The 255,505-nt window shown below is 41.2% G+C and overlaps 9 protein-coding genes across 20 annotated transcripts; 6 read left to right on the top strand and 3 right to left on the bottom strand.

Moving 5' to 3' along the window:
- Nucleotides 1-25,106: 25,106 nt before the first annotated feature.
- Nucleotides 25,107-28,681, top strand: fezf2 (FEZ family zinc finger 2; the record flags this gene model as incomplete). Its single annotated transcript, XM_084543812.1, has 4 exons — nt 25,107-25,865; nt 26,209-26,343; nt 26,457-26,589; nt 28,431-28,681. The coding sequence occupies 4 exons, from the start codon at nt 25,107-25,109 to the stop codon at nt 28,679-28,681; spliced, it is 1,278 nt and encodes a 425-aa protein (XP_084399938.1).
- Nucleotides 28,682-46,982: 18,301 nt separating this feature from the next.
- LOC311486991 (scavenger receptor cysteine-rich domain-containing protein DMBT1-like) lies at nt 46,983-59,270 on the top strand. Of its 10 annotated transcripts, none has more exons than XM_084543065.1 (19): nt 46,983-47,455; nt 48,723-48,816; nt 50,242-50,586; nt 50,664-51,011; nt 51,089-51,436; nt 51,511-51,861; nt 51,936-52,286; nt 52,364-52,711; nt 52,786-53,136; nt 53,211-53,561; nt 53,636-53,986; nt 54,061-54,411; nt 54,486-54,836; nt 55,122-55,324; nt 55,791-55,942; nt 56,034-56,273; nt 58,443-58,602; nt 58,710-58,785; nt 58,886-59,270. In XM_084543065.1, the coding sequence occupies exons 2-19, from the start codon at nt 48,762-48,764 to the stop codon at nt 58,894-58,896; spliced, it is 4,743 nt and encodes a 1,580-aa protein (XP_084399191.1). In that variant the 5' UTR covers nt 46,983-47,455; nt 48,723-48,761; the 3' UTR covers nt 58,897-59,270. The 10 variants fall into 10 exon arrangements, with proteins under 10 accessions (XP_084399191.1, XP_084399184.1, XP_084399192.1 ...); XM_084543058.1 differs by having other exon boundaries at nt 50,661-51,011; nt 51,514-51,861; XM_084543066.1 differs by having other exon boundaries at nt 50,661-51,011; nt 51,939-52,286.
- Nucleotides 59,271-80,362: 21,092 nt separating this feature from the next.
- Nucleotides 80,363-114,596, top strand: phactr3b (phosphatase and actin regulator 3b). Of its 2 annotated transcripts, XM_084542619.1 has the most exons (13): nt 80,363-80,592; nt 83,835-83,993; nt 84,105-84,179; nt 84,315-84,458; nt 87,404-87,634; nt 87,713-87,920; nt 88,945-89,135; nt 93,149-93,302; nt 110,752-110,807; nt 112,025-112,086; nt 112,298-112,438; nt 113,163-113,239; nt 113,657-114,596. In XM_084542619.1, the coding sequence occupies exons 2-13, from the start codon at nt 83,840-83,842 to the stop codon at nt 113,670-113,672; spliced, it is 1,509 nt and encodes a 502-aa protein (XP_084398745.1). In that variant the 5' UTR covers nt 80,363-80,592; nt 83,835-83,839; the 3' UTR covers nt 113,673-114,596. The 2 variants fall into 2 exon arrangements, with proteins under 2 accessions (XP_084398745.1, XP_084398746.1); XM_084542620.1 differs by lacking the exon at nt 80,363-80,592 and having other exon boundaries at nt 83,758-83,993.
- A 4,160-nt stretch (nt 114,597-118,756) lies between these two features.
- On the bottom strand, nt 118,757-119,865 carry ppp1r3db (protein phosphatase 1, regulatory subunit 3Db). The gene has a single exon (XM_084542390.1). The coding sequence runs from the start codon at nt 119,833-119,835 to the stop codon at nt 118,939-118,941; it is 897 nt and encodes a 298-aa protein (XP_084398516.1). The 5' UTR covers nt 119,836-119,865; the 3' UTR covers nt 118,757-118,938.
- A 5,343-nt stretch (nt 119,866-125,208) lies between these two features.
- Nucleotides 125,209-135,118, top strand: LOC311486275 (solute carrier family 41 member 1-like; the record flags this gene model as incomplete). Its single annotated transcript, XM_084542070.1, has 10 exons — nt 125,209-125,403; nt 127,739-127,846; nt 128,335-128,406; nt 129,224-129,368; nt 129,517-129,663; nt 130,054-130,201; nt 130,389-130,468; nt 132,700-132,834; nt 134,465-134,613; nt 134,691-135,118. 10 exons carry the CDS (start codon nt 125,209-125,211, stop codon nt 134,868-134,870), a joined length of 1,359 nt encoding a protein of 452 aa, XP_084398196.1. The 3' UTR covers nt 134,871-135,118.
- Nucleotides 135,119-138,298: 3,180 nt separating this feature from the next.
- On the bottom strand, nt 138,299-155,642 carry LOC311487202 (carbohydrate sulfotransferase 11-like). Of its 2 annotated transcripts, XM_084543385.1 has the most exons (4): nt 155,162-155,642; nt 144,054-144,133; nt 142,222-142,287; nt 138,299-139,750 (listed from the first exon to the last, which is right to left on the bottom strand). In XM_084543385.1, exons 1-4 carry the CDS (start codon nt 155,253-155,255, stop codon nt 138,905-138,907), a joined length of 1,086 nt encoding a protein of 361 aa, XP_084399511.1. In that variant the 5' UTR covers nt 155,256-155,642; the 3' UTR covers nt 138,299-138,904. The 2 variants fall into 2 exon arrangements, with proteins under 2 accessions (XP_084399511.1, XP_084399512.1); XM_084543386.1 differs by lacking the exon at nt 142,222-142,287.
- A 12,196-nt stretch (nt 155,643-167,838) lies between these two features.
- Nucleotides 167,839-183,184, bottom strand: txnrd3 (thioredoxin reductase 3). The gene is made up of 16 exons (XM_084543326.1): nt 182,737-183,184; nt 182,178-182,238; nt 178,211-178,320; nt 177,901-178,008; nt 177,582-177,654; nt 177,361-177,480; nt 177,073-177,215; nt 176,796-176,911; nt 175,469-175,694; nt 175,253-175,345; nt 173,809-173,885; nt 171,737-171,893; nt 171,269-171,376; nt 170,869-170,964; nt 170,617-170,751; nt 167,839-168,879 (listed from the first exon to the last, which is right to left on the bottom strand). The coding sequence occupies exons 1-16, from the start codon at nt 182,845-182,847 to the stop codon at nt 168,817-168,819; spliced, it is 1,797 nt and encodes a 598-aa protein (XP_084399452.1). The 5' UTR covers nt 182,848-183,184; the 3' UTR covers nt 167,839-168,816.
- Nucleotides 183,185-187,426: 4,242 nt separating this feature from the next.
- bin2b (bridging integrator 2b) lies at nt 187,427-200,013 on the top strand. The gene is made up of 12 exons (XM_084542617.1): nt 187,427-187,981; nt 191,166-191,246; nt 192,230-192,284; nt 192,686-192,780; nt 194,325-194,420; nt 194,586-194,693; nt 194,791-194,876; nt 195,227-195,302; nt 195,460-195,542; nt 196,007-196,700; nt 197,989-198,081; nt 199,456-200,013. Exons 1-12 carry the CDS (start codon nt 187,889-187,891, stop codon nt 199,564-199,566), a joined length of 1,671 nt encoding a protein of 556 aa, XP_084398743.1. The 5' UTR covers nt 187,427-187,888; the 3' UTR covers nt 199,567-200,013.
- Nucleotides 200,014-209,024: 9,011 nt separating this feature from the next.
- LOC311487309 (integrin alpha-5-like) lies at nt 209,025-251,809 on the top strand. Its single transcript, XM_084543530.1, has 30 exons — nt 209,025-209,382; nt 216,479-216,597; nt 218,711-218,811; nt 219,979-220,102; nt 220,235-220,296; nt 220,496-220,541; nt 220,697-220,822; nt 222,542-222,586; nt 222,752-222,795; nt 222,896-222,952; nt 224,878-224,930; nt 225,565-225,773; nt 226,332-226,523; nt 226,614-226,659; nt 226,740-226,853; nt 228,696-228,751; nt 229,212-229,369; nt 230,090-230,227; nt 237,048-237,115; nt 240,377-240,527; nt 240,755-240,847; nt 241,217-241,296; nt 243,453-243,533; nt 243,632-243,737; nt 244,813-244,971; nt 245,072-245,179; nt 247,978-248,091; nt 248,441-248,542; nt 248,674-248,796; nt 250,378-251,809. The coding sequence occupies exons 1-30, from the start codon at nt 209,180-209,182 to the stop codon at nt 250,459-250,461; spliced, it is 3,162 nt and encodes a 1,053-aa protein (XP_084399656.1). The 5' UTR covers nt 209,025-209,179; the 3' UTR covers nt 250,462-251,809.
- Nucleotides 251,810-255,505: the final 3,696 nt, after the last annotated feature.

The following is a 255,505-nucleotide window of genomic DNA, read 5'->3' as shown; positions in this document are numbered from 1 at the left end:
AATAAAACATACATGCAACATGTATTGTACATGATACAAATGAATTATGATTAAGCACAGTGCATGATATGTGCAAGATTGATGCTGGATGAAAAAGATGAATAGACCAAGCATTCAAAGTAACAATTTTAAGAATGCTTAGTGTTAATATAAATAGTAGGAATATAAGATGTGTCGGCAAAGTAAAAGATTTAAATAAATAATAAGTGGGAATGGACAACAGTAAGCAACAAACACAGACAGGCTCTTGGTGCCAGGAGAGCAAATTAGGAACTTTCACCTCTGCAGATCTGACACGCAGAGTGCAGCACTCTTAAAGCTTCTGGTATGGAGCTTGTTTTGAATAACATATTTATCAGCTTTAATATGCTAATTAAGAGTAGAACATTCTTGAGCAACCTGAATGGAGAATGGAGTCTGAAAAAGCCCATTAAGTCATTCCTGCTGATAGCTAAAGGAATAGATGGCTCAACAGAGCTACAACTCTTTAAAAGCCTAGCTATAGTTCTGAAACCAAACCTGGGCTAGTTCTTGTTTTCCTCCTTTAATGATGAATAATATGCAGTCCTAAAGCTTTTTTGAATGTTATAAAAACATCTTTCCAGTCAGATTTTTTCTATGTTTGTGGAATATCACTTTCTTTCGAGCTTACGTGATGTCTGTAATATAAATGCCATATGTCAGAACAATATTTACTGAGGGTTAAAACAGTGAAAGTTTACATTTTGAAAATACCCAGTTTAGTCCAATGAGTTAAATGCAGTAGTTATTACTATCGTCATTCAACAGTTGATATTCCATCTACATGAATTTTAAAGTCACGCTGAGTTGGGTGAGGGGCAGTGCTACATGCCATTATGCATTTGAATTCATGCACAGAAACTGTTACAGTTCACCAGTGTTTAGTTTTGTTTTTTGATTTGAATTCAAAGCCTACTGAATAAAAGCGGTCAGAAAATAAAATTAGTAATTTCAGAAATGATTAAAAAACTTCCCATTGGTAGCCCAAACATTTTAAATTTAACTTGATCATGGCGCTAATAATAATGACATGGAGTCAATGAAACCAATAAAGGGAATTGTCTTCTGGAGAGTAGCCACAAAACATTTACAGTAAATGCCTGTTATAGTATGTTGCTATGATGCGAGGTGTTTAGCAGATGGATGGATGACTTGTAATTAACTTTGAAAACGACAAGTTTAAGCTGCAAGTGTAATCAGTCTGAAACTTGCACAAGGAGCTAATGAAACATGTTTATGCTGTTTAAGCCTTTGCCTGATTTCCTCATAAACCTAATGTGTCAGTCTTTTTTCTTTCTTTGTTTTGGTTAATAGATAAGTTAGAAAGGCAATACACATGACGTTTAGTTTCTAACACACTGAAAGACCAGTTTTAACTATTTTCCACATATTCGTGTTCAGATGTAATGTTTAGTAGTAGTCAAATATCATTTAAATAAAATACTTTATTTGCCATCTATTATTATTACATACATCATACGTTCATAAATGTGCCCTGTGCTTCATTCCAGGATGTATGATGGAATTTATCCATGTTTTTTTAAATGGATTATGGGAAGTGAAATCTGCCAGTACTGTCAGCTGTTTTATATACTGTACTCCTAGAACTGTGTGTCATCCTGTGTGCAAGTAATGCATGTCCCTGATATTCACTCCCCACAGTGTTTTGCTCCATGTGTGAAATTAGTGGTGGGTTCACCATGCTAAAGAATATTTAAATAAAGATAAATAGCAAATGTGAAAAGAACATGTCTGCTCATTCAGTGTTGATGTTGTTCTGAACTGAGTGAATTGCCTGTGGTCTGAGGAGAGAAATCTGATGAAGTCTTATTTGTTACACAGAACTGTTACTCAGAACGGCCAGGGACATTGTTCAGCAGACTGCAAAAATACATATTTGCTAATCCATGTCCGCAAACCCCCCGGCATTTTCTTGAGACAGAGAGTCTGAAATTAATGCTGTGGATTAAAGCATCAGTCATCTTGAGAGCTTATATTACCATCCAGAAGGAGATTGAAACAATTGCCAGAGATCAAATCTGCAATGACAAAAAAAATAGAATCCGTTGCTAAAGATGGAAGCTAAGACTAAAGTCACAAGGATTAGATTTAATACAGTCTCAAATTAAAAGAGGACAGGACATCTTAATTATGTTATAGGAGAGGGTGAACAAATCCTTCTTAGAAGAAAAAAACTGATTTTGGATAAGAGAGGAGGAAATAAAGGAAATCAAAGCACAAGTGAATGTTTACTTTTTCCCTGGTTTTCATTCGTGCTTGCTATAAAAACGACTTATATTCATATGTAGTTTGTTTTGCCTGGATTTTAATTATAGCAGATATAGGCGAACAGTGGACAAATCAACACTATTTTGTTATGAAGCTTATTATAGCATCCAGTGGCAAATGTTCAAACACACTCAGTATATCAACTGGAAAAAGAAAGTCTGTCACTGGTGGTGTATTATAATAATAAATGATGATTTTGTACATATATTTCAATTTCAATTTCAATTTACTTATTTTAAATACGGTCATCTATAAAAAGCGCTTTCAATAACATTCTTCTGATTATACAAGAAGGTACCTTATGCTTACTTAAAATATATGGACATATTTTTCTGTCTTTGTTTTTTATTTAGTTATTGTCCTGTTAAAATATAATTTCTCATATACAGTAATTCATCCTCTGAAATTAGGGTGTTCAGCCCTACTGGAGGATGTGAAGCAAAACAGAATTGAGAAAACAGCCGTTTGAGTTAACAGAAACTTCCCATGCTTATGACCTCAATTGTCTCTACAGAGGCTATTCCTTCATATCCTATACGTGGAAGAATAATCAACTGTGAACACACAAACATTCTACCTATTTTAACATCCGATCTGTGTGGGTGACTGACACGGAGTATCATTCATTTAATTTCTCCATGAATATCTAGACACAACTGGGCAGTCCTGTGCAAGAGATGACACCAGGAAGGATTAATGGGCCTGGAGATTTATGCCGGCACGATCCGAGCTGCTTTGGCTTTTAAGCTTCAATCAAGAGGGGAAATGGAAAATGATAACTGTATCAAAATAAAAAGAATCTCCAACTGACCATCACAGTGAGAACTGGCCCTGAGTCTTAGTGCTGACAGGCTGCCGTGCTGTGGGGAGTCCTGCAGTAATATAGATGTGAGAACAAACCGTTGCAACACATTGAGTCCATCAAGCCATCTCTGATCTGATACGTGTCGATAATGACAACAGGAAAATGAAAAGATGGAGAGATATCAGCCCATGTGTAAACATTCAAGCTGGCAAATAAATTGGTCTATGATTTGTTGTGCAGAGGTATTTCATTTACAATGCTTTTCACAGTGTCCTTTACGGTAAACAGTATCAGCACAGTGAAGACCTGCAGCCCAGAAGACGTGGTTATTTTGTATGGCTGCTTTGCGTTGCCAGAAGTGTCAAAACTGGCTGCCATTTGAGAGGGCAGGTAGACGTCAGGTCTTTTTATAAAAGCTGCCTCTAAAGCTTCTTATGTTTCCCTCTGCAATCACTAAACCTTTTTATCGTGGATTTAGGAGTGGACAACGAGCCTGCTGATTAATTTTAGATCTTTTCCATGAAAAAAGTAGCTTACAATTTAAAGCAATCTCACACAATGTTCAGGCAAGATTGTGTTATACTTCAGGGATGAATATTACACAGTACTGCCGGTATTGTTTCACAATCATTTACAATGAAAGCCGATATGGGATCAGACGTATCTCAGTCTTAAACTAGGACTGATGAGGCCAGTGTTATTATCAGATGCAAGTCATGAGTTAATCCTCACCCCCACAGTCACATTTGACAGTACACTACTCATTTCTAGCAGATATTTTACCCTATGACAGACACTCTATGGCTGAAACATATGTAAAATATATTTATATTATATAATTGTGGTTCACTCATCTCTTAGAAATAATATTGGATTTGTGCTACAATTATGAAGAAGATGCCCAAGTGATGTTTTGCCCGTTTTTCTAAAACTCAGATATACATATTTCAATTAGTGTGATGTATAACATCCATAACAATCCTTACATTTGAGAAGAGTTTCAATTGTTGGGACCATTATAAAAATTATTAACTGACAATCCAGTTAGTTAGTTTCCTTTCAATTAAAAAAAAAAAAAAAAAAAAAAAAAAAAAAAAAAAAAAAAAAGTTAATTCACTGCAGTCCATGTATTTAGTTATTAGTTGTATGTAGTTATGCCCTATTATGTTCATCTTATACAATACGAGTCATGTTCTGGATGATCTGCTGCAAAGCTATTGTGACTCTACGATGGGACAGTAACACCAGTTGTGCCACCCTCCAGAGAGGTCAGGCCTGTCAATGGACCTTCAAGTGTTGAAAAATATGAATTGTTCCCCCCTGTTGTGTGTCCAGGGGAGAATCAGGGACAAACACAATACAACCAATGCTGAAGTCTGGTGTAACAAAAGTTTAACAATATTTATTGAAATACAAAAGATGACTAAACAAAAATCTCCTCAGAAACAGTGGGGAAGATTTGGACCACGTGGTTGTGCCAAATAATTGAAAGCAATAAAACAAAACTAGACCTGGCTAACACTCTACCATATAGAAAACAACAAACAAAAAAAGGCCTAACTATCTTTTCTACTAAAAGAACGTTTTCAGAACTACATGGGTGGCACCAACCAATAATCCTAGTGTGTATAACAAAGGAATCCTACGTGGTGGGGTGTAAAGGGTACCCCAATCTTACCTCTGGTCCGCACCTTCCACCACAACTGAAATAAATCAAACAGAAAGGGTCCACACGTCTCAATACCACGGTAGGTGACCAAAAAAAAAAAAAAACAATCAAGCCGAGCAACAAGCTAAGGGCAGAGATTGAACCATGTGGTTCTCAAAACAAGCTACAAGCAATCAGCGCAACTAGCATGCAGCAGCAAATCATGTGCAGGGGAAGTAGAGGCCGAGGAGCTTGTAGCTGGATCCTTTTGAAGTAGCTCCTGTGGTGGCCATTGGATAAACCAACCAATCAGCAGGCTCTGACAGACTTCCCAGGTGGAATCACTTGCGGTATCACCAGCATCACCTGAACACACAGGGGAGGGGGAGAGAGAGAGGGAGAGAAAAAACAAGAAAAATACACTGCCCCTGTCTGGCACGTAACACCCCCAACCATATAAGTTCAAACGAAGTTTGTAACTATCCAAGTAATCTCCAACGACTACACAGCACGAGACAAAGCATCTGCAAGAATATTGTCAGACCCCCTTTTATGAGCGATTTCTAGATTGAAGTTTTGAATAATTAAGGCCCAACGCATGAGACGCTGGTTGGTGTTGAATATTCGGGACAGAAATACGAGAGGATTATGGTCGGTGAACACCTTAACAGGCTTAGCACTAGATCCAACATAAACCTCGAAATGCTGCAGGGCAAACAATGCAAGAGTTTCCTTTTCGATTGTCGAGTACTTCAGTTGATGTTTATTGAACTTGCGTGAAAAGTAGCTTACAGGATGGTCGATGCCCTGGTCATCCTCCTGTAGAAGGACAGCTCCAGCTCCGAGTGCGCTGGCATCTACTTCAAGTTTAAATGGCATGGAAAAATCTGGGGCAGACAGGACAGGAGCTCAACACAGCATACCTTTTAGGCTTTCAAAAGATTGTGTGCACTCACCAGTCCAATTAAAGGGCTTCGAAGGACTGGTTAAAGCTGTCAGAGGGGCTGCCACAGTGGAGAAGTTTTTACAGAACCGTCGATAGTATCCCGACATACCAAGGAAACGTCTCAGCTCTCTCCTGGTGGTCGGTACGGGAAATGCAGCAATGGCTTTGACCTTTGTATCTGCAGGACACACTTGTCCTCGACCCACCTGCTGGCCAAGGTAGAGGACAGTACCTTTTCCAAACTCACATTTTGCAAGATTTAATGTTAGAGAGGCATTTGCTAGGCGTTTGAAGACTTCCTTCAATGTAGTCATGTGGGTGGCCCAGTCAGCAGAATATACCACAATATCATCTAGATAGGCCTTGCAGTCTTTAACATCTCCGAGTACTTTGTTTACCAACCTTTGAAAGGTTGCAGGAGCGTTACACATACCAAACGGCATTACGGTATACTGCAGGAAACTATCTGGGGTCACAAAAGCTGAAATGTCCGATGCACGCGAAGTTAAAGGTACTTGCCAGTATCCCTTTAACATGTCAAGTTTACTGATGTATGTTGCAGGGCCTATCTCATCTATACAATCATCAATTAATGTTAATGGATGGGCATCAGGAACCGTTACTGCGTTCACCTTGCGGAAGTCAGTGCAGAACCTGGGGCTTCCATCAGACTTGGTATCAAGGAGGCAAGGAGAACTCCAGGGACTTGAACTGGGCACCGCAAATCCATTTTCCACGAGGTAGTCAACCTCTTTCTTCAAGACTTCCCTCTTAGCTGGACTAACCCGATAGGCATGCTGCTTTATGGGTGTTGGCTAAGTTAGGACAATATCATGCCTTGTAACAGAGGTTTGAGAAGGAATGTCATTAAACAGACATGGGAAATCTGAGATGAGCTGGGTCACATTGTCACGCTGGTCATAAGGGAGGTGAGACAGATACTGAGGCAAGTTAGACAAAACTTCCGTGTTGCTTAACCTAGCTCCCTGTGGCGTGGCATTACTCATCACTAACCCATCATCATCATCATCATCATTAGGAGAGCTCACCTTCCAAATGGATGCCATGGGTGAGACTGCAGCTTTCCCCTCTTGGACTGAGGTGGTTTCACCTTTTTCATCACGGGAGTGGTACAACTTCATCATGTTGACATGGCACACTCTGGTCTGTCGTCTGCGGTCAGGAGTTTTGATGACGTAGTTTGTTTCACTGAGTTTCTGCTGTATGACATAAGGACCTGAAAATTTAGTGCAGAGGGCAGAACCAGGTACAGGCAAAAACAGCAGAACTTTGTCACCAGGCTTAAATGTAGAAACTACTGCTTTCCTGTCAAAGCAGTGTTTCATTTTTTTCTGTGTAGAGGCCAAGGCATCCCTAGCCAAAGAACAGGCAATTTGGAGACGATCTTTGAGCTTGGTGACATACTCTGGGATGCTCTTGACCTTTGTTTCTGGCATAACCAGTTGCTCCTTGAGGACTTTTAAAGGACCCCTGACCACATGTCCGAACACTAGTTCCGCTGGACTGAAACCCAGTGACTCCTGTACAGCTTCACGGGTGGCAAACAAAACAAGTGGAACACTTTCATCCCAATCCCTCTGCGACTCATGGCAATGCTTACGCAACATAGACTTCATAGTTTGATGGAATCTCTCAAGCGCACCCTGGCTTTCAGGATGGTAAGGGCTAGAGGTGACATGAGTGATGCCTAAGGTCTTCAGTGCTTGGGCAAATACCTTGGACTTAAAATTGGTGCCTTGATCCGTTTGCACAACCTGTGGTAAACCAAACACTGAGAAGAATTTTACCAGGGCCTTGGTAATGACTGGAGCAGTGATTTTCCTCAGTGGGATGGCTTCAGGGAACCTGGTGGAAGCACACATAATTGTCAACAGAAACTGATTTCCAGCCTTGGATTTTGGCAACGGTCCCACACAATCAACTATTACTTTTTCAAATGGTTCTCCCATCACTGGAATGGGACAGAGTGGAGCCGGGGGAATCACCTGGTTCGGTTTTCCAGCAACCTGACACATGACAAGTACGGCAGTGCTGAACAACATCAGACTTAAGTCCGGGCCAAAAGAAATGCAATAAAAATAACCTAAATTATTCGAAATTGAACAAATGTATTTTTAGACTTCACATTCTTCACATCTTAGATTCACATCTAAAAAGAAAGTTGTGATTTGTGGTGGCATGGTATGAGTTGCATACCGGCAAAAAAAATAAATCACTTTTGTCTACCCCCCCAATCCTGACATCGGATCTGCACCGCTGCCACTGCCAAAACCTAAATGTCGAATGTAGGACTTGCCTATTTTACAGTGAATCCCTGATTTTAGCACCAAGTGGTAAAATTATATTTACAACCTGGACCTTATTGAAAAATGCCAAAGTGACCTCCAGAGAGGTCAGGCCTGTCAATGGACCATCAGGTGTTGCCAGATTTGTATAAACCTAGACAAGCGTGCATCATCTACATATTTTCTGCCATATACAATTAGGCCCTGATCCCTGTACCAGTTATTTGCAGCCAAAGCCTTTGAACTGAAATTATCCAGAATTTATTATAGCGAGTTCAAAACCTCTGACCGTTGGCCTTTGTTCACCGGCACTGTGACATGGTCTATCCTTTAATACTGTACAAGAAGTCCTGAGTGAGATTTGCCTACACATGACTTGCTACAGACCCAAAGGCTTTACCTTTAGAACTGTATAATATGAAGACAAATAAATCATATGCAGCTGCTTCAATCTTCCACTGATGCAGAAATAAAAAAAAATTGGGTCACAATCATAAACATTCAACACTATGCCTTGTGGCATGGAATTCTCCAAGGGTGAAACAGTCCATCATGGAACAATTTTGTCAAGATATTTCTGTTGTTCATTTGTTCACATAGAACACTTATAATGAGCAATTTATTTAAATAACACATACTGGATCTGCAAAATTACTTTTGCATCACTTTCACCACAGCTATGGAAATCAGATACCAACGAAATAAACTTCACGCCAAATCAGAGAGTTATGAATATTTATTTATCTGTTTTATTGACACAAGACAATTGAGAGTAGTGAGGGGCAATATGAGAAAAAAAAAAACATGCAGCAAGAAAATTTAAAAAGGGATATGCACTGTGGTTGGGTACTAAATGGACTTTCCTCTGCAGAATAGAAGAACTACATGTGCTTAATTGTTTAGAAATGGGTGTTGCAATGAACAAAATTCGCAAAAGTAGCATAAATTAAACAGCACATTGGAAGAAGGAGGCGCAGAAAATAGCATCTCACACCACAAAGGAGTTTGTTCTCATTTCATATCAACAGTTCTTCAGGAAAAAAGCAGAGCCAAGAAACTATTATGCATTTTAGTTTTGCTCAGGAGAATGTCCCATCTGTTCTAGCCATTTTTCTATAATAATCTTAATAAGGTTGATACAGCAAATCAGCAGTTAAAAGTTCTTTGCAAGCCTCCAAGTGAGAAGTCTGCAGACTGGACGGAGGCTCTGTTCCCACGCACATGGATGACATGACCACTCTAACTTCAACCATTCCACTTACCAAGCATCTATTGGAGAACTTCAGATTAACCTATGGACACGGTTGAAGATGAATCCCAGAAAAGCTGGAAACTTATCCATTGCAATCAAGAGGCTGGAAAGGGCAATTAGCTAATGCGTATTAAAGTGGCTTGGGCACCCATGGTGCTTTACCAATATCGTCTTGTGTGGACATGGTGCTCAGGAACTGCCTGTCTCTAACCTCATGGAGAAATACAAATACCTCAAAGTGAGTCCCAAAATGCAAAAGTATGAATGGATGCTCCAAGACTGGCAACGGGATGGAAATGGATCATATCAGAGACAATGCAGCAAGCACAAACTGCTCTGTCGAACAGGGCAAGTTGGCACATCCCGACACCAAAAAGGAACACAGAAAAAAAAAGCTGGAAGAGATCTTTGAGGAATGGAAGAAAGCCGACCAATCAGACAAAATTATGATGTTTTCCCCATCATTCCAAGAACCTAAGCCAGTGGGTTGGAGGGAATCCTCTATGTGCCCTCTGCCAAACTCCTCCATCATTAAGAGGTGGGCCTCACCTTCGACAAAACCAGTCCATCTCCAAGCTGTTATAACTGGAAACACAACCATGTACTACATCAACTGGCCAACATCCTGAAACGAAGGAGACTTTCCACCAACGCCCTCCCTACCTCTGTGCCTGAATCCTTTTTGTGTGAGCACAACAACTCACAATGAAACCATCTGCAAGAGCAAAAACAACCCTGGAAAATATAGATTAATCTACAGCACCAACTCATTTTCCCACCAGAGATCATTACAACAAACCTCAAGCCAGACTTGAGCTAACCAATTTCCCAAATGAAAAGTCCCTGTACATCACATAACAGTGCCTCAGGAGTCAGCAATGAGGGAAGCTTAGGAGCATAAAGATACAGACAGGACATCGCCCAAGTGGTAATAATTTTTAATGATGTGTGTCTATCAACGAAACACCAATAAAGGAAGGTGTCCACCTGATGACCTCAGTGAAGTCAATATCCCTTCCTCAATGAAGATTCAAGATGCCATGCAGGTGCTGACTATTTTCAGAGATAGAATGAGTCCTATGAGTCCAACTAACACACAGAGTCCGAGGCATATACTATATTATGCATATAACATTCCACATCATCCATTAACATTAATATTTAAAAAATGCTTTATAAGCATTTTTTTTTTTTTTTTTTTTTAAATGTGTTTATTAATTTTTTCAGTAAGCAAATACACATAAGACAAAACAGAACAACACAGGACAAAAACAAAACAAGACAAAACAAAACAAGCTGGGAATAACAACATAGAAACCTAAAAGTCAGTTCCAGTTACATTATACAGTACAGAGTGAAATACAAAAGGAGCTAGAAAAGAAAGAGAATAGTTAAGAAAAAATGTCTATACAAATGCTCTTGTCATTATGGTAGAGATGTTAATATCAATATAATCAAGGAATGGTTGCCAGACTCTTTTGAAGACATTCGTTTTATAATGCAGGAGACAGGTCAGAAAGTCCAGAGGTATATATTCCATTATTGTCCTATGCCATCCCGCAATTGAGGGGGCTTTATCTGAAATCCAGTTCTTAAGGATATTTTTCCTCGCACAGAATGTCATAACATTATACAGTTTTTTCTGGTATATATCAGTTACACAGCCACAGGGAAGACCCAAAAGGAGAGAAACCGGGTCAAATTCAAGCTCCTTTTTGAAAACCTTTTGCATTTCAAATATGACATCATTCCAATATTTTTATATTTTCACACAAGACCAGAAACAGTGAGTAAGATCACCAATTACCGTCTTGCATTTAAGGCAGAATGGAGAGACATCTTTTCTATACTTAGAGAGACGGTTTGGAGCAACATGTGCTCTGTGCAGAATCTTAACTTGCATTGCTCTTGTGCGATTACAAACCGTCATTTTCTTTGCATTATCCCAGATGTCCTCCCACATGTTCTCAGTTATCACAACACCCAGCTCCCTCTCCCAGGTCACCCCCAGCGCCCGTGCATCAACACCTGAACACTCCCTCAGACCAGCATAAAAGCTTCCAATGGAAGCGTCCCCCTGAGAAAGAAACATTCGTTTCTCCAACTGTGTGACATTCATATCTGCAATCAGCGATGTGTCTTTTAAAATAAAGTCTCTGACTTGAAAATAGCGAAAAAGATCATTTCTTGATATGCCATATTTTTCCATAACGCGGTTGAAAGTCATGAGGATATGGCCCTCAAAAAGATCACCCAAGGAAGAAATTCCCTTAGCTGCCCAGCATGTGAAGGCCCTGTCCAGAGTCCCTGGTCGAAAGTCAGGGTTATCAGTGATTGGGGTAAAAACCGACGTAAGTCCTGATCTGCCTTCCATATGTCGTGTAATCCTCCATGCTCTGACAGTATTGATTGTGATTGGGTTACTACAGAGCTTTTTTATACACTTAAAGGGGTCCTAGAATCAAAACCACATTTACGTTGTTCCTGTTGAATTTAGGCTCCGAGTGGTGTCTAAGGACCACACCAAAAACTTCACCGCCTTCTCCAGCCTGCTTTCGTATGCAAATTCAAAACTAGAAACGGCCGTGTTGAAATCATTTGAAATGGGCAAATCTGAACAGAGCTCCGATATTACGTAATAGGCGCCCAGCCCTTTTGGAAACACCCTCTCTCATTTGCATGTTCCAGCCCACTGTAAGGGCGGGCAGTATATAAACGTATGGAGGAGGCGTTAGCTAGCTAGCCCCAGCGACAGCTAACCGCAGTTTCTGTCAAGAGGGATACGGTATGTCGGACTATGCGTGTAATGTTCCAGGATGTTTGGGGCAGGTCAAGACTCTACACAGACTTCCCCAAGAACTCAACTGTCAGCGGGAATGGTTGATGTTCATTTACAACCGCGTTCCACAGAGCTTCAACCCGAGGTTGGTAGTTTGTTCTGCCCACTTCACCCCAGAGTGTTTCTCCAACCTCGGACAGTATCAAGCCGGCTGGGTCGCCGGGATAGCTCAGTGGGTAGAGCTGGCGACCCATGTGCCGAGGATGAGTCCTTGTTGCAGCAGCCTAGGGTTCGAGTCCGACCTGTGGCTTTTTGCTGCGTGTCATCCCCTCTCTCTCTGCCCCCTTTCCTGTCTATCTTCAGCTATCTCTATAATAAAGGCAACAAAAAGCCCCCAAAAAATATATTAAAAAAAAAAAAAAAAAAAAGTATCAAGCCGGCTTTGTCTCTAGCTTCAGCCCGGTGGATTAGGCCAATCAGCTTTCAGGATATGTGGGCCAATCAGCCTTTGGGTAAACTGGCCAATCAGCACGCAGCTCATTTCATTATTCATGAACTTGCTGAGTGGGCGGGAAAAACAAACTGTTTCATTGCAGGGCTTATTTATGACCTTGTATTAGGCTCTCTAGCAGTGCTCCTGGGGCGTTTTCAGCCCCACAAATTTACATATGCCATTATTTAGGCTCAAAGATCAATTCCTAATGGTCAAAAAATGTGTTCTAGGACCCCTTTAATATCTGAGAGATCCAGTCCACCCACATTACTTGGTAGTTGCAATACTGACATCCTGATCCGTGGTCTTCGTTTACACCAGATAAAAGAACTGAACCAACCATTCAGTGTTTTCACTGTTTTGTGATTGAATAAGATGGGGATCATTTGTATTGGATAGAGCAGACGTGGAAGGACATTCATTTTCAGAAGCGATATTCGACCCAGCCATGATATGAGAAGACTGTTCCATCTCTCCAGATCTTGGTTAATTCTATCAAATAAAGGCTTAAAGTTGGTTTGAAACATCAGATTAAATTTAGGCCTGATATATATTCCTAAATAAATAAAACCTGCAGGGGACCACTTGAATGGGAAAGGACTAGGGTTGTCTGGCCGCTGCCGCAAATTACCCAGAGGCATTGCTTCTGATTTGGAGAAATTAACCTTGTATCCAGAAAAGGCAGCTAACCGGGCAATAATCTGAACTAGACGAGAGACTGATGCAGAGGGGTTTGACATGAACAATAACACATCATCAGCATATAATGTAATTTTATGTGATTTGTCACCCACATCCATTCCAACCATTATAGGGTCTGGCCTGATGGCTTCTGCTAGAGGCTCAATCGCCATTGCGAACAAAAGTGGTGACAGAGGACAGCCCTGTCTGGTACCTCTCTGTACCGCAAAGTTTGTGGACCTGAGTCCATTAGTTATGACAGCAGCCAGTGGCTGAGTATACAGGACCTTCACCCATCTAACAAATCCATCACCCAATCCGAACTGTTCAAGAGTAAAAAACAAATAAGACCACTCAACACGGTCAAACGCTTTTTCCGCATCCAGGGAAATCACAAGACCGTCTAATGCCTGCTGGTCGGATAATTGAATAATATTCAGCAATCGCCTAATGTTGTTATAAGAATGACGGCCCTTAATAAAGCCAGTTTGATCCTCCTTCACTATGACTGGAAGAAGGTCTTCCAAGCGTCTTGCTAAAGCCTTTGAAAGGATTTTTAAATCCACATTCAGCAGTGAGACTGGCCTATATGAGCCACAATCCTCAGGGCATTTACCTTTTTTAAGAATCAGGGATATATTGGCTTCTCTTAATGATGAAGGGAGGGTGCCACACTCAAATGAGTGGTTTAACATTTTCATCATAGGCTCCAATAAAAGACTTTGAAATTCTTTATAGAACTCGCTACTGAGGCCATCACTACCTGGTGCCTTGCCTGTTTGAAGAAGTTGGATGGCTTCACGCAATTCAGAGGCTGAAATTGGGGCATTTAATTTAGATTTCTGGTCTTGTGATATAGTTGGGAGATCAAGTTCAGAAAAGAAAGCTTCCATTAGCATTTTGGCATTACTAGTTTGTTCCGACTTGTATAATTTTGTATAAAATTTTTTAAAAGTATCGTTAATTAGTTTAGAATCAGAATAGCAAGTCCCAGATCCGTCCAAAATTGATTCAATAATTTGAGAGGCCCTTCGCTTTTTTGTCAGATTGGCTAAATATCTTCCTGGTTTGTCCCCATGTTCAAATAGTCTTTGTTTTGCAAATCCTAAATTTTTCCCCGCCTTCTTTGTTACTAAGGAGTCTAACGTGGAGCGGATAGCAGTAATTTCCTTCAATTTAGCTGCTGTAGGTTTTTTAATATATTCCTTCTCTGATATCCCTAACCTTTTTTCTAATAATGAAACTTGTTGTTCCATATTTTTGCGTCTTTTAGTAGCAGTATATGATATGATTAGCCCCCTGGCATAAGCCTTGGAGGTCTCCCAGAGCAGGGATGAATTATTAACCGAAGGGGAGTTAATGGACAAGAAATGCTTAAATTCTATAGTAAAATATGATATGAAATTATGATCTTTCAAAATTGAGGCATCCATTCTCCAGCTCACAGGTTTTTTAGAGAGTTTTTTAAATGCAATGTCCATATACACTGCCGCGTGGTCTGATATTATAATATTTCCAATTGAACAGGAGACAATAGATTCTACAAGCTGTTTTGGGGCAAAAAAATAATCAATTCTTGTATGACAATTGTGAGGGTTAGAAAAAAAGGTGAATTCCTTATCAGTAGGGTGAAGTGTCCTCCAAACATCCGCATATCCAAAGTCCTCACAAAGACCACTGACTTGCTTTGACTGTTTTGATAGGGACAAGGCACCTAAAGGAGACCTATCCATCAAAGGATTCATAAGGCAATTAAAGTCACCTCCTACAATAGTACCGCAAGCTCAGATAACTTGGCAAATGCCTCTATCAAAAAATTAAGGGGATGGCATGGTGGACAGTAAACATTTAAGAGAGCGAAATCTTCTCCATGTAAGGAGCCTGTAACAAGTACAAAGCGCCCATATTTATCTTTTATACATTTTGATACTTTAACTGGTAAATTTTTCCTAATGAGTATTGCCACCCCTCTACTTTTGGTGGTGAAAGATGAATAATAGACTTGATCAAAGCCGCACTGTTGCAACTTCAAATGTTCATCATCATTCAAGTGTGTTTCTTGCAACATAGCAATGTCAATCTTTTCCTTTTTTAAATACAGCAGTATTTTTTTCCTTTTTATGGGTGAGTGACTCCCCTTAATATTCCAAGTGCACAGTCTCAATGTGTCACGGATCATAACATTTATTACTGAAAAGATTTAAGCTCCCCAAATGTATTAAACACTCTATGTTGGAACCGTACCTGAATATAACCCAGCTGAAAAACAAAAAACAGACAACACACATTACAAATAACAAATGTGCCAACAGCACTGTTGGAGGGACCTTCCCCACGTGATAACCAGGGGATTACCATAACCTTCTCCATAACCAAACACTAACTCAACTAACTTCTCTTACAGCTCCAAGCTCAGATGGCACCACCAGAACGTATAAAATAAAATCTTCCTCCACATACAAAAACAGATTTGAATTCTCTCTGTGTTATTAGTTCACACATCATGTTATCCCCCACCCATGATCACTAGAAACCGATAGTAGGGCAAAAGTTGACAGTTGGAATTGTTCAATTTAACCTTATGAACCATCGTCCTTATTCACATAGATATATGATTCGCCCATATATCTTAGTCCAAAACACGTTCAGATAGATAACCTGCCCGTAGATTAGCTGGTGATTCACGTAAAGCTCACTTGAGAGTTTTAACAAAAGCCGTGGCTTTAGCAGGGGAGTCGAAGCTCCTAGCTTCCCCATCGTGGATTATTTTCAGAGAGGCCGGGTAGAGCATCATGTATTTAGCTCCGATTTCCCGTAAGCTTCTCTTCACATCATCAAAACCTTTTCGTCTGCGCAGAACCGCGGCTGACAGATCCTGGAAAAACATGATGTTTGACTCCTGGTACTTCACGGTCCCGATGCGTCTCGCGGCGTCCAACACCCTCTGCTTATCAGCGAAGTTGTGGAACCTGATTATCACGGGCCGCGGTCGCTGGTTCGGTCCCGGCTTTGGCGCTAGCGTGCGATGAGCTCTTTCAATTTTCACGCGGCCGGCTTTTGTCTCCAGCCCAAGCAGGCTGGGGATCCAACTCTCGAAAAACTTTGTTGCGTTGCTACCTTCTGCATCCTCCGGTAAGCCAATGAGTCGTATATTTTTTCTCCTACCCCTGTTCTCGAGATCATCAATATGCTCTGCCATGCTTTGTACCTGGTTTTCCAGGGCTTGGATTCGCATCTCCGCTGTCTCTGAGACGTGTTCAGCCGCAGAGATCCTATTCTCTGCCTCGTTGGTCCTATCCTCAATTTTATTCAGCTGCTGGGCATGGGCCTGAAGCGTTTGGGACAGAGGCCCCAGTTTTTCATCGATTACCTTGGTTATGTTTGCCGTTATTTCTTGAATAGTTTGTCGAAGAGCCGGGTCCAGGGCATCCTCGGTGCTAACTTTTAGCGGCGGTTGCTCCTCTTCCACCGGAGGAAGGTCAGGCAAGCTAGCATTAGCTTCGGGTCTGCTCGTCTTGTGCGATTTTCTGTTGTCTTTTGGTGGCATTTTGTCCTGACGTCTCATAAAATACTCATCAATACTCATATTAATATGTCCGACATGAAAGTTGTCGTGAGTGATGAATTTGTCGGATTTATGTAGGAAATATCAGTGCGGTGGTGCGGAGCTCAGAAAAGTCAACCTCTCTCTACGCCGCCATCTTCCCTCATCTTTATAAGCATTTTATACAATGCCTTACAAGACAGACATTCCACTTGCTTAAATTGTCTCTGATGTGTTATTAAAAACTGTTCTCAGGAGTCTGTTATGATAAGGATAGTACTACACAGCAAAACTGCCGGTGTTAAATTTTCAGTGTTACTTAAATGCAACAACGTTACGAGTTATTTTAACACTTAATCTATGAAGACTAACACCTCCAGTGTCACCTTCTTCAAAGTGTTGGTGTAGAATTTGATCGTTAGTTAAATTGACCATGCCTTCCTTTGCAGTGAGGAAGCGCCCATTTTCCGCCTTTTTTTCTTGCTGCTGCGGTAAGTTTTATTTGACCAAATTTAAAGTTTTAGGTTGGTATTAGTAAAATGTTGTCACTAAGTATGAAGTGGGTCGTATTTGTACTGAAATATGTCGTCTGTAATCTGTCTGTCACATCTGGTGAAACCACTTTTTTGTTGAACTGACTGCATAATCTCTGATGGCAGATAGCTAACATACCACACTCAATCCTTCTGAGAGGACAATCAATACTGCAAACTTAAATCGGCAACCTTTTTCATACATAGTTTTTTCTGTATAGTCTGTGCACTGCCCATGGCTGCAGATCCCGGGATGGATGGGGGGGACATGTCCCCCCCCAATTTCTGAAAAACATGAATTGTTCCCCCCAATAAAAATAACCTAAATTATTCAAAATTGAACAAATGTATTTTCAGACTTCACATTCTTCACATCTTAGATTCACATCTAAAAAGAAAGTTGTGATTTATGGTGGCATGGTATGAGTTGCATACCAGCAAAAAAAAAAAAAAAAATTACTTTTGTGCCCCCCCCCCCAATCCTGACATCGGATCTGCACCGCTGCCACTGCCAAAACCTAAATGTCGAACGTAGGACTGTACATTTTACTATTTTACAGTGAATCCCTGATTTTAGCACCAAGTGGTAAAATTATAAAGGGGAACTACCGTTTTTTTACAACCTGGACCTTATTTCTGGCATAAAATACGATCGTTTACTCACCCATATAACTTTGGTGTCATTTGGAGTCGTTCGGATGATATTTACGTCCTGAGACCGTTTCTCCCTTCTTCTTCTTGGATATGGGCCGGCTGACATCTCTCTGGTTTCTAGCTCTGGTTTGACTGACGCCTACCTGGACTCTGGGTGAGCCGATGCATCCCATGTTGAGTTCCTGAGTCATGACTCAGTCAATGACAACATAGTTCTTTGTTCTCTGAGTCAGCTAACACACTTCCTTGTTTCTGAGGATTCCCCTGCTCTAGAGTTGGGGTACAAGTCAGCTGAGTAGAATTTCAATATTCCTAAGTCGTCTGATCTCCAGTCAGCTCCAAAGTTGGCCCCCTGGCAAACCTCCTTTCAGCTACTCCAGAATTGCCTGATGCCTGCTCACCTGCTCCAGAGTTGTCCCTCCTCGCCGGCCTCCTGCAGGATACAGAATAATTCATTGCCAATTGACCCCCAGCGTGAGGAGCATCTGTCTGCTATGTCTGCTTGTACACAACGTTTGCTGCAAGGCTCCTTCCCGACCTCCATAGCTTCTTTGCCTTTACCTGGAATTTGCATTCATCGTTTGCCAGCCTTTACTTACTTTCAATGGGTTAATTACAGTTAAATTGTGTTTATACATTCTGTCACATTGTCTGAGTCACTGTCATTGTCTTTCATGAACTCCATTGTAACAGTGTTTTAATACCAGTTCCCATCTGTAATCTCTCTTATATGTACATAAGATCCAGAGTCATCATGATGACGTAAAGGGACTTTTTAGAAATGTAAATTGTTTTGGTTTTAATCAAAGTGTATCATCATTATGATTCTGACATGGATTGTCTGTCATAAAATTCTCCTCAGACCCCAAAACACCAGTGAAAGTGGGCAGACTTTCTTACAATCTTTAATATCTCATCCTGTTGTAAAGCTGTTACAGCAGTTTTGGATGATTTTTGTAACTGGGGGATGCAAGAAAAGGAGACTGATGTGAGAAGCAGGTTGCTCAAATGGTTGCTTCACTGAACCAGGACATGGTAAATCTGTCACACAGTGCAAAAGATTTTTTTTTTTTAATCTTTTATTTTCACCTGTACAACATGTACATTTAAGATTAGAGAAAGACAAAAAGCCCGGCAATGAATGTTCCTCACAAATGCTGTAAAACAAGCATAAAACATGCGTGCATGTTCATAGTGGCAGAGGTGAGGAGGTGTGACAGGCCACACGGCAGCTGGGGGTAGGGATGTTGTTCATGGGGGCCAGGTGAAGACATGACAGGCTGAAAAGAAAAAAAAAAAAACTCCACAGCGCATCAGGACGGAAACTCATGCTGACAAAAAGACTCACGCAGGAATCCAGTCAAACAGTCAGTTCTGCTGTTTCCAGCACAAACACGCCAAATTGAGTTGACACGCTGAGTTTTCCTGTTTGTTGGCATCCCATACCACAAACTTTCAGAACAGAAGAAGGAAGGAAGTACTGGACACAGTGTCAGCAGAAAACCAGGTTTGGTCAACATAACAATATTAAGTTCCTCCAAATCTTTCATGATTCCCCTCAATCTCCTCGTCACCCAGCAAGTCAGTTTGTCTTGCTGCTCAAGGAGCTGATCTTTCATTCAAATGGAAAATAAATGTGTTTGATGTTGACAGTTTTTGGGACCTGTTGGCATGTATGTACTGTATTTCAGCCAGTAAGCAAATGCACAAGTAAATGTGTTTTTTTTAATGTGCCATTCAGAGATATTCTTTAATAACAAAAGTCTGCCTACATTAATGAACGTTGAACATATATTTATTGTTTTAGATTTCAACCACTAAATATCAGTCACTATCCAATATCCAAGCACATTTTATAACCTGCGTCTGAAATTGTCATTTAAATCACGTGACTATTTAAGTAATAAAAATGAAATATTCATTCTTAATTTCACTGTGTTTAAATCTGAGTAAAATGATGAATAAAATGAATAAAAACCAACATGCTGAATCTTTCTGTAAATCACGGAGACGACAGAAAACACAAGTTTCCCATTAATCTTAAAATCCTGAAATTTTAGTAAATATCTTGTGTGTCTGCGTGGCTCCTGCGATGTCTGAATTCATTGATGCATGATGCATGATGAATAAAAACCACAGACAGAAGGCTGTTTTTGAGAGAAATGTGAGAAAGCAGATGCAGTACAAAAAGGTCACTACTGCATTGCTGCGTTACTGCTCTCCTCCCATCTGCTATGCCTCTCTTCCTTCATTTTTCTGTCTCTCTACCTGGCTTGGTCTCAAGCTGATTTGTCCCTTCATGCACATGTGTTGAGTTCTGCTCAAGGTTTTCTTTAAAGGGAATTTTTCCTCGCCACTGTCACCTTTGTACCTGCTCTTGGGATTTCAGGCTCTGGATTCTCTGAAGTGTCTTGTGGATTTGAATTATTATTGGTGCTACATAAATAACACTGAAATTAACTGAAAATAAAATCAGATCATAAAATATGCAACACTGGCAAGATGAGGAAGAAGGAGCACTTTTCAGTGTGAGAATTCCCTCCGTAGTTTCACATTCTTGTCTCATTTCCTCAGGTTTAACGTCAGTGAAAGTTGCCACCACGGGTGAAAAGTGTGAGGACAACTGTCTGTGATTTCCTGTACTGATGTGTGAGGCTACAGTTGGAAACATTATCAGCATGTTATTTCATCAGCTTTAGATTGGCATGGAAGCCTGTTGTACTTACTACGTATAAAGTATGAAGAGGTTTAATGTTCTGAGGTAAAGGAGCGATGGGTTCTCACTAATTCTGTATGGAGCCGTAAGTGTTCAATACAGAAACATCACTGTTATGTTGAAGCTTCAGACCAAACTGGGTATCCTTTTCTATTTGACAACACCCATAAAATACAGTATGTAAGTGGACAGCTGTCTTAGAAACATATAGTACTGTGTGTGCAAAATCTTAAGGGATTTTAAATTGCACATTCACTATGCAGGAGAAAGGTGAAACAAACAACCAGCTGCAGTCCTAAAGGTTCAACAGATGGTCGAAACCTATAGAGCCTTGATCTCAAAATTATAGAATGAGTCTAGATTACATAAATAATCTGAATAGCGAATTAGACCAAGCACTAAGAATTATTGTGGGACAATCTACCTGTCAAGTAGCTTGAAAAATCTGTGTGGCAACAGCTGCAAATTGACCGTTTCTGTTTAATCCACTTTCTATGAAGTTATGACATTAATTTTGAAAGCATCCTCGCTTTACTTTTAGCACTAAAACTTTTGCAGAGGGCTGTAGGTATTAATCTGTGACTTTGCAATTAGATGACAACAAGAACTAATGACTAAAGGATTGACCTAAATGAACCAGATTGTTTTAACACATTTTTTGTATTGGAGATTCTATGCTCCAGTCTTTTACATAGACACAATAACATTTAATAGCCTTTCAAAACAGCTCAGGGATCAATACAATCTGTTGCTCAGCATAGTTTCCCTTGTGAATCCTCACATATATTGAGACTATGCTCGCCTCTTGTTCAAATCAGCAAAATGATCAACAGCCCACGCATTGAACTCAGGCATGTTCATCCCCCTCCATGGAATAGAGAGGCGAGTGAAGGAATGTCTACCACTCGCTAACTAGCTGCCCCAGCAATGCAAGAAAACAGGCTCTGTATGACAAGAGCACCTTAAGGCAAGCCCAGCTGAAACCCGTTCAGACTGCGTGGCAAAAAGGAAAAAAAGCAAACATACGTTAGAAATGAGGTTTGGCAAACTCTGTGCAGACTGGCAAGCAGTACACCATGGATCACGGCCTGACACTGATTGGACATTGGATTTGAAGAGGCCCTGGGACAGTCACTGACAGCTAGACATACACTATGATTCAACATGAACCTTAGATAAAGATATAAATAAAATAACATCTAATATCACCACAAATATCATTGTAATATTGCAACGACACGTGAACATGACTTTTAAACTACCATGCCCTCATAAGTCAAAGAATTTAAATGACTAAATAATCAGATAAGTTCATCGCATGTGATGCTGTCTCTTGCAGCAAAGTCAGTAAAAACCCTTGTGGGTCTTGGGCTTAAATGTTTCTGCTCTAAAAGCCAGCATTAAGCCTTTTCCAGAGAAGACGTTTGGACTTCGTTCTCAAGCACATGTGATGCTCGTAATATTGAAAATTCCTCCATCTGCTCAAGCGTCGTATTAAACAACGATAATCTCACTGTGACTCAGTATTCACAATGCCATGATCAGTTAAATGGGTTATATTCAGCCATTTTATTTTTTTCAGTCTGCAAGTATTATTTGTGTTTATTTAATTGATCTTCCACAATGAGAAAGGGTACACTAAACGTCACATATCTAACATTATAAAACATTACAATGACAACTAATTCAAGACATTTGTGTTGTGGCCTTTTCAAACCTCCCAACCTGTATATGACAGTCAAAATCTGTCCACATCCTAAGTTTAGTAATGATTATCAGTAATATACTGTGTAGTATAGTGGTAAATGTTAATGTTAATAGTAAAACATTTCTTATTCCCTGGAACACTTAAAATAAGTGCAAATAGACCAAGGAAAAGCAATTTGACATAAATATATGGTGCCTTCCTGTAACACTGAACAGGGAGTTTTAACTAATTATGGATGGATAAAAGTACAGAAACAAAACCTAATGACTTTCTGAAATCCTTGGCTCCCAGTTTGTCATCTAGCTGTCTCTTCTGAAAAGAGAGTGTGTGAGTGTGTGTGTGTGTGAGAGAGAAGAAAATCCCAGCACTGTGAGGAAAAGATTTGCCACATCTAGACAGCGCTTGGGACCCTTGTGTGCCTGCAGGCAAGAAACAAGAGCCTCTTAAATCAATGCTTGAGTTAACTGCTGTTAGAGCTGAATGGAGGAGCCTGGGTTACAGCAATAGGATCAATGTTTATTGTGTGGATGAGCCAGCAATTGTGCCTGAATAAACTCAAATTACAGTATTTTTGCCCCATTTACATGTGACTAGCACAGAGACAACAGCCATTAATCCTTCCATGCTGAGATGCAGGTGTAAAACAAAACAGGGTAGGGACGTTTTTTAAGGTTATTAACAGGAAAACTAGTGTTATAGGATGGCAGCATGCTGGGCTAAGTATGGCACTGAGTCTGTGGGGATTGCAGTAAACATCCACAAAAGAAGGCAATGCATAAGCTTTTATTGGGCCTAAAAATAAACAATTGTAAAAACAGATGATAATGAAATGTGTAGAATGTATTTAAACATATATATACGTATACAGTAAAATGATCTACAGGACAGACTATTTGATACATTTTAAGGAATGCTACGATAAAAAGTCATTAGGTCATGGGAAATAAATCTTTCACTGATGTTTTACACGTCAATTTGAATGCACAATCAGTCACAAAGAAGAAATTCTTAGTTTGAAATCCTCCTAAAAAAGGTTCATGACATTATTTGCAGCTTTTTCCCAGAAGGATACTGGCCTAAGGGACTGCTGGATGGTCTTCCTGTGGGATTAACTGCCCACATTTGAAGGGCAAAAAAAGCACTAAAAAAAATGGTATTCAATAATTTTTGTATAGTGGGCCCAAGGCAGGCAATGTTTTAGTATTGTCTAAATTTTTGACATAAATATATGAGACGTGTCATATCTAAATGACACAAGGGTGGCCTGGCTATAAGATTCAAGAAAATAAAGTTTAAAATTCCGCCAATAAATATCATACGATCACATCTACATGGAGGTAGTACTAAAATAATGCGAATTTTGCATATGTTGCCCCCCTCCATGTGTGTTGTATGAACTCTCCTCTCTCTCTTGTTGGGAGTCCCTCAGGTAAAATGGTCTGCAAACACATGAATTCAACACAGCCCTTGTGGAGAATGGAAGAGAGGCCGCTGCTCATTGTAACTCCCACACAACACGGTGGATTCCAGCAAACTTCTTGTATGCCTCTTTAGAGAAAAAAGCCTCTCTTTTCACTTGTCCTTGTATACCTCTGGCCAAGCTAAGTCTTTTCTTTTGCCCCTCTCCCTCTTTAATCCGTCCCTCTATTTCAGGAAGAAAAAAAAAAAAAACACAAAACCAGATTCACGCAGTGCTTTAGTGGCTAAAAGTGAAAGGGCTTGTGTTTTTTTTTTTTTACTTCCCTGTGCTGAGCTGAGCCTTGAATTACGCTGGAAAATTGCTTCTTTTGAATAGAGGGAAGGAGGAACCGCGTTTAATAGGATCCTAAGGAAGCCTGTGCTCTTAAACAGGTGGAAATTGGACGTCCTCGAATTTATACAAATAGTAAGTATGTAAGCCGGAGTGTAAAAGCAGGGATCCCATCTGCAAAGATTAACAGCTTTCTCCCAAAAAAAATTCCCAAACTGGACAAGAAAAAGGGATTACTGTGTTGTTAACCAAATTAAAGCAGGCGACTCAATCAGATCCTGCAGTGCGTGTTCATTATGAAACGCAGTTATGATAAGAACATGTTAGCCATTCTTCTGAGGGAAATGGTTTCATATCTGTGTCAGCAATGACATATGGAAGACGATCACCCTTGCCAACCCCTATAAAGATTTTTCTCCTGAGTGGGTGCGGGTTGTTGAGGGCGTCTCCGTGTCACTCAGTTAAGAGTTCGGGTGCCCGCTGATGTCAGGAGACGCTGATCCGCGCTGAGGAGGGGCGAGAGCTGCCAACATGTGACAGGGAGCAGTCGACTGGTTTCTACACTCCCGTCTGACCATTAAAGAAGAAAACTCCAACACAGACTCAACTTTATTCTCATGCGTTCTCCGGGAACTCCAAATACAACATTTTTTTTATTTTTTTTTCACTTTTTGCTCCACTCCCCTCTTCTTCGTCATCTTCCTAACGAGCTCTGTAATGCCCTGTTAATTTTGTGTGCACTAGTTAATGAGCATTAATCCATCACCCCTGGATGCTATTGTTGCTTGGGGGATGGCCATTTGAATGCAAATGCATGACACTGTGACAGCAAGGTGCTTATTAAACTGATGTGTCCTCCTGTCTTTTCTGCTGGGAGCTCAGTAGAGTGAAAAGACGCGGGGCAGCTGGATAAGCGGGTCGGACTATACCGGGAGTTGCTCACCCCAAGTTCTGCTCGGCTGCAAACAAAACAACAACAAAATGGCAAGTTCTGCCTCTCTGGAGACAGTGATGTCCTGTGCCAGGACCGGACCGTCCGCACCTCCCAAAACCCTAGCCTTTTCCATAGACCGGATCATGTCCAAAAGCTCGGAGCCGAAAGGGAGCGCAGAGGAGCGGTCGGAGGGGAAGAAGTTGCTGGGGCTCTGCTCCCCGATACCCTGCATGATCCCGCTACAGCCCTTCAGCTACGACCTCCAAACCAAGGCGCTGATGAACTACTCGGAGCTTTGGAGAGCCAGTTTCAGGGGAACTTTTTGCGGTTCTGCAGCCGCTCCGTGCCAAGGGAGCTGCGGCATGTGCAGCAAAGCGGATCCGGGCTTGAAGCAGCCGCTGCTGACGTCGGGGAGCAGGGTGGTGAAACCACAAGTCCTCCACCAGGCAGTCGCCGTGCCCAGTGGCGGCTCGCTCTACTATCTCAACTACCTGGACTCTGCGTACCAGCAGTCGGAGCTGTTGGCCGGACACTGGTTCTCCAGCCCGCAGGCCCAGGCCTCTCTGTCGGCGCACCACAGACTCTTACTTTTTGAGAACGCCAAGCTGGCCAAGGTTGGCGCAGACAAGCTGCCCACACCCCAATATCCGCACAAGGAACACCTACCAGGGCAGCTGGACCAGATAGTCAAAGAAAACCACGGCCTGACCAACGAGAAGAACGGCGTTAAGACCCACAGCAAACTCAGTAGCAGTGCCAGTGCCGACGGAAAGCCCAAAAACTTCACCTGTGAAGTGTGTGGCAAGGTAAGGTTCGAAACGAGAATATAGGATGTATATACAATAATATGTATTTATTCATTTTGTGGAATACACTAAATAAATAAAATAACAATATACTCTACTTTAGATTTCATTATTTAAGCAAATAACAGTAAAATGTGATCTAAAGACGTATTCCATTAAAACTAAAACTTCCACTAAACAATCAACAATTCAAACTAAGCACATAATTATTCGTTAGCATTAAATTCCACATCCCCTTTTTATTTTCTCCTTTTTTTTTTGTCTGAGACACTTTCACTCTAAAATCTCTGAAAGTGTTTGTTCAAATGATTCTAATTCTGTGCGCATTTTCGATCTTCCGCAGGTGTTTAACGCTCATTACAATCTTACCAGACACATGCCGGTGCACACCGGGGCCCGGCCCTTCGTATGTAAGGTGTGCGGGAAGGGATTCCGTCAGGCCAGCACACTGTGCAGACACAAGATCATCCACACACAGGTGAGACGGGACTTACAGCGCGTTTCTTTATCTTTGTCCGACTTGTGAAATCCAAGCTTTGGCTTTTATTTAGTTTCAAAGGTGTATTTTCTCTTTATTTTTCCGCTGTCTAGGAAAAACCTCATAAATGCAACCAGTGTGGGAAAGCGTTCAACAGAAGCTCAACGCTTAACACTCACGTACGGATCCACGCCGGCTACAAACCTTTTGTCTGCGAGTTCTGCGGGAAAGGATTCCATCAAAAAGGTAAAGAACGTTTCATAGAATCTGAGAGATAATGTATGTATTTAATTTAAAAAAATAAATAAATGAATAAATAAAATGCATCAGCCAAATTAGACCAATCAATAGGGTATTCCAAAAAATGCGTAAATATGGTGGCTCGCATTGAGTTTACAAATAAAACAACAACAATAATAATTGCATGATAAAATGACTTTAAATTAAAATGGTGAGAAAAAAATGAAGGGCCACATTTATTGCTATTTCTAGAAAATCTCTGCTCTTTTAACAGGTGACAAATCTTTCTCATTAACATAATCAGTTAATCGATCGATCGATCAGGACTTATAGGGATCCTTGATTTAAGGACTTCCTGCACCGTGCTTTCTTGACGGATTTTTACCCTTTAATGTTGCTGGATGCCTTTGCAGTGTTGCTGTGTGTAATGTAGCTTTTCTGCGGCTGGTCTTCAGATTCTCCAGTTGTTGTGTCCAGCTATGTCACGTCACTTAAGAAGAAACTCTTTTTCTTTCTCAACAAACATATTAGTCAGTCAAAGTGCACGGGATCTCCAGACTTTGGGATTTGTCTTGTGTTGAAATAAATATTAGCCGGGGTGAAAGCAGCAGCATATGCCGCTGCCCTCGGTAATAAAAGGGGGAAATAATTGCAGCCCTCCGATAAGCATGAAGCGATCAGTGGAAATAGGACATGTCACTTTACACGGACTAATTCTCCCTTCAAGATGGCAGCATTTGCTCTGGGTCAGCTGTTAGACCCCGACAAAGTTGGGAATCGGGGCTTTTTGTTGAGATGCCGCTGCGCTTGATTTTAACAAAGTTTGACAACTTCTTGACTCCAACACACAAAAACTTAATTAATGAAGGCTGCGCAGAGCAGAGGGACCGGCGAGGCTCTAACTTCACAATGGATGGCTGCCTTTGGCGGGGAAAAATGAGAAGGAAAGGAGGCCTCTTTCATCCTTACTTTTAATGCATCCCTCAGTTCTCTCCCCTCCAGCCGTTCCTCCATAAAAACTTTATTTAACAGAAAGCTCAATTCGTTTCTCAGATTTTTCAAATAAAGCAAGCATTTTTTGTTTTAACAAAGTCACAAAACTGGCGATTTAATTACAGATTTAACATTACAGCAGCGCATATAGCCTCTGCAAATAACTCTAAGGGCTCTGAGAAATGATCAATTACTTCTCTGTCCTTTCGGTACTGAAAAAGGCTCCAGAACAATTCAGCCATAATAAATAAATTCTCTGCTTTCAATGAGTCCAAGAAAAATAAGACTTGCTATCGTGGTGCGTGTCAAATCCATTATGTCTGGGTTAAATTTTCCGTGATCATTTTTCTGTAACATTTGATATGATATACAACTTTATTCCACCTGCCTGTTATACTTCTGTTAACTCGATTTTAGGCCGTTTTCACGCAGGAAGACCTTAGTAGGCTATGTCTTTTTTTATTTTATTTTTATTTTGTTTTGCTGGAAGTTACAGCATCAGCTGATGTAACATTATCCACACATTTCCAACAGCAGGTCACATTAAAATGTGTGCTGAACGGATCAGTTATAGAAAAGAGAAAAGATTTAAAAAAAAAAGAGAGAGAGAAACGGACGAAAAAAAAATAAAGAGCTGTCTGTAACTTTTTTAAATCTTCTGGATTTTAAAACTGATGGTCGGAATTATTATTATTATTATTATTATTGTTATATAATCCACCAGTAATAATATCATTATTATTATCATCATTATATTATATAATGATAATAATAATAATTCTGTCTTTATGTTAAATCATCCAGTCCTTCTTCCTCTCAGGCTGTGCTCATTAGTCCCTTCTTTTGCTTCCCAGGAAACTACAAGAACCATAAGCTGACGCACAGTGGGGAGAAGCAGTACAAGTGCTCCATCTGCAACAAGGCCTTCCACCAGATCTACAACTTGACGTTCCACATGCACACGCACAACGACAAGAAGCCCTTCACCTGCGCCACCTGCGGCAAGGGCTTCTGTCGAAACTTCGACCTGAAAAAACACATCAGGAAGCTGCACGACAGCGTCTTCTCTGCGGCGTCCGAGGCCTCCAGAGAGCTGCAGAGCTGAACACTTTCAGCACTCCCTCTCGGACAGCGAGGGCTCAAAAACTGGTTCAGCATTTGTAGCCGAACTCCAACTATTTGGAGAGAAGATCGGGGACATCCTGAAAAAGAACTGTGGTAATCAAATTGCCTAATTGTCCTAACAGGAACTAAAGAACAGACCAGAACAACATCAACCTTATAGTTTTTTGTTTGTTTGTTTGTTTGTTTTTTGCTTTTGTTTTGTTTTGTCTCTAGACAGCGTTTTCTTTTACAAATGGAGACATGTCTTCACGACGGGACTGTAAATAATAGGTTATGGAAAATTAAAAGTTATTTAAGATGCCAGTTGCCTGGACAGCGCATTGCCATGTTATGTATTACACGGAAAATGTGTTAATGTGAATAAATAAGTTATAACTTATGATAAAAAGTGAATGTTTGAGCTATGTTGTTTCAAATTTTGAATGGATTTGAAAATAAAAATGAATAATATGAATAATACGAAGTTTGGAAGCATTGTGCAGGGGTAACGAGGGTTTTAGCTGACTGACACACAAGTTAAGAACACACATCTACTGGCAGCATACAGTATGTATCCCAACAGTAGGCTATTGTGTTTGAAAGCCACATAAAGACTGAGTCTGGCTCTGATGTATGCTCTGCAGCCACTTTGCCTCAACATTTATTGACAGACACGATCTTAAAAATGCAGCATTTACACTTGACTCCGGCGTAATGACGCAAATGATCAGAGATAACACGGGCCCTTGAAAGCGAATTACATTAATCAGCTAAATGGCCCCGGGGGGCTCGACTGTAGGACTGTGTGTGTGTGTGTGTGTGTGTGTGGGGGGGGGGGGGGGGGGGGGGGGGGGGCATGTCTCATTCGGAGCCGCTCATCAGAACAGGAGATAATGGAGCACTCAGGCCGCAGCTCCTCATCTGGGCCTCTACGTTAATAGAGCACAAGTTATTCTCTGCACGGCTTCTGGAACAATATTATTCCTGCACACATTCAGTGAAGAGGTAGATCCGTGCTCCCAAATGGCGCTCTTTCTATTAACAGCCGATTAGCAATCGGCCAGGCCGTCCAGGCCTGCGGAAGCCTGGCAGGGCTAATATTGGTAGATGAATGCCCTGCTCACCTATTTCATCAGTCTGAACAAGAAATCTATACGACTGTTAACTTCAGTAAAACAGTCGAAAGGACTGGGGGACTGACAGTTAGTCTACAATAAAGACTGGAATCATGTCCCAAATAACAACAATATTCAAATGAAATGATCACAGATTATAGAAACTTGAACTGAAAAAGTCGCAACGAGGCTTTACAGCCGACAATTTGGAGACTAAATGTTTTCGCTTGATGGACGCTTTTCCTTGCCATTGTCGTCGTGATGCTTGCTCTGGGGAGGGTTTATAATTTTATAAATAAATCAAATTTTATCATATAAACAAACATATGCGAGTTGGAGTTGCAATTTCAAATCACAATAATGACAAATTATATAGCCTACATAGAAAACCATGATTTTTATTCCACCTTGCAAATCCTGTCTTTCTCTCCATGTGTCTTTGTTTGTGCCGTCACTAACCAAAGAAAAATGTCAGCACTGTCTAAAAAAAAAAAAAGTCCCAGTAATTCCCTTGTGAAGCTAAACGTCCAAATTCACAGAAACAATACCAAAGACACTTGTTTGCACATTCCCACACATCATCCACACATCTGCACACCGTGTGAAGGGTTTAACCCAAGGAACATTCAAGAAATATTAATTTGTGGAAGGGGATACTTGCTGCAAGACGCATGTTTCAATTTACACAAAGCAATATGTGCGACGAGAAAAAGAAAATCCACACACACACGGAGCAGCCGTATGCGCACATCAGTGGGGCCTGCAGCCTGCAGGATATGAACAACAGTATCTGTGCAGTAAACAACCTACAGGCACGCACGTTGCCCTTTTCTCCGCACTTTTTTTCTGCACCTTTCCAACATCTGAGCAACCGCATCAACATCCACAAACACGTTAATTGACGAGCGGTAGCTTTAATTAAGGCGCGCCCACGCGGAGGAGATTAGAGCCGGGGAGGAACGGAGCAGAGCGGGAGCAGGAGCGCGCGTTAATCAGCTGTCAACAACATGTGGACATCTTTCTTTGGGCTACCTACGCCAATGGGGGATCGCCAGGAGATTCAGGCAATTTACGGGTCACAAAGGAGCTCGTTTGAGACAGGAAGAGAAGAATAGCGAGAGGCGGACTTTTTGTCTGGCGGAGTGAATTGCCAAGTAAATGGGAGATTAGTGGGGAAGCTTCAGCAGCGGCACACAAGTGCCAGATCGAGGAGGTTGGAGAGAAAAGGACCAATTAAGTCTACCAAATGTTAACTTACATCAGTTTCCCCTCAGTTTAACCCGCATGAAATTCCAATTAAAGAGTCCCGGTGGTAGCAGGTTTTCTTTAGAAGAAGGTGGAGGGGTGACAGTCTGTCACTCCTTCCAGCAGTCGAAGTTCCCACAACATCTGATAAATAGCCTATAACTTGTACATTGGTCATTTGGATAGCAATGGGTGAGTTAATGGATGAGTGATAAAGAGAACACGAAATATCTAGATAATATTGTTTTATTGCTTTGTTTTTGCTATCCTAAATATTAGGATTCCCTCGTTCATGGTATGGATAGATTAAGAAAAATAATCCAATAATCCTGTCATAAATGACATGTGTGCTAAATACCCAAACGTGAAAAGACTTTTTTTTTTATAAAGCCATACAGTTCAATTAAAATTTCAGTGTTGACTTGCAGTGTTTAGAACTTTTGAAATATGAATTTATGTTAAGAGAAGGTTTTAAGGATATATTCAGCACAGGCAAACTGAATTGAAGAACAAAAGCGTGTCAGCATTTGATCTAAAGTGATTTTTAAGGCAGTTAAGTTTTTCATTTTTAATCTACGAAAAAAAAAGAAGGAATCTACAATACAATCAATAGCGTTTTGTTTTATTTCTCAACCATTCTTCTTGTATTTGCCAAGCAGCAGGTCGAAGGTTATTGGTGGCTTCTCTTTAGCTTTTTTTTTTCTTTTTTAAAGGTGCAGTACTCGAAAGGACCGAGGATGGAAGGGGCTTCAACTGAATTTAGAAAAATGTTATGGTTAAAAACTCACAGGCGTATATTAAGGTGGATTTCTCATGAAAAGAAAAGCAAGCCTGCCATTACTGCAGAAGAAAATGATGTCACGGATCCTCATTCAGACTAATAGTTTAACCAGAAAGCCCAGAAAGTGGGGCTGGGAGCCGAGGAATCCAGACTGTGATGCATGGCAATGAGCCATTCAAGGAGCAGCCGAACACACAAATTAAAACGAAGCAGGCGCTGCATTCTCTCACAACTCATTTAGATTCTTTTACAAAGTAACCCCGAGCCTTTCTCCACAAAAAAACCTCATCAGTGCCGTAAAGACAGCAGCGAGTTCTTGTCAGGGATGTGACCGTCTGCTTGCCTAGGCACATCAAGGGCACGGAGGGCCCAGAGAAGGTGCTTTGTGTCTGGGAGGGGGGGCTGTGGGCTACTAAGCAGCCAGGGAGCTCTCATCCCTGATCTGTTGTCAGACTCCACTCTCTGACCTCCATCCATCTGTCCATCACTCCATCTATCTGGTCCCTATCTGGTATTGTGTCCCATTTCATGACTTGTGGAATACTGACGGTGATGACTCATTATCAAACCATTATTTGTTTTATTCTAATCTGATATTTAACCTTCTATTTAATCATCTTTTTCACTGCCTTAATCACACATTTGTTCTTGTCATAGCGCCAAGCCTGGTTAACAACTGTCCAAAGCAGGCACCATCCTATGAGGCATACATTCAGGGGTGAAACAAGTCTCGTGTTCCATCCATATATTGATGTCTACATAATTTAAATACATACTTGTAGGTAGAGATTTGCTACAGTGAATAATGACATTGAGGCCCTCCATTTCCTCATTTTCATTTTTTTTAAAACAAGGACACAGTGCAAACACAGTGCTTTATATAGAATACCCAGAAAAGTAAGTATACACATAAAAGAGTGTTTTAATAAAATAAAATACAACATAGATCCACAACTCAATCCGTTCTATAGACAGGGCAACATAATGAACCAGATATAATATGAGCATGTTGATGAAAAATGCTTCTCTAAAAAGGTGCGCTTCTAAATATCACCAAAAAACATCTAGAGAGTCAGCAGCTTATTATCTTTTTGAAGTTTATTCTGCATGGTAGGAGCCAGCACAGCAAAGAAACAACCACCTATTGTTTTGTAACTTGGAAAGAAAGGAATGGAAAGAAGGCCAAGATTAAAGGACCAGGTGCCAAGCGATAAAGTATGGGTTTAAAAGCCCAGAGCTTTTAAATGTGGGGGGCAAGGCCGTAAAGGTGATCAGCAGGATTTTAAAATCTTACTCTATATTTTCTTGGAACCCAGTGAAGAGATGTAAGAATTTGGGGGGTGATACTGAGAAACGGATTTGTTCCAGAGAGATATCTGGAGACTGACCAACTGTAAGCACTGTGTAGAGCAGCCTGACTGAGAGTGTGAAAGTGTGAGCATGGACTAAAACACACATTTGTTCTAGAACGTTATGTATGCATGTGTATCAGATAAGCAACTGCATTTATCAATTTTTTTTAAATGGATAAATTCAAATTAAATTAATCTGATCATCTGCTACTACAAACCATTGAGTCTTTTCCTCCATGACGTTCAGGTTTCACTCTGCTCTTTTCTAGTGGTATTATAGTGAGTCACCGTTGAGGAGGATCAGTTGATTTGGGGATGTCCAGTTCCCCTGCTAATCCCTTTGACCTGGCCTAGCCCTACTAGGAAGCGTCTTTTCCTCCTGCAGTTTAAAGTGTTAATGATGAACAACTCCGCTAGCTGTCCAATAAAAATGACCCCAGCAGACTGAATGAAACACAGTGCACATGCTCCTTCATGGTTTGCTTTTTTAAGAGTGCTTAATGTAAAAGATAAAACAAAACTAAAAAAACTAAAAAAAATACGACAATACTTCAATAAGCATGCATTCTTGCTTTTTCACGGAACTACAGAGTAGGACTTCAAACATCTAGTTTTGCGCTGTTGTAAACCTTTTTTCACATGTAAATTTTTTTTTAACTTTCTGCTGGTGTAGTGTTCCACAGAGAAAAACAGTCCAGTCAGTTACCCAGACCTCATCTTTTTAGTCCGCACAGGCTCATAGGTGCATTGTAAAACTCAATGTGTCTCAGTTTTTTTTTTTTCTTTCTTCCAGGGAGAAAACAATTGGCCCAGAACACATAGAAAACATAGAAGGTTATGTACTGTATGTATAGTGTCTGGAAGGAGGAAAAGAAAGAGGGAGAAAAAAGAAGAAAAATCAGGAGAGAGAAAAAAATATATAATAGTAATAATACTAATCATCATCGTCATATTAATAAGAATACATTAATATCACAATATGTAATAGTTAAGAAATGAGAAATTTAGTCTAATTCAGTAAACTCATAAACAAATAAAGAAAAAGTAAAGATACTGTGCATCTGTTGAGCCATGGATATCCACAGATGCAGTGATTTGTGGTATTTAAGTGAATTGTTAAGGTAAAATGCTTTTACTTTGACAGTCACACAACAGCTACTCAAATATAAACAATTACATTTGTATAATTTTCATTTCATTTTAAAAAAAAAATAGCAAAATAGATATCAGTCTTAGTAGTATTTAGTATTAATTCACAATATGTCACAATATGTAATAGTCAGGGAAGTTTCTGTTACAAACATGTATTGTATTTATGTATTATTATATTGTCTGTGAGATATAATTGGATAACAAAAGGCGCCACTGGGATATTAGGATATAGTTTTCCAGGAGGACTGTCTTTAGGGCAATCAATATGGGTTGTTAATATTTCAGTGGCAGTTCAACTGAAGAAAGGTCTCCTAGCAGACATATAGATGGGGAGAGTGTATGGATGACATTGGTCTTGAATGTTATGTGTAAAGTAATCATCTGTGTTGTTTAATGTAAAACTTCCGATTTGTGTAAAATGTGCTGAGTGAAATAAACTCAGAATTTTGTACTGATTACAAAGTTTTGTGACATTGATGAGGTGGTGTTATAAATGTGCAAGTATTAATATAATATAATGGTGGTTGAAAGGTCATTTTCCCAGTCTTGGACAGATCGATGGTTGGTGTTTATCAAGTGTTTGTATATCTTTGAAAAAAAAAAAAAATCCGGGTGGTAAACACTGTGTATGCAGGTTATTATTCATTAGACTTTTTCTTTTAGACACTGCTTCAGTTGTGCGTATTGCAGGAAGCTGTTACCACCGATACCATATCTCTGCATTGATTGAGTATGAGTGAGCTGTGATCAAACAGATGTTCCAAATGTATTGCTCCTGCCCTTTCCCATAACTTAAACGGTTTTAAAGTCTGGGTTGTGCCAGATTGGGGTAAGTTTATTTGGGAATGTGGGATGTCCCATGATTTGGTTGGATGTTGCGATTGACAAATTCTGGAAGGTCAGTTGAGTAGTCTGTTAGGTATAGCAGGATGTCATCAGCATATAAAATTAACTTGCGGTGGAACTGAAGAGTAATATGAGGGTTCTGACAAATGGCAGTTGGCGGAGGTTCAGTGAAAACGGCAAATAGTAGGAGAGAGAGTGGACATCCTTGTCTTGTGCCACGCTGCAGTGTGAAAAAGGCTGTGATGTGTAATTATTAGTTATTACTGACGCAAAGAGGAAGGTTCAGTTGACTCTATCAAAAGCTTTTTCTACATACAGTGATCCAGTTATGGTGTTAAAATGCTTTTTATGTGAGAAACGGATGAGATTGACTACACATACACATATATGCTACAACCACACCGTTTGTTCTTATACAATGACATGGATTTTTCCTGATTTCAAAATATTTTATTTTTGCAAATCTTTGCCTGGTGGCTTTTGTCTGAAAAGGAAAGGGAATTAAGTAGAAGTGACTGCATAGAATTGTAAATGCAATGATGTGTGTGGCCAACTGAAACACAATATAACGAGTCATCAGCTTATGAGCCTGCTGGTCACACATGTGTGCTCTCTACTTAACCATTCAGAGCTCTCATATAACAACATTTAATTTAACATACCAAGTGTGTGGCCAAAGTGTATCTTCCTTAATCTGATGTTGTTTATACTGAATGTGATATAAGACGGAGCTCCAAACAGACTGACGCTGCACTGCAAAAAAGCCCAACCAGAGAGATTAATCGTGTGCTTTTACTTAAGCACAAAACCAATTTGACTGCCAGGCGTGATAGTAAACTGACTAGCGCATGATAGGGAACTTCATTAAGACTCAAACTCAACACAATGGGGCCATGTGTGGACCTGTCCCACGGCAGAATCAATACCAACAAAAGGCACGAGTACAAACACGAAATATGCGTCCTTTCAGCAGCCCACTTAATCCGTCAGTCGATATGAATAGCACCGCACATTCTGATTTTACCAGCTGAGGGCAGAGAGACTTCTGTGGAAACACAATCAATACAGTGACTACAGTGAATACAGTGGAATTCAGCTCCCCCACTAGGCTGGAGATAGTTCAAGTGCAGGTGGGGAAGAATTTTCACATCAACTCCAGAAAGCTGGTTCTGTTTAAGTGCACAAAATCTGACAAAGAAAAAAGCTTTTACTTTGTGGAAGCAGCAATAGGAGGGCAGAGAGATGCGTAAATACAGTGACATTAGTGAAGTAAGGGTCTGTTAAAGAGGAAATGTTACTGAGCCCACAGAGTCAACAGGGAGCGGTGTCAGGCTACCCTACGTCCAGTGTTGCCTTTTTTTAGTGTATACCACAAATCTTCTATTTATTGTTAGAAAACGGGACAACAGTCAAGGTCTCTGTGAAAAAAACAAAAAAAAAAAAACAAAGAACTGGCAGCCCGAGCTCTTCAGCAGAGGTGACATGCCATGATCCAAAGGGGAGACTCAGGACTTACAAGTTCATACAGGTTCAGAGAGAAGCCTCAAACAGCGTCACCACGCATGACCTGCAGCATCTGCTCTGATCTGTGAAATCTCAACTGAGAATTGAGAGAGTGTGAAAATAAATAAAGTAGTCTTCAACAATAAAAAAGATTCCATTTGCAATTTAAATGGAATCATCAGTTAATACAAATCTGTGAACTGCAAACAAACGCGACAGACTCCATGTGTGAATTAACAGACGGCAAAAAGGCAGCATACCAAAATATTTTCCCTCCTTTACCCCCCCCCCCACCCCCCACCCCCCACCCGCTCGCCTTGCCCCTGCTACACCCTCATCATGTCACTCAATGAAATGCAGCATGCAATTATCCATCACCCATTATCCAATCAACTGGAGCCAACACTTAACCATTTGCACAACTTTGGGCTCAGCCAATTATCCGACAGGGCTCTCAATGAGGTCTCAATAGCCAAACGGCGTTGCATAATCTCATGGCTCCAGATTTATGCCATGCCACAAGGGATTGAGAAGGGATAGAGGAGAGCCAAGCTGCTGTCTGCTGTTGTTGTTAGTGACTGTCAGGCTGAATCCAGTTCTGGTCACCCACAACAGCAGCAACTCGAGCCCCCGTGGCCTCGGCCATTAGAATACATAATGCAGAGCCAGTCATTTGGAAGGGCTCCAGATCGTGCTCTTCAAAACCCTTTCAGATAATTTGCTACATTGCATCTTCATCACAACACCCCACTCCCTGCCCCCCACCCCCACAATTCTTTCACACATGATTGGATGCAGCGCACATACCTCCTTTCCCCCTCCTTCCTCAAATCCCCACCCTTGAGCTCACACCACTTACCCACCACCCTGTTCTTTCACCAGACCAGCACCTCACTACCCACCCCATGTCATTTCAGACTGGCCCAGTCAGTCAGTGATGGCTGGTGGCTAGTGGATACCCCGAGGCCCTGCAACGCTGGGGCCCCAGCTGAGGAGCCAGGGCAGCTGCCAACCACCAGCCACTTCAAACTCGGGGCTGTCCGAATGATTGCATTTGTCAAGCCGCCACACTGAGTAAGTCCAGCGCAGATCTGATCACCGACAATTAGGGGTTAAAGCAGGGGAGGGCTACAAAGAGCAAGGGGGAAAATGGGAGGGGGACCGCTTTAATCATATATAAAACTATATGTTATACAGCCATAGACTTACATATACAGTAAGTCTATTAGTAGATAGCTTACAAAGTGGAGGCAGTATCAGGTGGGCCATAGATCCTAAAAATGGCAGATTATAACCAGCTGAACAACAATCCATCACCCATTATTTTCCAAGCGTGTAGGAAAACATATTGTGGCCCAATTAAACATAAAAATAAAAAGGCCTTCTCCAGAACTAGAATTTGCTTTGCCCACTTTAGGAATCCGTAGAGACATGACACTAGCTCCAGATGTAGATAGAAAGAACTAATTCTAACAAAAACAGTTCATAGCTGCAGGTGATTATACACGAATAAAAAACAAATTATTGCATGAATGTTTAGCCCCTTTTTTACTGAATCAGTGAGACAAATATCAGGCACTCTACCTCTTAAACCTCCTTACAGTATAGAGACTTACTGAAATACTATTTTAGAAGATTGACATTCAGTACACCCAGAACAAAAACAAAGTTTCTTATTATTATGATAATGTTTTTTAATATATGATTCGGGCTCCCTCTAGCGGTGTTGGGACAGCACTGCACCATCCTCCGTCTCTGCAACACTGATGTCACAGTGTCAGGGCAAACACGGTCATAAGAGGTAAATGTATACTCAGTCAAAAGAAGCGAGGAAGAATGAAAATAGTGACAAACCCTTTCCAAACAATGAAAGGAATTAGCTCTAAATTAATGCCTGAGCATCAGATATATTCCAGCTTGTTATTTATCACTTCTCTATGTGAATGGATACTGGATAAATGGAGACTTGGAGTGACCTCTGTCTTAAATGTGCATGTCCTTTTGATGTCTCTTTAATTAAAAGAGTACCCTGCCCATAAAGCTGCCCAGTCATCATGGCTCCTGCAGTTATCCACTCCTTCCTGAATGAACAATTCTCCAACCTGCCTGTGGTTCCTCTTATATTCTCAAACTGTCATTTAACATCATCAGCTGTATGTTGTATTTGTATCATCATCAGATCATCATCTTGTTCTCTTCTCTGCCGTTCTCTTCTCTCTTTTCTGTCTCCACCCGGCCGGCCTTAGGCAGATGGGTCCCTCCGTATGAGCTTGAGGTTCTGCTCAAGGTTTCTTCCTGTTAAAAGGGAGTTTCTCCTTGCCACCAAGGCCCTTCAGGCTTGCCCTGGGGGTTTCAGGCTGGGTTTCAGACCAGATGTTGTAAAGCGCCTTGAGACAGTTTGTGTTGTTAGTGACGCTATATGAATAAAATTGAATTCTGATTCTGTTGTTTGAGCTTATTCCAAATAATACAATGTTCCTTCGCAGTGAAAGTAGTTAGTCTCAACATTCTGGACTCATACACTGCAGCATAACACTTAAAAGTAACCATGTGATAAATCCGATAATTGATCAGGCCATAAAGTATCTTGTGCTAATTACAGTGGTCATTAACTTGGGGTCAAGAATTGCCTCCTTATCAGTGTATCCTAATGACCAACAAATAACTTAAATCAATTGAGAAAGTGCACATTCATTCTAAAGTGACAGAGACAGCTAAATAAACAGACTATTTCAGGAAGTGATTTAGTTTAGTTTGTTCCCCTAAAGGATATGTTCATTTGCAAATCATTTTTGCAAATGACAATTTAATCTTGTCTGTGCGAGCAGCTGTTGTGCAGTGTAATTCTGCATTTTATCTTTTATTCCAGAGATTTGTGACAATGTCTGTGTCCACCAGCAATGTTGTGAATGAACACACTAAGACATGGTCGAAATGAAGAAAGGTCGATGACATATACAGAAGAATAATGGCATTTATTTTGATGATAGCACTGAAATCTATAGACATCGGCCAACATCGACACACTTCCAGTCAGGGATACCTAATTGAGCATAGGACTTCACATGTTTGCACTTGTACGTACACATATTTGTATCCACATGAGGACCAAGTCTGGAAAAAATAAAAAATAAAATGTCGCAACATGATCAGCCGTGTCACATCAAATGTAAAATGACACATCGGGCATAACATTTGGCGATAGTTTTACCAATGAAGTTGTGCTCCTGAATTATGGGGCTTTTGAATGTTTAGTTCAGCCTCAAAAGACTGTGGTAGCATTTGGAAAGAGCAGCAAAAAAAAAACATTAAGATGCCATATTATTTATAAAGGTAACATGTACTTTGTATCATGTGAATGATAGGGGGAATTCTCCAGGTAAATGCTATTGCTTCTGGAGTGCTGAATGCATTGCACATCACCCAACGAGTCTGTCAGGCCATCATGATGTACCTGGATGCAGGCTACATCAAAAGCACAGTACATATTGCTCTTTCTACCAAACATGCTGTATGCCATGATTCTTGTGTGCAAATGACTGCAAACACACTACATTCAAGTAAAACAATCCCCCACTAAACCTACATACCACATCAACAAAAAGGGGAAATAATGAAGTAGTGTTGAACTTTTAAACCTGCGTCTCATGTCCCTGTGCAGGCTGCAGCTGAAAATGGTGAACTGTTATAAATTATCTTCAAATGAGCCTTAAAGTGCTGCTTAAAAGTATTTGCACACCTCACAATTTTCTACATTTCAAATGCACACAGATCCTGAAAGTAGACAAAGAGAGTCCAATCAAACAAATGATACAGAAAGATTATACTTATTTAGACAGGAAAATGAGCCAATATTACATTTCAGTGAGTGGCAAAAGTTAATCTCAAAGCCAAACTAGAGTCCATTGGGTTAGGGTTCAAAAGTATTTTCACAGCATGGTACGGGAACTTTTTCAGTCAAAAGAGGATGGTGGAAACGACAAAGTACATGGCAACAGGACATTAAACGGGCAGACAGACTGTTCTCCATGTTACCGTCTGGCAGACGGCACAAGAGCCTGGCTGAATGCACCAACCACCTCGCCACTGTGCTGCCCTTTCTTTCCGCATTTTTAAGTTAATTAAAAAATTAAACAAAATTATAAAGTCTTTGTCTCACTTTGTACAAATTCCTTAGAGTTTAATTATTGGGGAAAAAAACTACACATAACTGCTGTTAATTGCTGCTTGTTCACATCACCATTTCTTGCTATAGGTCAGGAGAACTAGGCGAATGCTTAGGGCCCCCAAGCCACCAGGGGGCCCCAAAGCTGCATGTTCAGTCTCATCTGAGGAGAATTAAAATGCCCTGTCTGTTGTTATCTCGTGTGTTTATTACTTCCCTTATATGCTTAAAAATAAATGTAGGTTATAAATAAAATAAACTGCAATGATAAGCTGTGGCTGGTGTTTTTGTGGCATTATTACGTCACATTTGTTGGACCGCACTGTCACACAGTGAGTGACGTAGTGGGCCATCATGGCATCAAAAAGTTATCTCAGTGGCGCGGAAAAAAATGGAAAAAAAAAGAAACAGAGGCAGAAAAACGGTCAAAGGATAAAAGTAAGGCATTTGTTGGTGATGTGAGCTGGATAGGTGGATGTGAAACAGCATGTTTTTTAAGCAAGTTTATTTGTCCTGCTAGCCAGCCAGCTAGCCCTGGATAAATGTTAGCCAGCCAGCTAGCTAGCCCTGGATAAATGTTAGCTAGCCAGCTAGCTAGCCCTGGATAAATGTTAGCTAGTTGGCTAGGATTTGTTCGTCATAGACTCAGCTTTAGAGTTTGCTTCATGAAAGTTGGCTAATGTAAAATGAATATGTCGCATGTGGATGGACAGTCTGTCCTGCCATGGAATGACTGACCGACTCCAGACCCGTTTATTAGGGGTCCACGCAACGACATTGCAGGATCCCTATTGATTTTGTTGTGATTTTTATTATCATTAGGGGCCCATGCAACGACGATGCACAAGGTCACAAGGTCGAAGTCTTTCCATACACGAGATTGGTTTCTTCCGGTTGCATTCTCATCTTTTCTCTCGTAATTCTATTAAGCAGGAAGGAAACACCACACATTTCATGTTTCCTTTTAATGAATGGAGACTTAGACTGATAGATACTCTTTATTGATGCACAAGGGACATTGCTTGGTCACAAAGACACTCTTAAGAACCACAAGTAAAAGAAAGTAAAATATAAGTAAAATATAGTAAAATAAAATAAAAATGTACAGAATTAGCATATGAACAAATGTACAAGAAATAGAGATGGGAGAATACATATACAGTCATGGACGAAAGTATTGGCACCCCTGGAACTTTTCCAGAAAATGCACCATTTCTCCCAGAAAAAGTGTTGAAATTACAAATGTTTTGGTATACACGTTTATTTCCTTTAAGTGCATTGGGACAACACAAAAAAGCAGAAGAAAAAAGCCAAATTTGACATAATTTTACACAAAACTCAAAAATTGACTGGACAAAATCATTGGCACCCTATTAAAACTGTGGGTAAAGAATTTCATTTCAAGCATGTGATCCTCATTTAAACTCACCTGTGGCAAGTAACAGGTGCTGGCAATATAGAAATCAAAACTGAAGCCAGTTGGAATGTATAAAAGTTGACTCAACCTTTGTGTTGTTTGCCTGTGTATGCCACACCAAGCATGGAGAAGAGAAAGAAGAGCCGAGAATTGTCTGAGGACTTAAGAAGCAAAATTGTGGAAAAATATCAACAATCTAAAGGTTACAAGTCAATCTCCAGAGATCTTAAAGTTCCTTTGTCAACTGTGCGCAATATAATCAAGAAGTTTTTAACCCATGGAACTGTGGCAAATCTCCCTGGACGTGGACGAAAGAGAAAAATTGATGCAAGAATGCAACGCAGGATTTTTCGAATGGTGGATAAACAACCTCAGTCAACTTCCACACAAATTCAGGCTGTCTTGCAGACTCAGGGTGCAACGGTGTCAGCTCGAACAATACGTCGTCGTCTGAATGAGATGAAGCGTTATGGCAGGAGACCGAGGAGAACCCCACTTCTGACACAGAGGCATAAAAAAGCAAGACTGCAGTTTGCAAGAACATACCTGAGTAAGCCTCAATCCTTCTGGGACAATGTTTTGTGGACAGATGAGACTAAGGTAGAGCTTTTTAGCAAAGCACGTCATTCTACTGTTTACAGAAAACCGAATGAGGCCTACAAAGAAAAGAACACGGTACCTACATTCAAATACGGTGGGGGTTCAAAGATGTTTTGGGGTTGTTTTGCTGCGTCTGGGACTGGGTGCATTGATTGTGTGCAAGGAATCATGAAATCTGGAGACTATCAAAACATTCTGGCCCGTAATGTAGGGCCTAGTGTCAGAAAGCTGGGTCTGCATCAGAGGTCATGGGTGTTCCAGCAGGACAATGATCCAAAACACACCTCACAAAGCACCCAGAAATGGTTGGAGACAAAGCGCTGGAGAATTCTGAAGTGGCCAGCAATGAGTCCGGATCTAAATCCCATAGAACACCTATGGAAAGATCTAAAAATTGCTGTTGTGAGAAGGCACCCTTCAAATCTGAGAGACCTGGAACAGTTTGCAAAAGAAGAGCGGTCCAAAATTCCAGTTGAGAGGTGTAAGAAACTTGTTGATGGTTATAGGAAGCGATTGGTTTCAGTTATTTTGTCCAAAGGGTGTGCAACCAAATATTAAGCTGAGGGTGCCAATGATTTTGTCCAGTCAATTTTTGAGTTTTGTGTAAAATTATGTCAAATTTGTTTTTTTTCTTCTGCTTTTTTGTGTTGTCCCAATGCACTTAAAGGAAATAGACGTGTATACCGAAACATTTGTAATTTCAACACTTTTTCTGGGAGAAATGGTGCATTTTCTGGAAAAGTTCCAGGGGTGCCAATACTTTCGTCCATGACTGTATATATGTATATATATACATATATATATATACACAAATGATAGTAAGGTGCAATAATAAATAAAGAAATAACGTGGAATTATCTGTTACAGAAAAGTGAGTTGTTGTACAGTTGGACTATGACTCACTTTTGAAAGACCCGAGTTTCCTCAGGAAGTAGAGTCTACTCAGGCCCTTCTTGTCCACAGCATCACTGTTGTCCCTCCAGTCCAGTCTGCTGGTTATGTGGACTCCCAGGTACTTATAGTGGTCCACTACTTCCACCTCCAGGCCCTGGATGGTTGATGGGCTCCACTGCTGTCCTCTTCATCCTGAAGTCAAAGACCAGCTCCTTGGTCTTTGACTTCAGGAGTAGGTGGTTTGCCACCTGTGGGACCACTCCACAAAGTCTCCGATCAGTGTCCTGTACTCCACCTCCTGTCCATCTCCATTACACCCAACCACTGCAGAGTCATCAGAGAACCTCTGCAGGTGGTAGGACCCAGAACTGGACTGGAGATCAGAGGTGTAAAGAGTGAACAGAGGTTGAGACAGGACAGTCCCCTGTGGTGCCACCACATTACTGACAACAGTATCAGACAGGGAGCCCCCCAGCCGCACAAACTAGGCCCTGTCAGACAAGTAATCAGTAATCCAGGAGACAGTGGAGGAGCTGACACCCATCCTGAGCAGCTTCTCACTCATCAGAAAGGGCTTAATGGTGTTAAAAGCACTGGATCCTCACAAAGCCCTTCCCACCATCCAGGTGAGAGTGAGCACAGTGCAGCAGGTAGATCAGAATCAGAATCAGAATCAGCTGAAAGTAAGAACACATACAAGGAATTTGACTCTGGCAACTTTTCTCTCTAGTACAGAAGCATCTTAAATGAGTGAAATAAAATAAAATAAAATAAAATAAGATAAAAATTAAATATATCTCAATTTGTACACATAAAATATAGGATAATATATACACCAAACCAGGGTTATTGTACAGTGAGTATATACAACAGTGCAGAGTTATTGATTATTGTTCATGTGGATGGACTCACACTCTGTGACTGCTCAGAGTTCAACAGAGCAACAGCCCGGGGGAAGAAACTGTCCTTGTGACGGGTGGTTTTGGCGTACAGCGTACAGATGACAGTAACGTAACTACAATAACAAGTAACTGTTTAATCCCGAATTTCTGTCTCATTGTGAGTAGTTTTAGTGCCGAGTGAGTAACACCCCTTTGTAATCCACGATACAAACATTAGCCTAACTTGCCTTTATGAAAATAAATCTGTTGGATGTTTGTGAAGGTTCTCAGTCATCCAGGTCATGGTTTATCCAAAAAAGGTTCAAAAAAGGCAACTGGACTTGTAGAGTTTTTGAGGAGACGTTTCACCGCTCATCAGAGTAGCTTCTTCAGTTCTAGGGGACTGGTGGGAAGTTTGAGGTTTAAATTGGAAACTCCTACTGAAACTTGCTTGTTGTGTTAACAACCAGAAACCGGTGCAGCTAATTTCTTGTCCGTCAGAGGCTCCAGTGTCCAGGTGTGAATGGGGTTTAAACTTTTTGGGGACAGAAGTTAAAACTGTATTTTAAATAGATGGCAGATTAAATCTCAGTCCACCTCCTCTGTTTAGAAACCGATGGATTCTTACCCTGTAAATAACACCAGCCTGAACACTGCTATCCTAAACCCTGATCCTTTTCTATTGTCATCCCTGACTATAACAATCTGCTTTAAGGATTCACTGCACTGGGTTATAGGATTACATAGCAGGCATGAAATATAATATATTTAAGTATTTGTCATTTTTTTTCTTTGTAGCAGAGGTGGTTTTTCAGTGTCAGTCACCTTAGCCACAATCTAAATGTGTCTATTATTACTCACATACAAGGCCCTTAAAGGCCTAGCTCCATCGTATCTTAAAGACCTCATTGTAACATATCATCCCAAGAGATCACTTCGATCTCAAAGTGCAGTTCCTTGAATTTCAAAAAGTAGAATGGGAGGTAGAGCCTTCAGCTATCAGGCTCCTCTCCTGTGGAACCAGCTCCCAGTTTGGGTTTGCGAGGTAGACACCCTCTCTACTTTAAAGGTTAGTCACCTACCACCTATTTCCAATTTAATGGAGAATTCTACAGGCAAAAACACAGCTGTGCGATGGACACCAGTGATAGTGGCCAATCTCTATAAGGAGGAGGCAGAGACCAGAGCCCTAAACTCGGATGATTGGTAAACGTCTTCTCAAAAAACTCTACAAGTCCAGTTGCCTTTATTAAATGTATAACGTATAAAACCATGACCTGGATGAATGAGAACCTTCACAGAGACATGGCCTTATTAAGTTTCTTTCTTAACTCTTCAAGCAGAAGACAGAAGACAGAAGCAGACTCCTTTTATTGGTCGCAAATGATTTTTACAGTAGGCTATTTTTGTTGCTGGTTTGGTCACAAACAACTTATGTAAAAAATATTGTGTGACAATGTATTGTGTATAATATATATAATAATATATGTATTTACTTTAAGAGCTAAACTGTTTTTCTTTTTCTTTCTCCTTCTCCATTTACCCATATTGAAATGAAAAACAAATTTTGGGACAATATTTTGTCTATAATAACTGAAAGAATTGTTTTATATGTTTTATGTATTGTTTAATACACTGCCTGGCCAAAAAAAAAATGTCTCCACCTGGATTTAACTAATCAAACAGGTATGAGACTCCTATTGGATAATTACTGCATGGGTGATTATCTTTCAGCTGCAACAAGTTATTTAAGCCCAACTGATGCAATGAGTAGCTTCTCATTTCTTCAACAACCATGTCTAAAGACACATCCTGTGGTCGTGGAAAAGATGTTAGTCTGTTTGAGAAGGGTCAAATCATTGGCATGCATCAAGCAGAGAAAACATCTAAGGAGATTGTAGAAAGTACTAAAACTGGGTTAAGAACTGTCCAAGGCATTATTAAAAACTGGAAGGATAGTGGAGAACCATCGTCTTCCAGGAAGAAATGTGGTCGAAAAAAAATCCTTATTGATGGTGATCAGCGATCACTTAAACGTTTGGTGAAAACAAATTGAAGAAAAACAACAGTTGAACTCAAGGCTATGTTTAAAAGTGAAAGTAAGAACATTTCCACACGTACAATGTGAAGGGAACTCAAGGGATTGGGACTGAACAGCTGTGTAGCCTTAAGAAGGGATATTGTCAGGGATATTGTTTGAGGTACATGAAACAGCCTTAGAGTGAGTCATTTGTAAGTGGATAGACTCCTCTTCCATGGCCTCTGTAGGTCTACTGTTGGAAGAGAAGGGAGGACTAGATGCCACTTATTCCTGCACACTAAACCTTTAAGTCAATCACACACTAAAAACTATATAAAAAGCAATGAAGAGGTTGCCTAACATGTTTAGTTATTTTCTTTGCAAACTGAAGAAAATCTGCAAAGACTGCACACACTGGAACACGCATTTGCTGCTTTGCATGTTGAAACATGAATGTTGTGTGACCTTCTGGCAAGACTGCGATCTTCCTCTAACAATACATCCAAACAATGTGGAGAAACTGTCACAGGATACCTGCCATTGTGAATGTAGTATTTTGTGTGGTTTTAGGTCACCTGACGATCTGCTGGATCTTAGTTGGTGCTTTACGAGACACTGGCGCAAAAGGCCCTCTGAACAATTACACTGGGATTTCATAAAATGCTATTATCTTCACGCAAACCTGATCTGCCATGCAAGTCCTATAAAAGACCCCTCAACGAGGAAAAAAGTTAGTTCTCGGACAGTGATAAAACACTGACAGTCATCCTCAAAGGGCACCTGACTGTCTCACGTGTGAAAAAGGTAAGAAACTGATGAAGACCAAGATGATAAAGGCAGCTGCATATGTTAGGATATATATATATATATATATATATATATATATATATATATATATATATGCACACAACCAATTCTATGGTAGTAATGAATGCTGATTGTTGCACTGGCACTGTTGTATTTGTTACCACAATTTACTCACTCTTAATTTATATATATATTGTTTATGAGGTGCACTGTGGCAAAATGTGGTAGATTTGTGCTGGCATTAAAACCTGTAATTGGACAGTCGCTAGAGCGGTTTGTGCAGTTTCACTTTGTTTTACTAAACTAATCACCTTACAAGTATCTGTGCCTAGTTCATTAATATTTAAACTCTAAGCTATAAACAATGTTGTTGTCGAACACAGACTTACAACATTCATGTTTATACAGATTGTCACCCCTGTCTAGATGACAGTCAGCTTTTAACTCTAATATGTTGTTCAGTTATGTAAATATTAGAGGATCATTTTGGTTAGACAGTAGTCTCACTTAAACCTCATCTGGCTTAACTAGCGCAATGTGATGATAGATTTCGTGTGATTAAATAAACCATTAGTTCCTTTTGAGGAGAAAACTAGTCCACAACTGACTCTCATGTCTGTGTACGATAATTGATAACAGTACTCTCATATACTACTCATTTCACCTTAAAATACAAGTATCCCTATGCAGTCTACCACCACACCTTGTGTTTTATTATAGAAAATAAATATCTTAGTCATTATCTTACTCTTTCGCCCGATGACAGCTGGGATATGCTCCAGCAGACCCCGCGACCCTTAACAGGAACAAGCGGTTATAGAAGATGAATGAATGAATGAATTATCTTACTCTTTCTCAATACTACTCATTTGTTACACGAATAAATTAGGACATTGCACATTTTGTGCAGCACAGACCAGATTCTGAACATGGCAAACCTGTTTTTACTTAGCTCCACAAAAATGGAATGATATACAAAAATGACAAAAAAAAAAAAATAATAAACAAGCAAACAAAAAAAGTCTTATTCTATTGGATTAGATTGTCAGACATTTTAGACCTTTTCAAATGTATTTGAAAGATGTCTTTGATGTTCTCTAATGACGTACTGTAAGTATTTGCATGAAACTGTGTGACTGGCTAAATTTGTTGTGTGCCTTATCTCCACTCTTATTCAATCTGCTGGTCTCTCTTGCAAAACGGGCCTCAGTCTCAAAGAGAATAAAGGTTAAAATAATTATAACATCTTATTTGTCACTTACAGGTTAGTTGTTTTATTTCCTGCTTGTGACACGCAGTCAGGATGACGCGGGATGTGCTGCTACTCCTGGTTTTGCAGAGTTTTGCAGGGTATGCAGGTAAAGTGATATTTTGGACTAAGTGGGTTGCCATGACCTTTTGTTCATGGCTCTATCAAATCATGCAATCATAAATAAAGTCACAGAAGGAAGGGACAAAGCTATTGGTAGTTTGATCTGGAAGTCAGGACTGTGTCTGATAGCACTAAGAAATGTACATTAATCTGTTAATTGTGAAATAACATGGAATAATTAAGATGGCACATCAGCTGCAAGTCTGGTTTACTGATAAGAAAATTTTTATCATGACGTGAAATATTAAAACACATCCAGTAATCTATGCTGACACCTGCTAAAGAATAATAACTTTGTTGAGGGAGCCTCTCCACCCTGAGGTGAACTGAAGTGGCAATGCAAAAAAAGATTTGATACTAGATATAGTCCCACAGGGTAGACAGGAATCTAATATAGAACAAGATCTTTGTACATAAATGTGAAGCCACTTGGTTTTGTATCAAATATCAGCAAGGCATAGGAAGGGTTGAATGGATCTGTCCTTATCTGCTGTGTTTCCCAGAAACCCCACTTCTTTACAGGAATATTGTATTACACACAAGTTCTAGTTTTTGTCAGACTCTTTTGTCCCGAGCAGCAAACAATAAGAGCGCTCAAACCACGAATGGACAAGAGTTAGACAGCTGGATGTCATCATCGTTACATGTTATCCGTTTAAACAAATAATCACAAGCATCTTCAGTGCTACAGTACAAATTCTAAAAGTTTGTGCAAATTCTTCAGTGGGGACCTCATTCTACAACTCTGGTGCTATAACCAGTAACCACAAGTTCATCTGAGTAATATGAAAGACAGTAGAGCTTAGTTGTTGCTCTAGGGTCAGGACTTTTACCTTAACTTGTAGGGAGGAAAGAGCACTCCTCTTCACACAAGCTATTGCCACAATGTTAGCAAAGATCATTCAGGGTCACTGTCAGGTTCCCTGCTGTTTAACCGTCTTGTCCCAGTTTGACTGTAAGTGTACCTTGATGCATGAGAGTATAGGTGGGTGTCATTAGCATAGCACTTACTGGAAAAGTCATGCAAATGTCTGACACTACCAAGTGCAGAGACCCCAAAGTCTAGCCTTGAGGAAATCAGTTGTAAATTACCTTGTTGGAGTAACCTGTTACATAAAATGCAGATGAGAGAAGAACCAAGCCAAGGCATTCAATCATGTTGGAAATGACAGCCTGATGGGTTACTATGTGACTATATTACTGTAGTAGCATGGGACAGCCAGTTTGAAATGCCATAGCCTGCCTGCTTTCGTGTCCCATGTTGGAGTGGAAAGAGGAAGCAAGCACATAGTAAACTCTTGGAAGGATGTTGCTTTGTGATTTCGGTATATCTAAGAGATATGTAAATACAAAACCAGAATTACATTTTTACTATCTGTATTATCTGAATGTACTCTCGTAATTTTCACAGTTTCTCAAACCACACCTGATCCAATGCCGCCGAGTTCACCAGTGAGGGTTGTCAACTCTACCAGCCGCTGCTCTGGCAGAGTAGAGATCTTCCACAATGGCCAGTGGGGGACAGTGTGTGATGACTCCTGGGGACTCAGTGATGCTCAGGTGGTTTGTCAGCAGCTGGGTTGTGGCAGGGCTGTTTCAGCACCATCAAGAGCTCAATTTGGACAAGGCAGTGGACCAATCTGGTTAGACAATGTTCAGTGCTCAGGAAATGAATTATCAATAACAGACTGCACGCATAGAGGATTGGGATCCCATAACTGTGGTCATACAGAGGATGCTGGTGTCATCTGTGAAGGTACATGCATTGTTTTATGTTAGGCAGACTCAGGTTTACAAATGGTTTCATGTTAATTTTCATGTCATTTTAAGCAGATATTTCTCAAACCACACCTGGTCCAACTGCACCAAGTTCACCAGTGAGGCTTGTCAACTCTACAAGTCGCTGCTCTGGCAGAGTTGAGATTTTCCACAATGGCCAGTGGGGGACAGTGTGTGATGACCTCTGGGGACTCAGTGATGCTCAGGTGGTTTGTCAGCAGCTGGGTTGTGGCAGGGCTGTTTCAGCACCATCAAGAGCTCAATTTGGACAAGGCAGTGGACCAATCTGGTTAGACAATGTTCAGTGTTCAGGAAATGAATTATCAATAACAGACTGCACGCACAGAGGATTGGGATCCCATAACTGTGGTCATACAGAGGATGCTGGTGTCATCTGTGAAGGTAAATGCATCTTTCTATTTTTGGTAGACCCATGTTTCCAAATGGTTTCATGTCAATTTTCATGTCATTTTAAGCAGATATTTCTCAAACCACACCTGGTCCAACTGCACGAAGTTCACCAGTGAGGCTTGTCAACTCTACAAGCCGCTGCTCTGGCAGAGTGGAGATCTTCCACAACGGCCAGTGGGGGACAGTGTGTGACGACTCCTGGGGACTCAGCGATGCTCAGGTGGTTTGTCAGCAGCTGGGTTGTGGCAGGGCTGTTTCAGCACCATCAAGAGCTCAATTTGGACAAGGCAGTGGACCAATCTGGTTAGACAATGTTCAGTGTTCAGGAAATGAATTATCAATAACAGACTGCACGCATAGAGGATTGGGATCCCATAACTGTGGTCATACAGAGGATGCTAGTGTCATCTGTGAAGGTACGTACATCTCTCTATTTTATCCAGATTCATGTTTCCATATGGCTTAGTGTTAATTTTCATGTCATTTTAAGCAGATATTTCTCAAACCACACCTGGTCCAACTGCACCAAGTTCACCAGTGAGGCTTGTCAACTCTACAAGTCGCTGCTCTGGCAGAGTTGAGATTTTCCACAATGGCCAGTGGGGGACAGTGTGTGATGACCTCTGGGGACTCAGTGATGCTCAGGTGGTTTGTCAGCAGCTGGGTTGTGGCAGGGCTGTTTCAGCACCATCAAGAGCTCAATTTGGACAAGGCAGTGGACCAATCTGGTTAGACAATGTTCAGTGTTCAGGAAATGAATTATCAATAACAGACTGCACGCATAGAGGATTGGGATCCCATAACTGTGGTCATACAGAGGATGCTGGTGTCATCTGTGAAGGTAAATACATCTTTCTATTTCATCCAGACTCATGTTTCCAAATGGTTTCAAGGTAATTTTCATGTCATTTTAAGCAGATATTTCTCAAACCACACCTGGTCCAACTGTACCAAGTTCACCAGTGAGGCTTGTCAACTCTACAAGTCGCTGCTCTGGCAGAGTGGAGATCTTCCACAATGGCCAGTGGGGGACAGTGTGTGACGACCTCTGGGGACTCAGTGATGCTCAGGTGGTTTGTCTGCAGCTGAGCTGTGGCAGGGCTGTTTCAGCACCATCAAGAGCTCAATTTGGACAAGGCAGTGGACCAATCTGGTTAGACAATGTTCAGTGTTCAGGAAATGAATTATCAATAACAGACTGCACGCATAGAGGATTGGGAGCCCATAACTGTGGTCATACAGAGGATGCTGGTGTCATCTGTGAAGGTAAATGCATCTTTCTATTTTTGGTAGACCCATGTTTCCAAATGGTTTCATGTCAATTTTCATGTCATTTTAAGCAGATATTTCTCAAACCACACCTGGTCCAACTGCACCAAGTTCACCAGTGAGGCTTGTCAACTCTACAAGTCGCTGCTCTGGCAGAGTGGAGATCTTCCACAACGGCCAGTGGGGGACAGTGTGTGATGACTCCTGGGGACTGAATGATGCTCAGGTGGTTTGTCAGCAGCTGGGTTGTGGCAGGGCTGTTTCAGCACCATCAAGAGCTCAATTTGGACAAGGCAGTGGACCAATCTGGTTAGACAATGTTCAGTGTTCAGGAAATGAATTATCAATAACAGACTGCATGCATAGAGGATTGGGATCCCATAACTGTGGTCATACAGAGGATGCTGGTGTCATCTGTGAAGGTAAATGCATCTTTCTATTTTTGGTAGACTCATGTTTCCAAATGGTTTCAAGGTAATTTTCATGTCATTTTAAGCAGATGTTTCTCAAACCACACCTGGTCCAACTGCACCAAGTTCACCAGTGAGGCTTGTCAACTCTACAAGCCGCTGCTCTGGCAGAGTGGAGATCTTCCACAACGGCCAGTGGGGGACAGTGTGTGATGACTCCTGGGGACTGAATGATGCTCAGGTGGTTTGTCAGCAGCTGGGTTGTGGCAGGGCTGTTTCAGCACCATCAAGAGCTCAATTTGGACAAGGCAGTGGACCAATCTGGTTAGACAATGTTCAGTGTTCAGGAAATGAATTATCAATAACAGACTGCACGCATAGAGGATTGGGATCCCATAACTGTGGTCATACAGAGGATGCTGGTGTCATCTGTGAAGGTAAATGCATCTTTCTATTTTTGGTAGACCCATGTTTCCAAATGGTTTCATGTCAATTTTCATGTCATTTTAAGCAGATATTTCTCAAACCACACCTGGTCCAACTGCACCAAGTTCACCAGTGAGGCTTGTCAACTCTACAAGTCGCTGCTCTGGCAGAGTGGAGATCTTCCACAACGGCCAGTGGGGGACAGTGTGTGATGACTCCTGGGGACTGAATGATGCTCAGGTGGTTTGTCAGCAGCTGGGTTGTGGCAGGGCTGTTTCAGCACCATCAAGAGCTCAATTTGGACAAGGCAGTGGACCAATCTGGTTAGACAATGTTCAGTGTTCAGGAAATGAATTATCAATAACAGACTGCACGCATAGAGGATTGGGATCCCATAACTGTGGTCATACAGAGGATGCTGGTGTCATCTGTGAAGGTAAATGCATCTTTCTATTTTTGGTAGACTCATGTTTCCAAATGGTTTCAAGGTAATTTTCATGTCATTTTAAGCAGATGTTTCTCAAACCACACCTGGTCCAACTGCACCAAGTTCACCAGTGAGGCTTGTCAACTCTACAAGCCGCTGCTCTGGCAGAGTGGAGATCTTCCACAACGGCCAGTGGGGGACAGTGTGTGATGACTCCTGGGGACTGAATGATGCTCAGGTGGTTTGTCAGCAGCTGGGTTGTGGCAGGGCTGTTTCAGCACCATCAAGAGCTCAATTTGGACAAGGCAGTGGACCAATCTGGTTAGACAATGTTCAGTGTTCAGGAAATGAATTATCAATAACAGACTGCACGCATAGAGGATTGGGATCCCATAACTGTGGTCATACAGAGGATGCTGGTGTCATCTGTGAAGGTAAATGCATCTTTCTATTTTTGGTAGACCCATGTTTCCAAATGGTTTCATGTCAATTTTCATGTCATTTTAAGCAGATATTTCTCAAACCACACCTGGTCCAACTGCACCAAGTTCACCAGTGAGGCTTGTCAACTCTACAAGTCGCTGCTCTGGCAGAGTGGAGATCTTCCACAACGGCCAGTGGGGGACAGTGTGTGATGACTCCTGGGGACTGAATGATGCTCAGGTGGTTTGTCAGCAGCTGGGTTGTGGCAGGGCTGTTTCAGCACCATCAAGAGCTCAATTTGGACAAGGCAGTGGACCAATCTGGTTAGACAATGTTCAGTGTTCAGGAAATGAATTATCAATAACAGACTGCACGCATAGAGGATTGGGATCCCATAACTGTGGTCATACAGAGGATGCTGGTGTCATCTGTGAAGGTAAATGCATCTTTCTATTTTTGGTAGACTCATGTTTCCAAATGGTTTCAAGGTAATTTTCATGTCATTTTAAGCAGATGTTTCTCAAACCACACCTGGTCCAACTGCACCAAGTTCACCAGTGAGGCTTGTCAACTCTACAAGCCGCTGCTCTGGCAGAGTGGAGATCTTCCACAACGGCCAGTGGGGGACAGTGTGTGATGACTCCTGGGGACTCAGCGATGCTCAGGTGGTTTGTCAGCAGCTGGGTTGTGGCAGGGCTGTTTCAGCACCATCAAGAGCTCAATTTGGACAAGGCAGTGGACCAATCTGGTTAGACAATGTTCAGTGTTCAGGAAATGAATTATCAATAACAGACTGCACGCATAGAGGATTGGGATCCCATAACTGTGGTCATACAGAGGATGCTGGTGTCATCTGTGAAGGTAAATTTAAATTCAAAGTTCATGTGATTCTGTTTAAAGTAGGATTAAAGTCTGTTTTTAGATACCATGAGAACATAAACTAAATTGAGTAGTTTGTAATTACTGAGTGTAAATGTTTATCCACTACTGTAAGTGTAAATGTTTTGGGGGATTTGACTATGTACATCAATTTGTGAGACAAGTTAATTGCTGTTTCTTTGGTCTCAAAAGCTTCAAGTTATTTTTATTACTTCCGCGTGTGTGTCTGTGTGTGTGTGTGTGTTGTTTTATTCCAATTTCTTTCAGATGAGCAACCGCAGGCCTTTCAGCTTGTTTGTTCCCGTCATCAGATTGAAGTTGGTGTGGATATGAGAATCCTGTCGTCATCAGATCTGAATGCATTCTCTGGTCACCTGACTTCCCCTCACTGTTCCATCTACAGAGTGCATGATTCTGTTGTGTGGTATCACGTGGCACGTCAGGCTGACATCTGTGGAACTGTATTGATGGTGAAAAAAGATTACTATTGAAAACCTGAAAACCTTTGCTGTCCTAAACAAACAAACAAACAAAACATTTAAATATAAGCTCTCTCAATAGCTAGAGAATAATGACGGTGGTCATCACTGTGGTCAGAAAGCTCACTTAAGAAGTGAATTATCATGAAAAGTGTCAGCAATGGTAAAACCCAAACTAATCCTCTTTCCATCAAGGAAAGCATTAAATTCATAATGATCACAGTTGATTTGCTTCTCTTTGGAAGAGTATTGAGCGTGCCAAACAGTACTTAGTAGCCAGACAGACAGACATACAGACTATTATCTTGGTTATAATAACATAACAAAGCAGTTAAACTGATGCATCATTTGAGTGCATGCCCTACAGTGTGGATTGGTGCACACCTGACAGTGGTGTCTGGAAGCAGCAGCAGGACAACGACAAAAACATCTTTACAAAATTATCCCTCTCTTTTAGACCAACAGCACCCATGCCATCTACTCCAATGCTTTGGTTTTCTATCCCCTCAACAATGATTCCTCAGTTCCACCAGAGGTCATTCCATTCTCCTGTGCCTATCCCTTGGAAACAAATGTCAACCTGAACACTGTAATCATGCCAGAACTGTTGTAAGTCTTGTCTCATCATCCTTAACTATAACAGCACTTGCATTTTGTAAACACTAAATAATTAAATGAAATGTATCATTCTCTCTTACAGAGAAGGTGGTCTTTCAGGGTCAGGCGCTTATGCCAGAGCTTTCATACATCTCTTCCATGACTCCAACTATACAGACAGCTACCCAGCAGGCTGGGTCACCCTGCCAGCGTTATCTCCCCTTCATGTGGAAGTGTCTGTGGATGAGAGTGATCTAAGCTTCGCAGCTGTTTTGGAGGACTGCTATACCACTCACAACTCAAACCCTGAGGATGCCATGCGATACTTCCTTATTCGTTCTGGGTATGTCTCGTGATTCAGATAGCAAAGATAGCAAAATAATTCATGATGATGTATAATGACTGTTGTCAAGTTCTAAAGTTATCTTGACTCACATCCATTCAGTTGAAGAAGAAAAAACTTCCACAGGACTCTTAGGGAAACAATGATGAAACAAACATTTTTATTTTTTTTTCAACAGTTTTGTGTTATGTTCTTACAGGACTGTTCCAGAGCAAATTGTACAACTATGCAAGTTCGATCACTATTTGAGCCTCAACTAAACAAAACCGTCTTTTTTACGTAACAACTTACGGAACAACAGCCTTCATTTATCTTAAAGATGCAAAGTCTACAGGGTTCTGTGAGGAATTGACATACCTCCACTAATGTGACTCAGAGATTTTTTTCCAATCAATTAGCAACAGATGTACAGAATCTGCTTATTCAGTTTCCAATGTACTTAGGCAGCTGCTATTCTTGGAGTTGTAGCTGCAGTTCAGATCTCAAAAAATTGTCCATGCAGGCAGCCATGGTACACGCAGTGAGCTCAGAGTAAGGAATAGTCATGGGCTTGAGCAGTGCAACTCGGCCATCCCCATGACAAATGCACAATGGGTTTTGTTGCTGCTGTACAGGTTTGATGCACCTGGGACACTGATGTCTGCTAGATTATTAGTCTTACATAGTCTTCTGGGAAGGCCATGCATGAGCGAGATCAGGACATCTCAACCAAACTTCAGGCAGGATCTCACAGTTTTCTCAAGATTCTCAATAGGTCATAAACAGAAAAAATTATTCTGTGGGAATTTCAGTGAGATGAAGATTTTCTTTGTCTTCACAGAGAGGTCCATTTATGGTCCAGCCAAGTTGTGTTCTTACAGCATGTGGACCATTGTCTACATTGACAATGACCGGCGAGAGTTCAATAGCCTTTGGTGCATTTGTGTCAGTAAGAAATCCTGTTTCTACATCTACCTTTGGGAGTAATACCTGATGAAAGTGGGGCCACTTTAGTTTCCAGAATGCTCTAGTAAGAGAAAGTTGTTGCAGCCCAAGCTGATTACTTTCAATCCAGTCAGCATCTGACTCTTAATTGTTTTTTGCCCCATGATCTTTAGTAGATACAGTATGTACAGTATCTTTCTGCCTGTGAGGTTAAGCTCTTTCATTAAAACTCCAGGACAAAAGCAAGCTGTGTTGCCAGAGTCCAGGAAAGCGTCTGTGTTGTCACCTTGTTACATTTAACTTGAACTGGAACTTTGGCTAGGTTGCTCTTTGTGCTCTCTTGTTGGTCTGGCAGCTCATTTACTCTTCGCCCAACGTGGATGTGTTGGACATACTATGCATTGGCTACACCTCTTTGTTGCATTTTGTAGTTTCTGCCCTGCGTAGATGAACCTTATCGATCTAAGCTCTAGCTCTCTCTGCAAAATCTTAGTCTTAATCTTAGGATCAGTCATGGGCTGGAATCAGTTAGCTTGATCTTTGTTATTTTAACACTGACATGCTGGTCTGAAAACTCCAAACAGCCTGTTAAACTACTACCATTAATTTAGTTTGAATTACTGTTTGGCAGCTATCATTCCATCATCCAGTAATTGGTGTAACTTAGCTAGCTTATCCTTCCATAAGCTAACAGCAACTCGCATTTACGTCTGTAGCTGTAGTTTCATCTCTGTATACCATTCCTTTCAGCAAATTAGCTAAAACTAACAAGAACAAGAAATGAACAAGAAATGGTTCTTACCGTCAACAAAGTTGCATGTGACTACCATAACTTGAATTAGTTGGTTTCCCAGCCCTTTTAACAAAAGTCCATCAAACCAAGTGTAGCTGGTTTTCTTACAAATGTTGAGGCTTAAGTTCTCTTAAAGAAGAGATAAACGAATGTCCACAATTAAGCTATCCTAATCAACAAGCTACTACAGTAAGAAAATTGTGTGGCTTGGTCATTACTTGAGCCTCGGCTTCTAATGAAATTGCCTCATTGAACAACAGCAATCATTTTACATATCGCTGCTCTAAAACAAAGCTTACATAATAATGCTTATTAAAACGTTCAACTCAAATGAATTAAACTAAAAACTATTGATGAACCAATTTATCGAAATGATTTATCTCAATTTGTACAAACTGTTAAACCACATACTTATTTTTGCTCCCACAGTTTTAATAATCTCATATTTACAGGTGTCCTACTGACCCTGAACACGTGTCCGTGGTTGAGAATGGCCTCTCCCTTCGTGTTCGTTTCTCTGCCACACTCTCCCCTCCTCAGGATGACAACCCTTCCGTCTTCCTGCACTGCAAACTAAGCCTCTGCGACAAGAGGAATGACAACTGTGTTCCAGTGAGTTAGACATTCCCCAATCTAAAGAGAATCCATAAACAGTGCTTTGTATAGCCAAAGGGCTGGGTAAATGTCTCTAAACATTCTACCCACCTCTCACATCACAGTCTTGCAGAGGGAGAGTTAATCGCTCTGTGCCCAGCTCTGCTCACCTGGATCCTCTCACCATTGGACCAATCACCTGTGAGTATGAAACACGACTACGTATCACAGTTGATGTCGTGGCAGCTTAAACAGCAATTGACGACATGTTTAACTATTTTCCTTTCCTCTTGATCTTTAGGGGAGAAGTGACAAGATAATGAGCTGATTAACACTACAAACTGATGCATGCACATTTAATATTTTAGCATATTAGTTATTTTAGGAGATTTGATTTTATTCATTATCATTAGTGTCACTACTGTGTTGTATTTCTATGTCATAAAAAGTATATTATTAATGTGCATTAATAAAAAAAAAACATTAGTTGCAATGAAAGAAATCATTTGAAATTTATTATGTTTCTGCTTATAGTCGTGGAAGCACAACACCTGATTATGAGAGTATAAGTGTCCTCCACGAACAGAACCTGATAGAGCCCACCCCCATGTGGACTGAGATGCGTATTGCATCCTTTCACATTCTTTATGTGAGCATGGATATTCTTTGTGTCAAGACATAGCACACGGTGCGTTTTTTTTTTCTCTCACAGACTTTAAATATGTTCCCATCTCAGTTTATCCCCTTGCCTTGACCTGAAATTATTCCTAAATCTCTTTCAAATCAGATGAAAAATACAGTGTTGATGATGCTCTCTTGATTGACACACAGCAGCATTTTCAGCAGCATTTTCAGACCAGATGCAGGTAAACATAATTTGTCTGTGTCTTTGAAAACCACTCTGAATGGCTCTTTAAAAAGGAACCTGTTTTGAATTTGGTTTTAGCCGCATACATGGCATAGCTAACTTTGGGGAAACAACATTGACTTTGTCAAGGTCAGGGGGACATCCATTCCCATGATTACATAAAGAAAAACACTGGTATGTGTTTGGAATAGTAGGGACTTAAATATTGCTGGGACCAGTTTATCCAGAATGGCTTCAGCATATAAACATGCATTATTAATGATCCACTGAATAAACTAGAGTTGGATGAATTACGTTGGATGAACTAATGATTAAATGAATTAATGTTTTTTTTCTTCATGAACACATTCTCTGTAAAAATAAAGCAGCAGTCCCTGTGTAACAATCATAGACCGTGGTATGGTAATAGCTGGGACCCATAGACTGCATATAGATATGGACAATGCGCCCCCACTTCCTTGCATTGGCCAAACTGATGCTAGTTTTCCGTGGTTACGGGTGATGCCATCTTGTGAGTTTGGAGCCAGAGTGTGCACAGTATGGTCCGAGAGTGGAGCTACGCTTAGGAGCGTTATCGATGACCCGCCCACACTTCCGCCACACTCACTCGCATTTTCGTTCAATTAATAATGCACTCTGCTGTACCTCCACCAGTTATAATGAAATGTTGGGTTATACTTATACTCAGGGAGTGGTTGGCATGGCAACTGTTAGACATCATGGTGTCACATCCTGTTTCTACAGCATCAAATAAATAACTTAAACAAAACTCATCAGAACAAACACTTGAATATGCACCAGCGTTATATTAACTACCTAAAATAAGATCAAAACATCCTTGAAAGAAATTTATTTGACATGTACTTTAGGCTCTTAGTCTGGTCCAAGTCCCATCTTGGAGGAGGTGGAGCTTATGACCTATACTGCAGCCTTTGTCTTCACTTTTGAGGAGCTGTTCCATTGTGCATGCAAAACCATGAATGAGGGAATGCATACACAAGATTCAGTCCCACACCTTATAGAAGGATGTCTTCATCTATGTTAACTTGCATCTCATTGTATCTTAAAACATTTCTTAAAACCAAGACCTGTGAGGACAGGAACGAGTAATCGGTATATTTACCCAAGTGAAGTGAAAGCAGCGTGATGATGGTGAAAACCAGACAAAAGAAGTCCTTCTACCATCACAATAGAAAAATTGCAGGGCAAAATGTGGTGACCACAATCACATTATCAATGACCTCCATCTTATCCTGCAGAGGCAGGAGGTCTTTCCCCCTTCCCCATAACCCTGCCAAAGTAAGGGAGGGTCATGGCCACGCTTTCAAGAAATGACAAACTGCAAGTCATAATCCACAGTAGTTGACACATCTGTCCAGCAATTCTTCTTACTTTATTAGCACAAAGTCAAAATTTGTCTCTTACTGAGTTAGCATTTAAGCATGGACCCTAATGCTACTAACAAACATGAATAGACTCAAACATTTTACCTTAACGTTACAGGTGGTCAAAAGCCCCACACATTAATATACATTTTTTAAAACTGTTCACACGTTCTGTTCTCCCAGGCTGATCCCTTATTTTGTCTGTATGACACATTTATAAACTTTCTTTGCTAAGCTATCGAGACTGAGTGGGATTTGAATATTTCTGCCTTTCTCTACTCATAGCAGTGTGCTCAGAAAAGGCAACTGTAGATCATATCAGTGTACAGAACATCATACTATCCAATCAATGCAGAAAATTTAGTCCTGTGGGAAAATGTCATTAGAATGTCCCCAGTTTCTACCAATCCAACGGTACCTTCACGGGCTGTAGGATATATGCCATTTCAAAGGTGGTCTCAGGTATGAAACGTCAAGACGCAAAAGAATGAGAATGAAAATAGTAAGAAACATAAACTGAGACTTTAGTAAAGGGACGATTCATTCAACCTAAATATTTTGTCTGAGTACAAATATTAGATTTTCAAATGTTTTGTTCAACAGTTTGTACATAAGAAATTCAACCTCCACCTTTAAGTCATTCGTAGCTCGACTGAATCTGGCTTTCTGTGTAGAGATTAAATTAGTTAGAAATGTAATTTTAATTTATTCTGAGTCGATGCAGTAATTCATACAATGGAGATATAGCTACTCCATGTATTTTACACTTGCTGTTAACAAATTCCTGGGTTATGTCATTTTTTTGCACTCACATTGAAAATGAAAGTGAATATCATTTATGCTGTCAAGTCGACTTTAGGTTTTATGTTTAAAGAGCTTTAAAACGGGCGCTTTTACGAGCAGCAGTTGAAGGCAGCATGATGCTGCGCGCGTAATGGATTTCCCCAGCACTGCTGCTTATCGGGGACCAGGAGCTGCTGCTGCAGCAGTCTGACCACATCAGGTCTGCTCCTCCACTTGATGCCGGTGACCTTGGCTGACGGTGCTCACGCCTTTCAGACTCGGACTGTGCTCTTCTCTCCCCCATGGCATCACCCGACGGGCTGGACGAGGACTGCGTTTTGCAGCGGGGAAGATCACAGAGTGACCCCAGCAGCATCACCGAGATCCGCTTGGGTGAAGCTCTCAGACCAGGTAGGAGAAAATGGGGGGCGGCAACGCTTGTTGGATATCTGTCATCTGCTCATCAGTTGGTGCTGTAGGCAGGTGTAGGCACGGCGCCGGGGAACGCATGCATCCCTTCACGCTCATTCGATCCGCGGTGATCCCAGTACATTTGTATGCAGCGCAACTGACGTGTTTCATTTATTCCCTGCCTGTACTCATCGCCTTGGCTGTGAGCTGTAGGCCTTCTGCGTGAAATTGCCCCATTTAGGATGTTATTTACAATGACAGGACGAATCAGAGGGATTTATGTAATGCAACACCTAGAGGATGAGACATTTCCAACTGGTGTCATACAAGTTTCTGTTGAATACTGTTCAGCTTTATATTCATTTGATCCCATTTATTCCATTGATGGCATGTAAGGCCGGTAACCATTGGTAACCATCGGTCAGCCCCTTAATGCATTCCCTTTAACTCCTCTGAGCTGATTGCATCAATCCATAGAAAAACACCAAGTAAATATGAGTGCCCTCTGTGTATTTGTATGATATATTTGTGCAGGTTTGCAGCATAGTTAGAATGTGCAACTCGCCATCACACTGCAGTATGTTGAGCTGAAGTCGATGCTGGTTGTGTATTTGGCTGTTTCCATGGAGATCCAAATGGCAGCAGACAGCCGTGCTCTAACTGTGAGCCGACATGGTGTTTGTCTGTCTGTCTTTTCTCTTTCCCCCAGTACGCAGCAGTTCAAAGTGAAATGCCACTTAGACTGTGAATTGTGTTTATTTGTGAGGTGCTATTCATATTTATACGAGGAATCACCGGTTAGGCCTTCACTGTGTCTCAGTGGTGACCAAGCAATAGCGCAACAATCGTAAAATACAGTTTTGAATGGCAGTAAACATTGGATGATATAAAACCATCATAAATCACTCATTTTAACTTGCACACGGCCCTTGAGGATGTGGTTTGCCGGCCATGTGTTGTAGAACTTGCTGGTTTCCCACTGGATCAAATGATATCAACATATTAGTTGAAACTGTGCTGTTGCATTAGCAAAAATAAGGGGTTCAGTTATGAAATCATACTGACTTGAGTGGGTGTTCCAGGAGCTCTTATTTTTACACAACATATTGTTGCATACATACTGTACTATACTCTGATTTTTGCTTGTGTCTGATGTTGCAGTCTATTTGAATATTAGACTCTGTCACAGGGGCCAGCTATCTTTAGATAAGAAGGCCACGGCAACGCTGCAGAAACGATCTTCAAGTTCTCTTGCCAGAGGCAGATATCGTGTTGTTCATTCCCTCGGTTTCCAGCGCCTGACGTGTTGTTGTGGTTGTTATGGTTACGTAACAGCGTTGGTGTATGCGCAAATGGAAGGCAACACTGACAGGACTGTGATACACTGTTCACTGCCGCTTTAAACTTTACGTCCAATTCACTCAGATCTCCCCTTTAAGCGCGGTGGCAGAATACATACACAGCTTGACATTTCAAGTGCAGCATCAAGCAGAGAGGGCTCAGCTTATGCAGCAAGTGAAAACCCGCCAGCCCCCCTGCCCCCTCCTCGGTGCCTGGTGTTAACCCTTTTGCAGCCCTGACACCCCTAATGTGTCTTTGATCATGACACTTGAAGAAGAACTGCATCAAATAAAAGGAGGGGGGAATGGGGAGCAACAGATCTCTCTGATGGTGGTATCATCATGGCATCCAGCTGGATAGTGTCACAGTGAATCAGATGTGCAATAGACTGGACTTAACGTACAAATGACTTCATATTCAACTGTGATGCTTTGGAAGAAAATGAAGAATTTTCTCACACGGCACATGAGTGCCTCCTGAACACATACTTCTAATTTGTCCTGACTTCATGCTTTCAATACAGATTCTCGTGCTGCTCATTTTGACACTGTATGAAGCAACACTGAACTGAACACTCCGATGTAACCTGAATACTTATTTTGAAGAAAGGATTCCACCTGTCAGCCTGGTAAACAATGATCTTTTTTACCAGAGTCAACAGGCAGAACAAAACCGCATGCCATGGAATGAAATCTCTGTACATGGAGTGTTGGAGATGGTTTAATAAGGAGACTGTGATAAGCAGCCTCCTTGTTCAGCAGATTACATCACTGGCTCTATTTCAGATGTGCAGAACAGTAAATGCAGACAACACAATGTAGTCCAAAGGCAGAACTCGTACTGGTGCTGCATTCAAATTTCAGCATATGCTGTAGCTAGCCGAATATTCATTAATTTTCTAATAAAAAATTGAGTCAGTTCAGGTGAAAAGGGACACCGCACATAAAACTTGGCAGAATTACTCTTGTTTTTCTTGGCTTTTACAGTCTCCCAACAGTGTTAATTTGGAATTCTAAGCTTAACAGATGTATCCACGTTAATTTACTGTTACTGGCAATGTGAAAAAGATCACAGGTAGTGATGATCCCAAAGAGAACCATCACCCAATTATGCAGTTCCCATCAGCTCTGCATGTTTTAGTGTCTTTCTTATGACTTTCCAGTTTGCAGCTTTATTATGCCAAGTTTGTTCACCCAGGCCAAGTGTCCTTTTAGTCAAATAATTACTGATAAACCTACTGTACTGTACCTGCCCAGTACCAAGCATACCAACTAGCTCGTGAACATAATGCAACTCAAGCAGCTAAAGAGACTGACGCGGGTGGTGGTGGAGACCAAAACGGGGCTAAAAGGAATGACAGTTACTGTAATTAATTTAAGCCTAAGCCCATGTCATGTCTGACTGGTGTTTCTCTTTATCTACTGTGTGTGTAAATAGGCAAATATTTCCAGGTCAGCTACTTTATAGCAGGTTTATTGGGTCATGATATTTTCTTTGTTGTGTGGCATGGTCTTCAAAAAGCTACACAAATAAAACAAAATAATACAATTTTCACTGCACATGGTTGGTTTAAGATAACCTTCTTTGTCAGCAATTTTTAGAAAATGATTTAAAGAAATACACATAAATACATACAAACTGGCTAATGAGAGAGCTTGTTTCGATCCTTAAAATGCAAGCTTATAGCTTCTATCTTTCTTTTTACATTTTCTGTATACATTAATTATTCATGGTTATTTTTTGTTGTTGTTGTTGTTTTATTTATTTATTTATTTTTTCCTTAATGAGCAACAAGCAGGCTGAGGTTGACCTGTGGCTCCTGGTGCTAGCCTGCAGCAACCTCTTCTCTTGCTCACCTCATCCTCAGCTGTGTATTTAAGACGATGCGGATGTTCTAATCTGACATGCAGCTCTAATATCAAAAGCTTTCTCCTGGGACTCCGCCGCTATCCTCCAACCACTGCACCTCGCCACCACACCTCTCAGCTGCCAGTAGGCCTCAGTTTATTCGTCCAGACAGAGAGGACTGGTGGAGGCTTGGATTTCTTTTTTATAACAACACCAGTTTGTCTCATTCTGACTATGCAGAGCTGTGATTGAATGAAGACAAAATCACCCATAGTTTCATGTTCAGCACACAGCTGAAGATGAGATGGAGTGAAAAGTGTTCATAGCAGGGGATAGAGGAACAATAAAGCAATGTCACCTTCTCTACGCTCAGCTGTCTCTGTGGAAATGTCAATTGTACAGCATTAAAGCTATGTGTCATTTCACGTAAAATGTCTGTAGATTATCGGAAATCCACATCATGGATTTAAGTTACAGTATATTCTAGTTGTTACTGTCTTTGAAAGCACTGTGGCATTGACATGAGTGCCTGGAGATTTTTACTAGTCGAAAGATCAGGATTCTCAGGCATTGTATCAGTTCTTTTTTACTAAATCAGCTCATTGTATTTCTCTTGAGACTGACCAACATGTTCCTGTTCTGTAACCTGTGTATAAACAAGACGTAAAGAAGAAGAATAGACAAAGTATATTAGCTCTAGTTTCACAGTAATGACATAGTGTACGTGATAGTCGTCCATCTGGCTGACACCATGTGCACTAGTTTGGGTTTAGTAATAACCACCGGAAGTCAGACCAACTTCCCCAACTGCAATTTCTATGTGGTGGAAAGTTGGTCAGGCCGATCTGACGGGCCAGTAAAATAGTTTGGGCAGGCTTTATGTGGCGACGGACAGAAGAGTAGCTGTGGCATAGTCATAAAAGTCATCTGAGAGTATGGGGTTGAATTCGTTTACAACAAAATGGCTGCATCATAGAAGGGAGCGGTTGCAAAGAGCTCACAGCAAAATAACTTTGCTTAGACACCAAGCAGGGACACAAAATGGACATAGGTGATTCCGATTGAAAAGGTGGGTTATACTGTATTTACCCAACAAATGCAAAACAATCAAATTACAAATGTCACCATGTTAGAACATGTTGTAGCCTAAGAGCTGGCTCCAGTGTGTATGTGGGCCATAGACTCAATATAAATATGAACTATGCGTCCCCACTTCCTTGCATTGGCCAAACAGATGCAAGTCTCCCTGGGATATGGGCGACGAGTTTGGAGCCAGAATCTGCGCAGTATGGTCCGAGAGTGAAGCCACGTGGAGCCTTGTTATCGCCACAATGTTAATCTGTGCACACAAAATAATACTATATGTTTAAAAGCAAATGAGAACCTAAGTTAAGCAAACTGTTGTGTGAAATAACTTGAAATTAGGTGTGACTCAAATAAAACTAATGGCGAGTGTGGGCTATAGTGACTTTACCATGCGATGACTGTGATCATGACAAGGACAAACAACATTTTTATTTGCTTAATATCACATTCTTCGTTGCTCTAACTGGCTGTAGGACTATCCGATTGCATGCATATATTTTTTTACTCTTAATTGATTGAAACACAGCACATAATGAAATTAAAATGGAGTGTTATCAGACTGATAAGAACTGAATCTGGTTACGCCAGGTTAGTTTAGTAAGGCAGTTTTTCTTTGCAGGGGTTTGCAAGAATTTATTTGCAGGGGTTGTAAAGAATTAACTACTAATTTTCACACTAAAAATCAAACATTTCTCAAACATTTACATTCAGCTGTATTTACCTTGTTTAAACATTTTGAATATTTTAGGTCTTTTGGTTAAAAAGCCCATGGAAGTGATGCACCTCATCCCCAGATGAAATGTAACAGGCACCCTCTTGAAAATGCAAAGCAGACATGAGACAAGAGAACATTTGAAAGGCACCTCAAGAACACCATAGTGGGAATGATCCTGAAATGCAGTTAAGTAGGTTCAAGAGCAGTTGAAAAGTGAAAGGGTCAGTGAAACTGCCACAAGAGGGCCCTACTTGGCCGATGGCAAGATGTTGCATAAATAAGGTGAGCTGTCACTGTCACTGCAAGTCCTGCACTGCAGTCACAGGATCTCTCACAAAGAATAGGGACAAAGGGTTTGTCCAAGGTCGTGCTGCTTGCAGAGTGAGACAGAACAAACGGTGGACTCAGGATTACTCAGCACTACAAGATTTAACTTAACTTTGAATTAGTCCTGAAGTGCCATGAGCTTTAAATGCATACATACTTTGTGTTAAGTCAACCCTCAGATGGACAGAGAGGCAGAGATGCATGTATAAGCTTCAAAATCTTTAGAAATTCAAACTGAAGTTGTTAAAAAATGAAAAACTCGACTAGTAGACTTTATTTACACTTTACACCTCTTTGTGAGTATTTCTAGAGCTGCTGCATGTACTCAGATTTCATTTCGGATCTCATGTGTGTTTCAAAAGTGGAACGTCAAATCATTGATTAATTAAGGATTTAACATGGACGTCATGGTCATGATTAATGTGAAGCAACGCCCAGAAGCGATATGACTGCATCTAGGACCATACATGAAAATATTGCTTTGCTGGGACAGTAATAGTTTAAACTGTGTATGAATTTTACCCTTGAGTCTTTGGTGCAGCATTGATTTTTTTTTTTTTGTATTAGCTGGCCAAGAGTCAGTGATAAGGTGCCTAATTCAAAAGCACTTTTTCTTTTTGTGCCAACTCATCTCTCATGCCACTATGCAGAGACATCACTGGGTTCCACTGTCTACTGGGCCCAGGGGAGTAGCGCAGCATGCAGGACAAAACATGACGTCACCCTCTGCCAATGTGATGAGAGGACATAAACGCCATTTTGTCAAAGACTCCCATAATGTAGATGAAGGGTTGTAGCAAGGATGTTATGCTAAAATGCTAACATCCTTGTTACGACCCTGATTAAAAAAAAAAAAAAAAAAAAAAAAGGGTAATCCAGAAATATTCACACCAAAGTCTGTTTACAGATCTCGGATAATGTCCTGGATCCAGAGGGACTTGTGTGCAATCTGATCAGTTGCCTGAAACAATGTCACTTGAGTCAGTGTTGGTTCGGGCTGAATAGTAGAAGTTAGAAAATAATAAAAACTGTGTGAAAGAAATACACTCACCATACCTACAGTATGTAGCCCACTCATCTCTGTCTGAGTTGTGAGGCTCAACGTTGCACTACATGCTACTGGCATAAAATGAAAACACAGTTTTGTAGAATCCTTTTGTTGTCCTGGCTATTGTAAATCTGTGAATGTTATAGGAGCGCAAAGACAAGCCAGTAAGTACTGTTTGAACTATGATTCGTCACTGAGATGAACAGAATGTAGATCTGGTAGAGAGTACTAAATCAAATTTTTTGTATTTTAATTATTTTTTTTTTTATAAATATATTTGATATTCTGTCAGTAATGTCAAAATTAAAACTGTGACGGAAAAATCTGAAGGCCATCCGTCATTTTGACAGATTGCAATTCACACCCCTGACCACTTGGTGGCGAGTGACCTTATTAATTGGCTCTTGTCTCTAATCACAGTTTGCGTTCCAAATATCGCAGAACTTTTGTCAGTGCACGATTTCCTGGTACACCGTCAGAGCTCGGCTAACCAGAGACATATATACAATATATGACTATGTCTATGCGGCTAACGGCTACCAAAATGGAGGACGTTGCTGGGACTGATGGAAGGCAAATTTTATTTTTAGAAACTACGTGATGGAAGCCTTGATAAAAGCAGGGTTTTGTGCAAAATGTGCAAAGTTTGCATACCACTGAAGCACTTCAACCCTACGGTGCCATCTAAGAGCTGTTAGCGCTAGCAGTCCTGGTCCAAGTACGGACAAGACGTGTCTTCAGGTTGACAGCCCAAGCTTTTTTATTTATTATTATTATTTTTATTTTTATTATTTTTTTACCACTTAAAGTCAATACTGTTCAAGTACTTAAAGTGAATGAAAATTTAATGAAAATTCAATGACTATTGAATATGTCATTATTATCATTTCTAATCTCATAAAAAATTTAAGTGACGGGTAAAAGTAGATTATGATGGGATTTTTCTGACCCTGTCAGTCAAAATGACAGACAACAAAAAAGTATAGCGCAACCTCTGAACACACCATATCAAATTTTGGAGTTAAAGTAAAGTTTTATCATTAAAGCATTGAATTAGTACTAGGTGATAATTCTCTATTGGGTCATATCGACTGTCCATTTCACATTACTCTGTCTTTAAATGATTGGCTCCAAAAGAGGGTTAATCCCCATAGATCTCCCTGGCAAAATGACGACTTTACAGCAGAAATAAATATGGTGAAAAAAAATGGGCTGTCAATCTACTTTTCAGGAGAATAGTTGCATGTATTATGACACTGTATGTAAATATGGACAAGCGTCCCCACTTCTTTGCATTTGCCAAACTGAAGCTAGTTTCCTGGGGTTACGGGTGGCACCATCTTCCAAGTTTGGAGCCAGAGCCTGCGCAGTATGGTCCGAGAGCGGAGCCACATGGAGTCACATTATCAATGACCTGCCCACACTTCCGCCAGGGTCACTCGTGTTTTTGTTTAATTGTGCTTTGCTCTACCTCCACCAGTTACAAAGAAATGTTGGATTATACACTGTACTTATTTCTTTTTTTGAACTCTCACAGTGCTACAGGACCGCTTCACAGAGCGGTTGGCATGGCAACTTGTAGTCATCATGATGTTACAAAATTAAACTCATCAGAAAAATAGACACCTGAGTATGCATTAGTATTACATGAACTACCTGAAATGACAGAAACCATCCTTGAATAAAATTTATGTGACATATACTTTAGTATTTTAGTTTGGTCCAAGTCCCATCCACTAACATGGGGGAGGTGGAGCTTATGACCTATACTGCAGCCAGTCACCAGGGGGAGCTCTACTTGCTTTCATTTCACTTTTGAGGAGCTGTTCCTTCTTCCGTTTTTATACAGTCTATGTAACTGGGCTTAAAGTTATGAAGGGAATAGAGAGCCGAAGTCCCGCCCCTCTACCTCCGGGTCATGGGACCTATCTTTCGAAAAAATATGAACGGCAGTCTATGGAGAGATCATAATTATTTTTTGGTCCCGTTCGAATTGTGGCATGAATTTCACATATGATGTGTGTGAATTTAAAAGATAATTTTTCACGTCAAGAGATAAATTATTTGACGTAAATAAGCTGAACAACATTAGGTTTTGTATGAGATCGCTTAGTGAACTACATCTCTCGTCTCGAACAATGTACGTAACTAGAGAACTATGGCTGTCTCCTTGTTGAGCTTTACCGTCTTCTTCCAGGACGAAGGCAGAAGCATCAAACGAGGTGAAAATCATTATAAATCGGGTCATGTCGAGAGCTGTAGTTACACGAAGGGAGTTTTGGTCGGTTCTGTACGCGCCAGCATGCGGGACTTGTAGTTTGTTTAATTACGTATTTTCCATAGCGTTTTACTTAACTATCTTGCGACAAACTGTGACATTCTTGACATGTAAAATCATTTTTTATTCTGAAAAACAACATATGTATAATCCAAGGCACAAGTCGATCGGGACCAGAAAATAATTTATCTTTCGCCATACACTGCCGTTCATATTTTTTCGAAAGATAGGTCCCATGGCCCGGAAGTAGAAGGGGCGGGACTTCGGCTCTCTATGGCTGATTCGAGTAACAGTGTCGGGTGTCGTCATAGGTTGCTGGCTGTCTGCCAATCAGTTACCCATGCCCCCACCCACCTCAGCTTCACCTCTTTCCCTTTTTTAATAAGATGGGAGTTAGAAGAAAGTCAGCCACTTACAAGATTACACTGAGCTTCAAAACAGCTTTTTGGGAATCCTAAGGGTGACGCCACGAAGGGTTTGTCCGTCTTTATGCTGTCAATGAACGCCCCATCCCACTGTGGATAGATAGATTAACTATAGCTGCTTTAAAAGCGGGAACTCAGATTATGCAACATTTGAGTTACAACCTCCGCAGACTTGATTTTAAATGGTACCATCCAGCTAATAGTGTGGTGCTAAGTTAGTTAACATCATGCATATTTTTAGCGTTGGAGTAGTTTGACCATCTGCATGAATGAAGGGTGAACTGTCTGATATCACGGGACACTGAACATAAACATCAAAGGAAGAGTGTGCTCTAATTCTCTTAAAAGGACAGTTTTCCCTGCAGATGATACAGAAAAAGCATATGAACAGTCTTTGTCTCCTAGACTTGATTGAAAGGAAGCACCAACAGAAATGTTGATACTACTGCCCCTCCCCCTGCTGCACACATACACTGTCTCCCCTCCCCCAACTACAAAACAAGCTGAGATCTGAACCACAACAGCAACAAGGATGTCTTATATATAGAATTTACGAATGCTTCTTCAGCAAAACTAAAAACAGAGTGGGGGTGAATCCATGAATGGCTTGTGGCTTCTGTTACTGCTCTGCATGTTACCCATTGCCAATCTGCTGTTTTCTGTCCCAACAGAGCTTTGCTTTTATGATTTACTGTGCTCTCTCTAGCCATGATTTGTACAATATTTGAGCAACAGTGCCTGCATGTACTTAAGTAGATATTGTTCTGCATGGTCTCCCTCATGTTTTCTGTCCTTAATGGGTTTACAAAGACAGTGGATGGTCCTGGTGGTGTATGTGCACATGCAATAAAATACTTAATTTTAAGAAAGAAATACAGTGAATGTGAAGCAGAAGCAGAGCTCTACCCAGCGACTGCGGCAGGCATGCTGGGGGAAGCTACTTGACTTAAGCTGTCAGCCATTTACACATAATGTATCTTTTATGAATGTTTCATGTCCTGACCTAATTCTTTTCACAGACTGGTAAAAGCAATATGTTGCACACGAGACCACGGCAGAGCATCCAGCTGATCCTTTTGACATCCTCATCCCATAACAACGGGGTGGAAGGGGAGGCCAAATGGAAACAGAGCTGCGATATGATCACTTGGATGCCTGAGGAAGTCAAGAATATAGACCCTAGACCACCCCAGCAGAGTTATTTTCAGACATTTGTTTTTACAAAATCTACACTGCATCTCACAGAGATGGAGGGAAGAAACAGCCAAGCGAGGGCTTTATCACAGAAAGAGATACTTTGCTCCCTCTGGCAGATGTAATTAAAGCAAACGCTTAAGCCCAGAGTAGGAAGGGAGAGACTGATCAGTCTGACAGACTTGAATGTCTCAGCACTGTTAAACAAGGAAGAGGAGGAGGAAGAAGAGGAGGTTGGGGAGGGGTAGTAACGGCAGCTGCAAAAAGCTGTCTCCTGAATCTGGGTGCTGGCCTTGAACCTAAAAAATAAACATTACAGCCAATAATCAGCACCAAACTGTTGTTCAGATGTGACTCGAGCTAGCCCCATGAAGCACATACAGATATAAAATATGGCTGTTTAGGAGGAGCCAGCATATCTCTAAACACAGGCATAACTGGTCTGAACAGAAGTCCTTTCTCTAGCCCAGGGGTGTCAAACTCAAATACACAGTGGGCCAACATTTAAAACCTGGACAAAGTCGCGGGCCAACATTGATATTTATTGAAAAGAATCTTCCTCCAGATATAACAATGAACCTTTTCATATGGACCTAAACAAGTTTTACTTAAACATTGAATATGGAACAAGCAAAGCTTAATAATAATAATAATAATAATAATACATTTTATTTATAGGCGCCTTTCAAAACACCCAAGGTCACCGTACAGGTAAAATAGGGTTTAAAATACATAACAGACATCATCAAAAGCATTTAATACTATCCACGTTGGCTCCGCATACAAGACAAACAGGTCTGCCTTTTATATATGTAAACAGATATCTGTTTTCGGCCTTTCTTTACGACATTTTTGGGACGGGTAACGCGGTGCCAGTAGTAGCATGAGGATACTGACTACTGTCAAAAGAGGAGAAGGTACTTACAGGTCCTGTCCTGATTGATGCGCCAAAACACAAGCAGAGCATTCTGGGATTTGTAATACCGGCGCTCCAGCTCTGGTAGTCAGTTGGTATTTGGTCTCGCGGGCCAAATATAATTACACTGCCAGAGTCAGAGCCAGAGTTTGACACCTATGCTCTAGCCCTTCCTCACTAGTTGTATAGACCAGAGCAATATCAGCTTCAAAAGCGAGGCATGCCGCTGCTGCAGCAGTTAGTAACATTACTGATTAACAGGAAATGACAGACTGTCCTCTTCAGCAAATGACAATTTGTTGTTTATTCAAATGCCTTACATACTATATGTTTATCTGACCTCCAGGAGCCCTTGTGACTCTTGTCAGTCATAGCATAAAACACAATGACTGCAATTGTTGCTCAACGAGTTACAATTAGCGATACTAACAGCATTGCATGGCATTTTTACATATGTACATACCTTAATCCACCACATAAATCCAAACTGAAATGGATAGATTTGCCCAAAATACAGCCTCACAGTGCCAGAGTCATATTTTTAACCTAATCATCTTCTGTCCCCAAACACAAGTAAGGATCCAGCACCCAACACAGGGAATGCCCTCAGATAGCCTGGAGTTTTAGTTCCAAAATTTTGAAAATGGTATTATTTGTATGCTACACAGTTGGCTGAATAAATAGTAAACTGCTTCTTTCTATCTAAAACTAAATCAGATCCTTTCAGGGCTCTGATATAGTCCTGGTGTCAAGCCTGTTGGTTTTACAATGGATGTATCAAGACGAGAAATGGCACACAAGGCTGCGTATGCATGAGGCTGGGTTTTTGCTACATGTTCTCATTCCAAGGGTACAGCCAAGTACGTAGCTAACCATTTCAGTGGCAGGGGTGGCTTAATTATTAATGATCTTAATTATTTGGTTATATACCAGTTGTGGAAGGCACTGAACAATTGCCTCCCACTGGCAAGGGTGTGAAAACTTAAGGCAAGTAATTGTTGTAGCCATGCCCGGTAAGACCGTTGGTTGGACAAAATAGGCAATGTGAAGACACCAACTCGGGTTCCTGGGAAGTCAATCGATCCTGTTTAGGCCAGGCAGCACTAAGTCGAACCTGAGAATCCTGGTCTCCTCCCAGCCTTGAAACATCCCCTTCAGAGGAATCCCAGAGACTATTTTGTTTGCAGCTCACACACTCTACGCAGTTGAAGCAGTGTCTTCCCCTCTGCTACAGTCGCCCCATCTGTCACTGTGACATTGCACTGGCTCCAAGGCTGCACAGGCTGTGGCTGTACCCGATGAATGATTCAGCAGATTTAAAGGGGAATCGTCCTGGACTGAAACAGCAGCAGGGCTTTAGCAATCCTGAAATATATGCTTTACACCAGGCAGCATTGCCTCAATGCAAATCCTGTGTCGGAGATAAATGTCAAAGCTATCACAAAAACACAGACAGCCTCCCACTTATTACCTGTTGAGTAGCTCTGAGCCTAATGTGATATCTCTCTTTGAGTTTCTGCTTTAATAGGGGAATTACCATTTTTTCCAACCTGGATCTTATTTCTGGCCTAAAATACGATCGTTTACTCACCCATATAACTTTGGTGTCCTTTGGAGGCGTTCAGAAGATTTTTAGATCTAGCGGAGTGCCACGTATATCCATATAGTGGGAAATTACAGGTATGCACGGCGCTCAGAGATGACATCATCCAGGTCAGAGGTTAGTAGGTCAACCTACAGACCCCGGATGATGATAACAGGTGACTCCAGACTCAACGGGGAATAGCACTAGTGTATCATAACAAAATATTGGTGAAATGAACGAGTTTCGCAGCAGATCATGCATTATTTAGAGGCTGCGTTGCGGTGCCCCAGTCACTCCCACTATATGGATATACGTGGCGGTCCACTGGATAAATATCCATAAATAAATATCATCCGAACAACTCCAAATGACACCAAAGTGATATGGGTGAGTTAACGAGCGTATTTTATGCCAGAAATAAGGTCCAGCATTCATTCATTCATCTTCTATACCCGCTTATTCCTGGTATGGGTCGCAGGGTCTGCTGGAGCCTATCCCAGCTGTCATCGGGCGAGAGGCGGGGTACACCCTGGACAGGTCTCCAGTCTATCGCAGGGCTAACACAGAGAGACAGACAATCATTCATACTCACATTCACACCTACGGCCAATTTAGAATCACCAATGAACCTAACCAGCATGTCTTTGGACGGTGGGAGGAAGCTGGAGAACCTGGAGAGAACCCACGCAGACACAGGGAGAACATGCAAACTCCACACAGAAAGAACCCGGGACCATCTCGCTGTGAGGCATCAGTGCTAACCACCTCGCCACTGTACCGCCATAACTAGACATGTTTATATAAAATATCTTGCTGGCTCTTTCTTGCTATAACAGTTGCTGATTTTACAGGAACACTACTAGCTTTCAGGTAAAAAAGATAAAGTGCTTTATTTGTCATTATACAACATATACATCATATAACGAAATTGCTGTGAGGCACGAGCGCTACCCACTGTGCCACGTGCTGCCCTTTTCTGCTAATAATCAGATTTATAGCCCAATCAGATTAAAATACTTCTACTAATAACCACTTGATCAGATATCTCTGGCTGTAATAGAGCCATTCATTCTACGCATGTTTGCTTCAAGTGGGCTAAATATCAGGTGACGTGATGAGTTTTCCGGGAAGGACAGGAACATGGCGGTAGCAAAGTAGGTCTGCCCCAGAACTTTTTTGTGGGGAGGCCTTTGAAAAGTTAATGAACTCCTCACTGGCAAAAGGCCTGAAACAACAAACTGTTCAAACAAGTGTTGATCTGACAACTACTTTTAATATAAAAATGAATAAGTATTCCACACTGAAGATTTGATTATGTTATCTCTTGACATGATGTCATTCTATCAATGGATGCCCTCTGATTCATTGTTAAATTCTGAAGTGCAGAGGCTCTCCCATCCCTGAAAACATGACTGATTTGCCGTTGAGGCTTGCAATCAATTACAAAGTGCTTTGGTGCAAATTGTTCCACAAATGGACTCTCTATAACTGCAGTTGAGCAGTTATACTGCTGATGCATGTTTCTCCACTTTCCATCATCTCCCCAGTGACTTAAATACCTAACTCACACACGCAGAGTCAAATCCCCATACATACAGAGTATAGCAAGGGGAAATGCAAAACCAACAATGACCACAGCTCGAGGAGCAGACTTTGTACATTTTTAGCTGTTCACTCATCAATATAAGGCATTGTGCTAATATTATCAGTGTTTTCCCTGAAGCATGGCCAGGAGAAACACACAACTGCTCTGTGCTTGGAAATAAAGAAGCAATTATTGTATCATAGTGTATCATAACTTTGGGCTGCCCAGTGGTTGCCAGTAATGGTCAATTTCCAGCAATTTCTAGACACCTCTGGGAGATGACGTAGATGTCCACAGTGCCCTGTATCTCCAATATAAAAGCGCTGAAATCCATGCCAATCAGCTACTTGACACAACAACAAGCTCTAAACTGGCACACCACAGTGGCACACCCAGTCGGCCCCTCGGACCTTCTCGCTGTGGGGCATCAGTGCTAACCACCTCGCCACTGTGCCGCAAAATATAGCAAACATACTATATTTGTGTTACATAACATATTTAACACTATTGTCTTCTTATTCTTATTGTACAGCTGAGTCAATTACAAAATGTTGCATTGTGATTTCCCTGGAAATTCCCCACTCATATAGCATTTTTTCTGAGTGGCCAAAAGGTGGCACTTTGGTACTCTAAAAACATTTTACATGCATATATCTGACTGAGACGGATTAACATTCTTAGTTTTTCCCATAGCCTGTTGAATAAATTGGACATCATGATGGCTCCTCAAAAGTGAAGCCGAAGCCAGTAGAGCTCCCAGAGGAGGTTGGCTGGCCATAAGCTCCACCTCCTCCATGTTAGTGGATGAGACTTGGGCCAAACTAAAACAGCCAAGTACACGTCAAATACATGTTTTCAAGTATGGTTTCTGTTATTTTAGGTAGTTAATATAATGCTAATGTATGTTCAAGTGTCCCAACTTTCTCAAGAAGGTTTGTTTTAGTTATTTGAGGCTATAAAATCAGGATGTGACGTCATGATGACTGACAGTTACCACCTTCCGTGACCGTGAGAGTAGGAAAAAAAAGAAATTTGTGCAGTGTATAATCCATAATTTCTTTGTAACCATAGGTAGAGTGGTAGAACAGACATGTGGGCAGATCATCAATAACATAGCTCCACTCACAAACAGTACTGTGCAGACCTTGGCTCCAAACTGGTAGACGCCGGTATCCCATAACCTTGGGATATATGCAAGTATATTGCACAGATGGACCAGGTGTAACTTGGTTATGTACACAGTACATGACAAATAGTAAAAGTGTTGAACCTTGAGGAGTAATACTATTGCACATATTAAGAATGTTAATTGTGGAGTTTAACAGCAGCAGGAAGGAAAGACCTTCTGAAATCTTTCCTTCACACATTGAGGGTGAAGCAGTCTGTCACTGAAGCTGCTCCTCAGTCCTGTCAGGTCACCATGCAGGGGGTGGGACTCATTGTCCAGCATGGAGGACACTTTAGCCAGGACTCTCCTGTCACCCACCTCCCTCACTGAGTCCAAAGGGCAGCCCAGGACAGAGCTGGACTTCTTGATGGCCTTGTCCAGCTTCTTCCTCTCCTTCTCTGTGATGCCACTGTTCCAGCAGACCACTCCATTCAGAATGACTGATGCCTCTACAGAGTCATAGAAGGTCTTCAGGAGTGCCCTTTTCACTCCAAAAGACCTCAGTCTCCTCAGAAGGTAGAGGTAACTCGGAGCAAGACACTGAACCCCCAGTTGCCCCCAGTGTGTGGCATTGGTCTGTGAATGTGTGTGTGCTTGTGTGAGCGAATGGGTAGATGTGTCTGTGACTGTAAAGCACTTTGAGTACCAATAGGTAGAAAAGCGCTATATAAAAACAAGGCCATTCCTTCATCTTTAAGCTTAGGGTCATGTGTCAGTTTTTTTATTAACTGATAACAATTTGTGTGCACACCCTTTTGGCATGCCTCCCATCCATGGCCATATTAAATGAAGCCTTGTGAATATTGAATGAGACCGGTGTTCGCCGAGTAGCCTACATCATAATATTGTTTGCTTACTGTATGTGTGTCCCTGAGGAGAAATCCAGACACTGACTTTTATCATCTCTGATGTTCCTGCTGTTATTGTATGAGTGGCCCTCTAGAAGATCAATCTGAAACCACAAAGGCTTTGTTTACACACAACTGATGTTGCATGAAAAATTGCCAACTTGGAGTTCATAGAAGTAGAGGTCAGAATGTATTTAAAATAGGTCTAACTAGCTATGATGGTGATGTTGATAATGATCCCTAGCTTTTCCCTGAGCCCCACCATGATGTTGTCTTCCTTTGGTTTTGGTGGCATGTCTTGAGTTAACATATTTTGACACATAAGTGATAGATAGATAGATAGATAGATAGATAGATAGATAGATATATCCACAGATACTTGATCAGTTTGGGATCTAGTTCATTTGGAGGCCAGGTCAACACCTTGTGCTGTTTTTATAGTTTTGTGTGTGTGTCTGTGTCAGGTTGCATCCTGCTGGGGATGGCTGCTGCCATCAAGGAGTGTCATTGCTATGGGGTGGGGGTGTCTGGTCTGGTCTAGGTGGGTGGTACCTGTCTAAGTAACATCCACACCAATGAATGCCAGGTCCAGAAGTTTCCCAGCAGAACACTGAATTGTCACAAGATGGTCAATGTTATTAACTTATCCTGTCAGTGTATGATGAGGTTTGACTAGGCCTGATGTGTATATGTCGACATTTACGTCTCAATAAGTCTTGTCAGCAGTGTGACCGAGCTTCAGAGTACTAGAATTTCAAGGGCAAAATATACAAGTTTCCCAGCAGAACGCTGAATCGTCACAAGATGGTCAGTGTTATTTACTTCTCCTAATGTTGTCATAATGTTGTGGCTGATCGGTGTAGATAGATACTTTATTTATCCTGTGGAAAGGAGGTATTATAGTCAGCAAAAAGTATGGAGTAGTAAGGAAAAGTAAGGAAATAGGAAGTACCCAGTAGCATCATTACGTAGAGACGGGAGTAATTACAGTCAACAAAAAGGGTCAAAAACATAAAATGTAGTGATGAAGTAAATAACATTATGGCCATCTTGTGACAATTCAATGTTCTGCTGGGAAACTTTTAGACCTGGCATTCATTGGTGTGGATGTTACTTAGATATGTAGCACCCACCTAGATCAGACCAGGCACCCCCCACCCCATAGCAATGACACTCCTTGATGGCAGCAGTCATCCCCAGCAGGATGCAGCTACAAAAACACTTTTGGAGCAACTCAAAAAAACATGCAGAACAGCACAAGGTGTTGAGCTGGCCTCCAAATTCACTAGATTCCAAACTGTATCTGTGGGATACCCTGGAACAAGCCTGATCCACAGAGGTCCCTCCCCTCAACCCATAGGACTCAAAGACCCCCCACCAGGGGTGTAGATCCGATGTCAGGATTGGGGGGGACACAAAAGTTTTTTTTTTTTTTTTTTTTTTTGCCGGTATGCAACTCATACCATGGCACCATACCAATCATTTCTTTTTAGATGTGAATCTAAAATGTGAAGAATGTGAAGTCTGAAAATACATTTGTTCAAATTCGAATAATTTTTATTGGGGGGGACAATTCATGTTTTTAACAAATTGGGGGGGACATGTCCCCCCCATCCCCCCCCCGGGATCTGCACCCATGCCCCCCACTAACAACATTCTGTTACCAGACACCACAGGACACCCTCAGAACTTAGGCCCACGTCCATTCTCTGATGAGTCACAACTGTTTTAGAGGCACAAGGGAGACCTACACGATATCAGGCAGGTGGTCATAATGTTATGCCTGATCGGTGTATACTGTACTACTATGTTTTGCAGTAGCAGGGTGAGTGTGTGCCAGTTCTTTCGCTCTCCTCCTCCCGCCCAGAGGGGCGGGGTCCACATGACGGCGGACACCAACACTAGCTATTAGCTGCAGATGTAACCGGGGTCGCCCACACTTTCTTCACTTTCTGCTTTCTCCGACCGCTGCCGTCGCTGTCAGATGAAAATTTTTTTTCCCCCACAAGTTTTCGACAGAGGTTCTTCAACATAGAGCATTTCTGTTTGCGTATTAACTGAAAAATAAAACACGGCGGCTGCGAAACCATCTGTCTCCGCCGGGTAGTGTGTCTCAGCACGTCGGCGTCCTGTGAACATATGATGTGAACGAGGAGAGCTGGAGGAGAACTGGATAGCGGTGTGTGTCCTGTGATAAGTAAGTGTTAACCACAAACATTAGCTGCTGGTGTCCGCTGCTGTTTTATGGTTAGTTCATGGGAACCTTTAATATAATACTATTCATAAGGTGCTTTTTGTTTTAGTGTGTGACAATGTGGTGCTGGTTGTGGTTTAATATTCCTGCTATACTACAGACTTGTGGTTATTCCAGCAGCGAGTTTCTAGTAGCTAATGTGTAGGCTACTTGATTATTTTTTATTTTTAGATAAATATCATACACCTTAAGTAGCCTATAATTTCTCTGGAGACGTTTCTGATAGGATTCTATATTAAAAAAAATCATAAAATTAATTTATTTTATTTTTTTAAGTACAAGTGAGAGTTTTCATTTAGCAGGAGCAGTAGTGAGGGTGAGGAGGATGTTTCCAGGTGCTCTATGTTTGGCATCCTCAGCAAGCTTATTATCTGCAGCAGCAGACCTTTGGCCTACACTATCAGACTTTAATATTTATTTTTCTCTCCTAGAAAATAATTTTCTTTGATATTTCAAAAAGGCCTGTTTATGTTCGGTCAAGCCCCTGCACCCAGCCGCTTCAATAAATATTTTAACTTGCCTATTAAAAATCCACCTCCCCCTTACATTATGCATCATTACAAGCTGGGACGTGATTGGCTGCAGCTTTCCGTCTCTCTGTGGCAACAACCTTCCCATCCACCCAGCAACTCCCTATTCCTCATGCTGTGGTGAATCTCTGCCTCTGAGGGCCTTTTCTGCAGCATCCTGCGTGGTAACCGTGACAACGGGAGCCTGACCCTGGGTGTGCTTGCTGCAGCTTGACCTGGATTTTTGGCATGCGTGACTTGGGCAACTGACCTGCTTCTCACATTGTTTGGCGGTCAAGCAGCACGGGGTGTCAGAGAGAGCTGATACGCCAATACGCTGCTTGTTCATGAATCAGTAGACTCGCTTACGATTGTCTTTATGGTGTTTTGGAGTCTATATCAGAGGTCTGTTAAATTACTAGCTTTTGTCAGCTGCTGATGAAAATAATCATCTGTTAATATCAAAACTACACATTCACTTACCATTCGTCCACACACCAGCCAATTTCCTGCCACATCCAAGCTCACTTGAGGAATCTCTCAGTATAAATCACCCCTCACTTAATTTCTACTTCTTACTGTGTGACTGGAGCCTGTAAGCAAGTGTGTGTGTAGTTCATTTCTTAAGGGATAAATGAACAGATGTTGTGGATTTAGATGTTGCTGACAGAAAATGAAAGTGTTCATTGAGAGCCATCCCTGTGCAGCCTACGGCTCAGCTGTAGGCTCCCTGAGGTGTCAGCTTGTTGTCGGAGCCAGACTGTGTAGGAGTGCCTATTTTCGTCCTTTCTCCAAGGAACCTCTCTTTGTTTCTCTCTGTCTCTGCCACTCGGTGCAGCATGACAGAAGTCAGTTCAGTCAGCCTCTGTGCTTCTCGGCCTGTCTGTCTATCAGTGTGATCCCTCCTCTACAGCTTAGCCTGCAGACTTAGAAGCGCCTCAAGAAGTCAGAGCACCAGCCATTGATTGGCCTTGTCTGTTGAAAGATATCAAAGTGTTTGCACACAATTAGTCAATCAGCTAAAAGTGAATCTGCAAATATCTTGAATTGAAATTAATGAAGCATTTCTTTGTTTTGTGTTTGGCTTGCATAAAATAATCTTGAATGTTTCATGTTAATGGACACTATTGCACCTTACTATCATCCCTGTGTATATAATATATATTCTTCCGTCTCTGTTTCTTGTACATTTGTCCATATGCTAATATGCTAATTTGTACATTTTTGCTGATACTATTTTATTTTATTTTACTAGATTTTATTTATTTATTTTAATTTTATTTTGTTTAATCTTCTTTTTTATCTGTGGTTCTTAAGAGTGTTTTTTGTGTGCAACTCAGCTACTGTGACCAAGCAATTTCCCTTGTGGATGAATAAAGTTTATCTAAGTCTAAGTTCACTTTTTTTATTTTAGTCAGAACATGTAGTATGGCAGCGACTCTGCATCTGAGGTCACTTCTTTAATCTGCATGTTTTAGTCCCGTCAGTATTTATCTGCCAACTAACTTAATTAATATTCATAAAATAGAGGCGATTATTGATCAATCAGTGCCCACTCATTCTCCTCTTAATTCTTAAATTCTTTGTTATCTCCGGTATCAGTAGGGTAAATATTTGCAGCTTTTAAAATTGAAATATTTGTAGTTTAACGTCACCACAAACTTCATATTAGCTGTCGTTGTCTGCTGCTGTTTTATGGTTAGTTCGCGAAGAAACTCCCTTTAAGACAATACTATTCATATAAGATGCTTTTCGTTTTAGTGTATGACCATCAGGTGCTGGTAACGGTTTAATATTGCTGCTATACTAGAAACTTGTGGCTATTCCAGCAGCGAGTTTCTAACATTAAAACAGTCATGAAGGACTGTTATTAGAATTGATACATTTTCATTTGTACCTAATAACTGTCTGGTGAGTTTGTCTGGGTTTTATTCTGTAGTTGGGAGAAACAAGTATGTGTGCATGATGTAAAAAACCTTATCCGTGTTGCAAAGCTGGCATTCTACGGATTATTTTCCAGTACCCGGAAATAATGACAAATGCAAGATGAATAAAAGACAACAAAATTAAACAACTTGTATGTCTAGCTAAACACCACTGGTGTCAGTTACCCGTAGCTGCATGTAAGACTTGTACAATTCTGTCACTACTGCAGGATGTCAAACGTTTTAGCAGACTCCTGCGTACTTCACCAGGATAAGTATGCAGCCTAAAATAGTAAAAAAACAGTGAGGAATGCAGGCTGCAGATGGCTGTGCTGACCTCAGAAAAGGCAGTTGTGCTGAAACTGATTTTATTTCTTCCCTGTGTGTCTTTCAAGATGTGTTTAAAAAGCCTCCCATTGTCTGCGTGTTTCAGGGCCAGGAAGGTCCAGCTGCCCTGAAACCATATGAGTCACACACCAACAATGCGATTCTCTGTCTTCTCCTTCCCCTTGCTGCTCCTCAGAAATTAGATTAGAATCAATAAGACATTTACAAGCGGTGACCCACATTTTCTACTCTCACATGATGATTGGGTGTCAGCGGTGTTCGGTTAATCATGTAAGGAGTGATTTAAGGGATTCCTTTACTCCTCACCGACCATGTCGGAGCATTGATTGATGTCACTGATGCCTGAATGGATTTTGTTATCTGCAGCCTTTTTTTTTTAGGTTGACTGTGTTTTGTGTTGTAGATGTAATGGACCAGCAGAGGGCACTGCATTCTGGTTGTCTGGGCTCAGGGGTCCGTACGCCTCCTGTACGCCGAAACAGTAAGCTGGCAAGTCTGGGACGCATCTTTAAGCCTTGGAAATGGAGGAAAAAGAAAAACGAGAAGCTGAAACCTTCGGCGAGTGAGTGTTACATCAGTCACAAGATAGAGGATGTGTTTGCAAAGAGTTTCATGTTGCTTTTATTTCCCATGCCATCTGTGCACTAGCTACATAAACGTTTGTGGGTTTCAGCGGTGGAGAAAAAGGCAGCTGTACGACAGAAGAGAGACGACCCCGGCAAGAGGAGCCCGGGGGAGACGGAGACAGGTGCAAAAATCACAGATTAACTCCAAAACACACATACAGATATCACCCTACGCTCATTACAGTTGACTTGTCCAGCCACATGATGTCCAACAGCAACACAGACTCATGCTGCTGTCCTCTGTGTTCTGTATACAGAGTCAGATCTTGCTTGTGGGGGTGTTGGTGAGGATCCAGACACCCCAACTCACTCTGATGGTGAGGACAGAGATGATGATGAGCCTGTAGCACCCCTGGCCAGCACCAGCGAAGACCTGGGAAGTGATTTAGAAGCCTCGACAGGTAAGATAAGATAAGATCATCCTTTAATTTGTAATTAGAGAGCATATATGAACCACAGCATTGTTTTTGTATATTGACTCCCAAAAAATCTATTTCCCAATTCAAATCGATCTTGATTTGAAAGATCCAATACTGATCAGTAAAATCCTTGGTTAAATTTTTTTTGCCATTTCCTGTATCATCTCGTTGGAAGTCTCAAGACTGGTTGCACACTGCAAATGTTTTGAGGCTATGCAATGAGATTAGTCCACGTGTGAGGGAAATTCAAAACCGGGCAGAAGCCACTTCTGTGAGAGCACCATCAAGCCTGAAAGCTGACCAGATTTAAAAAAAAAAATTGTGACGACAGAGAAGAGCTGCACAAAAGCAAAGACACATGAAAGATGTGAAACTAGAGGGACAGTATTGTGGAAATACAGCATATCTCTGCAACCAATGACAACATTGGTTTTAGTTTTAAGTAAAATTGTTTCAAAGCTGAAATAGCTCTAAACGAATTGATATTAAATCTAATCAAATTTGGACCTTGTGAATCGGAATCAATCTAATTGAGCTGCTCTTATTATTTTTACATATTGGCAAGTAATCAATTTACAAACATTAAGATAATTTCCCCCCTAACTCTACAGTTCCACTGAGCATTTTAGCATCTTATAGATAGATAGATAGATAGATAGATACTTTATTTATGCCAGTTGTGTTTAGTCTCAGTGCTCTTATGTTATTTCCAGTTGTTCCTGTTTTAGTAAAAAAGCTCATACAGTTGAATATCCAAACAGGATATGGATACAGCTTGTGACTAGCGACAGAACATGGCAAAGCACTTAACAGTTAAAGAGGGAGCTATTTCCATCAGGAGTTGCAGGCGAACAAATCAGAGTAAAAAGAGAGTGAATTATGCTTGTTATGAGGTGGCAGGAAACATAACTCAGAGGTGACTGGTTTTCTGGTTGTGAAAATGTGCTACTGTTTGCTAACTATTCACGTAATCAACTTGTCTTGACATCTCAGTATTCATGCTTGTTTCCACTGCTCACAAGGGGCCGCAAATATCAGTCAGCGGTGGCTTGAGGCTGCTCTGTATTAATCCGCGTTTGTATAGAAACGAAAGACACTGCTTGGGATGAGAAACCTACGGAGAATTGTTACTCAATTCTCAGCTGATTTTTGACTCAATATTTTCACTCGTTCACTTGTTTAATGTTACAGCTCATTTTCGCTTCTTTCACAGCTGTACCAGTCAGTTAGTAGGGCTGGGCGATATGGCTGAAAAATGTATCACGATATAAGTGTTTCATATCAGTCGATATCGATAATTATTGATTTGTTTTTTTAACCTATTCTACCCAGACTTCTCAACTGTGCTGAACAGGAGCATGTCCTTCTAAATGATACACCACTGCATCCGTTATTTCTTTATATCGCTTTGATGTTTTGTCGTATGGCTCTGCTGCCGTGTACCTCTAGATCAGAGGTTGCGCTAGACTTTTTCGTTGCCTGTCATTTTGACTGACAGGGTCATAAAAAATCCCTATTTTTACCCGTCAGTTTAATTTTTTAGAAATGATAACAATGACATATTCAATAGCATTTAATTTTCTTTCATTTTTAATTAATATTCAGTAGCGGTGGAAAAAAAGATTCGGTTCATATAACCAGCCATCAAAGACGACTCAAGACTCATGAATCTAGAGTCTATTTAACCGGCTCAGTTGAGTCAATAAACGGCACCATTCAAACATCTTACATCTCACTCGGCAGAAAAACAAAACATACTACCCGACTTGACCACTAGCAAACTAAGGCACTCAGCCACTCACTCACTTACGCACAATACGCAGAGAAACTAAACTTACACTTACACTACACTTACACTACTAATCAAGAGAGACAAGAGACAGTTAATATGCTCACTCACCACCAAGTTTACAGACATCGATCTGACTCTTGTCAGACTTAAAATAACCAAAATATTGCCAAACTGGTGACGTGACCTTTCCTTTTTTTATCTACAATTTCCTCTTGCGCGGTCGCACTCATATTCTCCTTTCAGTCCATGCTGTTCTTTTTTGTTGTTGTTGTTGTTGTTGTTGTTGTTGATGCCACCAACCTGGCTTAGCTGGGCCGTGATAGGTCGAGAGGCTAAAGCCCTTCCTCTGCCTACATCCCCCAGAATGACTTGCAGTTCTGGCTCGGGGTTTTCTTCCTATTTTTCTCTAACGGAGTTCAAGTGAAATTATCGAACATTCTATCGAACGTATTTTCTATTGATATTGATCACGTGTCTATCGCGATATATATCGTTATCGCTTTATCGGCCAGCCCTATCAGTTAGTTTAATAAACCCACTGTAAAGACATGCGTGAGTCTTCAACAGTAAATCACACTGCTTAGTATGCATCTTGGATGCTATAAAAAGAAAATATGGCTGACATAAAGTCTGCACATACTAAACACAATCAAAAGACCAAATGAAAAAATACGACAAAACATAAACACAAACAACACACTTTCCTAGTGGTATACTGCTTGTCCATATATTGCTTCAGTTACACTTCATATTATAATACATGTATTAGACATGTATGCCTACTTATTTATGTAGATAACCTATATATTTACATGCTTTATTTTTTAAAGAACAACCCTGTTTTTGTGAATCCTCATGCTTTTATTTTTTAGGATGGTTATAACTTTGGGTCATCAACTAATGCAAATTTTGACACTTTACCAGTTTTTAAATGTAGTAAATTAGGATGTGGTGCTCTTCTTTATCGTAGTATTTTAGTTTGATCACATTTTGGGCGATATAATGGTAAATGACTGTTATTAAAATGTGTTTCCTGCTCTAGCTTCAGCATGTCTCAGTTTGTCCAGTAGGTGGAGACAGAGACTTAAGGAAGAAACCTAACCTTTGCATTACCTTTGTTGACGCTTTATTTCAGTGCAAGATGTGACTGAAGATGCAAAGACAGTGGGAGATAACAGTCAGAGTGAAGATGGAGGAGATGAAAGCACCTCACTAAGCGAGCCCAGCGAAGAGCAGACAATGGGGAAAGTGGAGGCTGACGAGGGTAAACCAGAGGTGACAGCAGCCAAACCTCAGAGACGTGCCAGCACCCCTCCTCCGCCCAACCTCCCTGTCAAACTGCTCACGAGGCTGGGCAGCTTAGATGGTGAGTTTACCAGACAGACCCGTGTCTCACAGTGATATCTTACCACAGCACCGTCTCACTTTGACAGTTTTCCTCCAGGTGCTCCTCCTGTGCCAGTCAAAAAGTCCCCAGCCACCTTACCCAGGAACTTCACACTTCCCAAAGACCCTCATGGCTCTCTGCTGAGAGGCAGGATCTCTACACCAACTGGGTCCCCCCACCTTGGAGCGCTGCATCCACAGCTTCCACCCAGCTGCATCATTGAGGAACTGCACCGTGCTCTGGCCACCAAACATAGGCAGGACAGGTCAGCTCATCAGAAAATGTAACAATAAATTGTTTAATCTCTGCTATCGATACTTCAGAAAGCTCTCTGCTCAGTTCATAATTAAGTTAACATTGATAGTGAATATAGATAACTTAGTTCTTGTTGAGAGAACCATCAAGCAGGGCTTAGAAACTAAACTTGCTGACCCGTGTCTTTCTCCATTTGTCTGTTTCTGCTTGCTTTCTTCTTCTGCTTCTGCTGGCAGTTTTGATGCTAAAATGTATGTAACTGTCCTGCAGGTTAAAATAATTCACTTTGACTGGACTTCAGACTGCTTTTAACGCATTCTTATTTGCCAAAAAATGGTTTGCGCTGATGTCATAATAATAAAACGTGTGAACGTGCAATGCAAAAAAATAATGGCATTAAAAGGAATTGGCGCAAATGCACTATTAATGCATTAACTATGACAACAGTAAGTAACCATTAGAGTAGGACTGTTGATGAACAAGAGGATCTCTCACTTTAATTCTGAGAGGGACCCTTACTTGGCCTTACAAGATTAAGTTAAAGCTATTTTAAGTCTCTTCTGTCTGGATTTTGAAAGCTACAGGCTGCAGATTACATGGACGGCCCTGAGTCAGTAGAGTGTCTTTTACACAATGCAGTTACTTCACAAAGTTGAGTTAAGGTCTGGTGGTAGTTAAAGAAACCTCACAAAGATTTACACTTTGGTCATCCCCTCACTCTCTCTTTACTTCCAGTTATTAAAGCTGGATTCACTGTCATGACCACAGTTGCTTACATTGACTTGTAATGTTGTAGATACAAGAAGTCCCATCTAGATTATAAGAATATCTGGGCTGTGTTCATAGCAAGGAAGACACAGCCTAAACTGTTCCTGTTTGTGGAAAAACAAAAATGTATTTGGATTTTATTGTTTTAAGCTTTTTAACCACTCAGCAAGCTCTCTGAAATTCATGCCACACTGTATCTCAGTCACCACACAAACCCTTTACCCAGGTTGTAATTGACAGGCCTGTGTTGTGACGTATGATCTCAGTTTCCAGACAAAGGAAGCACGCCCGTCTCCGAAGCGCAGGCTGGATGGCCGTCTGTCTCGCACGTCCAGTACAGAGAGGGACACTCCTGGGGAGTCGGAGAGCAAGAAGGAGTCTGATGAGAACAAGGAGAACTGCCGGTTGGACGCATACCTGAGTGACCAGGACAGCTGGAATGAGTCTGTGATCTCTGGTAGGTCTGCTGACAGTGGACATGTGGTGTAATATTTGCTTTACCATTACCTGCCTCTTGATGTATAAAGCCACCAGAATCTGGGCACCGTGTCAGGGGATAATGAAACGGCATAATCTCAGCTGATGTTTGTTTACAGTGAGAGGATGACAGGGAGATTTACAGCAATGATGAATAGCAGACTTGCTGGTGTTAAGTTTCAGCGGCCCATCAACATCTGCTCTGTTGGCCTAATTCTTGGCCATTCATGTGGGTTTTTGTTGCGTAACGGCCCGCTGTTAAAATGTCTGCGACTCTGAAGGGACAAACATTAAAAGGGTGGACTTGTAGCGTCATAATGCATCTGACAGACATGCATGCCAGCAACACAAGGGTGATGTGATACCAACATCTGTTAGCTACAGAGATAGTAATGGGATAGTAACTGAATGAAAAGAGATTTACGAAATGAATGAATGTCAGGGTCATAGGTCATATGTGAGATTTTATAGTATGTGAACTTACACTGATCAGCCACAACATTATGACCACTGACAGGAGAAGTAAATAACATTGACCATCTTGTGACAATTCAGTGTTCTGCTGGGAAACTTCTGGACCTGGCATTCATTGGTGTGGATGTTACTTAGACATGTAGCACCCACCTAGACCAGACCAGGCACCCCCACCCCATAGCAATGACACTCCTTGATGGCAGCAGCCATCCCCAGCAGGATGCAGCCTGACACAGACACACACACAAAAACACTTTAGGAACAACTAAAAAAAACATGAAGAACAGCACAAGGTGTTGACCTGGCCTCCAAATTCACTAGATCCCAAACTGATCAAGTATCTGTGGGATGATCTGGAACAAGCCTGATCAACAGAGGTCCCTCCCCTCAACCCATAGGACCCAATGAACCCCACTAACAACATTCTGTTGCCAGACACCACAGGACACCCTCAGAAGGACCATGTCCATTCTCTGAAGAGTCACAGCTGTTTTGGAGGCACAGAGGAGACGTACACAGTATTAGGCAGATGATTTTATTGTTATGGCTGATTGGTGTATGTATGACATACTGTATGAGTCAGTTTAACTCCCACTTTTAGTGACGCTCTGTGTATGGTCAAAAGGACCTCGTCCATTGTTCACTAGGCCTTTGTTGCAACTCTAGTTGTCGTGACTGTCACCCCCTAAAGTCTGGCCATGTCCGTCAAATCATAGATCAGTATGACATCCCTACATTCAGAGAAAATTCCACACATTGAGGGTTTGTGCCATAAAATACAGCATTGTCCCACTGAAGGAGAAGAAGGGTAGGACAATCATTAATCAATGTAACCAGAGCAGGTTTCAGAACTCTTTACATAATGAGAAAAATACAGACAGTTCTTATTGAGCTAGATGTTGACTCAAAACTCTTTTGTGTTTATCTTGCTGTGCTGATGCGTCATTCAAGCTTGACCTCCTGTGCAAGTTAAGGTAGTATAGCTGTGGCAAAATCAAAGAAAATATTTGTATATACTTACAGTAAGGTGAAAGTGAACAGTATTTTCCAGCCAGTTAAGCCCAAACAAGAAGATAAAGCTCCACAAGAATGGCCTTAAAGCAACAATGTTAATTCCCCAAGATTCAGAGTCCAGACCTTAATCCAATCCATGGTTTCCGGCGTGTCTGAAAAGTGTTGTGCTCTCATGGTCACCATGTTATTTGACATAACTTTGGCAGACAGAGGTCTGCATAAAAGAATGAGGTATTCAGATAGATAAATAGATAAATACTTTATTTATCCCGAGGGAAATTCATTGTCCAGTAGCTTCATCCCATTAAAAAAAACAGATATGTAATAATAATCTATCTATAAATCAAGAAGCGTCTGTGTGTCTGTCTGTCTGTGGCACGCATATCTCGCGAACCGTTGGCCCGATTGATTTGAAACTGGGCAGGTGTCTCGCTACGGGCACGAAGATGTGCACTGCTAAGTTTGACGTTGTTTGGATAAGAAATGTAAAATATATCGGTAAAATAGGTTTTCTCCGCTCTAATATTTCCACTACTCCGGTTGCCATGGCATCAAAAACAGCCACTTTCAGAAATTCACCAAAAACGGAGAGGAAGAGGCGGAGCATGCGCACAAATCTTGAGCACTGTTTACAAATCGGCTTTAGAAGAAACCAAACTCAAGGAGAAATTATATTTTGCCCTGGTAACCCTAATAGGCTCAATATCTTCTCCGGCAGGAAAACTAGCATGTAGTCCGCCATCTATCTATAAATCAAGAAGCGTCTGTGTGTGTGTGTGTGTGTGTGTGTGTGTGTGTGTGTGTGTGTGTGTGTGTGTGTGTGTGTGTGTGTGTGTGTGTGTCTGTGGCACGCATATCTCGCGAACCGTTGGCCCGATTGATTTGAAACTGGGCAGGTGTCTCGCTACGGGCACGAAGATGTGCATTGCTAAGTTTGACGTTGTTTGGATAAGAAATGTAAAATATATCGGTAAAATAGGTTTTCTCCGCTCTAATATTTCCACTAATCCTCATACACAGCACCTGTAGGCTCCCACTATAGGAATACATACACTATATTACCAAAAGTATTCGCTCACCCATTCAAATGATCAGAATCAGGTGTTCTAATCACTTGGCCTGGCCCCAGGTGTATAAATTCAAGCACTCAGGCATGCAGACTGTGAAACAAGACATTTGTGAAAGAATGGGCCGCTCTCAGGAGCTCAGTGAATTCCAGCGTGGAACTGTCATAGGATGCCACTTGTGCAACAAATCCAGTCGTGAAATTTCCTCGCTCCTAAATATTCCACAGTCAACTGTCAGCTCTATTATAACAAAATGGAAGCGTTTGGGAAAAACAGCAACTCAGCCACGAAGTGGTAGGCCACGTAAAGTGACGGAGAGGGGTCAGCGGATGCTGAAGCGCATAGTGCAAAGAGGTCGCCGACTTTCTGCACAGTCAATTGCTACAGAGCTACAAACTTCATGTGACCTTCAGATTAGCCCAAGTACAGTACGCAGAGAGCTTCATGGAATGGGTTTCCATGGCCGAGCAGCTGCAGCCAAGCCACACATCACCAAGTGCAATGCAAGGCGTCGGATGCAATGGTGTAAAGCACGCCGCCACTGGCCTCTAGAGCAGTGGAGACGCGTTCTCTGGAGTGATGAATCACGCTTTACCATCTGGCAATCTGATGGACGAGTCTGGGTTTGGAGGTTGCCAGGAGAACGGTACATTTCAGATTGCATTGTGCCAACTGTGAAATTTGGTGGAGGAGGAATTATGGTATGGGGTTGTTTTTCAGGAGCTGGGCTTGGCCCCTTAGTTCCAGTGAAAGGAACATTGAATGCTTCAGGATACCAAAACATTTTGGACAATTCCATGCTCCCAACCTTGTGGGAACAGTTTGGAGCGGGCCCCTTCCTCTTCCAACATGACTGTGCACCAGTGCACAAAGCAAGGTCCATAAAGACGTGGATGACAGAGTCTGGTGTGGATGAACTTGACTGGCCTGCACAGAGTCCTGACCTGAACCCGATAGAACACCTTTGGGATGAATTAGAGCGGAGACTGAGAGCCAGGCCTTCTCGACCAACATCAGTGTGTGACCTCACCAATGCGCTTTTGGAAGAATGGTCAAAAATTCCTATAAACACTCTCCTCAACCTTGTGGACAGTCTTCCCAGAAGAGTTGAAGCTGTAATAGCTGCAAAAGGTGGACCGACATCATATTGAATTCTATGAGTTAGGAATGGGATGGCACTTCAGTTCATAGAATGAGTAAAGGCAGGTGAGCGAATACTTTTGGTAATATAGTGTACTTCCGACGGGCACTGCACTAGTAATACTAATAATAAAACTCATCAGTTTAAAAATGTTGTTGTCTCTCTGGTCTTTGAAAAGGCACTAAAGCACACTGTGTTGTGATCAACATCAGTTCACTGGGTTTATCTGGAGAACTAAGTGTGACAGCTCGAAAAACCGCTGTGTCATTACTGACCCCAATTTGTGCTCAACAACAGGGACCCTCCCACGCAGGATGAGGAAGGAGCTGCTGGCTGTAAAGCTTCGCAATAGGCCCAGCAAGCAGGAGCTGGAGGACCGCAACATCTTCCCCGTCCGCAGCGACCAGGAGCGGCAGGAAATCCGCCAGCAGATAGAGATGAAGCTGGCCAAGTGAGTCGCTCTGTGTGGACCCAGATCAACGCCCCCCCTCTCCATCTGACCCCAACCCCTCCCATCATGCTGTGCCCCATGTATGTCAGTTTCATCACTCAACATCACAGTTGTCCACACCTTTTGTTTTGCTTGTATGTTGGCCTTTCACCCTTTCCCATTCATTATCCCTAACAAATCCCAGAAGGTTTTACCCTAGATGACGATTGTAATGTACTGCTCACAATATTTATATGATGTGTGCCGACATGCTGTGAGGGTTGCTGTGAACCAACTAAACTTTTTTTCCCCGTTGTATTCAAAGTTCAGCAGCAAAGTTGCAAATATGGTATATGGTTAGTGGGCATCAGAGGTTGCGCTAGACTTTTTCGTTGTTCGTCATTTTGAGTGACAGGGTCATAAAAATTCCATCATAACCCATTTTTACCCGTCACTTTAATTTATTTTTTTTAAATGATAATAATGACATTCAGTAGCATTTAATTTTCATTAATTTTCAATTAATATTCAGTAGCGGTGGAAAAAAAAACGCAGTTATATGAGCCGAATCTTTGGCCGGCCATCAAAGACAACTCAAGAATCATGAATCTAGAGTCTATTTAACGGCTCGATTGAGTCCTACCATGTTTGATTGATATATAATCAATAAACTGCACCATTCAAACATTTTACATCTCACTCAGCAGAGAATCAAAACATACTACCCGACTTGACCACTAGCAAACTAAGGCACTCAGACACTTACGCACAATACGCAGAGAAACGAAACTTAACCGACTCATAACCACTGCTCATGGATCCCTGCTTAACCAAGAGTCAGCAGCCACTCACTCGGCCGGCAGATAAACGAAACTGACTCTTACACTACTAATCAAGAGAGACAAGAGCCAGTTAATATGCTCACTCGCCACCAAGTGGTCTGGGGTGTGAATTGCAATCTGTCAAAATGACAGATGGCCTTCAGATTTTTCCGTCACCGTTTTAAAAAAGCGGTCAATGACTGAAAATATTCGGTTAACGCGACCCCTGGTGGGCATACTGGTTTTAGTGTCCCTACAGACATAAAGGTATCAAACCTAGCTGGAAAAAAAAACACAGAAGAAATGGCTACGTTTTTGTTCGTGTACACTCTTAACACACACAATACAGCATATTTACAGAGCTTTAAAGGTGTTAATAAGATCTCTTGACTGAACGAGAGCAAACCACGGTTCAATGCTGTATTTAACCAGCAGACATGGGACTAATATCAGTCTCATCTTCTCACTCTATATAGCATGTAGCTAAAATTAGCATTTGGAGTTTTCCGTAATATTTGTCTTTTTAGCTGCTAACTGTGCCAACAAGCCCATATCTGTCTGCAGGTTCACACTTTTTACACCACATGTAATAATATGATACAGTGTAAATATAAAATACTATTACCACGTCTACTGTACATTCACATCACACAGATTTATTGTAAAGGAAATGGTGTAAAGCCATGTTGGGACCTTCGGTAATCCTCTTCATTATCACCTCAGGGCCTAGTTCCCTTAGAACATTGTGTTCCTTCATTATTAACTGCACCTAAATAGTTAACAAACTGCACAGGCTAAATCCTGTGTAATCTACCTCAGTGGTTCAAAAATGAATTGTACCTTCGTAACGCTGATCAGTTTCGTTGAGACTCCTGTTAAGGAAACTCCATGGTCATTTGATAGGATGGCTTCAGTATTCAGTACTCACGAAATGTATTGTATTCCATACTATGCAGGCAGAATAACGACACACATTTCACTGATAGAACAGCACATCACAATAAGCAGTCAATGCAATGGCACGGTAAGTTATGAGAAATATGAATTCATATTTTATTGTAGCCCTGTGATCAGAAACGGCAGTGTTTCCTTTGGCATGAAGAGTGAACATTTGTTTTCTCTTCTTGTTCTTCATATTTTCTTAGATTTGTTGTTTTCTGGGTCAAGTGGTCTAATTTTTGGAGTGTGGAACAAGATTTTCTGAAAGGCAGAGGAGGAATGCAACAGAGCATAATCGTACATGTTGCGTTACGTAAAAGCCAATATGCTGTTATTATGGCAGCTTTAATAGGATTACAAATGTGGATTACCAGTACAATCAAATTAGATTTTTTATTTATTTTCACAGTATAGTGCAATGGCAGCATGTGCTTGTAGGCTTATGCAATGTTCAGAGTGTGAGGAGGAAGGTTCACTCCTCTGGAAACATAGTCGCAGTACTACATTTATTGTTTGTGCTGATAGGTAGTTAATACTAGAGTTACACGGTGGCTGCCTTTCTAGGAATAGACGGTCAAGTGTCAAAGCTGAACGATAAAAGTGAATGACTGACTTTTTGGTCTCACAGATATAGTTAATGCCGCTTATGTGGCTTTTTGCACTTTTCCCATTGTGCATTATTAACACATTTAATTGTTCTCTGTTAATACTGGCAATTGTGATCATAGTCTGTTAGCCATACCTCACTTTGAGCCAAATTCTTCTGAGTACTTTATTTCGAGGTCGACCTGCTTTCGACTGGTTGATACAGAAACTGTTGTTCCCAGATTAATCTCAGAATGTGACAAACAAACTCCCGACCTAATTAGCATTTTCACATGCATCATTACCTTAAACCACTCTCAGCTCAAAAGAACTGGGGGGTCTTTGACTGAATTCTCCTCGTAAGAAAAGACAGATCATTGCATATGCATTTGGTAACATCTAATTAAGATCAGTATAAACACATTTGAACTAGAAATACCAAATATCAAACATACATGGACTGAGATTTTTATTTCAGATTAATTTGAAACTTAAAATCCATGACACAGTGTAGCATGTTGTGACATTTCCTGGTATCTGATAGCTACCTTGTTGCACTAGCCCAAGTCTACCAAAAGAATACTATTATTACACAATGTTGCCTTTGGTGGAAAGCAGACAGACCATTACCTGTCTAGAATATGTGCACTTGCATTAGCTAAAGTAACATTCAGTGACCCATCAAAGGTGCAGGTGAAGGTACTTACTTCACTGTTGTACTAGGCTGCAGAACGACTTGCGGCATGAGCAGAGGAGGACTCTGCTCTTTTTTTTATGTCTTGAGAATGTGTGCCGAGCACCATCAGACTCTGATTTTGTTTGCTAGCAGGGAGCCACACATCTGAAATGTAAGCAGTAAAGTTATCTGATAAATTAAGTGAAGTTATAAGTGTTAAAATGTGGGAAAATAAGTTTTAAAAATTATGTTGTAATCGAAGTAAAATGTAAAGATGGAACCGCTTGAGTAAGTGTTCTTTTAAACATTACTACATTACAGTCTGGGAAATACTTGCACCAGTAACAGTTTTAACTGATATCTGAAATAGTATTTCTGTAGAGTTAGAGTCTAATTATGTATCATTACATAATTTTTGCAGTCACAGTGAAACCAGTGACCTACAGTGTCCTGGGTGTGGTTTTTTTTATTACATACCCAGCACCATCACAGGTCAAAGCAGCTAATTAGAGACATGAAGACTTTGATCTGAGAGAGAAAGAGAGCTGATTTCCGTTCCTGTCCGACCACACAGATAGGAAAACAAGCCAGCGAGCATTTGATGAAGCCTAATTAATTTACAGCTAAGCCATTTGCTCCCCGCTTTGTAACCTTACTGTGAGACATGAGTAAGGCCCGATGACATTCAGTCTGAATAAGACTGTCCGTGAGCTTCTTTGAGCCTGGCATCGTGCTCCTCCATGTGCCTTTTCCTACCCAAGGCAGAATTGCTGTGCATCAGTCTGGATAGTAGCAGTCGCGATGCATGTCTCATATATGTGACATTATCATAAACCAAAGTTGTTCCCAGCATGCTTTGCTCCATGTGAGCTAAAGACATCATGAACGTTATTAGTGAACGCTCCAGAATGGACATTTGAAACTATTTGGCCTTTCGTCTCTAGGGGGTATTATGGTGAGACACCATAGTGCTGCTTATGTAAAGTGAACTCTCCAGTAGTCTTGCATAATGAAAACAGGAGGTGATCAATTATGTGTCATTAGAGGGTACTGTAATGGTGGCATGTTGGGTTATGGACAATAGAGTATGTACACAGAGATGAGTAAGGACAGAGGTCAGAGCAGGCAGTCTGTTGTGAGCAATGTTCCCTGCTGGCCATACATTTCATTCAATGTCTTACATTACTGCAGTGATTAGTTTTTTGACTGCAACTTCTACAGTGTGCCAAACTGCACTTCACTAGTAAAATGTGATGTTTTTGCTACTTTAGGCATTTAAATTTGACACCAATGACAACGGTTGACACTGGTTTGTCCTAACTTAAATATACAAAGGCATAAGTAGGTGTCTAGCCTTCAGTCTTTTCAGTCTTTTCATCTGTTGAGTTTGCATTGGTAGCCCGTGGACCTACACCAACATGAACAACAGAACATTAACGGTGACCATCTGTGACCAAGTAGAACCACAGAAAGTTCACAAGATGCAACAACTGCAGCTGACGGCAGAACATTGTTTGAGAGGCCAGTTTAGTTAGGGGCCTGAGAGGCCTGTTGGTTAGGGGTTGTGCCGACTAATCGACCAGTCGACTTTACTGCTGTGCCATGACACTTGAAGCAGGAAGTCAACTAGTCGCCGATCACGTGACAATAACAACACGGACGCCTCGTAGAAGACAGGTGAGGAGCCCAGTGGGTCATTGCAGCAAACTAGCAGCAGTTCATCAAGTGTGTGGAAATAATTCAGAGATGAAGCCCATACTGCCGTGACATGTCAGTCCTGAAATATAGCAAAAGAACTACTGCAATGCACAAAGATATGAAAAGGCATCCACTTATGCTAGCAGAACAGTCCAAATCCTCTCAACGACAATTAACAACTTCACCAAACGTCATGTGGTAACAGAGAGAAGGAGGCTGCACATCAACAATTTGCTAGTGATTTTCATTGTCTAAAGTTATTAGACCTTTAGCTGCTATACACGGAAAAGGCTTTGGAGATATACTTTTTTTTTATCCCGGCTACTAATAACACGCTGTGAAGTACTATTAAGTACTATTGACGGTGCCGATTTATATAGGCTATACATATCTGCAGCCTACAGTATTGATAAGCTCAATTTTTTAGGGGTCCATGCAACGACGTTGAAGGATCCCTAGGCTTGACTGCATTTTCACAATTAACACAAGTTAGAAAAGTTTTATGGACAGATGAGACCAAAATGAACCTTCATCAAAGAGATAAAAAGTGTGGAGACAGACAGGAAGTGCCCTAACCCTAACCTCATCAATGATCATGTGTCATGATCATGTGATGGATGAAGGATACATAGCTGCTTCGTGAATTGCCACGCTGTTTATGCTCTCGATACAGCAGATGTTGGCAATTGGCTCTGTAGCCTAGTTCCTTCAGTCTTGACCAGACAGTCCTCCAGCCTGCATCTTGACAACCACCCAGTCAAGTTGCCTGTCAGCTTTTATCGGTGACAAACACTGGAAGCTCATCTGCTGAAGGCAGCTGCTTTGATGGCCTGGAAAGGAAGCTGCGTTGAGCTATTTGAATTGTTCTTCATTGATTTTTTTTTTTTTTTATTGCAACAACTGTTACAACTTAGATTTTGCCAATAAACATAATTTGCAGTAGGGGTTGTGTGAAAAGCTCAGTAGCTTGTGTAGATGATGGATGGGGTGTATGAACATCTATTGTAGGGTGCACATTTAAACACAGGATCCAAATTTGCCAGTTTCAAGGTTTATTTACAAAACTGATTTGTGGATGATTTTCCTATACAGAAAGGATAAATAAACATTACAATCATAAATAATCTTTTAAAGAATAACAAATAAGTCTACCTTTTAATCCACTTCATTTATGCATCCAGTTTACGGTAATCTCAATTTAACTAATTTTGCACTCAATTTAATAAAGAACAAAAATGTTATTATTGGAATCCATACTTCAATACAAAATTCACAAACAAGCATGAATAATGTCTATGATGCACTCACATGTAAAGTCTTTGTTTCTTATGGAGGGAAAGGGTCAAGCAATGACATCACAAGATGCAGATAGGAAGTAATGTGGGATTTAACAGGTTGAATAATTTTGATTGCAACTCTATATTTCCTGAGAACTTCCACACTAATGTTACCCCAAGCCTTCTGCATCTCAAACCAAAGGCTTTCCTTTGAATGTACAATATATCTATATAGTTTATTTTCCAACTTGCCCAAAATTTGCTCGATGGGGTTAAGGTCCAGATTTTGAGGGGGGCAGTTCATCATTTTCAGAGTTTCAGCAGATTCCTTCTGCTGCAAGTAGCTCTGGCAATAGTTAGAAGAGTGTTTAGGGTCCTCTTGGAAAATAAATTCAGGCCCAATAAGACGACTCCCAGATGCCTCCCCAGAATGTTGTGGTATACTTTCTTATCCATGATGCCATTCATTTTCACTAAGTCACCTGTTCCTGGGGCTGAAATGGCATCCCACACACTATAATACTATCCCCTCTGTGTTCAACTGTTGGCAAGAGACACACATTTTTATATCTCCACCCCTCCTTCCTTCGAACATACACTCTTCGCTTGTTGCCAGACTGTCCAAACCTGGACTCATCAGTCCACAACACTTTTTAACAATCTTCCTTTGCCCATTTATTGTGTTGTTTTGCAAATTTCATTCATTTCACTCTAATGTTCTCTTTCAATAATGGTTTCTTTACTGCTTTTGCCAATAAGTCCTTCTCCAAGTTTCCGACGCACAGTTCTTGAAGACACTGTTGCACCATTAGTCATTGTGGTGTTGATGAGCAGGATAGGCCTTGTACTTTCAAAAGAGTCACATTGCTGTGTCCTAAGAGTCTTGCATCTCCATCCAGTTTAACCACGATCAAACCTGACTATGATTACACAAGTAATTTGGTTTCTTCTGTTAAGGAACATGATTGTGTGCCATCAAGAGTGAAATCGGATATATATTTCATTCGTTTTATGGGTGTTTCAATAGCCAGTTCAAAAGCTACCAATGAATTTATCATAGTTTTCTGTCCAAAGATTTAGAAGACAGATGATGGACTTCTGAGATAGTTGAAGTTTTTCTGTGCAAGAAGTGTCACATGGAAACCATAAAAACCCAGAAGGGATTTTGGGTTAGTGTCACAGCCAGACGCTGTGTCTGCAGGCTGGCTTGGCTCTCACGGGTGCTCCGCTCTGGCTGCGACTGAGTGCAGGACTGATTGGTCAACAAGAGTCGTCGACGTTATCTGAGTCAGGGTTGTGGACAGCTGAGGCATGCCATTGTTTGGGGTGATGGCACCGTGTGTTTGTCTGTCGGCGTCTCTGTCCTGGTGACCACATGGAGGACATGATGAGGCCCTCCTGGCAGCTCACACAAAGGCAGCAAATCTCTCTCCTAGGCCGTCTCTGTAAACATCCATCCTGTACCAGTGGTTCTATACACACTGAATGAATCATACTGAAATTTGTTGAATCTCATTGAACAAGTCGTGCTGAATTGAACAGAATGTGTGTTTGTGGAGGTGGCTAGCACTCTGTGTTCTGCCGTGGCAGTATTTGAGTGCTGTGAAGGGCCTTGGGCAGCACAGCTGTTTGTGCAGCATCAGGAACAGAACAGCCTTCATAACAGATGGAGAACAATCAGCCGTTCTCACCTTGAGTTGTGTGCAGAGCATAGCAAACATGCCAGGCAGCTGGATGCTGAGGCATTCACCTGGGTTAAAACTGTTGTTTTGTTTTACAGGGAGCATGTTAAGTGCTCCCTAAAAATAAAAGAGTTTTTTATAGGTTTAGGTTGTGCCTGCCCATTATTTGAAATGTTGCTGTGATTGACAGGTCCAAGTACTGCAATGTCCATGAGCCTCGGCCACCATTGCCACGTGGATGAAACAAGTCAGAATGGTGGAAAATGCAGAACAAAGCATGGCAGCAAAGTTGCTCATTTCACCTATAATTTAAGAGTGGATTGATTTAAACTGCAGATTTTTTCCAGCTTCCTCACTTGTGTAATCTTTTGCTTTCAGCATGCAATGACATCATTTTGTTTGGTGCTGTTTGGTGATTTCTTGCCAAAATGCACTGACATGCATATTCAGGCATGTAAGGTAGTGATTCCATTGATATTAAAGTGCCATTACTATTAGAACTGGCAGGAGTTCTTCTGTTCTCAAGTGACAAAGCTGGATTAGATGGAATAGATATTCCACTATTCCCAGAAGAGAGGGATATGTGACTGAATTGTGGAATAAGGGAGTTGTGTACCCTTTCTGTAAATAGGTACTAAAAATAGGCTTAAGAACAGATCTTAAGATATCTTTTAAAATCAGCCTCCAAATAGTAAACACACAACCACACATGTTAGTGATGTGCTCTTGTATGTTCCGCTGTGATGCAACACATAGATATGTTACCATGATATGTTGCATTGATTTCCATTACCTACTGTAAGTGCACAACTCTGCAGCAGAATGCAGAGCACTAGGCTGGCCTTGGATAGCAGAAGGGAACCCTCTGTTTCTAAATTTAGCTCTCACTGGTGGAATGGTGCAGTGGCACCCATAATCAATGCTCTATTTACGTCACAGTCTAGCTTCCCTTTCCACTGTCCCAGTCCTGCTGATGGAGAGATTGCATTCTCTTCCCCCCGTTCCCCTCTGATTGAACCATCAGGGGGGATGGTCACAGTTTACTGCAAAGATCCATATCCCCGTCTCTGTCCTATGTTACAGGCCTCAATGCAGGCGTCATCTTCTTGTGCCCTTAGCTGAGGACATCATCACATAAATGTGACACTATAGACCTTCCTTTATAACGCTGCTGAGATATTGCTGTAACTCTCCTGATCCTCAGTGGAGCTGTAATGATCATGCATCTGATGCAATAAAAGAAGCATCACAAGAGGCTGCTGTTTTTTAGAATGTGTAAATCTATTGTTTGTTAGCTTTTACATGTGATGTTTTCATGTGATGGCCGTGTGATTGACCATGCAAAGGGACTGAAAGACTGGCAATAATTATGTAAAGGAAGGATAAACAGATATAAAGGTATAGTTTAGTGTCTAATTCTCCAACCTGCATATGATTCCTCTTTTATCATCAGCTGTATGTTGTATTTGTATCATCATTAGATTCTACACGTACGCTTTAGTCAGATGTATGTATCTATGACAGATGTATGTTTATCTCGTTCCTCCTGCTGTTCTCTTCTCTCTTTCTTCTGTCTGTACCCGGCTGGCCTTAGGCAGATGGGTCCCTCCATATGAGCTGGGTTCTGCTCAAGGTTTCTTCCTGTTAAAAGGGAGTTTTTCCTTGCCACCGTCGCCTTCAGGCTTGCTCTGGGGGTTTCAGGCCGGGTTTTGTAAAGCGTCTTGAGACGATTTGTATTGTTATTGACGCTATATAAATAAAATTGAATTGAATTGACTTGTAGTGGCGGTTCAGCTCCTACAGCCAAAGTTTGGTGGTAGAGATAGCCACTGTGTGAATTCAACTCCAGAGAGTGGAGCTAAAGACAGAGACCAAGGAGTCTAGTAGTAGAGGTATTATTACCGACAACAAAAAGATATCGTTAAGCCAGCAATCTTACATGTTCTTACGTGTGTTTGAAAAGGTGTGTGTTACAAAATGGTTTGTATCAGTCATAGCTTTCAATCAATCATCAGCTTGTAGGAATGAATGAGATCACAGCCACCGTTTGGACGTTATCAATGCCTTCCTGGGGTGGTGGAGTGCTACACACATTCTTTACATTATCTTTACATTATTTTTTACACACCACATAAGAGTCCAAAGGTTGAAGAGCAAAATCCACTATGTTACACCAATGACTGAACCCAGCACTGTACATAGTTCCATTTGCGAAAGGGCTCAGCAAGATTAGCTTGTCTGACCTTCCAGGTTCTGTCTAGACATACATGTATGAAGATATCAAGATAAGCCGATTTGTAGAGGTTTACTGACATAACTAAATGATGAAAGCCTTGTAAAATGAATTCATGAAAAAGACCATTATTTACATTTCTACCATGCATTCTTTGCCATTTAAATTTGCAGTAAGCTGATGTTTCTCTGCAGCATTGCTCATTAACTGACAAGATTATTTGTGCTTCCAGGTCTGCCTCATGAAATGTCCCTTTAGATTGAACTCCAGAGCATGTCAGCTGTGTTTAGAGTGTCATATGGCAGGTAGAGACAGGAGCTATGGTAAAGGAAGAGAAAGGAATGGAAGGAAGACACTTAGCAGTGATGGTTGATCTACTCAGTATTTTCCTTGTATTTTGCTGTGTGCTGAGCCGTGGAGCAGCCAATAATTGTATATTTGTGGCCTATAGACCAATTTCTGCTGACACCACAACTCAGAGTGAATCAGTGTGGGGTAACCAGAGCTGCTGTTCAAGACTGCTATAAATAACTGAGAATTGCATTGGCCACATAGCAGCTGACTGCAGTGTAGCAATATGAGAATGAAGGAATTCCAGTCTTTGGAGTTTAAACACAACCAGTTGTGACTCTGAACAGTTAGATTTACAGGAAGAACATACACTGATCAGTCATAACATTAAAACCACTGATAGAAGTAAATAACATTGACCATCTTGTGACAATGCAATGTTCTGCTGGGAAACTTTGGGACCTGGCATTCATGTGGATGTTATGTAGACATGTAGCCCCCACCTAGACCAGACCAGGCACCCCCACCCCATAGCAATAACACTCCTTGATGGCAGCAGCCATCCCCAGCAGGATGCAGCCTGACACAGGCACACACACAAAAACACTTGAGGAACAACTAAAAAAAAAAAACATGAAGAACAGCTCAAGGTGTTGACCTGGCCTCCAAATTCATTAGATCCCAAACTGATCACGTATCTGTGGGATGATCCACAGAGGCCCCTCCCCTCAACCCATAGGACCCAAAGCCCCCAACTAACAACATTCTGTTGCCAGACACCACAGGACACCCTCAGAAGGCCCATGTCCATTCTCTGATGAGTCACAACTGGTTTGGAGGCACAGAGGAGACCTACACAATGTTATGCTTGATCGTTGTAAAAGAATGCTCCACGGAGACAAAAAATTAAAGTGCCCAAACTAAAGCAAGCTGGGGCTATACTGACTGTCTTACTGACATAAAAGGACCTTCCTTTCAGTGATATTACTACGTTCTGAATTCAATACAGTGACAGTTTCCAGGCAACCAAGGCTGTCAGATGGCGGATGGTTGCTTTTCCTTGTGACTGAGAATATTTTCAGTTTCATAATGCGTTTCACCAGAGATTAAATATTAATAGATGCTCTGCTCGGGATCCCTTCCCTCTTTTTTTTTTCACTTTCCCATGGGTAAGAAAAGTCAACTAGCAAGTGATCATGTTCATAAAATGTGAAATGTCTGAGTGCTCAGCTTTCACAACACTGAAAAGCACAGTCATGCTGGACACGACAAAGGCCTGGCAAGTGTTGGAGCTTCTTTTCTTCTATATAGCTGCTTATGTATTTATGTTAGTAAGACCTTTCGAAGGTAACTTAGAAGGAATATATTTTCTTCTAAGAGAGTGCATTAATGTCCTCGAGTGTCCTTTGTCGTGCAGAACTGTCCTTCTGCTTGCTTTGAAGGGAGATAGAAGCTGTTCTAACTTAGACATTGCTCCCACAATGACCCAAAAGCTCAGTGTAATTAATGTGGAACTGGTTTCATCAGTTGTGTGTGTGTGTAGACTAATTTGCAGTAAAACCAATGTTTGTCACAGTGTGCTGCTGTTCATGGTTACAAATTTGAAATCCTTTGCTTTTTTTATTCTTTTTAAATAAAGTACTTAGTTTGAAACCAGCTGACCCATCCATTGCTTTAGGTGGGAACATGTCTGTAGTCAGCTGAGAATTCAAATAATGAAGACAGTGTGTAGTTTTCGTCTTTGTGGATTCACATGAGAGATGTTTCTCACAGGATGTGCATCTCCAGTTTCTATTCGTGGCTTCATAGTGAGCAGCATCACAGCCAGGCATCACTGCTGCTACAGGGCTAGAGTTGGCAGATATTGTGAAGCAGTTGGAGACACGTAAGCACCGGATGAAACAGCCTGCACATACTGTATATGGCATGAAGCAAAATCTCCTAATTACATGTTGTCACCACTTTAGACCATCTCTGTCGCACAGGCAGTAATTAATGTTATACAATGGCTTTTTTCGAGGGATCTTGCCGTGAGTACCCTCTAATTGAAATGTCAAAAGTCTCTAAGCATCTGCACCCTCTCTGAACAGTGGTTGTTTTTCTCTTCCCTCTATGCTGAATTAGGGTTAGATCACCAGTGTTCAGAGACGTGACCCATGACATACAGCGTGTGGCTAATTTTGTCTTTCTGTCGCCCACATAACATTACTTAGCCTGTAACCAAACAGATACAGTATGATGTACTGTATGTTCTAGACTAGCAGTTGTACATATCCAGCATTGATTGTGGTGTACTAGTTGACTGTAAGAGCATTCATTATGCAAACAGAATCAAAAATTGATTTTTAAACATCTGCGGTGTTTGCTAATGGATGTCCACTGTTTTAGAAAATCAATCTTCATTTATGTCTGTGAAGGTTCTCAGTCATCCAGGTCATGGTATATGGTCTTCAAGAAGAAGCTGCTCGGATGAGTGGTGAAACGTGGTGAAACGTCTCCTCAAAAACTCTACAAGTCCAGTTGCCTTTGTTGAACCTTTTTTGGATACAATCTTCATTTAGTTGTTTCAGGGCAGTTAGTGTTCTTTGAAAGGAAAAGACACTTAACGTAGACTGCTTTGTTGACCTGTCCACCAGTTGATTTAAACAGTTGAAGCTGTAATGGTCCCCAAAGAAGGGATCTTATTGACTTTTACCTTAGAGACACCGGGAGGTGAAGATTTTTGACTTAATAACTAACTAATGGATTGCTAACATGTGCAAACATTATTTTGTCAACATCAACTAAATACTGTAGATAGACCAAATGTTTTTTAACCATGTATGGTATCTAAACTCCTGCAGACATGGGGGATTCCTATCCTGTACTATGTGTTTTGTAGTAATTGTCAAAAGTTGCCAAGTGTTAAACTAAGATGGTGGACATCGTAAATGTTCTACATATTATGAGCATGTTTACTCAGTTTTTCCTATACAAACTACAATGGCAGTCCGTGTTTTCAGATTTACACACTTTAAATATGTTGGGCTGAAAAGCACACTTTTCGTCTGAAAGGTATTGGTGGATTTAAATTTGAAAATCTGCCTGATAGCTATATGTCATAAATTCATTCATCTTCTGTACCCGCTTATTCCTGTCAAGGGTCGTGGGGGCGGGGTACACCCTGGACAGTCTATCACAGGGCTAACACAGAGAGACAGACAACCATTCACACTCACATGCACACCTACGGCCAATTTAGAATCACCAATGAAGAGAGAACCCACGCAGACACAGGGAGAACATGCAAACTCTACACAGAAAGGAACCAGTCGAACCCGGGACCTTCTCGCTGTGAGGCATCAGTGCTAACCACTTCTCCACTGTGCCGCCCGATAGCTATATTTTCCGTGCTCAAATGTCTTTATGGTGAAAGGTTATGTGCCATAACCTGTAGCGTTTTCTGGAGTGTGGCAGTTGATGGTAGGAGCACAGTAACCTGTAGTGTTCGAAGTGGGGCTATGCTATTTGAAGTTGCCGCCTCCACACTGTGCTCCCAGCAGGATGCTCAAGACCCAGACATGAACCTCCGCTTGATCTGTGGACCTGCGGTAAAGGGCAGCGCCATGGAGACAAACAACTGGCTAGATAAAGAAACGATTCTTGGTTTCATGTCTGAGTCTTTGAATGTGTCCCATTCTTAGATCATCAATAGCAAGGCAAGCCTTTGAAAGGCAGGTTTACAAGGTACTCAAACGAAGACATTTGCGTTATCTATTGGGGTCGTTAGGGTTAGGGTTAGGGTCTGATCTCAAAAATATATATTCAAACCAGCATTTTCCTAAAGCAACTCTTTCATATTCGTATGACCTAGAAACTGTGGCAGACATCCAGGTCAACACTTACACACACCAAGTCCTGAATCATAACCACGTTACGTAAATGGTGAGCTTCTGGTAGTCCACCACTAAAGGAGGTTCCTTTAATTATTCCTGGCAACAAACCCCCTGTCCCCTGGGCCGTTGTGGGCTCTCTCAGATTTCATATCCGACAGTGGCACTGCCGTCCTCAGGCTCTGTCACTGAGGGGATGAAGCGAGGGATTAGGATACACCTCAGTGGGCAGTAGCAGGCCACTGCCTGGCCCGTGGCGCCTGACTCATCCCATTCTCTTCCACTTTTTATGGGCTGACATTCCCATCAGCCCTTGCTCTTACATGCACCTCATTGCTTTGACATGCTGGCGAGTTCTCCAACAAACGAGGAACTTTTACCTCTGACCAAACAGAGTGGGTGAGTTCTTATTAAGTGCAGATCGCTGTATGAGGCAGTGAGTGAAGGCCCATCAGAACTGTTTGGCAAAAGAAAAACTAAATAGGCTGACTCACTCTTGCTTTTAAGGTATTTGGCTTTTGTGTTTGCTCTTAATCCGCAGCACCGAAGATGTCTAATGTAAAATATATCTTATACAGCTTGTTTGGTTGCAGTTGATTTGATTTAGCCAGTGAACTGAGGCAAATGCTGTTGACCTGAATTGTTTTCTCCAGCAGACCACATATCCCACTAGCTCCATTTAGCACATTGACTCCCCTTGGCTTTCAATATTGCCATTTGTGTGGTCCGGTTTTGTAAGCCCTCATTGGTCCCAGTCACAGCTGAAGCTGTCACAGGACAGGGGGCTTATTTTAGACCTGCAGTCTGGATACCATCCTCCCTGTCATTATTTTCACTGCTGTAAACTAAATTTTGCTTCTCATAAAAGATATTCCGTTATTTTATCTTTGTCATAGTCATTGCTTAGCTGATTGGAAACTAAATATCACTTACATTATTATGTTTGTCACCAAACATAACAGTGAGTGTAACAAAAACAAAATAAGCCATTTTTACGAGTGGTTTTCTGCCGCTCTTAGTCCATTCAGCTGATCAGCATTTGGAGGTGGTAATGTGTCGTTAAAAGCAGAAAACATAAACAAGGCATGAAAATAAAAATCACAAAAATGCTTTTGTGATGTGAAAGAGTACACTGCGCATTTTAAATTTTTAAAGCCTAGTTGCCTTGACGGCAAAAATGCTTCCACATTTATTCTCACTGGATAAGAGGAGAGTAGTTTCAGGGGACAGCAAGTGCTTCATCATTTTGGCAATTTAAAGATGGTGCCACGTTACCCCACTGTGAACCCAGATGTAAGATGTCTGTCCACTTCAGTAATGTGAAGGTTCTGCTGAGAAAGACACGGTGTTCCTAGAAAATATAATGCCCCTTTTTTTTCGATGAGCACTTCAGAACACCTGAGCTGCTCAGAACAACATCTGATCTCATTTTCACCTGGCGTGTCACTGCTGCGTCTCCAAACAGAGTGTGAATACACTGTGATCTGATCATTGTCCCTTGAAATATGAAAGTGAATTTTATTATGAGCTTTTTCTTTTTTGTAAGTGAGTCGTGACAGGCTGTCTTTCTTTAAGCTCTCTTTATTCAGGGAACGTTTGTCCTGTGCACTCATACAGTGTTCAGCAACACATTAATGCATCTTAACCTGGTTACCTCGGGGGAGTTGCCCAATAAAGCTACTTTTCTTTTCCCTTCAGGAAGCTGGATAGTCTGTCAGCTCTGCCCCACAAATGCAAAGAGCAGCAGTTGAAGAAAAAATGGCTGGTGAATCGTGATATAACCTGCACTGTAATATGATGATAAAATCTGCAGATACTGCATTAGAGAAACTGCATACAATATAATCTTCTGGCTTCCCTGATCATTTATACTAGTTTCTGTAAGAATAGAATTGATTTTGAATTATTTACAGCCAGTGAATTAAATGTATGTGTGACTAAATTATAGTCAATGGCAGAAAAGTAGCTTTAAGGTACTTACAGCAGCTCGAGTTTGACTTTAGCTTGTTTTTAAAAATGCCTTAGTTTTGAGGAATAACTAGCTGTATAACCGATGGTTGATATTGATTCTTAAAAATAGATTTAGCTTTAGTAAAGCCTGGCTCAACAGCTTTACTTGTTATACATTCATGTGAAGTCAGAATAATTAGAAAACTGAGAATATTCATGTGAATATTGATATCATTGATTTGGCTGATTATTTTTTTTTAGCTGTTTCTCCATAGCAGCTCCGTGGCAGTTTTTATTTCTGCTATTATTTAGTTAGGGAAGAACTGGCCACAAAAAAAAAATAATAATAAATGACTGTGCTGGTTAGAACTGTGAACAGCATTTATTATTTTCTCTCCTTTGTCCCTACTTGAATGAAGTTTCTGACTTGCATTATAAGTCATCACTATCCATTTGGCCCTTAACTCATAACCTTTTAGGATTAAGGAATGACAAATAATATAACGTAGTCTTTTTAAAAAAAAATAAAAATTAACAGAATCAGAGTAAAGTATTTCCAGTGAGTGAGTATGTAGGCTTTGTTTTTAGGAATAAGCTCCCTTGTCTGACAAATTTAGCGTCAGTGGGCATTTGAGATGGAGAGGTGGAGATATATCTTGGAAAGTCTTGCGAGGAATCTTCAAATTCAGGTAATGTGGAATGTTGAGGAGTGAAAAGGGCTAAAGCTGGTTTTACCAACCTGCCCCAAAGCTGTAAGCGCTTAATACATGAACATTAAGGGCTCAGTATGCTCTATAGTTCCTGTTTGACCACATGACTCTGTACAAACTGCATATGCATTTAGGGTGGGTTCATCTTTAAACCTGTTTCTCTTCTGAAACAGTTTTTCCATGGCAGTCCAGCAGCTCCCTTTGCTGCAGCAGTTCAGTGTGAGTTCAGTGAGTGTGTGCGTACGTAGGGAATCTCCTGCTCAGTCCCACCCCTTCACATTAGCACTGGGCGTGTGGTAAATAGGAGCCAGGCGCTGCTGCACCACTCAGACCAGTCAGCGCTGTTCGGAGAGGAACCCAGCCCTCCGCTCATAGCTCGAAACTTCTTTCCTGGAACATCCAAAAACAGTCTGATTTTCAGGGAAAGTCTCCCTTTATCTTACTTCCTCTGACCTGGCTCTGACGCGTACTGCAAGACGCGCAGCCTGACTTTTTGTTCCCGATGTGGAGCCTTAAATCTTCTAACACCCAAACCTGCCGCTCTTTGGACTCGAGGTGGGACGCGGTGTTTGCCTTTTGGATGTGCGGATCCTGGCGGTGTGCGCGCCGGCTCAGGCACCCGGAGTGCTAGTGGCAGCAGTGAAGAGACTGCAAAAGACTTTGTGCCAGCGTGGCTGGAGGAGCGACGCGGGAGAAAAAAGATGGTCCAAAACGTAATTCTGGTGTTTTTCCGCAGGAGACTGAGCCAGAGGCCGGCGGTGGAGGAGCTGGAGAGTCGGAACATCTTGAAGCGTGAGTAGAACAAGCATCCGTGGAGCTTTATATCCTCAAATCTAATCTAAATCTAATCAAAATAACTTGGATAACTACCAACACATTTAGCATGGACTTCAGAAACCTCATTCAGTCTCTTTAATCCCAAATAAATAAATATCCATTTCCAACCAGGAATTATTTGAGTTATATACTTAATGACTACAATTTATTTATTTCATTTTTGATCATTTCTTTTAAGTATATATATATTATCTCTATAAAGAGTTTGGAGAACGGGGATGTGAGCTAAGTGGAGATTCCAAATAAGACTTTAAATATAAAAATAAAAATGTTTTTAAAATGTATTTAAAGAGTGTGTATCAATCAAAACTTAGCAATAGATAATAAGAGATAATAAAGTGATAAACAGTTCATCATGCCAAAATTGAGGTTACTTAAATATATTATACTATTCTAAATTCAATGTCAAAATCAGACATCTTTTTAAATCACCTTTTGTTTCTGGGGACTTGATTGTATTTTCATATACCTTGTTGACTCTTCCACACTATGAGAGCACGGTTTCTTCTCGAAGAAGGTGTCAGATCACAGTGTTACACATTGTTAAAATGTAGTGCAGAAAAAAGTGAAACAGTTATGAAAGAGCCACGGTGGTCCCTCCTTTGTTTTACTGGTCTGTGTCTCCCGATTAAGACGGGCCACCTGTGAGCCCTGAGCAGCTGTCTGCTTGAGCTGCCTCTCTCTCCACAGACACATGCGTTTAAAATAAACACAACCCCTTTGCCATCAAGATACAGCCCCTGATCTACCGGCAAAATATGTTAACAAAGCATTTTAACAAAAATGCAGCTGATTTGAACAAGTGTTTCCTGTTGTACAAAAAAAAGGATGAAATACACTCAGACGGGGACAGGTGGCAGCCATGTGGTAAGCTGCCAAACTAGTTCACCAAATATATTTTGGATGAAATGATAGAGAGAGAGAGAGAGAGAGATTAAAAATAAATGAAGTGACATCCAGTGATCGTTCTGCTGTATCTAATAAAGATAAATCCTATTAGTGTCCTAATCTGCTTGTGTCTCACTCTCGGACTCACTGAGCCCTCATCCAGAATTGTTCCTGTCCTCAGCTCTGCTGCAGCCTGCCTCTGTTCCTAGTATACTTTTTGTCAATACCAGACATCAGCAACTGTCCAGCCCAATGCTAATATTCATAATTTGTTGTGTCATTAGAGAGAAATGACCAGACTGAGCAGGAGGAGAGGAGGGAAATCAAACAGCGGCTGAACAGAAAGGTAAGCGACAGCTTTGATTTGGTTTGATTTTTCCTAAAAGTGTCATTAATTTAATCCCACACTGGGGTGACACACAAGCCCACACACACACGGACTGTGGGCCAGTCAAAACAGAACCTTAGGCCTCTGTTGCTGTTCTCTATTGCCAATCTCTTAAATTGCATTGATAAGCTGACCAGAGCTGCCGCTGACAGTAGTCTTGACTTTCCAGCTGAACCAGCGGCCGACAGTGGATGAGCTACGGGACAGAAAGATCCTCATTCGATTCAGCGACTATGTGGAAGTGGCCAAAGCTCAGGACTATGACAGGCGAGCTGACAAGCCCTGGACCAGACTGTCAGCTGCTGACAAGGTAGCTGAAAATCCCTCTCTGTTTTTTTTTGTTTTTTTTATGATGGCTCAGCACCACAGGCTTTTTAACATTCAAACTCAAACTTTTTTTTGTGAAAATGAGTCATATAAGCCCTCTTTCCAGATTATAGTCAGGTCAATGAAAAGCCTAGAAAAGCATTGCATTCAATTCCACATAAAGGAAATGGAAGTGGTGCAAAAAATGTTTTTCTTATCCAGTTGTGTGGGTAGACATTTCAGACAGCACTGTAAGATCTGTATCAGACAGTGTTAGTTGTGGTAGCTAATGGCTAAGAAAAAAATGAATCAGCTCCTGCCAGTGTCAGTGTTTGGCCAAATAAATATGAACATTTTTAATTGGTTAATCCACCTATCCACTCTATGCTTCCATGGGTCCAGATAATGCAACTGTAATTAAATACATCCTTAGGAAGTGTAGTCATACGCTGCTGTGAAGCATTAGAAATGATTAGATGATGTGATATGATAAGAAAAGATTCTAGTCACATTATCCCTTTTGTCATACTTCATTCAGTATATGATGATGAAACGAGATTAGATTGGATGTGGTTCACCCCCCGAAATAAAACCCAGCCAAATTTATGTAATCTGCACCTAAACAACAGATGTTTCTCCGCTCTCACAACGTTTACCTCCTGAGTGACTGCATCAGTGTGTGAGGAGGCACACCTGGGCTCACACTTGATGTCGCTCTTGTTCCGCAGGCGGCGATACGGAAGGAGCTGAACGAGTTCAAAAGCAATGAGATGGAAGTTCATTCTTCGAGCAAGCATCTGACGAGGTTAGCATGTGCGCTCGTCTCTCTCTTTTTCGTTGGCAGATGATCTCCAGGAGGGTCACTGTGACTTTGCACAAACACTCAAAGGTGTATTATCTAACAATTTCACCTCAATGAGCACACACCCTGCGGAGCAAAGCTTAAATTTAGCTGCATCCAGGCCTCTTGAGATGAAAAAGTTGCACCCTTTTCCACTACCACGCCGCTGTAATGAATGTCAACACATATGCTTACGTTTTGCTTATGTCAAGAGTGGCTGTAGCTAAAAAAAAACTGAATTATCTAGGGTTGTGCTTACGCAAGACCCCATTTTTAAGGAGCACTGCCCACTGAGCTAATAATAGGACTCCTGATTGATGAAACACTACTATCTGAGTGTTTTTAGCCCACGCTTACAATTTCCTGTTTCTTATCTTGCAGGTTTCACCGGCCTTAGCAAGGTTTCTTCTGTGAAGAGTTGCTTATACCTGGTTCTGTCAGTGAAGACCTTGCGCAGAGTCTTCCAGCGCCCTGGCCCACAGTCAGTGGGTGTCCTGATATTTGGGTCCAGCGAACCTTGGAGGCTATGTCTCTAGAAATGGATCTGCCCGTAGAAGGGGATGCATGCAGCAAGCTCCACTCCTGCTCAGAGGAACATCTCCTTAACCCTCACCTCACCCTGTCAGAGGAGTGGGAAGAATCAAGGTTATGGATTCGCCATAGACAAGACTTCTTTTTGTAAACAGACTGTTTTGAAAGGCATCCTTTTTGATGCCAAAGGGGGGTCGGCGGGCGGGGGGGCTGTGCATGTGACCAAGTCGACCAGTCCCACTCCAGTTTCAGTAGTCACATCCCCAATCCGTGTCTGAGTCTCACCGATTCAGTTGATGATAAATTTCATATCAACAGTGTAAATGTTGTTAAACAGAAACCTTGTCTGTGTACAAGACAAAATCCCTTTGTAAGCACTATTTATTGTCTGCACAATACAGGTTTTCAATTTGTAACAAACCTTTGTCTCACGTATATTGTGAATTTTTCAAATCCTACTTTAATATCATAGCATAACCCAAATGTGTGATATTTAAATATTTGATTTGGAAGTGTTTTTCTCACTTAGGTCAGACTTAGGGTGATGATAGCTGACAAACTGACTAAATGAGTTGTGATCTCGTCAAATTTATCTCATTGCTGTTATGTTTTAGTGAGCAAAATTACTATTGCAGTGAAGTTCACCTTGCTGCATAAGATGAAGCAGCAATTAGTTCACAAAATGCAGGCAGCGACCCGTTGCTTCTCACCTTCCTCTGTTACTCTCTGTCTGGTTTTCTTGGAGGGTGTTGGGGAGGTTAGCTGAGTTAAACTCCTAAACTGACTGTAACTGTTCAGTTTGGGGAAAAAAAAAAAAAATGTTTTTGCTTCTGCGTCAAACTAACTGAAGAATAATAGGAACTGTTGTTTCTGACTCTCGTCATACTTCTTGAGCCCAGCTATCAAATACCTGATCATTCCCAGACTCACATTAAAATGATGCAGGTGCGCTTGAGGTCACTGAAAAGCCTCTTTCAGAAAGTAGAAGCCTCTTACCTGATAATAAATACATCTAAAAAAAATAAAAAATAAACCCAGGCATGGTGACACAGTGCAGTTTTTAGCTCCCTCTCTGACATCAACATGCATGTTATAAGTGAGTCACAGTCTCTCTCCTGGCACCGGTGCAGGAACAGATGGCAGGTCCATTTTAAAATACACTGTACTTCAGGACCTCTCGCTGTTTGGAGTAATGAAACCACGAGAGTTATGGCAGCTGATAGTCGTGCGGTCTGGTCCAGAACCTGTGGAGGTGCGTGGGAGGAGCAAGGGATGCTCTCGTGTGTGTGAGGGGGATATCCTGACTGCCAGGTGTCCCTCTGATCAATGAAAGCCAAGGGTAAACACACACACTGAACACATGTTCTGCAGTATTAAGCCAACTGTAAGCGTGACGATTTTCTGCTCTAAATACAGACTCTAAATGGTGTCATATGTTGTGTGTCCACATAAAGCATTTTTTTTCCAATTATTTACGTCACTGTAACTCCACATACACTCAGGGGCTGTTATTTTCAACCATGAATAAATATCCACATGAGGAAACCAGTCATATGACTGAACAATAACAAGTCACACAGTTCTATTCCTCCTAATATGGAGCCGTCTTATATAACTACCGGCAACAAAATGACAGCCTCCGATAAAGGCACAGCGCTGCAAGGCAGCAGGGATGTGTGCTGGTGAGGAACATCATTACAAATGAGCTCTGTGGAAAAAGAAAATGGGGCGATGAAACACAGGCAGACCCTGACGGGGCAGAGGGAGGGGTGTTTGTTTTTGTCGTTTTTGTCATTGGTGCATCTGTAGAAACTTAATCTCAAGCGTAGAGGAGAGGGTAAAGCCTAAGTGATCACTTTTGCTGTGCTGTCGTGGCTGTTCTACAGTTTCATACATGTTACTGTTATAAAATCTGCAGAGGCCAATTGCAAGTGGCAGCAAGTGAAGGTTGCCAGGTTGTGAGTGCCCAAAGAGAGCTCCGAACACAACTCTAATTTCTTCGGGGAGTCAAAGCAAAACAAGAGGCACTACAAGCATATTAAGTTTTGCATAAAGGATGAAGAGATGGGATTATGAAGGTCATCTCTAACTCTCTAACACCCAATACACAGCCACACAGAGCCCAGTGGAGTACAGTAGGCTTGAAGACATTTTTAATTTGATATGTGATCGCAAAGATTACGGGTGTTTAGGTACTTGACATGATTATTGCTCTCTACTTTTACTTCACCAAATTTCAAAAAGAAATTTCTTTTTCCCCATTTATTTAACAGCTTCAGTAACTGATTACTGTGCAGATCATGAGTTTATCATCTTTAATATCCCAGTTGTATATAGAGCGGCTTGCATTTGCTGACCTTACAGTATTATGTTCCTAACTGATATAGTAATGATAATAGCCCTCTTACATGATAATAGGCCTTGTGAGCGTGCATTATCAAAATGTTTCTTTTATTTTTAAGCTCATCTGGTGAGATTATTTTAATAAGATAAGATATTAAATGCAGCACTTTCACTTGTGATATGTGGAATGAAATGAGCATTTTTACGTTGTTGCATTGCTTTTTTTACTTAGTGAAGTATCTCAAAAGCTCCACCAATGGAAGGAAAAATGTAAACTCAAACTAGGACCTCAATTCAAGCAATGGCGCCATCTTGTGCCTGCCAAACTTAACAGTTCCTAGAGTAAGTACAGTAGGAGCATAAGAAGAAGAAGAAAATGGAAAGAAATCACAGAATTCATGACCAAATCTCCAGACGCACTGTAGTTGTTTCTTTTACAAGCCAAACATTTGTATTATATTTGCATTCATGCTGAAAGAATTCAAAATGACATTCTCTACAACGTCCAAACAAATGACATAAGGACAATTAAATACTTAGTGTGGTTGTAAATGTTTTCCTTTACTTAAGAATAAGAAGCAAGACAGTCAGACCAATAAAAGCCACCATTTAATCATATTATTAAATGCAGCGTACAATACAAAATCTAGAAAGTAACTCAGATCAGTAGTGTATAAAGGAGCATAAAATGGAAATACTAAAGTAAAAGACAAGTGTTTCAGCTTGTGAATACATGCACTTACTGAAGATTATTGATATGTGATTCAGAAACAGGCCTGAGTGTCGATGTGCAGTATAGCTGCTGTCACATTTAAAGGATGCTGTCCAGCTGCAGTGACAAACACAGATGGAAAAATGTCCTCCTGTCAGCCAGTCGCCGCCGCCGCCTGCCAGAGAGTGCTCTGGAATCTGGGCTCTAATATCAGTGGAAACAGTTTGGTGAAAGGTCAGCACTGTCTGTGGCTTGAGCTACCGCTACTCCCCGTAATCCTCTTCCTAAAACAAAACAAGCTCCTGAAGAATGAGGTCAAGCTCTGTTTCCCAGGGCAGAAAGCACCAGTGCTAGCAGATCATTACGTCTGCTCCATTTGTGTGAATTTAGATTTGTCCCCTCGTGCATATTCCGTGTTAAAAGGCAACATCACAGGCGGCCAGTCAGTAAATTAGAACACCAGACCTGTTAAAGTGAGCAAATTATTCTGTAAGTCTGTAAAGAGGTGGCAACGGGTTTAGTCTAAATGAAAGCCCAAAGAATCACACAAAGCACCAGAATCAGTGGACTTGTCTAACTACACAGCAGTCTCTCTCTATATCTACGTCTTGTTGACACTGAACAATACCCAAGATCCACTCAAATCAATGCCATATGTCATGCTACACTTTCTGTAGTAGAGCTATTTCAGCCTTGGCTACTTCAAGTTTCAAAGTTTTTATATGTGTCCTGTGAGTTCCTCAGATCTGAGGACGTGCAGTACTAAAACCAGTGGTGCATGGCTTCAAGTGTGACCTACAAATGTCTGGTGGAGCTGACCTGCTGTTTGAGTCAGGCTGAATAACATTAGCTCTATTAAGAACAACTGGCTACCTATTGGCGGCACGGTGGGCGAGGTGGTTAGCACTGATGCCTCACAATGAGAAGGGCCCGGGTTCGAATCCATGGGCCGACTGGGCCTTTCTGTGTAGAGTTTGCATGTTCTCCCTGTGTCTGTGTGGGTTCTCTCCAGGTACTCCAGCTTCCTCCCACCGTCCAAAGACATGCTGGTTAGGTTCATTGGTGATTCTAAATTGGCCGTAGGTGTGAATGTGAGTGTGAATGGTTGTCTGTGTCTCTGTGTTAGCCCTGCAATGGACCGGCGACCTGTCCAGGGTGTACCCCGCCTCTCGCCCGATGACAGCTGGGATAGGCTCCAACAGACCCCCGCGACCCTCAACAGGACTAAGCGGGTACAGAAGATGAATGAATGAATGAATGGCTATCTATTTTCTTGATCCAATTTCAAACACCAGAAGAATCAGAAGAAAACATTACTCATTAACTGCTTTTGTACCTTTACACTACAACCTTTACTTTACTATGTCCCAGAGTTAAAATGTCTTAGAGCATACCAGTCACAGACAGAGGAAGGATCTAGATCTACTGACACTTCATTGCAAGTGAAAGTTACTTAGAACAGAAATACCATTCATTCATTCATTAATCTTCTGTACCCGCTTATTCCTGTTAAGGGTCGCGGGGGCCTGCTGGAGCCTATCCCAGCTGTCATCGGGTGAGAGGTGGGGGTACACCCTGGACAGGTCTCCAGTCTATCACAGGGCTAAGACAGAGAGACACTCACACCTACGGCCAATTTAGAATCACCAATGAACCTAACCAGCATGTCTTTGGACGGTGGGAGGAAGCTGGAGAACCTGGAGAGAACCCACGCAGACGCAGGGAGAACATGCAAACTCCACACAGAAAGGAACCAGCTGGCCCATGGATTAGAACCCGGGACCTTAGAAATATAGATATAATATTATATAATATAGAAATTTATTGAAGTATCTTTTATTAGCTCATTACATATATAAAAGAAACATTTGAATAAGATCATTCCCTGTAACTCCAGGTCAGATGTAGTGGAGCGCCTCTGGAAATGTAATGGAGTAAAGACATAAAGTGGTGTCACATGCACATTCTTAAGTAAAGTGAAATATCTTAAAATGTACTTAGCAGGGTACTGAGTAAATATGTTACGTCTCTACAGGATCTTAAGCGTGCATGTGTCACAGCTCACCCATGTGGCCACTCAGGTAAAATGCAGCATGCTGTCCTCACACTCTCTTGGCACTGTCACTTTGTAGCTGTGGCATGACAGTTTGTAATTGTGGCCATCGTTGTTGTCCCAGTAATCAGATCCTTTTACACGGTAACAGATGGCAAATTCCAAGATGGCTCCTGGCTGCAAAATGAAAGGTGGGACAGGCAGGAGAAATCTGAAGATATCTGTTTCTGGAACGTTTGAATCCATATGGCGCCCACTTGATACCCAGGATGCTGTTGTATCTGTGTGTGTTCTCCAGTTGGTGAAAGAGTAGTGCACTGTGACCTCTTTCTCATAAGCTAAATTAAGTACTTGTATGGTTCCTGTTATCCCCTGCTCTAAACACAGGACCTGCTCCAGACACACGCTCTGAGTTTGGAGACGTTTCTGGAAGTCTGGCTGAGATCCCATATTTTCAGGGAAACAGGGTTTGAAGTAAGGCAGGGACAGCTCCCTCGACTTCCCAAAGGCCCGTTCAGAGTTCATCAGTAATCTGAACATCACATGTGGAGGTATTAGGGGGTGCTCTTGAACTCTGAAGACCTTTACCTCCTCTAAGTCAAGGCCCAGTGAGTCGACAAAGCGAACCTGTAAGCTCCTAAGTTCTTTCTTCCTCTCTGTAGAAGAAGGAAGAGACTGAGCTCGTCTCCTCATGACCGTCTTGGTTGGAGGATCGCTAGGCTTTATATCAGGCTCCTTTACGGAGGGAAGTCTTGGACCTGGAGGCCTGATCCGAACAGGAGCCTTTGGAGGTTGAGGCTTGGGATCATAAATGTCCCGTAGACGGATGGTGGTGGATACCCTGTTGGAGCCACCCATGAACTGACCCTGGGTCCCACTCTTCTTCTTAGCAAGTCCATCCATATTCGTCACATTAAACATACCTTGAGAAAAACCAACCAGTGCATAACTCAATCATTTAACTGACAAATGACAAAACCATTTGTTTAAAACTGAAAGCAAAGCAAATGCTGCTGCATGCCAAACACGTTCAAGAAAGCTCAAACCTTTCCAGCAGTGTTCTGTTGTTGTTGTTGTTGTTGAGCAGCTCTCTTGAATTTGACCTTGTTCCCTGCCTGGAAGTTTCTGTGAACCCAGCTGCAGCTACATGACACACAAGAGGAGAGCACCCCTGCCAGCAAATGCCAGTACCACTCTGCAAGAAGCCAGACACAACATCTTGAGCAAAGAATAATGTCTACACGCAGCCAATGATCCAATAAGAAGACTCAACAAACACCACAACTTGCCTACAAAACCATCCGCGACTGCACTGACAGCTAGATGTAATCTATGGCTCCCACCCTTATGAGCTCAGCCCTTGACATATAATATGAGACCCTAACTGGGGATGGGAGGTGTAGAGTGAATATTTATAGCAGGTATGAGAGGGCTGAATCTCTGTTCTCTGAAGATGCCTTTCTTGCTTCTTTACAGTCAGTGACATGAAACAGCAACTGTTTACAAGGTCAGAAGAGGTGAAACATACACTGAGCCACAAGTACAACTACCTCTGTGAAATACAGAAATGGCATCTGTTGTGTCACTTTGTGGTGATGTTTGAATGTTATCTTGTTCAGAACTGTAACACAATTCAACAGTGAGATGTTGTGTACTTTGTGAAAAGAGCCTAGAAATGAAATGGACACATCTTGAGCTATGTAAACATGGCATGCTATTTTTTTCTTTAGTATAAAAAACATTCCTATACTAAGACATAACAATTTCATTTGGAATCTGTTGATTTTGTCTCATTTAGTCAAAAATGTAAAGAAAGGTGTCTTATAATTCCTGCATTTGCATTTAGTCAGCCTGTCTCATAGTGACATGGATATATTGCACATTTGTATCTCAAAAATATTCAAATAACTATATGAAGCGTTAGTATCTGAAATGGTTGACTTCCAAACACCTCATTATTTCCATTAGTATTTATTTATTAATTTAAGGTTTCAAGCTTTCATGGTTTTTATTGCCATTCCAAAATAATGAAGTACATACCACCAAAACTGAGGTCAAATCACAGCATAGAAAATCGTCCTCTGAGAGAGTCAGAATTGCACTAAAAACCCATCTTCGTATTGAAAGAGAGAGACCACTGGAGGGGGCAGGTTGACAGACTGAAAGGTGAACAGTAGTGGACTCTTCTAGTTGGCAGCAGTTTGGATTGAACAGTAAACTGGCAGCTATGTAGACTAGACATGAAGCTCACCAGCAGTAGTTCTCCTGTCCTGTCCTGTCCTGTCCTGTCCTGTCCTGGCAAGATGGAGGTGAAGCAACACATTTCCTGCAGGGAGTCATCCAGGGTGATGTGTCTCCAGGTGCTGCCTTCATACCTGCTGGCTGGAGTGGGCATGGTGATGGCTGGCATGCTGCTGGATCGTGTGCAGGTCAGTGACACTGGCTGCTGTAGAATCAGACTATGTGATGCCAGTACAGTTCATTTCACAAGGATATTAACAAGTTTTATGTACTTGCAATTTGTTAGTAAAATGCATGTTGGTATATGGTTCCAGTTATTAATAAAAATAGGCCTTACTGCTTTGGGAGGTTTCCATGATTCTTTGGTGATATGATCCATAATTCCATGAGGTATTAAAAAGTGTTAAAAATATTTTTAATTTGGTGAACACTGCAGACAACCTTGATGTGGTCTGAACTACAGCAAGTTATCTGAGGTGAAGAGACTAAGCTGATGGTGTTTGGAGGTCACAGTGACCAAGTGGGTTTGTCAGGTGACCTTGTTCCAATTGAATAAATAAACACATTGGCAAAAACGTTGCAGTTACTCATGAATTTAACTTTAATATGCAACTGCAGCTAGTTGTTAGGGAAGCAGCTTTGGGACATGAGGTCACTGGTTTGATCCGTACCTTGTCCAAGGCTGGCATTTATCTGGATGTTACTTTGATATGTGCCACCACCTGAACATTGTTGCAGACCAAGCACACACCCCTGGGAAACGACACCAGGTATGCAATGCAGACACACCTGGCCATCCATATGGTGTAAAAAAAAAAAAAAAACGCGACACATCAGACCATGCCACCTTCTTCTATTGCTCCGTGGTCCAGTTTTGATGCTTACTCGCCCATTGGATGGGGTGAGCATGTTCAACCTGACTGGTCTGTGGCTATCCAGCCCCATATGCAACAAACTGTGACGCACTGTGTAATCTGACACCTTTCTGTCAGAAACAGCATCATCAATTCAATTTCATCAATTTGAGCTACAGTAGCTTGTCTGTTGGACTGGACAACATGAGTCGGCCTTCGCTCCCCACATGCATTCCATGGGCCTTGGGCACTCATGACCCTGTCGCTGTTTCATTGCTTTTCCTTCTTTGGACCACTTTTGATAGGTACTGACCACTGTAGACCTGGAAAACCCCACAAGAGCTACAGTCTTGGAGATCCTCTGACCCAGTCGTCTAGCCATCACAATTAGGCCCTTGTCAAAGTCTCTCAAATCCTTACGCTTGTCCTTTCTTCTGATTATAACACATCAACTTGGTTGAGAAAATGTTCACTTACTGCATACTATACCACCAACTGACAGGTGCTATGAAAACGGCATACTGACCAGTGATTGTGACATAATGTTATGGCCGATGGTGTATGTACATGGCAAATAAAGCTGATTTAATAAAAACTATGAGACGCGTTAGAAGCTTGCTCTATCTGCTTCTCCTCTGGAGGGTCAAGGGGGTCTGCTGGAGCCTATCCCAGCTGTCAGTGGGTGAGAAGCGGGGTCCACCCTGGACAGGTGGCCAGTCTATCACAGGGCTAACACAGAGAGACAGACAACCCAGACCACATTCTTTCTGTCAAAATCCTCAAAAACGTGCCCAGCTAACTTTCAGTTGACCTGCAAATCTATTGCACAGGGAATGCATGCATCACAAACCCAGAAGATCTTTAGGCCATAGTTGGCAGGCTTGTTTGGCATATACTGTAGAAACTTGCACCTTCGCCTGAATGGAAATACTTGCATGTATCAGGTCTTGCTGTGTGAAATAGTATTCTTAAGGGGTGACACTTAGACTGTGTGGTCCACAAAATATATATTTCTGACAGTCACAGTCAATAAGAATGAAAGGTTCCCATGAAATTCCATAAGAAATTAAGGTTTTTGACCCACCTATGGAAGCTTGGGGTCGTAAAAAAAAAATTAAATTGATTTATCCGTCATAAAAAATATGAACAATGAACATTTTATAACAAAGAAGTGAGTTCTAATATTCTATAAGCGGATTTATTGCTGGCACACTTGGAGCCTCATTATGTCTGACTGAGGCAGATATGTGTACAGAAGGCAGTTCCTTTAATATATCTAATTAACTGCTTCCTCAGAGAGGCAGAGCTGCAGTGAATCATCACTGACCCTGAGATCTGTTGACAGAAGCTGCAGATTAGTTGCATCTGTATTTGGAAATAGGCCAGTGCCTGCATAGCTTGGAAAGTAATAATAATACATTCAGGACTTAGGAAAGGAAGTCCTCTGTTGCTAGGCAATTTGATTTGTTGATCCATACTAGCACAAACCTCCAGTTATTGCTCCATAACTAACTGATTTAAGCTGTTGCTGCTTCACAATTCGAGTTACAGGCAGGAGTCAGAGGGGGGAGCTGCAGAGTAGCTCACCGGTTCGGAGCCATGCCTCAAGGACACTTTTCAGCTGAGTCACTGTCATTGTGTATGTGTGTCTGTGAGGTTATGGTCTTCAGGTTTATATATCAGAACATATTCCTCCCATATGTTTTGTTATACACACAGTATACTGTGAATAAATGAGTAAAGAGATGCAACTTGTATGGCAAATGTCAGAACTGATCTAACTTCTGTGTTTCTGTTATACCTCAAATCAGTTTCTAGTTATATGTTGAAGCTTATGGTTTTTTACCTTACCTTTACCAGGGTACACTAAATGTTTAATTTGTGTCATATGGAATAGCAAATGACACCAGACAGAGATGATGAGCAACCTGATAAACTCATACTGAAAAAGAGAGGACAGTTAGTGGAAGTGTTTCTTTTAATGAAGGAGTATAAGCTGTGTCCTTTCCAGACAGCAGCAGCACGTGTTGGAGACAGGTACAGCACCTGCTGCTGCTCCGGCTGCGTCACCCACTCACAGTGAGGACATCGAGGAGCAGGGAAGGAGGAGCTATCAATGAGGGGGAGAGCACATCTGCAGTATCCTCTAAACTGATCTGAAAAGAAACCAGGAGGAAGAGGACAGCTGAAGATAGAAGACTCGTGATACAGTCTGGTCATTTTGATTATATTCAGACGCATCCCATGCTGTCTGTCTTGGCCCGCCCTCCGCTACAGAACGCCGTCTCGACTCGTCTATCCGTCTGGAATCAGAGAGAAACCCCAGCAGGACCACAACAATAACCGTGTCTTCAGACCAGCCTCCGGCGTCACACCGTCCATCTGCGACCCTTGACACAGCTTACACTACCCCTGATCAAAATGAGGAAGGGGCTCCAGAGCAGTCAGGCTCACACAGGGCATCAGGACAACAGTGAAGAGAAAGACAGTGAGGTGTGGATGGAGAAGGAGGAGAAAGAGTGGCAGCACAGGAGAGCAGAGAAGAAGCTGCTGGCCTTCTGGATGTCCTTGTCCCACAGGACCTGGACCTTCTTCAGGCCTCGCGAGAGACAAGGCTTCCAGCGCTCTGCCTCCGCTGCCCGTCTGCTGAAGAGTGAGGCATGAGGAGAGTGTGTGTGTATGTGTGTGTGTGTATGTGGCTGGCGTGACTACGTGTGTGTGAGGGTCTGTCAGTAGCAGGGTGTCAGAACGGCCTTAACAGACGTGCTGTCAAGTGGACCCATGTGTGTGTGTTCCATTCAAGTGGATGAAAGCTTCCATTCCTCTGTCTCGTCCACCATTTCCAAAAACACTTTGCGTTGCTGCCCTTCCAGTACTGGAGTGACCTGTGAAGGGCAAAGCAAGCTTATTGAGTCCTTCTTTGTAGTATTATTTTTGTCTAAACTACTTGAAGGTAAAGTTTTTTTCAGCATCATCTGTGATTTAACACAAAGCCTGGATTGAAGTGAAGACAACTTGGAGAAAAAGGAAGTATCTTTTTTGTTAGAAGTTCCTTGTCACACTGGATCTTTGCGTACTCCCCAAACCAGCTTAACTGACTTAGCTTCATAGCTGACTTTGTGTGTCAGAAGAGCTGTTCCTCCTAACCGACCGCACACACCTAGGCTGTCTGGCAGTGATGGGTTAGCAGGGATCAGCCATGGTGGTGACCCATCTGGCTCTGGAGCTTCGTTTTCACGGGAAGAAGCTGAGAGGCTTCACGTGCAAACTGACCCGCTCGGCCCATGGCTTCCTGCCCGAAAACTCGTGGATGATTGCGGCCCAGGTCGTACTGCCTTACCTGGTGTCTGGCCTGGGCATGGTGGCAGCTGGGATAGTCATGGATATTGTGCAAGTACGGAAAATAACGCTTTCCAGTGTAATAGTGTGCATGTGTCTTCTGTTGTTTATGCACATGTATAGTTCAGACAGGTACATTTAAGTCAAACACAGACTTTGAGGATAATAGGTGATGCTTAGTCATGTTTTGACTGCTTTTGCGTATTCTTTAGATGAGTATCCTTGGGGTGAATAGTGGTCAGTGGTGAGGGTGGATGTGATGCTCATGTAATCAGTCTGTTACAGATGGGTAATCCATGCTAACATTAAAGAAAAGACATAAGAAAGGAAATGCGTGCTCCAGGAAAACAAAGCAATGTGCCTATGTTTGAAAGCACAGACTGTATATAAACATGGACAACACGTGCCCACTTCCTTGCACTGGCCAAACTGGCGCTAACTAGTGATGTGTGGATCGATACTGATATAACGATACCTCCGATACCAGATCTTTATGCTCAAAAATCAATTCTCAAATCAAAATATCAGTACTTTTGATACTTCAGTCATTTGAAGTAATCTTTATCATTAACAGGAACACAGTGGAAAGTAACTAAACTATTGAGATCTTGTCTAAATGATACGCGGTTGGTGGGAACTACTTTTTCTTCTGCCTGGGTAAGTGCGCTGCTCAGTCTAGACACAATGGAAGAGCGTAAAAGGAGTAATGTATGGAGCTATTTCAGCTCTTAGACTTAGATAAACTTTATTGATCCACAAGGGAAATTGCTTGGTCACAGTAGCTTAGAACCACAAGTAAAAGAAAGATTAAATAAAACAAAACGAAAAGAAGTAAAATAAAATAAAAATAGTACAAAAATGTACACATTAGTATATGAACAAATGTACAAGAAATAGAAACTGAAGAATATATATTTATATATATTCTGTTATGTATTTTAAACCCTGTTTTACTTGTACGGTGACCTTGGGTGTTTTGAAAGGCACCTATAAATAAAATGTATTACTATTATTATTATTATTATTATTATTACATTTCTATTTCTATGTATACATAGGAATGATAGTAAGCTGCAATAGTGTCCATTAACATAACTATCATGGAGTTATCTGTTACAGAAACTGTATTCTTTATGAAGCTATAATTTGAAATACACTACGACTACTAGATTTACCAGATACGTTAGGTGTATTTGCACAAAGTATCGGTATCGGATCGGTATCGCTGATACCAGCCTGAATTTTACTCAGTATCGGAATCGGAAAGGAAATCGGTGGTATCGAACATCACTAGCGCTAACTGGCACAATCTTGCGAGTTTGGAGTCTGGGCATTATGGTCCAAGAGTGGAGCCACGCGGAGCTGCGTTATCGATAACCCATCCACAACTGGATTATGCACTATTCATTTATTTTTATTCATTATGATGTCACATCCTGTTTCTACAGCATCAAATAAGTAATTAAAAAAATTCTTATCAGAAGAATAGACACTTGAGTATGACATCAGTATTCTATTAACTAAATAACAGAAACCATGCTTTTATTTGACTTGTACTTTAGTGTTTTAATTTGGCCCAAGTCCCGCCCACTAACATGGAGGGGGTGGAGCTTATGACCCTTACAGCAGCCAGTCACCAGGGGGAGCTCTACTGGCTTTGGCTTCACTTTTGATGAGCTGTTCCCTTGACCATCTGTATACAGTCTATGTTTTGAAGGCTCAAAACAGCCACTGACCACATTTTAAGGACGGTTAGGAAGTTTGTCTAGCAACCGTAGGCAGAACATATTCTCCTAATTTACATACAGTCCCTAATATCACACTAGCAGCATGGCTGAAGTGACAGTTTGGATTATGCAGCAGGCTGGACACCCGCCTGTTGAAGCATAAAGAACTGGCAAATCTTTTATCTGAGAAATATGGAAATTGATGCATCAACTCAACTTGCATGTGAGAGGTGGTGAAAAGCATGATTAGCTATTTTGGGGCATGTTTAAATGGAAGTGTCTTAAAGGCAATTGGCAGTCATGCCAAATATTCACAATTAAATGAACAACCAAGTTAACATTTTGCAGACATCATTCTCAGATAGCGTTTATTGAGCTGAACGGTCAAACTAATCTGTCTGATCAGGACAGTTAAGTGTCCTATCTGCTATCTCAAACAAACAAAAGTGAAATAACCAGAAGTGAATTAAGTTAGACATAAAGGTTTGTTTTTAAGGCGTTCACTGGCAAATGTTTTAAAGGCTATACTGAAATTTAGAACCCTAATCCTAACCCTAAAAGAGTACTAGATTCCAGGACTGGGCTAAATAAAACCATCAGTTTTGCAGTGTGTCTCTGTTAAGTGAACAGTGAACAGTGTTTTTTGTTGTTTTGTTTTTCCAGCACTGGGAGGTGTTCAAAGAGATCTCTGAGGTGTTTATCTTGGTACCAGCCCTAGTGGGGCTGAAGGGGAATCTGGAGATGACGTTGGCATCCAGACTGTCAACAGCAGTGAGTAGGAACACGCTAAACACCTTACAGAACGCACTTGTAGGCTGAAAATGTCAAATATATGTACTGTGCCTCAAGCTGATGGGTATGAGCTGGGTTCGGCTCAAGGTTTCTTCCTGTTAAAAGAAAGTTTTTCCCTTGCCAACATTGCCTTAGTTCTTGCTCTGGGGGTTTCTACTCTGACGGGGCCTGGCTGTGGCTCAGTAGATAGAGCGGGTTGTCCATGAACCAGAGGGTTAGTGGTTTGATCCCCGGAATGTGCCACATGCCGAAGTGTCCTTGATCAAGACACTGAACCCCCAGTTGCTCCCAGTGCATGGCACTGGTGTGTGAATGTGTGTGTGCTTGTGAGAGCAAATGGGTAGATGCGTCTGTGACTGTAAAGTGCTTTGAGTACCAATAGGTAGAAAAGTTCTATATAAAAACAAGACCATTTACCGTTACACCAAGTGAAAAATAAGATTGCGTAAATTCATTTCTGTCCACAGGCCAACACAGGGCAGATGGATGAGGCCCAGGAGCAGTGGAGGATGGTGCTCTGTAACCTGGCTCTCGTTCAGGTGAGACTGTGCCAACACTTTCCATCACTTGTGTCCGTCTCTGCTGGATTCAGGACAATTCAGATTAATTCAAGAAGCTCCGCTGGCGGATTTCCCATTGGTGGTTCTGATAACATATTGCTGATTAAAATCCAATAAAACCTTTCATCGGTATCTTCTAATTTTTCAAATCCAAAGTGTTTGTCATTTCTAACTGTGAAGTAAAGGGAAAATCATCTATTTTCATATTAATTTTTTAATATTTTCCAGCACTAGATGACAGTAACTCCTCATCATATAATAAAAATTCCATTAATAGGACTTGGACACAGATAAAATGAATGGATGGATTAACTAACCAAAGATGATTCATTTATGTAAGTTTATATAGTAAAGTAGCCACTTGTCCGTTCTGAGCTGATGACCTTCCTAGCAGCTGTAGCCGGCAGGACGGAGTGTTTGTGGAGCAGATTTAAACACTACAAACAAAGGAATTCAAATTCTCTGCATGCACAATTTACAGACACAACAGTCCGACTTTTTATTCTTATTTCATAAAACACATTTTTGAAGATAGATTTCAAATTGAATCTGTTTTAACTCCAGGTTTAAAAGCAGCATTTGGCAAAAAGCAACTCTAAATTATCTTGCCGACTATACTTGTTGCTATTTTTCAAACTATGTTTTATTCAATAATGTACATTCTATATAGCTGTATGCCTTTCACTGCATTCAACATTGCTTTTTTATCACCTATCTTCACCTATCTTCACATTTTGTCAACAGGTCATACACTGTACTGTGGATAAATACATAAAACCTTGTCCTCCATCCACAGGTTCAAGCCACAGTTGTAGGATTTCTAGCAGCGCTTGCAGCAGTGGGTCTCGGTGTTCTGACCAGGGGGAGAGTGGATGCTACCCAGGCTGGTGTCTTGTGTGCCAGCAGTGTCACCACTGCTTTCGTCGCTGCGCTGTCTCTAGGTCAGATAAAGGCACCAACTGCTGCAGAGCAATGAACAGCTAAGAGCATATAGCATATAAGCAGAATAAAGCATTGAGGACAGTAGAGTTCAATAGTTTAATGTGTTGTTTAACTCCTATGTCAAGTCTTCTTTGTGTGTTTTCTCAGGTCTAGTGATGGTGGCATTGATCATCGGCTCCAAGAAGGTGGGCATAAACCCTGATAACGTGGCTACGCCCATCGCTGCCAGCCTCGGAGACCTCATCACTCTGTCTTTGCTCGCTGGGGTCAGCACCCTCTTCTTCTGTTACAGAGGTCAGAGGTCACACATCAGAAAGGCACCATTACATTAGCATTATGTCTACATATGTGTGTACATGTAAAGACACTAGTTTGTGATCAGTTCAGCTCAGATTCTGTGATACCAAAGAGTCTTTAAAGAAGGTTAAGGGCGAAAGATGATCTTAAGTCAAATGCTACACATCAGCTGTGTGTACAGTGTATTTCAGCCAGAAGAGGGCAGTAACATCCATTTATAATAGTTTAAAAAGTCAATGTCAAACATGTCCTGTTGTCTTTCTCACCCATTGTTTTTCCCCTTGTAAAAAACAACAACAACAAAATCAAACTGTATATCTGGCAAATTCGTTATTACATGAGTGAATGGATATTGGCAGATTCATTTTTCCTCCTGTTTCTCTCCAGACATGTGGTACTTACCTTGTCTGGTGTGTGGCTTCTTCCTGCTCCTCCTTATCCCAGCATGGTTCATAATTGCCAGCCATTCTCCACCAATCAGAGAGGTCCTCAAGTCAGGCTGGCAGCCAGTCATTTTGGCCATGTCCATCAGCAGGTGAGACGACCTGTGACAGGTTACTGTACCTTTTAATTTCGTCACAAGTGGTTTAAACAGTCTTATTGTCTGTTGCAATTAATTACATGGGCTAGTTTAGGAATTTAATAGCTACGATAGTGTTTCTATGCAGGTGTCCCTTTCAGACTCTGACTTACACGTGTACTATGTGTTGTCTTCTCCTCAGTATTGGTGGTCTGATTCTGGATAAGACTGTGAGCAATCCAAACTTTGAGGGTATGGCTGTATTCACTCCAGTCATCAATGGTGAGTAGAAGATGAATTCTGTGAAAAAAAAAAAAAAAAGATTTCATTCCCTTTAGTTTAAAACAGAATATAATTGTCTCTAAGCACAAATGCGACAAATGCTTTGATTATTATTTTACTTTTTCCTGGAGAGCATACCACTGGTCAATGAACAAATTATAATGTGCTAAAATGTTTTTTTTTACAGTGTCATACAGCACATGTTAAAAATAGTAACTTAAAGAATTGACTTGGACTAGAATATTAAATACTTTTAAATAGTTTTAAGCTCTCTAAACTCAGTGTACCGTATTGTTTCATTCCACTTTATTATAAATAACTTTTATTTAGGTTTTATTTTACATTAAAATATTATGCTTTCTTTATGTGTGTGAATCCAGGAGTTAATACCAATCAAAATTTCATGTGAACTACTGCACTGATAGAGTGTTTGAATAGAAGTGATGAATAGATTTTTCCCCCCAACTGTATATTCATTCTTTAATTCCATATTACTAAAGTTACATCTGCCAATAAACAGAAACTACTGCTTTAGTAAGTGTTAACATTTTTCTTATGAATGTAAGATTTGTGACAATTTTAGTTTTACTGCCATTACACCATTACCATTATGCTCTGTGTCAGTCTTTAATTTAGTCTAATCATATAAAATGCTCACGTGGACAAACAATACTGAGAGTCTACAGACTTTTCTCTGTGAGGTTGTGCTGATCTGCAAACGTTCACAACTTTTTACTATCTGAGTTTATCATTAAGTATTGAACAAAGAGAGGTGGATTCTGAGAGGAGGATGAATTTGTACAAAATGCAATCCAAATCCATCCAGATATAGTTAAGACATTGCATTCAAAGCCACATCCCAAGCTGCTGGTGGTGCTAGTAGGATAATGATCCTCTGAGGATCATGAGTACCTGTTACAAATTCATCCAGTAGTTTTTGAGAACCCAACAAACAAGCTTTCAGTCCATCAACCATGATAGCACAAATTCAGAGGGAGTCTGCATATGCTTTCATAGGAATTAATGAAATCCGGAGTACGCTGGGTTTCTGCAGCTATTTAACAGTTCCTTTGAACTATTAACTTTCATGCCCAGCAGATGACTTTAATTACTTTTGCCTGAAATAAAAATGACTGTGGATATTGCAGCACCTCTTTAAGTATGCTCAGACAATTAATAACATTTCTTCCGCATGCTCTAAGCTCTGAAATATTAAGACTGACATATTTTCTTGGGGCAGTAAGCAGAGTGGGGATTTAGGGTTATTGTGTTTCAACAGTGCTAATCTTTGAAGAATGACATTTAATCTTCATAATTAGCCTAATTGCTATCAATAAAAAAAAGCCTCATGCCAACTGATGTCATGTGGAAATTGTTGGAGCATGCAGGAGCCTAACAGCTAATCCCATTATTTATAAGTCCTGCTGGTTCCACACCCCGACAGTAAAGTTGTACTAAAGCCTGAGCTTCAAATGTGACCCATTAATCAATCATGAGCCATTAAACGACTCCTGAGAGTTGAGGGGTCTCCTCCCTGTCAAAGGAACCTCAAAGAGGCGTAGAGGGCTCGATCTTCACTGACTTACCACAAATCGGCATACTAAGTAGAGAGGAATAACAATAGCCTTTACATAGACCACAAGCCTGATCAGAATGCCAACTATGTGTTCACTGGCTCCCGTTTCCGCAGCATCTCTGCCAGCCTCGCTGCTACCAAAGAGTCCTCCATGTATTGCCATCCCAGTACAGGAAGTGCATTTGCATTCCAATTCAGTGCTCTGCTCTGCTGCCTTGTTGACCAGAAACACTCCTCCTGTTTTGTTCAAACGATGCGTTGGCTTCGAAGCTCTGCAGGCTGGGAGGTTTTGTGTGGCTCCTAATGAACTCAACCTGTGCAATGAGCAGTTTTACGAGGAATACGGCAGAACTGTGAAATAGCCTGCAGGCTTTCAGAGAAAAGCGTCCCCAGGGACCCTATGCAGGAGTAATAATAACTGCTGAGTAGACTTCAAGTATATATACTGTTTGGATTATCTATTTACTCTGCAGTGAGTGCTCAGCCTCTCATATCACTCTCAGATGAAGGTTAAACAGGTAATGATGGTGATGGTGATGGCAGTTATGATATGAAAGTACTGAAAACTGTGCACTGACAGTTAACAAAATTATAATGGTTATAAAGATATTTAAAATGAAAATCACGAACTTGCTCCTTTTTCATGTCCACACAGGTGTTGGTGGAAACCTTGTGGCCATCCAGGCTAGCAGGATGTCTACGTACCTGCATTACTGGAGCGTTCCTGGAGCGCTTCCATTTGAAATGAGTGCGAACTGCCATGGACCCTGTGCTACCTTCTGCTCTTTAGGTTAGACACAGAAACAATACATTCTCATTTAATAGTGCCATGTATGCATGTAGGCCTTTATCAGAATTTAGTGAGCAGTGGTGGACAGGACCATAACCATCACCAAACAATCATCAACCAGACAGAAAGGTGAATGAGCTGGAATATACTGTACTGAACCTCCTTTGTTTTTGTATAATTTTATTTTATTTTTTTTCTAAAATCAAAGTTTAAAAGTTCAACAGCTTTTAGGAATTAGAAGGAGATCTATGCAGGTTGATGAGATGATACATGCAGCTTAAACTTATTTTATGATATCATGTACATATCTATACTTTATACAGAATATACAGTGGCAAATATAAATAGAGGATTAACTATACTGTACATATTGAGCATTAAGTAGGTGAGCATTAATCAAGAAACATGGTGAGTTATTGTAACACATCAGGCTTAAAAAGTCTGTGAGAGAGTCCGTCCGTGTGTGTTGGGGTGTTATTTACAAGTTCAGTTGCCAATGGAAATAAACTGTTCTTTCGGCGTGAAGTTTTGGTTTTGATGGACTACGATCAGAACCGAGGTATAGCTGTTGGTGTAAAGGGAGAACAGCAGAGGAAAAAGAACTCATCTTTGAGAGGAACTGGTACTGATGGTCCACGAGTCAGATGTGAGTTTTCCCAGCCTCACGTGCTTCCTCATTTCTGACAGGAAGTGTGTGATCCACCTGTAGATGGAGTCGGGCACTCTCAACTGGGAGAGCTTGTCCTGCAGCAAGGCTGGGATGATGGTGTTGAAGTCCGAGTTGAAGTCCCCAAACAGGATCCTGACGTAGGTTCCTGTAGAGTCCAGGTGCTGGAGGATGAAGCGGAGAGCCAGGTTTACTGCATCATCTACAGACCTGTTGGCTCTGTATTCAAACTGCAGAGGGTCCAGGACAGGGCCAGTGATGGGCATTAGGGCAAGGTGCTCCAATGACTTCATTACCATAGAGGTCAGAGCAACAGGTCTGTACTCATTAAGTCCTGTGATGCTTGTTTTTTGGGGAATGGGAATGATGGTTGAGGTCTTGAAGCAGACCGCCACATGACAAGCCTCCAGTGAGGTGTTGAAGATGTCTGTCAACACCGGAGACAGCTGGTCAGTGCAGTGATTCAAGGTGGAGAGACAGAATCCAGCCTTGGGGCTTTGCGGGGGTCCTGTTGGTAGTTAATAGGTAGTTGAAATGTTTTTTAATAATAGCTGAAGAGCCAGTCTTTCACAAAACCCCATCTGTTTTTATGGTATAAGAAAACCACATTTAAACAGCACGTTTTTAACAGTTTACAAAGCACTTGCCTTTTGTTCACCCTCAGTCTTGCAAGGTTCTCATCTGTCAACAGGATTAACTTGGGTTTCAGCGTGTTGCCTGTGTGGAACATATAGTCACTAGGAACAGGGACTGAACTGCCAAGCCTGTCATTAGCAGACCACTTGTCTCATCACCTTTTATCTTCTTTAAAAAGGAAGATTTAAAGAAATGACTTTGCATCACAAGCATGTGACAAAGCAGATATAATTGTAATTTACCCTGGAGTGGATGGCACAAACAACATTGGACATACTTTTATTTCTAAACAATGACTATGCCTTCATTTATTCTGTGTTTATCCAGATGTCAACTCCAAATCAGCCAGAGTACTGGTCACTCTTGTAGTCCCCGGTCACATCCTCTTCCTGTACACCATTCATCTCCTGCAGGGAGGCCATGCCGCCATGACGCCCACCTTCATCATCTGCTACCTGACTGCAGCTCTGCTACAGGTTAGACCACCAGATACAAGTTTTGTGTTCTTATAGCCTGGGATACTCTTATGTAAAATGTGTCCAACATTACCCAGGTGGTGATATTGCTCTATGCGGCCAGCCTGTTGGTGCGCTGGCTGTGGCGAAGGGGCCTGGATCCAGACAACTTCTCCATCCCCTACCTCACAGCTCTGGGTGACCTGCTAGGGACTGGCTTTTTGGCCTTGAGCTTCCGACTGATTCTGATGGTCAGTTCTGCTCGGACTGGAGTCTGACACAGATACAGTATGTGGTCCTGCACGCCTTTTTATGTTCTGTTTCCTGTATGCAAGTGGCTGATACACACTGTAAAGGTTGTTTGAGATAAGAAGGAAGTTGAGGATAAAAGAGCACAGTAGATAAGTGTGGGATTTTATTTGTGCCTTTATCCTGAGCTGAAGAGAGCATTTTGAGAATTGCACAATTACGTCTCATTAATGAATTATTAAAATATGCGGAACAATTTAATTTTAACCAATTAAATCTATATTGTGCACAATAAATGTATTTGTACGTTGGCCGTTATCTGTGTACGTTCACAATCATTGTTTTAAACATTTGTCTCATGCCTCCCTGCACTCTCTTGAAGATGTGCTGTTTCTTTCTCCGCCAGCGTACCTGTCCAGGTTTTTGTTGTTCTGCCTGATACAGCATCACTGTATGCTCAATGTGAGTTTTAGAGGAGGCACGTCAGCCTGCAAAGTCTCTGGGAAAATGTGGGATTTCTCTGGAGGTTGGGGAAAACTGATTCCAAAAATGAATCTGCTCAGATCAGTCAGAGGCTTAATGATCGAGTTGGTACGCTGGAACGTTAGAGAGAATAAAAACATCAGCCGACTAATCCAGTTAGCACAGATGATGCCTCACTTTCTGTCTTAGAATGTAATTGTTGGTGGGATGATTGTTTACTAGGACAGAAGTGTAATACGGGGGAAATGGCAACTAGACACACTACAGTTACACAAAAATAAATTAAACAATAATGCTTATCCATAAGGTGGAGCATTTACCTGATAAAGTGCCAGAAGCCATATTTACCTTTCGCTGAATTGGTGTAGCAGTCAGTGAATTATGGTCGTGCATTTATCAGGAACCCCTTAAACAACTTGCTTGTGAGATACCTGTATGTATGTAAACACACAACAAGTTTAAAAGCTGGTCACGGTCCTGTCAAAGTGTCTAAAAATGGTAAACTAGCAGCCATCTTTGACCTCTGCAGTGTGTGTGATGACCCCTCAGGTTTCAGCTCTAGAGATTCTCTGTTATAGATGTCACAGTTCAGTGATAGCAAGTGGTGGAACCAGTTCCAACATGCATTTCATCTTCATCTCAAACTCACAGGAAACATAGAGTTCATTTAAAAACTCTGGTTGTTCATCTGGTTAGGCCTACAGGAGATTAATGCACGAGCAAGTTACAGCATTACAGCATCTCATGCATTTTCTCAGATTAACATATGTGTGGAAAGTTCAAAGGAGCTGCTCACTGAAACAGTTTTCGAGCAGCAGCAAGCCAAGCTAGCTAGCTTATTGAACAACTGCAAGCTACTCCAAGTATTATAATCATAAAGCAGTTTGTTCTACTTTTTACTGAGCCTCTAAATTCAAAAAATTTGGATGCTTTTTATTAGTAGTAGAAAGCTACTAAAAGTCTTTATTATTTTTTTACTTTACTCAGTGTTTCTGCGGACTCTTTAAATGTCAAGGCACTATAATTCTTTCTCTGAGTGGGTGTTTCTCAAGTTTGCCAGCTAGCTTAGTTTTCACACAGTCTACAAGTTTTCCACAGAGACTTCCTACCAAGGAAGAGACTAGAGGCAAGCAGAAAAAATAAATACATAAATAAAAGAAAAAAACCTGGCCTTTTGTTTCGCACTTTGGTCTCCATATTTGCCAGCTCAGCTAGTCAATATTTGAGCACCATTTCCTGGATTTTCACTGGCTTTGATATCAACAGCAACTGGGTTCTGTTGAGACAACGTCCTTGTGGTCATGGCAACCGACAATCCAACAATGTGCTTCGAGATAACTGTCTTCCAGCGCGAAAGCCACTGTCTACAAGTCATTTTCAATGGAAGCCAGTGGTGTACCAGACCTACAAACTCAAGCTGAATACTGTCTCTGCACGACGGACAACAAATCCGAGTTGAATTAGCGTTTGAGTTTTTTTCTCAAACAATCATACGTCTGAAAAATAAAGGAAAAGCATATTCTTGCTATTAGCAGTTCCCACATTTTTTCAATGCTCCTGCAAAAGGGATTCAGCCTAACAGCGGGTGGCAGCTATTGTGAGATGAACGAGTAATGTAAAATTACTGTAACACAATTTCAGTGGACATCCAATGGCCAATGGAGAGCACGCAGAGCCCAGAATTGAAAGAGTTCAACTGAGCGATAGATTCTTGTTTGAAGTTATTCAGTTACATGTTGCGTATAAATGATGTGCCATCCAGCTGTCTATTTCCGTGCTCAAAATATCTTTTCACGCTCAGGGTTCAGGCACAAATATAACAGTGTTAAGGACCTTAAAAAAAGAAAACTGGAAGAAAAAATAAGTTGGGGAGCAAGAAAAAAAAAAAAAAAAAAAGGACTCTCAGTTTTCTCTGGACTTTTTTGAACTTTGGTCTCCATATTTGCCAGGTCACTGTGGTCAGTATTTGTGCACTGTTCAATAGATTTTCACTGACCTTGTTATCAACAGCACCCAGCTTAGCTCTATGGAAACAGCATTCGTTCAAAGCGGGAATGCTGTAGAACCACTGTATTAACTGTTGTCACTTAAATGTTAGATGGCAAATGATTGTATTAAGGCAATAATCACCTATATAACTGAGTGTAAATGTATACACTCAGCCATCACTGCATTAAACAAACTCCAGTGACAATAATCCATCCCCTCTATTCTTTTGTGTTTATGTTGTCTGCACTGTCCACTTTTGCTTGCACTGTGTTGAGGAGGGAGGGTAACTGGGGGGGGGGGGGTATGGTGTGTCATATTATATGTTATATGTTATATGTGATGTGTGATATATGTATGAGACTGTGATGTTAACATCAAATGCTGCTGTCTTTCTTTAGGGAATGAATTGATGTGTGAAGAAGAATATCCTTTATAGGACAATAAAGACTCTATCTATCTATCTATCTATCATATCAAATCAGACACTGCACAGTCTGAATTAATGTGTTTAATTCATGTAGATTTGTGCCTTTAAACCCTGATAAGCCTTCAGTTGGTCTTGCCAAATTTCTACTGGATATTTAGCTTTATTTTTTTTGTGCAGCACAGTGCCACTGAATATAGCCTGTCGTATTTAATTGTCTTTATGTGTTCTAGGTAATGACTACTCGGATATTTGTTTGTGCTATTTCTCTGATGATTCAGTGTGCTTCTCTCTGTATATGTGGCTGTTTCAGGTGTTTGTCTTCACTGATCTGGACACAGAATCCAAATATAATGCTATTTTCACAGACTTATATTTGACTGAACTTTGCAGTGCTGTTGTACAGCTTCCATATGACATCTCTGCAGCCATTATTTGTGATTTCAATAAAATACTGACATGTAGTGTCATGACTGTGTCAGAAAAGTAATTATTAATAACCAATATTCAAAACAGCAAACAAATTCTTGCTGAAATGCATTTATTTAAAAATTGCGAGAGAAACTATATATCTATTTTGGTTTGTCTGACTTTGTCGAGTCAGAGATAACACAATAAATAAAAACAATAACATAGTTACGCCAAAATCTCTTCCTACAGTACAAAAAAGTAAACAGAGTCACAGTTACAAAAGTTGTCAATCAAAGGCACGTACGTCTGGAGACATTCATTATCTAAATATTCGTTTAATACTTTTCTCATTATGCTACTGCACCTTGTACGGATAACATTTGTTGTGCAAAAACATCTTTGAAACAGCAGACAATAACTAAAATGAAACAGAAAGTTGAATGGTATCTCAGACATTCAAAGGCAGTGACCAGCATCCATTTGCCCCAGTTTGCCTTCTTGGGGCAACAACATTGATTTTCTCATGGAAGGTCCTTTCAAACTTACTTACACAGAAGTTCTCCATCCTGATGTGTTCCTTAGAGCTCTAATCAGGACACATTTTGAATATGTTTCAGGTGCTTTTTCTCTATTTAAGCAATATTTGCAGTGTTCGTAATAAGGACTATAAAGAGTAACAACTCAAAAATAAACCATACATTTAGTGTCCAGGTTCAGAGAGTTCCAGTTAAGTGTATGGGTGACTGATGTAAAGCCTCATCTAAACTTGAGGTAGGCTGGTACAGAGTAGTTAAAGAGTAGGAAGTCCATGCGATAGAGATTGTACAGCTTCTTCTGATAAAAAGGGCTGATGTTTTGGAAGAACTGGGCCGCCATGTCTCCTGTAGTCCTGGTGCTCTTGGACGAGGCGGGGAAGCTGACCTGGTCCTCCACCCCAGCCAGCTGCAGCACGTAGCGTGAGTCCTGCTCCAGCGTTTCGTATTTCCCCACCACGTCATAGTGAATGAGGCAGGGGTGGCATAGGGAGTGCACACGTTCCCAGTGCTCGTTGAAGGGCTCCTCTCGCTGGGTGGCCGGGTCCACAAGGTAATACACAAACTCCTCAAAGGAGACATCATTTCCTCTCTCCAGAGCTTCCGGCTGCGGGTCCGGCCTGTGCCGCTGTACTATCTTTGTGCCATATCGTTTGTGAAAAGCTGTGTTGTAGCTCCGAGTGAATTTGTTGCGGTACGCAGACACCAGCCGCTCAAAAGGTTCACGAACAAAGACGAACTTCAGGTAGGAGCGCAGGCGCTGGTTGATCTGGGAGGTGGTGTACTCCGAGAGGGTGCGAAGGTTTCCTGGGACGTGGGCCTCGTTGGCGGGGATCGCCAGCGGGTCCGTGTGAGCCCCCGCGACGCCCGTCAGAACCATGAGGACACGCTTCCAGTTGGTGCACGCCACTTTGGGGACATAACAGTACAGCAAACCATGCTGGTCGTCCACAATGACGTGCTTCAGGTCCTCAGGGATGAGGACGCGGCGTTTGCGGGTGTAGGAACGACAGGCTTCTTCTAACAGCTCCCGTCGACCCTGATGGATGGCCTGTACTGCAGACTCAACCTGCAGGACAAGGAAAAGAAGAATTAATTAAAGGAAGATCATTAGTTCCATATCTAATCTATATTTGTGACAACATTATACTTTTTAAAACAATGTATTAAGTTTGGAACTGAAATGGTGACACTGGTTAATGAATCCATTGGTGGACAAGATACAATGTTTGTCATGCAAAAATGTCTTTCCATAAGAACTTTGTTATGAAACGTTAGTCTAAATGACATCTGAAGGAACTTTATGAAAGAGCCAGTTCCTGATACAATAATACATTTGGGAAATAACTCACCCTGGCTGAATTCCTGCACACTATCAGCACAAAATACAACGGGTCATAAAACACTGAAGTTGATGTTTTTATTACAAAATAACATGTTTGATATTAAGTTGATGTGTCTGCGGGCAGTTTCTCATATTATCAGGTAATGTGAGCCGAGCCTCAGCACAGAGCAAGATCTGGACCTAATTTTTCCTCCGATTGTCAGGTGTTGGGTCCAAAATTCCTGGAGTTTGAGGTACAGTTTGAAGTCCATAAACTTACAACCTTTTTCACGTTGAGTATACAACAAGACCAAACTGAGAAAAACTAATAAAAATGTGCGACGTAACAACTAGATACGTTTAGCATGTACCAGGAAGTTTCTGCATATAGCCAAACATTATCTTGAAAGTGAGGAAATATATTTAGACTCTTCTCCTCTGGTGGTCTTTAATTATGGTCCATCCTATGGGCCATCCTCTTGCTGCCATAACAAAATTACAGGTCATCCAGTTCAGCTTGGCCTCTTAGTGGCACAAAAGTCTCATTTACTTCTTTCATTTACCCAGCCTGGCTCACCACTGCAGCGGTCAGAGCCCTGAGACTCACAGTGGGACTCAGTGCCTGACCTTGTGTGTGGCTCTCTGTGTTTACTGGTAGACACCGGAACATCAAGGATCCACTGGACTGCTGGAGCCAACACTGACGCTTCTTCCTAGCAGAAGTTTGTGTGCTGTATGCACACAACACTGTCATCAAATCTCATGTTTTATCCCCTTAGGCACGTACATGAGTTTGAAAGGGTTTTTGAGGAATATGCAGTTCCTAAACCAATCGGAATGTGACTATCCTTAAATTAAAAGTTTTCACTGTAGGGCTACATTCATTATATAACTTAACCCTGTGACGCCTGATTTGTTTTACAATTATATAAAGAAATTAATTATTTGTGTTTGTGCTTTGAACTCCGACTGGTGCTACGAGAAAGTAGTGCTTGCAAAAGGTTCTTAGATATGTATTGAATGTGCAAAAGCCGACATTGGAGTATTACATGCGTTATTTTGGCTGCAGTCTGAGCGAAAGCAGTGCGTCGCGAATTCACGACACTCGGAATCAAGGGGTTAAATGTGCTTTGCTAAAAAGCTGAAATAACAAACATTGTGTCAGTGTCCACAATATATACAGCGCCTCTTAAAAGTTTTTCCGCCATTCCACCCTTCATTTTCTACATTTTTGCATAAAAATTGACTCGAAACATCAGTGGAGAACGCAATTAAACAAATGAAACGGAACTACTTGAGCATTTATCATTTTATTTCAAGAAACTGAATCATTTGCACATGTTTGTGAGTTGTGAGCTCTTGTTTTCAGCAGTATAACCACCTTGTGCGGTAATAACAGCAAATAAACATTTCCAGTAACTGCTGATCGGTCATCTTCAACTGGGATGTAAAATTGTAGAAACTTCTGAGAGGTGCAAAAACTTTTAAACAGCACTTTAAATCTAACTCTGTAATCACAGAATGAAGTAAACGTGAGAGCTAAATGCTGAATTTCATCAGATCAACCAAGTAAATGCTGCTGTTGCTTCATGCCACTGTAGAAAGTGTAAGTAGGCAGTAGTCTGCGTCTATTTAATCTTTATGAGGTCAAAATATGTCTGCTTTATGTTAATGCACATTATTGCACCTTATTAATCCTTCCAATGTGTATAATATATATTTATTCCATCTCTTGTACATTTGTTCATATGCTACTATTGTTCTTTTGCATATACTATTTTATTTTACTTAGATTTATTTTATTTTTTTAACTTTCTTTTTATTTGTGGTTCTCAAAAGTGTTTTTTATGTGCAACTAAGTTACTGTGACCAAGCAATTTCCCTTGTGGATGATTAAAGTCTGTCTAAGTCTTTATGTGTATGCCACTGACAAAAACAGCAAATATTTACTGTAATTTTTACGTTTTCTTAATATGACTCTGTTTGTCATCAAAAGAAAAACAGTTGTCTCTGGTAAAAAGATCACATCAGTAATGAAAAGCACTCCACGGTTCACAGAGCTGAATTTATTTATTCATTAACCTGCAGGCCGTTATCTTCTACTTCAGTCACTTTGCCTTTTACCTAACACGAGTGCAATATGCATGAGCAAAGGGACACAAAATAATTTTACACACGGTGTTACAGATATAAATATAGACATGAATCTGCCTCACAAGAATCCAGCTCCCTGCCTGTTTCCATCCTGACATCTTAATGGTTTCCTTCTGTTGGGAAAGCGTCTAAGTGGAATGGAAGAAAGAAAATATCACAAGCAGTTAAAAGTAAATGTGTGTGCTGGAGCTGGTTTGTTTTCTGGCATGTTCACTATCCTGATGAATATTAGAAAAGCTGTATGGATTTGTAGAGAGAGAGAGAGAGAAAGCAACAACCCTCACCCAGGGGTGTTTATCAAAAATAATTCCTTCTAACTGGCTGAGCCAAGCACAAAAAAAAAAAACAAATGTATTAAACTAAATTACATCCATTTAGAGCGTCAATTTATTATTTAAAAGGCATATTAAGTTACATGAGCTCAGTATCAGAGGAGAGTTTGCTCCAAAACAACACAGCAGGGGGTGAACTTTAAATGGCTCAGAACCCAGTGATGCAGTGACACCATTACTCTTATTAAAGTGGGAAAAAAAAAGTAAATAAATAAAAATTGACGGCGATAAGCCAAATAAAATAGGGAGATAAACCCAGGATGCAGAAATTCATGACTACAAAGGAAATGAAAAGTGCATGTGATCACATATCTGTGTAATTATAGGCTCCAAACACAAACCGTCCTCATATCTGTCTCTGTGTGCTCAAGCATATCGGTTGGTTCAATAAAATAATCATCTATTTTCCACTTGTCCTGTTAAGGGTCGTGGGGGGGCTGAAGCCTATCCCAGCTGTCATTGGGCGGGAGGCGGGGTACACCCTGGACAGGTCTCCAATCTTTCGCAGGGCTAACACAGAGAGACAGACAACCATTCACACTCACACCTACGGCCAATTTAGAATCACCAATCAACCTCACCAGCATGTCTTTGGACAGAGGGAGGAAGCTGGAGAACCTGGAGAGAACCCACGCAGACACAGGGAGAACATGCAAACTCCACACAGAAAGGAACCAGTCGGCCTGGATAGGAGCTGAAATATCCTACACATAGTGACCATGGATGTGCTACGCCAAGGCAATCTACCCAATTGTGTCATTTGCACAAAAACACTGTCAACCAAGTGGAATAGTCAGGAAATCAAAGTTACCGATATAAAAAAGTCTGGTGCTGGATCGGACCGGTAGGACGGATGCTCTTCTATAATTACTTATTATGTTGTTAGGCAAGCTGGCGCCCCAGAATATATTGGCTCTGAATCACAAACGCTTGTGCAAAATTTAGGGCCAACCCATCAAGTGGACAATAATTTAGAAAACGTGTGGTGCTAGAGGAGACCTTATTTTTACAGAGTTATCTTGAACAGATATCTCATTATTTTCACACACACAACTCCAGGCTGGCAAAGACGTCTGTACGCACACACACACTCACACTCATGTTACATCATTAGCTATGTCTTGTATTTGTATCACTATCAGATACAAACATGTACGTTTTAGTCAGATGTATGTATCTATGACTACATTTATCTTGTTCTTCCTGCTGTTCCCTTCTCTCTCTTTTCTGTCTTTACCCGGCCGGCCTCAGGCAGATGGGTCCTTCCACATGAGCTGAGTTGTGCTCAAGGTTTCTTCCTGTTAAAAGGGAGTTTTTCCTGGCCACCATTGCCTTAGTGCTTGCTCTGGGGGTTTCAGGCACTGGGCTCCGTAAAGCGTCTTGAGAGAATTTGTTCTGACATAAAGTGTCCATTTATCATTACCATTACTGGTAAACTGAGCGGTCAGAGCTTGAAAAGAATGCATGAGTAAGTCTGAATAATAATAATTAAAAAAAAGAATCAAATAAAAAATCAAATAAACTACTTGTACAGAAAACGGTTACTGGATGAGAGGACTTACCTGGTCACCATCGTACAGCGCCTGTAGAGGACTCCTCCTCGACTTCTGCCCACTGCCTCTTTCATCCACTGTCTCCGAGGCTGAGAAAACAGAAAATATCTGTCACTAAACCTGACTGGAAGACCCTGCAAGGCGAAGATGTGTTTGGTTAAAGAAAAAAAAAAAACACATTTAGGTTAAGTAAAACACTAATAGTATTGTGGTGCACACTGGCTGCACTGACCATCACACAAAATATGTGAGCTAAAGTTTTTGAATTAAAAGGAAGTCTTGTGGAAATAATAACTTACCCCCCCCCAAAAAAAAATAACTAACACCACCTGTCTAAAAAAAGGTTCAAAAATCACGAACTCAGATTTAAAGACTTCAGTTGCTGATTTCACCGTGTCTTAGCAAAACCATGAATGGAACATGATGAGCCCCGGATGACTAGTGGAGATGTGGTTACAGTGTGAGTGTAGGTCAAGCATGGATAAAGATAAAACGAATAAATACCAGCTCATCACCAAGTAAAGTGAAACACATCTTGTCACTGTATGTGCATTTCCTTTTTATGAATGCAGTCATTTAAGCACAACTATGAAAGAATAATGTTAATATAAATTATACAGATAAATATATAATTTTTCCAATGTCATTGTTTTTCTCTCCTCACATTAAAATCTAATTCTAACACAGAAATATGTTAAATTGTGTATGAGCATTGTGCATTTTACATCCAAACTGACCCACAGCCTCTGCTCTATGTGAAGGAAACAAATGTATGTAATGGTGTATCATTAAATACAGAAGAAAAGAGGAAATACACTGAAAAACAGTGCAGACAACAACCAACTTTAAGAGTAAACTTTATTGGTTTGTTTTAGCCTTTGTTGTATCTGTTCCAGTGCAGTTGTTTTTTTTTTTTTTTTGTCCTGTCCAGCATCGAGGCAAGCAGAATAATGATCTGTTCTTCATATTGTGCTGAGCAGATTTTGATTTGCCAAGGGGAGCTTTATGAATGATAAGGCTCCTCTTGATAATCTCAGTTAAACTTTATTTTATTTTTTATACATGTTGGTGGATGGACCTTTACATAATATTGCTGAACCTGACACGGAGAGAGAAAGAGAAAGAAAGATAGAGTGGACAGGAGTTGAGAGAAAAAGGGGGGGGGGGGGGGGGGGGATGGAGAGAAAAAGAGGGATACACCAAGCAGCAACTGCTACACCTGTTGAGAAACACAACAAAGAACATCACCCGGTCTCGGCCGGAGAGCAAGCTGACAATCCTGAAAGGCACACAAAAGAGAAAGATTACACTGGGGTAGACAACAACCATGGCACAAAAGTTTTATACACTCGTGTTTAAGTCTACACATACATGTTTGTATAACACAGCAGATAACTAAACCACAGTAGTCCTTAATGTTCACGGTTTGTATACACGGTTTAAATGTTCACCAGAGGATGCAGTGACTGTGTCACCATGCAGAATGAGGATGAAGAGTGTTTAAAGATGGCTGTGATGGTGCAACCGCTCCCCCAAGGAGAGCAGACAATGGACAGGAAGTCCCAGGACCCCAACCACCAGCAGCAACCCCAGGGTGCGTGTCCCCACCACCACACCACAGAGGGATATGCCTCCATCCAGCTGGTGGCATAGGAGGCCCCCGGCCAGAGCCCCCCCCCCCAGCTGCAGCGAGCAGGCCCCGGCGGCCCAGATAGGCAGCCACCAACCTCGCCAGGCAACCAGCCACCCGGGACAGGCACGGAGCAGGGTCCACGGCCCCACGAGCCCGAGGGCAGCACCCCCCACCCCCACCAGACACGCGGCCCAGCCGACGCCCACAAGGACCAGGCCGCCCCAGACGGCCGCCCGGGACGGGCCAGCACCCGCCCCCAAGCCATGCGCCCAGGGACCCCGGCAGCACCCACCCCCGCCCCCCCCTCCCTTCCTCCCACCCACCCACCCAACCCTCCCCTGCCACCTACTTGCACACCCACTCACTCATACACTTCCATCCATCCCACTCAGCCCTCCTCTCATTTCCTCACTCATTGTTCCAGTGCAGTTGTAACGATAGATAAAAAATGTTTTGGGGATAAAGAGCACATCGTTTCCTGCGGTTTAAATGCAGCTTCGTCAGACTGTGTGGGCTGAAAGAGAGCAGAGAGAAAAGCTAGAGGACCTTGATAAGGTCAGGGTATGTTGAGAAGCATTGCTGGCTACTAGCTTGAGGTATTGTTAACACGTATGAGCTTTCAGCCTGACATCAAATTACAGTTTCACAGGCTCAGAGTCACTTTGCACAATTTCACAACTGGAACCTGGAATTTAATTTTTGGACAGTCTGTGGAATCTAAGAGTGGTAAGGGAACGCAGCTGCAGCTTTTGTAATTAAAAAAAAAAGTATATTTAAAAACAAAAAAATATTGGATATTGGAGGAAAGGCTGGGTTATAAACAGGGGCTTAGAAATAGAGGGTCTAGCAATGGAACAAAATAGAGTTGCACTATAATTCAGGATATTGTGGCCTCTGCTGGCCCCAAACTCCAAGAAGGTGCAATACAAAATTGCAGCTATGAGCAAGGTTTTCACAAGTGAATAAATGGTTGCAAAGGGGATTTGAACCAGTAACCCTACAGCCCCAGACTGAAACTAAATCCACAGCTCCCCAAAACATTACAACAGTATTGTTCCAATTTCTAGACAACGTATCAGCCTAAATTGGAACAAAGGAAAAGGTGAACAAAACAGAAACGATTAGGCGTTATTAGTGAGTTAAGGCCTTCTCCATATAATTTTCCATCTCTCCAGTTTTTGGGTCATTCCAAGACACATTGTCTACAACTTGAAAATAGTAGATCTAGTACAAGCCATAAACTAGAGGGTAAATCAGCTGTCCAGAATCAGACAGACTGCATGTTAGCTGACGTACACTGGCATGTGTGTTTCTGTTATACCAGAAAGTAACCGTCTTTTTATTGAAAATGAAACGTGAAATTTAATGGGCTTATTTCAAGTCTGCTTTAAACGGTAAAACTCTGTAGCTGAATTGTTTGACACAGTTTTTGAGTCAGATGTTTTTTTTCATTAATGTGTATAATCTAGAAACTCATGTTAATAATATTTAAGTGCAAATTCGTTTATTCTGTCACAAAACACAGCTGCTATAGTCGAACACCAAGCATTTTCCTTTCTGTGCTAGACTGTGGGACTGGTACTTATAAAACCAACAAAAATGTGTAAAGGTAAGGAAAGATTCAGGACATTTAGAATATACAATCCATGGCAGCCTCTGTGGCCAAGTTGGAAAAGAGTCCCTCAGAGCGTATGCCCAGCTGATGAAAGCATGGCAGTGTTTATATATTTTCATTATGATGAAATAGGTGGCGATGGCAACTTAGGGTTCAGAGACTGCTGCTAATGCAAACTGATCTGCAGCTTCACATTAGAATCATTTAATTGGCAAAACATGAGCTGTCTATTACTATGAAGTAGTCACAGGAAATGAAAAATACTTCATACTTCTTATTTCGGGGAGTACACGAGGAAGCTGTTAGATGAAGAGCTGCAGGTGACGAGACTCATTAACAGACTCATGCAGAACAATACTGCTCCGTGAAGAAGGGTGAAGAAAAACAGTCAATTATTGTCTGACTTCTTTATTTAAACACCAATAAGTTTGTTTTGCTTCCACCAGAATTCTGTTTTGTAGTGTTATACAGCATTTGCTGTCAACACCAGTAACTACAGGCATCTCTAAATCAACCAGGAAAGAAATGTTCAAGATCAGCACTTTAAGTACTGCACAAGCAATATGCACCGCAATATACAGCCTTATGACCACCTTCCCTTGTGCCTCCAAAACAGTTGTGACTCAACAGAGAATGGACATGGGGCTTCTGAGGGTGTCCTGAGGTGTCTGGCAACAGCATGGGGCCTCTGTGGATCATCCTACAGATACTTGATCAGTTTGGGATCTAGTGAATTTGGAGGCCAGGTCAACACCTTGTGCTGTTCTTCATGTTTTTTGAGTTGTTCCTAAAGTGTTTTTGTGTGTGTGTCTGTGTCAGGCTGCATCCTGCTGGGGATGGCTGCTGCCATCAAGGAGTGTCATTGCTGTGAGGTGGGGGTGCCTGGTCTGGTCTAGGTGGGTGCTACATGTCTACATAACATCCACATGAATGCCAGATCCAAAGGTTTCCCAGTAGAACAATGAATTGACACAAGATGGTCAATGTTATTTACTTCACCTGTAAGTGGTCATAATGTTACGCCTGATCTGTGAACATCTTACGGTGATCAAGCAACTCACAGCTCCCAATATGCTTGCGAGCCGTAAACCCACTAACACACTCACTGTAGAGTCAGACTATCAGACATTCACATAGTACAAGTACATTCACATGAACCTGACAAGTGGTGCTTTTTAATACTGCATTCATTCATTCATTCATTCATCTTCTGTACCCGCTTATTCCTGTTAAGGGTCGCGGGGTCTGCTGGAGCCTATCCCAGCTGTCATCGGGCGAGAGGCGGGGTACACCCTGGACAGGTCGCCAGTCTATTGCAGGGCTAATACAGAGAGACAGACAACCTCACATGCACACCTACAGCCAATTTAGAATCACCAATGAACCTAACCAGCATGTTTTTGGATGGTGGGAGGAAGCTGGAGAACCTGGAGAGAACCCACGCAGACACAGGGAGAACATGCAAACTCCACACAGAAAGGCAGTGCGGCCAAGTCTGCCCATGGATTAGAACCCGGGACCTTCTCGCTGTGAGGCATCAGTGCTGACCACCTCGCCACTGTGCCGCCCATTACTGCATCCACTAGAGTGATAAACTATGCCACTAACTACTCAACCTCACCTCTCCTGCTACAACTGTACTTTCCTAGATTTTCTCCCAGCAAAGTCATCTCTGACATCATCATATGACAACTCACATGTTGGAGTCCACATGATTTATGCTTATTATTGAAAGTCCACAGAGACAAGTTTGCATCATGGTAGACCTCAGGTAAGTTTGAATGAGTTTAAGCTTCTTTCAGCAGGAGCCACTGTGACAGGGAGAGTTGCGAAGATTCTTAGAGCAACCCACATGTTGGGAAAGATTTCTGTCAGTTTCCTCTCATGCAATCAAAGTCAACAGATCCATGTTGGTCATATTTTGTGATGGCAGAGGTGGAAAAATGTACATTTCCATTGCAGGTTCAGTGCCATCAATGCTTTTGTTTTAGCTCAGCCTCTGTATTCATTTCATTACACATTGCCTTTGCAGTTGTTTGTACGTCATAAAAGCCAATGTTTCTGTAGGACTCAAGGGCATCTCTGGCTTTCTTCAGCAAGTGAACTCCAATCTCCTGAGCCAAAGACTGTGCCTCAGCTTTCACCACAGAGTCTGCGGTTGTTTCCCTCACCTCAAGAACAGCCTCTCTGACTTGACTAGCCTGATATCTTACCACCTCAATACTCCTTAGACTACTTGCCCATCTGGTCTCTGCCCGTGATTTCAGACGTATCTTGATATGTTTCAGGAGGATATCCCACCTATGGTTGGAGGCTGAAAAGAGCTTGAATAACGTTGTTAAATACCCAAAGTAGCCAAAGGCATCTGGGGAGCTTTTCACAGCATCAGCTACTACCAGATTTAAGGTGTGGGCACCACACAGGTAACAGAGTGATGCACCATTCTCAGTAGTGACCTGATTTATCCGAGCTGTTTTCGAGAAACACTTTCCCACTTCCTCATGGAAACTACCAGTGACTCAGGAACATATCTGCACCACACTGCTCCCAAAGCCACCAGTCAGCAGAGGTAACGTCTGAAACTATTTAGGAAGCGACAACTACTTGGCAGACTGCAACACAAAGCTGAAATGGCACACTGAAAGAGCACACTGTGTGTCATCAATTCACGGTTAATGCAGTCTCAAAAAGCAAGCGAGGAAATTAACAATCCGCATTTTGCCGTAAGATATTTAACAGAGAGCCAGATGAAAATAATGAACATATGAACTGTTGATATCTGAACAGCTGGTTATCAGAGGGATGGGAGAAGAGAATAGGTTACTGTTCATTGAAAAAATGTGGAAAAAAGATTCTACGAACACATCTTCAGAAGTTATGGTCAACGGTGTGAAATAAAATAAAAAAGGACTCATGAGAATCACCAGACCCGCCCGACGACTATTCAAAAGAAGGAGTTCTATTGGTTTAACCCTGTCTAGACCCAAAACCCGGCAGCATTCCTCTTGGTATGCACGAGGGCTTAGGAAATGCAAAATAAAGAAAGGCTGGTGTGTGTTCCTCAAGTCTAGGCCATAAACGGAGCTCTGTGTTTAGGTCCCGCTGAGAAAACTTCAGCCCCCTCCACCTCTCCTGCCAAAGAGTAGCTTTACTGAGACACACGCTGTACAAGGGAAAGCCTGATCCTTTTAGGCCACAAATGTGTGTGTAGAGGGTGTTAGTGCAAGCACAGCGGCATGTGGGTGGCGTAGTTTCTGTTGACTGAGTCGTATAATAATGTATGGAGATGTGAGAGTCTTTCTGATCTTGATCAGAAGTGTGATGCGACTTTGGGGAGCCACACATTAGTTGGCTGACTTAAAGGTTAGCTGGACAGTTGCATGTTTCCAACACTCCTGCATTTAAACAGTTGGGAGTGCAGTATCCTCTCTGCAGACAAGCTGAGAAAGGTTTAACAAAAAAACAAAACAAAAAAAAATAGTGTAATGCATTATATAGACTGATCAGCCACAACATTAAAACCACTGACAGGGGGAGTGAATAACATTGACCATCTTGTGTTCTACTGGGAAACTTTTGGACCTGCCATTCATGTGGAGGTTACTTAGACATGTAGCACCCACCTAGACCAGACCAGGCACCCCCACCCCATAGCAATGACACTCCTTGATGGCAGCAGCCATCCCCAGCAGGATGCAGCCTGACACAGACACACACACAAAAATACTTTAGGAACAACTAAAAAAAAAAAAACATGAAGAACAGCACAAGGTGTTGACCTGGCCTCCAAATTCACTAGATCCCAAACTGATCAAGAAGATACAATCACTTGGGAACATCAGCTACAAAAGCAGATGGTCCTAATTATATTCTGAAAAAACTCTCTCCAGATTACTTGTACAATCGGCTCCTGTGGCGCTGTGTTATGAATATGCAGCAGACTGGACGAGAACACACTGACCTGTCATCAAACCTCCCTGGATGGCCAGGGAAATGACAGCAGCAAGGAGGCAGAGTCGATTTCAACTGGCAGTTGTACAGGATGTCATAACATGATGATCAGGTCACACGCTGTTCCTTTGCGAATGTTTTGTTCTGTTTTTAATTGGATAAAGTCGCATCCACAAGTCTGTGCAAAGGCTGATGCCATGCACAAAGGTAGCTCCAAGGAGCCCTGGAAAACTATCTATTTAATGCAGAGCAGGTGTTCCAATGAAGCTGGAGTGTAGGGCTGTTAATACTTTTGACTTCCATGGCCTCATGTCAAGCCCAGACAAAGAAGGTATGAGGCGAAGGCACCTCTCCAGCACACTGATAATGGCAGCTGCCTCAAGGCCGTAACGATGGTCTTGGGTCCTGCTTGTAATTAAATAGATAGAACTGGCTATATGACAGCCGTCAACTCGCATCGGTATCTGCAGTGCTACTGGTGACATGTAAATCAGTTCTCCTGGGTTTTACTTTCAGGGCTATAAACGGAGACGATCCTGACAATGCAATAAAACACAACAGCACATTCCCAACTATGCTGTAGCTCACAGCCCCCCCCCCCCCCCTTCAGTCCCTGTGTCTGTATAAACCCTGTGGAGTACCCACGGGTCAGATGTCCTCGTAGTAAAGATATCACAAACTCTTTTCCTTTCTTCTTTTGTAGCATGAGAAGCTCCTCCTGTTACTTGTTCCATACTTGACATTTACAGTATCACCCAGTATCTATGTAATTATCCTAAATTTAGATTGCCGCTGTGAGTCCTGTGGGTAACAGCAAGCAGATAAAAAAGTTTCACATTGTGTAGCTCTGACTTGGCAGTGCATTCCTTTGTTATACGGTTGCCCTGTTGAAACTTTATATAGCCCTTGAACAAACAATATGACCTTTATCCCAGATGGAGCAGGAGTGGGAAGGTGAAGGAGGTCCAGATGCAAATAGGACTGAGCTGCATATCTGCAACCAATTTAGATCCATTTAAAACCGACAGGCAGATTTATTGCTTGAAATGTGAGAGGCAGTTCAGGTTCAAGTTTTAGAAATCCAAAATACAAGACGCAATACAGATACAGTTTACACTGTAATTGACAATGCAGAGAATAGGTCTTGGACTAGTCGTTAATGTCAGTTAATTGTTTTATCTACAAAATTACAGATTATAAATTATAAATATGGTTGTTATTTTCAGTTTGAGTTGCAGCTTCTTGTGGTAAGGGGTTAGGGTGCATAACTACCAATAATCTTCATGATTACAATCAGGACTGGATACATTATTTAAGCATTGTGTGTGTGTGTGTGTGTGTGTACAAAAACAGGAAGTCTGCGAGCTCGGCCAACGGAAATAAAAATGCTCTAGGGAAACAAATATACACATGCATGCAGGACATCTGTGTATCTTGTGTCCAAAAGTTGGAAAACGTTTTGGTTGATGTGTCACGGAATAACATCCATGTCATTATTCTATGTTAGTATTATTATACTCTCAGGATATGGTGCAACATTTTCATTCATTTTGATTGTCCACCGTTTGTCCAACTTTTCGTTTTTATTTCTGTGTTTGGTCTCCGTCAACTAAAATGTAGGGATGCACCGAAAATTGCTGCGGTTATTGCTTGCATCATCACAACATCCCGTTTCGGCCGTGTTGTTTCGGCGATAAATTTTCGGACTTTTATCGCTGAAACAACACGCGCAAGCAACAGCCGCAGCAATTTTCGGGCCGAAAATGGCCCGAAAGTGCATTTTCGGTTTTCGGCCAAAACTTTTAGGTGCATCCCTACTAAAATGGCATTTATTTATATTGCTCTTTAGCCACTATGTGAGACCAAATCAAAACGGCAAAGCTGCAGGACCCGAACCAAAACCATGAGCTGAAAAACACTAAAAGTTGCTTTTAATCACAAAATAGATGATCTATTATTTACATTGATTAAAGCTAATTTAATAGGAAGCCACAACCAACCAAGTAGTGACTATGGCCCTCTTCACATATGGCATCCATGTCTGTCCTGAGTTACTGGATATGAACACACCCATGAGGACACATTTGAGATTCAACTCCACATTTCGAGGTGGTCTGGACTGTTCGTTCTTATAGTACTGCGAACATATGTGTGCCTTGGCGACACTGACAGACTGCCTGTTCACCCCTTATCCTCTGCATAAACAGTGTTTTAGTGCCACAAATGTACATCTCGCTTCGGAGGTATACTTCAAATCCTCACAGAACAAAATGGTGAGTTGTAACCATAGCCAGCACATGAGTGAAGAAAACACAAACATGCTATTAAAAATGACAAATCACCAGAAAAGGAAAAGCAAGTGTTTTCATTAGTGGTGAGAGCCTTTTAATATCTTTAGTCCTTGTTGCCGTTAATTAAAAAAAAACAAGAATAACTATGATGATTTCAGTACTGCTTCTGTCTCGAGGTTGACAATGAATTTTGCTGTGCCACGTTCTGCTAGGTCTGTTCTCGTCCGTCAGACTTTTTCCACTGCAACCAGTTAGACATGTCGCAGAAGCACAGGTGGGACTAATAAGTCTAAGGAGTGACGTGTTTTAAGGGCACCGTTAAGTCATAGGCCAGCCACCATGAATGTCATTAAACAGACCTGTGCTTTTCCTGCTAGGACATGTCCAAAGGTCTGCCTTTGTTGTCCGCTACAAGAAATGGACAAATACTGACAAAAGCGGGCTGTGGGGTTGGATTTCCAGTGAAGAAACATTTCTCTCCCAAGAACAGAGGAGAGGCGAGGGGTACTTTAGCATCAAACATCACAAAAGCAAAAGAAAAAACCCTCCCAAAGTGGAATGACATGACAGAGCAATGAAGTTTGTACAGTCAGTCCCGGGATATAAGTGCTGTTTATCAAAAGCAACAGTATGCAATCTTCAGACTTGCGTATTTGGACTTGACAAATTCGACTTTGAAGTACAGACCATGCGGCAGGACGGGAGAAGGTAGGACGGTCATTTTAGAATTGATACCTCGGATATAATGATATATAATGATAATCCTGGGATATCTGGCTGTCCCTAGTTCAAACAAGTTAACTCTGATGAAACGAGTAAGGACACCCAGGCATTCGGACGTTGCTTGGTCAGATGCGTCCTTTGAATTGGAACAGTACTTTGGCAGTGACAGATGTCCTGACAAGAATGAATGGTTTTTCTTTAAACTACGATACTTGTAATAGCCCCAGAGATTTACTTGCAGTGCAAACGCACATAGATTGGAACCCTTTTGGTGGCGCATAAGGCTGGTCTTTCATAGATTCCCAATAACACGTCCACATCGCACACATCCAGAACCAGCCAAGCTCCATCTTAAAAAAAAAAGAAAAAAGTCTTTCTCCCTGTATGTTCTATATATGCTCTTTAGGCCCCTGGTAAATCTGAGCATACGTGAATGAGGCCATTGTATGAATTCAGAGTGAGACCTGGAAGAGATGGAAGCCGATCTCAGCAAGGGACACTACCAGCCAGCTGCAACTGCTCCCAGCTTTCCTCCACGTAGGAGAGGAAACACTCCACTAAACTTTGTTCCTATTGAAACAGTTCCTTGAACAAGATCTGTGGTTCAACATAGAAGGTTGAACACAATGGGTGGGGTGCTGTGGTGTCATAATGATGAGTGTAAATAGTGAACACAGACAGAGGAATCCTGTAATTGTGCAGAGAGGTGCTCAGTCGCCTTGTTCCATGCACCTTCATGTGGATTCAGTTATCATTATGCCCCATCCTGGAATCACACGGTTTGGAGTTAAGAGGAATTTATCTTAATAAATGTAATGAGGGGGTGTGAAAGCAAGTTTAAATGTAACATAAGACATGGTATATGGTTTAGTCATTGCCCTGATTAAACAGATTTTGTGCTCACCTGGTTTCAGGCTGCTGTTGAAGTAGAAGATGACCATAAAGAAACATCCCAGACACAAGGCAAAAACCATCCGGATAACTTTGGGTTTCCTCATCCTGAGTCTCTGGGACCCACCAACAAGTCGAGCCGGCTGTATATTTGTGTGTGTGCGGCTACTTTATCACCGATAAGCGCATCGACCCGGCTCGCCGACCTTTGCTGCTCCAACACATCCTCGCATGTCGGGTCAGGAGGAGGAGGCAGCGGCGAAGAGACAAGCGAGCCCCCGGGCTGTGGGCTCCGAAGATCGGCCGTAGATTGCGGTTACCGACGCGTTTGAGAGTACGGCTGTGGAGCAAGCCGAGCAGGAGGCATTACTGCCAGGGTGGTCAGAGCAGGGGCTGCCGGCCTGTTTGTGGAAGGAGGGGGTTTATATGCGCCAACAGCGTCTTTCCAAACGCTTGCTTAACCCCTTTCTCCCCAAATACACCGGGAGCCTCAGTATATGACCGGGCTGTGGCTGGCTGACGCGTTCCGGGGGGGGGGGGGGGGGGGGGAGTTCCGACTGGACCTTTCAAAGTAAAAGACGGGGTGGGTGGAGGGGCTTCAAGAAACCTTTTGGTTTATTCTGAACTAGTGGAAATGTAAGCACACATTTACTTGTTTTCTCCCCAACATTTGAGAATCGAACATATTTAGCTGCCTTACAAGTGATAAAAAGTAAGCTTTTATTTGGATCCAATGAATGGCCCATGCTGAATAAGTGGAGCATGATCTAATATTCATAATGCTTTTGTTTTGAAGTCTAAATGAAGCTTTTTGTGCTTGTATCTATTTTTCTGTAGCTGTCACACCAATGTCACAAACTGATGGATTGGTCCAGAGGCGGCATATTATTAGGGGCACTCAAAACAAAATAAAATAAAGTAAATCTGAATGTTCAGTTACATTGTGTGATCGGTTTTCTATTGCACTGCACTGTGTGTCCACTTAGTTATCGGTTGCAGTGGGTGCAACTTTCTATTGAGTGGGCAGCCTTCTGCTTCCATGGCCAGAAGACCTCAGTCACAGACTGAGATTATTATTTATTTCTCTTCCTCCTTGTTTAATTGTTGGCTGGACTCTCCTGTAAACTCCAAAAGGGCACTGCCAAAGATAAGGAGAAGGGGCAGAGTCACTCAGAACTCTTGCACCATGCACCATGACAAAGCATTACTGTGATCGAAATGCTGCATGGATATGTATAATGAGTTTTCATTGAGGTGGGATGTTCATTAAACCCATGTGCATGACAAAGTTCATTCATTCATTCATCATCTGTACCCGCTTATTCCTGTTAAGGGTTGTGGGGGTCTGCTGGAGCCTATCCCAGCTGTCATCGGGCGAGAGGCGGGGTACACCCTGGACAGGTCTCCAGTCTATCACGGGGCTAACACAGAGAGACACTCACACCTACGGCCAATTTAGAATCACCAATGAACCTAACCAGCATGTCTTTGGACGGTGGGAGGAAGCTGGAGAACATGGAGAGAACCCATGCAGACACAGGGAGAACATGCAAACTCCACACAGAAAGGAACCAGTCGGCCCATGGATTAGAACCCAGGACCTTCTCGCTGTGAGGCATCAGTGCTAACCGCCTCTCCACTGTGCCGCCCGCATGACAAAGTTGCATCAGTGTATTTGTGTTTTAAAGGAATGTTCCTAAAGTCTGAAAGCTCAGTTTTTATCACAGTGAATCCTTGGAAGGTTTTTTATGTGTGATAAGATAGCAGTGTAGGGTAGTCTACACCTTTTAATTGTCTCGTTAGGGCACCACCTCCTGTTATCGTAGGAAGAACACGGTTTAAATCAATTTATCAGTCTCAATTAAATAATTTGCATATCTGAAGGAGTGAATCCTTTACTACAATTTGTACCAGTCATTATCTGCCGTAAAACAACATCACAAACAACTTCTTAAGTGTGAACAAATATTTATTTAATGAAGTGACAACTATGAATAAATGAGGGACTAATAGAATATAGGAGTGTAATCAAATGAACGAATATAATAAGGTATGAAATACTTAATTTCTGGAGCGATGGTGAGAGATGGAGATGTTTAAGTCCTAAACTAAAGGGAATGGATTTGATACCTAATCTAATCAATCTTCTCTAAAAGATGTTAGTAGGGAGTTTCAAAGTAGTGACACCAACTCTTTGTCTTAAGCGGTAGGAACGATTAAGCCTACTTTTGTAGAGTCTTCTCGGCGTCGGTGATGGCGGAGCGTCGGTGTGACGAGATGATGGCGGAGCGTCGGTGTGACGAGGTGGTCAGTGACGAAACGGCACAGCTGATGCAGGTCTCTCTGGGACCAGTAGATAGGACTTGTTGCTTGGTCTGCAACTTCAACACCCAGCTTTGCTTGAGAGCGCTGTAGGTGTTCAGTCAAAGGCAGATGACACTTGGCAATGTCTTTGTATTTGAAGAAAGAAACTGGATCGTCACGTCTTCTTGATGTCGTTGCTATGGCAACAGCTTCTTGATTTCTTGATCCGTCGAAGAGATTGGGTCTTTCTCTGATATCCCAGCTGACTACGCTGGCTAATTTATAAACGATGTTGGTTAGTACTTCGGTTCGTAGAGTATAAAAATGAATAAAGCTAGAAAAATATTTAAGTCACTATAAAAATCGTACGTCGGGAAAAACATCCGACGAGAAACAAACAGAGCTTGAAAAGGACCGTATTGTCAATATTCAAGTTGTTCTTAAAGTTACTAAGTATAAACGTGACTAAGTACGTAAAGAAGAAAACTAAAATAAAAGTAAACGTGAATGGAAAGTGGAAAGTGCAAAAGTCCGGAGAAAGAGCGAAAGTATAAAAGTCCTAAAAGTGCGGAGAAATGGGTGCGTCTCTCTGGTTTTATGAGTTAATTATTCAGGGCGTGTTTTGGATCGGGTTTCCAGAATCTTCGCGCGGAAAGAGAAGAGAACGCCTTCTCCTTTGTCTTGAGGTGTCTTATTGCCTGATCTTCTTAACCTATTTTATATTACTAAATTTAATCATTCCATCACTCATCATGACTCGTTAGCAATGTTTTCCGTATGCGACAACACTCAACATTACAACATGACAAGATGACGTATCAGAATGACTACATCAAAGTAACTCAAAAACATCAATAAATTAATAAACTCAAGTTCTCTTTACATTGACATTTTGCTAATAATAAAAGGTTGAGGTTTCTAAAATAACAATTCCAACAGTTATGATTTCAACTAATAGCTACTATTAGTATAAGAACATATCTAAGGTTCAACATTCTTTAACTTCAACAATTGGTTAAAAGAGAGAAAATACTTTTAAAGATAGCCACTTGATGGCAATGTTGATCCATCCTTACTGTGACAAATTATATGAATTTGGGCTAGCATTATCGTACAATGATCAAAATCGTCTCATTGTGATCGTAAGCACTTCCTGAACAATAATATATAACTTACCAGGTTATTACATTTTCAATAGTCATATTATAAAACTTAGGTGCTTTTCAGAGGAAAATGCATATCAGAGTCTGGTTCTGGGGAAAGAAAGTTATTTACGACCGGCTTATCAGTGTTTCGCTCTCTTGGTCATTCCAAGAGAGCGGGCAAAACCTGTTAAAATGGTATGTTTGCATTCGTCTCTGAAAAAGAAAATTAGTACATCACAAGTTTAAAACATAATTGAACATCACATTAAGGCTTCTAGACTTTGTCCTGAAGAGTCAATTAATTCATTCTTTGTAGTTCCTGATATCATGTTGATGTTCTTTCGATTCAGGACTAATTAGTCAAGAAACAAGAGTGGGAAATTCCACAAAAAGTGTAAATCTGTCTCAGATGACGTCCTCAGCATTAGGGAGGTCCGATAGCGTGGGTCTGTTCAGTGTTTAGACATGGCACCTTTATGGCTAAGGTGAAAAAGGTTGGTCTGTTAGGAGAGTTCTTCTGCAAAACAACTCCGTAAATTTAAATTCCAGAGAGGGGAAGAATTGAGAGGACGACTGGTTCCCCTACAGCAGACTGAGACAATGTCTACATTTCATGGCTGTCAGTGAAAGAAAGCAGAAAGAAACCACAAGGCCAAATGACAGTCAGCAAACAACTACAAGAGGACAGTTGCTGATGTTTGACCTGAGATATGTGATCATGTTTGACAACTTCACATAAGACATGAGTTCAGATTTTTGGGAATCATATTTGATTCACTCTTTAGTATCTGCAAGAACCCTCAGAAATGACTTCACCAGTAAAATCCTTGATTTATCACAAAATAACATGCATATAATTGGACAATTTAGTAAGATATGGTGTAATAATAATAATAATAAATACTAAAAAATGTTGCTCCTTCTTTGTTGTCATAGATGATGAGAATAACAAGTATGCACAGGAAAGCTGCTGAGAAATATGACTGCAAGATAGTATTCTTACCAAAAAATGCAAAATGCTTCGTTCGAGAAATGAAACTAAAACCTTTAACATTTTCATCCCGCCCTGTCCATTACTGTTTGGTGGTTTTCAAGTCGGGCCATTTGTGTTGCTAAGAAATGGTTGTCTTGTAAGCCCATGCTGCACAACAGCAGCTTCAACAGCTTAAGTTTATTTTTCATGTTTCAGTTGATTTTTTTATGAGAAAATCTTCCGTTTATTCACCTGAACTGCTGGAGATGGTGTTGAATCAGAAATGTCAGAAATTCCAACGATCTCTAACTGACAATTGATGATGTGCTGTGATTATAGTTATAGTAAATAATAACATTACTTAAAACATCTCATCGAAAGTGATCTTGATTTCATAGTTTCAACACCTGGGAAAGGTTAAAGTTCTGAAAACTCAGTGTTGATACTTTGCTGCAGAAACCCTCTGTGATTTTTCCAACAAATAAAGTCATAAATCTGATTATATTTTAATGCTGACGCACTTCTAGCACAACACTTTGCCAAGTTATCTGTGTGACACTCAGCTCCGGATTATACAGGAAATACAGGAAATTCTGGTCTTTTAATCTTGCCAGTGTAAAGAAAGAACGATCACTTGAACTATTTTCTCTTGAACTTTTGTAACTTTGCATTGTGTGCAGAGCATTAGTCGATATCAGACCAGCCAGACATGAACCGTGTTGTATATTTCATGAGGATATCATGGGGAGTTGGACTAATGTGACATGTTTTATGACTGCTCCTATTTTGAAATTTCAGGTTTGTGGATGGCAAAATACATGGTAAGGTTGCTCCATCCACTGCAGGACAGAAATCCAGGTTTAGCTAATTAGAGTATAGGGCTTCCTGCAGAGCTGCCCTTGACCTCTGACCTCCTCTGCATTCCACATGTCCATCATGCCAGGCTTTGTGGATCAGGTCCCTGGGAGAAGTCGGGATGGTTTAGGAGACACACGACTGATCAAACCCCAGGGCTGATGGCGAGACGGTGAGAAGCCTGTCAGTGTTTACTGTCTGAGAACAGGAATGACGGCTAATGGTTAGTAGCTTAGTGCTGGCCAGGACTCAGCACACATTCCCCCTGAGACTGACCAATCAGACAACTGATGTCAAGCAGAGTCAATGCATGGTCAAAGGTTACAGAAGCAGGCCTGGCACGGAAAGCTGCCAGTTTGAATCTGGTCTATGAGGAAGGTGATAAACTCGGACGGATTATTGAACAGGCCAACACGAAAACAACACAGGGCCGCTGGGCTTCACCTGCAAAATGTCACTGAAAGAAACAAGAAAACGACTACAAGTACTCCCAAAACAGTCATATAGATGGCTAAAGAAGATGCGAAATGAGCACAAAAACATCTGTTGAATTTGAGATTAAAAATAATCACAGAGACTGAACACAAAGACAAAAGAACCAAAACCACAACCAAGAAATACAAAATTATAATTAAAAAAAAGCAAAACAACTTTATGAGATTCAAAACAACCACAAAAAGACACAACAACCACACTAACCTACAGAGCAGCCACAAAAGGATTACAAGGAGATGCAAAATGACAACACAAGAAGTGACGCCAGAGAGACCACAAAGAAATGCAAACTTACAACAAAAGGATGCAGAACAACCGCAGCACAATGTGTGCCGAGAAACCACAAAAAAACGATACAAAAACTTCAACAAAAAAAAAAGGAGAAAGCAAGATAAAACATAAATATATAGAGATGTTAAACAAGGTGCAAAAAAGATGTAAAAAAAAATGAGTAGAAAGAGGCGACACAAAAGTGCAATGGAATTTAAAATGAGTACAAAGACGCAAAACTACCACAGCTTCAAAATAAACCACAAAGAAGAGGAAAATGATAAAAATGTGCCACAAAACAACTGCAAAGAAATTCAAAAGGACCTCAGTCAGAAACAAAACATAATTTAGCATGGCCACAGTCATGTTCAGATCAAATGATTAATGTTGCAAATATAATATAATATAATATAATATAATGTAATAGTTTAACTATTACATTGTTATCTATTACCAGTTAGTAAATACATTCATTATATTTTATGAAATGAACTTTGATAATGATTCTTGTAACAATGACAAACAGCATTTTAATCAATGTGGTAGCCTTACGTAAACGAGTGAGACAGCACAAACAAATGTACATGACAATAAAGTTGCATCAGTGTATTTGTGCGTCAAAGAAAGGCTTCTAATGTCTGAAAGCTCAATTTACTGCCACAGTGTGATAAGACAGTAGGCTGATGCAATGTCTACATTTCAGCTTAATGCTGTTTGTCAGAGAATGAAAGCAGACAAACCACAAGGCCAAGTGACAATCAGCAAACAAGTGCAACAACAGGGCATGAGATGATGTGTAAAAACTTCACATAAGACATGGGCTGAGATGTTTGAGAATTATTTTTGATTTATTCTTAAGAAGCTGCACACATCATCACTAGTTGACGAGTACAACAATCTATCATAAAATAACACACAAAATACCATAATAGTTAGAACTATAACATGTTAGTATGGTATGATGTAATAACTTTGAATTCTTGAAGGTTGTGCCTTTTGTGACAAATATGTACAACAGAGCTGCAGAGAAATCAGAGTACAAGTATGGTATTTTTGCTAAAAAGTTAAAAGCAGAATTGCATTAGAGAAATTATACTAAAACCTTAAGCATTTCCATTGTGCTCTATCCATAACTGTGTGGTACTTTTTCAAGACAGCCTGCATTAGCCACAATGCAACATGGCCTCTCTTAGTTCAGTTGGAGATTTCTGTTTGTTGTGCTGGAAGCCACTAATGTCGCCTTAAGCTGCTAGCAGAGATGAGAAGCAGATTACAAACTCACATAATAAAAAGTAAGTGACTGGACAACTCTGAGGAGAAGTGGTGCACCAAACCTCTGTCCAGCAGTTTTGTCCTATGTATGTGAAAAGAGGAAAAAGTGACATAATGCAGAGAGAGAGAGAGAGAGAGATTACGTGTATTCCATCTCTTTGTCCAAGTTCAAGGCTCATAGCTCAGCTGTAGAGTCACTTGATACGCTGCTCAGGAGGAGGAGGAGGAGGAGGAGGCGCACTCTGATTTATGGGGAACATCTTGTTCAGAAAAAGCAGACTGCAACAATGCTTGTTCATGTAAATGAAAGAGACTTTTTGGAAAATAAATAATAGTAACTTGCTGACATGCAAGCTGTGTTATCTAAGTTATTGTGTTAATACTCATTCAGTGGCACTTGTTTTAGGTCCCCAACATTTTGAAGTTGTAATGTTGCAAGGTAAACTGTGGTGTAAATTCTATTCTATTCTATTCTAGTCTATTCTAGTCTATCGTGGTAAAATAAACTGAAACTGTCTGCTCTTGCTTAGAGGCCAGACCGGGGCATACACATTTGTGGGACTGGGCTGCCCTCTGAAGGCCAATGTCTGTCAGCAAAAATAAACTGACTAAAGGACAAGATTCAGAGTTGCTGTGTGTACTGGATGGTGTAAGTTTAGTTCAAAAACATGTTAAAGGAGTGACAGCCTTTTAATATGATGGACGTTACCATCTCAAATGAGAGTTTTGTGAATATGTTAATCATGGATTTAACTATTCACTTTTTTTTCCACATTATTTGAGCTGTCTTGTCTTGTCTGAGACCTTCCTGCTTTCATCAGCACTTCTTTGATCCTTACAGGAAATGAGAGAAACAGTTCCTGGTAGAACCACCACTGATTCTGACCGCATGACTCAGTTTCAAGTCAATGCATTTAAAAATCTTATTAATCAATGACCACGTTATACTGCGTTGACGTTACACTCAAGTCCATAATCTGAAATCCACACAATGACTCATTTTGCCATGTAGGTTAATTATTTGCACTAAACGCGATACAAAGAGATTTTCTAGTCATTGTGTGTACATAGCTCTAAACGTATGTGAGATTTGATTACGTAAGCATGGGTTTCACCAAGGCCTCAAGCTAGCTGATAAAGAGTGTGTTGAAATCAGCAAGTCACAGTGAGACGAGTTTTTGACTCCTCAGGGAAGGAAAAGTTCCAAGTGAACTCCTGTGTGGTCTGTTTGAGTCTAGTTAGCTTTTTACAAATGTCACTTCCTTATTGAAGGGTGGCTGGGTAAAAAAGATTTGTTGTTTGCATCAGCTTCAGGTTGGTTGTTGCAAGAACAAAGAATTTTCGAAAGGAAAGAAATACAACTGAAATGGGCCACAAGATTTAGTGTTCAACAACATGAAACAACAACAAAAGGGCCTTAAACTGATGCAAAAGACACAGAAGGACAAAGAGACTACGTAAAGAACCAAAAAGCAAACAAACAAAACTGACCGAAAAAGAACAATTCCAAAGACATACAACTAATCAAAAGGTTTATCAAACATTATCTTAAGGTAAATTTAAAAAAAAAAAAACTCAAAACACCCACAAAGACATGCAAATAACTATAAATGTAAAACCATTATACTATAAAGAGGTTGTGAAGTTATGTTAAATGATACCAAGACACAAAACGATAAAACAACCGCTGAGAGAGACACAGTGACTACAAAGAGAGACCAAACTGGCTGTTAATGGTTAAGCTGTACACCACACTGCAGCGTGTTTCCTGTCTAACTGCACTATGTAATCAATACCTAATCTAAAATTACTGCCGAGTTCATTCCAATCTATTGCTTTAGGGTTACGGTCAGGGTTGGGTGTTATAGGTGTCATAGCTAGAGTGAAGGGAAGCATGGAACAGTGAGATCACATGACTCATGTTCTTTATTTTTTTGCCGGTAAACACTGACAGGTTTCTCACCGTTTTGACATCAGCCCTGTGGTTTGATCATCCCGACTTCTCCTGGGGATCTGATCCACTTCACAACTGCTTTTGCTTTATTAAAAGGATCCAATTACATGTGATCTGTATACAGTGTATTTAAGGCACATGTGAATTGGATGATCAACATCTCAAAGCAAGGTTTCAGTGGAATGCTTGAGATACCGCTTATACAACACTCTGTCTTCATTTATTTGTATAAGGACGTAAAGAAACTGTGCTTCAAAGGTCGTCAAACACTACACATGGAGCAGGAGCTCAGGTACATCGCAGTTTGGAGGCAATCTCCACAAACGCTTCCACAAGCCCTCCCTTTTGAATGCACAACAAACGCCAGTGAATCACCGAGCTCATATCGCTGATAGATTGTCCTCAATCAAATGGGTATATGCCAAATAAAACTCATCAAAGCCTGAGTTGTCATGGCAGCCGGTGCAGGTGACAGTGTTTTCAGACGCGAGCCGCTGAACCCAACAAAGGCTTCACACCAGCCTGGACACTATTAATCAGGGCTGCCACTTATGGAGGCTGAATAGCCCCACAGAAAGACAGAGACCTGGAGGAAACGATGCTATTATTTCTCCTCAGCCCTCTGATGTAGATGGCCTGAATGGGCTCTCACTTCAATGGCACGATTTTGATCCACCGTACCTGTGTGCGAGGAGCACTCAAATTATCCCCCCACTCCACATCTTGGTTATTTGGTTGGGTGGTTAACATAAACACATATAAATCATAACACACCAGATACTTGTTTTAAACGTAGTGATGCTCAGGGAACATTTGTGCACTAGAGTGTAACAAAATAAAGAAATTCCCTGTCTCCCTGTCTGTGAACATCCCACTAAACTCCAAGAAGATAATGCTGCATCCAAGAGATCTCACTCTGAATCCCCAAAAACAACAAAGAGAAGCATATGTCTTTACTGGATTAAAAAATGAGGCACCGCCAGTTGGTACATGGGTCAAGAATGTCACACAATGTATGTCAGTAACATAATAATTGTAAGACTGCAAGGGTGTGAGAGCAGAATTGTAATTTTTTATTTATGTATATCTTATTATTTTTGTATTTATTTATTTATAAACCAAGGGTACCAGTTTAATTTAATTCTACATTCAGTAGAGTTGAACGTATTGATTCTTTACTGATTTTACCTCTTAAAGTAAGAAAAATAGCAAGAGAGGATTTGTGTTGAAAGGAGGTGGGGGCGGGGTGATATTGTAGAGTATTTTATTTGCTATTAGGATGAAAAAACACAAAACAAACAAAAAAAAACAACAACATCTAGCTAACTAAGGTTCAGGGGAAGGACCATGCCTTCTGCTCGTCTCCATTTTCTCGACCTCACCCTACCGGTCCCACCTCTCATCCATTCATCCTCTCTTTCCTCCTTCACTTTTTCTTTTTCTTTTCAGGAACCGTCTGGGGTTCATCATTGGCTAGGCCAGCTACTGCCTAAGACGGAACCCACCCCCCTCTTGAACAAGCCTGACAAGACAGCCTCCGCATTCATCCCTCTTCTGCACTTTCCTTTCAAATTGTTAACTGCCAGTCTCAGTCATTAGCTGGTTCTACTGGTGCCGAGGAAAACTAGTAATTCAGTCACACACTCCAGCACAGCACCTAAAACATGAGGTTAATTAACTATATAACACTGCTAAGCCGAAAGGCGAAGCTCTCAATTTACCGGTCGATCTGTCTGAGTAGTAGTCTGTTTGAGAAGGGTCAAATCATTGGCATGCATCAAGCAGAGAAAACATCTAAGGAGATTGTAGAAACTACTAAAACTGGGTTAAGAACTGTCCAACGCATTATTAAAAACTGGAAGGATAGTGGAGAACCATCGTCTTTGAGGAAAAAATGTGGTCAGAAAAAAATCCTGGTAGATCATGATTGGCGATCATTTAAACATTTAGTGAAAAAAAATGTCAGAAAAACAACAGTAGAACTCAGGGCTATGTTTAATAGTGAAAGTAAGAAAATTTCCACACGTACAATGTGAAGGGAACTCAAGGGATTGGGACTGAACAGCTGTGTAGCCTTAAGAAAACTACTAATCAGTGAGGCTAACTGGAAAAAAAAGGCTTCAATTAGCTAGGGAGCATAAAGATTGGACTCTGGAGCAATGGAAGAAGGTCATGTGGTCTGATGAGTCCAGATTTACCCTGTTCCAGAGTGATGGGGGCATCAGGGTAAGAAGAGAGGCAGATGAAGTGATGCACCCATCATGCCTAGTGTCTACTGTACAAGCCTGTGGGGGCAGTGCTATGATCTGGGGTTGCTGCAGTTGCTCAGGTCTAGGTTCAGCAACATTATGTGCCCAAAGAATGAGATCAGCTGACTACCTGAATATACTGAATGACCAGGTTATTCCGTCAATGGATTTTTTCTTCCCTGATGTTCACGGGCATATTCCAAGATGACAATGCCAGGATTCCTGGGGCTCAGATTGTGAAAGAGTGGTTCAGGGAGCATGAGACATCATTTTCACACATGGATTGGCCACCACAGAGTCCAGACCTTAACCCCATTGAGAATCTTTGGGATGTGCTGGAGAAGGCTTTGTGCAGTGGTCAGACTCTCCCATCATCAATACAAGATCTTGGTGGAAAATGAATGCAACACTGGATGGAAAGAAATCTGGTGACATTGAAGAAGATTATGGAAACAATGTCACAGCCAGTGCTGTAATCAAAGCTAAAGGTGAAATATTAGTGTGACCATTTTTTTGGGTGGTGACTGTTTTTTTTTGGACAGGCAGTGTATTTCTCATCTGGCCTGGGGATTCCTCTGGAGGAGCTGGTGGAAGTGGCTGGGGAGAGGGCTGTCTGGACTTCCCTGCTGAAGCTGCTGCCCCGCGGAAGAAGACAAGACGAGATGAGACAAGACGGTCAGCATCATTAGTTGATAAACAGGAAAACATTGTATGCTGATTTAATCAACTGTGGCATTAGTGCTTTTCAAACTAACAAGATCCAAATGGCTGTGTTGTCGTGCTGACTAACTTGACAAATGCAGAGGGTCATATGATTGGCTAACAGTCGAGGGGCAGTACCACCACTATTATTAAAGTGGCAGAAAACAGACATTACTAGAAGAATGTGCTCATGAATCAAATATTTTGTGTATTTATGGTTGATTTATTTATCTATTAATACAAGTACTTAGTTTATGTTTTTATTAGAAATTGAACAGTTAGGGCAACTATACCTGACATATAAAGAGCTGGCCTGAATGTAAACTACCCTTGTAATGTGAAGGATTTAAAACATTTATTTATTCCCCATTGTTACAACAATGTACAACTGAGTAATGAAGCAGTTCACAACTACCACCCACTGTATGTTGAGTTTGTGTCACATGAACATTAAACTGCAAAAGACTCAAATTGAAGGTAAATCCATCCTTTATTAAATGTTGACAGAGTAGTAGTCTACAGTGGTTTATTACCAACAAACAAGTCATTTATACAGATGACCAATGTCACTCGCAGACAGCAGTCAGAATACCGTCTTCTAGAAGACTGAATAATATCTTATACATACACATAATGCAGAGGCAAATAGCAATACAGAACAACAAGCATTAAATTAAACACACGAGTCAGCACAATCCATGTTGACAATTAAGATTTAAGGCGTAGGTCTTAGACACGCAGGTTTTAGACACCGTTGCAGTTTTCTTTAAAGGTAGAAAACTACGGTGTCTCCATATAGCCAAGATAAATATTGAAAACATCTCAAATCCATCTTAAAGCCCTGGTAAGAAGAATGTGTGGAATGATGAAGACATGGTGATAATTGTCACACGCACCAGAGCCGTACATCCATTTAAATCTTTCAATTTCAGTCTGAAGACCATCTGTACTTAGAAGTTGAATGACAAGTGTTTGAAGTGTTGGGGATTGGACGAAGGGTTTGGGCCACCATCAGGTGCTTCTGCAGAGGGACATCGATCCTCACCCACCTCAGTATTTGAGGTTACGGGCCAGGACGTCACAAACAGCCCAAACACACACAAAGAGGTTGCGTGTACTGGCGCTCCTCTAAGAAGGACACACTAGTGGAGCCCAGGAGAAATATCAGCAGAGTAACCCCGCTGTTCAGCAGGCTGCCCCCATATGAAACTCCCTCTGTCAGAGCCGTTCATCGACTCCGGCTGCTCCCAGTCTCCTCTAAGCTCCAGATAGGCCTAAATGAGTGTTTCAGACATCGGCCATGGTGCTAGGTTTGTCCTGAGAAACAACCACCCAGTAAGCTGAGTGGATGGAGGTACTTCAGAGCTTAAAGGTTGACTGGTAACTGGTGAGGTGTTTGGTAGGGGACTCTAATGTGAGAGCAGCCTGCTAAACAAGCAGGGTTTAACCTCAGCATCCGGACTGAGTGATGTCTCCACCGGAGCTCTTGGACACCTCCAGAGTGGTAAAGATCTGGAAGGTAGAGGAGGCAGACATTAGTCACGCAATACGGCTTCAGAATGCAACCTTCATCTGCATTCCTCAGAACAAGTTAACAATTTCACAACCACAGAAATCAGAACTTTGGGGTTTCAGAAAAACGAGGTCAGAATATTCAACATAACAAGGTAGCAGTATTAGCACTCTGTGGGTCAAACATTGTTAAGATAATGAATGAGTAATGCTTAATTAATACACTGAAGGATCCCTGCATACTAAATTGTTGTTGGAAAAGGAAAGTCAGACCACTAAAAGCAGACATGCCAATACTTGATAAGGTTTGTGTGGCCGTCCAGCTTGCAATCACAGGATCACGTCTTGTCATGCTAGAATGGCTGTTAATACTGTGTATGGTGATTTGAACTGCTTGATTTATTGGTGAACGCATGACTGGAACTTCTTCATATATACAAAGCTCCCCGTTTAACTTCAGCTTGTTTGTTGTTCACTCTTCTAAAAAGCCCTTTGTTATACAGTATATTGTCATTCCCATTCTCAAGAGAACACAAATGCAACACAAAACTGTTTAGTTACACTTAAAACTGTTTAACAAATACTGGGGTGGTTTCAGACTGATCTGCAGTGCTAGGTTAGTTATCATCTTGTTTGTAGATTAGTGTAATATAAACTTGAAAGGATTTCCACCGTCATCCCAGAGCAGCTTCACTAAGGCCACGTCCACACGTACGAAAACGGTCTTTTCCCTCTCCGTTTTCGAGGGCATCGTTCCAAGAAATATCCGCGTCCACACAGATCCGTTTCAGCACGACCGAAAACGCTACTTCATATTCCAGGCCTATAGGTGGCGCTGTTTCAGTTTCAGAAATTCACCAAAAACGGAGAGGAAGAGGCGCAGCATGCGCATAAAGCTTGAGCGCTGTTTACAAATCGGCTTTAGAAGAAACCAAACTCAAGGAGAAATGACATTTTGCCCTGGTAACCCTAATAGGCTCAATATCTTCTCCAGCAGGAAAACTAGCATGTAGTCCGCCATTGTTGTTGATGTTGTTATGAGACGTCTCGCGGGATGTGGAAGGCTGCTCGGGAGTGTGGCAATGACGTCATCGTTTTCTCCATTTGTTTCTGTCCACACAGAAACGCAAGAGGTGCGTTTGCGAATTTCTCCACCCTGGGACCCGTTTTCAGAAAAGTGCGTTTTAGGGCTATGCGTTTACAGGATACGTGTGGACGATCGGCCAAAATGATGCAAAACTTCTGCGTTTCTGTGTGGACAGGCCCTAAAATATACTATTATATATATATAAGTGTCACTGCTCATTCTTCCAGAAGACAAACTCTGGGGTGGATGGAGTTCTGTAGTTTCATGTAGATAAAACAAACTGTGCTTTTAGTTTAATACTATAAAGTGTTTTCAGACAGAGAGACAATTCCACTGCCACATTTTAAGGGCATCAACCATTTGAATCAAATTACACATAAGTTTGAGAGCATACATGCTCACAACTGAAATAGTGTAACCCACTGTAAGATACAAAATACCACTGCAAAAACAGCAACAGCAACAGAGCACATTCATAGTGCTGCGCATTATATTTTCAACGCAATGTCCAATGGAGAAACATCCAAAAAAAGAAAAGTGAACCTTGAACTCTTAGTGCAACTGATGAATTTGGACGTCTACCTGAACAAAAGGAAGAAAAGTAAGGTTAAACTCCTTTCATATCTCAGCAGCAGCAGTGTTCTTCTTACCTCAGCGCAGGTCGGGTGGATACCGATGGTGTTGTCCAACTGCTCTTTGGTGGCACCACATTTCATGGCAACACCGAAGCCTTGTGTTACCTCTCCCGCATTTGGGCCCAGGTAGTGGAAGCCGATGACTCGATCCTGCGGGGAGACAGCGTTACATCAACCATGCAAAGAGTCACACTCGGGAGCACCAGTTCTTGGGTTTATATGGGCTCAGAATAAATCCAATGTTGTAAAAGTAGTATTTCTTCTTACATTGTCTAGTTTGTTGCAGATGATCTTGGAGTAGCATTTGTTGTTGTCCCTGCCAGGCACAGTGAACTCCAGAGGCCAGAACAGACTGTGGTACACCTGCACATAGTGACCAGATACACAGTGAAGGCCCATGACTGCAACCGCTAAAGCTTAAAAATAAACCATCTTGTGTTTAGTGGCTGCACCCTGCTGGTTTAGCCACAACCATGGGTATACAAGCGGAAGTAAAACCAACTTGACGAGCTCTTCAGTTAGTCAAAAGAAACACATTTCAGCTGTACTACATTTACATACATACATGTCACCTAGTGCATGTACTGATTACTGATTTTAAGGACATAAATAACACAAGTTTCACTGTCGAGTGAACCAGACATCTCAGTAATTGTTCATGTGTTACCTCGATGTTGTCCAGCCCGTACAGCTCAGTAGCTTTCTCCTCTGACAGGCCACACGCGCCGTACTCCAGCGGGGTGAAGACAGTAGTGGGAACATTGATGTAGTCACACTGCAGAAAAACAATTAATTAATGTTTGGTGCTGGGTGAAATAAATCCTCCTGCTGTTACACATTAAGAAGATGATAAGCCAAGGTGTGGCAGATGTCACATCAGAGTAGGTTTCAATATCATTGTAGGTGTCAGACAGCAGCACATGAGATCAAATTTTGCTTTTACTGTGACCCACATAAATGATTGAGAATATTTTATGTCCTGACTTTTTGGGGTCACCGTAAGAGAATGTCATAGTTTACTTATGGCAAGTATGTGTTCTGCAGTTTAAGCAGTATTGGGACTGTACATAGATTTGTGAAAGGCTGTTAAGAGCTTTGAGAAGTTATGCATATTGTCTGTTAAGTACCAACATACCTTGACTGCTGATCCCCCGTAGAGACGTCGTGCCAGCAACTTGCCAGCCTGGATGGCGACAGGCGTCAGCTCCCACTTGTCCTCCAAAATGTCTCCAATGGCATAGATGTGGGGCACATTGGTCTGTTCCTCATCATTCACTGGAATCTTTCCATTCCTGGAGGTGTTAAGGAGAGGTCAGGGAGGATGAATACATTGTGGTTTAGTTTCAACATTGTACTTTAAAACTACAATTATTTCAACCCCATGTTAAAATTCAGTGAATGATATTTATTTGTGTATGCTAATTAATAGACCATTACTTTAAAATGAAAAATTATTTTAAAGTAAAATGAAAACTCAAGGCCGAAAGCCGAAACACAGAAAGAAATTATCATGATGATTGCGTGCCGCTGAACGGGCACGTCGCAATAAGAAGTGAAAAAAAACAAAACAAAAAGATGGACGTTTGTCTTGTTGTTTGTTTTGGAACAAACATTTTTTTGTCACGCCATCTACCCGTCTACCCGCACGGCCTTCGCGCTCTACCGGTCGATCCTGATCGACGTATCGGGCACCCCTGCACCATCACTGGGAAACTTCCGTGCTTGGATGTTTTTGATTTCAGGTGATAAATTAAACCCCGACATGGAGAAATTCTATGCAGATGCACGCCTCTTGAAATATCAGGATTACACGTTTTGCAAATCGCTATCAGTGGGTATTTATATAATAACACTTTATACAGCTCTGGAAAAAATTAAGAGACCACTCCCACAAATGTTTCTTAAATCAGCATCTCTACATCTATGGCAGCCAGTCCATTCCAGTGTTTGCTCGATTCCAACACAAGCCTCCTCATTCTACCTACTGAGACACTGATCAGGTGATCACCTGAACCAAATCTTATTTTATGAGGAAGATTATAAAAAAAAACACTGCTGTGATTAAAGATTGAGATTATCCCACCAATAATGATTTATAAACTCTTCCCAAGTTAAAATATTAGTGTTGTGTTGTTTAAGAAATGTTTTCTTTGCATTATTCGAGGTCTGAAAACACTGCATCTTTTTTTGTTATTTTGACCAGTTGTCATTTTCTGCCAATAAATGCTCTAAATGGCAATATTTTAATTTCAAATCTGAAAGAAATGTTGTCAGCACTTTATAGAATGAAACAAAAATGTTCATTTTAATACATACATAGCAAAACCAGCAAAACTGATCATTTTGCAGTGGTCTCTTATTTTTTTCCAGAGCTGTATATTGAAATACGTCCACACGGCAGACACGCCCGTGCTGGCTGCAGTTGTTGCTTGCGTCATCACAACATCCTGTTTCGGCCGTGTTGTTTCGGTGATAAAAGCCTTTCGGCCGAAAGCCAAAAATGCACTTTTGGGCCTTTTTCCCTACTAAATAGTTTTGGCTAAGAAATACTGCACACTTCACTGTGTTTTATGACCGGGTTTTACTAGTATTTATTATAAATTAGTGATCGCCCCTGAACCCAGTGACCCCCTGGCTGCGTGCCAACTTTATCTGAATATTATTATGGTCATAAGACTGGGACATATGACTCAGACTGCTCTTTTAAGCTGACCTCATGCTGTCTTAATCCCTGCTGGCCTCACTGGCTGAGCCGTTCAGTCATTCACAAAACAGGAATTCCTCAAAGTCTGCATTTTCTATGCTTTAAATATCAGAATCAATTATTAACAGTTTATTGTAGAAGTGTGTGAGACCATAACTTTAAATCTAGTTTTCCAACTTAAGCTCTGACATGATAAATGGACAGAAATTGTGTAGATCACAATCATCTGGCAAACAGAATAATCTACTTAGAGCAGACGTTGCAACATAATGACACCAAAACAAAATGGAGATAAATAATTTGTCTTCCATTAAAAACCTCTATAGTCTTGTGCAGCAATGTTCTCATGTTAACAACAGTCAGCCCTTCTCTCTCTCTCTACCAAGTTCCCCAGCACAGGCTGGAGCCATGGGGCGGCAAGAACTGCTGAATCACCATGAGTATACAGCGAGTCTTAAAGGCACAGTTCGCTTTACATATGCAATGAAAGGTACTGAACTTACTTTGGGTTGACTTTGACCCCCACCTTGTCCAGGCCAATCTTGTCTGTACACGCGTCTCGACCCACTGCTATCAGCACCTGAAGGACAAAGAAATGGCTTGATTAGTGTCAAGCAAAGACAGAGTCTGTGAGACTTGTTGGTGCTTTGCTTGGACAAGAATAGCCAAGTGTAAAAACTAGAGACAAGGAAAAAGTATCGCATCATATTTACATCTTAGTTGGCACCAGATAATGTCCTTTCATTTGGATTATTTTGCATAATTTATTATTAACTCTGTGTGACTGTTTATTACTGTGACTGACTATTATTTCAGCATGTAATACATAAATTTAATGTGATTAAATGTTCATAGTGTCGTAACATTCTTTTTTCCACAGACCTTGTACTGTCTCCAGCCTCTCACCTTTCCTCCATACACAAACCCAGCTAGGCAAAAGCCAATAATTAGCCAGTTAGCTCCTGTTAGCCAGATCAACAACAGTGTAAAAATACTTTTAACCATCTAGCTGCTGCTGTAAATAAACGGAGTGCAAACACCAACATCCCTTGATCGTCTGAACACTGCTTATCATGCTATCTGACCAGCTGGCTAACTAACGAGGCTTGTTGTCCGGAAGTAGCACCCATCTGAAGGCTTCGGGTACGCGTGTTCAGACCTGGCATTAACATGCGTCTCTCCAGATCTCATCTCTTTTGAGTTTCGTGCTCTGTATGCAAATAATCCCCGGCATCAACTGGGGGTGAGGTAGAATATTTTAACAGCTGCTGTCTCTAATGGCTCTCTACCACTGCTCCAGAAGCAAGAACAGCGCGGACTGTGGCGCACACGCGTTAAGTTATTACTAATTGATCTCTGCCCTGACGTTAGTTAGACTTCAGATTATAACTCCAACCCTGGAAGTTTCCATACGCACCATAGTCTCAAGTAATAAAGGTAAATAAGACATTTGTGACTGAGGAAAGACACGAAACTTAAGCACACACGGCTCCACATACATCAACATGAGGGCATCAATAATAAACACGAAATCAAACTCTGGAACTCGCATTAAATACTTTCATTTGTAAATTCTTACTTAGGTTTATTTATTTTTCAGTTAGTTAACAGCTACGAGGACAGAATATTTGAAATGGCTTTTAGTTCTAATGAACAAACTTCACTTATGGTGCCTTTTCATTTTCAGGCGATCGATTATAATAGCAGTCATATGTTTATTTCTGAATGAATGAGGCAAAACACAGCTGATGCAGGACCACGCCTGCTGATTAGGTAGTGCTTAATATGACTCAGGACGCACTGCGTTCACAATACCAAAGGAATGCAGACACATGCATGTAAGACCATCTCCAAATGTGTTCAGAGATCGGATCTCTCTATTGCGATCTGAACAGGCCCGGAGAGAGGAGAGTTACAGAAAGGCTGAAGCGATAAATGGCTACGTACTGTGTTGTACTCTCCCTCGATGATCTCATCAGTCTCTGTGGACTTGGCCGTCACCTTCAGCCTTCCAGGAGTGCCTGCTTCCAGCTCCTCTACCTGACACATATCAAAAGGAAAAAAAATATTGCCTTTACTATACTTACTATATAGACACACACACACACACACACACACACACACACACACACACTCTCTGACAGCAGTCTTTTTAACACTCACCTTTACAGGGACATATTTGCGGAGGAACTTGACACCGTGCTCCTCCATGTGGGCTCCAGCACGGTTGGCCATGTCCTGGTCGAAACCCCTCAGCAGGATGGACCGCACCATGATGGTGACGTCGAGTCCAAGCCCGGCCAGGAAGCCTCCGCATTCCAGAGCCACGTATGATGCTCCGATCACCAGGGTTTTTCCCGGGCAGTAAGGCAACGAGAAGAGGTCGTCACTGGTGGACAAACAGGGAGGAGGGTCAGTGCACAGAGCAAGGTAAAACAAACAGTAGCCTTTAGCTACTCTTTGCAGCAGGTTTGTTGAGCAAACAGTTAAAAGGGGAACTACGATGATGTCGTCTCCGCAGCGGGTGTGTGCGCCGCTCAGAAATGACATCGTCCAGATCAGAAGACATCATCCGGGGTCTGTAGATTGACCTACTGATGATGATATTGTACGATGACAGCGTACGAGTTTCGCTGCAGATAATGAGTTATTTAGAGGCTGCGTCTCGATGCCCTGATCACTCCCGCTACATGGATATACGCTGACCTAATTATCTCCTGAACAAGTGCAAATGAAACAAAAGTGATATGGGTGAGTAAACGATGATATTTTATGCTAGAAATAAGGTCCAGGTTGTAAAAAACAGTAGTTTCCCTTTAAGGCTAAAGTGTTGGTTTATTTATTTTTTATATCAGTGTGACACATACTGCTGCTACAAAAGTTTTTTTATTATTGGATATGAAGAGACTGTCAAAAATTGTATTTCAACATTATATTAATGAGGTTCATTTAATTAAAGCTGCTATTGCTTAATTTAGTAGCTAAAAATAAAAACTGCAGTATTTCAGGGTTCTTGCAGGAGCTGAAGGATCTAAATCTTCAAGTTACTTGCCAAGTATAAAAGATAAACTGGAAGACATTCAATAACGGATTTAAAATGATTTAGTTACACTCAGAAGATCTGATGCTTGACTCCAATTTATGAAATCTTACTGAACCAGAACCAGGTTCAAGGCTTTGTGGGAATAAAGGAGCAGCAAGAGACCATTACCAAACCAGCAGCATAATTATTAAAGACACCTGAGGATAATAACATTCAGAAAACTGGGAGATTAATGGACGCCCTCAGGTAGGGCCGCCTGCTAAGTGTGTTTATAGCGATCACACTTGGCCAAACACATTACAGCGAGATACACCTTTTTCCAGACATCTATTGAATCCACCCACTGGTATGAAAATAGGTTCTTGATGGGGCTTCTGGTAACCAAGCACGGCATCACTAAGGGCTGGTGTTGTCAGATTCACAATAGACCTGGAATTGTGTTCTCACCTGGTGATGCAGTACTCCTTGTCTCCAGGGATTCCCAGGTATCGGGGCCTCTCGCCTGTCGCCAAGACAAACCTGGCTGCTGTGTAAAATGTCTCCTTCCCTCGTTTGTTTGTCGCCTGTCAGAAAACACAAACAGGTTTTAAGATGATAACTTGGCCGAGGACTGACTTCATTCTATTACAAATAAAAAGTTACACTGTATGGTAAGTGGGAATGTTTAACCAGAAATCTCAGTTAAACACTTGTAGGTTTCTTTAAATTATAGGTACTCGTTTACCTTGAGTTTGTGCGGTTCGATGAATTCTGCATAGGCATTGACGTAGTTGACATTCTTGTTTCTCAGTGCCACCCTGTAGCCCCAGTTCAGTGAGCCAATGTAGTTGTTCACTGCCGTCTTCATCGTTTCCCAGTTGTGTTTCACTGATGACAGACGGATACTAATCAGTGGAATCAGAGTAACGACAAAAAGCTAAGCTCCTGAAAGGGCTTGCCTCTGAATTACCACGGCAAGCTGGTGTGATGTCCCCCCTCCGTGACCTCCTGGGTTTCTGCTTTGAGCTCTCACCTGTCTCGTCAAACTCCCAGCCAAACTTGCGTGCGTCCTGTATGGCTGTGGCCAGCATGGCTGTCTGGTGCATCAGCTTCTTGGGGATACAGCCCACGTTGACGCAAGTTCCACCGAGACCTGATCACCAAAGCGGAAGTTAGCAGCCAATTTCTATATATTTTCACACAACAAAGGCATCTCATGTGTCTTATTAGATAACATAAAAGGAAGTATCTTACCCCAGGTGGTTCCTTTTGGTGTGGGTACAACATAGTCAAGCACCATGACCTTCTTCCCCAATACAGCAGCTTCCTGATGTCAACAGAGCTGATGTTACCACTATATTACATGATTTAGTACTTTACGAACAAGTCTGTACTACTTTTACCCACATACTTGCAAATCTGTATGCAAGGAGGAAAAACCTAATGGCGTAAGTGATGTTGCATGAATTACAACATAACTTTTAGTTTCATGATGATTCCCTGGCAAATTTACCACCACGACATAGCACCAACGTCTACACAGGTCATGCTGAAGGTGTGTTAATCTTGTCACCTTTGAGCAGGCCAGGCCACCGGAGCCTCCTCCGATGACTATGAGGTCGTAATCATAGGCTTCATTTTCTCCACTCAGCAACTGCTGCAGGCTGCCATCTTTATGAGCCTGCAACAAACATTAACAATTCAGATTCACCGTTTCAGACAGAAACAATGACAGAACGGTGGAATGTGTCGTTTTTCTCCTGAAATGTGTCGTTTTTCCTTGTCATATTGTAAATTGATTATCTTAATTCAAACAAAGGTAGCCATTATATACAACCTGACATGGAGAGTAGGCCACTCCCTTGCTGTTAGACACACCTTACCTGCATTGTTTTGTCACAGCCGCCGAGGTGTGTCTTGTTGATAAAGACATTGGGAACAGTTTTCTGTCCAGTCATCTCAAGCAGCATCTCCTGGTAGTTTGGCCCGTCATCTGTACAGAAATGCTAATATTGTTTAGATTGAACTTCTGACCTACCTCTGCGTTACTCCTTTTGGATCTGGTTACACACAAATGAAATGCAAACGTAATAAAAGGGGAAGCATGTCACATAGGGCTGGGCAATTAATTGAATTTTGATCACGATTTCGATTCTTGGTTCAAACGATCTCCAAATTAATAAAATCGAGTTGGAACGATTCTTTTGCCATTTTCCGTTGTCTGTGAGGTTTTTCCTGAAAGAGACGCGCATGCGCAATTCAGTCGCTCCCCCAGAGCATTCAACGTGGCCCCACGAGCTCTGTGTGTGTGTGTGTATGTGTATGTATGTGTGGTGTCCTGCAACACGCATCTTATTCAGAAAACAGCGCGGTCCCGTTTGGTCGATAAAAAGGGTAAAAAGCTCTCAATGGACGAAACATTTCGTCCATTGAGAGCGCCATGTTGTGTGTCCCAAAAACTCAAGTCCCTTATTGCGACTAAAACAACAACAGAATACGTGCTGAAATAGTCAAATTAAAAGTCTGTATGTAGTCAGTTTAAATCAAGGTTCATACCACTGCAACAGGCAACAGGCCTTAGCTGATGCTGTACTTGGTGCTTAAAGGAACCGTATGTAGGATTGTGGCCAAAACTGGTACTGCAATCACTTTCAAAATACTGTAGAACGGTGTATCCCCTCAGCCTCCCCCCTGACTCGAGGTTGCCAGCTAAGCTGCAGGATCCAGCAGGAACGTAGGCTGCTACAAGGAGCTTCCAATGGCGAGTGACGAGTCCTACACAGTAAGTTTTTTTTTCTGTTAATAAAGTTTATGCTTCATGAGAGATGTTTTGCGAAGTAATTATGTATCGCAAAAATTTACTAATGGCGATTAGCCAAATATTTCGTAAAGATGTACTGTAATACCACATTTCAGTCAGAACATAGATTGTTTTCATACCCTGCTAGTGGTGCGATATAAAGCTTTTTATGAACGCATTTAGCACGGGCGACCATGGAAAATCCACTGTCTATATGTACGGAAGCACGGGGCTTTTAGCCTATACCAACAAACATGGTAGAATATAGCATCCAAAAGTCGAGGGTCAATTCCATGCCATTCCGGACTTTGTCACGACGCAGTTCGGATTCATAACGAGGTCTTTTAGGTTTAGTAACGTTATACATGTTTTATCCGACACGTTCGTAGCTGCAGCTGTGGTAACTAGAGCAGAGCTGGCAACCCGGATGATGAAACTCTACTGACTTCATGATTAGTAGATAGCTGGAGGGTGGCGCATCAGGCCAAAACACAACGTGACAACATCAACATCAGTTGAGGGCTGCAACTTTCACTTTTAAATGACAATATCCTGGCCGGACCACTGTTGTCAGTGATATAAGTATTTGAAATGAACACGATTTCTTCATGTCTAGTGACATATCAGGGCCATTTTATGATTAACTGAAATACATTTCTTACATACGGTTCCTTTAAGCTAGGGATGCACCGATCCGACTTTTTCAGTCCCGATACCGATACCGAGGCTTTGTATATCTGTCGATACCCGATACCGATCCGATACCGTTGAATTAATATAATAAACTGCATACCTTCCACCTTATACCTTCCTTCCACCATGTAGAAGAATCTAAAGGCACCAGACTTTCCTAACTAAGACAAAATAACATAGATGTAATGTATTGAATACTTATTTATTTGTTATTTGAACAATTGTGCATCCAAATTGAAAATAAAATGTAATCAAACTTCTTAAAATAAATTTAAATAAATAAAATGTAGTAGTAGAAACAAAACAGTAATCAAAACAAGTTACCAAACACTGTAAACATGTAAAACATACCGTATTTTCCGCACTATAGGGCGCACTGGATTATAAGGCGCTCTGTCAATGAATGGTCCATTTTCGATCTTTTTTCATATATAAGGCGCACCGGACTATAAGGCGCATTAAGAGAGCCGAAGTCCCGCCCCCTCTACTTCCGGGTTATGGGACCTATCTTTTGAAAAAATATGAACGGCAGTCTATGGCGAAAGATAAATTATTTTCTGGTCCCGATCGACTTGTGCCTTGGATTATACATATGTTGTTTTTCAGAATAAAAAATGATTTTACATGTCAAGAATGTCACAGTTTGTCGCCAGATAGTTAAGTAAAACGCTATGGAAAATACGTAATTAAACGAACTACAAGTCTCGCATGCTGGCGCGTACAGAACCGACCAAAACTCCCTTCGTGTAACTACAGCTCTCGACATGACCCGATTTATAATGATTTTCACCTCGTTTGATGCTTCTGCCTTCGTCCTGCATTGCTGAGCATTGCTCCGTGATTCTCCTGACTACGGTAGCCGTACTGCTGCAAGCGGTGCGGCTTTGAGCGCCGTGAGCGCCGTGTACGACACAAAATCGCTTCGAGGTCAGTAAACACAACCAGAATGAATTCATATATAAAGCGCTCCGGATTATAAGGCGCACTGTCGTTTTTTGAGAAAATTAAAGGCTTTTAAGGGCGCCTTATAGTGCGGAAAATACGGTATATTAAGTGCAAAGTATACTTGTATACACAAGTATACTTGGCCAATAGACACTTAATCTTAATCTTAATCTTAAAAAAAAAGTACTGCAGGAATTCAAAATACAAAAGCAGCTGAACCTGAGAATATAACCCGTGAAATGCCTCCACACACCCGACTCTTTCGCTCGCTCCATGTTAAACGCTCCAGCTCGTTCTTCTTCTTCTTCTTCTGTTTAATGGCGGATCATATCTTTACGACATACCGCCACCTACTGGACTACTACAGGATCTCCAACTCGTTCCACCCATTGACTGTATAGGTTCCACCATGCTGCTAACGAATGACGAAGGATTTGCTGCGACGGAGGAAAAAAAGAAAAGAAAAGAAAAGAAAACTGGATCGGCCCGTGGATCGGTTAATTTTACCGATACCCGATCCAGCTATTTTTTCCAATATCGGGGCCGATACCCGATACCAATATCGGATCGGTGCATCCCTACTTTAAGCCGTTTGTTCTTTAACTGATTAATCACATGCTGCCTTCAAGATAACATCTGAGGCTGCCACAGAAATAACTGAGCAAGACAGAGCAGAGTGGCAGCGGTTGATCGAGATATGGCACAGGGCCAGCTTCAGTGAGTGACTCAGCACATTTTGTGCCGCCGCAGAGGGAGACCACAGCACAGCCTGGGCTAACACGGTATCATGGGAGGACAGTTGTCAGATGGGTTGGCAAAAAAATAAATAAAACTGCACGGATTCCATAAAGATGAATCAGGTGTGAAGTCTTGTTAAATCAGCTGAGTAATACAACACGGGCTCAGGTCAACTAACAGACAACGAGTGAGACGTCAACATGCAAGTAAAATAGACTTGGGAATTAAAACACATGGTGTTACAGGAGTAATATCAGCCTTATATAGTAAATATCACCCTACTGAATGATTAAACAACATTTGAAATAAACATATAAAATGAATTACTTGAATAATTGGGATGATCCTGTGACACACTGCATCCTTGGCCTTTAAACCTTAGCTACGTTTTGATATATATAAATATATATTTTAATTCACTCTTTGGCAGTAATACATGTAAAAGTCTCATATATATTCAGATCTGTCTCATTTACAGTTACACACGTTTGTTGGCAAACTCCCCAATTCATCACAAGCACCACAAGTAAATATATTGTGTATTATCTAATCAAATATAGGGACATTTAATGTTTATTGGGGGTATGGTTATTTGCTGACAGTTCTCATATGAGGATTTTGTAGTAGAAATGTGGTTTTCACCAGTCATTCTCCCGTAAACATCTCCATCTTACCTATGAGATCCAGCTCCACCACATTACAGTCGACTTTCAGCTCTTTGAACAAGTCTTTCACCTACAAAGACACAAAACATATGTAAAATATGTGGAGGAGATATAGTTTTCCACCGTCACATGAATTATAGAACATTATGTTGCAATAATGTAAATGAAATAAAGGTTAATATTTAGCTAAACCCCCTGGGTTGTAAGTAATATCGGCGTCTAATCCCAAGCGGTAACTTAGGCGAAATAAATTACGCAAGTTTTGGAGGAGTCACCACTAAGATAACGGCTTACAGCCAAACTTAACTTTGATAAAATGTAGTTTAAATCAATGGCAACCCAACCCTAAACGTAACTCTTTTAATTCGTGTGTTAATCAATCATTTAATTTATTACGTTTTAATAGTTTGTCTTGACTTAAGTTGCTGGATGAATTGACGCAGCAAAGAGAACCCAGCAATTAGACCGAGCCCATGTACTTCGCGGGAGAAGCTGGAAGTTTCCGACCGGCATAAGCAAGGTCTCCCCTCCAAACATAAAAATAAATAAATAAAAAAAAACACCTTACCTTTACACAAAACGGACAGAAGCTTTTGCTGAACACAAGCACTTGATTGGAGTCAATGAGCTGCTGTATCCGAGATTTAAGATCGGTCTTGTCGTTTTCGACGGGAGGCATTTTCAAGGTATTTCCGTCCGCCTGCTCAGGGCAAGCTTCGATAGACGGCGGACTAGAAAATGAGTGAGAAACGATTAAAGCTGTAACAGCTCTTTCCTTATCAGTAAACGCACGTCTGTTTCTACGTCCCTTGGTTGTGTCTCCAAGGGGGTACCCTTTAATACAGCCGGACAGCTGCTCTAGTCTCGGCTGCTTTCCCTTCTGCCGTCACCGGTCAGTCTACCAACGGACGGCGCCAAACGGCTTTTACCGTTTCTTTCCTCTCCACTTTGGGTACGCTCGATCTGTGTCACCGCGGTCGCGATTGCGGTCACAATCATTGTGAAACAAAAAGAGCACCGCCCACACGACAAAATCTCGCATTACAAAACGCACATACCTATGAATACGTCATATGGTCGCCCATTTACATGCCGGAAAAAGCACAATAACTATTATTCACTCGATGTATTCTTATTAAAATCAAATTATTATATATAGAAGTCATTATATAACCAAAAGCGCATTTAGGTAAAAAAAAATAAACCACTTCAAAAAAAAGCTATGGCGATGATAAGAGATGTTAGGGGGCCTACAGGCGACTGTGGAAGACAGCTATGTCTAATTTAAGACAAAAGTGTAGAGAAGTCAGAGCTGTATGAAACCGCATTGTGGTTCATTACTTCTATCAACAGAATGCTTGTCAGCTCTCAGCACTTCAGTCTTACTACTGACATTTTTAACACATGTCGACATGAGTTTTGTGCCCCTTTATGTAAAGTCAATATTTGGTCCGTGAATGAGTTGAGCATGTGTTTGGTGTCTAGCGCCATCTGCCGATGAAAATATTCCATTACAATTAACAGGTACACAAATACCAAACAACATAGGGCCTATAACTACCAGGCTCACACTTCTTCCTTCTCAGACAGTTTGTTAACAGTGGAACTCAAAACTGTACACTAAATAATAATTGTAGAAGTCAAACTGAATATATTAACCAAATTGTCTGCAGCACAAATCCTGAACCCAGATAACCACATAACAGTAAACAACCAACACATCATACAATGACTTTACACATGTTAAGGGGGGACTGTCCTGGCCCCCTTTCTTTTCACCCTCTACACAGCAGACTTCAGACACAACACCGACAGCTGTGTACTGCTGAAGTTCTCTGATGACTCTGCGATTGTAGGCCTCATCAGAGACGATGATGACGCAGAGTATAGAGGACTGACGGGGAACTTTGTGGACTGGTGTCAGCGAAACCACCTCCTTATCAACGCGGAGAAAACCAAGGAGATGGTGGTGGATTTTCGTAGACGCCGTTCTGCCCTCCCCTCACCAGTGAACATCCAGGGAATGGACATTGAGCAAGTGGACTCTTATAAGTCCCTGGGTGTTCACCTCAACACCAAACTGGACTGGACTCACCACACTGACGCACTCTACAGGAAGGGACAGAGCAGGCTCTACCTTCTGAGGAGACTGAGGTCTTTTGGAGTGAAAGGGGCACTCCTGAAGACCTTCTAGGACTCTGTAGTGACATCAGCCATCCTGTGTGGACTGGTCTGCTGGAGCAGTGGCATCACAGAGAGGGAGAGGAAGTAGCTGGACAAGATCATCAGGAAGTCCAGCTCTGTCCTGGGCTGCCCCTTGGACTCAGTGAGGGAGGTGGGTGACAGGAGAGTCCTGGCTAAAGTGTCCTCCATGCTGGACAATGAGTCCCACCCCCTGCATGGTGACCTGACAGAACTGAGGAGCAGCTTCAGTGACAGACTGCTTCACCCTCGATGTGTGAAGGAAAGATATAGAAGGTCTTTCCTTCCTGCTGCTGTTAGGCTCCACAACGAACACTCCTAATATGTGCAATATATCTATTATTATATATCTATTATTATATCATTTCTGCATGCTGTTGCAAATTGCAATTTCCCCATTGTGGGACGAATAAAGGTTTTTCTTATCTTATCTTATCTTAAACTGATCTTCATGGGTTTGTCTGCAGAGTACCCCCAGTGTATAATCATTAATTAAATAATCTTAATTAATTATGTATATCTTTAATTTATTTTGATGTCATGCAGGCCAGCTAAGAATGTCACCATGAGGCAGAAATGTCCTCACGATGATGGTTTTGAACTACAATTTTTACTCAAGACCACATATACACCTGCACACAGTTTCCATTACTTTAGTGGACATACAGTTTATTAACATCCTACAACCTGCCCTTACCTTAACGTTAATAAATGCTGAATCTAAAATAATTAATTTATTATTAAAGCATTTTCCCCTGTGGGTGAATAAAATCTGTCTAAGTCTAACCCTTACCTAACCTCACTTTTAACTTAAACCAAGTTGAATGTACAGCGGTTGGGTCTCCACCACAACCTTGAATGAAGAGATTTATAGTAGTATGAGTATCACTTGTCCCCAACAACCACACTTTTGTACTCACTCTTCTTTTAAATCACGTAAACATGAAACAAAACCTGCATGACTGTTTGATTTGTTTTCTGCTCACATGTAATAGGTGGCCAACACAGCGCCAGTGGTATCATGTACAGTAGATATGAGGAACTTGTTGCAGAACAGTTGCTTAACACACTTGACACATCCAGTTAAAGAGTAAACCATTATTTTCTGTTGTTTAGCTCCATGTGTTTATCTTCACCAACTCTTATGGGAAATAGCGTCTCTTTAGCTGCTAAATGCTCCACCAGATTCACCATTTAGCATCTAAGTGCATCTATTTGGCATTTACAGTGGGTTTTTAACTGCCTTTCTCTGAAACTACATGTTACAAGCAGTGAGAATGAACCAAGGCAATAGCATGGATCTGTAAAACTAAACAATGAGCTAAAAATAATGCTCTGTACATTCATCTTTTTGGTCATAATTGGTAATTGATAATTGGTAATTGCATGTTTTTTGAATGTTGCCTACATGGCATCATCTGCCAGTTGAATGTTATTTCTGCCTACTGTCTCTGTCTGAGAGATACTGTAACTGATGGGTTATGGTTAACACACTAGCAACGTGCAGCTTTTTGTGAGAAATTTTTCTCCAAAGACCTACTATTTGTGATATTTCAATTCAATGCAAGGAATTCCATATAGGGTGGCACAGTGGCGAGGTGGTTAGCACTGATGCCTCACAGCGAGAAGGTCCCGGGTTCGAATCCATGGGCCGACTGGGCCTTTCTGTGTGGAGATGCATGTTCTCCCTGTGTCTGCGTGGGTTCTCTCCAGGTACTCCAGCTTCCTCCCACCCTCCAAAGAATGGGTGGCTGTCTCTCTGTGTTGTCCCTGCGATGGACTGCCGACCTGTCCAGGGTGTAGCCCGCCTCTCGCCAGATGACAGCTGGGACAGACCCCCGCGACCCTTAAGAGGAATAAGCGGGTACAGAAGATAAATGAATGAATTCCATATAATTACATCAGTGGGCCACAGGCTCTATCACAATTGTGTGTTTTCATGTATTGAATTATCTGAGAATGACACTTTAATACATTATATTGATAGATGCTTTAACCATCATCCATTACTTATTTTGCTCATTTAATTGGCCACTGTGTGTTTTCTGTAAATTATTCCTACCCGCATGGAAGTCACAGTCCAGTTTCAGATGGAGAAGTAAGTCCTTGTCCTTGTATTTCCAGTTTATGTTTGTGTACTAAGCGTTCAACACATTTAGTCTAAAATACCAGAATCAGCCTTGTTGTGCAATGTTGAAATCTCCATCTACGATATTTTAAACTTTCAGATTAACTGAAACATTTGAGATGTAGGCAATTCTTCTGACAGCAGCAGATCTAGTCTATACAGGCATACACTGTGTTTTTTCTTGCCTTCTGTAGCTTATTTTAACAGAATCGTTTGCCATTATTCCACAAATATTAGGTATTATAGTATTTATAATAAATTCATTGTATCAGCAGATTTGGGAGCTATCAAGGGGTTAGGGAAGGTTCCCAGAGGGATTCCCATAAAAAGAAATTCTCTAATGCTTCTACAAAAGTAACTTTCCACACCCTGGACTATACAGGTCAATACTGGAACATATTAGTCATATAACTATGTAGATGTGGTAATGACAGCACCTTGGCAAACCAGGTGGCTGGGATTACAAATGAGCTGATATGAAATGTGATAAAGAAACAGGCCAATCAGACACAATGCGGACGTTAATATCGGATGTGGATAAGCGTGTCCGTTGTTCTGCCACGTAGATATAATAAATCGACTAGAACTAATAATATATGATTAACAAACACACACAGCATTGTGTAATCCTTTGGTTTGTGTCAGTGATAATGTACCCTCAGGCCATCAGACTCCTGAACAGTTCATCCAACACTGGCTCACTTGTAAAACACTAAAAAGTAGATATGTAGTTATATTTATGTGGGCTACTGGGAGCAGCTGCAGCTTTTTATTTATTGCTTTTTTTTTAGTAAGGGAGACTTTCAATGTAAAATTTCATTGTACCGTCTTGAATCTTCAATCTAGTTTCAAAAAATCCGATGCTTTTGAGGAGCACTTGAAGGCAGCATCGTCCACTGCCGCTATCCCCTCGCTTCCCGTGCCCACGTCACGTTGCTGAATCAGCTCTGCATCACCGGAGGATCGTAATTTACGCACATAATTTTCAGGTGAGCTGTGGGATGGCTTTACGGGACAGCAGGTGGGAGCGGCGTGAGGTTTCTCAGCAGTGCAAACAATTTTTTTTTTTTCCCCAGCAGATTAGGACACGCAGAACCAGTTCAAAGTAACTCCTTTGACAAGTTTGAACAAGACGAGCAAACTCTCTCCGGCTGATGATGATGATGACGGAGTCAAGGGTTGCGCTCCTGCAGGGACGATCCTGAGTTCCGCCTGTCTGCATGTGTGTGTGTGTGTGCGTGTGTGCGTGTTTCTGTGTCTTGACATGGGTGCTGTTTACTCCACCTCCGCCGCCTTGAGTTGAAGTCAGTTGAGCCGCGCCGCGCGCAGGAAGCAGACGAGAGGTGGACTGCGCGCAGGGAGGAGAATCATCAGAAAGACACGGTCGAAGATGGCAGAGAATAAGATGGGCCCGAACATCCAGGCTGGAGCCGGATTCCTCGCGAAACGGGTCCAGAAGTCTCTGAATCGAGCTCAGGAGAAGGTGAGCCGAGGAAATTCAAATTTGTAAAAAATGACTCCAGGTCACGTTTCACTTCTTAATTTGGGCTCATTGCGTTGCCACGAGTGGTAACACACGAGGCAGATTTATTTGAGATTAGTGTGTCAACAAGTTGAATCCAGGGTTTAAATCACAGTGTTTTGCTTAGAATAACTAAGCTTTCTTTCTTTGGAAAAATATCTGAAGGGAAGTGTAGCTTCTAGAGTTGTTCACAAGAAACTTTTAAGTCACTTTTACAAATAAGAGAATGTGTAAAGATGTCTGTTCTGCTTATGAATCATGTCATCTCAAGCTGTCCTCCCATCCCCAAAGTATGTACCAATATCTAGGTATGCACCAAGGTATAAGAACATAAAATCATGCCAAGCCTATTAACAGGAGCTCATGATTAACGGAAACTTTGATGCTGACCACAATAGGCAAAACACTCTCTGTTCAGTGTATGAGACTCTAAATCCCTTGCTCTTAGCCTTGTCCATCCCTTGTTTAAGCCACTGCATTAATAAACCAGTATCTTGGACTCTCCCTGTCTGAGCACTACGTTGTTGTTCAGTTTAGTACAGCTGTATGCGGACAGACAAAAGCCGCCACTTCCTGACTTTACACTTCCTCTCACTTGCTGCGCCTTTCTCACTCAGTTTGTGGTTGACTTGTTTGATTTCACTGCTCCACCTAAAAACAGCAGCTACAGACATTTTTGCAAGTACGCCGAAGCACAGAGACTTAGGAGATTGCGATTTTGGAGAATCTGGGACTTTTTTTTTCTTAATTGTGAAAAAGGTGGAAGTGATGATAGGGGCCTTTGTTCAGATTTCAAGTTAAAGGTCATATGGTGTGCCATTCAGACTTTTCAAACAGCTGCAGGCATTGGACTGTGAAGGACACCATAATTACTAACCATGTGTGTCTAGTTTTGGTAAGCCACAGGAGTATGATAAAGCATGATGGAGTTTGATGATCATTATGAATAGTGCTCAACCAACTTGCTTCATATAAGGTTTATATTAGCTTTATATTTACATCTATGTCAGTCTTAGATAATCCAGTGTCAGTAATTATTATAGCACAACTGTAGATTTGAGGCAGATTTTTGTTGTGAAGTGTTTTTAAACATGTTGCACCACATGTCATCTCCACAAAGTCGTTTAGTACCTATCCTCAGTGGTACTTTAGAGTTTTGTTCTGAGATGACTCATGCTGCACTGCAGGGGTGTGTACTAATTTTGCGCCCAGTCAAATCCTTTATTTATTTTGAGTGTGCTTTTAATGGCTTTTAATTTGTGTTCTATAGTTTCTTTTTATTCACTGGCTGACATTTAAAGGAGTGCCTCCTGTGTATTCAATAATGTGTTTATTTAACGTCACACTTTTACAACACTGTCGATACACATCATGTACATATATATAATACTGTCATAAATAATGCAGTTCAACCATGCAACCATTCTTATCTCTTGTCCAAATTAGGCACCTATGTTACCCATAATGCAAACTGACTGCCAAAGGTTCTATGGGAGATGCGTCATGCTAGTAACAGCTAACCTAGCCTCAAGCTATTAGCCTCGAGCTAAAATGAGGAGCCGGCTGCAGAGGTCTAGTAGGATCACTTCTTTCTCCTGACACATTACGCCAACAGATAACTGTTGGCTAGTATCAGGCTGTTTGGTGACCGTCTCCACAAAACAGTTTTAGCTGTGTGTCCTGCACATGGTTTACTGTTTCCTCTTCTGCTGCTACCTTACTGGTATAGAAAGTAATCAGTGTTTGTCACTGCTAATTCTTTTGTCAGCTTGAGCCTTTACTCCACACCTGCAGACATATTTTATTTTCAGATCTGTGGTTTTCATTTGACTCGTAACACAATTTGAGGATTTTTTTCCACATGTGCAGTATCACTTCCCAGCACTTGTAAGCAGATTTAACGTCCAAACTTTTTGGAGTTCCCCTTTATACTGTGTGCACAATGAGGCAAGTTGCAGTTTTGAGGATTGGTTTTATTATTTTATTGTTTTATATTATCAACAACAGTGATCTTGGTCAATCCAACCTGTTAGTAAACCTCAAACCTGAGTATTTAAGTAAGTGAAAGTGAGGTTTTGGCTTTTGCACGAGAATATCTGTGTGTGCAGGATTACTACGCAACTCAAAGAAAAACAAAAATATTCCCATCTCACTTCTTTATTTTCATCTTTTAAAGTCAGAATAATATACAACTCAAACTTTACCATTAAAAGAAATTTCAGACATTTAAAAAAATAAATCGGTGACCAATATAGCCACCCTTCTTTTCAATAACACTCAAAGGTCTTCCATCCATGGACTCTGTCTGTTTCTTGATCAGTTGACCATTAACTTTTTGTGCAGCAGCAACCACAGCCTCCCAGACACTGTTCAGAGAGGTGTACTGTTTTCCTTCTCTGTACATCTCACGTTTAAGAAGGGTCCACAAGTTCTCAATAGGGTTTAGGTCAGGTGAAGAAGGGGCCCATGCCATTGTTCTTTTATCTTTAAGGCCTTTACTGGTTAGCCACGCAGGGGAGGACTTTGGTGCATGAGATGGAGCACTGTCCTGCATCAAAACCATGGTCTTATGAAAGATGCAGACTTTTTCCTGTACCACTGTGTGAAGAAAGTGTCTTCTAGAAACTGGCAGTAAGTTTGGGAGTTGAGTTTGAGTCCATCTTCAACCCGAATAGGTCCGACAAGCTCATCTTTAATAACTCCAGCCCATACCAGTACCCCAGCTCCACCTTGCTGGCGTCTGTTTTGGGGTGGATTTCTGGTTTCCTGGTAGCTTCACATTTGATTCTTCTTAACATGTTTCTTGCGACCCTTTTGGCTATTTGCCACAAAATGTTTGATGATTCTCTGGCCACCTCCTAATATTTTGTCAATTTCAAGAGGGCTGAATCCCTCTGAAATGTTTTATAGTTTTTGACTTTTCAGAGTCTGTTGAAATCATTACACAAATGCACATCACCTGGTATACTTAAATCCAATAGACATTCAAGTTTATTCAGCTTGAAGTTGGAAAGTATGGATAAAAATGATGATATGGTCAAAATACTCACTTGCCTAATAATTGTGCACACAGTGTATTGATGCACAAAACCCATAGGTATCTGTTTTTGAAGCTTTCTCACTCTAACCTGTTCTCCTCTTTCAGGTCCTCCAGAGACTGGGTAAAACCATGGAGACTAAGGATGAACAGTTCGAGCTCTGTTTCCAGAACCTCAACAAACAACAGGTGCTCCAACTCATAACCATTTCAATGCAAGGAGGTGTCTCTATATTGCTTTACAAAAATGTTTGTAATGAGACCAGCTTTCCTTCTTACTAACTATACCTTTTACATTTTTACCAGTGTTCTCAGCTGAACGCTGCTTTGTTTCTGTTGTTGCGTTGAGACGCCAACCCGCAAGTTCAGACAATCAACTTGGCCTTGAAAACAGGAGGCAGCTCTGCCATTTTCTTATCTATTCTTCATTAGTACTGCTTGTTATGTCTCCCCTAGAGATCTCTGTAACAACATTACCCTTCACTGAAATAAGATAGGATGTGCTCACATTTACATTTGTGAATTACGTATAAACTGATAACAATTTTGCTCTGGGAAGGAGTTTAACAGGCTGTTTGCAGACTGTTTAACTTTGAAAAGCTAAATAAATTGCACCTTTACCCAAGACAATACAGTCATGGGTATTGCTTCACACCACCGTACTTGGATAACTATTTCTCATGATATGAATTACTGACTCACTACATTGACTGTGTGCCTGTCGTGTCCTTGCACTGTGGTTCCACTGTGCTTTAGCATTCAACTGCAACAGTCATTTGTGGCCACCACTGCCTCTGTTAGGGAAATATTCCATATTCACTTTTAAGTTGCTCAGAGCTCATTCAGAGCAACACGAAGGACGTCTACATGCTGACAAGACATGCTGCTTTCACTTCACTACAACCACATCAAATGTTGTGAATGTTATTTAATTTAAACTCAGTGCTGCGGTCACACAGTCAGGTATTGTGATTATGTGCAGGCTGATGCAGAAAAGGTTACACTACAAACAAAAGCATCCTGCAGTCCAAAATATCTACACCGATTTTTATCATTATAGGCTGGAAAGGAAATGATGCAGCATGAGTGGGTCAGATGGCCCGTGTAGATACTGTTGCTGGGTGGCACTGAATTTCACTTTACCGCGTTCTCTGCTTTGCTTCTGCACACAGATCGACGGAAGCAGGTTGTTTAAAGACGTCAAAGCCTACCATACAGCAGTGAAAGGTAGGTTTTAAAAACACTTCCACAAGACTGCGTTAAGAGAACACCACTCTTTGCTCAGGAGGGCTGCTCAAGATTAGAGAAGTGAATTTCTTCTATTCTTGGTCGATTTATGCAATTCTGTCCACGTTGCCAAGTTGCACAACAACAAATGAAATCCGTTGATAAAACAGCTGACGCAGCATTGTACATGTGTGATTCATGAAGAAACTGTTGTGTTCCTAGTCTTGCATTGTTCCTGAATTGCGAGCTCCGGTCAGGAAATCATTGTTGTTTCGAGCTTCTCGGCGTGGGTGTAGCAGCAGCACCGCAAACCATAAAAACAATACCACTACAGTGCTGTGTATGCAGCTGAAGTTGATCCTAATGGAGTTTACATTTTAAGATTTTCTTGTTTTCTCCAGCTGTGCATGAGACGTCCAAACGGCTGTCCCAGACGCTGCGAGACGTCTACGAATCAGATTGGAACGGAGTGGAGGACCTCGCTGTCATTACCGAAGTATGATTATGATTTGAGGTTTCTGTGAATATTTGCTTCTGTCCTAATCTGTGTGTCTCACATTGGTTTTAAATTAGGTTCATTTTAGTTGGTCAGGCTTATTTTGAGGAAATTTAAGACAAAAAGGTTAATCTACGTTACCATGGAAACATATACTGCACTTTAAGACTAGACTGGTAAACAGGCATACTATAACAACAAGCTGGTTGACATATGATCACGTACTGCTTATGTTTATATGGCAAAGAGATAAGTTTCACAATCCTATACTTACTCTCTCTTGGTGGTTTCCACCCACTCTTGAGGATAATGAGAATATTTCTTTGATGTCTGTTTAGTTTTGGGCAGGTATAAATAATGTGTTTATCACAGCTTTTAGACTGGAAGTAGTTGTCAGCTGTTGCTGGAAACAATGCTGTTGTTGGGAGTGTTAACTTTAAAGATGCTGCCGGTGAAACTGAAACTATGTGCAAGCAGCTGTCCTAACATAGCGAGGCTCAAGTCTTGTCTGAAGAAGAGTCTGCAAACACTCCATCTAGATTTGAACCGATACAGAAGGAAAAAAATTAATTCTGCACGCAATGAGATAGTCCTGCCGTCAATCAGGTTTACTGGTCTACAAAACCTGAGCATATGGTTTGAGTGGCCCAGCAGTTAATGAATCCAGTTCATAATCAGTTCTCAACAGAGTGACTCCAAACCAACTCCCTAACACAAAAATGTGTAGGCAGGGAAGCTGGTGTGGCTTCTAGGCTGGAGGGGAGCTGTAGTGTCAGGAAATAATTCTATATAGGTTTGTTACAACAAATGACCCCCTTCACTGTTAAACGTTGCTGTCATTATAGTATTTTTTTTTATCACTATGTTCCTAAATGTTGCTCAAATGTAAACAACTGTAAAACAAAAAAAAAAAAAAAAAAGGTTTCAGGTTCAAGAAAACTCAACAGTTGCAAAAGCGTTTTTTAGTTTCGTATGTTTTAGCTTGAGATGACTGAGAATCTGCATAAGCTTATTTCTGTATGGAGACATACCCCACTGAGATGTTGTTCTGTGACCTACCAAAAATTCTGACATATATTCCAGACAACCATCAGGCATAACATAATGACCACTGACAAGTGAAATGAATAACAGTGATTATCTCTTCATCACAGCACCTGTTAGTGGGAGGGATATAATGGGCATTTTGTCCCCAAAGTTGCAAGTGTAAGGATTTGAGCGAGTTTGTCAGGGGCCCATCTCCAAAACTGCAGCTCTTGTGGGGTGTCCAAGGTCTATAGTTGTTGGGATCTATCAAAAGTGGTTCAAGGAAGGAACAGCGGTGAACCGGTGACAGGGTCGTGGGTGGCCATGACCCTATATAGCGAGTCTACTAATACATTGAGCACACACTGTGAGAGCTTTTCATATAGTGAAACAGCATTCAAGTTCCTCCTTCTGAAACAGCCCTCTGCTGAAATAAGAATTAGGTTTAGTTTATTTGGTCTAGGATGTACAAAGAGCTTTTCCACTTACACCGGTGGAACGCAACCTGTGTCTTTCAGAGTGAAGACTTGCTTTGGAACGACTTTGAAGAGAAACTAAATGACCAGATTGTCCGCACCATGGAGAACTATACCAGCCAGTTCCCAGAGGTCAAGGTAACCTAACGCTTTCGAACTTGAATCACTTCCTGCATAACTGCATGCAAATGCTGCAGTGACTGTTTTGGCTTCTCGCATGCTACTTGTCTGACTTTTTTTTTTCCTCTTTTTGGCAAGCGTCATGTTTACTTGAAAGAAAATGTCTGTTGTGTTTTTTTTTAGGAAAGGGTGGCTAAACGTGGCCGCAAGCTGGTGGACTACGATTCAGCACGTCATCACCTGGAGGCCCTGCAGAGTGCCAAGAAAAAGGATGAGGCCAAAATAGCCAAGGTAGCATCACTGTTAAAGTTACAACACAGTGACAGTTTGTAGGTGTGGTTTCAACTCTAAGGTGTTTTTAAATGTTCTTTCAAATCCTCTTTAACAGGCAGAAGAGGAGTTCAACAAAGCCCAAAATGTCTTTGAAGAAATAAATAAAGAGCTGCGGGAGGAGTTGCCTGTTCTCCATCAGAGGTGCGGTTGACCGAGAGAGCAGCAGTGATCGGTCCTAAATGAGTGGAAGATCAGCAATAGCTGTTGTTATTCAAGACTGGAAAACTCACTTAAACTACTTGGAACTTGCAATATGTTAATTAAATGTTTAGTGTACAAAATCTGGGATTGTACTCATACAAATGTACTATACCATATTAAGAACTTTCAGATTTAATTTATGCAGAAAAATTCAGCAAAATTCTTATTGAACTGAATTATTTTTGGGCCTTTTAAGACTGCATTAGATAAACAGTGACGCGATGACTAGAAATCTGTTTGCTTGTCATGTGTATGAGCTGAAAACTAAACTCCCTTCTTTGTCTCTGCAGTCGGATAGGTTGCTATGTGACGGTCTTCCAAAACATATCAAACCTGAGAGATGTCTTCTATAAGGAAATGAGCGTGGTAAGATAAGACACGGACATTTTTTAAATTCCTTAATTTGATACTGGTAACATGACTCATTTTTTGTAAGAAATATGACAGAAACTCTTAAATTTACATTTTTTGCTGTTCTGATAGGTGGCTAGTTCGTGTGCTTATGTTGCACTTTGTATTACAGCTGAACCGTGAGCTGTACAATGTGATGAAGAAATTAGAGACTCAGCACTCAGGCAAAGCTTTCATCATCAAGGGTCTCAACAGGTAAGGTGATATGCTGCAGGTGTTGCCTCATATGTGGTTACAATGTTCCCAACAAGAAATGGCTTGTCTTGTAAGTAGGTGACACTCCTCATAAAGACGTGGCCAAAAGTATTGGTACTTTAATATCTCACTGAAACAAAACTGCATTCCTCCTGAAAAGTGTTGAAATTAAAAGCTCTTCAAACTTTGGTTAGCCCAGGATTAAAACAAAACTGTGAATAATTCTTACTTATTCCACAAAGGTATTCGGAAAGAGTCTGAATAAAATATGTGGATTGTAGTTTTCTTCAGTTACGCATTGTGTTCAATCTTATCAGTCATTCAGCCTGTTCAAATAGTACATATTGTACTGTGTATCATCTTGGGCACCACGGTAAGCATGGACAAGGAAAGGAAACATGAATGCTTTTATGGTCAAGGAAAAGTCAAGTCAAAATTAATTTCTTTTGTTACTCTTCAAATAGCACAGCAAGCAAGTCAAAGAAGAGAAAGTCCCTGGTTATCTCCAATCCCATCCCCTGCAATACAGCTTTCCCAGCTGACCATGTCTCCATGCATTCCTCCACCCAAAACGGCAAAGACGCTGCGCCCTCTTCCCCTGTCCAGCGAAGTCAAAGCATCTCCGAAGAGAGCAACCCAACAGACAAGAGCAGCGTGGCATCCAAAGATGTCAGCTCGTCAGACTCCGATCTCAGCTCCAGCGGCACCAACACACCCCAGAGGCAGTCGGTGTGTGACAATGAGAACAGCGACAGAAGCACAGGCAGTCGAAGTCCAGAGCACGCAGAGGCGGCGGCGGCGGCGGCGGCGGCGGCGGCGGCTGAGACGGAGGCAGAGCATGCCGCGACCCAGTCGGATGACTCTGGGGTGGGAGTACCAAAGTCAGAGGCTGCAAATCAGGATGTGACCAATCCATCAGATTCCGCAGATAGTGACGCCCTGCAAAGTCCCGATCAGGACACTGCGAGCGATCCACCACCAGAGGAGGTGAAGACCAACCCCGGACCAGTTCCAGCCCCTCGTCAGTCCTTCCACTCCACAGATGGATCCCCTCTGTTACCTGCTAAGGAGCAGGACGAGATGGAGGAAGGAACCCAGGACACAACTGAGTCAGGAGATGACCCCAGTTCTCACAATCCACCAGGCTTCCTTTACAAGGTACACAACAATGTGGCAGCAGTTAATATCTAGTGTATAAATACCAATATGAAAGGAGACTCTCCCTGCAGAGCTGAATGCAGCTGAATTGGCAGCTTTAAATAATGAATGAATGTCCACAAGTTAACTGTTTTATTTTGCTGTCATAGCTCTAATGAATACTATTGTTTCCTACAGGAGTTGGTAGAGACCAAAAACAACTAAAGGAAACATATATATATAGATATATATATTTCACATGTGGTCCGTAACATAAATAAACGCTAAACTTTAAACAGAGGTCATGATATGTCGGTGTGTATTCACACCTAAATTTCTTTATTTAGAATTTTTGGCCAGGGTGAGATGTTATGATCATTATCAGAATATTAGCTTAGCACAAAGGCTGAAAGTATGGAGCTAACCTGGCTACAGCATCAGAAAGGTTTACAGCTCCTAAGGAACAGAATTGGTTTAATTTACAGACAAAGTGAAATCTAAAAATGAGAAATACAGAAATTATAAAAAGACAACCACAAAACAAAGTGGTAGTTTGAAGAATGGTAACACAGTAAGGGCATCTTTTACATGGTTAAAGAAACTGCAGATCTGTCACCAGCTCGCTTCAAGCTACTGGAAAAACTAGGCTGTAGCTTAAAACCCCTGTATGGACTGAACTGAGCAAGAGGGTGTTTTTGTGTTTACACGATTAACTTTACATGTGTTACTTCTTCTTTCAAGTCCAGTTTGACTTTGTTAGAGATCATATTTTTAAAATAGACTTAGCCGTAAAGCATGTATCAACTTTCCATTTCACTTTAATATAGAAAGTGAAGATATGTCAGAGAAAATTGAGACTGCCTCTCACAGGGCTACTCTAACTGCACAACAAACAATGTTTCCTCGCTTCTGCACACAGAGGTATCCGTTAGAAATTTTTACCCAGGACAATCAGACTCTCTACAAAGTTACAAATTTAAAAGGCGTGTTTAGCTAAATTTTATATATATATATATAAAAATAAACAAAAAATCTAATTTAGCTCTAGTGGCGTCCAGCCTTGCAGATAGCCTTGTTTAATTTTTCTAAGTTGTGAGGGGTCTTTCTTCAAAACGTGTTTGTGTCATTTTTCCAATCTGTGAGCACCACAGACAAAATGCACTTACCTTCAATATATCCAACAACTGATGCTACCAATATCTGGAAAATGATGAATGATTCTAATGAAGTGGCACTGTCAAATTACCAGATATCTGTGGTAATGCTTGGTGAAAGAGGCGGCATTAATGTGGCCTGTGTTTTACACCAGGGAGTGGCAGCAGAGAGCCATGCAGCTTCTGAAGACGGCCAGCTCCACTTTGAGCAGGGAGACGTAATCCTGGTGCTTGCCGACACTCTTGAGGTTTGTGTGTGTGTGTGTGTGTGTGTGTGTACTTGTAAAGTATAGCTCACTTCCTGCCTCACTCTGGAGATTACACACTTCCTGTAAACTCTGGACATGGATATGTCATTTAGCCCAGTACACTATGAGGATTTGTTGTTTTTGGTTTAGCCCGTATGTGCAACCTGCTGATGATTAACATTTTTAATGCCATGCTTACTTTTCTCTTTCTGAGGATTTTTTTGCTTCTTGTTTGTGTAAAAATGTGTCACAGTGAGAGATTTCAACAGCAGATAAAATGCCCTCTGACAGCAAATCCTTCTAAATTAAAATGTATTTACTGAACATCTGGGGCTGTATTGACAAAACATTCTTGGCCTAAAAAGAGCTCCTAGCTGGCTGAGTAAGGAGAAACATCTATGAAATAAGGGGTGACATTGTTTTATAAATCATTGAAGCACTAAAAGTAGCTCCTCAGACCGAAATTAGAGGTAACTCCTGGGTCACTAAGACCTACTCACAGTCAGTCAAATCCTGTAGGTAACTGACATTACACATTAGGATCAACATCTTGGAAAAATACCAGCAATCACAAACTTTTAAACAGAAAATAAATGATGAAGTCAGCTCCCCAATAGATCACAATAATCCTGTAACACTGGGCACAATAGTTTGTGCTCGAGCTTGGCATATATCCCTCATCAGTGCCAGTTTTCATCAAATACACCATTCTGAGTGGCACCATGTATCACCTCCTGTGTTACAAGAACCTTAGCAATTTATAAATCCAAATCTGCATATATGTAGGATGCCCCTTTGTTCTGGGAGTAGTCGTTTAGAACAGGCGTCTTGACTATCTCTCAACAGCTGCAGGTTTCTTGAACAGAAAGAATCAGAATCAGTATGTTTGTACATACAAGGAATTTGCTTTGGTGTTGTTACGCATAAAATAAAATAAAATATAGAATATAGAAACTATAGAACTTACTACTACTAAACTGGAAGGTTACATTTATTATTGCGACTCTTTACGGCAGTGTAAGCTCCTTGATGGGCGGTTTATGTCTAGCATTAGCATACTATAGTATCTGCAGTGTTTTTTTATTCCATGTTTATTGGACTTGAAGCTTAAATTGAACTGTATCAATTGCTGCTCTGTTTGATATTTGACGGGGGTTATTATAAGTTGTAATAAGTTAGGAGGAAGTGTTTGGAAAGATGAATGATTCCCAGTGGAAGGATAAGACACCAGATTGACCCAGATTTTTTTTGTCAGTCCCTTATAAAGCAAGAAATCCCACCAAAAGTATATTCTAAAAGTGACACCATAACTGATCAGAGGGTGGATTAGTATCACTAAGATCTGGCATGTGTTTACTGTTTGTGTCTCAACAGGAAGGCCTGGTGAGGGGGATCAGGGAGGAGAGCTGGAACCAGCACCACGATCTAGAAAATCACTCTGGGATCTTCTCAGAAAAACTCATTCAGCCCGCTCAGGCGGAGTGAGTCTGTGATGCGTGTTTTTTTCCCTTTTCTATCAAGCAGTTATGGTGACTCACACTCTCTCTCTCTCACACACACACACACACACACCCCCACACATACACTCACACACACACACACACACACACACACACACACACACACACACACACACACACACACACACACAGGGAGTGAACCCATATGTTTTGGGTGCAGAAGCTGTACAAACAGATGAGCACAGGTCCCTCGTGGTTTTCTGCACGCTGTGATGTTGCAACTTGTGGAACAAAAGCAAATGAGCCGCAGAACATTTTGTAAGAGATGAAGAGAAGTTTGGAAATCTACAGTATTTTGCTTTTTTTTTTTTTTTGTATTTTTCAATTCTTTTTCTAAGACACTGTGAACAAATCTTTTAAGCTGATGTTATCATCTTGTTTTAAACTTTCCAATAAAGTTCAAAATAAAAGAGATGATGGTCTTCTATTACATTTTCATCTAGCAAGGTTTTGCTTGATGCCATTTATGCGGTTGATCAAATAAATTTGTAAGCTAACAGAACAGAAGGGGATGCGTGTTCATTTTTGCAAATAATGGATATTGTTGCGGCAAGCTCACAGATAAACAGGCTTGCCTCAAGAAAGCGCTGCAATGGTTCAGTCAGTGGAATGTGAAAATAATGTCAAGACCACGAAAAAGTGAGGCACACTTACTGAGTATGAGAAGTCTTTGGAATGGGGTTCTGACTTTCCTATAGTTTGGCAGCTCTACAGAATGGAAAATAAGGAGCTGAAGACAGCATGTAGGAATCAGACAATCTAATGGAATGTGTTGGATGAGTTTAGGTTTGGGTTTGGTAGGATTGCATTTTGCTGGGTCTCTAAACAAGTGTTTCCTTCAACAGTATTTTCCATGTTTTAATCTAATCATGAGGCAAATGCCACATTTTCAGAACATCTCTGTACCTTAATTATATTAATTGTCTGTGTAAAACTGTCATTGCATGTCACTGTAATTGTAAGGCAGTTCTGCCAACCATATTTCTGCCAACATTGTATATAGTTGGCAGAACTATATATTAGAGTCTTTGTATGCACTACTGCCAAAACATTTTACGTGGATGATAATAAAATGTCTTGTTTGACTACTAGACAGAAAGTAACGTTTTAGTATTTGTGTGATAGTAACATATGAATCTAGACGTCTACAGCCGTTCTAGCAACTCTTGTGAGGTTACAGCTTTTGGGTCAAGACACCCGAGTAAAGCAAATGTCTTTATTGCATGATTTCAAACGGGGTAGGTATGAAGTTAAAAAAATAATAATTCCACAGATGACCCTGATGAAGGCCTCAAGATAGTCTTTCCATGTACTGCTACTGTAAGAGTGGCTGGGGTTTTGACCTCTGTGTCCAAAATCTCTCCATATTTACAGTACATGTACACGGAACACTACTTTATGCACACATAATTTCAAAATGAAATATGTTTCATTCTTTCAGATTCAGAAATGACCATGTTCTATAATGCCATGAGATGCAATATGACAATTGGTAAATAAAATTTTGGACATATAGCAAGAAGTAGCTAAATGATTTAAGGAGTAATTGAAGATATCCTTCAATTGCCAGAAGATGGCAGAAAGTAATTACAGTTCATCCTCTGGACATTTTCTGTCTGGACCCAAGTAAATATCTGTCATTGAGTTAAATTTGTACATTTCAAATCGAACTGAGAGCACAGACAATAAGTACTTAACACGGGAGGAACTGTTTATGTTGTGGTTGCGATCGGGATGGGGAATTCATTTTGCCAGTTGGCATTTCCAGTTGATAATAAACAACCACTGTGTTTGTCTTCTTTTTCACTGGTGTGCAATGTGTTTTTGCTGAAATGCATGTCAAGGTAATGTGAGAGCTCAGTAATAAAGCAATAGATTAAAAAAAGAACTATAATCAGCTTCAGAGGAGAAAATAACGCTGTATGGCGCTGTCAGTCCTTATTATTGTACACCATTCCTGCTAAATGCAGTCACCACAGTGACACACAGACTTATTGTAATACTGCCCTTCCTTGGATTAGACTTCTGTTCCTCTCTGACACTTCAGAGAGCAGTGTGAGTTGAATTTAGCAATGATGTCGTAGATTTTTCACATGGTTATAGAAATGAAATTTACAGTGTCTGATTTACAGCTGTCGATATTGCCAATAAAACTGAGAAAATGTTTTCCTCTGAAACATTTTCCTTAACACACCGCTGAGAAATTGTATTTACCAGAACTAGTAACACTCTGAACTGAATCGGGGTGTTGACAAAGTTTCCGGTCTATTTGGGCTTTTATCGTTCCTTGACACCTTGACACAAACAGGATAGTGAAATATTATTTTGCATTTCCTTTCTGAGTGTGCTCCTCCCTCGACTTCCTCAATAACCTTCTACTCTAGGTTTCTTCCTGTCTTTCTGTTGCAGTGAAATGTCACCCGTGAGTGAAAGACTGACAGAGAAATCTATTGAAATCCATTACAGTAGGTTACCTCGGACTGCAATATATCTCTAGCCACCTAGTAAATAGAAATCAAACAGTAACTGAGATTGTGTTATTAATAGAACTGCCCTGTTTCTGAGAGGTTAATGTGAAATGTGATATTCACAGTGGAAGGCTCTGGGCTCTGCTCCAATGTGAATATAATGCATTGTTACTTGTGTTTTTCTCAATGAGAGCCCTTCATCTGCGTGCGAGGGCCTCGGAGGCATGTTTCATCTCTCCTGGCCTCATGCTGCTCTGCTTGTTTGCAGTGTGATATTTCCTCGTGGCTCCTCTGAGGAAGAGGCGTGTAGGTTACATGGGGCTAACTGCCGTATTAGCATGGGTCCATTAATAAGTAGCGTTGTGTTGACAAGCAAGATAATAGATCAACTCAGATAAGGTTCCCTGGAGAGCTATAGGGTTTCAACCACCGCTTGTTTACATTCATCACCCTGAAATTCATTCTGGATTAAACTGCAGGAAACTAGATGGTAGATGGAAATAAGCTCAGTAACATCTAAATCTCAATAATAAATATCAGAAATTTAGTATGGCTTTTCCTCCTGCTACTACATGAGTAAAATGAAAACGTATTATATTTTGACAGTCTACACTGATCGTTGTGAAATTCTTTTTCCTCTAACCCCTACTCAGTAAGATTAGAGGTCAGGCAAAGGTCATGTCGCCCAAAATCAGCCGCAGAGGCTGAGGAATTGAGTCAACCAACAACACCACCTTTCTTGTGCAATGTGCTTTCTATAAAGCAGCTGTAACCAATATTTTACAACAGAAGACATCAAATGACTTTTTAAAATAATTCTATTTAACTTTTATACATATTATTGACAAAATATAAATAAGGATGAACCCTCTGTGAGACACGTAGTGGTTACCTCCAGGGCTGGAAAATAAAACTATTGCTCAAGTGCCACAAACTGCAGTTCCCTGATTGACCACTTGAGGCTTTCTCCAAAAGTGACTCAGTGCCATAGACTATATATAAATATAGACACTGCACTTATTTATTTATGTATTTAATTTTTCCTACTCTCGCAGTCCTGGAGCAGTTGGAGCGGCAATCATGACGTCACATCCTGTTTCTATAGCATCACACAACTAACAAAAACGAACCTTATCAGACAAATTGACACCTGAACATGCATCAGCATTATATTAACTGCCTAAAATGAGAGAAACTGTCCTTGAAAAAAAACGGATTGACATGTATTTTAGTGTTTTAATTTAGCCATTGTCCCGTCCACTGATTTGGAGGAGGTGGAGCTTATGACCCATATTGCAGCCAGCCACCAGGGGGAGCTCTACTTACGTTGGCTTCACTTTTGAGGAGCTGTTCCGCCATCCATCTTTAGTTACAGTCTATGGTCAGTCCACATAGACCTCAGAGTTAAAATATTTAACTTCACAAAACAAAAAATATGTGTACATCCTGGTTTAAAAAAATATTTTTGTCTTGAAATTATGACTAATTTTCTCTATCAAGTCAATTGTACTAACTCAATCCCATTACATATCGGAGTCATAACTAAGTATGACAGCAGTGACCAATTCAAATTGAAGATATGTTATCCCTCTGAGAAAATAAAGCAAGCCAGTGGTATGTAAAGCAGAACAATGATTAATAATAATACTTAACTCACTGAATGCTGCTATCCTAACTTTTGAATAAAATAAGTTCCACTATATCATTATTTAGTTTCTTCTTTCTTTGACTGTTAACGCTAACTGATGTAGCTAACAGAGCAGTGTGACCCAGTCTAGTGTGTACAGTAGATACCGCAGCCAGTTAACTTGTTAGCCTAGCTTGGAGGCTAAAAGTATGTGAATAAGCTTGAAATAACAAGTCAACGTAGGCACTGTTACTAAAATACACTTGGTGTCTGACATTCCTTGTGTTCCATCTCTAGTTTTGCATGACACAAGTAACCTAAAGTAACCTCATTTGGACTCCCCCCCCCCCCCCCCCCATAACTGTTAGATGAAACTTTTCACCCTAAGCCCACTCATGCTATATATATGTCATGAGTGGGCTTAGGTGGGCGGGTGACGCCACTGGTGATTCTAGATGATCACTCGGGCGGGTGATCTCTCACACGCTGCGAGAGGACACATTAAAACATCTGGTTTTGCACTTTTATAGTTACTGAAAACTGGATGAAAAAGTGGATGACAGCGTTGAGTTGCAGTAAGACCTTACAAATTAGCTAACAGGCAGAAACTGTTACAGATGGCACCTCTCACATGATACAGTATATGACAGATTGAGATTAGATTGAGAGTTGCACGAAAATGTAATGGATTATAATTTAAGTATACCTCAAAAGTATTTTCTTTGGGCACAATTTTTTAGAAAAAGTTCACTTCAAGTCTTGACAAAGTCTGATGTTCTTGAGGTAAGCCATTTCAGGCTTTGTAAATACCTGAATGATGACTTTAGCAAGTACTCCCACATTAGCAGCTATGTTGTTTTAATTGTAGTAAGTCTGTGGCTTCCTGGGTGTGTAGGTGGCCTTGTGAATGTGTGTGTAGAGGAAGAGTGCTCGAGTCAACATAAGTCGACATAACACACACCTACTCCAAGTAGGTGTGTGTTATGTCTCTTATCGCCTCTACTCTGACAAAATACAGACAGACCTGGGTGCGGATGATGTTGCAGTGTGGGGGTGATTTTGACTGTGAGAAGACATAAATAATATTCCCCACATGGCTGGCGAGTTGACCAATGGAAAATAAAACCCTTTAAACTTTACAAGCACCCACACTGCACAAACACTGAAAAAGGTGTTCCAATGTGCTTCTATTCTCAGGCCGTTTCAAATTAGCCTGCCGATGTAACAAGCACAGCAGGTCTTTGAGCTTTTGCAGCATCAGCACGCTCCTCGTAGCTCAGAAAATGTTCTTTTTCCACAATCTTGAGCCAAATCTGTAAAGGTCACCCATGCATACTTTTCCACCTTTTTCCATTTTCAAATAATAATAAGAAATCGTTGGCCACACACCGTGTTAGAGAGGCCATGCATCTGATGATAAGACAACTTCTTGTTTCAAGGTTTTTAATGTGATAACTATCTTCGATTTGAAGGCCTATATTGTACAGAATCATTTCCTCTCTTTCAGCTTCTGTGGGGGTTACACCATAGACTGTATATAAATATGGACAACGTGTCTCCATTTTCTTGAATTGGCAAAACTGACACTATTTTCCCTGAGATAATCTTCCTGCAAGTTTGGTGCCAGAGTCTGCGCAGTACAGTCCGAGAGTGGAGCCATGCAGAGCCGCGTTGTTGATAACCCACCAACACTTCCACCAGACTCACTGGCGTTTTTGTTTGATTAATCCACCAGTTTCAAAGAAATGCTGGATTATACACTGTACTTATGGGACTTTTTTATTTATTTATTCCACTTCTCACGGTCCTGCAGGACTGCTTCATGGAATGGTTGGCATGGCAGCTTGTCATCATGATGTCACATACTGTTTCTATAGCATCAGATAACTAAAATGAAATCTTTATCAGAAAAAAGGACACCTGAGTATGCATCAGTATTATATTAACTACGTAAAATTAGAGAAACAATCCTTGAAAATAAATTATTTGACGTGTACTATAATGTTTTAGTCCTAGCCACTAATATGGAGGGGGTGGAGCTTATGACCTATACTGCAGCCAGTCACCAGGGGGAGCTCTACTTGCTTTGACTTCACTTTTGAGGAGCTGTTCTGTCTCCATCTTTACACAGCCTGTGGGTCCCACGTGTCAAATACTGAGTAAAAATGAAATAAAAAATGTGATGCCTGATTTTGAACGGAAAAGTTATTTGTATCTGATTCCTTCATTTAAAAACACAGCTGGAGTTTTGAAGCACTGTCTTATTCTGTTTGGCTGCTGTAATTTGACATATTTCAGGATGCTGAAAATTCCACAGGAAGTGAAGGTTCCAGGTGTAAAGAGTGAAAAATATAAGTATAAAAAAAAGCTAAATGGAAATGCTGTTGCAAAATTATAGTTACGTTGCAGTATTGAAAATTTGAAAATCATAAAACTGTCCTAAAATGATTATATTTGCATAACCTTTCCGGCAACACAGTGTTAACTTAAAGATTTTACCACCTTAAAAAAGAAACCATTGTTTTGTGTTGCCAATCCCAGAGAAAAAGAAACATGCAGACAGTATACAATAAGTCTTCTTAGGTAAATATTTTCCCTAAACAGTCTGTAGCTAGCCTGGAAGGCAGCCCAACTTTCCCCTCCCACAAAATGTTTGTGGTGAAATGTTGGTCTGGAGTTGCTCTGTTGGGAACTGATTATGCCCCGGCAAATATCTGCTGGGGTAATCAAATAGTTTAGGTTGGCGTTATGCACGGATAGATGGAAGAGTAACAGAGACATAGTCAAACATGTCATCTGAGAGCACTGGAGCTGAATTTGTTAACAACAGAATGAATCTGATTGGTTGTAGGACCATTCAATTGTGTGCAGAGTTATATATTTTTTTTTCTTTATGTGTTTTTCTCAGGTAAAACACATAAAGAAGTGTTACCAGACTCATATTTTGATAAAGCCAGTCTGTAGCTGGAAATGAGGTTGATGAGAGCACTGTGTGTGAACGCAAACAGTGGACCACTGTAGCTGTAAAACCAAAACACCAAGCAAAAAGATGCTAAAATGCTGTGTTGCGTTAAAGCCAAGGGACATCACAGATTTCATTGATACATTTTTGTGGGTCCTGTCATCATGGAAGGGTCTATTGGGATTGATCTGCTTTTAGATGCCCTTTTTGTGAGGTCTCTGCTTAATGCAACAACACAGAATATGATTTGATATGGTTACTCATACTCAAATCGTTTTACTATGTGGAATGGATGAAAACATTTGCATCAACACTAAGTATATGTGATTTGTTTTCAAAGAGTTAATATAAAAGTAAACTAGTGCCCCTGACCACAGACCTGCTCACTGTAGTCAGTGCAAAATTAGTTGCTTTTTAATAACCATGCAGTGTTTAACAGCACATTATGATCTTCTGTTTTGCTCTAATAAGCTGGCTTACAGCTTGATGTTATATAAATGTGACCTCATTGTTTGTGTCAGCATATGCAGCTGAAGACCACACTCTTAAAAGAACAACACTACACTAGGAACTTGTGCCAAATGTAAAGTTGTGTAATTTTGCATTTCATACTTGATGCCAATAGAGGTCATAAAAGGTCACATATTGCTTGACTTCCTTTTAAATATACACCGACCAGCCACAACGCTGACCATGTGACAATACAATGTTCTGCTGGGAAACTTTTGGACCTGGCATTTGTGTGGATGTTATTTAGACGTCCACAAAATATTTGGCAGGTGGTCATAATGTTAAGCCTGATCGGTGTAATAACATTCTAAGTAATTTATACTACATAGCATACCCCATTTTCTTGGATTGAGCCATGTCTTCACCTCACAGCCACTATCTTTATTTAATTCTAACCATAGATCTCTTGTGCATATGCTATTTAAACATGTTGATGAAACAATGCTGTATAAAGCTGGCACTTGTTACTTTATGAGGGTAACTAACCTTTGTATTATCAGTTGCTACCAGGCACCATGTGGAAATGTGCTTTTTTCTACTGAGTGAAAACTTTCTTTGTCCAAGTCCTGTTGCCTTTGGCAGGTAACATATCGTGACTCACTGTTGTTCAAACCTGGGGCCCTCTTTTCCTATAGGCTAGGCACATACACAACCATGGGGAGACCTACAAATAATCACATAGTGTATGCTCACCTGCCAGTCAGTCTTCAGTGCATGACACTTGGTTTTTAGTGAGTGATGAGAGATAGAGATCAGGGCAAATGTCTGTGGGCTTTCCCAATTTAGTCATACTGAACAGTCTGAACATGCAGAGTTAAAAGGTAGCCATAATTTTACTACTACAGTAGGCATACTGTAGTAGTCAGTAGAACTTCCAGGTTTCATCCAGGTGAACTTCTCCTGCTATGGTAGTTAAGGTCCAGCTACAACAAAGATGCAAGAAAACATATGTTTTTGTACTCCTTTAACATTTTCAAAGCACCTGATATTGGTCTTTTCATAATGAAAAATGTAAGGGTCTAGAAATAAATCCTGCATTCAGCTACTCAACTTCAACCTCAGGTGAGCGCAGAGGAACATTCAGGAGTCATATATGTTATATTTAGTGTCCTAGTAGGCCATCAAGCCCTGAACTTTGAAACTGGTTAACCAAAATGGCATAAAACCATGTCCATGGTATCCAACTTTGCTTTTGAAAGGCTGCTGTTGACTTCTTACATTATCTATTCTGAATAAACACCCAATAAACTGTATGTCTTCCGTCTTTTTATGGTATATTCAGTTGATTTCAGTTTTTTTTTTATATTGCGTCAACAATTGAGTTCAGAACCCAGAGCCAGAAACCCCCAGAGCAAGCACTAAGGACACGATACATACTCAGATCAGGCATAACATTATGACCACCTTCCTAATATTGTGTAGACCTCCAAAACAGTTGTGACTCATCAGAGAATGGACTTCTGAGGGTGTCCTGGTGTCGTCTGGCAACAGAATGTTGTTAGTGTTGGCCTTTGGGTCCTATAGGTTGAGGGGATGTCTAAGTAACATCCACATGAATGCCTGGTCCAAATGTTCCCCAGCAGAACACTGAATTGTCACAAGATGGTCAATGTTATTCGCCTCACCTGTCAGTGGTCATTATGTTATGCCTGATCGTGTATATATCTCGTCTTTAACAATAAAGGCTTTCAGCCCAGACTTGAAGTCCAGCTGTGGTATTTAAGATTCTGTGCCTTGTACAACATTTGGTAATATTTATAAGCTCCACCCCAAATGAGATCGCAGTCTTTCCCTCCCTCCCTTAATCTCTCCCTCCCTCTCGCTCTCTCTTTACATTTCACCGTTTTCCCTGGACCACCACACTGGACCTGTAAGAGCAGAAGGGATTATTCAGGACATCCACTCATGACCACGACCCCACGACCCCAAAGCGTCCCACGCAAGGAACAGCACGGATGATGCCTTTTGCGCTGCAGCTATTCAATGAGAGAAGATACGTGCAACAGATGAGATGGGCAGTGTTCCTGGACTTTCACCTACCCGGTCGTCGTGGGGAAAGTGTTGTCACAACACCGCGTTGTCTGTGCCTGTAGTGGTGGTTCTGATTCAGCTCTGCGCCGCTTTTAACTTGGACGCGGAGAAGCGCGTCGTTTTCAGCGGACCGAGGGGGAGTTACTTCGGTTATTCGGTGGAATTCTTCTCCAACTCATCCAGGTAAAGTCTGCAGGCATCATTACAAAGCTCCATCGTGTTTTCAAGTTAGTGAGGGGGACGTTTTCAGCATGCTTTCTGGTTTAAACCCCCCCTCTTTATAATCATTTATTATCACTAAACTTGTTTGACTGCGCTCTACTTTGGTGATTGATGGCTTTAATTTAAATTAAAATCTCGTCCTCTACTGCCACCTTAGTAACTTTAATTTTTATCGTCATCCACAGTATGGCACCTTAATAATATTATGCTACAACATACATACAACACTAATTACTTCTAAAGAGTCTCTAATACTGACGCAATACGCCTAATTGTTTTTATTGTACAACATCTAACTTCTATTTTTCCTTTATCACTGGTCAATATATGATATCACAACAAATGATGGATTATTTAATGGTGTGAAGGTGGTCTTTGTTTATTATTTTATAGTGATAAGGTGATTTAAACGTCCTCACATCATTTATACAGCTTACATCTCTCTCTCTCTCTCTCTCTCTCTCTCTCTCTCTCTCTCTCTCTCTCTCACACACACACACACACACACACACCCACTGGATTCGAGCCCAGGTTTGATTGGAAACAGACAAGTCTGAGTGTAATTGAGAGAGGAGGGGGTTAACCTACAGCAAAGTCCGAAAAACGCGTTTTGAATATAGTCTGAAGGAGCAGTAGCCGCTGCGTCCGAGTCACAAAGCTCTGCATCAATAAATCCCCAGCCATACTGGAACCAAGGAGGAGATATAGGTATTCCCAAAATATAAGAAGAAATAACAATCATCCTGGTCTCCCCAATCCATCTAGATAAAAAAATATATATATACAAAGTTTCCTGTTTTATGAGGCTTTCCCAATCTAAATAAAGACAGTTGTTATTAATTATTGTTCCGTACTCAGTTTGTACAACATGAAACAAGTCGAAAATATGACACTTGGCATACAGGGACATTGCAAATATTTCATTTCAATATTTTAATATTTTATATTGTAACATCAGTTGTACATTACTGAAAACTGAGCCCAGATCAGTCATTAATCATGCAATCACAGCTCTGCTGACATGTCATGAGACAGCTACTGTTATCGGCCCCAGCCTCTTATAAACTTGACGTCAGTGCGTTTCAGAAGTTTCTTGTTGAAGCGTATTTTGGTGTGGATGCCCCAGTAAGCATAGCGTGCCCTGTGGCCAGCATTGTAAATAATGTCTTGTAGTGGCAGTCCAGATTTAGATAATAATCAGACACCCAAACATACGTCACTGTGATACAGTAAACTGTGTGTACTTTGAAACCTCTTATCTGATGCTGAAATATGATGAAAACTTTTTACAGAATTAGAAATGTCTTGAGCAATATAATGCACTCCTATTCAAACTGGGTTTTACTGCTGCTGTCTTTGGTTCAGGGTGGATAAACCAATGTTCTAAACCTAACTGAAGTTAATATAAGCTAATATAACCAGTCCTTATATATGCGTTGCAGAGTCACTGTTTTAGTGATGGTGGCTGATCAGATTTCTCTCTGGGCCTTGTGCTTACAGAACAATCTTAGTGATCCCTTTTTTGCTGAGACAGACAAGTACATTGTGGCTTTTCTTGCCAAAACACCCTCTCAGGCTGCTGCTCACAGCTGCTGATGACCTCCGGAGGCTGTGTTACTTCACCTGACGGCTCTGTATCGATGATGACAAGGTGTAGTGTATATCAGCTGTTTTAGGTGTTTTATCTGCTTTGTGATAATCCGCTGGAAAGCACAGTGTAGCTTGTAACGAAAGATTAGACTGATCAGATATTTGCTCTGTAAATCCCCCTTACATCTTATCAGCTCTCAGTTTTCCCTCAGTAACGCCTTCGGGGGCTCACAGACTGAAAGCAATGCTGGTTTAGCGAATGTAGATATTTTCTTGTGAGGAAATTGGTTAAGATTCTCTCAGTTTGCTTAACTAAGCTTCTGGTTCCAGGGGGCATGTAGGCTAATTACAGAGATGGCCGTTTACACCCATCTGTACAGACTAAGCTCCTCATTTCCTGCAACAGTTTTGCTTACACTGAACAATACGACACTTTGTCCTCAACCAACCAGTGCTGGCAGCTCACGATGGTTGAACATATTTATGTGAATGAAGTGGTTCTTGTTTTGAGGCGAGTAAACAACACGGCAGGGAAAGGAGGTTTTTCTGAATTTTCTTTCTGCTGCTGGGATTGTTTCTGCTGGATGTCATGCATTCTAACAATCACTGGGTTGTTTGTCCGCAGGGAGCCTCGTAATGAGTCGCTCCTGTGGCTCACTGTGTTTTCAGCATCCAGTTTAAGTCAGTAAGTCTGGTTTAGGAGGCAAGCAGCACGTGTGTGAGAGCTTGTGCCTCCTCAGGTGCCATTGTAAATAGTTACACATCTATTTAAGTTTTCTGTTACTACACGACAGTTATTCTGCTTGTAATGAGGGACACTCTGGGTTGATTTCAAAAATGTTTTTGCTGTTGACAGGTTTTCCAGTAACTCATTCAAGTTTACTTGTATGTAATTTAGTGTTAGTATACAAAATACAAAGTGTGTTTTTATGACACAGCTTCACAAAAGTACAAAAACTGAAGGTTTATTACTTTCATGTATTAGTTTACCAGTAAATGGAAGTTGTGAATTAGTTTGCGGGACAACAGCGTACACATTTTTTTCTGAATGACTGTGCCAGCCAGTTAGTCTACGACTTTGGTCCAGGTTTGAGAATGGATGGATGAATATTTGGTCCCCAGAAGATGAATTCCATTAAAAATCATGATCCCCCGACTTTTAATCTAGTTACCATGCCACTACTTAACAACAAGTAGAACAAGTATTGGACCGATCCTTCCCACTAGCCTCAGCTGTACTTTGTGTTGTAGCAGCACGCTAACATGTGAAATGAATTATGATATTTATTATACAGACATCGGCGGCACGGTGGCGAGGTGGTTAGCACTGATGCCTCACAGCGAGAAGGTCCCGGGTTCTAATCCATGGGCCGACTGGTTCCTTTCTGTGTGGAGTTTGCATGTTCCCCCTGTGTCTGCGTGGGTTCTCTCCAGGTTCTCCAGCTTCCTCCCACCGTCCAAAGACATGCTCATTAGGTTAACTGGTGATTCTAAATTGGCTGTAGGTGTGAGTGTGAATGGTTGTCTGTCTCTCTGTGTTAGCCCTGTGATAGTCTGGAGACCTGTCCACGGTGTACCCCACCTCTCGCCCGATGACAGCTGGGATAGGCTCCAGCAGACCCTTAACAGGAATAAGCGGGTACAGAAGATGAATAAATGAATGGGATGTAACTATTGAAATTGTCTGGCCTGAAGTCACTGAACTTCTTTTGCTTACCAACTTCCCTATATTAAAGGACACCAAAGGCACAGTTTATCGGCATGGTAAGGTTTCCTGCAGTCCTTATCTGTTAGCAGTAAAATTACGTTTCCTGATATCAGAGAACAGCAAATGTACAGAGCAGCAGAGATGGAACACTCTCTTTCTATAGTTTAGAGCAACTTTAATGTACTACTATGACATTTATCTCAGCTGTGTTATTGTTCCTATTCACTTTGCCTTTGTCGTAGAGGTTTTTTTCATGATCACATTATTGAGACAACAGGAAAAACAGCCCCACTTATTATCGAGTATCGTGTTAGACCATTTGTGGGCCACCCACATATATGTGATTTTATTGAGTATATTTACATGTTAAACAAATAAACCAGATATTCTGGTTGGGGGTCAGTTACATATAAGGATCAGGTCCTGTTTATTTCAACAACCCAGATGAAATGCTGAGAAACCTGAGCAGGGTTAGCTGGGGATTGAACATGTGTTGTGTTTATTAGTGAATGTAATGGAAGATTATGTCGCAAAGCATCAGCAGTTCATAACCATTTTGGCTTGTGCCCCTTAAAATTTAATCTAATGTCTGACTACATGTAATTACTGTATGTGTTGTCATTGTCAGGATTCCTTTTGAATAATTTTCAAGGGAAAGCCATCCAGTATTTTAGAGAAAACAAATATAGAAATTTTGCGTAGAAGATATGTTTGAGCAGGTTATGATACACATAACACTGAACAGAGTGAGAGCTACTATTAGGACATGACTTTATAGTAACACGACCATGTAAATGCATTCAGTGGCACTCATAAATCTTTTAGTAAAATTGACACGTTACAGCTTTGACCTGGCCGTGCCTCTGGGCCACTTCCCTGTTTGCAGATGTTCATGTTGAACATGAGTTAGAGGAAAGGAATCCTGATTTCAGGTCTCAACAGACACATCCGTCATCCCACTGATACACATAACGCTGTCAAGGAGGCTATTGTTGGCTCTTAAGTTTTCATTACCAGCGCTTTTAATTGACTCAGAGGTATACGCTGCATCTCCGCACGTGCAGAGACCACAAGGGGTGTGGATGGTTAAAAGCCATGTGCCTGTTTGAAAAAGAGGGCCACTGAAAGACTGCACCACGGTCGCCTTAGCGGCTGTGGAGTGAGTGGTTTATAAGGAAATCTCATCCAGCCATGTAAATATTCCCCTTGTGCTCTCCAGACATTTTGGGCAATGGAGTGAGCACAGAGTCTGTCTGATCTCTGCTAATGTCATCAGTCACCAGTGTCTTAAGTTGTGCCATTTGCTGTGGGCCAGGCCTGCAGAGCTGTCTGAATGTCTTGAAAGAGGTCTGGAGCACGTGCTCACATGTATATTTGCCCGACATTGCATATGTCCATGGTAACATATGCTGAAAAAACATTTAGTTGCAGCATGTGCTTTGCTATGCTTTGTTCACTTCCAAACTGTTCATCAGTGAAAACATCTCCACATGCTTTTTGTTTAGTCTCACACTCGTCACCTCGCTCGTGGTAGTGACAGTTAGAATAGGCACATCTTTTGAAAAGTTGAAGGATTTTGCTCAGGATTTTGTACTTAGTGAAACTGCAGCCCATAAAATAACGTTTCTTCTTTGGAAGAAAAACACCCAAATGATCACATCGTTGTCTGTAAACTAAACAAAGACTAAAACTGTACCCAAAACACAGATTTCTAAAGATGATTGCCATTCATTAAGCTGAAAGGAGCTACAATAATTGTACTTTGGCAAGCTCATGTCATTACCGCCTTCATAGAGGCCCAGCTTCCATGTGTTGTAGTGGTTTCAGTATGGCAACTCTGCAGCAAGCTCACTTTAAAACTACTCAGTCGGTATTTTATATTAACAGAGCATGAGATATTTATGTATAAAAGGATTTGAAAGTGGTAAACTAAGGGAGAATTATCACCCTGCTATGCATTCATCCCATGCTCTGCTGAGGCTTTAATTTGGCATCATCCAGCTAATTGTGTTGGTTTTGTGGTATGCAGCTGTATTGTTTTGATTTACCACTCTCATCAGTATTGTTTCCAGCAGCAGCAGCAGCAGACAGCTGTTTGAGCTCTGATAAACCCACTCAGTGTCTGAGATAACAGCACAGTGGAGCATCTAGCAGCTAAAGGAGTTGATCCAAGAGACTAAACCAGGAGCCAAAAGGGAATGAATACTGCACCTTTTTTTTTTATTATGTAAATGTTGTTCGGTATAATTTGGTATAATTTCTTCTGCTGAATCTATTAACAGGACAAGGCACTGATGTGTCGAGGAATCATTATGGCTTTATTACTGAGGGTATCATGCAGATATTAAACTGTATATTTGACATCTACAAAAGGCATGCCCAGCTGCACAGTTTTTTAAATTCATAAACGAATAGGGAAGAGAGAACAGACGATTACAATGTTTACTTAGGCTTATTGATTGGCTTGGATATCTTGATATGATGTGAAATAGCATGTGAAATTACATTGTTGCCTATAGACCAGTGGTTCCCAACCTTTTTACAGCCTGTACCCCTTCAGACATTTGACCTCCAGCCATGTACCCCCTACTCTCACGCACTTCAGACTCCTCATCGCTGTCCGTGGCTATGCTAGCAGCTTCGTTAGCCACATCTGCACTGCTTCTAGCATCCCGGTCAAACTTAGATACAGAAGTTGAGGAATAGCCTGGGTTGTTGTCGCTGGCGTGTGCATCTTCGCCTGTGGGCTGACTGGTGGTAGCAGTTGAGGTCTCTCTGGAAGGGCAATCCATCCGTTTTAGCCATTTATCCATTTTTGGCGGTTAGCCGGGCGACCTAGTTTACCTCAGACTGATGACTTGACAGCTCAAATGACAGAAAGTCATCAAAATTGTTGACGACATAATTTAAAGACCCAATCAAGAACGACATTTGCTTGTTTCTGGGGGGAAAATAACTGTAGTGAGTATAGCTATATCATCAGGAGATTTGCACCTGCCCACCAATCATAGACATTTCAGGGAATCTGCGTCTTTCTTATTTAGGTGACCTAGGGCTAGCAACATTAGCAGCAAACTGATACATAGCTTCAAAGCCAGTTGTCCTACAATCTAGATATTAACATAACTGACTCACATGAAAAACAGTCTTTTGATTTTTCATTTAGGTGGAGAATCAGAAAATGAGAAAACAACCCATTATCTGTTTTTTCAGTTTCAAAATGTAATCAGTTCAGAATCAACTCTTTCGCGTACCCCCTACGTCACTTTGTGTACCCCTGGGGGTACGCGTACCCCAGATTGGGAATCACTGCTATAGATCAATAGACCTATAGTTTGAAATTTTGGGAAAAGCCTATCATTTGTCACAAGCCTGAATGGAAAATCTGAAACTACAGCCATGAGAGGGTTAGTGATATTCTAGCTTTTAGACAGCCTTTTAGCAGCCTCCAGTCATTATGCTGAGCTTAGCTAATCATCAGAGAGCTGTAGTGACAGGATATTTAACAGACAGACTGGACTGGTGATGTTATTCTCAACTAACTGGCAAGAAAGCAGAAGTTATTTATTTTGTTAAATGTAGGACATAATATGTATGAAAAACACCAATGACCACTTCTACATGTACCCCTCCAGCCCCATTTACCCTTCCAGTCCTGTGTCAAAACTTTTCACAAATGTTTCTTGGTGAAATAACGGCCATTTCCCTGCCACTGGTACTTTACTACAACTTGTTTTCTTTTCTGCTCTCTTGTATCAGTATCTTGATCGGCGCACCGAAAGCCAACACCAGCCAGCCTGATGTCACTGAAGGAGGAGCTGTGTACTTGTGCCCCTGGAGCCAAAGCAACTGCAGTATTATCAACTTTGACAAGCAAGGTAGGGTGTCTCGTTAAATTGAAATTTGACGGGTAGCAGCACTGTACCAACTCAGGTATAAATGTGATTTCTGAAATATCGGGCTCTGTGTTGTAAATCCAATTGAGACAGTTTTCTAGCCAGTGGTTAGATTGTTTCAGGATATAAAAATGTCACTTTCACCTAGGGCATGGGTGACACAGCACTGTGTAGTAAACCTGCAGCTGTGTCTAACCAGCCATAAACGTGAGAAGGTATAGGTAGCATCGAGAGTCAAGCACTGCTGTGCTTGACCCTGAGGTCAGAAGTGCGGCTCCCTGCTATCTTACCTATCCTAATCTAGGGGGTCCTCAGTTTTGATTGAAAGGAGCCTTTGAGGTCTCTCTGGAGTTTTAATGGTAGCTGAGTTTTTTTCTCAACTCCACCCTTAGCTAACTTCTCCATTTTGGGGCATGGGCCGTGTTTGCAGTAGTTTCACAGAGCTTTGATTTTCTTCTGGACCAGGGCCCAGTGTTGTGAGCACTCTTTAATTAGTGCAGAGTCATTATGGGGACAAGGACCCCAGAGGACCTGTGCTGCCCCGGGCCCTGCCAGGAAAATAATCACTACCATCAGAAATGCAGGAAGCGATAAGGACCACCGTTTGAGGATAAGAGGGTGTAACTTATCGTCAGCGCTCGCATGTTGATATTGAATTGCGGTTAACACAGGCCGAGAGCTGCCACTGCGCAAACTCTGTATATATAAATACACAAACTGTTTACAAAGAGAAACTGGCTCTGAAACATGATACATTGTAGAAAGAAGTGTCACGCACACACAAATACATATACACACACACAACATTTAGTAATCTTACATTTGCCACTGCAGACCTCAAGATTCATGGTGTGTTTGAGGACACAGGCCAGACTCCATTAACCAAACATGCTCACTTAGCTGCAGCAAGGAGATTTTAATGTCACCACTTTGCTACAGACAGCAGGCACATACATCAAAAAATGTCCCACAGTAAAACTTACAGTAACACTTTAAATACTTTATTGCTCAAACAGGGACTGAAGACAGGCGCTCTCATTCAAGCACACTGAAGGTGTCAACAGAAGTTTGATTACTTTTCAAGGATGCTGAATATTAATATTTTTTTCTGACAGCAAATCACAGCATCATTAACTTTTATTTAATACTTGGATGTAGAGAGGTTTTCCAAGTCGGCAGCTTGTTTTTACATAAAAGCAACGTGACTCACCCACCTGGCTCAAGGGTTCTGTTTTGTGGACCAGAAAATGCAGTTGAAAGAGAAATATCACTGTCTTATTTTTCCAAATTAACTACTATAACAGAACATTGTTGAAAAGCAGTGTGATTCTTCTGAAGTAGCAGAATTAAAACCTTTGGCAGGCAGTCACACACAGACTTGTGTTTCTATCTGTCTATCAACAGCACTTTACATTCACATAATGCATTCTGTAGCCCGTTCTCAGGCATCTAAATGAAGTGCCTAACCCTGACCCAGTTGTAACCTTTACTCTAAAAAAAGTCTCTTGGCTTCTGGCTTTAACCGTCAAAAGAGGGCAAGAAATCGCCCCACAAGAACAATACAGCATTAGTATTCTGCAAGAGTTGGGTCAACCACACACATGCATGCACGCACACACACACACACACACACACTCTTATTGGACTCAACCACTCCCTCCCTCATCACTGCGTCAGTGGCGCAGGCCTCTTCTTGAACAGTTTCTAACAATGAAGTACAGCCGCTTGGGTTACAGTAACAACAAGGTCCAAGTCCCGTTGAGGTGTTTGATATCTGCTGCAGCATGGTGTAGCATGGAGGATGGATTAAGGCTGCAAACCCCCCGAGGAACGAGGCCATAACATATCCATGTAAAAAGCCAAGAACGTGTGGGGAACACTTTCAAATGAAGCCCTGACAGTACAAAAATCAAACACTGATGACATGGGGATCAGAGTTAAAAGGGTTAAAACTCCTGAAATCACAGAAGTTTCTTCCAAGTCTCACAAATGTGTGGTTACAATAAATCTTTCAGATGTAAAAGAACTGCTTGTAACTTTGAGTGATTACAGTAAGCTTTTACGTAATATCTGTTTCACTTCCATGTTTTTGCAGGTGACCGGTATTTTTACATAAATGATGTGAACACTCAAGTTGAGTTCAAGTCCCATCAGTGGTTTGGAGCTACCGTGCGTTCCCATGGTAACAGCATTCTGGTAAGACTAGTTATGTGGTGGTTTGGATAATTTACCTACAGAAAGTTTGTTTAATTCAAAGGCTGTGTGCTTGAAAAACAAAAATTACTCCAGACCGAAAACATAGGTCCAGTGTTTAGGAAAAAATGGTTGATAGCGTTAAATGTTCCTTTTTAAGAAATATTGCTCAACAGAATCGGAGAGTCCTGCAAAAAGAACCTTTCAGAAACGTTTGCATACGTTCATAATTTCTTGTTACTTCAGTAGGATGCAAAACAGCAAAAACTCACTAGCCTGCAAGCCAGCCCTAAAGTTTGTCTGGAGTCTCTCTATTGGGAACTGATGTTCCAGGCTAATCCAATCATTTGGGCAGACTTTATATGTTTAAAAATAACAGCAACGTGGACATATGTCGTGTGTGTGTGCCATGGAGCTGAATTTGTTCACAACAAAGGGGCTCTGATTGGTTGGAGGACTGTCCAATTGTGTGAGGAGGTATTTTTTTTCTCTGTGTCGGAGATACCCCATAATTAAATCCAAATGGCGTTTTAACTGACTCATACTCTGATAATACATGAGTCTGGCTACATCAGGCTAAATTAATGTAGGAGATAATGGGGAACGGCATTGCTCTTGTTGATGGTGGTTAATAGTTGGTAGTAAACAGACGCAGTTCAGAGGTGACCTTTATTGTCAGAATTTTTAAACAATATGTCTCACATTTACAAGGACAAAACAGGCTAATGTACTGCATATTCAACATTTGAGTTGGACTGCGACTTGTTAGTTGGCCGATATTACGTTACAGCTTGGATTTGAAAATAGTTTTCCTACTGTAGGTAGTAAGTTAAGGAATACTAATGTTAACAGCCTACTTTTCGCCAAAAAAGAACAGATTTCTTCTTAAGACATGGATGAGTTTGATTTTCAAACAGTGGACGCTGTGTTCACACCATGGATGTCAAAATTGTTGCTTAGTCACTTTGTTGCTCAAGCGCTCTTTGACCTTGTTATGTAAAATCAGCTGGTAAAAAACAACAAAAACGTTTGGTTGATCACACCACTGTGGTGCTGAAAAAGGTCGAAGCCAGCTCATTGCAGCTTGTTGCCTTTTCACTGGTTGTCTGAACACACTGTAACACTCCTCCAGTTTCTTTTGTCACTGAACCTTCTTTCTGTGCTCATCAGGCTTGCGCTCCCAGGTATTACTGGAGGACAGAACATGACACACCCTTCGCCGATGTTACAGGAACCTGCTACCTCTCTGTGGACAGCCTCAAAACATTTGTGGAGTATGCCCCATGCCGAACAGGTGAGCTACAACAATTTTAGCCAGCCACCAAGAGATTTAAATCTCCACGAATGATGGATATACAGCTAGCAACCATTTAAGTTAGTGAAGAATTTTTTTGTGAAACTAAAAATTGATTGCTGCTTGCTACAGAAAGACACGGACCTGCTGGACAGGGCTATTGTCAGGGGGGATTTAGTGCTGACTTCACCAAGGTAAGAAAAATATTTGTTGGAGTGTTGGCTGGTTTTAGTTTAATCACATAGTGGCCGTTTTACTGTTTTGGCCGAGGTAAGGGCTGACATTACGCTGCGTACATGAGACTTGACTTGCAGAGTTTGTTTGAAACTCATGATGAAACTGGTGACACACAGATCCTTCAGCTCTGGCTACTGTTGTGCGTGTGTGTTACAGGATGGGAGGGTTGTGCTTGGAGGACCCGGCAGCTTTTACTGGCAAGGTGAGCTCACAGGAATGTGGAGCAGCATGGATTTTTTTTTTTTGCAGATATCTTCCAGTCTTATTTTTCCTTTGACAGAGTCAAACATTCAATCAATCAGGAGCCACAGTTCAGAAGTCAGCCTTCTAACCTTTTGCTACCTATCCGTCCTGTAGGTCAGCTGATCTCAGCCACCACAGAGGAGATTGTTAAGGCCTACTATCCTACCTACTTTCTGCTGTCTGTTGCTGGGCAGATTCAGACTGGGCAGGTGCAAGCGAGCTATGATGACAGTTACCTGGGTGAGAAGTACACTTGAGTCAACAAAAGTAGAAGTAGAAGTAAAAGTAAACACTACTACCCATTTCATTCAGCTATTGTATCGTCATTTGATATGGATACTCATGGTTCACAGAGAATATTATATGAAGAGTTATCAACTGAGGTTCATATCCCCTCTTGAAAATCTGTGATGTGATTTCATAAACCTTGCTGTGGCTTTGCATGGTTCCCAGAGGATTTTCAGGTTTCTGATGAACCTCTGACTTTACCTCTAGTGCCGCCATCTGGACAAAATTAATCAGAATCCAACCTGGTGATTTTTCTTCAGTTCTCTCAGCGTATCCATGCTCCCCAGAGGATACATTCTTTCCATACCGAATACTTCATTAGCTCTCGACTAAGGCCACCTTTATGTCTAACTTTGCACACCCAAAGCTGCCAAAAAAAACGATGACTGGATTGTGGTGGATTTGCTGTTTCTATTTAGCCTCTAGTTCCATCATCAGGACAAAACATCTGCATACACATGAATCATAACATGACCCAGTGTCATAATCTACTGAGCAGACTGCCACTGAATATACTGAGCACAGCCAGGCTCCCAGGGGGGTATGCAGGACTAGCTGTTGTTGGTTGATTAGTTTCTTCTAGTGCCACCCTCAGAACAAACCTTCCATGCCTCACTGTAAGATCTGGATTGAGTTTACACATATCTTTTAACCAACATATCACCAAAAAGGGTGATATTCTAATGAGTGAATGTGCTGCCAGTGGACTTATCTTAATCACATCTAGTGTATGTTGTAATATATGTTTCTTTCATATTGTCATGCTGTTTGGCTGACATACAGTCTTATAGTGCTGCTGTCAGTAAGTGATTTATAATGCTGCAAGGACCCCATACGACATTTCCTGCTTATATGCGCAGCATCCTCTTCTAAAGGCATTTTCTTTTGGCTGTGGTGAAGCAGGCACCATTTCAGCAAAACAAGTCACAACATAGCGTGTTGGATGTGCTTCAGCCATGTTCAGTTTTGTTTATAGTGTTTATACATGCCAGTTGTTTCGTTCTAGATTTGTCACGCCCGTTTGCAGGGCTTGCACAATCAGCTGTCGTGCCGCCTTTGTTGGTATCCACAAAAATCTTAAAGGGGAAATCCCGTCATTGTACCAGCCAAAAAAATAGCTCTGTTTACAGGTGTTACTGAAAAGAAAAGTCACATGAAGTATTTTGTGACTTCACAAGGAGCTGAATAAAGTTTGATAATAGTGCACACTCAATTTGTACTGAAGACTACAGTTTTAAAAAAGAAAGACAGATTTATATTCTCTCTTTATCTTTCTGTGACTCTTGAGGCTACATTAGCAAGTACTAGCATAGCTCACCTGAATCTCTAGCCAGACTGATGGCAGCTAGGTTGCACTGTAAGCGCCTACATTACCTACAAGAGAGGTCATGACAAAAAAAAGATGAGTTTATTCTTTTCCATGAGTTGGATTGTTGGGTTGTTGAGAGTAATGCTTAATTGTGTAGTAAGCCTTTAAGGGTAGTGCACTACATGTGCTACATGTATACTAATTTTCATTACAACCCAGCCCAAGCTTAAGGTAACTTGAATTTTCAATGATATTTCTTAAGATATGTTATAGTGTTTACCACCATCAACTTTAACTGTATTTCTCTCTTTTCCGATCTGGGTCTACTCTCCATGATTCTGTCCATCCTGTCCTCCATGCAGGTTACTCTGTGGCTGTGGGCAAGTTCAGCGGGGACGGTGAGGAAGGTGAGGGTTCTATTTAGAGTACAGCGAGCACAGGGATCCTGCTCAGTCTCAACATATTTGTGTTGTAATGGAAAAAAACGTATTAAGTCTTTCAGGAAGCAAGAAAACACTTACAAAACCACAAAAAAAAAGGGAAATCTGATAATTTTGCTTTTATTTTTACAGATTTCATCACAGGAGTTCCAAAGGGAGTCATGCTGTATGGTTTAGTAAGTAGTTCCACACATTTTGTGACACCTTTTTTATAATTTTTGGGATAATGAGGCACAATTTATAAATAATAAATAACCTTTGTCTGTTTGACTGTAGGTGTCCATATTAAGTGGAAGGGATCTGAAGTCTCTGCTGAACTTGACAGGGGAGCAGGTTTGTACACATTAGGATGTGGATTTTAACCCCGGTTCTCTTTTGTGGGTACACATCTAAAGTGGCATGTGCACAGAGGGGTTGAAGATGAAGGAATTTGCCCTGTGGAGAGGAGGCCAACACCAGGGGTCAGGTCCAGCTCACAGTATGCACAGCCCAGCATTTCTAAAATCTGCAAATCAAACACAGACACACCAAGCTGTTGTCAGCGTGTTGATTTAGCCTGTCCTTTTAAATGTAAATCGTATGTTACAGCCCCAAAGCGACCGCTCTTTAAAGGGATTTTAACACATTTCAGCTGAATCTAATGTCAGTCTGACTTAGTTAAACAAAGCCCAAAGATATAACACGTTTTTGTCACTAAGTGCAACATGTTTATTCAAGGTAGGATTTTTATGGTTTTATTAAAATGTGCAGGAAAATAGTCGGATAGAAACACACATATTGTTTCCATTGCTTGAACTTTCAAATAATACTTTGTTCACTTCAGTAAAAAAGTGAAACTATCATTTAAGGTGTGACATGCACAAGCTACATCATTAGACTTCACTGTGCAAGACGCAAGAGCTCGTGATTGTACACACACGGAAAAAGCTTGTGACTGACTGAGTGTGTGTGTGTGGGTGTTTTCGGTGTGGGAGGTCGTCAGTGGCCGATCGGAGTTTTCAGTCTCAGTGGAGGGTGCTGAGTAAGCTGTCAAAGTGAGAGTGATCTGAGGCAAACTCCTGGCTAATTGATCCTCTGCTCTCTGTGGGTGAATGCTGGTCACTCTGTGGGTGCTCGGACCGACCTGTCAAAGTCAGCTGCAAAAACAAACCAGAGGGTTTTTGTGTAGAAGGCCTTGTTGCTTTGGTGAATGAAATGGCAAAGTTTGCCACTGGAAAAACAGCCAATCGGAGATGACAGAGTATGTCCTATCTATATGACTCTGATGTGTTTTACAAGCAAGACAATGAATACAATCATCTAAATTATTGAAAACAGGAGTGCAATGCAAAACCTGTTTTAAGTCTCACCTAAAATTAGAGATTCAAAGGAATTTCATAAGTGGTTGCTAACGGGGAAAAAGAATCGTGAATGTCGTTTGTGGACGTTCACAGTACTCCTAGTCATTCATATTCCAAAAAATAAGATAAAACATAGGCAACTGGACTTGTAAGGTTTCCTGAATACCCTTCAGGAAACCCTAGGGGCCCAAGCTGGGTGAGTTTCAGGTAGACAAAACCCACAGATGTTCCTAATAAAATGAGTGATGAAACATTGTCAAGAGACCTTGCAAGTCCAGTCGTCCTGGTTTTAGCTTTGTTTTTGGACATTTCATGAGTGTTGTATTAGGTTTGTGGCGGTTGAGCACTACAGAATGTGTTCATCATGTTGAGAGTGTGAGCATATGTCAGTACTACTAGGGTATACTGTATGTTATATTAGAACTTTTCCCTCAGATCCTCAGTTTGATTTATGTTGCTACGAGCTGTTTTGCATGCTGAACACAACCCCTATATTGTGTCTTGTTTGTAATAAACGTCTCCAGACATTTTGTATTTCTGCTCTACAGTTCACTTTGAAGTGAGAGTCCCCCGGGAATGTTGCATGCCACTTATTTATCAGACATGGTATGAAATGAAACAGGAAAAGCCCCATGAGCAGTTATCGAAGTGAGTCAGAAAGAAGTTGGGAACCCTGATCCCCAGCACCCCCTACCTGGCTTACAGAAGCTTTAACACTGAGCTCCATGAAAAGGGAGAAGAGGAGACCCCAGAGAATTGTGGGATTGTGAGATTGAGGAGGAAAGCTTCTGGGGGTTGGGGTGGTGGAGGGTGCAAAAGATAAAAAGGACACAGAGGGAGAAAATGAAAGAAAGAAACAGCTCTCTGCACCGTTGTGTGATTACAGGCTAACTGGGGCTTGTTTGTAATGTGTTCCAGATGGGGTCCTACTTTGGCTACGCAGTGGCAGTCACTGACATCAACAACGATGGGTGAGTGAATGGAGTCATGGTGACACAGATGGTGGCAGAAATAGGGAAAGGGGTGGAATGGGTGAAATTAGAGCAGAGTAGCAAATGCAAGCTAAAACAAGAAGCAAAGTTAAACACGTCAATAGTGTGACTATTTCCCACACTCAAATGTGTCATGAACATTTCCCTCCTTCTGTGTTCTCATAAGGTGTGTAGTTCAATTTCCCTCTTTAAGTTCTCTCTTGGCCAGTCTTAGTTCCTCTAACGCTAAGTCACAACCTATACTGTTTTGGTCTTTAGCTTCTTTTCAGCATGACCCTTGAAACTGTTCATCATTTAGTCTACATCATACAGTACATTAACCTTGCTCTAGTGTCTTTGAGTCAGAGGGACTTTTTATTGATTGCTCAACTCTCCTTGTTCCTTCCCCCAGCTGAAACCGTAATGTTAGATTCAGTCTTATCCTGGTAAAAATGGATGACTTAATGTAATGCAGGGCCGGTAAAGCACAATTTTCATGTTTTAAGGCAAAGATACTAAAAGGGATACTGTTCAGTCTGAGGAAAATATCACATTTGTCTGTATTTATATCCCAATTGTTCCCGTTCTTACTTTGTCGTGATCATTTATCTCCCACCTTTGCTGCCGTCCCCAGTCTTGATGACCTGGTGGTGGGAGCACCGATGTTCATGCGCCGAGGGTCTAACGGGCGTTTGGAGGAGCTGGGTAAGGTGTACGTGTACCTCCAGAAGGGCCCTCTGCTGCTCAAGCCAAGCCAGACTCACCTTCTGGGGACGCAGGCCTTCAGCCGGTTCGGCACCTCTCTAGCTCCGTTGGGCGATCTCAACCTGGACGGGTTCAATGGTAAATGTGCACCATACAGTGTTGAAAACAGACTGAGTATAAAGATGGATGACATGGGACCTCCAACAAAGTGAAGCCAACAACTCTCAATGGCCGGTTACAGTATAGGTCATGAACCTCGCCCCACAATCATTTGAACCTCAAACAAGTGTTTCCCAAATATGGTTTCTGTCATTACTAAGCACTTCTTATCACACTGATTTATGTTCAAGTGTTGTAACGCAGGGCAAAGGAATTCCTCAGATGAACAGCCAAAAATATTTTGCTTTATTAATGTGATAAATGACTCATTCAAAGATCAAAATGTTTGACTTATTTCAGCACAGATTCTTTTCTAAGATAACTTTGGCAGCCCTAATGAAGTTTCTGGCAGTTCCATCATGATTTAGTCTGAGTCAAATGAAGTAAATCACCATAAAAACAGGAAATCACTAAAAATCAGTAACGTCTGATCCATGAAACACCATTGTTAGTCCCTAGTCCATCGTTATTTTAAGGATTTTTCTGATCAAGGAATATAAGCACATTACATAGTACGTTGTTGTTCTTTACAATCAGACATGGCTATTGGCTGTCCCTACGGAGGAGACGACCAGCAGGGATTGGTTTTCATCTATAACGGTGATATTGGAGGTCTGAGGGACACGCCCACTCAGACTCTTTCTGGACAGTGGGCTTCCAGCTCTTTCCCAAACAGTTTTGGCTTTGCTCTGCGAGGCAACAGAGATCTGGATCAAAACGGGTACCCAGGTAATGCGGAAAATGATGCACAACCAGGCATCTTTTAGCATTTTCGATCCTTCTTTGATATGTTCGTTTAACTCATCTTCTGTTTTGCAGATCTGATCGTTGGTGCTTTTGGGGTAGATAAAGCTGTGCTATACAGGTATGTTTAAACACTTTGTAGTCTGATGGCAAACTAAAAGACCTGTCTTCTATTCTTATACTATATGTGTCTTCATTCAGGGCACGGCCAATAGTGAATGTCAGCACATCTCTCATGGTGCAGCCCATCATGTTCAACCAGGAGGAGAGGACCTGTTTGCTGAGCACGAAGAATCATTCCATTTCTGTGCCATGGTATGATCTATTTTTTCCTAAAATGTGAAAGTTTATTATGAAGATTAAAAAATGGTTTGTTCCAACAAGAATAGCCAAAGAACTCTTTAACAATAATAGAACATGGAAAACCTTGCAAAGGTTATGTAACATAAATCTAGAGAAGTACTTTACCTCATGAGAATGTCAAATGACTTCATGGTTGCCAGTGTCCTGCCCGAGCTGCTCTGAACACTCAGTATTCTTAGATCCAGTGGAAAAAAAGGAAAGTCCCTCCAGCTTTCAATCTCAGTAACGCTCTTTCCACAAGTTTACTTTAACCGTCATATTAAATGGGGGATATTTTTAGACTGCTGCAAGGCATTTGCCAAACTGGCTGACGTCTTAGTCTCTGTCCGGCAGATTGACACAAGTAAGTCTTGTTTTCGTGCTTACTGGTGTTTTTGCTGCCTTGGAAACGAAAAGGGAGCAGAAGTGGTGGGAGAAAAGTGGAGTAGCTTAATGGTAGGATGAGAAGGTGGGGAGAGAATAACTATGTGCTTTTCAAAGGTTGGGAAGATCTGTAACTTTCTTCAGATAAACGAGATATTGTTTCGTCAGCAAGACAGATCTTGTGTGTTTACAGATATTTTGGAATTGCTCATCCCACAGCAAGCACTTCTTGTGCAGCTACTTTCTTGGAAACACAAAAGTGCAGTGTGATGTATTAGTTGCAGCACAGCAAAAAAGATGGTCACATAATGAGTTTGCATAAATGTTCACCTAAAGGTGACGTGATGAGCATTTGGAGGTCAAATGTCATGTGACTTCAAAAGACACGTTTTAGGACATAACTCAAATAATGAACTCTGTGTCTCAGGACGGTCTCAATGGAATTCCTTCAAACTTAGTACAGATGTTCACTTGGAATCAATTATTATTAGAAGTTGGTGGTCAAAGGTTAAGGTCACTGTGACCTTGCCCAAATACGTTTTGGATGCTTGTGCTGTTGATGAAAAAATGAAGATGAGATGACATTTTATATCTGAATAGTAAAAGGCGAAAAGTCTGTACGGACAATCAAGATGAAATTATATAGACTGAAGACGATCCCTGTAGCCTCTAGAACATATGATCTGCAAAAGATTCAAGCAGCTTCCAGGTGTTGCTAAGCAAGTCTGTACACCAAGCGGCTTATTTTGTGTAATGTATCCACATATTATCTGCCCAGTTTTGTAATAATACAAAAAATGATGTGACCCAAGCACAGGACGCACTAGGGAACGAGTCAAAATGAATTAGAAATCTGTTTATTAAACTTATGAACATGGAGAACAAAAGAGTCCAAACAAAAGGGAATCCAACACACGTTAGTCCAACAGAAGAAAAGTCCATTCGAGAAAACAAGGAACCCAGAGAACAGAGAACAACCAAAACTCTGATAATACCATGTAGACACGAGGAAGCACGTGCAATACACAAGGGAAACAGATGAAAATATGTCCACGAAGTAAAACAGAAAGAACATACATGAAAACTCAAACTGAAAGAAAATGAAAAATAAAAGTCAAAAATGGAAACTCACGGGAAAATAACTGTTAAAAACCAAGGGAGTCCAAAATTCAGTCTCCTGACACCCAGTTCAAAATAAGATAATGGTCTGAAGGAGATCATTGTGTCCTATATCTGATCTGACCGGAATCCAGACTGGTGGAGTCTTACAAGACCAATAAGAATCACTTAAAGGGACAGAATTACAGAATATACAGTAAACTGTACAGGACTGTACAATGAATAGGTACTGCTGGAACATCTCTGTAAGGTCAACATGTATGTACATTTCTTAAAAAAACAACTGCTTTTGTGTTTCTGTTACATCTTCAGTGTCAACATCAGTTTCTGCCTGCTGGCTAATGGGAAGCACCTCCCCTCTCATCTAGGTGAGGCGCGCACACACACATGGTCCCCATTACCTTGCTTTCTTTGTGTAGCCACAAGCACGCCGGACCTCACTGCGGTCAATTTGGCAGTTAAGATCAAGATAAAAGAACAATCGTGTAAATACTGGGTAACTCAGTGGGCTCCGGCAGTTTAGAGAAGCGTGTGTGTGTTTATTTGAAGTGAGTGGGTGTGTATTGTCTGTGTTCTTTGCGAAGTTGTTGTCATGTGGTCCACAGCAATGCCCTCTATGTTTTCCTGTATACAGCAGAGAGAACCGAATAGCACAGAAACGTTATTCACAGTAATAAAATTTACCATTGCATTTGGTGAGGCAATCATACTGTACATATCTAAATATACATGTTCATGTGGCATATTGTGTGTGTAATTCAGGCATACACATGTACAAATGATGGGCATATTCACTTTTTTTTAACTGTGCATGTGTGTACTTCCAAGGATTTGTGGTGGCGGTGCAGTTGGACAGTGTGAAGCAGGACCAGAAGGAGTCTATCAGGAGGACTCTGTTCCTGGACAGTCAGCTGCCCAGTCTGGTGAAGACTTTCTACCTCGCTAACGGAGAATCCTTCTGCTATGACAGCAAGATCTATCTGCGGGTCAGTCACAGTAGTTACATTTGCACCTCAATGTCAAGCAAACTTAACTAAATGTGCACATAACAACAAATGTGGACAAAACTGTGATTAAACAAAAACAAATGCTTGTCATCTCTTCATGCCGTTCGCAAATTGTCTGGTTTTTAATCCTGGCCCAGAGGAGCCAGAGGCCTGCTGCTTTTCATTGGAGCCATCTAATCAGAGACTGCCTTGCACCTGCATCTCCAGGTGAATGCAGTTAACTTGTTGGTGGGACAGAGGTTAAAGTCATTTCCGAATAGACAGCGTTTGAAGTTGCTGTTTGAAGTGCTGTTTGAGTTAAAACTACTCCAGCACCAATCTTCTCATCACTCAGTGGAGACCTGATCAAAGATTATGCCCGACAAAGGCACTTATGTCATATGTGTAGATGTTTCCTGTAAGGTATAAGGATAATGGCACTTTGGTCTTTGACAGGATAAAAGAGAGTAGAGTAGACTGCATCCACTCGTCAGTCAACACTTATCTGTCTGTACTGTTTCTTTTTGCCCAGGGGTCACATCACTGTGGTTGCTCAAACACAGAAACTCCAAACACACAACACACATCCTACTTGTAGGATTGTTGCAACATCTGCAATTGATTTTGCAAAACCATTTTCTTGTACATTGACTCGATACTGGATGTCATTTTTCCTTTTCTTCAGTTGCTCACGTAGTCGCCTCTTTCTCTCTGTTGCAGGCTGAGGGGGAGTTTCGGGATAAACTGTCTCCCATTTACATCAGCGTTAACTTCAGTCTGGATCCTCATGCCCCGGTGGACCAGCATGGCCTCAGTCCCATCCTGAATTATCAGACAGAACAGCTCATAGAGAAGAAGGTATGTACGGTAGCGAAACACAGGAAACCACGTGGAATAAACTATAGTCACATTACACATCACATAGTATGTCATGTTATTTACTATCAGTGGCTCCTAGACATTGTTTTGGTGATACACATTGTGACAATACCTACTGTGATAAGATGTTATCACAACTGGCATCTAAAGTATCAGCAACCTGATGAAACAAGCACTTTAATGTAGAGAGTTTAAAGATATGGGTTTTTTTATTTGTCCTTACATGTTTGTAGTGTTGCTTTCGTCAACGAAAACTATGACTAAATATTGTCGTCAACGAACCTTTATCACGTGACTAAAACGAGACGAGACGTAACGTAAATGCTGGTCATGCGACGATGACTATAATTAAATGTATAATGCAATATTGTTGACGAATAAAAACGAGACTAAATGTGGTTTACAAAATAAAAACTATGCTAAAATGTCTCTCCATTTTCGTTGACCAAAACGAGACGAGACGAAATGTTACAACGTCATTTTGTCTTGTTTAGTCGCGTTATTATTATTATTTTGTAGTTTTTCTGTTTCCTGTGTCCAGAGAGCCCGTTTCTCTCGCAGGCGACGTCACTTCCTCAAGCTCCACTCGCGGCATTATTTAGAAGATGCAGCTGCTCCAGTGACTCTGCGACTCTGCGTGAGTACTGAGTAGCGAGAGAACTGTGAGTAGGCTACTGAGTAGCGTGACAGAGAAAGGGAACGATGGCGGGCCAGCCGGGGGTCTTTGGTAGAAGAAGAAGAGAAGACATTTGGAAAAACTTTAAATACACCGAAGTGGAAAATAAAACCGAATGTCTTGTGGTGAAAGATAGGGAGAAGTGCGGCAAATAGTAAATAAATAGTAAAATAAATATGTTGTAAATTCAAATCAGCGTCTTCCGTGTCTGGAATGGATGTATTCTTGAGTCTATAAGGTAACAATAATATAATAAGAACCTTGTTTGAAATGGGTTTGGCTAAAAGAAAATTTTGGTTTTGTCTATACTACAAGGTAGGCTACTTATACTATATTGACTGGGTTAAATAGAATTGCATTACTAAAAAGAGACTAAAATACAATTTTCATTGACTAAAACTAGACTAAATGTCATCAGTTTTCGTTGACTAAGACTAGACTAAATGTCATCAGTTTTCGTCGACTAAAACTAGACGAAAATAGTCATGGATAATTCTGACTAAAATAAGACTAAAATGCTCAGACTTTTAGTTGACTGAAACTTGACTAGACTAAAAAGAGTATGAACATGACTAAAACTAATAAAAACTAAAATGACAGCTTGACACAAAGACTAGACTAAAACTAAAATTAAAACAGGCCGCCAAAAACAACACTACATGTTTGAGAACATGAAATGGAAGTAGAAAGTCAGAAGATTAATCAGTGAGTTAAACTTCGACTACAGATTAATTTTATTCAATTTCAAAAATGCCAAGGGACACTACAGCTCAAATGTCAAGATTTGCAGTTATTTAAAGTGTAATTATGACCAGGTTTTTGATCTTTTGTCAATTAAAACACCGGAAAATGTGTCCTTGTTAAATTTTTACAGTCGTTTGTTCTCCCATTTAATAGACAAAGGGATTAAGATACATTTCACAGTGAATTGAACTGAACTGAATTCAAGATTGTCAGGTTCAATTACACTTTTAAGGGCAAGTCTTTTAGATTTTTTTTATCTTAATATATTAAAAACAATAATGCCTGGTTGTATAGTAATCTTTACCGTGAATTATAAACACATTTAGATCAAATCTGCTAAACAAATTTCAAATCAAAGCCTGTTTTCTTGATTTGTGGATGTGTGTATTAGGTGTTGGTCATCCAATGAGTCTTATTGAGCCACTGCAGAAGAAGAACACACATCAGGCTTGTTGTTTCATGTATTACTGTGAGGATGGTTACAGTTTCTGTGTTCCACACAGACCCGATGTTTTCATCTGCTGCTAATTTTTGTCCTTCTGTTCAGCGGAAGCTTCAGTGGATGTTGAAGTAACATGATTCATGTACGTCCCCAGTTGTTTCCGATGTCTGTTTCCACTGAATATTGCCTTCTATTACTGTGAAGTCTTCCACTTTAGCCAACCGTAATCACGTTTTTGAAGCTTTTTATTTTTCTTGGAGAAATTTTGTATACAGTTTCACCTCAGTTCTCCTTGATAGTTTGAAACGTCTAAGGGATAGGAATTGTCTCTGTGCAGAAATCTCTGTGCAGAATTGTAAAATGTATCTATATATTACATTACCACAGTAAATGTCTAGACCGCACCACTTTTACGGCCACACGTCTTGCATCTTAGGAACCAAACAGATGCTCACCACAACCATTACCAGATGAGAGAGCATAGCAGATGGCATGATGAATACTTTCACAGTACTTTACCAAACAACCTGAAATCATGTACTGCACATATACTGTACAATTTACTCTCCATACTACTTCCACTGTTACAGTTCACAGGAAGTTTATTTGAATGACAAAGGGATGAAAAATAAGGTGAAGAATCATCCTTCATGGTTAGAAGCTAGGGGTAAGCTCTGATAGTTCATGATCTGCTTACTACACTCTGCTCTATCTTGGTGTTGGTTTGTGTGTGTTTCATTCACTTAAGAATTGGAAGGCTTATAGAGGACTGGCGAGTCATGGCTCTGCAAAAACACAGAGGGAGGACTGACAGCTCCATTTGGGTGGGGCGGTGCTCAGCTCTCAGACATCTGGTTGTGGTTTGTTTATGTATGTTGCCAGTGCTTGACTACACCAGGCAAGAGCCAGAGTCTGAAAACGTGCACGTTTATGTGAGTGATATAAGGTGAAGTGTGTATGTGATGTGGGTGGGTGTGTGTGCATCATGTGCTTGTAATTGGCTTTTTTTTTTTTTTTTTTTTTTTTAACAAAGTAGACAGTCTTTTTTTTTCAGCCCAGAAGCCATTGTTGTTCTTTCTTCCAACAAAAATACATTTAAAAACTAAAAAAAGGCAAAATTCTGATTCTGTACTATTTTTAATCTGCAACTGAAGCAAACTTTCCAGTCCAGATCACATTCAGATTTTAATGACTCATCAGAAAATTGTTTACCTGTAATAAATAGGCTGTGTCTCAAGTTTCCAGAAGAGCATTTCTGACTGAGTAGCGTTGTGAAACATGGCATCAGAACTCAATGAAAGCATCCAAAGTCTATGCTATTGCTATTCTCAGTGGCTAGATATCTGAAGGTATGGAAACTTTTTGTTAATGGAAACTAGATGAGACGATCAGTACATGAAGCTCTGATCATATTATTTGCTAGATGATAAACGCAAGAGTCTAATCAGGGAAGGTCCCGTCAAATCGCCAATCTCAGGGGGAAGCAGAGATAAACACTTGTGGTGGGCTAAGACATTTCACAGTGATGATGGAAAAAATAACTACTTTCTTACAAATCCTAGTGAGACTTGTGGCAATGTATGGATATGATATGAAACATAGTGAAAAGAGAGGGAATATTCAAATCTGTGGTGTTGGACACCTGGAGGAATGGACACCATCTTGATGGTGGAGAAGTAGCACTCTGTTTTCAGAGACATGCTACACCTTCTGGTTTACATGTTTGTGACAAGGGATTCATAGTGCAGCAGGATAATGACCTCAAACACATCTTATTCTTTTTCTTATGTCAACTACAGTGATGCTCTGGAGAGAGGTGGGAGTGCTATGGAGTCAGTGATTTTACGCTTTGGTCAACAACTTGAGCCCTATTGTTTAATCCTTTGTGTTTTCATGTTGGCAAATTAGTGCAAAGAGCCTTAAGCACTTTCTGTTTGCAGCCTACCCACTGATGTACAGACAACTGTCACTGGATTAGTTTGATAGTGAAGTAAACAGATGTTGATTCTCAGTCTTTTTTCCGAAGCAGATTTATGGATTTGTTTGTTTGCAGTGGACGTCACAGATGATTGCATTCTCAGAAACCATAATGTCTGTGTGCTCATATTTGATTGAGTTGTTGTGACTCACGAAGTATTTGATGGAAGTTGCAGCAATCAGATGGTAAAGGTTTTAACGTTGCTGCCTCTGTGAAATGTATAACACCGTTAGGGTTAGGTCCAGCTGTAGCTCCAGCTGTTGACCGTGTTGGTGAGCGAGCCTCACAACAAAAACTTCCTGTTGGGTTTAGAACATAAGGATGCCCATGTCCTTCATCAGTATATTTGAATCTCATGCATTTGTTTCCCCAACACTGAACTCACCCATGCCTCCCCACTGATGCATTCCTAACAATTTGAAAACCTCTACTCCATGCTAACCTTTTTGTTTACATGTAGAGTCATTCCAGGCTCACATGCTGACAGTGCTGCAGGCTCCAGATCCTCACGGCCTTCGACAAGATAAACAGTTGCGAGTCATAGGTGGAGAGACTGATGGACATGCATGTGTCTGCTGTTGTGGACAGCCTTGCTGCTGTGTCTCTTCAGTCATTTAAATGGAATAGATATGACTGAAGTTCACTGCGTCCAGCAAATGCTGCATACAATAAAGTAATTTAAAGAAATTGAAGACAATGAATCACAGCTGAAGGGCTGTTAAAAACAAGACATGAATGCAGTGATGCAGCAATTCATTTCATATTAGGTCACTGCTGGGTGTGGTCACAGTGCAACCAACCACAATTCTGACCACATCAGCAGCTGAAGTAATAGTTTCATTATGTCAGACCCCTTTATTCACACTGTTAATGGCTTTTCACTAATCACCATTTAATGGATTTACTTTCTATAATGTTATTATTATGTTGTCTGTGTTTATGTTGTGCTGTCTGCATACCTGCACAGAATCGTCTATAACTATGTCTGTCTAACAGAAATAACCTTCTATCAGGTCCTGGAAGACATGCACTGCTGTGTGTACCTGACAATGAAAGTCAGCAGCTCTTTTCATGTCTTTTCCTAACGTCCACTCCTTACATTACAAAAGTAATACACCAAAACATGTTCATCTTCCACTTTTTCTGTACAGTCCTCTCTTGTGGGGCGCAGTGTGACAAGAGCTCACTCAGCTTTTGTTGTCTTGTTGGTGGAGAGCCAGACTGTGTTGCAGAAGGAATTTCTTGAATGCTGTCATAGCAAAGACATGGAGATAGATCTAAACCACAGAGACAGTGAAACACAGTCCTCCCAAAGAGACACACTTAGGACCAACTAAATCTTTCTACATTCAGTATGTCTCTAGATGTACTACATTACTGAGCTTATGTACTCATATTCAGTAACTTCTCAAGTGTTTGCAGTTACCTAGTATATGAATCTTTATTGCACCATGAGCATTTAGATAATTTATATATTTTGAGGGCAGTCGCCTTTGTCATCTTCATCTACTGTTTTTATTAGAGATCTTCTTGATTTTATTTTATTTTCCTAGTTAGATGTTATGACAGTAGCTGATTATCTATTGCACATTCTTGAAACTGCTACTATAATTTCTAATTTCTTAATAAATTCTTAAGAGGCTTAATAATTCACTGCCTGGAAGTCAGAAGAACTACCTTGCCCACAAATCTTTTGTGGCCAAAAGTTGGTCTGGAATCGTTCCCCTGGGAACTGATTATGTTCTGCCAAAGATTCTGTCAAATTGTTTGGGCAGCCCTTATGTGGTGATGGACAGAAGAGTAACAGTGACACAGTTATCCATGTCATCAGAGCGCCGTGGAGTTGAATATGTTTGGCTCTGATTGGTTGTCAGACGATCCAGTTGCGTGCCGAGATACTCTTTTCCCTATATCAGTTGAAACACGCCCCATAATGAAATCCAAACTTCATAACCTGACTAATATTGAGTCCAGGCTAATAATTCACTATAATTAGTTGCTTTACAATATAATGTTTTGTCTTTTAAGCTGCAGGACAACAAAGGTGACATGGATTAAAGATATGGATAAAAGAAATGAAAAGTATTTAGAGGGAAGATAGGATAAGTTTGGGGTTGTCACTTGGTCTCAGTAAGTCTGTTACCCAGCATGCGTGCTCGCGTGTGTCTGGTGTTAAATGACCTCTCGAGTCCTGAATAAATGTAAAACTGGAGAGCTGAAGGAGGACTCTCCACTGAGACACTGTTAACCATTGCCAGGCTGATTCTTTGCTCTTTTGCAGCATTCTTTTGGAATCTAATGTTTCCCATATGTTGGAGAGATGAGGCCATGCATCAATGATGGTATGGAGCTATATGGGAGTACGGAAAGACGAAGCAGGAAAGGAGAAAAGAAAAAAGAACAAAGCAAACGCATACACTGGAAAAGACAATATTGCCGAATCAAACTGCATTCATCTTTCACTGTGGTTTTTACCAAGTCATCTGTCACGTTAGAGGCAAATGAACCCCTTTTCTCTTTTGAATGTGAGGTTTTCTCTCTTTTTGATGGAGTCTTGTTACGCAAAAATGTAGTACTTGTTTAGATGGAATTCAGAATCCTTTCATTTTCCTAAACCTTCAGCATGTTCTCTTTGTTCTTCCCTTTCTTCTTGCCCACATGTAAAGCACATCTTACTTTTATTGTGCAAACATGAAAGGATACAGTTTTCTCACAACCTCCTGGCATCTGGTTGTTGCAAATATTGTTACAGTTTTGTGCATATGTGGAGGGTATGTATAGGCTGTGTCCTCTCTTATCCTTTCATTAAATCATGAATCTGGTGTTCTGGCTTCTGTAAACATCCACTTCCTCCAAAGCTTTTCTCTCCCCATACCTTTGGACTCATTCGCCCACAGTCTCTCACTCCTCCTTCCTCCATTTATCTCTGTCCATTTTTTCTTTTTTTTTTCTTTCTTAGGCCCAGATACAGCTCGATTGCGGTGAGGACAACATCTGCGTCCCTAACCTCCAGCTGGCTGTTTATGGGTGAGAGGAAGTCACCTTTCTGTTCTGTCACTTTACCTGATTTAACAAACACAGCTCAAACCCTGCGGCAATGCAATGCTAAACCACCAGTTAAGTCCCTCAGCGACTTATATTATATAACAGAAATTCAACTTATACCAAAGGGGTTTGCACATCAATCAGACATAGAGCTTTCATTTAGGGTCGTGTTTATGGCCACCCAACAATGTCAAGTCCAGTATTCACTCTCTTTTTAGCTCGGTGTTAAGCCATGATCTTCAGCTAGTTGTTAACTTTGTCCGTGGGGTATTTGTGCTGGGCAGGTATTATACAATGATCTGAAAACAACCACTGTGAGAGTGATATAATCATTCATTAATACACAGGATTGGATGTTACAATCCCTTGTGCCAAAATCCCAGGCAAAACACGTTTAGAGGCCCTGTCCAACTGAGAAACCCTAACAAACCTACAGTCATGTGATATGACTCTTAACCTACAATCTAAACGAACTAAGTAAAGGCTTGTATGGCCCGCTCAGCAGCAGAGGCTAACTCAAAAGTTGTGAAATATAAGCTACCCAAATGCTGCTGGCTAGATTAACCTACAGTCTAAATGAACTAAGTAAATGCTGCTGGCTTGTATGTCCCGCTCATCAGCAGAGGCTAACTCAAACCTTGTGAAATATAAGCTAACCAAATGCTGCTGGCTAGCTTAACCTACAATCTAAGTGAACTAACCAAATGCTGCTGGCTAGCTTAACCTACAATCTAAATGAACTAACCAAATGCTGCTGGCTAGATTAACCTACAATCTTACTTAGTTTAGTAAACTAAGTAAATGCTGCTGGCTTGTAGGCCCACAGAGCAGCAGAGGATAATTCAAACCTTGTGAAATATAAGCTAACCTAACGCTGCTGGCTTGTATGGCCCACTCAGCAGCTAACCAAACAAAGAAATATCGCTACTCAACCAACATGAAGACATCAAGATACCTGGCCTAGTCACCAGCAGTATGCAGCATGTCATTGGGGTTTTCAAGTGGGCACCTCCCTTCACCGATGTTTCGTTAAGTTAGGCCCACGACACGTCGAGAAGGCTTAACAGTGAATTCCAGCGTCCTGGAGTCACCCCCCTCCACGCTGCCACTGCAAAACCCCGTTAACAACTAATATTTCAATAATTAGCCTAGTCCAAACAAATCTACCGTGGATAAAATAATAATAAACAATGTAATTTGTTTAAAATAACTAAGAGAGCTAGCAACTGTGTCTTCATTTGTGTGGGTTTAGGGTTAGGGAGCAGTCTTACTCTGACGGCTTTTGACAGCCACAGCATGCAGAGGCAGGGAATATGAGGGTGTAGACCATTCCGGCCTGAACAACAAACTATGAGTCACGTGGCATGCTTCTCAAACACAATTTTACCAAGACACCTCAGTTATGCATCATTTTAAAGAGCTCAAGTAAACGACATTACTCAGAGCACACAATGAGATAAATAAAGATTCAAACTTATTTACTACATGGGAACACCTCTGTGCCTTACCACACTGCAGTCACTTTATGAAAGCATGACATAAGCATGCATCTTCTGAAGTTGTTTATTAAATGTACCTGTGATATAACTATAATTAAGATGAGATAGTTTAACACGACAGTGAGTTTTGAAATATTAAGAGTGGAATGAATGAATGTGAATGCTATACAAGGAAATGAAATGAAGGGCTGTACTTCATTTCAATCAATAAAAATAGATGTAGTTTCAGTGCATAACATGTCTGCACTGATACAGCTCTGAAGGAAAGATTCCTTACTCTTGGCACAGTTTCATATCATCATTAATTTATCATGTATCACTGCTTGTGAATGGATACCAGACAGATATTTGTCTCAGTCCTCTTGCAAAGCGAACGCTCACGCCCAGACGTTCTCCTGTCAGCCAGGGAGCTCTGTTCTGAGGAGTGTTTTGCATTACATGGCCATGTGATTTCTCTTAGCTGCAGAAATACAATCAGTGCTAAGACTTTCCCATGAAAAGTCAAAGATCTGCATTTGCAATTGCCACGGGACGAAACTCGAATGATTCAGCACTTTGACTGAATTTCCCCTCACTGAACACGCTGTAAGACACCGCATTTTTCTCCGGGCTCGCCAAGAATTTGCAAACAGTGGGATGTTTAACATTCACAACCCAAACGTCTGTCACTGTGTTTTAGTTGAATCTGGCTTCAATTATGCTTTTATGAGCTTCATGATCCACTTTTTTTTCCATTCGATAGGAAATTCGATATTTCAACTTCTCAGCCTGTATGTGTATTCTCTGCATTGGTAGAGGGTTGATATTATGGTATCAGTGTTGCTTCCTCTGCATTTTCTAAATTCACCCGGGCCAAATTAAAATCATCTGGTGCTTGTCTTACCTAGCGAGGGGTCACTGCGTCCAGACCCTGAGAAGACGGGGGGGAGGGGAGGAGGAAGTGTAATGAAAGAAGAACTCCAATTCCAACCCTCAACCAGACTCCTTTCTCCCCTTTCTGCTCAATAGAAACATGAATTTACTACCACCAAGTGGACCCGGTGGGGGAGGGTTGGAGTTGGAGAGTGTCGAGAGGATTTATCACTACGCTGAAAATGTGTTTGCACACAGGGGCGTCACTGTGAACATGTAGAATAAGGTGGGGGTCTGTTTCCTGAGACAAATAGCAGTGATCAGATTTGGGTAATTTCCCAGGTCGGTCATGGACAGATATTCAGGGAAAAATGGCCTTTGGGGATTGTCTTAAACAGAGATGCATTGTGTTGAAAGACTGCGTGTCCCTGCTTTTCATTACGTTTTATGCTCTTCTCAGGCATTTTGGTTATGCCCTGCACCGAGTGCCTTCAAACAGATGGCAACAGAGGTAGTGCAAATTAAACTGTGCCAGCATAGTAAACGGAAGCTGTTTTCAGTCACTTTGATTGGAGACTGAAAAAAAATGTCATGGGAAAAACAACTAAAGAAAGATGCTATGGGAATAGTATTAGTTTCCCAGGTATATCTCATGGTTGAGATGTGTGAGTGGAAAATTAAAGAGGTTAAGGATGCAAAAAATCATGTTCGAGCCTGAATTGTTGGCCACATTTAACTGCAGAGTCTGTTCCAGTCTACTTCAGCTGGTGTTGACAGTCAGCAGATAAAATCATACCATTTGTGCCAAAATTTGGACGGAGCAGTTTCTATTTAGGCAAAAATCACACAAAAAGGATCAGATCAGCACATTGTTGTGGTTCTCTTTTCACAGTGACAGAAGAGAGGTTTACCTGGGCGATGAAAACACCTTGAGCCTGACTTTCCATGCAGAGAATGTTGGAGAGGGAGGGGCGTACGAAGCCGAGCTCTATGTGACTCTTCCTCCAGAGGCCGACTACAGCGGGATAGCACGCAACAACGTGGTGAGGAGGACCGTGTTCTCTGTAATTATGCGTTATCTTTAGTGAACACTTGTTGATGTGTGTATATGATATAACAAAGACTAAACAAAATAAAAAACCAAACAGGGAGCATCTTAAAACTTCTGAAAATCTTTATTATAGAAGCTGGCTGTCCACTAAGATATTTGACATTTAGTGTCCTGATATGAATGAGTTGATAGAATTTCACGTGTTTTTGCTCTTTCCAGACTTTGACCCAGCTGACGTGCAGCTACGAGGCCGAAAACCAGACCCGCTATCTCGTGTGTGATCTGGGAAACCCCATGAAGTCTGGTACCAGTGTAAGAGCCGGCAAAGTTCATGTGTTGTTTTTGGCCCCTTTCAAGTTTTGCGTCTCAGTACAATTAAGCCAAGTCAACTCCCGTAATTCACACACACACAAACTCAACATGTTTCTGCACAGATGTGATGAAACGTTGCTTTTATGTAGAAAGAATATTCCTTGGGTTCCAAAAGTCAATATCTGAGACAGACAATGAGCTGAGTTTTTTTTTTTTTACAACTATTTACTTAAAATCTGCTTCTCGTAACTTTTCATCAATATTAAATGAGACTTATTCAACTACGTTATTGGCCTGAATATTTTGGAACTAAACCGAAAGTAAGACATCACTTTTATTTGTCATGTTTTTCTGTGGTTAATTTTGTAGTTATGGGCTGGCCTTCGATTCACGGTACCCAGACTAAAAGATACTCACAACACCATCCAGTTTGAGCTCCAAATACGAAGGTAGGTCACTTTTCATAGAGCCCAGTACAGTATTGTGGTGATGATGTGATCCTGTGTGACAACAAAGTGCAGTGAAATGAGTTCTAATCCTGTGTCACTGTTTATAATTAATGCTGCACATACTGTATTTATTTGGGGGTGACTGTCTTATCCTCCCATCCTATAAAGATGCAGTTTACTGTTAGCTGCCTAGTTAGCAGAGCGATTTATTAGGAGCTTAAACTTTCAACTTTCTGATTTTGAAACAATGTGGTTTAAGTCTTAATTTATTGATTTAACCACGACACTGTGTTTGCACAGGATGGGTTCAGGCTCACTACTGCGTGTTGGTCACTTGTGTTGTGGGGATGCACAACGCACAGTAACTATAAAAAGTCTTGAATCATGAAAATATGCTTCAGGTCTTGTCTCTGCATATATTTCGACATGAGTGAGGGGGTACATAAATGAATCGTATCCCTTATTTGATCCCATTTGAGGAAATTTGTTCTCTGCATTTAACCCATGGACTGTATATAAATATGGACAAGGCGTCCCCACTTCCTTGCATTGACCAAGGATATGCTGTTTTCTCACTCTTTCTACTTCACACACTTTTAGGCCTTACATACTGTATGTAGCCTCTGTTACGTATATGCCTACCCTGATACTCTCAGTTCCAGACTCTAGTCTGAGCTCCTTTTTTTCCTCACACAAGAATCAAGAATACTTTATTGTCATTATGTGAGAACATAACATAAGTTTGGGCGGTAGCTCCTGGCTTAAATAGTGCAAATATAAAAACAATAGATTAAGCACTCTACAGTTTTCTGTGTGAGTGCTACATGTAGCTGATTATTTTGACTCACAAATGTTTATCTATTTAACAAACTAGTATCTCTAAAGTTCTTTTTTGGAAAAGTTCAGACACTACTCATTTGCATTTAGATCTCAAGCGAGACGATACATAGTAAAGCAAAGCGCTTCTTACCTGTGGCCAAAGTACTATTTGTGCCAGAGTCCAGATGTCAGCAAGCAGCTCGCCTGTTTTGTTTTCCAGTTCTGATCGTGATGCCAGTATGTGGTAGTGAAAAAGTGTTGCACTTTTCGCATGTGAGTCAAATAGAACCCCAGACAGCTACAATCACAGAATATTTAGAGTCCTTTTGACATACATTTACGTAAACAATAATCCTATCACTGGGACACTGGGATACAATGATCCCTTTCCCATCCAGATACCTCAACACTTCAGGGATAGTTTCTAACCATTTTCAGGGAATCTTGGTTTCAGAACAACATGTCCCTTAATTTCCCGACACCAGACTCTCTTGGTAACTTTGAATCCATGTAAGTACCATATGGTCTCAAGTCCACTTCTATAACCACTAATTCACAAGCACTCCCATATGATACGACAGGATATGTGGGGTGAGATGGACTCATCTGTCCACAGCTGCATATTGTGCTGTACATGAAATACATCCACTAGTTTTAAAACCAGAAGTGCAAATAGGAATGGATGGGAATCAAAACGCTTTGGCCTGTTAACACACAGCACAGCTACTGGACCAAACCTGATGCAGAAATCAACAGTGAACGGATTTCAATAGTAGTTGCAGTTTTCTCTTAGCTCTGTTAGCAGCTCCCCGTGACAGAGTTTTTACCTCAGTCATGGGATGCTTTAAACCAAAATGTCCCTGGGGAATCTTCCCCGATAAGTTCCTATACAGTACAAACAACATTTTTAAACTACAATGTCGTTGTTAATGATGTTAATTGTTTAGACTGCTGATTTCACATGGAGAGTTTCATACTTATCTAATCATCTCATCTGTAGACATGCTCCAACTGTGGGTCATTTAACGTTTTCCATGGGAAAATGAAAAGATTTTCTCCAGGAACCAGAGACACATGAAAAGAACACATGTGCTGCTCTATTAAACCTTGCCCTCATACTCCACTTCTCTTTTATTTTGGTTTGAAATGTCATTAAATTCAGATTCTGATGAAGTTAACAAGCATTATATTCATATATGTCAAGATTTTAGGACTCATACATGTCTGTCCAATGCAGAAGCAATGTGATCTTACAAATTACATGTTGTAAAGTAGTTTAATGCTGTTTCATCAGGTGATAAATTAGTGGTTTTGACTCTCCGTTGTTTCTGTTGTAGTAAAAATGCAAATAATTCTGAGAGTGAAGTGGTGCTGTATGAGCTGGAGGTGGCTGCCATGGCTGATGTCATTCTGCAGGGGTAAGGGTTCACTGTCAACTACATCATTACATCACCATTCTACAATTTTTCTTATAGTGATTTCTGCCAAGATGACTATATTTTTGTGCATCTTTCAGTGTCTCTCGCCCAGACAAAGTCATCTTTCCTCCTCCCAACTGGACCGTTCGTCAGAGTCTTAGGGAGGAGCAGGACGTTGGCCCTGAGATTCAGCTGGTCTATGAAGTACGCTGTGATTTCTTCTTATTGCTCTGTCTGTTGGAGATATTTTAAATTTAATATTTGCCGCTTTTAGTGTGGATATCCAGTCAGTTTTGATGGTGGTTGTCATTAATTGAATCAACAGCTCCTCCTTGTGTGCTACATTGACAGTATTTTCAAAGGTGTTCACACAGCTGTTATTGCACTGCTTACATGTACCAACCTGCCCTGGTCATGGATGAGGGTGTGCCAGCAAAGTAAAGGGATCTGAAATACATGTTACATAAAATATTGTTGGACAAAAATAACATTAACAAGCAGAAGCCACCTGCCCCCCTCCTCCTGTTGCTGCTACTACATCTTTCACAACTGATTTATGGGAAGAAAGTCTCCAGCACACCTCTGTCCAAGTGAAGAATAAAACTCTCATGCACTGTAAGGTTAACACACACATATGCTTCTTCAGGGCTGCTGTCTGCAACAGTGTCCAACAAAATCAGCCCAAGCTGAAATTCATTCAGTTTCTGTTGGCACGAAAGAGTAAAGACGCCGCCAGTCACTGTGTGCTCTCTGCAGCTCACTTTCTGGATGGTCCTTGCCAGACACATCCTCTTGCATGGTTACTGGAGGTAACTCTATGCTGGGTTGCATCTTTCTCTATCTACTCCACAATTAGATACCTGGGCTGTCTATCCCAGTCAGCCAGTGCACTTTAAAAAAGTGTACTCTTCCTCTGCACTTGTTTTAGAAGGTGCAGTTTTTGCAACTGGAAATGTCATTTGCAATACTGGATAAGTAAGCAGCAGATTGAGTGCTGTCTAGAGGATGTTTTTTCCCAGCTCCCAGCTAACTTGGGAGCACGTGCAGCCTTCTTAAAGTAGCAGGGGATGCTGCCTTCCAAATGCCTTCATGAATTAAAAACGTAGTTTAATATGAAAGGAACCTGAATATACACCCAAACAAAAGGTAAAATTGTGATATTATAACAGTTAGAGTTATAAATCACTTTTCACTATTTTCCTTAACAAATATTAACAAATATATAATAAATATGTAATTTTTTTTCTGAGCCTAAGTTCAAAGTATGTTTCTTTTCCAGTTGGTGAATAACGGTCCCAGTGTGGTGAGCCAGTCAACATTAGAGGTGAAATGTCCTCTGAAGGCTCATGGTCACAAGCTGCTCTACCCCGTGGAGGTGATCGCTGAGGGGCCAGTCAGCTGCTCCTCCAAAGTAACCTTCAATGCACTGAAACTCAAAGTGAGGGCACACACTTGAACACACAGACAGCTCGGTTGGCATGGTGAAACATTTGGGTTGTGTGTGTTAATGACCAAAGCAAATGTATTTATCTATGAAGCTTCAGCCTCCAGCAGTAGAGGGTCCCGTGTCACAGAAGTCCATCAGTGAGCACCACGTCCGGAAGAGGGAGGTGTACAGAGAGCCTCTGGCTGAACATGGAAACCTGGTGAGACAGAAATAAATAGAAAATCCAGTTGTAACAGATTTTAAGTGACACACAGGAACAATACACGTCCTGGAAAGGCTGCTCTTTGTTTATGCATGGGTCCTGGGTGTTCACCTTTTACCGTAAAAGAGTCACTGATTTCACTTTAACAATGCCAGACTCCCTGCAGCAAGATATCACCTTTTCATACAACTATTTCTTCTTTCTAATCAAAACCTGGCACCTACATTATTCACAATGCAAATTCACCACCAACTTTTAAGAGATTATGAAGGAGATGCAAAGATATGTTATGCTAGAGTGAGCTAACAGAATGTGACCATGCCCTAAGCTACATACAGTACCCGATGTGTATAGAAATAGTCATGTTTAACTTTAACACAAGGACAGGCATGGGGAATTTCTGAATTGCAAAAAAGGTACTCAAAATCTAGTTACTGCAATCTTTCAATTTTCTCTAATTCTATAAATCTTCTCTCTAAATGGAAACTGGTCTGATTCAAGATTGTAAAATTGACAGAATAGTACTTTTGTCTGGATTTATCTTTTCCTCCTTAACCTTTTAAGAACATTTGTTCCTCATCCACTGAACCCAGGAGGAGTTAATTTCCCTCCTTCTCTTTCCTCTTTGACTCAGCATGTGTGGGGAATCGTGGCGATGTGAATTTGAAGAACTGCTCACTCCAAACACGCCACAACAGAGGTTCTTAAAAAGTCAGTGACCCTCGTGTTGGGTGTTAGTGGGTGGCTCTGCTGAGTGGCTCGCACGTGTACGTATGAAGTGCTGAAACAAAAATAGCCCAGTCAGACTAGAAATAGTAGCTCTGTATTAAATATCTATATTCTAATGAGATTATCTCTTTCCATGGAGGAAATGGGAATAGATTCGAAGAGCTCTGGTCAACATTTCCTGCTGCTCGTTGTAATTGTTTGTGAGATGAAGTTAATTAGGTTTGTGATTGTGTGAGTTATTCTGGTGTGGCTTGCATCACTGGCTGTAACATCTGGCAGCACATTTCTGAAGGAGGAACAAATGAGTTCAAGGGAACCATCTTGTAATCAGTATTTTAGTGTTCCAGTTATCATATTCTAGCTAATTTAACCCCTTGACGCCTGAATTGATTTTTCAGTTACATAAAGAAATTAATTATTTGTGTTTTTGCTTACCACTCTGACCGGTCCTACGAGAAACTAGTGCTTGCAAAAGGTTCCTAGGTACTTTTTGAATGTGCACAAACTGACATTGGAGGATTACATGCGTTATTTCGGCTGCAGTCTGAGCGGAAACAGTGCGTCGCGAATTTGCGACACTCGGCAACAAGGGGTTAAGTTTGCAGCTCTGCCTGGACCACATTTACACATGGATGTAATAATTCATACAGCTAAAAAGTACAAACGAAAGCTTCCCAAAGAAACTTCTATGATGTTTCTGTCTGGCCTCAGACATGCTGTGTGATTACATGAACCCAATGTAACTTGGAAAAATGTTGCTTACATGTACACCATGCAAATGACTAGGAATTATGTAAGACAGGACTTCAATATTAGGCCATAGATAACTGTTGAAAAAAAAAGTTCTGTCTGTTCGTTTCAGTATTTCAGACCAACCACTACCCATGAAGGAACTACCACTGTGATGAGTTTTTGTCCATCTTTATAAAACTCACCAGCCCTCTTCTCTAATGTCATTTTTATAGATGTATTTGAACTAACCGTGACCCCGCGACTCATTTATGGACTTGTCTCTTCTGTCTAGCCAAGGTGTCAAGCTCGTAAATGTATGGGGCTTACCTGAAATGAAGTGATGGACACAACATATTGTTGAGAAAGGCTCTATTCCAAGGCTGTAAGTTTGGCTATTAGTGCAGCTGTAAAAGTCAGTTGGACTTTAAATGAGTTTTTCTTGGAGACCAGCAGGTTTCATGCTGGCTCTCTCTAAAGCAAGACTCACCGTAAGGCCCTGAGTTCACTTCACATTGCCAGACACACTTCAGCCTTAACATTAGGAGTCACCAGAGGAAATGCCTTCTCTGGCCAGCCACGCAGCCTTGTACATGTCACACATCTGCCAAAATCAGTCGACTCACTGGTGACTGGTAATGTCTAAAAAGTGCTGCATGCAGTACATGTGGTTGTTTCCAAATAAAAGTAGATTCAACATCATCATAGGCTTGCCATTGCTGAGTTACAGTAACTAGAAGTACTAACAACAAAAAAAGCATAAAACAACACAAACTAAAAAGAAACTAAAACTAAAAAGCAGAATTGACTGCTATGGTTAATAAATGTCAAACCATACGAGGTGTTTCAGTGCATTTGGCCATGATAGTGAATTTATAGAAGGAAAAGGTTACACTGTGTTATTTAATTGTTATACAGTATCAAAATATACTTCATTGGAAACTTGTCTTGGGTCCAGAGTTACTGCCAAGCTCAACGTTAACAGTCAGATGATGCACTAAAGTGCTAGGCAAAGTACAGAATCTGAAATGTTCAGCAAATCAAAAACAAGAATATGCCCATTTTTCATATATAGTTTGCAAAATTTTTAGTTTAAAATTTAGTTTCTGTGGTGAGAAAGTGGAACAAGTCAATTTTTTTAAATCTATTATGAAGTGAATCTATTAAGAATTACAAACTCTTTGGCAAAATAGATATTTCTTTTCAAAACTATTTCTGTACAATAAAATGTGCTTTTATGTATAAAAGCATATTTCTTACATATTTCCTTTGCTGATGTTAGTGTCAACTTCATAAATAAATAATATGCATATGTTTATCATGTGATGTGTCTGTAGACGTGCAGTGCAGTCGAGTGCTGGCAGCTGCAGTGTAATGTGGGGCTGCTGCAGAGAGGGGCCAGTGTCATCCTGATGGTTCGCTCCAGAGTCTGGGCTGAAACCTTCATTGAGGTGAGACTATGGGTCCACATCACTGTCCCTTGTTGTTCTTATTGATACTGTTTGGAAAAGAAACTCAAACCAAGAGGAAGTCAAGTGTGAAGCCCACGCTGGATGAGAAAATACATCTGTTATTTCATACTGCCCTCTGTTGGAGGCACAGGGTTATGACTGATTAAATGCTGCATGCTCTTTGCTCTGACATTATTTATGAAATCCTATAATCAATCAAGTCAGTAACCTTTAATAATATTAGTACTTCATTTCTACTCAGTAGTTCTGTTTTTAATGTCAAATGCTGAATAGTTTAGTAATCACTGTCAGTAAACTTTCTGTTCCTCTGTATTTTACTGGCCTTCAGCGAGCCTTTAAGCAGCACATCTTGGAGTGCTCTCTTCAGTTTGAGGTGAACAGGATGCCCTATTCTATTCCTCCCAAATTCAAGCCATCAGGATCCAAAAAGGTAACTTCATTTCTTTTTTACTGGACTAGTACGATCTCACAAAAACATGAACTTTAGTCCTGCATGTGCATGTGTGTCACACGTGTAAACGTGAGTGCAAGGTGGAACAGTTCTGTGGTTCCCTTGTTCAGGTGGTGACAGCTGTGATGTGGAACAAGCCAGACAGTCAGTTCTTAGTTCCTGTCTGGATCATCATTCTGGCTGTTCTAGTTGGACTGCTATTGCTGGCCCTGCTCATATATCTACTGTACAAGGTAATTACCTGAAACACAAACACACACGCACACACACACACACACACACACACACACACACACAAGAAGTGACCTCAAAAAAGTGTTTCCAGTGTCTCTACTGGGTCAAGATCTGGGCCACTAAAAAAGTCTGATGTTTAGCTTAATTGACTATGTTCAGATGCATCTTTTAAGAGGCTAATGAAAATGAATATTTGTCCATCATTCTGATTTTGACAAATCAATGCGCTCCTTCTTCAACCACAAATGTGTGCGGTTCTTTTCAACATGCATCTCTATACCAGCCTTGCAAACTGTTGGCTAGTTGGCTTGTGTACTGTACAATGCACAGTCCTAAGCATAAACAGACAAAAGGCCATTTGTAGTGGACCTCAGTACAAACCTAATTTTAATTTGAAAAGAAATCAGAAATTTCTTTAAAATCAGAATAATTGTGGCATGTTTGACAAATCATAATTGGAAGAAATGCTGCTTACATAATAGTGTAATGTTAGTTATTTTCTGCTGCATCACCCAGAATCAACTAAGCTCCATCTGGCATTAAGAACCTTTATAGATTTAGGAATCAATTTTCACTTGGTGATTGTGTGCTGTCCAGGGCCAGAGGCTTTAAATCATCCCCAAATCATGACGCTGCCTCGACCGTACTTCACCTTTGAAATGATGTTTTGTATTTGTATGTGGCAAAGAGGTTCTTCCCAAACAAATCAACTGTAACTTTATCAGTGCATAATAAATGATCCCCTGAGTGTTGGAGAGTGTCAAAATGCAAGGGATTTCAAGAGCAACAGCTTCACCCATAGTGTCTCACCATCGACATCTTGCCTGTTTAATCTTTTGCACGTGGTGGACTCATAAAAGAAACGATAAACTTCATGAATGATTCCTTTAAGCTTCTAGTCTTATTTATTTTTATTTTTTTCACCTCATTTGCCTTTCTGCATTGTACTTTTGGGGTCATCTCAGCTGGGTGCCCACCTCAAAGTACCAAGACGGTATTAAATCGTCCATAACATATGCATAACCATAGCTTTAGATAGACAGTATTTGATCAGGCTAGGGATGGATGAAGGTTTAAACCATAGACTGTATAAAGATGGACAAAAAGAACTGCTCCTCAAAAGTAAAGCCAAAGCAACTAGAGCTCCCCCTGTTGACTGACTGCATTATAGGTCATATGCTCCCCTCCTCCATTTAGCAGATGGGACTTGGGCCAAACTCAAACAAAAAAGTACACATCAAATCATTTTTAGAGACGATGCTTTCTGTCATGTTAGGTAGTTAATATAATGTTGATGTGTGTTCAAGCACAGTGCATAATCCAACATTTCTTTGTAACTGGCGGAGGTAGAGCAGAGCCTAGTATTAATCAGATGAAACACGAGTGAGTCTGGTGGAAGTCTGTGCGGGTCATCGATAACGCTGCTCCGCATGACTTCACTCTTGGACAGATTTATCCACGAATACACATAATTCCAAAGGCGTTAATATACTTTTCTTTCCCACTGTTTCTGATTGATTGGTTTGTGTCTGTTCTCCGTGTAGTCTCGCTAACCATGCTGTACCCTTCCCTCTCTCCAGATGGGCTTCTTTAAAAGGTCAGATCCATACGGTACAACCATGGAGAAGGCCCAGCTCAAACCGCAGGCGTCTTCTGAAGCTTAGGTTCAAGATGGAGCCTCCTCCTGCAGCTGTTCCAAAAAAAACTGGAAATATTGTTACATTCCTAAACAAATATCAGAACCTGCTGATGACAAGCAGGCAGCTGATTAATGAAGAGATGATTGTGAGGGGCTGTATCACTGGAATATGTAATATCTGGTGCTGCACTAAAATGCCAAAGCAGAACAGACAACAGGGATCATGCAGTTGAATATGCACTGCTGTTTTAGGACATTGTGTGTACAATCAGAACTTTCTTAGAAGAGCATCCCTCTGGAAAATACTCCTCCTACAGTACTCCTGCATTAACCCAGAAACACGAATCCACCCGCAACAGAAGGCACTAAAGCTAGAACATTTCTTCATTCTGAAAAGCCGTACTTTAGATCATGTTTGAAATCCCAGTGTGGAAATTCCTGCTTTTGTATGATCTATTCACCACTTGTTATTTATGGCACAGTGTTTTCCTTTTGTTGAATGTTGTACTGTACGGTCTGCAGGAAAAACCTGATGAAACTGCAATGTTTAACTTGAATTCTTCCTCTCCCATATTGGGAGGTACTTTGTGTATGATGTAATGTATTCATTGTGTTATGAACTATTCGTGTTTTGGCCCAAAATAAAGCCTGATTTTGTATATCCAACTAAAAATGTTATTGATTGGTCAGCAATGAGTCAAGACAGAACTCCCTGAGATTAACAAGTTATTTGTTTCACGGGTCTTCGTAGACCGCGATCTCTAGGTGGAGTTGAGGGCTGGAGTGAGTTCACCTTGGTGACCTCAGGATTACATCCATGCATTTTCCACATTGTCTTTTTTGGCTTCATTAGTCTGCAACCTTCAGCATCTACAACTGACTGAGCAACTGGTATCATTATCAGCACCCCAAACCATGTTCTACTGGAGAGGGTTGCTGTCCCAAGTGAGCGGATTTAATCGGTCGTGTTGTGGCGTGTTGCAAAGAAGGAGCAGAGCCGCAAAGTGAAGGTGTCAGTTTACTAGTCGCGACATCGGGATAGCGATGAAAAAAAAAAAAAGTTTGGATTGTTGACACAAGTAGACCAAATGAGTTTCCCACACAGGTCCTGCAGACAACTCGCAAGGGAAGCATTCTGGGTGCATCCAATTGGGAGAAGACCATGCCGGCCAAAAAAATGGCAGAATGCACTAGGAAATCAGAAAATAATATGTAACACTTACAATAGAATATTCATATTAAACAATGCACAAAAGATATGAGGAATAATAATAATAATTTGCTAGGCTACTATATGTAATTTTTAGGATAACGCTGGGCTAAGGTTCGACTCATGGAGCTGTGTGAAGATTAATGAAGCACAAGACACAGTACTGATGTTACGGTATTGTATTGCATATTCTAATAACGAAAAATACTTGAAATGCATCAAGAAAAACTATGAGCAAAATGATAAAGCCAAAACAGTAACACAAAAATCTCACAGTTGCAATGCAATAGTTTATATTCACAGTCAGTCCTACTAGTAGTGGTTTCAGTATAAGTTCGTTAAATGCACCTCTAAGTTCCAAATTCAAACATTTCAATCAATTAAACCAAAAGCAGTATGCAATGGCAGTTCTTTGTTCAGGAGGTGGACAGTGAATGCGGTATATGATGTTATGTTCCTACAACACCATTGAAAAAGGCATGAAGCATGTAGGCTTGAGGCCTGCCAATAGGTGGGGTGGGTGAATGGGTGAATCCTCTCAGAAGCTGTCCAGTTCTTTCAAAGAGTAGCTCGCCATCAATCCAGAATCTCTTCATCCATAAAAGCCTAACCTGTTTTGCAAACAGGCATCATTAGAACCATCATCATCATCAGTCTTTCAACACTAATGTACGCTTTTTTCCTCAGTCTCACCAGTGTTCAGCCAAATGTCATATCCAGAAATCCAAGGCAGCAGTAGAAATGGTTGGGTAATGGAATGGTGGACGCCTGTTAGCATTAGCATTTGTTAGCTCTGATACTGAACAGTCTCCAACTTGTTTCAATTGAGATTTGACTCACCAATCCAAGGAATTGTTGTTTCCAATTCCCTACTGGTTTATGATAGAGTTTCTGATGCTGAGTGATGTTGTGTGATCAAGTGGCTGCTGTGTGTCTGAATGAAGCCGAGTTCACTTCAAACAAAGGAAGGGGTGAATACCAGGTGGAAAAGACTGCAGGCGATTGGCTCAAATCAAATCAAATCAAATCAAATTTTATTTGTATGGCACTTTTCATACTAAAAGCAATACAAAGTGCCTCACAGAGGCTAAAATCAGCAAAGACAAAACACAGGCTAAAAACACTAAGGACAAAACCCAACCCTCCCACCCCCGTAAAAACACAGAGATACACAGAGACACACACCCACCCACACACACATACACACACCCCCCATCCCCCCCACACATAGAAACACATACACACGCACACGCACACACACACTCACTGTACACGTTAGAGAGAGACATGGCTGGCACTGAGACCTGGAGCAAGGAAAAAGCCACCTTTGGGGGCCGACCGCATCGAGAGGGCCTCCAGCCCACGACTATAGGCAGTGCCGCCATAGAGAGACAGCCCCGACCCGGGTAGACAGGAGGCCCTACACCATGTGCAGAGCCCCCCAGCCACCAGGGCCAGAGCCACCCACAGGACAGCACCCCCGTCAGTAGACCAGAGCAGCTCCCAGTGCGGTAGGCCCCCATGAGGAGACACTGGAGCTAAAAACTGAGAGACTAAAACTGTAAGACAGAATAAAAATGACCAATATAGATAAGATGCCTTCAGCTTGTACAATTAAGACATGTAGTTAAAACATATTATTAAAGTAAAAAAAAATAAAAACCTGCTAAGAACTAAAACTGCTAAAATCTGAGGGCCGAAAACTAAAACTTTAAAATGAGGTAAAAATGAAAAGTATAGATAAAATGCTTTCAACTTGTACATGAAGACATGTAGTTAAAGCATATCAAGAATCTGATTAAAAGGTAGGGTAATAAAAGAAATCAGTTAAAAGCCTGATTGAAAAGGTGGGTCTTGAGCCTCTTTTTAAAAACATCAACAGTCTCTGCGGCCCTGAGGTTCTCCGGCAGGCTGTTCCACAATCGGGGACCATAATAACTAAAAGCCGCCTCCCCGTGTGTTTTCGATCTAACTTTTGGTATGGTTAAAAGGCCAGTGCCAGACGACCTCAGGGTCCGCGAGGGTTGATATGGTAAAAGTAAGTCAGATAAATAAGGAGGCCCAAGACTGTTAAGACACTTAAAAACAAGTAAGAGAACCTTAAAATCAATCCTGAAGCGCACGGGAAGCCAATGCAGCGATTTTAAAACCGGTGTAATGTGCTCCCGCCCTCTGGTCCTCGTCAGCACTCGTGCGGCTGAGTTCTGAAGTAGCTGAAGATTAGAGATACTTTTTTTGGGAAGACCAGAGAGCAGGGCACTACAATAATCTAAACGACAAGAGATAAAAGCATGCATCAGTACCTCCGTGCTGGCCTGAGAGAGAAATGGGCGGACTCTGGCTATATTCTTAAGATGGTAAAAACCAATCTTTGTTATGTTTTTGATATGTGGAATAAAACTAAGCTCAGAGTCAAAAATCACGCCCAGGTTTTTTACAGTTTGTGATGGTTTAAAATCTTGTAATTTTGTTAAAAGTTTCTCTCTCTGGCCTTCAGGACCAATGACTAAAACCTCTGTTTTGTCCTGGTTGAGATGCTGGAAATTCACTGCCATCCATGACTTGATGTCTAAAATGCAATTAAAAAGGGCATCAATAGGCCCTGTGTCATCAGGAGACACGGCCATGTACAGTTGTGTATCATCAGCATAACTATGAAAGCTGATGCCGTGCCTCCTGATGACATCCCCAAGGGGAATCATATAGAGATTAAAAAGAACTGGACCTAAAATTGACCCCTGGGGAACCCCACACTTGATCTCATGGGTTCCTGAGGAACATGTATCCATACTCACAAAAAAGTGGCGATCTGTGAGGTATGAGACGAACCAGTTGAAAACAGTACCAGAGAGGCTGACCAGGTTCCTCAATCTGTTTAATAAAATGTGATGGTCTACTGTATCAAAGGCGGCGGTTAGATCCAGTAGTACCAAGACTGTGAGTTTATGTTTATCCAAGTTGAACCTGATATCATTTAAAATCTTTAAAAGGGCTGTCTCGGTACTGTGGTTTGTCCTAAAACCAGACTGATGCCTCTCTAAAATATTGTTTGTCTTTAAAAAATAATTTAAATGGTTAAAAACCAATTTTTCTAAAATTTTACTTAAAAATGGTAAGTTGGATACAGGCCGGTAATTCTTAAGAAGGGTTATGGTCTAGATTGCTCTTCTTCAGAAGGGGCTTCACCACCGCCGTTTTAAAGGAGGTGGGGAAGACACCCGTCTGAAGAGAGCAGTTCACAATGTTTAAAAGCTGTTCCTCAAGGAGCCCGTAAAATGTTTTAAAAAATGGTGTGGGAATTGGATCTATAAGGCAGGTTGTGGGGTTTACCTGGGAGAAAACTCGACCAAGTGTCCTTGCATCAACCAGGGCAAAACTCTCCAGTGTTTCCTCAGGTAAAATCACAGATCCAGATGTGGCAATAGTTAAAATCTGATGAGGTAAAAGACTGGATCTGATATCATCGATTTTACCTCTGAAGTGGTCTGCAAAGTCCTCACAGAGGGTATCTGTTGTTGTTTTGTGGGACCTGTTAGAATTTCTATTTGTTAAGTGGTCTATGGTGGAAAAAAGGAATTTAGGATTATTTTTGTGGTCAGAGATGAGTTTTTTGAAATGTGAGATTCTTGCCTGCTTGATTGCGTTATTGTAGATTTTGAGTTGTTGGCGTAAAATTTCGTAATGGACCGTTAGCTTTGATTTTCTCTATCTTCTTTCAGCACTCCTGCAGTCTCTTTTTAGTTTCCTGATCTCCTCAGTTCTCCACGGGGGTGTAGGTTTTGATTTAATTGTTTTGGTTAAAATGGGAGCCACTGAGTCCAGCGCTGATTTCAGATTTTTATTAAAACTGTCCACGATA

Source organism: Chelon labrosus, assembly GCF_963514085.1.
Source record: "Chelon labrosus genome assembly, chromosome: 4".
Classification (NCBI taxonomy): Eukaryota; Metazoa; Chordata; class Actinopteri; order Mugiliformes; family Mugilidae; genus Chelon; species Chelon labrosus.
The sequence above is the reverse complement of the archived record's forward strand: the minus strand, read 5'-3'. Positions and strand labels throughout refer to the sequence as shown.

Coding starts and splice junctions, on each gene's coding strand:
- LOC311486991 (XM_084543057.1), top strand. CDS start 48,762: ATGACGCGGGATGTGCTGCTACTCCTGGTTTTGCAGAGTTTTGCAGGG. Junction 54,412..54,485: donor TGCTGGTGTCATCTGTGAAG/GTAAATGCATCT, acceptor TGTCATTTTAAG/CAGATGTTTCTCAAACCACA. Junction 58,603..58,709: donor GGAATGACAACTGTGTTCCA/GTGAGTTAGACA, acceptor CTCACATCACAG/TCTTGCAGAGGGAGAGTTAA.
- phactr3b (XM_084542619.1), top strand. CDS start 83,840: ATGGACCAGCAGAGGGCACTGCATTCTGGTTGTCTGGGCTCAGGGGTC. Junction 83,994..84,104: donor GAAGCTGAAACCTTCGGCGA/GTGAGTGTTACA, acceptor TGTGGGTTTCAG/CGGTGGAGAAAAAGGCAGCT. Junction 84,459..87,403: donor TGATTTAGAAGCCTCGACAG/GTAAGATAAGAT, acceptor GCTTTATTTCAG/TGCAAGATGTGACTGAAGAT.
- ppp1r3db (XM_084542390.1), bottom strand. CDS start 119,835: ATGTTTAATGTGACGAATATGGATGGACTTGCTAAGAAGAAGAGTGGG.
- LOC311487202 (XM_084543385.1), bottom strand. CDS start 155,255: ATGAGGAAACCCAAAGTTATCCGGATGGTTTTTGCCTTGTGTCTGGGA. Junction 144,134..155,161: donor CAACAGCAGCCTGAAACCAG/GTGAGCACAAAA, acceptor CTGTTTTCTCAG/CCTCGGAGACAGTGGATGAA. Junction 139,751..142,221: donor AGGCAGGGAGCTGGATTCTT/GTGAGGCAGATT, acceptor CTTGTCCTGCAG/GTTGAGTCTGCAGTACAGGC.
- txnrd3 (XM_084543326.1), bottom strand. CDS start 182,847: ATGCCTCCCGTCGAAAACGACAAGACCGATCTTAAATCTCGGATACAG. Junction 178,321..182,177: donor GGTGGAGCTGGATCTCATAG/GTAAGATGGAGA, acceptor ATTTCTGTACAG/ATGACGGGCCAAACTACCAG. Junction 177,216..177,360: donor CTGGGAGTTTGACGAGACAG/GTGAGAGCTCAA, acceptor GTCTGTCATCAG/TGAAACACAACTGGGAAACG.
- bin2b (XM_084542617.1), top strand. CDS start 187,889: ATGGCAGAGAATAAGATGGGCCCGAACATCCAGGCTGGAGCCGGATTC. Junction 192,285..192,685: donor CTACCATACAGCAGTGAAAG/GTAGGTTTTAAA, acceptor TGTTTTCTCCAG/CTGTGCATGAGACGTCCAAA. Junction 192,781..194,324: donor ACCTCGCTGTCATTACCGAA/GTATGATTATGA, acceptor TGTGTCTTTCAG/AGTGAAGACTTGCTTTGGAA.
- LOC311487309 (XM_084543530.1), top strand. CDS start 209,180: ATGGGCAGTGTTCCTGGACTTTCACCTACCCGGTCGTCGTGGGGAAAG. Junction 220,823..222,541: donor CTATGATGACAGTTACCTGG/GTGAGAAGTACA, acceptor TCCTCCATGCAG/GTTACTCTGTGGCTGTGGGC. Junction 245,180..247,977: donor TGGCTGAACATGGAAACCTG/GTGAGACAGAAA, acceptor ATGTGTCTGTAG/ACGTGCAGTGCAGTCGAGTG.